The sequence below is a fragment of the Saccopteryx leptura genome, chromosome 9, assembly GCF_036850995.1.
Source record: "Saccopteryx leptura isolate mSacLep1 chromosome 9, mSacLep1_pri_phased_curated, whole genome shotgun sequence".
Lineage (NCBI taxonomy): Eukaryota > Metazoa > Chordata > Mammalia > Chiroptera > Emballonuridae > Saccopteryx > Saccopteryx leptura.
Window position 1 is genome coordinate 24,828,793 of NC_089511.1, and position 243,994 is coordinate 25,072,786.

Consider the following 243,994-nt stretch of genomic DNA (forward strand, 5'->3'; position numbering starts at 1 on the left):
AGAGTATTATGCTAAGTGAAATAAGTCAGTTACAGACAAGTGCTGTGTGATTTCTCTTATATGTGAAATCTAAAGGACAAAATAAGTAAACAACAAAATAAAGACATATTCATAGACACAGAGAACAGAAGACTGATGGTTGCCAGAGGGGAGGAGGGTTGAGGGCTGGGTGACAAAGGCGAAGGGACTGAGAAGTATAAATTGGGAGTTATAAAATAGTCACAGCACCGAGGACCTAGCCAGTAGTATTGTAATCACTCCATGTGGGGCCAGGTGGTGCTGGAGGTATCAGGGGGGCCCGGGACAGAGAGCTCGGTTGGTCAGAGCGCCGTCCTGAACCGGAGATTGCAGGTGTCCCCCGGTCAGGGCACACATATCGACATGTTCCCGTCTCTCTCTCACCTTTTTGCTCTCTAACATCAATCAATAATTTTTTAAAAAAGAAGAAATATAGCGGGAGTCTGTCTGACTGCCTCCCCGTTTCCAACTTCAGAAAAATACAAAAAAAAAAAAAGAAGAAATATCGAGGAAAACACTTGTCTAACCACTAAGCTCTACATTGAAACCAATACAAATCAAAATTGAAAGAACATATAGACTGTAATGCTTCCAGGGTGGGGGTGGTGGGGGGATGGGGACCTCCGCTCTGACCTGCAGCGGGTGGGTCCTCAGGATACTGAGGTTTGAAAAGACAGGCCCAGCAGGCCAGCTGAGTCTTCTTCCAACCCCTGCGGTCCTGTGGTCACAGGTCCCCTGGGGAAAAGATGGTAACAGTGAGCAGGACAGTATCATTCTTTGAAGTTTTGTCTTTGATTTGTAGATTTAGGGGTTTTTCCCCCAGAGTTGTGTATTTTGCACAGGAGGCCATATGCAAAATGATTACCGTATTTCCCCATGTATAAGACGCACTTTATTTTGAAAAATTTGGGGTCTAAAAATTGGGTGCGTCTTATACAGTGGTTGTAGACTTTTTTACTTGCATTTCCCACTTTCTCCCGCTTGTTTTTACACTATTGCTGAAGACACTGATTCATCATCAGACACAGATGAGGACAAGCTAATGGATGGGAGTTTTGACAGTGATGAGTTGTATGAATCTTATGATGAATAACACTTTAGTTCAATAACTTTATGTAATACATTTTTTTCTCAAATTTCGGGCCCCAAAATTAAGGTGCATCTTATACATGGGAGCGTCTTATACACGGGGAAATACAGTAATAAACCACCCGTTGAGCAGAGCTCACACTGGTGGGAACAGTGGCCACAGCTGGGACAGACCCCTAAGGCCCTGAACCCCTTCTGTGGGTAAGGGCTTCGGCAGACAAACTCTGAGGACATAGAGGGCGGGGCTAGTGCAGTTTCCTAGTGGAGTCTGGAGCTTCTTGATGTTTTAACAGGCCGCGTGTGGCCACCCATGAGTGTCCTGGCTGAGCACCAGCCCGACTTTGAGCGTAAGAATCCATATTTAAACTCCAGACAAGGGTAATTTAATGAAATACTAACATTTCATTTCCCAGGGTTCCCCCTCCTTCAGTCATTCTAAATAGGTAGCCAAGCCAATTGTATTTCTCTTGACTCAGAGATTTTTCCAGAGCAAAAAACGGAAGCCGCCTGGAGTCACTGGCTCTTCAGCTTTATGTGGCAGTAAAGTCTCAGTATAGGAGGAATATGGCCTCCAACCAGTCTGCAGAGATGTGTGTGTATTTGGTGAGGGTTTTTTTGTTTTGTTTTGTTTTGTTTTTCATTTTTCCGAAGCTGGAAACGGGGAGGCAGTCAGACAGACTCCCGCATGCGCCCGACCGGGATCCACCCGGCACGCCCACCAGGGGGCGATGCTCTGTCGCATCCAGAGCTATTCTAGCGCCTGAGGCAGAGGCCATAGAGCCATCCTCAGTGCCCGGGCCATCTTTGCTCCAATGGAGCCTCGGCTGCGGGAGGGGAAGAGAGAGACAGAGGAAGGAGAGGGGGAGGGGTGGAGAAGCAGATGGGTGCCTCTCCTGTGTGCCCTGGCCGGGAATCGAACCCGGGACTTCTGCACGCCAGGCCGATGCTCTACCACTGAGCCAACCGGCCAGGGCCTGGTGATTTGTTTTTTACTTGGAGCAATTCCTTTGGCCTCCCAGCCATGCCCACACTCCAACCAGACCGTGAGGAGCCACTGCCCGGGAGCCATTGCCCTCTGCCTAACGCCATCCCCTCCTTTCTGTCCACATAGAGGGTCCCCTTGGAGGGTCACCCCATCCAGCTCTGAGGGGGTAGAACCCTGATTAATATAAGCCAGTGGAAACAAATAGAGGTGAGGAGAACCCAGCCCCAGACCCTTTGACAGTCTTGAGAGGTTGTGGCGCTGGCCACTGTGGCTGCCATCTTGAGACCCAGGGAAGAAATGTGGAAACCCTGACCCAGAGCTACCATGGCAAGCCACCGAGCAGGGCAGCTGTGCATCTCCGCAGCTCTGCTCCTGTGCACTCCGCCGAGGAAAGCAAGTCCCTATTGTTCAGTCCCTGTCAGCCTTGTATTTTTACAAAAAGCATCTTAAGTGATACAAAATAATCATGAGAAGGGTTCCACTTTCCCTGTCAAATCTACTCTCTTCCCTTCTCTACCCGGTTGGCCTCCAGCAGACTGACCCTCAGGGGTGAGACCCGAGGGGAGGCCCCAGCAGGAGCAGGGCCCCGAGAGAAGAGAGAAGTCAGGGGGTTGCTCCCCCGCCCCCGTCCCCTCCCCTTCCCCAGAGGCGGCTGTGGCCCCGCCCCCGTCCCCTCCCCTTCCCCAGAGGCGGCTGAGGGTAGGCTGCCTCCTTCTACAAATGCCACAGCTCCATTCGGGTGACCTTTTCGGCACAGCCAGCCACCCTTTCCGGGTGCCATAACTGCTCACCTCTTGTCCCTTCAGCTCGTGCTGTGTCCCCAGTGTTGCTAGACCCTGTGCACCTCACTCTCCTTTGCTGGTTTCTCTAAACCCTGCCCATATCTTTGTGAAAATTCCCTTTAATAAAACTCCTTGACTAACCCAGTGTGAGTGTGCAGGACCGCGCTGCTGTGATGTGGGTGGCCCCAGAGCCATCAGACACAGGGTTCTGGGGTGGGATCGCTCACGCACTGAGGGAGTCAGGGTAACCTCTTTGCCAAGGAAGGTGAGACCTTGGTGGCCTGTGGCATTACTCAGAATGACACTGGAGGTGGCAGAGGCTGCAGGGCAGGTGGGAGCAGGGACCGGAGGCCGGTGGCTGTGGCACTATGTTCCTATAGCATTGATGGTGATTGTCAATACTGGGGAGTCATACAAATGGCCGATGAGCACAAGGAAACATGATCAACACCACCAGTCGTTAGGGAACTGCAACATCAAAACCACAGTAACATATCACGTCTCACCCATTTAGATGGCTAAGATCAACAAAACACAACCAAAAAAGTAGTAAGAAGAAAAACTGGTGATGGTGTTGAGAAACCCCAATCCCATGAGTGCTGGTGGGAATGTAAAATGGGGCCCTCACTGTGGAAAACAGTACAGCAGTGCCCCCCCCAAATAAAAAATTTAACATACGACCCCGCAATTCCACTTCTGTGTAAATACCCAAAAGAACTAAAAGCAGGGTCTCAAAGATATTTGTACCCCCCCGGCGGTAGTCCTAGGGAGGATTCGGGATGGGAAAGAGAAACCACACACAGGAAGGGCCACGTGCTCTGGCCCCTCCCGCAGCTGGAGTGAGACACCTGCAGGTCCCACCCTCCCCTCCCCCACCAGCAGCTGAGCGTGTTCCCAGGCCTCAGTTGCTTCTGCAAGAGGGGCGCAAAGCCTGCAGGGCCCCGGCCGGCCAGCTGTCTGCTCCCCAGGCCAGGGCCACCAGCCGCCAAGGCCACTGTGTCCCCTCCCACACCGGGGCAGCCAGGGGATCTCGGCCCCTGTCTCCCACGGAGCTGGATGTTGTGCCTGGTCCTAGCACACTCGCTCGAGAGGGGCCATGCCCTTTCCCAATGGGGGACACAAACTCTAAGCATCCCCCTTTACATACATAGAAATAGCATCAGAGAGGGTAACTTGCCAAGGGCCCACTGCAGTCAGGAGCCAATACCTGCACTGGGAACCACCACAATACAATCATCAATGCAATAGGGATTAGATTAGAACAATCATGAGGTCCTGCTGTCCCTGTGTTTTGGGGGCCCTGCCCTGCAGCTGGCAGCCTCACCCTCAAGTCTTTCTCTTCCGTTTCCCAGTCGCTGGGTAAGGGCCCCTACCCGCCTGTGGCGCAGCCTGAAGCAGGCCTCCGCACCCCCAGTACCCCAGGGGCCCCGCCTGCACTAGCTCTCACTGGGGCTGGCCGCTGGGTGAAGGGCCCGGGGCTGTGTGAACTAGCAGTGGAAGCTTGCCTCCCCAAGTCGCACTGTCAACAGCCCGAGGGACAGCCACAGATTTGAAGGAAGATTTCACTGGAGATTCGTGGCCATCCACCCGCAAAAACCAGCCCCTCTGCCCCTGGTGACCTGCGCCCTCACCCGCACCTGTCACTGAGTCTCCCCCCTACTTGACCACACTGCCCAGAGGTTTCTGAACAACTAACAGACCAACTAAATTACTTGTCCAAGTTCCTCCAGACCACACGCGACTAGGCTGGGGCTCAAATCTTGCCCAGGTCTGGCTGCTGCCATGAGCCCCTTCGAGGCGAGGCCTGGAGGAGGAAGCCCAGAGCAACGGGAGAGAAAAACAGCCGTGACATCTCCTTCTCCCCTTGGCTGTGGGTCAAGGGCCACCTTGGCCGACCCCACCTTTGCCCTTGGCCCTGGTCTCAGCTCAGCCATGGGCACAGCTGCTGCTGTCCCAGGAGGGCCTGCTCTGGCACATCCTACCCGCCCTGGCACATGCTCAGGAAAGGGACTGTCACCTCAAGGTCCCCAGATAACAGTCCGGTGCACAGGGATAAAAGGCAGGGCCTCCCAGGCTGGCGTCCTACACCTCCCTGACTGGCATCATGACCTTCCTCTGGCTCCTCTCCTGCTTCGGCCTCCTGGGCTCAGCCCTCGGTGAGCACCTGGGCAGGTAGAGGCCGGGAAGGCTGTCCCGGGCCCTGGGGACGGGCCCTAGGACCGCTACTCCCAGTTCAACCGTGCGTGGTGACTTGAGGCTGGCGAGTCTACGCCCCTCGGAGCTCACCAGCCCCATCTCTACAATGGGGACCCCGGAAAGATTGGGTCAGACCAGCCAGTGTGAGGCCCCAGGGAGGAGGGCGTGTCCCTAGGGCTGACCAAGGCCTCACACCTTGTGCAGGCCACAGGGAAGACAAGTCCAAAGGGACAAAAACTTCTCTGAACAGTCGGTGATGACCAAACAGACTTAGACAGTGAGCAGGTAGGCAGCCCCCACCAGCCCTTCTGGGCCCTTGAATCCAACCCTTTAAACTCTTGTTTGCTGGGTGCTTACTATGTGCCAGGAACAGAAAAGCTTCCTGCTTTTCCTGCTAACTCACCTTATATCCTTACAGCCACTCTGTGAGGTTAGCACCTGTATGGTCCCCATTTTGCTGAGGGGAAGACTGAGACTCCGCGGTTAAGCTAGAAAATGACGGGGCCGTTCCAGCCAGAGCCCAGCCTCCCTGCCAGGCTTTGGCCCCGCACCACCGCACCCAGCCTGCTGGGTTTCTGGGCTGCGGCACAGCAGATGGAGAATGGAGAACTGGGGAACTGCTGGGCAGTGGGGCCTTGGCCTCCACCTCTCACTCCATACTCCCTCCCTCGCCCAGGCTGCGGGGTCCCCGCCATCCACCCCGTGCTGAGCGGTCTGTCCAGGATCGTCAATGGGGAGGACGCTGTCCCCGGTTCCTGGCCCTGGCAGGTGTCCCTGCAGGTGAGGGGGATTCTGCCCGTGACTGAGGGACACACTGGGGTGGTGGGCGCGCTGGGGCTGCTGGGGTCCGGCCAGCACTGACCTACCTCCCCATCCCCTCCAGGACAGCACCGGCTTCCACTTCTGCGGGGGCTCCCTCATCAGCGAGGACTGGGTGGTCACTGCCGCCCACTGCGGGGTCAGGTGAGGGCCTGGGGTCCCTGGGAAACCCTTGGGGTAGGAGGAGGACCCTTAGGACTGAGGATTAGTCCTATAACTCCACTCCTCAGTTTCCTAGTTTGGGAATATAGATAAAACTCAAGTCTTGCTGGTCTCCCAGGAGTGACTGGGAAGGAAACACATGGCAGGCTGTGGGCACAGCTGTTTCCAGGGCAGCTGCTGATATTCTGAGCTCCGTACCACACAGAGGCACGCACATACACACACGTGCACACACATGTACTCACACTCATATACAAGCAACCTGCACCCCCAGCAGGGCCCCACTACCTCAGATCCGGAACCCCTCCTTTCTCTGGCCCTCTCCAGAACCTCCCACCGGGTCGTGGCCGGTGAGTTTGACCAGGGTTCAGATGACGAGGACATCCAGGTGTTGAAGATCGCCAAGGTATGGTAGTCCCGGGATCCACGTGGCTCCAGGCAGCGCAGGCCCTTGGGAGTTGCAGCCTAGGCTAACTGGGCTGGCCCAACAGGTCTGAACCGCCCCTGGGCTCAGGGGAATGGGAAGGGAGTCCCAGCTTCTCCCGGTCACCCCAACACCCCATCATGATGGGGTAAAGTAGAAAGCAGGTTGTGCAAGTTTCCATGCAGGGACGGGCCTGGGCCTCAGGCTCCTGTGCCCACAGAAGGACTTGCTGAGCTGAAGAGGCCATAGTCCAGAGAGGGGACCGAGGCGACTAGGGGGAGCCCAGCCCTGTGTCCATTTCTTCCCAGACCCCAACTGCAGCTGTCGGTCCCACCCCACAGGTTTTCAAGAACCCCAAGTTCAACATGTTCACCATCAACAATGACATCACCCTGCTGAAGCTGGCCACCCCCGCCCGCTTCTCCCAGACCGTGTCCGCCGTGTGCCTGCCCAACGCTGCCGACGACTTCCCTGCCGGGACTCTGTGCGCCACCACCGGCTGGGGCCTGACCAAACACAGCAGTGAGTGGTCCCCCGGGGTGGGAGGTGGGGCTGCGGGCAGGGAGGAGCTGTGGTTGCTGACCACCCACCCTGCCCTTCCAGATGCCAACACCCCCGACAAGCTGCAGCAGGCCGCCCTGCCCCTTCTGTCCAACACCAACTGCAAGAAGTTCTGGGGCAACAAGATCACTGACCTCATGGTCTGCGCCGGTGCCAGTGGCGTGTCCTCCTGCATGGTACGGCTTCCTGGGCTCGCTTTGCACCCCTTCCCTCCTAGCCTGGGGCGGGGGGGTTCGGGCAAAAGCCCAGACCAGGGGCTTGGGCAGACAGGAAATGGAAGTAGCGGGCAAGCAGGCAGCTTCCTTTCTAGGACCCGCCCCTTTCATGCTGGGCGTTCCCGAGTAGTTGGGAAGGCAGGGCTCCTGGTGGATCACTGAGGACCAGGGGCTCCGGTCTGGAGCGTCTACAAGGCAATCTCACTGATGCTGGCGTCTGAGCAAACGGCACCTCCTGGGGGTGCGCTGTGCGCACCCTGGGCAGTGGAACATGAAGCCCAAAGGGCTCCAGAGGCAGCACCCCCTCCAGTGACTGCCCGGCAGCCAGCACCACCCTTGCTTTCCTGTCAATCAAAGCAGCTTCATGAGCCTGTTACAGAACCCTGCCCCAGGGGGTGGCCCAGACTTCCAGGGGTGCAGACCACAAAGGAGCTGCTCAGGTTTCTGTCACAGCCTTACCAGCGCTGGCCGGCCACGTCTACTGGCTGTCAGGCCCCAGACTGGGCTCTCAGAGCAACACTGGCAGGCCTCTGGGCCAGGCCACCTGGGCTGCCAGATCCAATGCCTTCTCCTCCCACAGGGCGACTCTGGCGGCCCCCTGGTCTGCCAGAAGGATGGAGCCTGGACCCTGGTGGGCATTGTTTCCTGGGGCAGTGGCACCTGCTCCACCTCCAGCCCTGGCGTGTACGCCCGTGTCACAGAGCTCATGCCCTGGGTCCAGGAGATCCTGGCCAACAATTGAGGCTCTGGCCCCGTCCTGGTCTCCCGGCCAGCCCTGCTCCCACAAAGCTTCAATAAACCTGTGAAAAACATTGATGGTGTCTGTCTGCTATTTTGGGGACTCCGGGGCCCCACTCTGCTTCTGAACTTGAGCTTTCATTGGGCCAGGCTGCAGGGGGTTCCCTGGGATGGTCCCTCCTTAATCCCAAGAGTAGGCAGGAAGGGCACAGGTAGATGAATGGGACCCTGGCCCCACGCTCTCACCTTGGCCGCGGGGTCCTCACCATCCACCCTGTTCAGTGTGCTCAGGGCCCGGCGACAGTGAACGGCATCCGGAACGTGGGCCGGCTGCAGGCCCCACGCACCACGGCGGCCGGAGTGTGTTCCCATCGCTGGCCGCACGCACCGTGGTTCCAGGGACCCTCCCAGCAGTGGCCCCTGGCTGTCTGTCCCAGGCCCACACTGGAGACACAGGAGGGGACCTACCACTCTCAGGGTTGACAAGGGAGCTGCTGCCCTTTCCCACCTGCTTCTGTCCTGTTAAAGAACCAAGGAGAGCCCTGGCCTGGGCAGAACTTAGGACACAGGGGGAAGAAAAGGCAGAGCCAGCAGCCAGGGAAGGGAGACCAGGCCCAACTCCCAGAACCCGAACCGGGCCAGGACATCGAACTCCCAGCCCAGACTGCATGGCAGGCTGGACGCAGAGCGCTCCCCAGCCTTGTATCCACGAGCAAACCTCATGCCACCTCGCAGGAAGCACCTGGCCTTACCTCCCCGGACCAGTCCCGTTTCTGTAGGTCTTGGTTTTCTTCTGCTGGGACCCTCCCCCTCCCGAGAGGCCACCCCTCGCCTCAGTGAGGGCCTCCTCAACCCACCGCTCCTACCCTGGGTGACCACGGGCGGACACACCGCCTTCCCACCCGCGGGTCCTTTTGCCTCTCACATCTCAGGAAGCTGCTTTTCATTTTTAAAATTTTATTTAAATGTAGACTATTAGTCAAATGATTGGAAAATCAATAATGAAAAATAGTTTTTTAGGGTTTTCTCCTGGTGCTGAGAAGGAACACACCACAGCTACAGTGACCCCTGGGAGGACACAGCTCCCAAGGCCGCACGGGTCGAGGGGTCTCAAGGGGTCTGAAGGCTCCCGCCCGCGGCCGGCGTCGGGCCCTCCCGTGGCCTGCAGTGTGCTCAGGGGAAGCCCCCAGCTGGCTCCTGCCTTGGTTTCGGGGGCCTACTTCTGCTGGGGCTCCTCTGAGCCCACCTCCTGCCCTGTCACAAGTATGTACAAATCCCCGGACAGTCTGAGGCACCAGGCCTGGGTGAGCTGGGGGTGCCTGTCCCCACGACTACAGCACTGGCCTCTTGGGGTCGCTGCCCTCCTCCCCGCCTCCATCCCTCAGGTCATCAGTGCTCAGGCGGCTGCCAGCTGGCCCAGGACCCGGCGGAACTGCTGGGTGCTGTGGCCCAGCTCCTTGACCCTGTCCACCATGTCCTGGGCAGCGGTGGCCGACGGGTACTGCAAGGCGGCGGCCTTGGTGGTGGCCACGATGCCACGCAGCAGCTCGCACAGCAGGTTGCTGTAGTGAGTCACCTGGCTGCGCACGTCGGCCGCCTTGGCCTGCCGCGACAGCGTGTCCCCGATGAACACCAGCTTGTGCGCGCTGAGGATGACGAACTTGCTGTGCGCCACGAAGATCTTGGGCGGCTGGTTGGTGGCCACGGCGGTGAAGAAGGCGTCCACCGCGTTGGTGAGCGTGGTCAGGTTCGCCTCGCACTGCTCCAGGTAGAAGAGCAGCAGCTGCCGGTCCGAGGGCCCCAGGCCGCCGGTCCGCCCTGGGGCCAGGGGCTGGGCCGGCGTCCAGTTGGTCAGGTCGTGGTCTATGGGCCGTGACACCTCCTGCTCCAGCCGCTCAAACTGCTTCAGCTGGGGAGAGAGAAAGCAAAGTGAAACCGCAGGCACAGAGCCAGACGGGACACAAAGCCGACGGCGGCAGGGACCAGGCCTCCTCTGCTGGCGGAGCACGTAACCTTAGCAAATAAGTATTTTGTCCTAGGGGTTTGCCAAAAAGCTTCGCCAACCTCATTTATGACGCCATGTCTACAACATTTTTTAAATAATGATAGAAACAGAACACAGGAGCGCTGCAAGGGGAGGGGCGTCTCTCGGTCCGGGGGCTGCCCCCAGTCAGAGCGCAGTCAGTCGTGGGGGAACCTGGGAGGGGCGTGTCTCTCGGTCCGGGGGCTGCCCCCAGTCAGAGCGCAGTCAGTCGTGGGGGAACCTGGGAGGGGCGTGTCTCTCGGTCCAGGGGCTGCCCCCAGTCAGAGCGCAGTCGTGGGGGAACCTGGGAGGGGCGTGTCTCTCGGTCCAGGGGCTGCCCCCCAGTCAGAGCGCAGTCAGTCGTGGGGGAACCTGGGAGGGGCTGCCCCCAGTCAGGGCGCAGTTGCAGGGAACCTGGGAGGGGCGTGTCTCTCAGTCCAGGGGCTGCCCCCAGTCAGAGCGCAGTCAGTCGTGGGGGAACCTGGGAGGGGCTGCCCCCAGTCAGAGCGCAGTTGCGGGGAACCTGGGAGGGGTGTGTCTCTCGGTCCAGGGGCTGCCCCTAGTCAGAGCGCAGTCGTGGGGGAACCTGGGAGGGGCGTGTCTCTCAGTCCAGGGGCTGCCCCCAGTCAGAGCGCAGTTGCGGGGATCCTGGGAGGGGCGTGTCTCTCAGTCCAGGGGCTGCCCCCAGTCAGAGCGCAGTTGCGGGGAACCTGGGAGGGGCGTGTCTCTCAGTCCAGGGGCTGCCCCCAGTCAGAGCGCAGTTGCGGGGAACCTGGGAGGGGCGTGTCTCTCAGTCCAGGGGCTGCCCTCCAGTCAGAGCGCAGTCAGTCGTGGGGGAACCTGGGAGGGGCGTGTCTCTCGGTTCAGGGGCTGCCCCCAGTCAGAGCGCAGTTGCGGGGAACCTGGGTGACAGCTACACAGAACTGCCCTGCACTCTCTCTGCAACTTCCTGTGAATCTGTAAATGTTTCCAACTGAAAAGTTAAAAGAAAATGTCCTTAACATATACAACATATAAAGATTCAAATACATCAAGCAGAAAAAGTTAGGTAGCCATCACCTAGAATCCCATGTACCCAAAATAATTGGTTAAAATTCAGGTAAATGATCTTTTAGAACTACACGTTAAAGTATTTGCAGATGAAATCATATAACATCTTCAAAATGATCTGGGGTAAGGGGCCAATGAAACAGGATTAGCTGCTGTTCGAGAAAGGCTGAGGTTGGGTGAATGGGACCTGGGGGACTGTTTTCTTCAATTTTATACATATATTACATTTTTCATAATAAAAAATTTAAAAAGCCAAAGTAAATTCACACAAAAAAATGGTGACTATTTTTCAATATGTTTTCCTTTGAACATGAATTTCATTTTTCCTTAGAAAACTAGGAACACTATATATAATATTTTATCACCTACTTTTACCACTGACAACAGGTCCTTCATTTCATACCAGTGAGTTTGTACAAAAGATCACGGTAAGAGGGAAATTTCCCTTAGCAGTAGCCCTCGCCTGAGAGTCACTGGTGTGACCAACATGTCACACCAAAGCTGGTTCTGACCAGGGGACTCAGTGGCTGTGACCAGCTATGCATAAACTCAGAGACAGACAGGTTCTATTTTATCCAAAGTGTCAAGCCTTAACTTAATTGGTAAAACCAACATGAAACCTAACACCTGAAACCAATTTTCCCTCTCTTAGCTAGCTATGTTGAGCTTCACCACTCAGTTCTCTTGTCTAGTAAGAGAATATTCTCATTTTTGTTTTGTTTTGAAGTCTAGTGGGTCTTTAACAATTCTTTCTTTTTTTAAAGGTGAGAGGAGGGAAGACAGGCAGACTCCAACATGCACCCTGACCGGGATCCATCTAGCAACCCGTCTGGGGCCAATGCTCTGCCCACCTGGGGCCACACTCACAACTGAGCTATTGTTAGCAGCTGAGGCAGAGGTCCCACAGAGCCATCCTCAGCACCTGGGCTGATGCACTCAAACCAATCAAGCCATATCTGCTGGGGGGGGGGGGGGAGAGAGAGAGAGAGAGAGAGAAAGGAAAGAGGGAAGGGTAGAGAAGCGGCAGGATACTTCTCCTGTGTGCCGTGACCAGAAATCAAACCCGGGATGTCCACACGCTGGGCTGACACTCTACCACTGAGCCAACCAGCCAGGGCCTGACAATTCTTAATAGCTACATAGTAGTCTACCATGTAAATGTTCATACTTTATGCAACTAATACTCTACTATTAGATGGCTGGGGGGGGGGTGTTCATATTTTTCACTGATATGAACTTACAATGGCAAGTCAATGGAGACTCCATATATGGCATATATAATTACTAACATTTATTCCTTTACTGAGCATGTTCTATGTATCAAAGGCCTTCAAGCATTGTACTTTTTAATTTATTGACCAATTGATTTTAGAGAGAGAAAAGGGGTGGGTGGAGAGAGAGAGAAACATCGATTTGTTATTCCACTTACTTAAGCATTCACTGGCTGATTCTTGTATGTGCCCGGACCAGAGATCGAACCCACAGCCTTGGTGTATCGGGATGACAGACACTCTAACTAACTGCGCTACCTGACCAGGACTAGCACTGCACTTTATTTACTCATAGTGCTCACACTACCCTGAGATGGATACAACAAGATCCCCACTTCACAGCTGGGGAAGACTGGCTTTGAAAACTGTCCGTGTGCTCCTGGCCTCAGGGCCACCCTTCCCCGCGCTGGGGGAGGTGGGGGAGAGAAACCTCGGATATTTGTGTTTATGTTGTGCTGGTCTATACTTCAGAATAAAACTCCTTTAGGTTTTGTTTTTTTTTAACAGTCTTTTCCAAGTGATCCAAAATATGAAGGGAATTCTGTTTGCAAACAGTATTTATAAAGAAAATTGGGTACTAGGCAAATGTTCAACAGTAGATACTGTATGACCTTTAGAAATAATTTATGAGGAATGTTTAATGCCATGGAAAAATGCTTGAGGTAAAAGCAGATATAACTGCTCACAAAGTAACATGTTAAACACTCCTCTGGGTAGTTTTTTTCTTCTGCTTTTCTATACTTCTCTGTATGTGTGCTCTAAAATGTCTACACAATTACTAATAATAACGTCAACCGAACAAACACAGGGGGACAGTCATGCAGCTGAGTGGGGACTGCCTGGCAGGGGCCCAGAGGCACAGCCCGGGAGACAGGCTGAAGGCTGGCCGGTGTCCCTGACAGACACGGAGCCTGCACTGGGAGGAGCCGGGAACCTGAGCGGCCTCACCTGCTGCAGCTCCAGCTGGCCCTTCCCCTGCCGGGTGATGTTGCCCTTTTCCAACAGCTCCTTCTGAGTCTTCTCAAACTCTTCCTTCCCCTGGAGGGGAGACACAAGGACTGGGCTGAGCCAGAAGTGCCACAGGCAGGTGGGCGCAGTGACATGAGCAGCCACAAGGTGGCGCTGCACGCTGCACCTGGGCTTGCACGGAGGTCACCAGGCCCAGCATCAGGGCAGCTTACTGGGGAAGCAGCTCTTCTGGCCAGCACAGGAAGGGGTTGAGCACTCTCCATGTGCCCATAGCCATCCTCCCTGCGCTAATCCAGTGCCAGGAATCACACCCATGCCCAGCCCTAGGCATCTAGGGCCTGCTGACCTGACCTGTCTCTGACCCCTGGGCCTTGGCACCTGCTGGCTCTGTCTGGAATGCTGAGACCACACGGCTGGCACTCAGGTCTCTGCTCAGAGGCCCACCCCTACCCCATCTTCCCATCATCCTTACTTATACTCCTTTGTCTCTGCTTATACTTCAGACTCCATCTTCCCAAACAGATAGCCACCTCTGCCCTGGTCACCAGAGAAGCCCACCCCTGCAGGCGCTCAAGAGGCATTCCTGGCTGGCACTGCCAGGACTCGGGTGACAGGATGCACTGGCCCAAAGGCCTGAGATGGGGAGAGGAATGGGCTTCTGGGGGCCACCTGGATGGCCTGGAAAGTCAAAATGAGAGGAAGGCACAGAGGGACTCCCGGAGGCCCTGCTGGGACCAGCTCCTCCTCTGGCCACAGAGCCCTCTCTGTGTGGGAGAGGTGAAGGCCCCATGACAGGGGCGGGTAAACCAGGGCTCAAAGAGCCTGGCAGGGCAGACACCCACCTGCAGGTGCACATAGTCGTAATCCTCCATCCAGCCCCCCTCACTGTTCTCATACTGCCCATCTGGCGAGTCCTGGGAGGTGAACTTGGGGGGTGAGGGCAGAGGCCGGGACTGGATGCTGCTGGCCTTGTCACTGGGGTTGGGGTGTAGGGAGCCACCCCCCTCAGGCCCTGGGACAGGGGCCTTGGTCCGTCTGAAGAGCAGTGAGGCATTGCCATGCAAGAAAGAGGCCAGCTGCTTGGTATCCTCGGGCACAGCCCTTGAGCAGGCCACCAGGCGGTCCAGGTCTTCAGCAGTGGCCCCCTGGCCTCCCCGGCTACTGTCAAAGGTCTGACCATGGGCCACCAATGTCTGGTACACGTCCTCCATCTTCTGCAGTTGCCGGCTAAGCTTGGCATGCAGCGTGCGGTCAGAAGTATGAGCAGCGTTGCCCACGGCACTGCGGGCAAACTCCAGCAGCTCATGGACGGCCCCCTGGACAGCAGCCACGGCAGTCCGTAGGTCCTGCACCAGGGGCTCCTGAGGCTCGGCGGTGCTACGCCAGCCCCCACACCGGCTGGCACTGCCAGCCACGTCCAACAGGTGGGCTACAGTGGTGCTCACACCCTGCTGCAGCCGGGCCAGGGCCTCCACGGCCACCTCCAGCTCCAGGGGCTCGCGGCCTGGCACCGGCGCCTCTAGGGAGGAGGCCGACTGGCTGCTGCGAGTGCTGCCCGTGCTGGAGGCAGACAGGCGCTTGGCATCAGCTGGAGCCTCTCGCTCAGCTGGGGGGGGCACCACGTACACACCGTCGTCGGCCACGCTGCTGTCAGTCATCTCAGGAGGAAGAACCCGCTCACGGGGAACATCGTAGAGGGTGCTGGGGCCAGGCCGCCGCAAGCCAGGGGGCACATCGTAGAGGTCCGGGGCGGGGGGCGGCACGTCATACACGTCCTCGGCTGGCGGCGAGTCTGGGGGGGGCACAGCGAGGACCAGTGGATGGCGGGTTGGGTCAAAGGGCTTGGCCTTGGCGAAGGCAGGGGGCACGTCATAGGTTTCCTCACGCAGTAGCGGCCCATCAGGGATGTCCTTGCTCACCGATGGAGGGACATCATACACCTGAGGGGCCAAAGAGTGGTCAAGGCTGCATGCTCTGCCGACCGGAGCCTCCGGGCTGGACCCAGTCACATACACAGACACAGCCCAGCCCATCTGCTCACCACGAGTCTCATCCACACAGCTTAGGGTTAAGGGCCCAGCTCTGTAGCCAGACCCGAGCTCAAAAGCCTGTCTCCACTGTTCACTAGCTGAGTGACCTAAGGCAGGTGACTCAACCTCTCTGTGCCTGTCTGCTCACCAAAGATGGGGGGAGCTCCCTCACGGGTTTGTTGTGAGGATGACGTAAGTAAATTCACTGTGGAACTTCAGACAGTGGGAGAGCAGCTGTCACACCACGCCACCACCACCGCCTGTGACTCTACGCTGTGGCAGGCACCTGGCTGAGCTATCTGTGTGTTACAGCCAGCGGAGCGGACGACACCCTGGTGTGCCGAGGTCCTCATTTGTGCCTGATATGCCCTCGTAATTACCGGTCACTCCCCTTTTGCTCCCAGAAGTGTCCCAGTTTGGATGACAAATTCTGTATCACCTTGCAGATGCCCTGTGTGTTCCTCTCGAGCCCCCAAGAGGAAGGCCCTCCCTGGGACCTCTGAACGAGGAAGCTGAGGCTCAGAGAAGCGCCCATCACAAAGCAAGTAAGGGGCAGAGGCGGGGTCCGCAGTCAGGTCTTGATGCCCCCAGCCCTGTAGACATAGCCCCCACCCCGGGGCACACATTCGGTCACACCAGAGTCCCGAGCTCGGCCAGGACTCAGCCCACGAGGCCCCAGCGCCCGCCGACTGCTCACCGCGTGGTGGTTGGACGGCGGCAGGCTCTTCTCCACACTGGGGGGCACGTCGTACACGTCCAGTGACGGGTCCCAGCCATTGGGGCCCTTGACAGCCATGGGAGGTGTGTCGTATACCTGAGAGGAGAAGGTCAGTGACATAGGTGCCAGGGCCTCCTGAGGGGATGAAGAAGCAGAAACTCCTCAGCACCCACCCCAGGAACCCCCTACCCTGGCCAGGGCCAAGACAGCCCAGCTCCGAGGAGGGCCAGGCTGAGTCACCCCCCACCCCAGCCCCAACACCTACCTCCTGGCCGTACTGGGTAGGAAGCAGCCCTCGGACAGGGGGCACGTCGTAGATGTCCTGGGGCCCCGGGCCCAGCAGGTGGCGCGGGATGTCGTACTCGTCCTGCTCTGGCTGGGAGGCCTCAAACACATAGCCCTGCCCCACGCGGGTGGGCACCACCACCTAGGGACAGATGGCTGACTGTCACTATTAGCACTGGAAAGCCAGCTTCCAGGGTCCACCCTTGTATTCTCAGGGGGACTCCACTCCTCCAGGTAGGGTATCCCCCAAGGGTGGGCTCAGAGGCCACTCAGAAGCAAGGGCTTTCCCATCCCCTTGCATTCTCTGCCCTTTCTTCAATGCAATGCAATGCTTGCAACACTAGGACCCCCAGGGCTTGTCCGGAATGTTGGCTCTAGCCAGGAAAAGGAAGTGTGGTCTCTGCAGCTGGAAGACCCAAGTTCACGAGAGGGTCCCTACGGGCTGGTGGAGGGTAGGCCACCCTTGAGGGGGTGCCCTTGCCTCTGGGCACCTCCCACTGCACCCGACTCAGAAAGGGCTGCCGGAAAGCGGCTGTGCTGGCTGCAGGGCCCAGCAGCCACCTTTCAGACCCAGGACAAATGGAGGCGGTGGTGCCGGGCTGGTCCCAAAGGAGGTGGCCTTCAGGAGATCCCAGCAGACAAAGCCTGGGGCCTCCAAGGAGGGGCTGGCCTGGAGGAGCAGCAAACAGCCCCCTGCCCCCCTCTCCACCCTTCCCCCCACATCCTGCAGACTCCTGAGGACAGTGACAGTAAGGACTCCCAAACTTCAGGGTCAGTTCTCAGGCAGAGGGAGGGGCAGAGTGTGGGTGAGGGAGTAGCCGAGACTAGAACCAAAGCCCCCACTCCCATTCCCACAGGGACCTGAGACCACCCCTCACCCAGACAGGGAACACCGGTCCAGAGAGAAGGCCAGCCCCTTTCCCTCCCTGGGGCCTTCCCTGGCCAGGATGCCGAGCGGCGAGCTGCCCACAGCCCTGCCTGCAGCACCGGGCCTGTGGGAGGCTCAGCCTGCATGGGGGCTGGCCCTAGGCTAGAGCCCTGCCGGCTCTCCAAAGCCTGCTTGGGGCACGCCTCCCACAGGCTCCCCACTCAGCTCTTCTCCCGCAGAAAGGCCTTTTGTTCCCTAATCAAAGGGGACGTCTGGGACAGGGCTGACTCGGGCCCTCCCCACAGATGGCCCTGAATGCAGCAGGGCGGAGGCAGGGCCTGCCCCAGGCTCAGCGCCCCGAGTCCTGTGTCCATGCTCGTCCAGTCCCCAGGACTCAGACAGCAGGCCAGGAGCAGCGAGCCTTCCCCAGAAGCACAGGTGCCAACACTCTTCACCAACCCAGGGCCTGGCAAGGTCTGCTGCCCAGGCCTCCCCTGCCCGCCTCAGGGCAGCCAGTGTGGCAAAGCGACACCGGCTCACAGGCAGGTTCCCCTTCGGCACCGGGGCATTCCGTAGGGCATCCCTGCCCACTGCCCCCCACCCCAGCGTGTCTGGGAGAGGAGTTGGCGGCCCTCCCCAGACTCATCTCCCTCCTTGAGCCCCAGACTTGCGTCTCCTCCAGAGCTATTTTTAGACACTGGAACCTGCCAACAGCAAAGCAGGCAGGAGGGAGCTGGCGGGACGTGGCAGGTTGGCGGGGCCTTGAGGCGAGGTCTGAGGCACCCCCAGGCCCTGCTGGCCTCCAAAGGGCAGCTGGGGACCGGGCCTCACGAAGAGGGGTATGTACCCAAGCCACGCTCAGCCTCCCACAGGTGAAAGAGAGCAGGCAGCACGGGCGGAAGGGCTCTGGGCGCCGGACTCTGACCCCGGGCTCTGGGCAGCCGGCCACTCCTGCAGCTGAGCTGGTGACAGTAAGCAGCCATACTGGCCAGCTAAAGCTTTCCCAGTAGAAAAAAACAGTAAGGCAGCTGCCAGTGGGGAAAAGCTTGTTAGGAAAACCAACTCCCCAGAGCTGCTGAGCCCACTAATCACATGCTGCCCTGCTCTGCTCTGCACCTGGGGCCCCATTAGCAGGACCAGGAGGCCCCTGCGGACAGCGACACAGCCAGAGTCCGGGAGGATCCACGGATCCCAACCCAAGACCCCTATGTTCTCTCACACACACTTCTCAACAGTGCAGAAGACAGACACAGAAGCAGAGAAAACACACAAACCAACCGCCAGACGCACACCCAAAGATAGGGCGGGCAGTGCAGGGCGCTGTCAGGGCATCACAGAGCAGGGACGGTGTGACGCTAACGGCTACCAAGGCCCAGTGAAACAGGACAGGCCGCCTGCCCGGTTCTGTCCATGTGCCTGATCACCTCCAGGCAGCTCGGCTGCCAGACCCCCCTTCTGCAATGTCACTGGCTCACATGGGACCCAGGCTGATTGCCACCCCCCCCCCGCCTCCATCCAGAAGCAGTTTCCTCCTCTGAGAAATGGAGCAATACTGGAATGCCGTGGGACAGAGTAGATGACCATCTAACCTCCCGTCGAGACTGAGGGACACACATGGGTCCCCTGGCTCCTGGTCCCTCCAACGACCCAGCATCAGGAGCCTGAGGAAGAGACAAAGCTCCCAGAAGGGACAGGACTGAGCTCAGCTGTGTCTCCCTGGCGCCTGATCCAGTGCCACAGCTGTTCCCGCAGGCACAGCTGCAGCCCCTGACCCAGAGACTCAACCCACAAATGACCTCACAAAAACACCTCCCCCCTGTGGTCCCTACTTACTTCTGTGATCAGCTTCCTAAAGCCACACCCCAGCCCAAAGGGTGCTAATGTCCTGGGGTGGCCCTGAACTCTCTCTAGCCACTCTGCTCCAGGCATCTAACCCCTCCTAACCACTCGACACACTTGGCCGGGTGGCATTTTTGGTGCCTGGGTCCCAGCCCCCCAATCAAAGTCCTGGCAGGTTTCCTCCGCAGGTCAGCCAACCTCTACCGCTCAAACCAGGAGGCTGTTTCCCTGTCTTCTGAGCGGGAGGATGCAACTTACGAAAGCACAACCTGGAAATGTGGGCACAAATGTGTGCACACCAAGATGTCTGCTGCCTTGATGTTTGTAACCGCCTAGAGCCCACCCCCACGGGAGGAGGCAGCAGAGCAAGATTCCAGCAGCAGTCACAATCATGTTTAAGGACCCAATAAAATGCTTTTGAGGCCCTGGCCGGTTGGCTCAGTGGTAGAGCGTCGGCCTGGCGTGCAGAAGTCCCGGGTTCGATTCCTGGCCAGGGCACACAGGAGAAGCGCCCATCTGCTTCTCTACCCCTCCCCCTCTCCTTTCTCTCTGTCTCTCTCTTCCCCTCCCGCAGCGAGGCTCCATTGGAGCAAAGATGGCCCGGGCGCTGGGGATGGCTCCTTGGCCTCTGCCCCAGGCGCTAGAGTGGCTCTGGTCACAACAAAGCGACGCCCCGGAGGGGCAGAGCATCGCCCCCTGGTGGGCAGAGCGTCGCCCCCTGGTGGGCGTGCAGGGTGGATCCCGGTCGGGCGTATGCGGGAGTCTGTCTGACTGTCTCTCCCCATTTCCAGCTTCAGAAAAATACAAAAAAAAGAAAAAAAAATGCTTTTGATACCAACCTGATATTGGATTTACAACCTCAAAATGCAAAAGTATGTTTACAAATCTGTGAAAAATAATAGAAAGTATGGTAGACAAAATATGCAAAATTTCCCAGTGATTACCTCTTGATTGGGGCAGCTCATGCCTAGGCTTTTTCACACATATGCATTTTCTATGACAAACAAGTATCACTTCATGATCATGAAATGAAAGCAGACCCAATCGAAGCTGCCCAGGCCAGGTCCAGTGAAGCTTCTTGGGGCAGGGCAACTGGGCTCCAGCCAGGTGTGCCCAGAAGCCGTCTGAGAGCAAGCCCCTTGGGGCCGGGGGAATCGAACAGGACCAACAACCAAACTGTGGGCTTGTGTCCAAAGCCCAGAATGATGGTCTCACTGCTGTCTCCTGGCCCACAGGACTTCCACTGCCTGCCCGGCCTCACCGATGCCCAGGACAGGCCTGCTGCAAAGACCAGGAAGGGAGTGGAAGGTAGGGGAAAGGGTGTGCCTCTCTGGGGTGGGTGGGTTGGGGTGGTGTGCGTGCATGCGTACGCGTGCATGTGTGTACACTATGGCATGTCCAAAGAAAGGGTCACCAGCTAGGCACTGCTTGCTGCCACCTCCACACAGGACAGTGGTCCACTGGCGGGCTCTGCCCTTCCCACTAATGATACTTGGGAGCAGCCTTAGTCTGGGCTACCCCAGCCCAGCACGGCCCGCTTCGGCCACTGGCCCATCTCTGGCCAGGCAGCTGAAGGAGCCAGAAGGTAGGGCAAGAAGAGGGAGCCAGTGACCCAGGGTTCTTTGGTGGCCAGTGTCCCCTTGGTGGACTAGCCCCACCTTTAGCCAGCCAATGACCTCCAGGCAGGTCTCCTGGCTGCCGAACTCTGCCCTATGGGAAGGGGCAAGTCTCCTACCTCAGCCTTGGGCTGGCTCTGAGGACAGGACAAGCTCAGTGCTGTGGAGTGAGTGTCCATTTGGCTACAACCTCTCTAGACACAGGCTGCCCTGGATTAGACACGGCACAAAAACAAGGTTGGACCTGGGCCCAGGGAAGCTGATCCCACCACAGTCCAACTGCTATGCCCACTACGCATCCTCCCACCAGGGCCTCCCCAGTCACACCACCCACTGTGGTCTCCCTCAGAGGAGGGGGGAGCCGGGGCTGAGAAGCCTGGAAGGGCCTCCCCACTGATGTGGGCCAGGTGTCTCTGGGTCCCCCTGGATAAGCTGTAAAAGGTGAACAGCTATGGAGAAGATGGGAGAGCTGAGTGTGCCCACTCTGTCCTCCTCCATGTTGCTGGGACTTCTGTTTTCAGGCCTCAGCTAACCCCACTGCCCCAGCTCCTGAAAGGATGTACGCATGGGAAGACAGAGGCCAAAGGTGAGGAAATGTTGCCACAGCAGTCAGCGGGGCCTGGCCTCACTCTTTAGTCCTGCCTCCTTCCTGCGGGCAGGCAGACTGGGGGATTGGGGGGCAGAGCCTTCCCTGGCCCAACATCCCACTGGCAACAGCTCACAAGGGGCTTGAACCAAATGCTCTCTCAGGGCGACCCTACACTGACAACCCCACAGGCACTGTCCTCCCCACTGTGCAGGAGTCACAAACAGGTCACCCTATAGGCGCCCACAGGCTCACGAACATGCCCCAGAAGAGAAGGGCTGGGTACCTGTGGGGCCAGGGATGGCCAGAAGATGTGCTCCACCTCCCCCAAGGGGCTGACACCCCCAGAAGACCCCAGGTACACAGCGGCTGGCCTCTCCCCTTTGTCCCTCTCCCTTCCTGTCGGCCAGGGTGTGGACATGCTGGCTGGAACTCACGTGGCAACCACTCTGGTCCATGAGACCCAAACCCTACATCGGGGATATTAGAGCAATAAGATGGGAGGAGCCATGGCCCCTGATGGGCGTGGAGGTGCTAGGTCAGCCCCGCACTGCTCACCTCCAAACTGAGGTATGTGAGAAAAAACCACCTCCCCTTTTGTTCAGCCCATTCTTCTGGGTTTCTGGCCACTCTCCCCTGGCTGCTGCACTGTGCTCCATGCTCGACTGCTCCCCTTCAAGTGCCACCCAACACTCCCAGCCTCCCTCCCGTTCCTGGGCCCCTGCCCCAGCCTGCACCCTTCGATGCTCCCAAACTCCCCCGTGGGCAGGACCTGACTAGGACATGGGCTGGCAAGTCACTCCTACTCAAAACCCTCCGCCTTCAGTGAAGCATCCAGGTCTTAGGTGGCACCACGCCCCCCCCCAGAAGTCTGTCCCCAGCCTGCTGCTCCGACCTCACGTGTCCACCCAGAATACAGAAACATTTCAACACTTCCAGGCCTTTGACAGACTTCGTCCTCCGCTGGTGACACCCTCCCACTGGGATCTGTCTGCTTAAGTACACCTCAGGGTCCAAGGCCAGTGACAGGTCTCCTCCCTGGGCTGGCCCAGCTTGTTCACACCCGTCAACAGCAGCGGCAGAATGGATATATTCTCTAAACATTCACCTCCCACCTTGGCCCCAAATCAAACACACAGCTGCTGCTGTAGCCCTAAAGAACCCAGGGGTGTTTAGCTGGGCCCTGCTGGGCCCAGAAACTGGGGTCTGGGCAAAACCCACCAGGAGGGCTGCCAAGCCTTGCCAGGTGGCCTTACCTTTGCCAGTGGCTTCGTCCCCTCCCAGCTGCGTGCGTCCATGGATGGGGGAACCTGGTAGATGTCATGCCCTATGCCAGCAGAAGGTGGCACCTGGTAAATGTCCTGGGCAGAGCTGCCAGGCCCTGGAGGCACCTGGTAAAGGTCTGGGGCTGGGCTGGGGAATGGGTGATGGGGCATCTGCTTTGAGAACGTGGACGCCTGCTTGGCAGGGGGAGACTGGAACTGTGGGCTGGACCCGGGGGCTTGATAGAGGCTTTGCTGAGTCTTGCTGGGGGTGGGCACCAGGTAGACACTGTCAGACTGGGGTGGGTAAGTGACAGGCAGCATGGGTGTGTACTGGGCAGCCGGGTTGTGGAGGCCAGCCTGGGGTGAGGCTGAGGGGGCAGGAGGGCCAGGGCCGGGCCCCGCAGGCTTCTTGTCGTGCATGCCCACCAGGATCTTGAGGCGGTTCCCGGGCACGATGCCTTGGCGCCCATGCAGCGAGCAGAGCCACCAGCCGTCCAGGCCCTGTGTGTCCCGCTCCAGCACTGTCATGATATCGCCCTTGCGGAAGGAGAGTTCATCTGGGGACTCGGCCACGTTGTCATAGAGGGCTTTCGCCAGCACATTCTGGGGAGAGAGGACAGAGTGGGCATGAGGGCAGGAAAAGTGTGGCCTTGGCTCTGGGAAAGGAATGAGTAGGGGTTGGCACTATCCTGGCACCTTGGTCCTACAGCCCCCAGCAGAAAGGCCCAGCTGATCCTGGCATTTTTTTTCTAAATGGGTCTGGAAAGCACCCCAAAATCCTCTAAACTGCAGCCACCATCTATGCTCTAAGGATGGCACTCGAGATACTCTTAAAAACCACGCCCAAAGTCATACTGCAACCTGGACCAACACCAGGGTGAGCAACAGTAATGACAATAATGGCCACCACGTTCTGGGAAGAAAACAGGATGCACACCCTCCCTGCTCCAACTCACCAGTCCTGCTGCCCCACCAGTGCAATCAGACAAGAGGAAAAGGCCAAAGACGGGGGCGGGGGGGGGGGGGCACAGGGACAAAACGGTCACCATCTGTGTAAACCCCAACACACTAGAAGAATCCGTGAGAGATGAGAATGAAAAGTCATAGACTAGATAACACCATTAACAACAAAAGCTACAAGTTACCCAGGTCCCAGGACTTAAGCAAAGACTGCAGAAGACCTCAGAGAAAGAAATGTTTCCATTCTGTCAAAGAGCTCAGGAAGAAACCTGATAAGGAGGGAACGTGTAACAAGTTCATGGTGGGATGACTAAGCATTATAAAAAACCAATTAGTCTAAGTTTACTTAATAAATTACGTTTACAATCAAAGTGCCAGCAGAAACTTTTCTGTTGAACAATCTGACCAAAGGAAAAGAATCCTTCTAGAATTAAATACAGGAGCAGAGGCCCAGGAATAGGCAGGTTAATTCTGAAAATGAAACATCAATGGGCACTCCCCCTCCCAGGGGTGAGAACATGTCACAACTTGACGCCAGTGGGTGGCCCAGGAAGCAGAGGGCTGGGCAGAGCTCGGGAAGCGCCCTCACTGTGGGGAGCAGTGGGCCTCCCAGGTGGAGGTGGTGCTGCACATCATTGGGGAGGATGTGACAGCAGCATAGGAGAGATTAGAAAACCTCACTCTGTAGGAAGAAGAACCCACTTGAACATTTGCCTCACGTTATAAACAAAGAAGAACTCGAGACCGAGATGTGCAATGTACAACTCTGGGACTAATAAGAGAGAACAGTACGGGAGAACATCTTTGTGATCTTGAGATGGGAAAAAATTGTAAAACAAAATCTCAAAAATAAAGATCCCACCCTGCCTGACCTGTGGTGGCGCAGTGGATAAAGCCTTGACCTGGAAATGCTGAGGTCGCCGGTTCGAAACCCTGGGCTTGCCTGGTCAAGGCACATATGGGAGTTGATGCTTCCAGCTCCTCCCCCCTTCCCTCTCTCTCTGTCTCTCTCCTCTCTCTCTCTCTCCTCTCTAAAATGGATAAATAAAATAAAATAAAAAAATTTAAAAAAAAAAAAAAAAAGATCCCACCCCAAAGCACAAAACATAAGGTGATAACAATAAAAACAGACAGGGTGACAGGTCACCAAGTGACAAAAGAGTAATTAATTTACAATCTGGAAGTGCTCCTACAAATCTGTAAGAAAAAGACAAGAACACCGACAGAAAATCAACAAAATACGAAGAGTGAATTTTTTGAGGAGAAAAGCAAATGACCAAGACCGTCACAAAGAATGCTCAGGGTTCCAGCTGGCAGACTGGGACACATCTGCGACTCTGCCCTTTGTGCCAGCAGGTGCCCAGGTGTCTGGTGAGGCCTGTCAGCCACACCCTCCCGAGTTAGCTAACAGGAGCGCTGCAGCCTAGAACCCTTTACTGTAAATGTTATAAACATCTACAAAACAAGCCCATGCATTTTTCACAGACACTTATCCAGGGAGATTCCAGACACATTACGTTAGCATGGGTGCTTCTGGAAGAGGGACGGGAATGAGACACACCAAGAATAAATAGGAAAAATAAAGCAAAACCAGGAAGGGCAGCACCCTCCATCCCGCTCCGCTGCGGTAGTTGGAACAGCCACCAGAAGGGAACACTGCTACAGGTCCGTTAGTCAGCAAACCCAGAGCAGGGACATGGGCTCCACGTGGACCAGGCACAGGAGAGGCCCTGGGGGAGGCAGTGGGGTCAGAGGCAGAAGGACCACAGCACTGGCGACACTTGAGCCACAGGTCCAGCACCTCACTGGCGGTAGGAAATCCGGGGGCCAGGAGGCCCAGTTTTCAGCCCTTGGACCCTGATACCACTGTTCACCTTGCACAGGTGCCAGGCTCAGGCTGGGCCCAGAATGATTACAGAAGGTCCCCCCAACCCCTGCTGGAGAGCCAAGGTCAGTTCCAAGGAGCTAAGCAGGTGTCGGGGGAGGACAGGCCAGCAGAGAGCTTGGCAGGGTGCAGCAGCAACCCAGGCCTTTAGCACGGGGGAAGTCAGGTCTGCGAAGAGGCCAGCGCCAGGCCAGCACCAGGCCAGCTGGGCTCCGGCCCCACCAGCTGGGCCTCTGCTCTGGTTGCCCTCCTCTGAGTCTCCTGGAGTCTGAGGACACACAACCTGGGCTAGACCCCTGACTTGGAAATGGGGCCTGAGTTCTGGCCACCCAGTAGCTGTGTGACCTCCTCCACCTGGGCCCAGTCTCATGCCCAGGGCTTCATCTCCAAGGAGTCAAGCAGGAGCTGGAATTCCAGGCAGAAGGAAGAGCCACTCCCCCTCACACTGAAACAGGAAGTGGGCGTCCCTCTGAGCTCTGTCTCCCCCTGCTTGCCACACTGAAGATTAGGGAAGAGTAAAGATTTAGCATCAGCAAGGAGAACCAGTGGGGCGGCCCAGGCCAGCAGCATGTGCTCCGGGCCCTCAGACTGCATGCTCAGACCTTGGGGACCATCAGCTGGGAGCCCATTTCTTCAGAGTAGCTCAGAGCCCCCAGCCCCAGAAAGGGCCAAAAGCAGGAAAGTGGGGAGCCAGGAGGAGCAAGACCCAGGGCAGTCCAGGCAGGTAGCTCTGAGCGCAGGGAGGGCAGAGCTAGCGGAGTCACTCTAGCACCAAGGTGAGCACCAGGGCAGAGGCCCTGGAACTGCTGACTGCTGCAAGGCCAGCCACAGAGGGGTGAGCACAGTCACAAACACATGGAAGTATAAACTATGCCTCTATAAAACGTCACTCCATCCTAAATAATAGAGAGAGAGTAAGAATAGCAGTGTTAATGTTTGAGATGATTCGGAGACGTTTCTCCTCTTGGTTTTTCAGAATTTTCAATCTGTATTTAACAAACAATTCTTGGCTTTGGGGTTAAAAAAATACAAATCCTGAAAAAGAAAACAGTGGACTAGCTCCTAGGCTTCAAGGCAGAACAGGGGCTGCCCTGCAGCCCACTGGGGCTCAGGGGCCCCAGCCCCAGGCTGCCTGCAAGAAAAGTAAGTTTCCCAAATATGGTCTGAGGCCAGCCTCAGGGAATCACATCCCTTCAGAGGGCGGGACACCCGGGCCCCCTCCCCCAGTGACCCCAGAACACAGAGCCACCCCACTGGGTCCCCCCCAGCCCCTGCCCTGGTGACCACAGGAAGTGCCAGCAGAGTGAGTCAGAGGAAAATTCCCCTCTGGCCCAGTCAGAGGGGGCGGGTGCAGACAGAGGGGACTGCCCCTAGGAGGCCCCTCACCTCTCAGGAGGAGGGCAGCCCCGGGGAGGCTGGCAGATGGGCCTCTGCCTGGCCCTGCAAACAGGGCTGGGCACTTAGGGAGGCTGGAGGGCTCTGCTGAGGGTAAGGTCCAGCAGGGGAGGAGGAGGGAAAGCAGAGAGAGTCCGCAAGGGCCCAAGAAGCTACTGGAACCACGTGTGCAAGGCCAGCCCCCACCCCCTTGGAGTGAGCTCTCGTAGCAGTCAAGGCCAACTGGGGCTGCAACTGTATAGTCTGGGGCAGCTGGAGCCAGGCTGGGAAGGACCTCTTGGGCTGGGCACGTGGCACCGGGCGCCTGGCACCAGAAGCTCCTTGCCTGCGTCAGCTGGTGCCCCTGCCCCAGAGGCAGCCTCTCCGTAGCTGTAGAGTCCTGGGCACTGCTGGCACTGAGCAGTCCAGCTGGCCGAGCACCCGCCCCTTTGGGCTTCTAAGCTCCCAGCTGCTCAAGACAAGCTTCTCTTTCCTCCTCTCTCACTCAGCAGTAGCTGAGAAAGCTCAGGCCGGGTAACCTCAGGCAAGTCCCTTCGCCTCAGAACACCCAGACCCCTGTGAGAGACAGCAGAGGCCTAGCTCTAGCTCAACCAGGTCCCATCCACATGGGGCTTACATCCATGGGGCAGACAGACACCAGCCAGCTTGCCCGGGCAGGGGGCAAAAGTGTGGGGCCAAAAATACTGTGGGACAGGGCTCCTGCATATAGGGTGGTCAGAGACGGCCTCCCCAGGGAGGGAGCATTTCAGGTGACTCATGAAGAACGAAAACTAGGCAACCACGAAAGCAGCCAGGGAAGGGGAGGGCCATGAGCCAAGGTACTGGAGCAGGTCGAGGCCAGCGGGGAGACGGGCTAAGGCCCTGGACAGGCAGGCAGGCCGGCCGGAGGCAGGCACACTGCAGGATGAGGTGGAATGCTGCATGGAGAGCCCAGGAAATGCTTCCCAAATGGTGGCACTCCATGGCCAAGCCCAGACTGAGCTCTGGACATGGTCCCCAGGACCCAGGGAACTCTAGCTAGCAAAAGAAGCCAGGTCCCCCAGATCCTGGCTTCCCAGCCTCCCTTGCTGCTGGGATAATCAAGTGCTGCACCCTCAAACTCATAAGAGAGCACAGCTGTGATCTCTACGAGGGGCACACCACCACCATGTCATCATCACAGTCCTGGCAGACAATGCCTGCCACCTGTGTCCAAGGTGCCATAAAAACTGCTGCCTGACTGGTCCTGCATCTCTGGCTCCCTCACTCCTGCCTCTAGGAAACCTCCTGCTGTGTCCTACTCCTTCTTCAGGACATGACTAGGGTGTCACTCCTCCAGGAAGCAGCCTGTGGCCCCCACCTAGAAGTACTGACCAATATATCTTGTTATTGCCTACTTCATGCCCCCTAACCTGGACATCCAGATGGGAAGGGCTCTCTCTCTCAGCATGGAACACCCCGCCCCCACCAAGAGCACCAGGCCTGGCCCAGGATGGGCGGGCTCAGGCAGAAGCCCTCCTTGCAGAAGGTAGTGTCCTACCATCTCTGGAATCAGCGTGGCCTCACCTGAGGAAGCCAGGAATGCCCGCTGGGGCTTGCTCAACCCAGAGGGAGGAGTTAGAGAACCCCCAGCCAGGCTGAGTGGTCCACAGCTGGGCGTTAGCCGCTGGTGGTCATGCATCTGGGAGAACTGCAGCCATCAGATGAGTATTCAGGTCTCCCCCTGGCTCTGCAGGCTGCCTCAGAGACCTTGGATTTGCTCTGGGTACCCCAAAACCCTGACTCTGGGCAAGGATGCTACCTGGGGCTGGGGGTGGTGGGGAGACACGATTGAAGGATTCCCAATGACCAGAACAGTGACAACCGTGCTGACTCTATGTCAAAGGCGGCGCTCTTGTGCATACTTCACTCATGTCTCTTAATCCTATGAGAAACTGATACCTCGATCTCACAGATGGGGAAACTGGGCTCAGACCAGGTACCTGACTTGCCAGGGTCACAGTCAGGGAGCAGCAGAGGTGGAGCTGGGCTAATGCTTAGGTTCATGGAAGCCAGGAGTGGGAATTTCACAGACCTTTTCCTCCCTCCCTGTTCCCCACCTCCAACACACACTCACTCCAGCCCCAAGTACAGAGCCTCACACATAGCAGTCAGTACAGAAACACTAGTTCCCTTCATACCAGAACCATCTCAAGCGTGAGCCAAGTTTATTTCTAGGGTATACTGTTAGCTTGTCCCAAGGAGCCCCAGTGGCCAATGGATACAAGCCCAATGCAAGTGTGCCCGACTGCAGTCTGTGCCCACAACCCCTGCTCACTCACGCCCTGGATTCCCCTGGAGAGGCAGTGGCATGGGCCCACTGGGCCCTGACCATCCCCTGTCCTGCCCCGGGCCCCAACCAGGCTGCAACCAAGCTGAGGGCAGTACCTCTTCCCTTCCCAGACTTCCCCACACTCACATCCTTGGTGGAATTGTGGAACCAGCAGCCTTGGCACCGTTCTCCTAATACTACTCCCAGGGACAACTGAGTGGCCAGAAGCAGGGCTCAAGTCCTCAGTGCTCGGCCAGCAGGGAACAGGTGTGGGTGAGTTCCTATTCCAGAGCCATCCCAAAGGAAGCATGGCTCCTGCCCTGCCCACCTCAGGAGCCTGAGGCTCAGAGGACAGAGCCTCAAACCTATGCCTGACACTCAGCAGCCAGGGGACAGGTCTGTAGAATGAAAGACTGAAAACCTATCTGTGGATGGCCACTGCCAGCAGCTCCCTGTAACAAGCCAGGCCTGGCTTTGGCTGCAGAAGCCTTTGTGTCCAGGGACAGTTCTGGGCCAGAAGCTGGTCCCTTTTCCCCCAGCCTCTGCTAGGAAGTCCCAGGCACTGTCTGTAGGAGGCTGGGTAAAGGAGAAGTGAAGTGGGGAGGCCCTCCTGCTGTAGGACCCAGCATCCCATGGCTGGTGGGAACAGGCAGGACAAAGCCAGAGCACTGAGGAGCCTGTGTGGGTGGTATGGGTGTAGGGTGAGGGCTATCACTCTACACCCATTCCAACTTCTGGCAGCTTGGAAATGGTCTTCGGCCCCCTTAAAATCCGCCCCGCCACCCAGCCCAGGACTTGACCCAGACTGGCAGACCCCAGACCTATGCACTTGATACCCTGCTGTTCTCTTTCCCTGTCCCTGGGACCCTGACGGGAGGATTCATAGGTCTCTCAGCAGCAGGCTCAGCATGAGGCTAACCTTTACTTCAGGGGTAGCATCAGGCCCAGAGTAGGGGTGACTACCCTCAGCTCCAGATCTGTCATCATGGAGGACAGAGGCAGAAGGGATAGCCCATAGGGGACAGCAAGGATTTCACTCCTTACAAGGCCCTGGCTTCTACACCTTAGTACCTGAAGCCCCAGAGAGCTCTGTCCACTCCAGTCCCAAGTGAGAACTTTCAGAAGCCCTTAAAGCAGCAACTTTGCCTGAGCTGAAATGGCTGGAAACACAGTGGCACAAAAAGTATGGTCTAGCTTTAAATAAAAGCACCAATCCCTGATTTCTGGGATGCTCAGTAGAGGTGGGTTGGAGGTGAAGCCCTGCCCTCCATCCTCAGCCCTCCCTTCCACTCCAGGCCAGTGCTTCACCCCGCTCCTCACATAGAAAGGGGGCAACAAAACAGAGCACTCTCAGCCTGACCTGTGGTGGCGCAGTGGATAAAGCGTCAACCTGGACTGCTGAGGTCACTGGTTCAAAACCCTGGGCTTGCCTGGTCAAGGCACATATGGGAGTTGATGCTTCCTGCTCCTCCCCCTGTTCGTTCTCTCTCTCTCTCTCTCTAATAAAAATGAATAAGTAAAATCTAAACAAACAAAAAAAAAACCCAAAACAGAGCACTCTCCAGTACTGAGGGCCCAGCCTCACCTGCTTGGAGGAAGACTATTCTGAAGCTCCTTATTTGGGGGCCCTAAAGACCAAAAGGAGGCCTGACCAGGCGGTGGCGCAGTGGGTAGAGCTTCAGACGGGAACATAGAGGATCCAGGTTCGAAACCCTGTGGTTGCTAGCTTGTGCACAGGCTCATCCAACTTGAGTGCAGAATCCTAGACATGACCACATGGTCACTGGCTTGAGCAAGGGGTCACTTGCTCTGCTGTAGCCTTCCAGTCAAGGCACACATGAGAAAGTAATTGAACAACTAAGGAGCTGCAATGAGAAATTGATGCTTCTCATCTCTCTCCCTTCCTGTCTATCTGTCCCTCTCTCTGTCTCTCTGTGTCTCTGACACACACACACACACACACACACACACACACACAGTGTCTTTGCTGGACCCCCCACCCGATATTCCACCCACCAAGTCTGACTCCAACACTGTCCCCCACCCATCTGAGAAGCCTCCTGGGTACAACACCTGGCTAGTTTCAGCTGTGGGCTCCTATGGGGTGGGGGTGGAAGTTCTCCAGATCCAGGAGAAAAAGGTGGTGAGATAAAAAAAACACTAGGTCCTCCCAGAGGTACCCCACCAAACTGGCAGCCCAGTAGAGCATGGTAGCACTCCAAAGACCAGAGTGCCCCCAATGAGGGGCGTATGTAGAGCGGAAGAGTAAGTTATGGATCCAATCCTGTGCCTTGGCTCCCATCTGTACCGTCTGTATAAGTGGTGGGAGAGAGGCTATCTCAGGGGCCTTTCCTGCCCAGAGACAGGACGTCCCAGTGGCTCTGCCTTACTTCAACCCCTCACCCAGGTTTAGAGAGCTGGTGCCAGCCCACAACGTTCACACGGTGCTCAGCACAAACAGCCATGGCCAGAGGCATCAGATCTCCTTCCCAGAGTGGAGCTGATGCCCTGCCCTGCCTCTGCCCAGCTTCCACTGGGCTCCTTCCTTGCCTAGGGCAAGCGGGTAGTGATTTCCAGTGCCTGGGAGGGCATGTCAACAGCTCCTCCCAGACCTTCTTCCCTGCAGGCTCCACCTGTGCCCAACCCAACTCCTGCTCTTCCTGCACCCAGTACACACCTGATTTTCTAGGTCTGTTAGCTCTGTCACCCCTTGACCCTTAATATCAGTTCTCCACCCCCATCCCCCAAAGGAAATGGCTAAGGAAGGCATGTTCCCTTGCCCTGGGGGATGAGGAACATCCCCAAGCCTGGCTGAAGTCTGCAGGGAAGCCTAAAGAGTGCCTCCTCCCAGTTATACCTTACCTCATGGTAGCTGTGTGGGAAAGGAAACTCCGTGTTCTCAAGATGAATGAGGTAGCCCCAACCTCCAGTCTAGGACCTAAGACCCCACCATCTCCCCAGGCTCTAACCTGACCATTCTCCCCGCCCACCCCCAGCCCTCAGCAAATCTCTTCTCCGATTCCCTCAAAAGGCCATGAGTTCCGCTTAGCGCAGCAGCAACGAGGGGATAAGGACACCAGAAAAGCATGCTGCCCCTGCCCTGTCCCCACGCGCGCACTCGACCCACGGAGGCTGGGACTCCAGAGTCGGAGTGCAGCCTTGGACTCCCGCTGCCAGGATCATGCTTCCAGTGTCGCTTCTGCAACCAGGGTAGGTTACAGGCAGTGAAGTGCCTGTCCCCAGTCCCGGAATTCAGCGCCAACGGGCCGCAGTGAATCATTAACCGGCCCCAGACTGACGCTCGGGCCACGCCGACATCCTTGCAGACGCCCAGCACTTGCTTGCCCAGCCCTCAACCTCTAATTTGGGGGCGGGGTGCAGCTCCCACTCCAAAACACACAGATGGACCTACAGAAAGCCCACCACCCCGCTTCCTGGAAGGTCAAGCCTCCTGGAAGTTAACGGTCTGAGGGACCTCGGACCCCTCCTCGGAGCCGAAGAAACTGAGGCCAGGGCTCAAAGGCCCAAGGTCACCCAGAAGGCAGCGGCCGGCAGGGGGGGGGGCGGGCCTCCCGCCAGCAATTTTCCCGGATCCAGAAACTTTCCTGCCGGCCAGCAGCCCGAGTCCGGGCCAGGGCCCCTTACAACGGCCCCCGGGCCGCGAGGTCCTCGGATCCTCTACATTCCTCGCCCCCAGGCGCTCGGATCAAGGCGCAAGGCGAACCCAGGAACTCCGACCCCAGCCCGGTCGCACCTCCGCGGAGGCTCCAGCAGCCGGCGGTTCCCAGGTCCGGCAGGAAATGCCACTTGCTTAACTCTTTCCCGTCTGGCCTGCCCCGGGCGCGGCAGGGTAGTCGCCTGGAAGCGGTACGCGGACCCCGACCGGACGCTCCCAGGCGCGCGTACCCCCACCCCCACCCCCGCGCCGCACTCACCAGGTAGTTCATCGTGTCCCGCCGACCCGTCTGGGGCCCCAGCTCCCCGCAGGGGCGCGCACGGAGCAGCCCGCGCCACACGCTCTTGGGGTTCCGAGCGCAACACAGCTGTCCGGGTCCGGGTCCCGCTGCCTCAGCCACTACTCCTGCCACTGCCACCACCCAGAGCGGGTCCCACCTCGCTCCGCCCGCCGCCTCCACCGCCAGACCAGCCCATCCCGGCTCCCGGCATTCCCGGCCGCGCGCGCTCATTGGCTGCTGCGACTCCCCATGCAAATGAACCACCGGCCCTTAGGGCGCAGGCACTCGAGTGGCTGCCGGAGTGAGGGAGTGCACGGGCACGGGCCGCCCAGTGGGACCACCCTCCACCCCCCTACCAGCACCAAGCTCTAACCGCCTGCTGAAATGCCAGGCTTCAAGTCTAGTACGCGGGTTATCTCCCTTTCTCCAAATGCACTTCCCCCATCTCTACCACCCGAGAAAATGTGCCCTTCTTCAAAGGCCTAAGCAAACGCCTTCTCTTCTGGGCAGTCTGCCAGGATTGTCCCCCTCCTCCTTTGCAGCCCTCAAGGCTCCAGCCCCAAGTCGATTCAAGCCTTCCCCGCCCACCAACCCGGGGGCATTCTGCGCGTGTCCTTGGGGTCATCGGACTTCATCTAACCCTAGAGGTAAAGGGAAAGGGGCGTGCCCCAGCAGGCAGAAAATAATAACCACCATCCCACGTACTCAGGTCAGGCCTAAAGTAAGAGCCTGAGGAAATAAAGGCTCAAGACAGGGAGGCTTGGAGGCTCCGACTGGTGGCTGGTCCCCGTAACCCAGTAACCCAGGGGCCTCAGAGGCGGACTCATCCCTTCCACCAGATGTGCCGAGACTCCAGTCCATAAATGGTCAAGCGGCTTGCCATCTCCCACCTTCCCCACTTAATTGAATCCAGCCGCCCTGAATCCCCCGCCCCTGCCCTGCAGGTCTCTGTTCTGCCCTAAGAGTTCTGACCCCATCCCAACCCTTCAGTCAGTCCTGTTCAGACTTAACACTCTGTGCCCCAACAGCTTATCTGTTTCAGCAACATGGGGTGGGGGGGTCTGCAGGGAATGAGAAGAGGGGAAGAACCACCACCTCACCACCTTCCGGAAACTGAGTGGAAAGTGCCTTGGTTCTCCTGAGTCCCCACTCTGCAGGCTGCAAGTCAGTGACTGTCACCCCACACAGCAGAACCAGGGTGTGTCAGTCCCTGAGCTCAGTCAGGCTTGCACAGTGGTCTACAGAGAGATCTAGGATAAAAACTGCTCCAGAACCAGTCAGTTTGGTGCCTTATCTCCAGATCATCCTACAGTCAACATCCTGGGCCACTTGCTGAGTGTGTGGACACCATCAGGCAACTCGCAATGCCAGGGAAGCAGTGGGGCAAGCTTCTCCCTGCAAAGAACCCTCAGGCATGGCCTATAAAATAAGCCCAAGCTGGACTCACAGCTGTCCCTCTACCTGACACACACACCTGACATCTAGGCCAGGTGTACCACCTTGGGCAGGCCCTCTCTTATCTGTGAAATGAAGGGGCTGGGCTAAGGCAGCGCAAGTCGAACTGGTCATAGGTCTCCTTGAGAGCTTGTTAGAAACACATTCCTAGGTCCCCCCTCCAGAAAAACCACGTGGGGGAAACTGGATGTTGGGCAAATGAGTTTGTAAAATCTGTATTTTTTGAGTTTGCTCACTTTTATTGTTAGAAAATGATGCTGGGCAGCACCAGGTATATGTCTGAAATTGCAAATTACCTTCCTGCTTGGGAAGTGCCATTGTCTTATTAATGTTTGCTGGAGGAGAGGTTTTCACTCCAGAAAGTTTAGAAAAGAGAGAAGCCATGTTTGCAGAGGGAGAATAGATAGAATGAAGTGTGCAGAAGGGGACCAGAGGTGAGGGGTTTTTGCGAGCTCTGCTGAGACTGATGGGGCCTTTGATTCTAGGAGGAACCAGAGAAGATTCTCCTGGTTGTGGAACCGGATAATGTGTCAGGGCTTTGTGAGCTCTGAATGAATGAAGAGGGAAGTGTTTTCCCTGTGCGTTTGCTGGTCAGCCAGTGTGAGACTTTAGTAAAGGAATGCTCACCATTTTTTGGCTCCACTGTTTCTTTAGCCTCTGCCAGAATCTAATGAGAACCTGCATGTGCATGCCCATGACAACAGTGACTACTGGCCATACACTGGACATTTGCATTTCCTCAAAGCTTCTCGGGGAACCATTAGACAGAACTCACAGCATAAGGGGTGGGCAAAGAGCAGTGGGATTTGGACACAATGTGACTCAGAGTCCTCCAGGAGCAGAATAGCTGCCACAATATGTTGTCCCCAAGACTGGCCCCCTTGTCACCCTCAAAACAGCCCACTTCCAGAGAAGAAGAGCCAGTTATGAGATAAACTTGCCTAGGGCATCCCCTCCTGCTGTTCCCAATAGCTTTGCCCCAAAGTCGGGCAGGAAGCTGTGGGCCCCCCTAAACCCTGACCTCATCCTCAGGCTGGCTGTCACCCAGATTCCAAGGGAGCAGACTGGAACGAGCTGGGCCATGCAAGAGCATCTGTCTATGATGAGGACTGGAGAGAGTCCTTAGGTTTTGTTCCAGGTCGCCACTCCTGTGGGGTGCGAAGTGGGGAGCAGGTCTCACAACCAGGCAGTGTTCTATAGGCAGGGCTCCACGCAGGAGGTTTCTGTTGAGGGATGGGCAGGGACACAAATATCCTGGCCCTCAGCTCTGTTGTAGCTGGCCTAGGGGGAGAGGAGGTGGCTGGCTGGGAACAGGGGATAGGAGAAAGAGACACCACCACCACCACCACCACCACCCCCCCACCCCTGACTCTGGGGCTGGATTAAAGCAGCTTTGGAGGAGGGGTTGCTCGTGGAGGGGGGAGGTGGGGGAAGGGATCCCAGCTCAGGCACAGGCATTTCAAAAATTTGCTCCTTTTCCACTTAAACTCCCTCCCCCCAGCCAGTGCCTCCCAGAATGGTATTTCCGCTTTGGAGTCAAGGCCCTAGGATCTGTGCCCCACTGTGCTGGAAGGAGGGGAAGAAGAATGCCCCTTCCCAGGCCTATGGGGTGAGGGGCATGGAGGACGGGACCCACTGGGTAGGCTGTGGCTGGGGTGTATGGTGTATGGAGGAGCAGATCCTCCTGGGCTAACTGCCAAGGGGCTCAAAAGTGACACAGCCCCCAGGACAGCCTCTGTGGGGCCCTGGGCCAAGTCTCTATGATCAATCACATGCTCCTTTCATGCCCATAGCAATTCTGCACAATTAGCTCCATTTTCCAGATGAAGAGGTTATGACCCAGTTAATGGCCACTTGACTGTCCCACCAACTCCAGCCACAGAGGGGATAGAGCTGGTAGCCAGGGAAGGGCCTGCGGAGCTGCCATACCACAGTCTACCCGGACTGCTCTTCGGCACCTTCAGGACAGGGTGGGAACTGAATCAAGGGGCTGGGGCACTCAGGCTCAGAAAGCCAAAGACCCTGTGGCACTCAGGGACCCCAAAGGACAGGCAGCTGAGAACTGGGGCACAGCACTACCCCACACACACTGAGGTTCAACCCTACAGTTGCAGGGAAATGTGAAGACAGGAAAGAGAGTGGCCAGTCTGACCAGGAGGAGCGTGGGGAGGTGTAGGTGGGTGGCAATGCAGGAGCGCTGCCCGGGCACCAGCACTCTCCCAGATGGCTGCCAGTCACCCCAGGAGCAGCCTGGCACCTCCAGCCAGGCTGACGATGAACTCAGGGGGATGTCACCAACCCCTCCCACTGGGGCCTGGAGTAGAGCGATCTGTACAGGGAAGATGGTGGGCCCAGCACATGGGGGTCACTAGTTCCCATCTGTCCATTAAGGTGTCCACTGGGGTGAGGGCTGCTGCTGCTCTCAAACTGTAAGTGGGAGGAAGAGCTTGGGACCCAGCTCCCACTCTCTAGGCTTTCTGGGTCTTATTCTTCAGGTCAGACCCACTACACAATGAACAATTCTTGCTTTAGGTCCAACAATGTCCGCTGCAGCATTTATAACTGCAAACAGGGGGTGGGGCATCACCTAAATGCCCAACTATAAGGGACTGGGAGGCAACCACAGCCTCTCAATGGAATATTGTGCAGCTATTAGGATGACCACTTTCAAAGACCAAAATCATGCAAGACAATGCTTATGACAATGGGAAGAGAGAAGAGTGGGCTCACATGGCATGCATAGTGACTGCAGGCAGCCCTTTCTCCTCCTAAAGCCTTGGCTTTCCCAGCAGCTCAGGAGGGTGACTGGATGGGTCAGCGGATGGCCGGCTCTGGGAGCAACAGCAGGAAAGGATTTCCTGAGACCGGAGGTGAGTGCTGCCAGCCCCAGGGACAGGAAGAAATTATGTATCTGGAGGGCCACAGGGTGCTGAAGCCTTCCCCCTGGGCTGGCCACTCGCCTTGGCAAGCTCATACCAGCGGGAGCAGGCTATGCATGAGTGAGAGTGCAGGGACCCTGTCGATGGCCTGGAGAAGAGATGACCCCAGCTGCATCAAGAACCGCTGCCGGCCCTGGCCGGTTGGCTCAGTGGTAGAGCGTCAGCCTGGCGTGCGGGAGTCCCGGGTTCGATTCCCGGCCAGGCCACACAGGAGAAGCCCCCATCTGCTTCTCCACCCCTCCCCCTCTCCTTCCTCTCTGTCTCTTCCCTTCCCGCAGCCGAGGCTCCATTGGAGCAAAGTTGGCCCAGTCACTGAGGACATCTCCGTGGCCTCTGCCTCAGGTGCATAGAATGGCTACCATTGCAGCAGAGCAACACCCCAGATGGGCAGAGCATCGCCCCTGGTGGGCGTGCCAAGTGGATCCCGGTCGGGCTCATGCGGGAGTCTGTCTGACTGCCTCCCCATTTCCAACCTCAGAAAAATACAATAAAAAAAAAAAAAAGAACCGCTGCCAACACAGGCTGGACGCAGTCCTCACTGCCAGCAGGGAACCAGGACAGTACTACCACTTCCCAGAGGGTCAGAGAGGGGCACACTGCCAAGAAATGGCAGAGCTACAACCATAACCCAGCTACACAGGCGTGTCCCCATGGAAAAACACCCAGGTGACCCCAGACAGAGCAGAGTGTGCACTGTTTGGGCGAGTGTTACAGCTGTCAGCCATTAAGAGCTTTCCTATCCTCACCTGCTCTTCCAGGGTGGAGTGACCAAGGGGTAGTTCATTTGTCATTACAGTGGTGACTCTGTGGGTAGGTGGGTGGACCCGCAGCGGGAGCAGTCCCCAGAGACTTGGGTGCAGGGGCACAGTCAGCACCAAGGATGTGGGGGTGAGCGGCCAGGTGCAGGGACATATTCAGGGGAGGCAGAGGGGACCTGGGTTTGGGCAGAGGGCAGACTGGCCTCCCCGATCCAGGCCTGGATCCCAACAAATCGAGCACCCCACACCTTCCTGCACTTCCCGCCCTCCCCACTCTGGCTCTCTCAAGAAACTGGAAGGCGCAGCATTCTCTCCTAATTCTGTTTTTTTCTCTCCTAATTCTTTTAACTGCTTTTCTAATTTGAAAATTAAAAGCAGCAGAGGCACCTGGAGGGAGGGGCAGGCCGGGCCCTGGCATACCCCCAGGGGCTCTTTGCCCCCCGCCCCCGGTACTGAAGCAGGCACCCTCATTCCCCCTAGTCTGCAGCCCCTCTCCCACTCTCCAGCGGGGCCTCCCTGGGTGCTGCCAGCTCGGGAGGGGGTCCCAGTGTATGATGAGAAGTTTGGGGCCTAGATGCCCTTGCCCCCGCTGGCATCGTCCCCCGGCACCCTGCACACACACGGCCTGGAGGGAGAATCAGGCTGGCAGAAGAAATGAGGGCAGGAAAGAGAGGGGCTCGGTCCTGGTCCTGGCCGGCGGAGGAGGGTGGGAGAAGGAGGAGCATGGGGCAGTCCCTGTCTCCAGAGAGGAAGCTTAGCTGCTAGTGGCCGCCCAGCTAGGGCTGATGGCCTAGGCAGCAGGAACAAGGGTGTGGTCAAGAAGCCGGCCCAGCCCACCATCTGCTCCTGCCTCTCCCCATAGCAACCAGCCCTAGCACCTCAGGGCAGTCAGAGGGGGTGACATCACAAGCCATCTGCTGGTCTCCCCTCCCCCCATCTGCTTCCATAGGGCACAGGTGCCCACACCCATGAAGACCCAGAGACTCACAGAGAGACCCACAGGGATGTACAGAGGGGCAGAACAGTGCTGCCCAGCTACTCAGCTGGGACCGGCGGGCCAGGGAGCCAGCGCTGCCCAGGAGGGGACTCCGCAGGCGCTGAGCAGCAGGTGAGAGCACAGAGGGGTGGACGCAGACCTGAGGCAGCCCCTGAAAAGGCGCTGCTTTTTCTCCCTCCTCAGGATGCCCTGTGGAGCACCCCTCCTGAGCCTGCTCCAACCCACAGAGCAAGGCTCTATTTGCCCCCGGAGAGAACATGAAAGATTCTAGCAGGTGTGGGACCCTCAGCCCATCCCTGCAGCTTCCAGAGCCGCAGCGTGAGCACTTGGTAAGTGTAACCACCAGCAGCAGGCCTGCCCATCACCAGGCCACCAGACGGAAGGCACGTGCAGGCTGCACAGTGCAGGGCAGCGCCTCCCTGCGCCTCCCCATCACACACAGGCCACCCACCGGGCACCGGGGCCGGGTGCTTCCCACTCAGCCCTCCTGCTCGCCCAGCCCCTGCTCAGGCGCCCTGAGCTTCCCCCAGCTCCCAAACCACAAGAGGGACAAAACCTCAAGTGAGGCTCTAGGGCAGGGGTCTCAAACTCGCGGCCCGCCCACCAATTTTGTGCGGCCCGCAGACTAATCAAACTTCGTGGATTAGTCTGCGGGCCAGTCTGCGGGCCGCACAAAATTGGTGGGCGGGCCGCGAGTTTGAGACCCCTGCTCTAGGGTAAGATCTTTCTGTAGAGGAGGAGGATGAGAGGGAGGGTGGGGAGGGGCACAAAGAAAACCAGATAGAAGGTGACGGAAGACAATTTGACTTTGGGTGATGGGTAGGCAACATAATCAAATGTCAAAATAACCTGGAGATGTTTTCTCTGAACATATGTACCCTGATTAATCAATGTCACCCCATTAAAATTAAAAAAAAAAGATCTTTCCGTGGAGCCCTGTTGCCCCCAGATCCAGCGGCCACGACAGGGTTCCTGCGTTCCCTGTGGGTGCACGGTGGGGAGGGAGTGTTGTTTGTGGGCTGTACCTCATGATTACAGTGTGCTGGTCATTCCTTCGGCACCTACTCAGCACTGGGCTACTGATCCCTGGAAACATATCCAGGTGCCTGATAACTAACACTCCAGGGTGTGTGTGTGTGTGGGGGAAACAAAAAAATAAACACAAGGACGTCTGTGGTGGTCAGGGATCCGAAGGAGAGCAGAGCAGAGCAGAGGGATGGCAGCGAGGGCTATTTTATACGAGGTGCACGGGGGGCTCTCCTAAGAGGCAGCATTTGAGCAGACGTGTGAATCTTTTGCTAAGGCTTATGCCGAAAGAGTAACAGTGAAGAACTGTAAAAATAGTACAAGTGTGCCATCTCTCTTAGTGTGAAGAGCAGAGCTGGAGGTGTTAGAGACGCAGGGAGTGGCTCCCAAGCAATCCCCTCCCCCACCTGGGCTTCTTGAGTGGCGGGGTCTCCACTGGGTGGGGGCCTCCCAGGGTTGAAGCAGGAGCAGCCAGCAATGTCTACCTGGTAGGGTATCCTGGTAGGCAGCCAGGGACAAAGAGGAGGGAGCCCAGGAGTCTGGGGAGGGTGGAAGGGGACAGTCAGCTCCCAAGACAGCTTTCATCCTCTCCTCCTCCTCCTCCTCTCCTAGAAACCTCTCCTCACCAGGATACAGCCTTCACCCTCTCCTCCTCCTCCTCTCCTAGAGGCCTCTCCCCACCAGGATACAGCCTTCATCCTCTCCTCCTCCTCCTCTCCTAGAGGCCTCTCCCCACCAGGATACAGCCTTCACCCTCTCCTCCTCCTCCTCTCCTAGAGACCTCTCCCCACCAGGATACAGCCTTCATCCTCTCCTCCTCCTCCTCTCCTAGAAACCTCTCCCCACCAGGATACAGCCTTCATCCTCTCCTCCTCCTCCTCTCCTAGAAACCTCTCCCCACCAGGATACAGCCTTCATCCTCTCCTCCTCCTCCTCTCCTAGAGGCCTCTCCCCACCAGGATACAGCCTTCATCCTCTCCTCCTCCTCCTCTCCTAGAAACCTCTCCCCACCAGGATACAGCCTTCATCCTCTCCTCCTCCTCCTCTCCTAGAAACCTCTCCCCACCAGGATACAGCCTTCACCCTCTCCTCCTCCTCCTCCTCTCCTAGAGGCCTCTCCCCACCAGGATACAGCCTTCACCCTCTCCTCCTCCTCCTCTCCTAGAGGCCTCTCCCCACCAGGATACAGCCTTCATCCTCTCCTCCTCCTCCTCTCCTAGAAACCTCTCCCCACCAGGATACAGCCTTCACCCTCTCCTCCTCCTCCTCCTCTCCTAGAGGCCTCTCCCCACCAGGATACAGCCTTCATCCTCTCCTCCTCCTCCTCTCCTAGAGGCCTCTCCCCACCAGGATACAGCCTTCACCCTCTCCTCCTCCTCCTCTCCTAGAGGCCTCTCCCCACCAGGATACAGCCTTCACCCTCTCCTCCTCCTCCTCCTCTCCTAGAGGCCTCTCCTCACCAGGATACAGCCTTCATCCTCTCCTCCTCCTCCTCTCCTAGAGGCCTCTCCTCACCAGGATACAGCCTTCATCCTCTCCTCCTCCTCCTCTCCTAGAGGCCTCTCCTCACCAGGATACAGCCTTCATCCTCTCCTCCTCCTCCTCTCCTAGAGGCCTCTCCCCACCAGGATACAGCCTTCATCCTCTCCTCCTCCTCCTCTCCTAGAGGCCTCTCCTCACCAGGATACAGCCTTCATCCTCTCCTCCTCCTCCTCTCCTAGAGGCCTCTCCTCACCAGGATACAGCCTTCATCCTCTCCTCCTCCTCCTCTCCTAGAGGCCTCTCCTCACCAGGATACAGCCTTCACCCTCTCCTCCTCCTCCTCTCCTAGAGGCCTCTCCCCACCAGGATACAGCCTTCATCCTCTCCTCCTCCTCCTCTCCTAGAGGCCTCTCCTCACCAGGATACAGCCTTCACCCTCTCCTCCTCCTCCTCTCCTAGAGGCCTCTCCCCACCAGGATACAGCCTTCATCCTCTCCTCCTCCTCCTCTCCTAGAGGCCTCTCCCCACCAGGATACAGCCTTCATCCTCTCCTCCTCCTCCTCTCCTAGAAACCTCTCCCCACCAGGATACAGCCTTCATCCTCTCCTCCTCCTCCTCTCCTAGAAACCTCTCCCCACCAGGATACAGCCTTCACCCTCTCCTCCTCCTCCTCTCCTAGAGGCCTCTCCCCACCAGGATACAGCCTTCATCCTCTCCTCCTCCTCCTCTCCTAGAGACCTCTCCCCACCAGGATACAGCCTTCACCCTCTCCTCCTCCTCCTCTCCTAGAGGCCTCTCCCCACCAGGATACAGCCTTCATCCTCTCCTCCTCCTCCTCCTCTCCTAGAGGCCTCTCCCCACCAGGATACAGCCTTCACCCTCTCCTCCTCCTCCTCTCCTAGAGGCCTCTCCCCACCAGGATACAGCCTTCACCCTCTCCTCCTCCTCCTCTCCTAGAGACCTCTCCCCACCAGGATACAGCCTTCACCCTCTCCTCCTCCTCCTCTCCTAGAGGCCTCTCCCCACCAGGATACAGCCTTCACCCTCTCCTCCTCCTCCTCTCCTAGAGGCCTCTCCCCACCAGGATACAGCCTTCACCCTCTCCTCCTCCTCCTCTCCTAGAGGCCTCTCCCCACCAGGATACAGCCTTCATCCTCTCCTCCTCCTCCTCTCCTAGAGGCCTCTCCCCACCAGGATACAGCCTTCACCCTCTCCTCCTCCTCCTCCTCTCCTAGAGGCCTCTCCCCACCAGGATACAGCCTTCACCCTCTCCTCCTCCTCCTCTCCTAGAGGCCTCTCCCCACCAGGATACAGCCTTCATCCTCTCCTCCTCCTCTCCTAGAGGCCTCTCCCCACCAGGATACAGCCTTCATCCTCTCCTCCTCCTCTCCTAGAGGCCTCTCCCCACCAGGATACAGCCTTCACCCTCTCCTCCTCCTCCTCTCCTAGAGGCCTCTCCCCACCAGGATACAGCCTTCATCCTCTCCTCCTCCTCCTCTCCTAGAGGCCTCTCCCCACCAAGACCTCTGGAGTGGAGACAAGCCAGGAGAAACACAAGCAACACAGAAACCTAAGATGCTTCCCCCCACAGGCAACCTGGGAAGAGCAGTTTAAACCCTAAATACTGGGGAGGGCTGTGAAGAGAATGTTTTCACACCAGCTTCTGAACAAGCATATACTGGGGACCCAGGATATAGTGGCACAGACCAACTTCCCGGGCATGCCTAAGGCATACATAATTGGATTTCAGGTTTTATAAAATACTGACAACACAAGTGTTCCAGGACTTAAAATTACACAGCATATAAAATCTAGAGACAGATATCCATCAGCAGGAGAATGGATAAGCCCTGGTCAGATAACTCAGTTGGTTAGAGTATCATCCTGATATGCCAAGGCTGTGGGTTTGATTCCGATGATGATAGAGACATGTATTATCTTGATTTGATTGATGGCTACATGGGGTCTACATTAGTCAAAACTCATCCAACTGTATACCTAACATACTATCCATTTCACTACATGGAAAATCTACTTTGGTAAAAGTCTCAACTGGTAAAAATAAACAAGTCGCAGAGGAAAATACACATGGCATTAGCAATACCAAAAATAGGTATTGCAATCCTAAACCCCACTCTGCTACTCTTTTTGCCCAGGCTGCCAGGGAGCTTCAAGTTAAATTTGTATGACTACCTTCCCTATGCACTACATAGTTCTGGATCTTTTGATGATCCTAGACTATTTGTTTCTTTCACTATAATCTGCTTCAAATCCTTCTTGGAACTTGGAGGGGTTTAAATAATATAAAATGACTGCAAAGCCCTCTCAGCCTCTAATCCTCCTTAGAGAAGGGATTAACTTTAGAGCCAAAACTTGTGACCATCTCTCCTGCCAGAGCCGGCAGCCATGGCCACCTCTTCTGAGGTTTCCAACATGTCCCCTGCTCTTTTTCCTTTTCTTGAAGAGAAGGAGACACTGGCCCAGCAAGCAGTGACGAAGAGTAAGCCGAAGAGACCACGCGTTTGATGAGGATGCAGTCAAAGCAAGCAGCTCCGACGGAGCCAGGTCAGGCTGGGGAAACCAGAGAGCGAAGGGGACACGAGCGGGGCAGTGGACCACAGGGAGCCCAAACTCACGCCTAGCTGTGGGAGGTGCAGGTCGGGAGATGCCAGGCACAGTCTTGCAGCCCACCTGCCTCAACTGCAGGCTTGAGCCCCTCTCTTAAGGTACTGGGGCCCACCGCAGGGGTGCTCTCCTTGCCAAGGGCCCTGCCCACCCCTTGCTGACCAGGCTACTGCACACAATACCAGAGGACAGGCCTGCACCGCCCCAGTGGCTTCTACCCCCTAAAACTGCACCCACTCCTGGAGCACTCAGGGCAGGGCATTCACCTGGCCTAGGACAGGGTGGGCCAGTGTACGGCCCCCTGGAGGTCACTGTCAGTGGGCTGAGATCAAGGACCGCCCACCCAAGACTTATCCAAGGTTCAAGAGGCAGGAGTCCTGCAGGCAGGCCAGGGCAGGGAGGGGGCCACAGTCATCTGACCACTAAGGCTTTGGTGGGAATCACACTGACCATAAAGAAAGGGGCACTGGAGGCAGACTGGCCAGGCCACAGAGAATTGTTGTGCTGGGGCCAAGAGCGGGTCTTAGCCACCGCACAGCCATTGGGGGCAGGATCAAGACGATAACCTCAACAACAGGAGCTGCTATGACTGATTAGCCTCCTACTGAGAGCTTTCTGCAACACCCTTGCCAAGTTCTCACAAAACCCCAAGAGCTCAGTGCTGGTCACATCCCCATAATACAGATGAGCAAACAGGCTCAGAAACTCACTCAAGGTAGAGATCAGCACCATTTATTCCAGAGCCACTTCCCTCAAGCCCCCAAACGTCCTCCGCGCCCAGAAGCAGCCTCTCTGGGGACCCCACTCGGCCCCCCAACAAGACTTCCAGAACAGCAGCTGAATCATCAGGCTCTCTGCACAAGGACACGGCCACCTGTCTGCGGGGGCTCCTCTGTGCTCCCAGGGCCACATCCTTGGCAAGGAGTCAAGGCAAGCTGGGGCAATGAGGCAGAGAGAGGAGCCAAGCAGGCCTGGGTCCTACCCTGAGGAAGCCTGCGGTCTGATGAGGGAGCCTGGGAGCAACCAAATAACCCCAACAATCAACGCACAGTCACAGATGGGGGTCCTACAGGACTTCTTGGGGTGATGCCCTCTGCCTGAGCACTTGAGAGTGAGCAGAAGTGACCTGGCGGGGCAAGGCAGCAGCTGGGATGATCACTTCCTGCAGAGGGAGGGCCAGGCAGAGCCAAGGCCGGTGGGAGGAGGGGAGGTGGCAGGAGGGGCAGGCCTTGCGCTCTGGAGACTGAACTGAGGACTTTAGACCTGGACACGGCCTCTTCCCACTGTCCTCTTCTGTCCTACCAGGTTCCAACTGCCCACGGCCTGGCTGCCTGGGCCAGTGCCTCCTCACGCTGGCCAGCTCTTCCGTCACAGCCCTGGCTGGCACACAGCCAGGCACAAGGGGTCCTGGGATCACTGGCGGAGGTTCAAACCAGGTGCCTCACTTGGTCTATTCATCTCCATCGACCCTTGCTCAGTCCACACAGGACTAGACCCACCCTGCTGCACAGCCCTGAGCAAGCTGCCTCGTCTCCCAGGAGTGCCGAAGGGGTTACACCAACTCATGCTTGGAAAGCCACAAGCGGAGGGTCGGTCTCTCAGCAGACTTGGCCTCTGTGGACAGCTCAACAAGCCACAACCCCCACAATTAGAGAGGCCATGCAGGATGACGCTCACGTTCTGGCTTTGGATCCTGCCAAACTTTGTTCCCACCCTGGCTCTGTCTCTCAGTGGCCATGCAACCCTGGCAAGACACAGGTCCTCTCTGAGCCCAGCACCTGGCACACATGATACTCCACACATATCAGCACCGGCACTCCTGGAAAGGAAGGGCCCATCCCTCAATAAAGGAGCAGAGGAAGGGCTGGAATGGCTGAGCCCATTTCACAGGCAGGAAGTAAGCAGGAACAGACAGCAGGGAACTTCTCTACAAGCTGGAAGCTGGCCTCTCACAGTGCCGGGGGGCAGCCAGCACTTGTCACTCCTAAACACCGACCATGCCAGGGCCTGCCAGGGGTCTAGGGTGGGTGGCACAACTGTTTTCCTTTGAAATGCTTGCTGCCTACCCAGAGGCAAAAGACAGGCCTGGGACACCAGATGGCCATGCCCTAGAGGAAGGCAAATATCTCAGACTAGCCAGGAAGAGAGTCTCCAAGTGCTGTATGAGCACTGCCCTCAGCTCAGGGCACAGAAAGGAGCACTGCACAGGGAGTCAGGGGGACCTTGGACGCCTCTCCCTTTCTGGGATCCAGACCCTGTGTGGGTCAAATGACAGAGTGAGACCAGCTGATCCCTGGAGAGTCCTGCTCTAACACTCAGGAAGTCACTCCTGGCTCAGCCTGGACTATCCCAACCTCTTCTCTCCCCACCATCACCTCCTATTCCATTCTGAAGCATCCTGTAATTTCTATGGGCCAAAGTGCCTGCGTCAGCCCCATCCAGGAAAAGACTGCCCAAATGAACGGGTGTGCTTAAAACCCAAACGTGTCCATGAGTTCCACATGGGAAGTCACCATTCTGGGTTCCAAGAGCAGGGCTCAAGCAGGCAGCTTGGCCTGGAAACCTTCAAAGGGCCTCACCACTTACCAGCACATGAAAGCAATTTTCTGAACATTTCACGGCTGCTCCAAAAGCGAACTTCTCCTCCCAGCCCCACCAGCTAATACACTGCCCAAGACCCCAGGAGAAAGCCAGGGTGATCTGACAGCCCAGCCACATAGCAGACAGATGGTGAGACCCCTGCCAACCCCTACAGAATGCCTGAGGGCTGTGGTTGCAGGCAGGAGGGTGGGAAGTGATTTGGAGCTGGCAATGGTGTGGACAAACCAAGCAGACCTTGGCTGCAGGTCTCCACAGCAGGTGTCCACAACAGTGCCTGTCTGTCCAAGTCACACCCAGACCCTGGCCCTCTTGCCATCCCTCTCTTGTTACAGATGGGGCCACTGAGGTGCACAGCCCAGAAAGGCTGCCCAAAGTCCTGTAAGGCACTCTCTGTGTCCAGACTGTGGACAACCTAACCAAACAAAATCAGACCTCCCAAATTGAGGCCCATCTAAGCTCTGATGTGGCCTGAGTCATATTTCCCGTTCACTACTGCTCCAGAGACCCAGGCCCTCAAGAGGCACAGCTGATCCACCTCAGCCTTTTGGCCAGTGCCCACGGGGCAGCGCAGGGCCCCAGAAAAGATCCAGAGCTTTGCAGGAAAGCAGAGCAGAGAAGAAGGGCTTGGCAGGCATTTTCTGTCTTCTCTCTTTCTAAAGATGAGGCAGTTATGCTCTGAACCAGCCAGAATAATGGTGGGGGGGGGGGGGGGGGGGGGGGGTGTTCACATCAGCACTGTCTAGAAGCTCTAATTTTTTCATCTGTAACTCTACATTACCACTTCTGGAGGCGGGCAGGAGTTGCGATCTTTAATTCCATAATAACAATGCTTTGCACTTACACAGCATCTCTGCTCCAGTAATCTCTATGGTGGTTAATTAAGAGACCACTTGCCCTGCCAAGAAACCCCAAATGTCTGCTTCAGTGTAAAGATGGGGTCCCCCAGGTGAAGAGCAGTCCCAGAAACACGGCCAGGTGAACTGGCGTTCTGGCTCATTGCCCCATCCTGTCAGAGGGAAAAGCCCTAATTCATCAGAGAAACAATGGCTGGAGGCCACAGCTTTCCAGCCTGCAGGAAGTACCCCTTCTGTGAAGGACTCTGGGTGTTGGCCCCCACCTCAGTCTGTCCACCTGTAAAGCAGGTCGGGGCCTGCACCTGGGGCCTGCTGACTGGGGGCAGCTAGGATCACTTGCCACCTTCAGGAGGTGGGGCCCAATGCCTTCGGATACTGCCGGCCTAAGTGTGGAGTCCATGGCCTGGGGGCTGCCCAAGAGGGGATGTCAGGAGAGAAGATAAGCCCCCAAAGCTGGAAGGAAGAAAGGGAACTAGCCCTGCACCCTTAGGGGCTCAGCGGCAGAGAAAAACTTCCCGAAAAAGTGAGTGCATCAGCCGTTCTGGGGGACTGGCAAAAAAAAAAAATGCCACAGAACCAAGCTGTCCTGCCCCATAGGTGTCTCCGGCGAGGTACAGACCCAGCGCCAGGCCAGGCTATTCCGATGAGGTTCCTAAAGCACAACAGGGCAGCTATCCCAGGGAGACATCACAGGCTCCCTTACTCCCTACTCGGCCCAGCGTCCTGGAGTGAGGCTCCCGGGGAGAGCAGCACAGACCTCTCCCCACGGGCCTGGCCATCCTAGTGGGGGAGGGGGTCCTAGGGGACAGCACGGATCTTGCCTGGCCCAGCTGTCTCAGGGGGTTCCCGGGGGCCAACAAAGACCCTGCTAACCCAGCCGTCCTGGGGTTCCCCCAAGGGGACAGCGCGGACCCACCGACCCGGCTCTCCAGGGAGAAGACGGAAAGAAAGGCAGGGGCAGAGAGGCCGGCTTGAGGGAGACGCCCCCAAGCTGCCTTCATACTCCAGCCCGAGAAGGCCCAAGAGAGGGGCAGCCCCCAGCTGGGAGCCGCCGCGGCATTAGGCCTGCGGCGGGCAGCGCGAGGTCGCAGGCCTGGCCGGGGGCGGCCGACCCAGGGTCCAGGCTGGCGGTCTGTACTCACCGGCACGGACATCTTGGCCGCCGCTCCCGGGGCCCGGGAGGACAGCGGCGCCGGCCGGCTGCGGGCTCCTGTCCGCGGCGCGGCTCAGAGCACCCGGCGCAGGGTCCTGGCGCTCTCGGGGGTCCCCGCGGGATCCTGCGCGCTCCCGGCAGCCGGACGGTCCGGCAGCTCCAGCCCATGCCGCGCATGCGCCTCCCGCGCCACCCCTCCCCCTCCTGTCTCCCCTGCCGGGGCCGCGTTAAAGGCGAAGACCCCGGACCCGGCATTTTTCTGTCGGCCCAACTATGCTCCGAGGCTCAGTCTCCTTCCCTTAACCACCCCTCAAGGGTGCACCATCTTCTGCTTGCCCACCAGTTCCGGAGATCAGAACCCTCACCCCCCACGTAGCCCAGCCCAGGGTGCTGGGTGCCTGCCCTGTGGTCTGGCCGTGCTCCCAGTCCTTGTGTCTGAAGGCGATTGCACGTCAGCGGAGCAGAGCTCCTTGAAATCCTTCCCACTGCCCCAGCTGAAAGCCCAGAGACCCCAGATAACCCCCACATGCCGCCCAGGGCTATTCTGCCTGCTAAGCACTCCCCCACTGCCTCTCCCCCAGGGATCGGGAGCTCCGCACACTCCGGAAACAGCCTGGCTCATTGTCGAGTACCCTGATATTGGAGTTGGACTGGCTTCTAGGGAGAATCCTGCCTCCTGGTAACCACCACTCAAGAGTAACCCATAGCCAAGTGTACCTGGGCCAGCCCTCAGAAATTGGAAAACAGACATTTGCGGACCCTACCTTTCTTTCCCCAGGTTAAATACCCCTAATTTCTTCAGCTATTGCGCCTCTAACATGGTGTCCAAATACCTACCTACAGGCAGGGGACACATATATGCGCATCTTAATGCCCCCCCCCCCCCGGCAGGTAGACCTAGCTGTACCCATGACACATTTAACAGACTGAGGCTCTGATTCCTCAGGTACCAGAAGGCAGAACCAAGGGTCTGACCACTCTGTTCTGCCACCCACAACATACAGCCTGTCCCTGCTCCTTGCTGGCCCTTCCTGGGCAAAACCTCACAGGTGAACAGTTGTTACTGTGCCAGAAGGATGAGTGAGCCCAAAGCCAAAGTTCCAGTGGGCAGGGCAGTGTCTGGGAAGCTCAGCGCTGCAACCCACCCAGGGGAGGAAAGACAGAGCTGGTTCTATGAGCCAGCAGCCGCCTCCACTCAAGCAGGCACCTGGGGGCAGGTGGAGAGCTTCAGTCCCCTAGGAGATCTGTGGGAAGACAGGCTTTTTTTTTTTTTTGTATTTCTCTGAAGCTGGAAACAGGGAGAGACAGTCAGACAGACTCCCGCATGTGCCCGACCGGGATCCACCCGGCACCCCCACCAGGGGCGAGGCTCTGCCCACCAGGGGGCGATGCTCTGCCCCTCCGGGGCGTCGCTTTGCCGCAACCAGAGCCACTCTAGCGCCTGGGGCAGAGGCCAAAGAGCCATCCCCAGCGCCCGGGACATCCTTGCTCCAATGGAGCCTCGGCTGCGGGAGGGGAAGAGAGAGACAGAGAGGAAGGAGAGGGTGGGGGTGGAGAAGCAAATGGGTGCTTCTCCTATGTGCCCCGGCCGGGAATCAAACCCGGGTCCCCCGCACGCCAGGTCGACGCTCTACCGCTGAGCCAACCGGCCAGGGCCGAAGACAGGCTCTTTTGTCTGGCAGATATGCAGGGCCTGAGGAGGCAATGACAGGCAGGCTTTTCCAGAGACTCAGATCTGGCCCTCAGCTCCCAGACCTCAAAATCCGCCATTAGTAGGTCATCCTGTGGAGTTGAGAAAGTCTTTCAGCCTTCTGCCCAAAGAGGGGGAGCTGCCTTCATCTTTCTCCCAGGGATTCTGGGGAGAGTCCTATCAGTGGCCATCAGCAACAAGAAGTTACTAGATATGCAAGAAAGGGGGAAACTGAGGCCTGCCACAAGGGCCAGGGCCCAATTCTCCGATCCATAATTCAGGGCTCCTTCCTGCTCCAACCGAGCAGGGTTGCCCCCACTTCACTCCTTGAGTGGGGATTCCCAATTGTGCACCTCAGCACCTGGCTTGGCAAGGCATAGCTGAAGGGGGCAGGCAGGGTTACAGGGAGCAGAGAGAACTCTGGGTTGACAGCTGCCTCCTCTTCAAAGGGCACTCTGTGTGTGTCTGGCAGGCAGCCCTACCCGTGCCCACCCGCCCGTATCCAGCTGGCATGGGGGCTCCTGAACTGGGAACAGCAGCTCAGTCTGGCACCCGGGCTCCCAGCCACACACACCCGCTGTCTCAGAAGCCTCCGAGGCCACCCTGGCCCCTCCCTTACTGAGCCTCCCTTGCCTTTCTTTCTCTACTACTTTGGCTAGACTCTTATCTCCCACTCTTTCTGTCTCCTCTCCCATCGACCGGTTTTTAAGTGTCCGGGAAAGGGAAAGATCCCTTCCACACCCCTAGGTACAGAGAAATAGAAATAGAGGGGCGGGTGCAGGTGGGGCCAGGAGGGGTGCAGGTGGGGCCAGGACCTTGAAACCATCTAGTCCTTGGCTCCAACTGGCCCCCAATGTCTGCTTATAGCTGCTTATTTGGGGAGGGCATCACTAATTCTTACTTCAGTGCAGGAAGAGGGATCCCTGGCCAGACCTTCACTTATTCTAAGGCAAGGGAGCTGGGCCGTGGGTGTGGGTTGGGGACAGGCAGAGGAGCCCCATCAAAGCACTGAGTGTCCTCCCCTGACAATACCAGGTGTCTCTGAATGCAGGGGTGCTCCTCTCTCTGTACCCCTGTGCCACCCCACACCCCATCCCTAGCAGTCTAATGATCCGGGGGATTCACTCAGTCCTGCAGACCTCAGGCTCTGGGGCCTCACGACTAGCAGTTCACACCAGAAGCAACAGCTGGGCTGCCTGAGCAGGTGCCAACACCCAAGAGGGTCCTTGGGGGCTTACCAGGGCCCCAGGGAGATGAGGGTTATTTGTGTTCCTGGCACTGGGAGGGAAGGGAATTTGGACACAGCCATGGAATAAAACTGGGCAAAGACAAGCTTTCTACCTAGCTCTCTGGTCTCTGTTCCCTGGGCCTTGCTGTGTCTAGGTGGGCTATGTCCTGGGAGGTGGCTTCTTCTCCTCCCACCCTCCAGGTTAACCAGGGACCTTCCTGGTGGAGGAGTCCCAGGCCTAGGAGAATGCATTGGGTCTTCAGAAGCAGCTACAGGCCCTGTGATATAATCCTACATTAGCATTGTGTATCTGTCACCGTTTGTTGGGCAGATAAAATGTATTATGCTCACTTTGTTAAAGAGGCCGTTGCCCAGGTGGTATTAATGTGTGTTGGGGTGGGCTAAAGGCAGGCAGAATCCTTGTAGCCTGGGGCTTGGTTTTGGGATTAAGCCTTTCCTACCCTTTTTGGTGTAAGGTGGTACAATCCTATCATGCCTCAGAGAAGTGACTTTGTATTAGAGACTTCCCTATTATGTATATTGGATTAAGGGTTTGGATTTCTACACTATAAAAGGGAGGCAGAATGGGACTCGGCTCTTGGTTCCTGAGGTTAGCATGAGAGAGAGGAGAGAGTAGAGCCAGCAGCGGGAGGAGGCCAGGAGAAGCAGCCAAGATGGCGGAGTGCTGAGTGAGATGCCAGTTTGTGTAGAGTTTGTATCTGGGATAAGGAAGAAGATGGGGAACTGAGGAGAAGAAGGCTGGTGAGCTAGAAACCTTTGATTCTAGGAAACTCGGATAAGTCAGTGGCTTTGTGAGCACTGAGTGTGACTGGGTTTTGGAGCCCAGTGTGTATTTTTACTTGCCCGCCGGGTGCAAGGTAGGATTAAAGGTTATGGCCCACCAGTTTTTGGCTCCACTGTTTCTTTACCGACTGTCCAAATCCAATGCGAACCTGCATGGGCCGGAAGGCTGCTTTGATAGTGGCCAAGGCCGTGCCTGCTGGCTTTACATTTGGGCAGATAAAATGTATTATGCTCACTTTGTTAAAGAGGCCGTTGCCCAGGTGGTATTAATGTGTGTTGGGGTGGGCTAAAGGCAGGCAGAATCCTTGTAGCCTGGGGCTTGGTTTTGGGATTAAGCCTTTCCTACCCTTTTTGGTGTAAGGTGGTACAATCCTATCATGCCTCAGAGAAGTGACTTTGTATTAGAGACTTCCCTATTATGTATATTGGATTAAAGGTTGTGAAGCTACACTATAAAATGGGGGCAGAACGGGACTTGACTTTTGGTTCCTGAGGTTAGCATGAGAGAGCGGAGAGAGTAGAGCCAGCAGCTAAAGGAGGCCACGTGGAGGAGGCCAGGAGAAGCAGCCAAGATGGCGGAGTGCTGAGTGAGATGCCAGTTTGTACAGTTTGTATCTGGGATAAGGAAGGAGATGGGGAACTGAGGAGAATAAGGCCGGTGAGCTAGAAACCTTTGATTCTAGGAAACTCGGATAAATCAGTAGCTTTGTGAGCACTGAATGTGACTGGGTTTTGGAGCCCAGTGTGTATTTTTACTTGCCCGCCGGGTGCAAGCTAGATTAAAGACTATGGCCCACCAGTTTTTGGCTCCATGGTTTCTTTACCGACTGTCCGAATCCAATGCGAACCTGCATGGGCCAGGCGGCTGTGATAGTGGCCACGGCTGCTGGCTTTACACCGTTGAAGAACCAACATTGCTACATTCTTATTAACTAATGCCACACTCTGGGCAGATTGCCTTAGTGGTTCCTTACTGTCCTTTTCCTGTTCCAAGAGCCCATCCAGGATCCCACAGTACATTCAATCATCACATCTCCTTAGGCTCCTCTGGGATGTGACCATTTCTCAGACTTATCTTGTCTTTGATGACTTGATGACCTTGACAGTTTGGAGGACTACTGGTCACGGACTTTAGAGACTGTCCCTCAGTTGGGACTTGTCTGATGTTTTTCTCATGGTTGAACTGGGATTATGGCTTTGTGGGAGGAAGATCTTAGAGGTAAAATGCCATTCCCATCACATCATATCAGCGATACATACTATCAACGAGATTTATTGCTGTTGATGTTGACCTTGATCACCTGGCTGAGAGAGTGTTCGTCAGGTTTCTCCACTGTAAAGTGACTCTTCCTCCCACCCCCAACTCTGTGTATTGTACTCTTTGGAAAGAGTGAGAAGCTATGCTCTACCTCCTTGAGGATGCAGTATCTACATAAATTATTTGGAATTATTCTGTAATGGAAATTTGTCTTTTCTTCATTTCTTTATGTATCAAATCATTTATTTATATCAGAGTGAACTCATAGATATTTATTTTACACCTTGGGTTATAATCCCATACAACTTCATTTTCTTGCTCAAATTGCTCCTGCTTTGGCTATTGGGGGTCCTTCCAGTTGGTAAATAAGGTTTTTCAAGAGAACCTAAAAACCCAGATTGTTTTATAAAATCTCTAGATTTTGGAATGTTGACTGAGTAAACCAAATGAAATGCTTTGGGACAATTCCAAGCAGCTCTGGGCTCTGAAGTTGTTACCTGGTTGGAATCCTGCTCTGCTGCTTGCAGCTGAATGATCTTGTGCAGGAGTTAACCTGCCTGGGGCTCAGTTTCCTCCTCTGTGAAATGGGAGTGTTGGGCAGATAAAATATATTATGCTCACTTTGTTAAAAATGGCGCTGCCCACGTAGAGGCCGTCACCCAGGTGATATTAATGTGTGTTGGGGTGGGCTAAAGGCAGGTAGAATCCTTGTAGCCTGAGGCTTGGTTTTGAGATTAAGCCTTTCCTACCCTTTTTGATGTAGGGCGGTACAATCTAATCATGCCTCAGAGAAGTGACTTTGTATTAGAGACTTCCCTATTTTGTATATTGGATTAAAGGTTTTGAATCTACACTATAAAATGGGGGCAGAACGGGAGCTTGCCCTCTTGGTTCCTGGGATGATTAGAGGAGAGAGCAGAGCAGAGAGCAGAAAGAGGCCATGTGGCCAGGAGAAGCAGCCAAGATGGCGGAGTGCTGAGTGAGATGCCAGTTTGTGTAGTGTTTGTATCTGGGATAAGGAAGGAGATGGGGAATTGAGGAGAATAAGGCTGGTGAGCTAGAAACCTTTGATTCTAGGAAACTCGGATAAGTCAGTAGCTTTGTGAGCACTGAATGTGAGTGGGTTTTGGAGCCCAGTGTGTATTTTTACTTGCCCACCGGGTGCAAGCTAGAATTAAAGACTATGGCCCATCAGTTTTTGGCTCCGCTGTTTCTTTACCGACTGTCCGAATCCAATGCGAACCTGCATGGGCCGGGCTGCTGTGTTGGTGGCCTTGCCTACTGGCTTTACAGGGAGGATAATACTCTTTGGCTGTTTGAAGAGATTCTGTTGAATGACTCAGGAAAAGTTTGGGGCACTGGACCTGACACAGAATCCTTACTTATTAAACATTATTGCCACATGCATGAGTCAGGGCATGGTTAAGCAACTCCCTATGGAGAGCAAGAACTGAGTTTGTTTTGGCAAAGCCTAGCAGGTCAGGGTTGGGGGTGACAGAAGGGACCCTGTGGGCTCTGAAGTGGATTAAAATGGGAACTCTCTGCCCCAACCCTTGTTTTCAACATGAGAGTCGAGTGCTACTACTTTGAAGTAGCACCAAATGATAGGTGGGAGAGAACCCAGAACCAGATGTCCTGTTTTATTCATTCTAAAGTGTGAATGACTACCTCTCCTGTTGGGCAGATAAAATGTATTATGCTCACTTTGTTAAAGAGGCCATCGCCCAGGTGATATTAATGTGTGTTGGAGATCGTTGTAACCTGGGGCTTGGTTTTGGGATTAAGCCTTTCCCACCCTTTTTGCTGTAGGGCGGTACAATCCAATCATGCCTCAGAGAAGTGACTTTGTATTAGAGACTACCCTATTTTGTATATTGGATTAAAGGTTGTGAAGCTACACTATAAAATGGGGGCAGAACGGGACTTGGCTCTTGGTTCCTAAGGTCATCATTAGAGGAGAGAGCAGAAAGGAGAGCAGGAGGAGGCCACGTGGAGTAGGCCAGGAAAAGCAGCCAAGATGGCGGAGTGCTGAGTGAGATGCCAGTTTGTGTAGAGTTTGTATCTGGGAGAAGGAAGGAGATGGGGAACTGAGGAGAATGAATCTGGTGAGCTAGAAACCTTTGATTCTAGGAAACTTGGATAAATCAGTAGCTTTGTGAGCACTGAATGTGATTGGGTTTTGGAGCCCAGTGTGTATTTTTACTTGCCCGCCGGGTGCAAACTAGGATTAAAGACTATGGCCCACCAGCTTTTGGCTCCGCTGTTTCTTTACCGACTGTCCGAATCCAATGCGAACCTGCATGTGAATGGCCACGATGGTGGCTCCTGGCCTTACATCTCCCTAGAAAGGCAAGTCAGACTAGCACAGAAGGAGAGGTCGAGCTTAGTGGAATGGGTAGGAAACTCACTGGTCTACCAGACCAGGCTAGATTTCGGGGTTTGGTTGTGGCAGCATCCCACACTTAACCCTGTGACCTTAATCAAGTCAAGTTTCCAACATCCCTGAGAGTAATTTTATAGTCTGATCATGGGTGGGTCCTGGGGGCTGGGCAGGGTACCTTTTTGTCTGTTCTCCATGCACAGAACCTTGGGGGCATCTGATTAAGGGAGGGGATGATGTTCAGGTCATCAGGCAATAGGGTGCAGAAGGAGACCATTGTCCCTCAGACACTAGGGCTTCAAGACCTAGCAGCAGAGAGGAGATGTATTAGTTCCTTATTGCTGCTATAACAAATTACTATAAATTTAGAGCCTTGAAACAATACTAGTTTACCCTTTTTTTTTTTTTTTTTGCATTTTTCCGAAGCTGGAAACGGGGAGGCAGTCAGACAGACTCCTGCATGTGCTCAACCAGGATCCACCTGGCATGCCCACCAGGGAACGATGCTCTGCCCATCTGGGGCGTCGCTCTGCCGCAATCAGAGCCATTCTAGCGCCTGAGGCAGAGGCCACAGAGCTATCCTCAGCGCCCGGGCCATCTTTGCTCCAATGGAGCCTCCGTTACTGGAGGGAAGAGAGAGACAGAGAGGAAGGAGAGGGGGAGGGGTGGAGAAGCAGATGGGCGCTTCTCCTGTGTGCCCTGGCCGGGAATCGAACCCGGACTCCTGCACGCCAGGCCGATGCTCTACCACTGAGCCAACCGGCCAGGTCCAATACTAGTTTATTATCCTAAAATTCTGGCAGTCAGAAGTCCAAAAGGGTTGGGAGGGCTGCATTCCTCTGGGGGCTCTAGTGGAGAATTTCTTTCCTTGCATTTTTCAACTTCTAGAGGCTCCTGCATTCATTGGCTCGTGGCCCTGCATCACTCTGCTTCCATCATCAGACTCTGCCCTTCCTGATTCCCTCTTATAAGAACCTTGTTTTTTGGGCCCACTTGGATATTCCAGGAAAATCTCTCCATCTCAAGATTCTTAATTTAATCACACTTCAAAGCACTTTCTGCTTTGTAAGGTAACCCAGTCATAGATTCTGGGGATTCAGACATGTGTAGGCCCCCCCCTATTTGCTCCCCCACTGGGCACCATGTCCTGAACTGCCCCATGGCTAAATTTGGCCAGCATGAACCCGCTGTCAGTTCAAGCCGCCTCTCCACAGTTGACGGGAAGAGCGATAAATGGTGTGTGGCTCTAGCATGCAGTCTGGCAAGACGAGGCAAAAACCCCGAACAGGCCTGGACCCTGTGACCCAAAAATTCCAGGAATTTATCCCAAAACATGCACTCACAAGTATCCCAAGATATACATGCAAGAATAGAACTTGCAGCTTTCCTGCTGATCAGGAAAACACAGGAACAAGTTACACGTTCAGTAACGGGCGCCCATTAAAGAAATCTCAGAACATTCACATACAGAATCCAATCCTGGGTGGCACCACAAATGACACAGAATAACACGGAAATACGTACAATTACAATATATTGTTAAGTTAGGGAAAACAGTCTTCCAAATAATAAGCACAATTGGATCCTATTTTCATAAAATTTCACACATTTATGTTTATATTATATATGTGCATTGGGGAAAAGTGTGGAAAAACATATTCCAAAATATCAGCTGCTGTTCCCTTGGGGTGGGGCTAGGATTTTTTTAACCATTGTGTAATCTTTTAGGGCAGGCCTATTGGGTGCTTAGTACTCACTGTGCTAGTTAATAAGTAGGACATTTTCTAGATTCATGGATTAGAATTTCACAGAAGATGTTTGTGTTTTGGAGAAGGGAGGGGATTTAGTATAAATAAAATTATTTTTTCTCTTTCCTACTGTTTTTTTTTAAAATGTTTATCTTATTGATTTTAGAGAGAGGAAGGGAGAGAGCAGAAGTGTGCCCTGACTGGGGATCGAACCAGCAACCTCTGCACTTCCAGAAGATGCTCCAACCAACCAAGCTATCTGGCCAGGGCTCTAATGGTTCTTAAGTGAACATTCATTATTGCACAAATTTTTTTTTTTTTTTTTTACGGTAAACACTTTTAAAATTGTGGTAAGACATACATAACATGAAACTTACCATTCTTACTTTTTTTTTTTTTTAGATTTTATTTATTGATTTTTGGAGGAGGGAAGAGAGAGAGCAAGACAGAAAGGGAGAGTGAGAAAGAGGAGAGAGAAGCAGGAAGCATCTACTCGCAGTAGTTGCTTCCTGTATGTGCCTTGACCAGGCAAGCCCAGGGATTTGAACTGGCGACCTCAGCATTCTAGGTTGATGCTCTATCCAATGCACCACAGTCAGGCCATTTTGACTATTTTTAAATGGTATAAAGCACATTCACCATGTGGGACAACCATCACCACTATCCATTTCCAGAACTTTCTCATCATCTCAAACAGAAACTCTGCCCCCATTAAACAATGTCTCTCTCCGCCGCCCCCTAGCTCCTGGCAACCACCGTTCTACTTTCTGACTCTAGGACTTCGCCTATTCTAGATAGCCCACATAAGTGTACATAGACTATTCATTCATTTGTGTTTGGCTTATTGCACTTTGCAAAATGTTTTCAAAGTGTGATTTTTTTTTTTTTCTTTTGAAAGGACACCTTTTGATAAGTTCTAGGAAGGTTCCCACAGACCCTCTGGGGTCCGGTGTTAGGGGCTTTCCCAGGGGCTGACACCAAGTGAGGCTGGGGAGGGGGTTCAACTAAACAGTGAGCAGAGAAAGGCCCTGGGTCACACACACCAATCCATGCAGCCCTGTCAACCCTGGGCAGGCAGGGGACTGAGAGAGAGACTGGCCAGGGGCCCCAGCATGAGACAGCTGAGCTGGGCAGAACTGCAGGGTCCCTCCTCGGCTCCCAGGGCCCTGGCCACTGGCCCCAGGTCTCCTAGGATGTTTGTAAACACCCAGAGACCAGAGACCCTTCCAGGAACAGGCCTGTGTTTTCAGTGACTGTGACAAGTGGAATTTCACTCTTCACTGGAAACAATCCCCAAGGCATGGCGTTTCTGAACCCAGAGATGAAACCACTTGGCTGAATAGTATACATTCTCTAAATTATTAAAGAGCCCGAAAGAGAGGCTGCCACATTGGGGTCACCAGTTCGAGTCCCCAGAGCAGCAGCTAAAGTTCTCAGCGAGGCAGGACCGACAGGCCCCCTCCCCCATCAGCTGCTCTGCTGCCTGGAGGCTAAGGGTCGGCCCCAGGGGCGCTGGGAAAGTCTCCCTGCTCCCAGGGGTGAGACAGACCCTTGTGAAAACAGGAAAGTACTCGCTGCAGGGAGTGAGGTCTGCACTTGCGTGGGAAGCTGGCCCCCTCTCACCTTTGACCTCCACTGCAGGGTGGGTTCAGCTTTGGGCGAAGGCTGGGCCATTACGCTGTGTGAACTTTGGCTCTAAGCATGTTTCCCCACATGTCAAATGCGGCTCAAAAAAGCAGCCAAACCCCCTCAGCTCCCAGCCATCCCTATCTCCTGCCACATGGGAGCCCCGAGAGTGTGCGGTTTGGTGCCCTGGTTCGACATCCTGGCAGGACTGGGATGTGAGGCGCGTGGGGCTGGTGTGTCTCCGAGGCAGGAAGCCTCGGTTAGAAGCAGCTGCTGTCAGGATCACTGATGGGAGTCCTCCCACCCTCCGCCCACCAGCCTGCCTTTCCTGGTCCCGGCTTTCCACTTCCCGTGCTCCCCTAAGGCAGGAGACACCTGCTCCCCGTTTACCACAGGGTAGTAACGATGCTAGAGGCTGGCCCAAGTTCTAGCCTTGGGGCTACGCTCAGGCGTGTTCTTTACACTAGGCCCTTGGGCTCAATGTGTGACAGAAGGAACCTAGAAAGACAAGGCTGTGCATTGCCTGTCCTGATGACAAACCCCCTCAAACATCAGGATAAGACCCAGAGACACTGCGACAGGCCCAGAAGGGCAAACTGGACTTGGGCCCTGCCCTTCTGGCCTGCCGGGCGTGGCAGGGGCTTCCCCGAGGAGACGGCACTGGAACAGGAGCTTGAAGAACCAGTGAGAGAGTTCAGGGGGCTGTGTGGGCAGCAAAGTCAGTGCGGAGGTTGGTCCCTCCCCCGCTTCCCCTGGTCCCGCAGCCTGAGTCCCATGTGCTCCTGGGGAGAAAACACCAAGGTTCCAGAAAGCAGGGCTCCGTGGGGAGGCTGATGTTCACACCCTGGCTCTGCCATGCTCTGACCTGTGCCAGTCACCCTCTCCCTGTCCAGACCCCGGTTTCCCCTTCTGTGCAATGGGGACAGAGGTGCAGGGCGCTCAGAGAGGGTGCTGGGGAGAGCTGGACACAGGACGCCTGGGGTCTACTTTCATTTCCTTGGAACGATGTATCTTTCTTCCCCCGATAAACACATCTCTCAGGGTATTTGAAGGCGTCCGGACCAGACTCCAGTCGGGCGCATCTGTGTCCCAGTGGAAATCTGGACCTGGGAAGCCCAGGGAAGCAGACACCTATACAAATGATTGTGTACCTAATATGGGCAAGACATTGTTGTTTCCTAGACGCAGAGCCTGAGATGGGATTCTGTGAGAGAAGGGGGGAGTGAGGGAGCAGAAGGGGCAGGGGACCCTCTACGGCAGGGGTCCCCAAACTACGGCCCGCGGGCCACATGCGGCCCCCTGAGGCCATTTATCCGGCCCCCGCCACACTTCCGGAAAGGGCACCTCTTTCATTGGTGGTCAGTGAGAGGAGCATAGTTCCCATTGAAATATTGGTCAGTTTGTTGATTTAAATTTACTTGTTCTTTATTTTAAATATTGTATTTGTTCTCGTTTTGTTTTTTTACTTTAAAATAAGATATGTGCAGTGTGCATAGGAATTTGTTCATAGTTTTTATAGTCCGGCCCTCCAATGGTCTGAGGGACAGCGAACTGGCCCCCTGTGTAAAAAGTTTGGGGACCCCTGCTCTACGGGAAGTGGTGCCCTGATCTGTAATCCAGCTCCAGCCAGAGCTCTGGAGTGTGGACTGCACCACAGAATTGGTCCCACCTCCGGGTGGGGCTGGGCTGTTAGGCTCCCAGTCCACTGCCTGGCCTGGGGCAAGGGCTAACCTCTGGCCAAGCGGGTTACACACTGCCAAGGGCACTTTTCCAGAGAGAGAGAGGCTGTAAGCAGTTAGCAGCCAAGTCTCCCAGCAGCTGGGGGATGGGTGCACCGGGGAGAAGTGGTCTGGGTCGGCTGCCTCCAGCACCTTCCACAGAGCTGGATGAGTCAATAAGTCTACACACTGTTCTACAGGTTCTTTTGCCCTTAGCCCTTTGAGTAGTTCAAATGTGTAAGGCAACATTAAAAAAAAGGAAATGTATGTTCTTCTTGTTTCCATAAATTTGTTATCAAACAAACATGATTTTAAGTTAATAAAACTGTAACTGTAACTAATTTCATTTTTTGAAAAAAAAAATCCAAAAACCTCACTCTGGGGTGGGGGGTCAGTGAGCATGAAAAAAAACTCACTACTCATGGCCTGACCTGTGGTGGCACAGTGGATCAAGCGTCAACCTGGAACTCTGAGGTCGCCAGTTCAAAACCCTGGGCTTGCCTGGTCAAGGCACATATGGGAGTTGATGCTTCCTGCTCCTCCCCCCCCTTCTCTCTCTCTCTCTATCTTTTCTAAAATGAATAAATAAAAATAATTTTAAAAACCTCACTACTCAAAGAGTTAAGGAGCCAATACCTATTGGTCCACACAGACCCCAGGGCATATTTGGGGAGTTGCTTGCAGAAAGGCCCCAAATATAGGGGAGGGAAGGATTTCCAGACAATCTTTCCTGTCACCTCCTGACCCCATACTCCCCTAGAATCCCTGCAGCACCCCAACCAGTGTCCAGGGAGGGAAAGTCTCAGCCACACCCTTCCCTGGTCAGGACGGACGGAGCCCCGGGGAGAAACAGGTTTGACCAAGGCAGCACAAAGCTGGAGCTGGGACCCACGTCCTCTGACCTTGTTCTCTGTTCTTTCCTGCCAATGAGAAAGCCCCTAGCAGACTCCCCTGTAAGGAGGAGCAGTGTCTCCCTTTTGGGGGTTAGGGTGGGGAAAGCTCCCTTGATGAGCAGAGGCAGGCTCCCTTCTTACTCTCTGAACAGCCCAGACCACGGTGAGGCTAGGGGACAAGGACACAGCATCCCCTGGGCCAGCCTGGAGGGACTGGCGTGACTCGGCTCAGAGAGGCCAGGGCAGCTGTCTGCGGAGCTCTGAACGTCGAGAGCTCCGCACATCCCGGGGTGCCGTTCTTGCTGCCAGTGTCTCAGGCTTTCTGAGAAGGTGACTTTTGGTTTTAAATGGTTTCCTCCCAGATGATTCCTTCACCCATCTACAAGGAAGTATTCTTCAGTCCTGAGGGCTGTGGTGATCTAATCTCCGCTCTCCCTGGAGGGCCCGGGGTCTTGCTGTAGCTCAGGGGTCGGGAACCTCTGGCTCACGAGCCAGACATGGCTCTTTTGGTTTTCTTTTCTTTTTTTTTTTTTTAAGATTTTATTTATTCATTTTAGAGAAGGGGGGAGGGGAGGAAGGAGCAGGAAGCATCAACTCCCATATGTGCCTTGACTGGGCAAGCCTAGGGTTTCGAACTGGCGACCTCAGCATTCAAGGTCGACGCTTTATCCACTGCGCCACCACAGGTCAGGCAAGATGTGGCTCTTTTGATGGCTGCATCTGGCTCACAGACAAATCTTTAATAAAAATAACAATAACGTTAAAAATATAAAACATTCTCATGTATTACAATCCATTCATTTCCTACTGCTCATGTTCATGGTTGCGGGTGGCTGGAGCCAGTTACAGCTGTCCTCTGGGACAACACCAAATTTTTATTGGATAATGTGTAATGTACACGGGTCATTGTATGGCTCTCACGGAATTACATTTTAAAATATGTGGCGTTCATGGTGCACTCAGCCAAAAAGGTTCCCGACCCCTGCTGTAGCTGGTGGCACAGACCAGTTCTCCATCTGCAAGCACCCAGGCCCGCTGGCTTTGACTGCTCCATGCTCACTGGCTCCCTCTTGTCCAAGGATACACTCGATGGAGCAGTTGCTACAAGTCCAATCTGTGCTGCTGCATAGTGGTCTAGAGGCACCCTCATTTTTTTTTTTTTTTTTTTTGTATTTTTCTGAAGTTGGAAACAGGGAGGTAGTCAGACAGACTCCGGCATGCACCCGACCAGGATCCACCCGGCATGCCCACCAGGGGGTGATGCTCTGCCCATCTGGGGCGTTGCTCTGTTGCAACCAGGGCCATTCTAGCGCCTGAGGCCGAGGCCACAGAGCCATCCTCAGTGCCCGGGGCCAACTTTGCTCCGATGGAGCCTTGGCTGCAGGAAGGGAAGAGAGAGACAGAAAGGAAGGAGAGGGGGAGGGGTGGAGAAGCAGATGGGTGCTTCTCCTGTGTGCCCTGGCTGGAGGCACCCTCATTTTACAGAGAGCAAAAATAAGGCCACATGAAGCAGCCAAACTCAAAAAAAGAAACAGCGACGCCAGATCTGATGCTCGGGGCCTGAACCACTGATCTGAAATCCAGTGTGCAGGTCTAACTGTCCCAAGTCAAGATCATATGGTAGACCCGGAGAACGTGCAAAGGGGCAACTGAAATGAGAGAGGGCATAGGCAATTAGCAAAGGAAGAGGAGCCTCAGTTTGGGAGGACAAAGGCAGAGAGGAGATGAGGTCCGAGCCACATGGTTGTGAATGACAGGTTAAGGCAAATGTGGACCTACTCACCATCTCACAACCACTTGAGAAGCATGAGAGAAGTGAGGCCCTACTTTTTACCGAAACCAAACTCACCCTAAGAGGTGACAGGATCAATGGATTCAGATGTTTAGAGCAACTCATAAACAAGTGGGCTACAAAACACTGGGTGTGTGATGAATCAATAGTTACTGGAGCGTGTTTTGGATGCATTTGTCAGGGGCCTCCAGAAAGCTGAGCCAATAGGATAGATATAGGCAGAAATCCCATGATCTGTCCTCTGCTAGCTGGAGACCCGGAGCTGATGGTCTAAGTCCCGGTGCAATTCTGAAGGTCCTAGAACCAGGAGTGCCCATGGACAGGAGGAGATGAACATCTGAGGTCAAGGAGAGGGTGAATTCACCCCTCCTTTCACCATTTTGTTCTGCTCAGGCTGTCAATGGATTGGATAGTGCCCATCCACATTGGTGACAGTGATCTACCCATTCAAATGCTAATCTCTTACAGAAAAACCTATACAGAGATTGTTACCAGCTACCTGGGCATCTCTTAGTCCAAACTGACACATAAAATTAATCATCATACCTTCCCTGTCCAATTGCCCCTTCCAGAGGCAGAACCCAGGTTGGTACCATAAAAAGTTCTGGTGCTCAGGGATGTGGAGCACTGGGCTCTGTGCTCAGAGACAGGCAGACGGGGCTTCCTTGCTGACTCTTCTCTCTTCAGTGGGTTTTCATAGGGAGAGGGGCACAACCACCCTGCTGGAGAGAGGGAGACCTTTCTAGGTGGTAACTGGGCATTGTATTTTAAGGTCTTGAAAATATGCAACTTCCCTGATACAACTCCCCTGTAGAAGTAATCTAGAAATAATCAGGGATGCAGATCAAGATCTAAGGCCAAGGAAGTTCATCACAGTGTTATTTATAATAACAAGAAGTAAGTAACCTCAGTGGCCAAGGGTGGAAGGTTGGTAAAATAAATTATGCTACAAACACATGATGGCATATTATACAGTCATTAAAAATCATATTCTCTTGCCTGACCTGTGATAGCGCAGTGCATAAAGAGTCGACCTGGCCTGACCAGGTGGTGGCGCAGTGGATAGAGCGTCGAACTGGGATGCAGAGGGAGGACCCAGGTTTGAGACCCTGAGGTCGCCAGCTTGAGCGTGAGCTCATCTGGTTTGAGCAAAGCTCACCAGCTTAGACCCAAGGTCGCTGGCTCGAGCAAGGGGTTACTCCGTCTGCTGAAGGCCCGCGGTCAAGGCACATATGAGAAAGCAATCAATGAACAACTAAGGTGCTGCAACAAAAAACTGATGATTGTTGCTTCTCATCTCTCTCCATTCCTGTCTGTCCCTATCTATCCCTCTCTCTGATTCTCTCTCTCTCTGTCTCTGTAAAAAAAAAAGAGCCGATCTGGAACGCTGAGGTTGCTGGTTTGAAACCCTGGGCTTGTCCGATCAAGCACATATGGGACCTGATACTTCCTGCTCCCCCCCTCCCTTTTCTCTCTCTCTCTCCTCTCTAAAATGAATAAAGTTTAAAAAAAATTTTTTTTAATTTTTTATTTATTCATTTTAGAGAGGAGAGGGAGAGACAGGGAGAGAGAGAGGAGAGACAGAGAGAGATGAGGGGAGGAGCTGGAAGCATCAACTCCCATATGTGCCTTGACCAGGCAAGCCCAGGGTTTTGAACCGGCAACCTCAGCATTTCCAAGTGGACGCTTTATCCACTGTGCCACCACAGGTCAGGCTAAAATTTTTTTTTTTTTTTTTTTAGAAATCATATTCTCAAGGAATGTTTGAATAAATGGGGAAATGCACATAGTACATACCATAGGTTAAAACATAGTCCAACAGAATTCTGTGATGAAAATGTTTAATACCTGCTCCTGCTCCATCCAATATCGTAGCTCCTAGTTACATGTGACTACTGAGCACTTGAAATATTTGGCTAATATAACTAAGGAACTGAATTTACAATTTAAAAGTAAATAGCCACACATGTAAATTAAGTAGCTTCTGTGTTGAGCTGCAGATATACAGCGTAAGTTCAATTGAGTTAAGGTGCGTAAAAACATATGAACTTGGGTGGGGGTGTGAACACATAATATAGTGTACAGAGATGTGGTGTAGAACTGGGCGCCTGAAACCTGTATAATTATGTTAACCAGGGTCACCCCAGTAAATTCAATCTAAAGAAAAACATGAAAAAAGACTGAAACGTATATTGTAGTTCTCTCTGCAAGATCATGGGAGATTTCAATTTTAACTTTTTCTGCTCCCCAATTTTCCAACATATAGTCTCCTTCTATAATCAGAACAATCTCTGAGACATAGCACAACAGGGTAGAAGGGAGAGGGAAAGCCTAGCACCGGCGGAGTTCGTGATGCCAAGAAGGCCAGGGCGCTGGCCTGGGAACTGGGGTAATCTGCCCCGTCCAGGGCTTGTTTTGACAGGACTGTTGTGCGTCTGGTGGCCTGGGTCGTCTCCAAGCTGCAGGGCAACTTGGCTGACACAACGCGGTGTGAACGTGTGTGTGTGCACGTGGTTCACGCCATCTGCTGCCAACCTAGCAGCGAAATGTTGCCTCTTCAGCTGTGTGTTGGGTCTTGCGGGGGGGGGGGGGTTGTTGTGTGAACTTCTCTCTTGCTTCCCAGGCCTGGCTTCAGCTCTTCTCCAAGTTACTCATAACTTTAAGAAACTTCCAGCAAAGCCATTTGCTGGCCCTCCAGAAACATGAAAGTAGGAGAAAGTTCCTGCAGGTGGGTCTTAGCAGACGGCAGGGATGAAACCTGGGCGTTCTGAGGATAGTTTGCTGGTGCATCAGGAATTTAAGAGTTGGAATTATTTGAAGTGGCAAGAATGAAGGAAGATGGAATTTTCCTAAATACATGGCTGGAGGCTTTTACATTTTTTACAAGAGGGGAGTCATAAGCAGTGGTTCTCAAACTTCAGACTGTACATGAGTCACCTGGTTGTCTGTTAGGAATGCAGAGTCCTGATATACTCCCCTCCTCGGGATTATTTAATCCTCCCTCATTTTACAGATGCAGAAATGGGGGCATGGCAGGCAGAGGGCCAAGTGGGCACACGCTGGTCGAGAGAGCTGGGATTATACTCTGGATGTCCTGACTCGGTTGCGAGCGTGTCTTTCACTGTATCATGCTGCCTCTCAGTCGCCAGTGGCACGCATTTGGCATTAAGGGACGAGTTTGAAGTGGGGTCCTACCAATTCTCTAATACCAACTGGAGGTCCATCAATTCAATTCGGTTACTAACTACTCAGTGCAGAGCCCACAGAGTGAGGGCTCCATCAGACAAGACTGCCCTCACGTCAGACACAGCCGCAAGTGGAGTAACAGGCTACCCACACTTCTGCCTCGCCCATGACCGCCCCCACATCTCAGGTTTGATATTTGCTAGAACTCACAGACTCAGAAAAGTGCTCTACTTACTAGGACAGTTTATTATAAAAGCTACAAATGAACAGCCAGATGGGAATGGTCCAGGGGGGTCTTGTGCATAGGAGCCTCTGGGCCCATGAAGTTGAGGTATGTGCCACCCTCCTAGGACATGGATGTGCGATGTGTTCAAGTTGGAAGCTCCCCAAATTTTGTTGTTTAGGGGATTTTTATGGAGGCTTTTACTTCATAGGCATGATTGATTAAATCATTGGCTATTGGTGATTGGATTTCATCTCTGGCCTCCCTCTCCCTGGATGGGGTGGGGCTGACAGGTGTGGTTTTGCTGGTGACCAGCCCTCATTCTGAAGCTATCTAAGGCTCCACCAGGCATCATTTCATCACAGTACAAAGACAGTAAATTCCAAGGGTTTTAGGGGCTCTGTGCCAGGAATTGCACAAAGACCAAGTATTTATTTTTTATTATACCACATGGGATATTTGCAATCATCTAGAAAATACCACTTGCATTGCAAAGACAAAATAGACCTCTATAATGTGCTCATTTTTATCATTTCTAGCCCCAGTTGTCAACAGTGGTCTCAAGCGCACACATAAGTCACACTGGTTTTTTTTTTTTTTTTTTTTTTTTTTACAGAGGCAGAGATAGACAGGGACAGACAGACAGGAACGGAGAGAGATGAGAAGCATCAATCATCAGTTTCTCGTTGCGCGTTGCGACTTCTTAGTTGTTCATTGATTGCTTTCTCACATGTGCCCTGACTGTGGGCCTTCAGCAGACCGAGTAACCCCTTGCTGGAGCCAGCGACCCTGGGTCCAAGCCGGTGAGCTCTCTGCTCAAGACAGATGAGCCCGCGCTCAAGCTGGCGACCTCGGGGTCTCGAACCTGGGTCCTTCTGCATCCCAGTCCGACGCTCTATCCACTGTGCCACCACCTGGTCAGGCATAAGTCACACTCTTGGTGCAGGAGGGCAGCTGTGTTTCTGTGTGGGACTGGGGGATGGGCAGTCTCCCCTCCCTGTTCTCAGGACCCCCCACCTCAAATTCAAAGGTCCCATAATGGAACTTAATGGCAAAGCTGTAACAGAACTGCAAGGCCCAGCTACAGACGACAACGATGAGGCAGTGTGATGAGCTGTCAGTGAGAGAGAGGGTCCACGTTTACCTCAGGCACCCAAAGAACCTCTAGACTTTAAAAATGTCTTCCATTTGTCAGTCCGGGTGCCCCAAACTCAGGCAGGCTTAGGTTATAATGCAAAGGTGTTAAGTGGGAGAAGAAAGATATTAAATCATTAGCAGATTTATTTTTTTTCTAAATTTTTTTTTTTTTATTTATTCATTTTTTAGAGAGGAGAGGGAGAGACAGAGAGAGAGTGATAGGAGAGACAGAGCGAGAGAAGGGGGGAAGGAGCTGGAAGCATCAACTCCCATATGTGCCTTGACCAGGCAAGCCCAGGGTTCCGAACCGGCGACCTCAGCATTTCCAGGTTGACGCCCCATCCACTGCGCCACCACAGGTCAGGCCATTAGCAGATTTAGAGGTCAGCTTCCTGGCCTTCCTGCAGAGAGGGCAGGACGCTGGGCCCAGCACCCCAGCTTCACAAGCTGGGGAGTTTGGCCACACCTTTCATGGAGAGAGGGCACCCACAGCAGCCTCATGTCACAACTGTGGCCCGAGGGACAGCTCAGGACACTGGGCAGAGTTTGAAGATGGGCAGCTCCCTAACTTCCACTGTTAAGCCCAGACACTGACTATAATTCACTTTGGTGTCTTCAAATTTCAAGCTCATTTATCTGGGTCAGGAACCATTTATTTGCAGCTAATAAGTTGAGGCCTGCTGCAGCATCTTTCTACCATATGGCCTGTTCGTGTCCTGTCTCTGTGCATCTGTCGAGGCTGTGTGGGTGAGAGGAGGGCTGACTCGGCAGGCCTCGCACCATCAGCTATGCCAGGGAGTGGGGCCAGTGGTCTGGCACAAACCCCTCAGCTCCCCACACCTGCTTTTCTGCAAAAGGGGAGCTGGGGGGCAGCTGGTAGTTCACCTATGCGAGTTACCTCCTGGGGAATATTCCAGGAACTGCTTCAGGGGCCACGAGGGGTGTGTGTCATATTGGAATGCCTGCTAGCCCAGAATGAGATGCAAAGAAAGCTCCTTAACACCTAGCAAGCTCCATAGGAAATCCCTCCATCCCTGAACAGCCCACCCCTTGGACATCATTTGTAAGACAGAAGAGACACAAGTTTTTTGTTTTTGTTTTTTTAATTTTAAATTTAACTATATGAAAATGTACAATTCAGTGGCATTTAGTGCATGTAAGTATTGGGCACCCACTATGTCTGCATGTTTCTGAACTTGTCTAACTGGGGCTGTACATTAGGTCTTCCACAACTTGTTTTTGCATCAGTGCTGCTCACAAGGTCCACCTCTGACGATGCATGTCACCCTGGTTCACTATATCCACCTCTGTATCATATTCCACCGGTGACTATTTCACAGTCCATCCTTTCTCCTGATGGGCATTGGGCGGTTTCCAGATTTGTCCCGCCACCAATAAACTTGCCTACCTGTGCACATGCTGGTGCTTCGCTGGTGCAGGAGGGTGTGTGTGGGACTGGGGGATGGGTAGTCTCCCCTCGCTGGTCTCAGGACCCCCCATCTCAAATTCAAAAGTCCCATAATGGAGCTCAATGGTAGAGCTGTAACAGAACTGCAAGGTCCAGCTAGCGACGACAAGGATGAGGCAGTGTGATGAGGTATCAGGGTGGAAAGGGTCCACCTGGAACCCTCAGGCACCCAGTCAAGTTGCTGTGTCATGGTCGAGTGCAGCTCCAGATTTATTAGATGTGGCCAGTGTTCTTCAAAATTGTGCTAATTTATATTCACATAAGCTTGGCTGTCTTAGGGAGCTGGGAGCCAGGTGCACAATTTAATTATAGTAATTTAACACTTGGATAGTGTATTTCATTTGATAAAATGCTGTGAGGAAGGCAGGGCAGGATTATTAACCATTCTCAGCAACCTTTTGAAAACAAGGAACCTGAGACCCAGAGGGGTTCAACCCGGATGGCAGCGCTGATTGAAGGATAGAGGCAGGTCAACCCGTGTCTGACCCTCACGCTGTTTCTCCTCCTTCCCCTCCAGCATCAACACCTGGACCCAACTTGAATATAAGTCAGGCAGTCTACCCACCGCTTTCGGAGGTCACAAGAATAAGAGATCGCTGGCAGACCCTGGGGAGGAGGAGACCTGAAGGAGGGTCTCTGTGCTTCGGGCCATGCCAGGCTGCAGGGAACCAGGGCAGAACTTCCAAACTTTCCCATCTCATTTTCCTGTTGTCAATTTGACTTGCACAAAGATGGCATCTGATAGTATTTTTTAATCTAAGATGCCCTAAGGGGTGGGGCACCAAAATTTAAAAAATGTAGGAAAAAAAATCAAAAGACTGCAGAGAAGTCCCAAGCAGGAACCCTGGGCACACCTGTACACCCAGGGAGGAGGCGCAGAGGGAGTGGCATTGGAGACACCTTGCCGTTTAAGATCTCTTGGCAGTCATCTGGGCACCCAGCCCTCCCTCCCCTCACTGCCTGAAACCAGGCAGCATCCCAGAGGGAGGGCACCACTGTCCCCTGCTCCGGAGCTGAGCTTCTGCACGAGTGACCTCACCAGGAGACTTGTCTGCACAGGGCTGCAGGGAGGGCCCCAGGGCACAGGCAGGACCGGAGGCGAGGCCAGTGTACCCGCCTTTGGTGCACCTCTGACACAAAGTTCTGACAGTGGGCGCGCCAGCTGTCATTGGGCTGCAAGCACTGCTTGGCTTTGCTCCTCCCGCCCACTGGCACTCAAGTCCTTTCCCTCCACCGTGAGCCCTCCGCGGGGATCGGAAGGTGGCAAGTGTTTAATCTTGCCTGCCCCTTCTCCAGTCAGAAGATGCGGGTAGGACTCAGGCTCTTCTGCAGTTTGACTTTAGGCAAGTTTCCTCTCCTCAGGAACGAGGAGGATATGATGAAGTAGCGTGTGAGAAAGCACCTGGCACACAGGGCCAGGCCGTCATTTTGTTCATGAAGCTCGGAGCTTTCGCTCCTTCCCCAGGCTCCATCTCATGCCACTTACTACCTGTCCACAAGTTTTTGGGTAATTAAAAGCAAAGTCAGGAACTCTTACCCAGCATGCCTGAGCTTCCAGTTCTGAACCCTAGTGCCAGACTGTGCTCTCATGAGCCTGTTCTAGGTTATTTTCACCCCTCCATGCCACGCCCACCCACTTCATGCCACCCTAACCATGGGCACTGGGCTGTTAGGGGGTCTTCGTCCAGTTCCTCCTCATCGGCTCACTCAAGATTTAGTTCTTAATGCCAACCCTTCTACCCCCAGAGACCTTATGCAGAGTTCCTAATTAGAGTTGTGTTCTAAATAGGAACGTGTACCTTAGGAAATAGGTGAGCAGAACACAAAAAGCGGCCTATTTTATTCTTTGACCTTAGGCTGTTGTAAGGCAGTTTTTTGGTTTTTTTTTTTTTGGTAATTGGAAGGTGCCAGACACCTGGAAATCTGACACACACATCTGGGACAAGAAGACAAAATTGATGGCAAGGTCAAGGCCAGGAAACCGACTCTTAGGCATTCTCTGGACCCCACAGACCAGTCAAGAAGTATCCACGGGCTGCCCTTGGCCACTCACTCCACAGCAAGGGAGGTGCACAGGGCCCAGGCTGCCAGGCTGTCTCTGAGCACTGACTCAGGCTTTCCACTTCCCACATTCTCCTTGGTCATTCCTGACTCTGGGATAAAGGGACAGCATTTCCTTTGGGAGTTAGATTAATTTTCCTTAAATGTGGATGTAAGAAGCTAGATAAAATATTAGCCATTTGTTCTTAAAAACTGCGGGCTGCAAGCAGATGGTGCCTGCCATGTTTCAAACAAGACTGATAAAAATGGTGATTCCTGGCTGAAGATGAACATACCTCGACTGGCCCCACCACCCAGCCTGGCCTCAGTGGGCTCACTGAGAAAGGCCAAGCATTCGCTGAAGCAGCTCTGGCCTTTGAAAGAGAGGTAGAAAGAGGTCTGGACAGGTGGCAATGCTGGCTGAGAAGGTAGGTCCTGCCAAAGGCTCAGATAGGCTCAGGCAGGAGCACAGGTGACCAAGGGGAAGGCCCAAGGCTGGACCATGCCTTCCTCTAGCTTACCTCCTCCTCTCCAAATATCACCACTCACTGAGTCATGCAGGCCTGCTCCTCAGTGGCTGTGCCATTTCCTTCCTACACTCCTACACCCCAGTCCTCTGCCCGGGTCCCTGGCAGGCAGGGACACTCCATTCCACAGCCATGACGCCCAGCCCATGACAAATGGTCAAGTAGGGCTGAGAAGACTCACGTCTCCTGGGCCTGGTTATACCTGTGAGAACAGCTGCTCATTTGGAGACCAGCTGTCCATGTCTGAGGACCTGTTTTGCTGGTCAGTTCCACTGTCCCTTGCAAGTGAGCCACAACAGTAAGGAGTGAACATAGGGTTGGAGAAGATGCTTCAAAGTCTGGGAGATGAGGCCCTGGCCGGTTGGCTCGGTGGTAGAGCATTGGCCTGGCGTGCAGGAGTCCTGGGTTCGATTCCCGGCCAGGGCACACAGGAGAAGCACCCATCTGCTTCTCCACCCCTCCCCCTCACCTTCCTCCCTGTCTCTCTCTTCCCCTCCTGCAGCCAAAGCTCCATTGGAGCAAAGTTGGCCCGGGCGCTGAGGATGGCTCCAGGACCTCTGCCTCAGGCGCTAGAATGGCTCTGGTCGCAACAAAGCATCGCCCCCTGGTGGGCATGCCAGGTGGATCCTGGTCGGGCACATGCGAGTCTGTCAGACTGCCTGTTTCCAACTTCAGAAAAATACAAAAAAAAAAGTCTGCGAGATGAGATGCCATAGAAATAAGCAAGACATTTTAGGTGGGAAGTAACTTCCTATACCAGGGTCCCCTCCCATACATTCCTGGCCATTGCCAGACCTGCAGGGTGCAGAGGGGGGCTCTAGGAGGCCACCCACTCTGTCCTGGATTAGCCATAACCCTTCAAAGTCTTTTCTTATACACAGCTCAATTCTGCCTCTCTGGGACAATTTTAAAAAAAGATTTACTATGAAAAATTTAAGTATATACAAGGAGAGAGAATAGTGTAATGACCTTGATGTCTTCCTCACCCAGCTTCAACAGTTACCAATGCACGCCCGTCTTGTTTCACCTCTCACTCTACCCGCTCCTCTGGGACAATTTAGACCAAAAAGAGAAAAGCCCATTAGCTTATTACAAAGAACAAGTGTGCCAGGTACCACTGGCTGGCCGACCTATCACCTAGTGCTCATCCCCTCGCCTCAGCCACTGCCTACTTCCTGCCTTCCACGACAGAGGCTTTCCAGACTCCCCCACAGCCAGGGGTGGCCGATGACCCAGCTACGGCCAGACACATAAAGGAAAGCCTGCTCTGAAGCTGCATTAAGTCTCATTGTAAGAGGATAATGTGCACGCATACACACATGTGAGCCAGAGAAGCGGCTTCATCAGTAAGGTGAACTCAGTTGCTTTTAAGGTGATTACATCTAGCTCAAGAGGGAGGCAGCTGAAGTCAAGGCTAATGAAAGTTTCAAATGTGTAAGTGTGGCTTCTCAGCCTTTTGGCTAAGATCAAGTGTGAACGTGAGTCTGGGAACACCGAAGTAAGGATCTCCAAGTTGGGAGGGAGGGCACGTGTAACGAGAACGGTGCAAACAGCTACCCGTTCGCATTCCTGACAGGCTGCAGAAGCCGTTAGGCGATGGGACTAGGCTACAGGGCTTTTCAGCGGACTCGTGGATGTGTACCAAGTTACTGAGTGGAGATCAGATGTGTGCAACAAATCTGCTGGGAAAGCACGCAGCAAATTAAGAAACAGCAGAAAGAAACCGCCCTTTCTGCAGTGCTGTAACATCAATCTGAGGCAGAGGACACAGCAGCTGGTGTGAGGATTCTCACCGACACGGCTGACTTCTCTCTCCATGCCTGGGAGCCGAGCGAGAATAGCAAACCCACCTGTGCCAAGAACCCAGCATACTCTTGCAGTGTTTGTCTTAATCTCATTGGCTTCAAAGGTGTGAAGATCTGCTAAAAAGAAAAACCCTAATTTACAATGAGCGTAGCACCATTTATTCTATAGGATTACAATGCATTCCTCAAACGGGAGGAGCCACCTCATGTTGACATACTGCAGCTGAGATGAAGAACGGTGCGAAGGGGAATGAATGCTGGAGGCACTCAGAACTCCAGGAAGATGCCAGGCAGCAGTCATCCTCAGGGCAGTGAAGAGCAGATGATGTGCAGAGGATACCACGTGGCAGGATTAGCACCTCAGTCTCGGTGGGTGGCTCCCGTGGGTCTGGATGTTCCACCCGCATCAACCAGCTGGCTGTTGTTAGGTTAAAGGACTTCCCTGTTATTTCTGTGTCCGTGTGCAGGACCACCACACCTGAAGCCTCACAGGCCACCTGTTCTGATGCTGACCTGAAAACACTTTTTCACTGCTTCTAGAATCCTTCATCAAAGTGGATATGAACAATGTATTATTCACATGTAGCCTAAAAAATACTTCTCTGAGAAGTAAGGTCCATAACCACGAAAGGTTGACAATCAGGTGTTGGGTTGCCATGAGCTTCTGACCATGAATTAGAGGCCTAATACATGGGGAGATGGGTGGTTATACCCCTCAGGTGTGTCATGAGCTCACGTTAGCCCTGTGAGGTATTGGTGTCACTCATGCCATTGACAGACCAGAAAATGGAGGCTCAGGGAGCTGAGCTGTGGTTATGGTCCCACTGCTGGTAGCGGTCCAGGCAGGAACTGGATCCCAGTCTTCGGAACCTTCCCTTCCCCTAGGATACCTCCCAACCACAGGGCCAGGTTGTGGGGTTTACGGCTTTATTAATATAAAGTCTGGGATTTAAACTGTCCTAGGGAGTACAAAATAGAAATAGTCTTCAGAGTCTTCTTTGACAAATCAAAAACTAAAGAATTATTGAGGTGGGTGCACATCCAAAGTCAACGTTAACTTTGGGATGAGAAAAAAGAGCGAAGGCAAAAAAAAAAAAAAAAGAGCCTAATTCTTCAATAATATATCCTTATTTTAAGTCTTACTTTATACCAGTAATAGGAATTCCATTCAGGAGGGAAAGATATCAGGAGAAAAGCCAGTGGAACTGAGAACAAAATTGTCCAGGGACCTGGCGTTCCACCAACACTGGGGAGCCTCCTGCTGTCAGTCTCTGGGGCCAGGCTGACTTCAGAACAAGCCTCATGGCCCCAGAAATCCACATCCTCACCGCGGCCAGCCTGGACAGGCCCGGAATGTACTGGCTGGGCCGGGTGGACTTTGTAACAGGATAAACGGAAGGCGTGTGGTGTCATCATCTTCACCAGCCTCTTATAGGACCAACTTTTTTTGTTTTACTTTTATTTTTTTAAGGACAAACTTTTAAAAGTAAAATGAATGAAATCATGTGGGGTGAAGATACAAAGACAGAAATTTAGGTAGAAAAGAAGGCCTTGCTGGGAAACAGCTGAGGAGCAACACTGGAGACATTTCACGGAAGCAAAAGAAGCTCACATTGTAAACAGGATTAGCGGCTATTGATTTCCCCCCATAACATCAGGGTTTCATTTTGCTCAGCCTGAGATCTCGCTCAATTTCAAACTGCCTGTGATCCACTCGGTCTAGAAAAGCTTTCCGTTCAATGTACCTAGAAGAAAATGAGAAAGATGTTTGTCAGCAGAATCCTGTAAGAGAAAGTGTCCCTGCTGCACTGTCCCATCGCCCCGGTGTGAACAGTCCACTCGGGCTGCGGAGGCGGCGGGTTACCCGTTACAGCAAATGCAGATGACTGCAGCTGGTGCTCAGAATGACCACCCACGACTCTCAGCAACACGTCCCTCACATTTGGTCTAAACAAGGATGTTTCCGGTTCAGATGTGAATGAAAATAAAACAAAAAAAGAAAGCAACAACCTATCAAGGGGAAAATACACAAGATGCTTGGTGGCAGGAAAATGTTGCGAGTTTGTAACAAGGCTCTAAGGAAAGAACAGGCTGAGCCAAGCACGGGTTCAGAGCCCAGCTCGTTTACACCCTGGTCAAGGACTTCACATCTCTGAGACTCATTTTTCTCAAGAACGATAGGATACCACATTTCCTGGTCTTAGTGGTGTGCTGAGTTGGGGAGATGAAGGTATGCAGCCTGCATACACACATCAAAATGTCAAACAAGGTCATCTGAAAATGGAAGAAACAAGGTAGTAAAAACAACCTCACAGGGCTGCAGTGATGGTGAAGTGAGGAGGTAGGTACGCAGAGCGCCCACATGAGAAGGGACATAACTGCCTCTGCTCTTTCCTTCCCCGCACCCCTCCTCCTCTCCATGTATCCTCCACTCAGCTGGGGCCAGGTTGCTCCAAGGATGACAGAAGAGGCCTTTCCCTAAATTCCTCTAAAGAATGCAATCAAGCGCCTCCGTCACCCATGGTCCACATACAGGGACACCTTAAAAGGTCAGAGCCCTGCTCCCTAATCTGTAGCCAGGTTCAGTTGACAAGGCTTCCCGAGGTCTTCCCAGGCAGGATGAGAAGAAAGCACAGGGTTGAAGCACACAGGTGAGATGCAGCTGCATTTTAATACTCCCCGCCATAAAGCGTGCCGCGGTCTGCCGGAGGGAGGGGATCTCTACTGCTAATTAATCTATGGAGAGAGCAAAATTGCCATTGAAAATAGGATGCATAATTGAATCTCTGCATTAATTTTCCTTTTGTTGCGCTGTGGAAAATGTGCACCTGTCTGTCATTACAAGGTCGTTATGTTTATGGTGAGAATGTTTCCCGGTTTAGGAACCTGTGTTCCTGTGCTGAGTTCAGGGCATGGTTTCTCCCTCACAGCAGCCTGTGAAATGCAGTCCATCCTGTCTGCTTTCCAGCCAAATCGCCCCATGCCTTACTACCTACAGCAGGGTTGGAGGCTCGAAGTCTGAATTCTCCTGACACTACCATTTGCAGGCTGTCTGCCTCTGAGTAAGCGACAGAACCTCGCCCATTTAACTAGCACAGAACAGGTGCTCAATAAAATGTCAGTGAAAGCTGCACCATCATTTTGGGAAGCTAGCTTCCGTCAGGGTCCTGAGGAAAATTGATCCGAGAGGAGTAGTCGCTGTCTAGATGTATGTTATCAGTAACGAGTAGCCACCTCCTGGTCTGGGATCAGGAACTAAGTGGTTGTGTCAAAACAGCCAACTGACGCCAGAATGGCTGGAAACACAAGGGCAGGGCCTGCTCTTATTTTGGCATAAGCCCTCAGGGACAGGTTATCAGATTTTGTAAGTGAACTACAGGTTGTCCATTAAATTTGAGTTTCAGATTCCCTGGTAGACAGGGAAGCCACAGAACCCCTTTTTGAAACAGAGAGAAAATAGGGGAGACTGAGAGGGAGGTAGACACATGACAGAACAAATTCCCCTTCCATTTGTCACCAGTGGGGACTGTAAATGAAAGTCAAGTGAAGGACTTTTGTCACACTAGTCACCACCTGTGCCCACCCCAGCCAACCAGCCCTGGGTGAGGATCACGATGGGATCAGCATTTTGACAGCGGTATGCTTTAAATAACCCTGGAAGCTCTGGCAGAAAGAAAGGGGTGCACTGTGGCTCAAGAGGAATTTCGGGCATGTTTCTGGAGAGCCCTCACCCAGAGCTACCTGAGAGAGCGGGTTGTGGTAAGGAAAAGGAAGTATGGTATGCGGCTTTGAGCATTTGCGGTCTTCTTCTTGACTTTCCTTTAAAGAAGAGGAAGTGATACTTAAATTAGGATTCAACTGAGCTTGAATAATGGCCTTGAAGGTTCCTGACAGCTGTCTGTGCTGGGTCCAGCTGACCCTGGGCCTACCAAGAGGGAAGCCAGGCTGGGTGCAGGTTTAGGGGAGGCCTCAGGCAGCAAAGCGCGGCACATGTGCACGATGCGACTGAATTCTCAGGGGCACTCCACAAACAAAGACCATCGAGTCAGGTCTGGAGACTTCATTCCCCCATTCACAACCAGCTGCAGCTGCTAACGGGATCCTTGTGTTAGCTTTGGTTGACTGCCAAGAGCTGCCCAGGAACACAATTTCTGTTGGACATGGATACCCCCACGACTGAGAGAAGAGAAAAGATGTAAAGAATGAGGATGGCTTTCACATTCATTACATGTGTGACTTTGCACAAGATACTTAATTTCTGTGCCTTATTTTTCTTCTCTGTAAAATAGGAATAAAAATTATAGTATCCTTCTGACAATACGATGAAACTGTGACAACTGATTTTGTAAATAATAAAACCCCAAAGAGCTAGGAGCATTGTGGGTTCTTGCTTCCCATTTCTGACTCGACTGATCACTATAAAGCCTCAGACCCTGGGACAGCTGGAACAGACACCGAGGGATCAAAAGCTCCAGAAAGAGGGAGGGCTCATGGGGACAGCCCCTCCCCCGAAGTGGCCTGAGTAAACGGCCTATTTGCCTATTTAAACAGCCTCAGGAAGTCTCCAGGCACTTAAGCGGCACAGTCCTAGAACAGAATGCCAGCTGACAAGTGTAATGGTGCCCCTCTGGCCTGTGCCCAGCACTCCTGGGGACCTGCGCCAATTCAACCCAGTCCACTGGGAAGCTGGGGGTGGGCTGTCATTCCTGCTCACCACTACTGTGTCAGGTGGCCCATTTAAGAGGCAGCAGCTCTTCACTTTCATTACTAAAATATGCTAACAGCGTCAAAACCTAAGGGATTTTCTAGCTTTTCCTTTCAGAACCAGGTTAGATATAATAGGCTTTGACAACTTTTTGATCTTTCAGCCCAAATTACTTTTCTGCCATCAACTTCCTTGAGATCCAGGCCAATGAGGAGGGAAGGAAAAACAGAAGAGGAAAAGAGAGGGTAAAAAATGCTTCCAGGGAACATGTGAGCACCTACTTCTGGCCCATGCCACAAATGAAAGGATGGCCACTCACCCTCCAAAGATGTCAGAGGTCTGTGAGGGTGGGAGGATCCAATGGCTGTGCTCACCACCAAAAGCTCTCACCTGGGTGGCCACCCGCCCACGAGAGGCCTCCTGCTCACCGGTCAGGAAAGAGCACAGGGAGGTGCGGGGACACCTGAGGCAGGGACAGAACTAGGGATGCTCAGGGCTATGTTACTAGTCGGCTGAGAGTAGAGCCAACGTGCAGCACACTCAGTGCGGCACAAACATGAGGAGGAACGGGGAAAGTTCAGAGCCCAACACCAGAAAGCAAGGGCAGTGTGGAAGTGCTCTGAAGCTAGAATAAAGCTCTGGGGTGGACGTGGTAGATCGGCACTTTTTTGCTCTGAGAAAAGCAACTGAAAGAAGCATCTATTCAGTACTGCACAAGCCTGTGTCTCCCACCCCTGCAGGAGAGCTGTGACTTGTGAACATCTTGAGGGCCAGAGGGAAAGGATGGTGACATGGTTTCTTCTCCACTGCTTTCCTCCCATCTCACCTCCACGCTGGGCTGGTTCTGAAAGAATCATTCTTGGGAGACATGGAGACAGTCTTTGGAGAAAGAAAATTATTTTCTCTGGTCTCTCCTTCATGCCTCTCTAATCACAAACACACCTGGTTTCCAATCATCGAGCACCCTGACCTTCAATGTGATTGCCAAGCAGCAGCCCAAACCCAGCCTGTACCTTTCATTTTCTTTTTAAAATATTTTATTTATTTATTTTAGAGAGGAAAGAGAACTAGAGAGAAGGGGGAGCAGTAGGGAGCATCATCTCCCATATGTGCCTTGACCAGACAAGCCCAGGGTTTTAAACCAGCAACCTCAGCGTTCCAGGTTGACGCTTTATCCACTGCGCCACCACAGGTCAGGCTACCTTTCATTTTCTGTGCATGGACCCTTGCCCTGAGCCTGCAGGCCTCGGGCTCAGCACTGCTGGAGCGCTGTGCTGCTGACGACAAATGCTGCCGGGGAACCTGCTATCCAGGTTCTCACCTGTCGCCTACAGGTGAGAGGGAAGCCCGCTAAACACCCTGAGTGCAGACTGCTGACACTGACAAGAAACACCAGCCCTGGCCCTGGGAGTCTGGGCTCAGAGGCACCTTTGGTGGAGGCATTTTAATCTACTTTGCTGACCAAAAAAGGTGCCTGGGTGGAGACATCATTAGTATGTATCCTCCCCTTCTTTTCTGGGTGGTCAATTCTAATCCCACTGAGCTCCAAATCACAGCCAAGGTTGTCTGCTACCCAGAGGGATGAGCACTGAGACAGTGCAGTGGCTCAACACCTGCTCTGGGTAGGTGCTCTCTGAGGTGCTGGTGACAAAGTGGTGAACCAGACCCCCCACCCTTGGGGACTTACTATTTAGGAAACCAACACAACAACATGCATCAGCTGGTCATACATGTGACAGAGAAAATCAAACAGGATGATGTGACTGAGGGTCCCTGGGGTGAGACCACCCTAGAGAGGCATCTGAGTCGAACCCATCGTGGAGGAAGGTGTGGAGAACTCCAGAGGATGGGCTGCCATGAGCTTGAGAAAAAAGGACATGAAATAGGCAGGGGACCACTCAGGGAGGGCCTGGCACGCCAGGGTAAGGAGCTGGACACAGATTTTAGCAGGGAACAGAGAAAAAGGGTTTGTATTTAAAAAATAACATTAGGCCCTGGCCAGTTGGCTCAGCAGTAGAGTGTTGTCCCAGCATGTGGAAGTCCCAGGTTTGATTCCCCGTTAGGGCACATAGGGGAGGCGCCCATCTGCTTCTCCACCCCACCTCCCCTCCTTCCTCTCTGTCTTTCTCTTCCCCTCCCTGCAGCCAAGGCTCCATTGGAGCAAAGTTGGCCTGGGTGCTGAGGATGGCTCCATGGCCTCCGCCTCAGGTGCTAGAGTGGCTCCAGCCACAGCAGAACAACGCCCATCACCCTCTGGTGGGCATGCCGGGTGGATCCTAGTCGGGCACATGTGGGAGTCTGACTGCCTCCCCGCTTCTAACTTCGAAAAAATACCAAGAAACCAACCAAACAAAAAATAAACAATAATTTAGCTGCTCCATGGAGGAGAATGGAAGAAAGGTACTGGATATAGAAGCAGAGAGCACAGCAGCAGATGTCTGCAGCAGGCGCTGGAGTATGGGAAGTGGGGTGGACAAACAAGGGTAGACCAAAGTATTTTATGACAGAATTGTCTATTGGACTGTCAGGATATGAGTGGGAAGAGAGGAAATCAAGGATGACTCCTAGGTTTTTCTTCTAACAGTTGGGTGGATGGCAATGGTATCATTTTTCAAGACGTCTGAGGGAGGAGTCTGTTCACGGAAAGAAAGCAGGTATGCAGCATTGGATGTTAAACTCTGATGTGTGTCTTGGACATGGAGATGCCAACAGGTGACATGGGAGTTTGGAGCTCAATAGAATGGTCACTTTTTTGGGAGTCAGCAGCAGAAACAGTACCTAATCTGTGGAACCAGTGAGCTTTGCTAGGGGAGAGGATATGAGGAGTGCTCAGCTCTGGGACTTCCCAAGTTTAAAAGCTCAGAGAAACAAGAGGTGGAGAGTGGGAGGAGACGCCCCAAAGCTGTATTCGCCACCACTGTGGAAAGTATTCCTAAAGAGTGGGCAATGTACCACGAAGGGATTTTAAAAAATAGAGCACCTATCTTTCCTGTAAGGCCCTAGATTTGGCGTGGTCAGAAAGGCAGATGGGAGAAAGGGGTGGGGTGCCAGATATTTTCCCTACTTATTTAACTCTCATAATAAACCTGAAAGGGCCTGACCTGTGGTGGCGCAGTGGGATAAAGCATTGACCTAGAACAGAGGTCGCCGGTTAGAAACCCTGGGCTTGCCCGGTCAAGGCACATACAGGAGTTGATGCTTCCTGCTCCTCCCCCTTCTTTCCCTCTCTCTCTCTCCTCTTTCCCTCTCTCTCTCTCTCCTCTCTGAAAAAAAACAACATTGAATAAATAAAGTCTTTAAAAAATAATAAACCTGAAAGGTATACTTTATACAGGAAGAACTTGGTGTTAGAGCTCTTTTGGCAGGCTGCTAGTAAAGACAGGATTTGAATTCAATTTCAATTCAGTTTATGGTAAAATGTAACACAGATACACACAGAGAGAAAAGTGCATAAAATGGCCAAGGCAAATAAATCGCTATAAAGCAAGCATGCATGTGGCCATCACCAAGTCAAGAAGCAAAGTGCTGCCGCCTTGCAGGGACCTGGCCGGCCAGGAGTGAGCTGGCCCTCGTTTCACTGCTCTCCTTTCAAGCTGCTGTTCCCCTGACATTACAGTCTAGTTGTGCCTCATTCTGAACTTGACAGAGACTAATATATACTATGTGTCTTCTTTTGTGACTGGCTTCTTTCACAGACTGACCTAAGGAGCACATTGGTTTTGCCTGTTTTCGACCTTGATAGAAATGAAATCATACTGCATGAATGTCTTCGTATCATGTTGTTAAAATTTATTCCTACTCATTCCCATTGCTGAAGAGTATCCCTGGGTGTGAACATATGACATTTTGTCTGTCACACTACTGACACATTTAAGTTATTTCCAGTTTGGTGGTATTATGAAAAGTACTGTTATTTAAATTCTTATAGATGTCTTTTGGAGAACATATAACTGAATTTCTGTTAGGAGTGAAATTGCTAAATCACAGAAATAACTATACTGAGCTTCAGTGTGTAATGCCAAATGGTACATTTGAATTTGAATTGTTATATCTCCCAGGTAAATTGAACATTTTTATTATGAAGAGACCGCTCTCTTTATTTCTAGTAGTTTCTGCCTTAAGTCTATTTCGTCTAATACTAACATGGCTTTATCGGCTTTCTTTTGGTTAGTGTTTGATTTGCTTTATCTTCTCTCCCATCTCTTCTTTTAGTCAACACTTCTGCATCTATTGTTTTAGATACGCTTCTTTTAAACAGTAAACAGTTGTTTTAAAAAATTTTTTTTTTTACAAAGACAGAGAGTCAGAGAGAGAGGGATAGATAGGGACAGACAGACAGGAATGGAGAGATGAGAAGCATCAATCATCAGTTTTTCATTGTGGCACTTTAGTTGTTCATTGATTGCTTTCTCATATGTGCCTTGACCATGGGGCTACAGCAGACCGAGTAACCCCTTGCTTGAGCCAGCGACCTTGGGTCCAAGCTGGTGAGCTTTGCTCAAACCAGATAAGCCTGCGCTTAAGCTGGCGACCTTGGGGTCTTGAACCTGGGTCCTCCACATCCTAGTTCGACGCTCTATCCACTGTGCCACTGCCTGGTCAGGTTTCTAAAATTTTTTTTAATTTAATGTGCCAATCTCTCTTTTAACTGGAGCATTCAGTCTGACATTTAACAAAAGGTCTAATAAACTTAGTTGTAAAGCCACCATCTTATTTTGTGCTATTACCTGTCCTGCCTGTTTGATTCCTTTAAGTCTGTCTTCTTTCATAAATCATTTCATTATTCTCCCTCCACTACTTTGAAATTTATTCACTCTATTTCTATTCTAGAAATGTCCATATACACACTTAATCAACACCCTTATCCTCCTCCTGGATAATATAAGATCTTTGGAAAACTAAACTCCATTTACCCCCCTTCCCACTTTTATGTATTTGTTGTCAGGTGTGTTAATACTATCTTGCTTTAAGAAAATAACCTTAACAATGTACAAGACATTAGCATTATTAATATAGTCAGCGCTCATTTATATTCACCACATATATGCCTCTCTGTCTGCTGAGGGCAACTCTTTCATCTTTCATTATTCTGAAAATGTCCATATTTGCCGTCATTCTTGAAGGAGACACACACACTCTCTCTCTCTCTCATATCTTACACACATGTAACACAGAAATCTAGGCTGGCAGTTGTTTACTTCTGCACTTTGAATAGATCATTCCAGTGTCTCTGGCTTGCACTGCGGCTGATGAGAAGCCATCAGGCAGTCTAATGCCCCCTCTTGCAGAGAAGTCCCTTTTATCTGGCTGCTCTTAAGATTTTTCTCATTGTCTTTGTTTTTTTGTAATTTCACTCTGATATGTCTATTCAATTATCTTGGGATTCTTTGGGTTTTAAAAAATATGTATAAAGAGGCGTCTTTCATCTTCTCCCACTCTATTTTTCAAGTTGCTTAACTTCCCATCCATATTTTTTGTCTTTTTGTCTCTCTGAACTATAGTCTGGATTAACCTCTTCTGACTGTTTTCTAGCTCATGGGTTCTCTTTTCAGCTGGTCCAACTATTATTACATCTATCCATTTAGTTTGTAATTATGATCATTGTATTTTTCATTTCTAGGAATTGTTTGTATCTTGTCCAAATCTGCTAGGCCATTGTTTAAAGTTTAAAATCTGTATCTGACATTTCCATTGCCTAAAAAGTCTTTGTGGACCTGATCCTGTGCTTGCTGTTTCTCAAGGTGCCTTGTTCCCTCATGTGGATATTTTAAGATAGCAAAAGTGCCCTTTAAAAATTGGAACTAATAACCAATTTAGCTTCAAATTCTAGCAAATCTTTACAAGGGGTAAGACATGATTGCACTTACTAAACTGGAATTACCATCAAAACACAAAAAAGCATCAACAATCTTTTAACCTCAATCCAATCTTATGTTAATCAGAAATATGTAAAAGGAATATTTTTATCACCAGCCTTGACCTGAATTCTGGTACATGAGAACAACTTAAATATGGTGCTTGTAAAAAGGTCAGTCTCATAATAAATATGTCACAGGCCATCATTACGTATAGGTAGCTTTTCTGAGACGTTACCAAATGTGACCTTTCCCTCTTCTCTGTTGAATAAAGATCACTTTTGTCCCAGGGATACACTTCTTGGAGTTCTCCCACATTCATGCAGAGGACCCTCTCCCCAGGTGATCAAGCCTCGGCTTTTGTTGGCACAGGTGTAGGAGAATCCGGGGCCTGCGCTGCCTCTGCCCAAACAGACCTGACAGCTCTTGTGCTCCCCTCCCTTCAATGCAGTGGCACTGGGCACACTTCTCAATAGAAATCTTCTTGCCCTTCTCGATATCCCTTGGTTTGAGGTCGGTTCTCTCGTTACCATGTGCTGGAAAGGCTTAGCCAGCAGCTGGTTTTCTTACTCTCACCTTTAGAATTTTAGAAAATGTTATTAAATTTACTGAGGTGACATTAGTTAATTCATCTCTAGAATTTTGATGCTGTGAGCTAAGTGATTATCAAACCTGGCTATGCATCAAAAGCACCTAAGAAGCAATTTTAAAGATACTGACGACTATGACTCTCAACTTAGCAGCTGTGAATTGGAGTGGCCCCGTCCCCTGAACTGTGGGAAAACCCCCAGAGGATTCTCATGCTTAGCCAATATGAAAACCACAGCTCCAGTCCCTTCTCTAGATGAGGGTGACCAGCCTGCAGGAGCCAGGAAAGACAAGGGAGTGGAGGTATAGGGGCGGACACTGCAGAGGGCAGGTGAAAAGAGCCAAAGGCAAAGCACAGAAGTCATCAGATCTGCCGAGGAAAAACTCGATCAGACCTGTGGAAATCACTAGCCAGGGGAAAGTCTCAGAGGAGGGGAAAGCAGGGCATTTAAAAGGCGCCCGCTATCAGCTGTTACTCAACAGTTACTCAACTTTCCACTGCCTGAAAAGTCCACCTCATGGGCATATATAATTTTTAATTTCGTTTTCTCTTTCAGTCTACATTTTATTTACTCTCCCTTATCTTTAACAGCTCCACTCCTTATTGCTATATGACCCTATTAACTCAAGCAGAATGAACACCGTCCAGCCCACATGCAGGGCTCAATAATCAGAGAAACAACAGAGTGTAGCACACGCTGGCAGTTCCCCTGCTGCCCTAGATCACTAGGCAAACGTGGAGAAGAGGATGGTCCTGGGAGTTACCAGAGCTGACTCACAGAGTGGGCAGGCGTGGGGCAAATGCCAGAGCCTTCTCTTGATAACACCGACTCCTGTCGGCGCTTCAGCCTGGGCCTTCCCAGACGGCTGCGCCACTTCCACCTCCACCCTGTGCCAGATCATCTCTGATGGACCTAGAAGTCTGCGAGTTAAACAAGCTCATAAAGTCAGTAAATTTTTTTTTAAATTTACTGATCAGTTTCCAAGTTCATTCAAATAATCTTGAAGCCCTAATTTAAAAAACATGACCCCCAAAATGAATCTCTCATCTGTCTTTACTATAGTTTAGCTTATAAATAACCTGAATGCCTACCACTTAATGCATAACTTTATGTGACAAGAGCTCTACAAAGGGCTTTATGTGTATTACTTGTATATATTATACACATATTATATGTATTATTTCATGAGCCCTCACAACCATCAAGGGTGGTATCATTGCCCCAGTTTTACTGGTGAAGGAGCTGAGCCTCAGGGATGGCCAGTACGGCACAGGGAGAGCTCTCACTTGTGAGGGGCAGGGTGAGAGCACCCGGGGCTGTCTGATGGACCTCACAACACTTCCTTTTACTGTTAGGGGTGGGGAGTGTTGTCCTTGCACCATGGACCCACTTCTTCTTCTTCTTCTTTTTTTTTTTGTATTTTTCTGAAGTTGGAAATGGGGAGGCAGTCAGACAGACTCCCGCATGCACCTGACCGGGATCCACCCAGCATGCCCACCAGGGGGCAATGCTCTGCCCATCTGGGGCATTGCTCTGTTGCAACCAGAGCCATTCTAATGCCTGAGGCAGAGGCCACAGAGCCATCCTCAGTGCCTGGGCCAACTTTGCTCCAATGGAGCCTTGGCTGCGGGAGGAGAAGAGAGAGACAGAGAGGAAGGAGAGGGGGAGGGGTGGAGAAGCAGATGGGCGCTTCTCCTGTGTGCCCTGGCTGGGAATCAAACCCGGGGCTCCTGCACGCCAGGCCAACGCTCTACCACTGAGCCAACTGGCCAGGGTACTTCTGTAGTAACTATTCCTTAGCTTTCTGAGATTCCCAAGTACTCACCGAACAAACACTGTTTCTTTCTTAATATTCCTAAATATACAGTTTATGGACATCCTCTCTGTATTCCAAAGTGAAGAGGAAGGGGGTACAAGTGACAGTCAGAATGCTGTCTGAGGGCTGGAGTGTCATACAGATTAAAGCCAAGGGTAAAGCCCCACCCTGGGTCATAACGGTGAGGAAAAAAATAAATCCTACAATAAGGAGACATCTAGGCACTCTGCTGGCTCTGCCTTTGAAACGTTGAGCTAGTCTGGCTTCTCGGAAGGCCAGATCATTCAGGTCAGGCCAAGACTGATAGAGTGAGCCACTGCTGACCACGTGAATAAACGAGGTGACTTACAGTTCACAGGAACTGTAACTCAGCAAATTCAGCTCGGCAGACGTGACTGTCCCTGAGAGAAGTGTTGCTCACATGCCCCTCCCTTCCTGTCACCCCCAGCATTTTTTTCACTGCCGGGACCTGTAGGCAGACGACTTTGCAGACCTGCTTCTGCAAAGTATTTACTTTTTTTTGTTTAAGTTGGGTTGCCTGTCTGCAATAAACTATTTCAGAGTTCTTAGGATTTTTCAGAGGAAGAGAATCCGTTTGTTCTTACCCTTCCTTCCCTCGATTGTGGATGGCCAGTTCTTCACCGATGCCTTCTTCCTCCTTGAAGCTCTCCCAGTCCAGTTTGGACTTCTCTAGGGTGCTCATCTTCTGCTTCTTGGCTCCAATTTTTCCCAAAAGGCTGCTCATGCCACTTGATCTTTTTAATCTAGGAAAAGTGAAAACATGAAACATGTAGCATGTGAAAACTATAATCTCTTGATTAATGGTTTCTCCGATTCGAATGAGGCTCCCTAGATTCAGCTATATATTTATCTTTATGGGACCCATGTTCGTATCTAAGGTACCTCCTGTCTGGTGTGGCGAATCTGTTAAATAGACCAGAATTCTAATGCACTTTTCCTGCTTAACATCTCTGACCGCTATAAGGACCTGGGGATAGAAAATCCTGAAGGCCTCTGAATGCTAACAAGTCTCTGCTTGCAAGGAGGGAGAAGAAGCACAGCATGACTCAGACGCGGCTTTAGGATCACATGCCTAGGTTCATATTCCAGCTCTGACGGACTTCAGGCTAGTTATTTAACCACCTCTGCCTCGGTTCTCTAATCTACAAAATGAACAATTACTCATGGGCCTACAGAGCATCTTATTCGTGAAGTGCTTAAACAGCAGTCTGGCACAGGACACAGAGTAAAGGTGCAATAAACGTTAGCCATCCTGAATCACTGTCATCATGTGTACACTAAAGCCCCAGGGAATTCTTCTAAGAGAAAGAGAACCAGATCCCAACACTGATGATCAAGAAGTCACAGTAACTTATAAGGATTCTGAGATCAGTTTCCTTTTAACTCCTGTGAGTCAGGGCCCTGGTTTTTCCCAGGAGGTGGAGAACATTCCTTACCCTGAAAGCAGGGAATGTACAGCCTGTGCTCTATTTGCTGGTGTTGCTATCAAAGACTGTGTGAGAAACCTCATATGCCCAAGTTCAAGTCTTGGCAGGTCAAATGTTTCCAGTCAATGTTAAATGTATGAGATAAAATAAGAAAAACAAAATGCAGCTAGTTAGGAAGAAGGTGGTATTAGGGGAAGGAATATAGCTTTTGGTCTCTTTATGAAACTAAGACATTATATACCAGCATGCAGGAAAATGAAAGTTATTTTTGGCTTTACTGGGATATGCGAGAGAAGTAAAACATGTAAAAACCTCTGAGCTAACATCTCAAGACTAACTGTTAACATCAATAATACCTTTCACTTGCTTAGAATGCTGATTCTCCAGCCTGACCTGTGGTGGTGCAGTGGATAAAGCGTCAACCTGGAAATGCTGAGGTCACTGGTTTGAAACCCTGGGCTTGCCTGGTCAAGGCACATATGGGAGTTGATGCTTTCAGCTCCTCCCCCCTTCTCTCTCTCTCTCTGTCTCTCCTCTCTGTCTCTCTCTCTCTCCCTCTCTCTCTCCTCTCTAAAAAAAATAAATTAAAAAAAAAAAAATTAAAAAAAAAAAAAAAAAAAAAAAAAGAATGCTGATTCTCCAAGTGCTTTCTCAGACATTTTCTTTTCTTATTCTCTGTGAAAGAGGAGCACTGTGTCTCACAGTTGGAGGAGGGCACTTCGAGATGACCTTGTATCCCACACACATTCTGAAACTCCACCTTCCCGCAGCACAGAGCCAGTGAAGGATGGGCCACGGCTTCTGCCCTGGAGTGAGCTGACAGGTCACTGTCCACATTGTACACAGGGCTCTTGGGGATGTACAACTTCCCTCCACACTCTCACTGTACTCACTTTGATTGAGGGGATGTTAGCTTCCCTGTTGTGGTCATATCCCATTACGGGCTGTTAGCTTAAGATCAACTCAGAATAGCTGGGCAGGCATACTCATCCTCAAGGCTCAATGCTAATAGCTTTCTTGAGTTGGACAAATAAACAGAGTTAGAAGAGGTTAAATGATACAACAAAGGTCAAACCAATAGAAAATGCAGATCCAGGATGAAGCAAAGTTTTTCTGATGCCCTGTGTGGCGCACTGTGTTATCTCATCTCTAAGGTGAAAATTTACTTGAAATATTTTCTGACAGCTATTTTATTTCCCAATTAGCATAAATATTTTCCAAACAGCTCTTTATGAGCTTACAATTTACATCTTCTAAAAATTCTCCCCCTACAATCTCTCCATCAACAGACATATTCTCTCTCTCTCTCTCTCTCTCTGTGTATGTGTATATAATTTTTTTTTTATTTTTTTTATTTTTAACCAGGAGCAGAGCATGAGTGGGGATTTAGAAAGTTAATATGTCAAAATCTTTTTCTCACTTGCTTCACTGCCACTGCCTTGGTTCTCATTTATATTCTCTCTTTCTCTTTTTTTTTTTTTTTTTTTTTACAGAGACAGAGAGAGTCAGAGAGAGGGATAGACAGGGACAGACAGACGAGAAATGAGAAGCATCAATCATCAGTTTTTCATTGCGACCCCCTAATTGTTCATTGATTGCTTTCTCATATGTGCCTTGACCGTGGGCCTTCAACAGACCGAGTAACCCCTTGCTCGAGCCAGTGACCCTGGGTCCAAGCTGGTAAGCTTTGCTCAAACCAGATGAGCCCGCGCTCAAGCTGGCGAACTCCAGGTCATGAACCTGGGTCCTCCGCAGCCTAGTCCAACGCTCTATCCACTGTGCCGCCGCCTGGTTAGGCCTCACTTATTTTCTCTCAACTGCATAATTTAGCAGCCTCTTCACTCATTTCCCTGACCTGCACTCAACTGCTCCATCCTGGCATCTATTTCACATGCTGTCATTAGAATGAATTTTCTAAACACAGAGCTTACTGTGTCTTTCTGCTTAAATGTCTCTTCCTGGGCCTTTGCTGCTCATATAAGTCTAAACTCCTAAACTTGCAAAGTTCCTCCTGATCTTCTCTTCCCACACCTATCCTTGCAATCTGTGCTCTGACTATACAGTCCTGAACCTGTACCTCTCCTTTACCTTCTCCATTCATCTGGTTCTGTCTCAGCTTCAAAACCACTCCTTCCAGGAAGCCTTCCAGGAGGCTTCCCTCAATCTCTAGATTAACTATCTCCTGGTGGTATTTCTATTGCACCCCCTTTCTTTCCCTATTATAGCATAAATCCTTTCCACATCAGATGCTTGAGGAATCTAATTTCAGCTTTCCCCTGCACTGGTCAATTCTGAGCAAACCTGGAGTCACTACTATTGACAAAATTCCACACCAAAAACACACACCTGAAGGCTTTCCATTTCTGGCTACAGGGCCTCCTTTGACCTTGTCTACATGTCACAAGCACTGCCTAGACATGTGGTGGGTTCATATCACTGAGGCCACCCTCATGGGGACTGGAGCTGGTGGCCAATGGCCCAGCTTCCTGTCCTCACAAAGGCAATTCTGGGAGGTACTACAAATTCTTAGAAGTTCTGGTGGCACTGAAACCTCTGGTCTTGGAAATGTACTCCATATTCGCTTGTCCTGCTTCCCTGTCTTACTCTTTCCACCTCTTCAGTCCTGCTTCCTGGGATGACTTCCTCAATAACCTACCTGCACACAAAGCGCTATCTGAAGTTCTGCTTTGAGAGAAATCTAACTAAGACATTTAGGAGAAACATGATTTTCCTTGTGCATACCCTCTCTTTCAGCAGATACGCCAAATCTCTCTAGAGAACATGGATATAGTTTTGCAAATAGCAGGCACTCAATAAACCCAACAATGTCACCTAGATCCCAGAACCAGTAAGTGGGAGAGAATCAGATCTTTGTAGAATAAAAAGTGTTCAGAACACTTTTAATCAGATAATTCTAAAGGGAGCAATTTCCACTTGTATTCACCAGTCAGCTCTCAACAATCCAGGGCTCTGCACTGTACCTGGGCAGCGACACAGGCTTTGGGCGGCACCATCTCTGCCCTCAGCCTGCAGCTCTGATGGGTTTCCCAGATTATACCATCTTTTCCACAAATCTCTTTGAGAAGCCCATAGAAAATGAATTCTTTTTGCTGCACAGTAGTGAAGAGGCTTTCAACAAAGCAAAAAAACCATAATCCCCCTCTGCCTTATTCACCATTAAAGATCAGTAAAATGTCACCTGTGCTACTGCGCTTTAGGGGAAAGCTTCTAGGTCTGCTTTCATTGGATCACTAACATAGTTTATAATTTCCTCATTTGATAGTCTTGAAAGCAAAATTACCTGTCTTTTGTTTGAAGCTAAATCAAAGTGAATGACACATTTATAGTAGCAGCCAGAACACACAGAGACTCGTCATAACTGAGAGACTGGCATTTTCTTCCTGGAACCTGGCAAGTGGGGTCCCTGCAGGCCTTTGAGTCTCACATTCACTCTCCCAGCTCGACACGGAGCTTTAGTGGCATAATCCCGGTGTTATGCCATCAGTTTTCAGGAAGGCAGATTTACCAGGACCTTGGCCCTGTCTCTGCTGTTAAGGCTCATCAATCAGGCTTCTAGGACAGCCGAGGCAGGCAAGAAGGACTCAGCTCTGGGCAGGGGCTGCTGCTGGCTCTCTGTTCTGTGAAGACACTAGAGAGTGCACCGTGGTGGCCCGCTCCTTCCTGAGCTCTGTGGTGGGTGTGGAGGACTCAGTCAGCACTGGTGTTCCACAGGCACTTGGCAGCTGTGCAGAATGGAAAGCTATGGAAAGGGGGGTCGGAACTGCCTTGGAGACCTGTCTGTTGTCAGCAGGAACCAATGCAGTTCCAGGCACCACTGATTCCTCTCTGTTCTGGATCCTAAGCCATAATGGCCAGACCACTGCCACTCCAGCCGTGGAATTTTTGGTCTTGCTTCTAAAGTGTGTGAGCTGTGCCACAGAAGACCACAGTACTTCATTCAAGAGAATCCTTGTTACAAGTCAAAGTTCAAAGAAATGTACCATGCACTTGCGCACTCACAGGTTATATCCAGAATGCCCAGAGTTTTGTTGCCAAGATGTTTTCAGCATAACAATGACATTTCAACTACCTCCTCCTGAATGTCACACTACTCTACTGACCTTACTGCCATAAATTTGATGTAAAGCCTACTCCTGTCTGAGGAGCATGGCCAATCTAGCCAGTCGGCTTCCCTGCCATAACAGAGCGTGGCCGAGCGCAGTGGGCATGCCAGGGAACGAGACTCAGAAACTTTTCTCTCTTGTGTACTCTTAGTAATCAATCAGCAACTACCTTCCACTCCCTGTCCACCTGACCCAGGGCCTCTCCCAACACCAGATACCAGCCAAGACCTCAGAAACTCAGAAAAAAAAGAGACGAAAAAAGGAAAATGAGTTACCTTTTTCCTCTCTGAACTCAAAGTTTTACAACAATAATTTGCTAGAATGTATTGTTTCTTTTTAGCCCCAGAAATGTAAGCTTAAAAACAGTGAATGCAACTAAGTGATCACGTCCACCCTGCTGAGTCTGTCATAAAGATATTACAGTAACTTGTTTGCTCGGCTCCCGCCCCACGCCCAGGGACTCAGGTTCACCCAAAGACCGTAGCAAAACACTGCTTTATCAGGCCACCCTCAGCCAGCTTCTGGATCTTGTTATTTTGTTATTTATAAGAGTTACTAGAAAGGAACTGGAAAAATAACTTTAAGTGGAACTACACAGGATGACAGAACACAACTAATTGTGAAGGAAAAGTAGGAACATTTACCGCATTATCTTTAAAATTAAAGCACCCAACCATCCCACAGAATAGAATTTTAGGATTGGGAATACATTTATTTATTTGTTTTTTTTAAAAACAATTATTGCGTTTTATTTATTTTTTACTTATTTATTTTTTTACAGAGTCAGAAAGAGAGTCAGAGAGAGGGATAGACAGGAACAAACAAACAGGAACGGAGAGATGAGAGCATCAATTATTAGTTTCTCATTGCGCATTGCGATGCCTTAGTTGTTCACTGATTGCTTTCTCATATGTGCCTTGACTGCGGGCCCTCACCAGACCGAGTAACCCCTTGCTTAAGCCAGCGACCTTGGGTCCAAACTGGTGAGTTTAGCTCGAACCAGATGAGCCCGCGCTCAAGCTGGCAAGCTCGGGGTCCCGAACCTGGGTTCTTCTGCATCCTAGTCCGATGCTTTATCCACTGCGCCACGGCCTGGTCAGGCGGATTGGGAATACATTTAGAATCATTCATTTATTGTATTCATCCAACAGATTACCAAGATTATGGTATACCAGACATTGTGTTTGGAATCTTTGGTTTTGAGGAAAAAAATGTAACAGATGAGATAATCATAACCACATACTATGAGGGCACCAGAAGGGAGCAGCTGAGAGGCTGTTTAATCTAACCTCCTTATTTTAGAGACTCCCAGAAGGATTCCAAGAAGGTTAAACTGTTCACAGTGGGAGACTTGGTACTAGTATTCAGTGCTTTTAGTACCCAGCCTGTCTTCTCCATCTTGCTGATGTTGGAGATGGGGATAGATAACCCTTGAGGATGCCTTCCACACTTCAATTTCTATCATTGCTAATCTGGGGGAGGAGGTGTTCTTATTTTCCCTGTTGTCCTGGAGCTCAATGTACACAGGCCCATGTCTTATTCATTCCTGACTCAATCACAGTGTAACATAAAGCCCTGCCATGGTACGTGATCACTACATGTTTAACAAACTAAATCCCCATGACTTGACAATTTTTTCTCATAACAAAAAGATTCAACACTACACTTTAACTGACAGGCCAAAAAATGTAGCTCCGAAACTGGACCAGCAAGGTTGGCTCAACATATGTGCTTGGAAGCACTACTGATCTTTATTTAGAACTTCCACATACAGTGCCTGGCTCAAATCTATGCCTTCTATCTCATAACTTGCATAACCACTAAAATGCAAATTATTTGGAACAAAGATTCTTTGGCAGAGATATGCAGTTTCGTTAGTATTTGTCATCTGTTTACAAGGCAGGAGTGGTCTTTTTTGTAGCTCATACAGGGACTATTTTCCAGAGCCATACAAGGTTCTGGAACTGGCATGGCACTTCCTGAATAACGGGAGGACAGTTTATGATGATAATTCTCCAGTGAAAACTGTATGCTTGGAACCACTGTTCTCTTTGAGATCTTCTTTGGATTTAGCTGAAATCCGTAAGAATGAAAAGAAAATCCCCAATCCCTGAGCCAATTTCACTCCACACCTGTGTAAATCTGTAAGTAATCTCCCCAAAGCCCAAGAGCAGACCACTCAAGGAATGGAATGGAAGCCAATAGGGAGAGAGTTTAAATCCCATTCACTTCCCAACTTTGCACTGATAGGAGTCTATGGGACACTGGTTTCAGGAAACTGGAAAACCAGAAATAACACAAGAAGTTCCAAATCACCTTTAACATTCTGTGACTTGCAAAAATTGTTAGTCTCTTAAATCTATTATTGATGATACAGTGCCAGCAAAAAGAATAAAGTGGCATTTATCAGCAAAAAGTAAAATAAAACCTGACAAACAGCAACAGCTTCACAGTTTTTCTACAAATAGAAAATGATCTGCTACTGAGTTTCACTGCTCTTAAATAGATGCCAATTCAAGAATGAATCGCACTTAAGTTTGTGTGATTTGATTTCAGTTGCTTTACATCTTTATACATGTCTGTGGCACATACCTACTTTATCCCATGTCTGAAGTTTCCTTGGGCTCCTTTAACCTTTTTTTTTTTTTTTTTTTTTTTTAAATTTTTATGAAGCTGGAAACGGGGAGAGACAGTCAGACAGACTCCCGCATGCGCCCGACCGGGATCCACCCAGCACGCCCACCATGGGGCGACGCTCTGCCCACCAGGGGGCGATGCTCTGCCCATCCCGGGCGTCGCCATATTGCGACCAGAGCCACTCTAGCGCCTGGGGCAGAGGCCACAGAGCCATCCCCAGCGCCCGGGCCATCTTTGCTCCAATGGAGCCTTGGCTGCGGGAGGGGAAGAGAGAGACAGAGAGGAAAGTGCGGCGGAGGGGTGGAGAAGCAAATGGGCGCTTCTCCTGTGTGCCCTGGCCGGGAATCGAACCCGGGTCCTCCGCACGCTAGGCCGACGCTCTACCGCTGAGCCAACCGGCCAGGGCTCCTTTAACCTTTTAATCCAGCACGGTCTCTTACCTTTTCTTTTGTGTGTTTGAGTTTTGGTCATTGATGGCACTGCTGATTTTTGGGGTCCAGAATGGTTTTATTACATAATATTGCTAGTGTAGGATTTGTCTGTTTCCTATTCCAAGTATGTCACATAGATAAAACCAATACTTCTTACTATACCATCACACCACCACACAGTAATGGGCACACAGTATCAGGTCAGCCCAGGACCGAAGATGCTAAGTGAAGCCCTTTCCAATTAATGTGTAATACATAGGATAATACGCTCAGGAAGTTTAGGAAGCTTTTTTTTTTTTTTGTATTTTTCTGAAGTTGGAAACAGGGAGGCAGTCAGACAGACTCCCTCATGCGCCCGACCAGGATCCACCCCGCACGCCCACCAGGGGGTGATGCTCTGCCCATCTGGGGCGTTGCTCTGTTGCAACCAGAGCCATTCTAGCGCCTGAGGCAGAGGCCACAGAGCCATCCTCAGCCGGGCCAACTTTGCTCCAATGGAGCCTTGGCTGCGGGAGGGGAAGAGAGACACAGAGGAAGGAGAGGGGGAGGGGTGGAGAAGCAGATGGGTGCTTCTCCTGTGTGCCCTGGCCGGTAATAGAACCCGGGACTCCTGCACGCCAGGCCAATGCTCTACCACTGAGCCAATTGGCCAGGGCAGGAAGTTTTGACTACTTATTTCTGGTGCTTCATTTTCTAATTCTCTGACCATGTCTAACAATCCTATTTGAAGGCCAAATATTCAGAAAATCCAAAGGGATGATAAAATTCTGGCTCTAAGAAAGTCTCTAAAAAGTGAGAGTAGTAACTACAGAAAAGGCCTAATCTCATAGATCATTAGCAGAATACTAGACTGGACAGGCCAATGGTGAGAACTGAGGTCTCCAATCAACCTAGGAGCATTCACCTCAATACCTGGACACTCTCTTCTCAAGGCTCTAGGGGCCTGGGATATGTAAGGGTTAATGACACGGAGGTCAGTGGCAAAGAAAAACCCTCTGGACGGTCCACCAAACCTCTAGAAAATGACACTCCTAAATTTCCCCTCTTTCGTCCTACTCCCATGTGGTTTCATCTCATTTCCTGGGAAAAGATAATGCCACATCCCTTCCTGCCTCTGCTCCAGCAATTTCCTCTTAGTGCCATTCCCATGGTGGGGAGTCATGGCATAGGAGGAAGGGCCTCCATTTTATAGCAGCTGGGGAGTGAAGAGACCTGGGGCTCTCCAAGGAGGAAATATTTGGTTTACTGGGAATGAGGATAATGTCCAGTGAGGAGGGATGTCTTCCCCTAAGGTGCCAAGTGCTGTTATTTTAATTTGTATGAACAGGCACAGCTGGGAAGAATAACTTACTGACCAACACAAACAGGTCATTTATATTTCTGAGGCAGAATTTTAAAGGAATTATTAAAGACAGCTTTTAACAAAGCCCATAATGACATTTTTCTTTATGCAGAGCCCTGAGAGCTCAAATTAGGAAGGCATAGCTTGCTTTCTAGATATTGGCTCCATATGGGCTCTTAAACAGTTTCAGTCACAGAAGAAAAGACAAAATGAGGCTGAGTCAGGATCCGGCAGCTAAAGAGTCAATGACCTCTCTAAAGGTGAGCTTTGTTGGCTTTCTCCTGTGACAGTGCCAGGCCAGGGCGGCGACCTACCTCCCTGGGCTGAGACCTCACCCTGATCATTCCCATCAGCAGCGCGAAGTTGGGCAAACAGCACATCTCTCAAACTAGCTAACTTGAGACGCAAAGCACGGGGCATAGAAGATAACTGCCTTGATTATGGGCTGCTTGGCTAATTGCTGATTAAGGAGTTGGCATGCTTTCTCAAACCTCAGCATTCTGCTGTTTCTTTGATGTTCATTCAGCTTTCCTTTTCTTCCAGGCAGGTCTCTTATCTTCTCATGAAAACATCTCAGGGTGTCAACATAAAATAAATTTTTAATTCTTGGCACCACCCAGGTTGAGACCCGGTTAAAGTTCCAGGATGTGGGGGTGTCCTCAACCAGACCAAAACTATTCCTTTAGTCTGACATCACAGAGACCTCCCTGAGAAGAAGTCATGCCTATGTTCCTTTCTTGAAACGGGTAAGCACATTAACCACATGGCTTTATATAAAACTCACAAGTTGGCTAGCATACATTTTGCAAAATTACTTCCCCTCCTTTCCAAACTTCTCAGTGCTACTAAATAAGCATGCTAAATTCCAAATGAGAAGGATATAGATGTTGGACACAGCTGTGACTCCTGACACCTCAAAGTTCTGTCTGAGGAGTATATTTTATGGTCCTTTCATTAATGAGGCTGATGTGGTAAGAAAGGTCGTTTTTAGCATTTGGCACTCCTGCTGGGGCCTGACTCCAAATCGTTCTCATGATGGCATCTGCCATATTGCTTGCTCACTTAGTTGCCAGGGTATCTTCTGCCTCTTAGAAGCCATAATCCTGCTAACTCAATAGACAACTGAACAAGGCTTAGACCTCAATCTGACCCTCTCCCCAGGGCTGCTCCCCCTCTGCTCAAAAACACAGGACACACTATCACCAGCATCAGCAGTATACCCCTTGTCACAGTACTCCTCACATCTAGGATTTAAAGAGCCCGTGGGAAGCAATTATCTGCACAAGGATAATAAAAAGAAGGGGGCTTTTTCAGCCTGAGCCCACGGTATCACTTTGCTAAGGCAGTGCAATGGATTTCAACAAAGAGAAATAACTGTTCCCATGTAGTTTGGTAGTGAAAGCAGAAAACCTTTTTTTCCTTCATGCAGGAAATGGTTTTCATAGATGCTAACCACAGCTGGGCAATCGGTATAACCACAACATAGTTTCTCTTTAATAAATGGAAGGTTTTTACCCATTGCATCACTGACCACCAAAAAGGATTCCCACCCTCCCTTCTCTAAGGCAAGAGAAAACGGTAAGTAGAGTTTCTTCTCTTACTCTGCCAACCAGGGTTGCTAAAGCAGCGTTTTCATTCAGAGATGTAGATTCTTCTTCAAGGTTCCTGTCAACCAACCCCACTGCTGAATGATGGACAGACCTTGAACAAATCTCGTTTCTTTGCACTCTGGCATCTCCTTACAGCACGTGCCTTTAGGACTACGATCCTCTGAAGGATCGTGAAATGGCACACATATAAAAGACTAAAACACTGCCTCCACCTAGCCCTACTGAGGAAGAGTTTTCCTCCGAGATTGGAAATAATGGAGACAATAACCCAATTATATATGAGCTGCTGAATTTATTTGTATTCTAAAAGAATGCTGGAAAATCTGATGACCAGCCATTTCTTATTCCCAGCTAATACTTTAAAAAATAGATTTACTGAGATATAATTAACAAACTAAAAAAATCCACCCATGTAAAGTATCCAAGTCAATGGTTTTTACTATATTCAGTTGTGCAGCCATTACCACAATCTAATATTAGAACATTCTGTCACCCCCCTCAAAAATACCCCTCACACCAGTTAGCAGTCATCCTCACTCCTCAGCTCTAGGCAACCACTAATCTACTTTCTGTCCCTATAGATTTGCCTATTTTCTCAGCTAATACATTTAAATCACAAGTTTAAGACTACTTTAAATCATTCAGAAGCAATATATCTCTCAGTTGGTATCTATTACAGCTTCCTATAGGAAACACATTTAAGCTTTCAATTTGTTTCTTCTATTTTGATGGTCATATTTAATTTTACAAGGGCCAGGAAAACCCAAAATCGAGACTTCAGAGAAGAACACTGGAATATCTGAGCACTGCTTCTAGAGCTAAGTCCCCCACATGCCCAACACGACTGCATTTCCCCATGTATAAGACGCACTTTAATTTTGGGGCCTGAAATTTGAAAAAAGATGTACAGTATTACATAAGGTTATTGATCTCAGGGGGTTTTTTTTTGTTTTTTTTTTTTGTTTTTGTATTTTTCTGAAGCTGGAAACGGGGAGAGACAGTCAGACAGACTCCCGCATGCGCCCGGGATCCACCGGGCACGCCCACCAGGGGGCGATGCTCTGCCCCTCCGGGGTGTTGCTCTGCTGCGACTAGAGCTACTCTAGCGCCTGGAGCAGAGGCCAAGGAGCCATCCCCAGCGCCCGGGCCATCTTTGCTCCAATGGAGCCTTGGCTGCGGGAGGGGAAGAAAGAGACAGAGAGGAAGGAGAGGGGGGGTGTGGAGAAGCAAATGGGCGCCTCTCCTATGTGCTCTGGCCGGGAATCGAACCTGGGTCCCCCACACGCCAGGCTGACGCTCTACCGCTGAGCCAACCGTCCAGGGCTTGACCTCAGGTTTTATTCATCATAAAATTCATACAACTCCTCATCACTGTCAAAACTCCCATCTATTAGCTTGTCCTCATCTGTGTCTGATGATGAATCACTGTCTTCATATTGCCTGTCCTCAGTTCCATCTATGGCATTTGAAATGCCACACTCCTACAACTACTATATAAGACGCACCCAGTTTTAGACCCCACATTTTCCAGGAAAAGGTGTGTCTTATACATAGGAAAATATGTTATTTTGGAGCTGTGTTTTTAAAGCATTGGGGTACAGTAGCTTTGCATGCTGTACAGAAACCTGACTCTGCCCATTAATCTTTAAGAAAACAAAACAAAAACCCTGGGCGAGTTAAATCTCTCTGAGCCTCAAGTAACCAATTAGTAAGTGAGGATAATAATAACTACCTTGAAGAGTGATAATTATTACATGAGCTATTAGTCAACTCAGACCTTATTTACTGAGTGCCAGACTTTGCTGGCCACTGGAGATAGAAACACAAATTTCTTGCCTGCATTTAATTCATTTGTGCAAGAGACAAATAATGCAAACAATACATATGAGACAATGGCTGCCCAGTAAGGGCAGTAGGAGCTAAGAGAGTTGGGAAAGGCTGCAGAAAGGGAGGAGGAGGTGCCTGAAATGTAAAAGAGAAAGAATTTGCCAAGGGGACAAGCTGGGATCGAGAAGTCCAGAATAATGCCTGCAATGGATGTGAAGCACTTAGCACAGTGCCTGGCACAGCGCAGACAATCAATACTTCCGTCATCCCCACTCTTATCTTCCTTGAAAGGATGTTCTTTAGAATTCAGAAATAAAAATCTTGCTGTGGCTGGAGAAAAATTAGTGCATCTGAAACTTTAGGAGTTGCTTGTTCCTTTTTCTGAGGCTAATTGTTCTTTGGCAGAAAAGTGTTATTTTATATTTTGACTTCTTTTTCCCCCTCACACACTTTTTATTTTGAAAATTTTCCAACCAAGAAAAGTTGGTCTCCTTTAATCTAGAGCAGTCCCCTGGCATATACAATGGCCCATGATTTGATTTGTTGGGTTGTTAACGTCGGCTGCTTTGAAGGCATCTGGGGGCCTTCCAGCATGCTATTCTTGGACTGCTTTTCTCCATCTACACTCACTTCCTGAGTGACTTCATCCAGTTCCAAGGCTTAAATACCAGTTATATGCCTCTGACCCCCAAATGTCTTCTCTTCAGCCCAGACCTCTCTTCTAACTCCAGCCTTACATATCCAACTGCCCAGTGAACATTTCCACTCAGATGCCCAGTGGACTTCCCCTCAGCAGCTTCCCATATCTTAGCAGAGGACAACACCTGGCGCAGGACTTACCCTTCAGACTTCCTCTCCTACAACTAACCTCCACTCATTTCACCTTGGGAATGTGCCACCTTACAGGCCTTGCTTCAAGACACCCCTTCTGCCTCAAATACTCTCTTCCCAGAGAGCAGCTTGGTTAACTACCTCAGCTCCCTCAGGTCTTCGCTCAAACCTCAATTTCTCAGTGAGGCTCACTCTGACCATCCTAGTCAATACTGGAACCTTCAGCCTCACCCTGCACTCCTGAGCCCCCTAACCTCCCTCAGATCTTCTTTTAACCATGACACTTGACATTTTCCAACACACCATGTAATTTATGTTTATTGTCTATCTCCCCACAGGAACAAAAACTCCACACAGGCTGGAACCTGTGTCTGTTTTGTTCACTGATATAACCCAAGTGCCTGGCACAATAGTGGCACATAGTAGGTATTTGATAAAAATTTGTTAAAAGAACGTATGACTATTGGGAAAACATATCACCTTCATACATTGTAAATAGATTCCAAAAATGATACCTACACTAAAGGAACAAATCTCTATGTTGGCTAATCTTGTAGCTGCTGCCCATCCTTAGCTGGGCTTTCCACAGGAAAACTAAGTACTTCATACTTCATTCAGAGCAGCTCAGGAAAAGCATTTGTGCACTGCAACAGATGGCAGGCCTCCTTGAATGGCTGTCCATAGCCTGGAATTTGTCCAAGGTTGGCCTTGGCACCACCCCACGAGGGCCTGAAGTGTTCAACTACCCTGTCATTAACTGTCATCTGAGGTACAGGGGCTATGATATCTTGACTGAAACATAACTGAGGGACAGAATTAAGGGCAATGCTGGACCAAGCTTTTCTTTTACATTTTGTCCATAATAAAATTTGCAAAAAACAAACAAAAAATGTGATATTTGGATTCATTTTATGTGAAAATGAAGTTCTGGAACAACCAGGTCAGGAGACCTCCTGGGAGACTTAGCTGGGTGGGGCAAATGAGTTTTTTCCCCTAGCTACGGGCTACCTTACAGCTGGGCTGCCTCCCCCCCCCCCCATTTTGAGGGGACAGGGTGGGGGCTAGTTTAAAGTCAAACACACTATTTATTACCTTATGAGCCAGAAGCAATGCCTGAGGTCCAGCCTCAAAGCTAAAACCAACAGTGGAGAGATGTAATTGGAGCTAATTAGCTAATTAGCTAACTCAATACTCAGCCAACAGAACAACTTCTTGTCAGAATCTGCCAGAAAGAATTATTCAGGTTTGCTACAGCCGGCAAACTGAGCTTGAGCAAAGATGACCGCTCCCTCCAGCTGTCACAACCACCATATCAAGGTAAAGAATTATGCAGACGACGCTTAGTTCTCTCGTTCGCTGGGAATCTGGCTGCTGCATACAGGGGGAGGGAGGGGTAAGACAGTGAACAGCAGCTAGAAAAAGATGCAAAAAGGAACTGGTGCTTCTTACTGATTGGGGTCTTGGTTCCTGGTGAGAATCTCAGGGGTAAAAGAATCCTAAAAACTTCCAAGGTTGGGGGCCAAAATAAGATCATATGCAAAGACTCAAGACTTCCAAATAGCTTCAGACGTGATGCCCGACCATGGAGCGATGGCCTCACAATTCTGAAGGAAAATAAATTTCCACCTATAATGCCATACCCCACAAAACCACTAAAAATGTGAAGGTAGGACAAACTTATATTTAGACAGGCAAAGTTTCAAAAGTTTACCTCCCATAAACTGTTTCTTCAGAATGTTACAGGAGGATGAGCTCTATCAAAACGAGGGAATAAACAGAGAAGAGAAAGACTAGGGAATACAGGAAACAGGAGCTACACGAAGAGAGACAAACCGCAGGTCCAGACCATCAGCTACCCAGAAAGCCACAGTAACAAAAAGATCCGGCTTGAGCAGGATAATGGAAGACTCTAGAAGGAACTGAGGGTGGGGTGAGGGATGGAAATGATATATTATCTGATTTAGCAGAGAACAGTATTGAGAGGAATTTTACACCAAGCAAAGTAATATATATACATGCACATACATGAAGGAAATATAAGGCAGTCCAGTAACTGCCCTGGGTCAGCAGTGAACATACTAACAGTGATAGTGACGCCATTACGTTGGGAGAATGGAAGGAAAACTGGGATGCTGAAGGGCAGGGGTGGTTCAAGAGTGTGGATTCTAGCCTGACTTGTGGTGGCGCAGTGGATAAAGTGTCAACCTGGAAATGCTGAGGTCGCCGGTTCGAAACCCTGGACTTGCCTGGTCAAGGCACATATGGGAGTTGATGCTTCCAGCTTAAAACACTCCAGTTTAAAACACTGCTGGATGAAGTTGGGAATAATTATCCTGGTCTGCTTATTAAAAATGCAAAGACCTCCTGAATCAGAATGTCTGGGAGCTGGACCCTAGCACCTGCACTTTACAAGACGATGCTACAATTTGAGGGCCACTGTTTTAGAGAAAGTTCCTCATGTTTCCCATTGAAGCACATTACCATGTATGCAATCATCCAAACATTATGATTTAAAGAGAACCCGAATGGGATGTTCAAACATTTGGGGAAGGCTGGGAACTCAATGTGGGTCAGCGGAGCCAAGTCACTGAGGAGTCATGAAGATAGTTTTCAAAAACAATGAAGGATGTAAAGATTTAAGGTAGAGGCGACTCCAGGTTGTGGGTGGTTTTCTTTTCTACAACTAGTTAGAAACTCGTTAGACAAAATCATTCAACTTATAGCTATCTCTTCATTGAAAAAGCAAGTGAAATGATCTGCTCCCCAGTGAGTGAGTGCACTGATGAAATGATGAAAACTAGACCATTCTTTCAGCACTTAATATAAAAGTTTTTGTAAAATCCTATTTGTCTCTCAGTAGGCTCTGTATGCTGCTAATGAGAATATGAGACACATAAAACTGTTCATAAGTTTCATAAGACAAGAATGCCCTCATTTAGCCTTTGTCATTATTCTGAAGGCTGCTGCTCAGGCAGACAAGCTAGCCTTATGATGACAAAATAAAGCAAATTCCAATTACTGAGTTAGGAAAGCACAAAGTGGGCCTTATTCACCAGGACTATTTCAAGGATGGGCCTTTTTTTTCCATCAGGCCCCGCTCCACCTGCTGAGTGGGGGTGCCAAGCACTGATGGCCACACCTCGAACTTGCCCCCTTCCAATGGGGGCCCAAAGGCAGCCTGTGGTTTGTCTTTGTAATTACTGTCATAGTTCTTTGTATACACCCACACCCCGACACACAAACACGTCAGGTATATGTTTTGCAAATATTTTTCTTTAGTTTTGTGGCTTGCCTAATCACTTAATGATACCTTTTGATGAACAGAGGGAGAGGTAGCTGCATGGGTATTGGTTCAACATAAAGGGAAAAAAGTAATAATGTTACAGATTTAAAAAAACAAATAGATCAGCATTTCTTCCTTAAACTATTCACTTTTACAAGCCAATTCTATATCTTAGTGAATGCAGAACAGTCATAGTCATTCCACTGCTTAGAGCAAGCTAAATTTTGGAAAGACAAGAATCTTGGATGGCTGCCCCTTCAGATATACGCGGCACTGCAGAGCCAAATCACAAAAATGGCTAAGAGACATGCCTCTTTCAAGTGAGAATTAGGGAGGAAAGTTCTAAAAGGCACTGTCATCAAGCCAGAAAGTTTTTGTTTTTGTTTTAAAGAGGGGAAGTAAAAAAGAAAAAAAAAGCAATGAACGGAAGTCTTTAAAGCCTTCCATACCACATTCTGCTTATTAATACTGCCCTTTTCTTCTTAAGCTGATTAAAAAATAAGGAAGTTATGGAGGATAGAGCAAGGCGCTCAGATGGTACAGCTGCTGGGCTGCACTCCTAACTCGTCTGCTGCGTGGGCTGCCCCCACCCTGGATAAATCAGTCCTTCACATTTTCTACTTCAGTGACTGAGACACAGAGAGACCAATTTAAGTGTGAGAGGCTGTGAGCATTATTAATCATTAATGCTCTGCAACAGCCTCTGTGGACCACGGCATTGCAATATTAGTTACTCATGATCGTCTGGAAAGGCCAACAATCATCGCCATCCCCCCTTGCCTCCTTGTAGCATCTGACCCACAGAAACTGGAAAAGTTCGTGTGGTTTTTTTTCTCTTGTAATTAACCAATCTAAACAAAACCCTTTAAAGCAACAGAAAGAGGTAAAAAAGAATAAGAAAAAGAGGATAAATAATAATAATAATAAACAACTGTTGCCACGAACCCACATGTCCAGACAACCCTGCCAGTCTGAATGCTCCGAGAACATCTGCTCTTCCCTGGGATGCAAGCCCCAGAAGGAGGCTGCTGGCCAGAAGACCTAGGCTGTACTGCAAAGCAAAAGCTGTCAGCTGGAGGTGAGGTAGTGGGGCATGTCTCCATCAGAATAAACAAGGGAGGAGGGAGGAAAAAGGCATGCAAGGTATAATAATAAGTCTCTTCTATTCATGTTAAACTTGGTCAAAACAAGGCTGAAAAAGAAACAAAAGATAGAACACTCCCAGCACAACCATTATATGTGTAAAATGTGAGTCTTCTTAAATTGATTAATTCGCTGTGGGCATTCTCTGGTGGGCCCCTTCATTCTAAGGATTTTTGTTTTGCTTCTGTGTGGAAATTTTTCTTCTCTCATTTCTTTGGGTATTTATTTCCCCTCCATTTTCTCCTTTTCCCCCCTCCCATAACTCATACTAGATGAGCTAGAACTTCTGAAATAACCCCCTTTATTGCATTCACTTTATTGTCACTGTTTCTCTTTTTATGATTTTATATTCTAGGAAAATCCTTTAGCCCTTTCCTACTCCCCAATTCCTTTTAGTTGTATCCATTATGCTATGCAGCTCCTTTAACAAGGTTCTAGCTAAACAATCAGGTTTCGTTTCCAAGATCTAGGAAATAAAATTCACCTTTTTCCATACTAGTCTGTTTTTCTTACATGAACATAGTGTTCTCTTTTTCTCTTTTTCAGGGTATAAACACACTTCCCTTAAAGTCTCCTTTTTTTGTATACTATTTACTTGAATCCTCCAATGTTAGTTCTTCAATTTCTTAAGCATGGAGCTTCTCTTTATGATGTTGGTTTTCCTCTGATGTTTGGCACTGATTAGCTCTGTGCTTGCTCATGATGATTTAGATCCTCGGTGTGCAAATGCTCCATTTATTCCCCACTGCCATGTCTGGTAATTACAGGGGAGGGGCGGGACATGCAGGCTTGTGGACTCTGACTTCTACCTTTAATAGGATTTCATCTGCCTTTGCTCCTTCAGGAATTCCTCCAATTTCGAGACTACCCAGGATATCTCTTTTCTTCAGCACTGTGAAAGACATATAGCTTTCAGATAGCTTTAGAGATTTGGGCACGTGTAGCAGTATGTGTTCAGTTTACCATCTTGAGGCCATTTAACACTAACTAGATCAGGGGTCGGGAACATTTTTGGCTGAGAGAGCCATGACCGCCACATATTTTAAATGTAATTCCGTGAGAACCATACAATATGTTTAACACTAAATACAAGTAAACGTGTACATTTTATGTAAGACCAACGCTTTTAAAGTACAATAAGTCTCTGAATTCTTTTTAATAATGTTGTTATGCTGTTGCTAGCCAATGATGAATAAAGTACTTCTTACCATTAATGTGACTTCTGGTGCTGCACGGTTTTGCTGATGGCTTTGTAGTCTGGTTGATACGTGGGGAGGTTAAGCTTCATGCAGGTGTTAAGACTTCCATCTGGGCCCTGGCCGGTTGGCTCAGCGGTAGAGCATCGGCCTAGCGTGCGGAGGACCCGGGTTCGATTCCCGGCCAGGGCACACAGGAGAAGCGCCCATTTGCTTCTCCACCCCTCCGCCGCACTTTCCTCTCTGTCTCTCTCTTCCCCTCCCGCAGCCAAGGCTCCATTGGAGCAAAGATGGCCCGGGCACTGGGGATGGCTCTGTGGCCTCTGCCCCAGGCGCTAGAGTGGCTCTGGTCGCAATATGGCGACGCCCAGGATGGGCAGAGCATCGCCCCCTGGTGGGCAGAGCGTCGCCCCATGGTGGGCGTGCCGGGTGGATCCCGGTCGGGCGCATGCGGGAGTCTGTCTGACTGTCTCTCCCCGTTTCCAGCTTCAGAAAAATGGAAAAAAAAAAAAAAAAAAAAAAAAAAAAGACTTCCATCTGTAAAACGTGATCGTAGGTTGGTCTTAACGTTCTTTAGATGTGAGAACGACTGCTCACATGCATACATAGAGCCAAACATTGTCAGTACAGCAATACTCACACGCTGCAGTGTGTGATATGTGACGGGAAGCGCGTTCCAAGTTTTGATAATCAGCTGGTCCGCGGGTTGAAGTTTTTCATTTCTCCCCATTTGTGTTTGCTTGCCAACTCTGCTTGCTGTCGTGCAAGTCTTTCCAAATCTTCATTCAGTGACTTGAACTTATTCACCCACATGTCTGAGGCCTTCAGGTCAGCAGCTTGTAGCTCAAAATCTCTGACAGAGACACCGGGGATGTAACTCAGGTTGGCGCTGTCCACTGCACACTCATGTGGATGGGTGATGAACTTAAAAAGATGAGTGCGCTCACGAAATTCTCCAAAGCGCGCTTTGAATGACCGCAGGAAATTAGATGTGAAGCCCACTAGCTGCTAGAGATCAGATGTTGAGCAGGGTCACTTGCTGTCCATGCATCTTTAAACTCTCCCAGTTTTTCAAAGTGTAGTAAATGATCTGTTTCAATGTTGGTGATGAAGAGTTCCAGCTTGTTTTCAAATGTAAACACTACTTGTTGAAGGGATAAGACTATTTCTAACGCCTTGCATTTTCACATTGAGCTGGTTCAGATGTTCAGTCATGTCCATGAGATAGTAGAACTTCAGGAGCCACTCAGTGTTAGCTAACTCAGGATGCTTGACGTTTTTCATTTCAAGAAAAGCCCGGATTTCGCTCAGACAAGCCATGAAACGGCTGAGCACCTTCCCTCTTGATAATCAATGCACATTGCTGTGCAGAAGCAGACCAGGATAATTATTCCCAACTTCATCCAGCAGTTGTTTTTTTTTTTTTTAAATACTATTTTTTTTTTTTTTTTACAGAGGCAGAGATAGACAGGGACAGACAGACAGGAACAGAGAGAGATGAGAAGCATCAATCATCAGTTTCTCGTTGCGCGGAAGGACCCAGGTTCGAGACCCCAAGGTCTCGACTGCGACTTCTTAGTTGTTCATTGATTGCTTTCTCACATGTGCCTTGACTGTGGGCCTTCAGCAGACCGAGCAACCCCCTGCTGGAGCCAGCGACCTTGGGTCCAAGCTGGTGAGCTCTTTGCTCAAGGCAGATGAGCCCGCGCTCAAGCTGGCGACCTTGGGGTCTCGAACCTGGGTCCTTCCGCATCCCAGTCCGACGCTCTATCCACTGCGCCACCACCTGGTCAGGCTTCATCCAGCAGTTTTAAACTGGAGATCATTTAAAACTTGGGCAACAAAGTTGACCACCGAATGACCAGCAATATCACCTCACCAAGCTGCTCACTACACATCTGAGCACAAAGCGCCTCCTGATGTAGGATGCAGTGAAAACTTAGGATGGGTCTCTTTTCATGTTCACGAAGAAGCGCTACGAATCCTCTGTTTTTCCCCACCATGCACGGAGCACCATCAGTACACACCGAAATAAGTTTATCCATCGGTAGATTTTTTTCTTTAGCGAACTCAGTGAAAGACTGGAATAAATCCTCCCCTCTTGTTGTCTCTTTCATAGGCAAAACAGCAAGCCTTTCCTCACGTAGTGTGTCACCGACAGCATACCTTGCAATCACACTGAACTGGGATAAATGGCTTATGCTTGTTGACTCATCCAAAACGAGAGAAAAGAATGGTGCTGCATTTATGTCCTTCACTTGTGTTGCCTCAATTTGATTTGCCATCATGATGGTACGATCGTGAACAGTTCTTGCTGACAGAGGCATGTCTTTTATTCGTTTGATTATCTTGTCTTTATCTGAAAAGTCGTCAAAAAGATCATTGGCAACATCAAGCATGAATGTTTTGGCATACTCCCTATCTGTGAATGGCTTTCCATTTCTCACAATTGCTAAAGCACCAGCAAAACTAGCTGAATTCCAGTCACCTTGTTGGGTCCAAACACAGAGTTGCTGCTGACTAGCTTGCACTCTGCACAGTAGCTCTCGACCTGCTTTCTTCCTGATGTTCCCCGCTAGATATTTCAATGCAAATGTAGTATGGCGTGTGTCGAAGTGTCGCTTTATATTTGATGGTTTCATGGATGCAATTTTATCATTGCATATTAGACACACTGCAGAACCTGCTCTCTCCACAAAGGCAAATTCCTCTGTTCATTCCTGCTGAAAAGTACGATACTCCTCAACTTTTTTCATTTAGCCATTTTCTTCATCAAAAGGGTTTCTGCAATTAGCTGAACTTGATTAAAAGGAGGGAAGTTTACTTCCTGACCTCAAAATGACCCGTGTACGTTATGCATTATCCAATAAAAATTTGGTGTTGTCCTGGAGGACAGCTGTGATTGGCTCCAGCCACCCGCAACCATGAACATGAGCGGTAGGAAATGAATGGATTGTAATACATGAGAATGTTTTATATTTTTAATATTATTATTTTTATTAAAGATTTGTCTGCAAGCCAGATGCAGTCATCAAAAGAGCCACATCTGGTTTGCAAGCCATAGGTTCCTGACCCCTGAACTAGATAATGTTCTAAATATAAACCACTAATTAAAAGTCTCCAAATGGCATGTGGAGGTGTCTTTGATCCATTTCTGTTTCTTTGCTTACCAAACAAAGCCTCCTGTCACTTTTTATCATGTTCCAGGTACTGCTTTGGGATGCCTCAATAGGACAGACTGTTCTGGTTAATGGGATAGCAATGATAAGTTAACAAACAAGCATTTTAGTTTTCTAAACCAAATGTAATATTCCAGCTTTATGAGCATGGCAGCCATGAATCAGCTCACTGGAATCACATTGACTGATAAAATTACATTTCTAGAATTACAAAGCCTAGAAATAACCCTTAACAGAGGTACATACGACAACCCTGGGGTCCCCTTCAAATCATAGAACTTCACCAACAATCAATCACTACAAGAAAAAATAATATAAGAGGAGAAATCATTTCTGGTTCTCAAAAATAATTTAATTTAAAGGAGACTGTTCTTTCTCTAGTAAGCTAAAGAGAGGATCTGCCTCCTTTAATAAAGGCTAAGTTAATAACATTTACTTACAGAAGTAAAATTTATTTTCTTTTTCCTACATTTGAATGTTTTCATAGAATCCAAATACTTAGGTTGCTCCATTCAAAGTAGTGTCTGGTCAGCGTAATGCCTGGGGAAATCCCTCATTAAAACGTCACTATCTTGGGTAAAAGGCAACATAACAAATACAAGATTAGTTTATTCAGTTCCTACAATAAAAGGAAAATATTTTTTTTGGAATGAAATTCTGTCTGCAATAAAGTTAATGTTCAAATATTTTTTTAAAAAAGAAGTCCTTTAGTAAGTAGACTCTGCTTCTCTGCCTCATGGGTCCTTTTCTAACCTCTGTTTCTTATTTGCTGACTAAGAAAGAGTTAACTCATAAATTAGAAGAATGTTGTTTCAGTTCCACAGAAAGCTTTTAAGGAGAGGGTCAGTGCAAGGACCAGATTCTTCATTAACTCATTAACAAGACAGGTCACTGTGGCCTCAGAGTTCATTTATCAGCAGGAAAACCTCAGCTGGTAATGGCTGGTTGTTTCCTGCACATCTCAAAATCCAGAATGGAGAAGTAGACTCCATTGTGAGTGTTTCCTGTCTTGGAAGAAAAGAAAATATTTTCATGGTGAGTATTCTTTTCTCCGGCTGGTGTCACATTTGGCCCAAAGGCACAATGGGCAAGCAAGGGGTTTCTGCTCCCAGAGCACTTTCTAATGTCTGTTTGCTCCCAGTTAATTATGTTCTAATGATTTTATGTGTAACCTCATTGGATCTTTACTGACAATGCACTAGTTTTTAAATAAATTTTTATGGAAATGTTAATAGCTGTAAATTAGGCACATTTCAGCAGTCACTGCCTGCCCATCCACCTGCACCACATACCAACAGCTTCAGTTCTCCTTGATGGCTGCTGTTCTTGACTGTGACCTACAGTTCTTAGTCCAAAAGAGATTCAAAGCTATTAATAACCCTGTGGAAACCCAAATGGTTTTGCCATAACATTCAGAAAAACATTCTTCTGTAATGCTGAGCCTGGCATCTACCTTGAGCAGAAAAACCATGAAAGATTAAGCAATGTCAAAATAACACTGAAGTTCCTCTCCAAAATAAGCGATTGGTTGGATTAGTAGAGAGCTTAAAGCAAAACTCCAAAGTACAAACTTTCTGTGGGGGAATTATAAGAGCTCCTATGTATTTGGCATTGCTCCGACAGTTAAGCCCTGGGAAAGCTCCTTTGGCCTCACAGTGTACAGAAGATTTCAGTAGAGTATAGGAAAAAAAGACCTGATTTCCTAGTCTTCCCTCCCAACCTTGACCGGCAATGCTGACACACCTTCCACAGCTCCAAGAAAAGAAAAAGCAGCCACAGCATTTTGGGAGAAGGCACAGCTGCTGTGTTCCCTTTCCACATCTTCCTTTCACACTTGCCACCGCTTCCAGGGCTCCCCGTCTCTGCCCACCTGATTGCTCTTCTCAGGCAGTCTGCTCAGGAGGCAGTGTGGTGCAAATGAAAAACCTGGCTGAGGGAATGAAAAGGTCTGTCTTCTGACTCTGCTCTAGTCCTGAGCCTCCTCGGCTACCTTTCCCATGGTCTCTTTCACTTCTAAAACTCTAGTGGCACTTACAAAAAATTCCTAATGCTTGTATGGAACACATTTCCCAAGCTAAACACTATAACCTCAGGTACCTGAATATCACAGGCTAGCATCATGCCACAAACCCACTGCCAGGACCAGTCAGTGGCGTGCTATACGAAGGGTTTTATAATCCTTTTTGACCAACCAGAGTTTACTTTTTACTATAAGATGTAGAGATTAGTTTTACTTCCTAGAGGTTACTGATGGGGAAAAAAGTCTCAGATTGTTTTGAAAAATTGCTACTCACTATAGTCACAAATCCATGATGCATTTCTATTTTTACTGGACTCCTTCCCTACGCTCAGGAAGAAAAAGTCAGTTCAGCAGGAACTTATGTGTACAAACTCTGCTAATCACTGTCTCATAACAGTGTAAGCAAAAAAAAAAAAGTGTTTTCTTCACCAGCTGACTCATTAACAGAAAGACCATAAAAGTTTGTTTAATTAGATCAAGAGGCCAGGTAGTAAGAAGGTCACTGCTGGCTCATCACTTCCGGTCCCCAGTGGTTGCTAAAGCTAAATGCACTTCCAGTTCTGACCAAATCCTGTATGTTAGCATACCCACTTTCAATCTGCACATAAAAGCAGAACAGGCATTCTTTCTCCAGGCTCTTGGGAGAATAAAAAAAAAAAAAAAATATATATATATATATATATATATATTAAATTATTTTATTATTATTTTTAGGTGAGAGGAGGGGAGACAGTGAGGCAGACTCCCGTATGTACCCCAACCAGGATCCATCTGGCAACCCCATCAAGGGCTGATGCTTGAGTACTGAGTGAGTTATTTTTAGCACCTGAGGCTGATGCTTGGACCAACTGAGCTATCCTCAAGTGCCCGGGGCCATGCTCCAACCGACTGAACCACTGGCTGTGGGAGGGGAAGAGATAGAGAAGGGAAAGAGGAAGCAGATGGTCACTTCTCCTGTGTGCCCTGATCGGGAATTGAACCCAGGACGTCCTCATGCCGGGCCAATGCTCTATGCTACAGGCCAGGGCCAAGAAAAAATATATTGAAGTTAGGTGGCTGGGTTAAAGGTCAGGAACCCTCATCTTGACTTCAGAAGAAAATTTAGGTCCATGACTTTCAATCTTGGGTGATTTTTGCAACCATGGAACATCTGGCAATGTCTGGAGACATTTCTGGTTGTCACCACCTGGGAAGGGGAGAAGAGATATGACTGGCATCTGGAGGGTTGAGGCCAGGGATGAAACTAAACATCCTGTAACTCACAGGACAGTTCCCTACAACAAAGAACTATCCAGCCCGTGTCAGTGGTGCAAAAGTTGAGAAGCCCTGCCTTAGGTGCAGTGGCATTCCCTCTATCCAATGGTAGCAACTGTTTAAATCTTCTGCAAAGAGGACAGAGCCCCCTGATATAGCAGTCTGAGCTCCTTGAAGAAAACAACTGGATTTAAGGTCAGGTTCCATCAGTGAACATACCCTAGGAGTCCTAATTTCTGGTTGTTCTTGGGGAAGACAAAGACGGGCTTGGTCCTGGGAATGGAAAAAGTCTCTGGCCTAAATTTAGACTCTACTGCACAACACTAAATATTTCTAAATATCATTCAGCAAAAACCCTTTCATATTTTAGCTGGTTAGAGACGAAAATGATGGCAGCACTAGACAACCAGTTTTCCCTGCATGTTCTTCTCTCCTGTTCAACACAGTTCCTTTGTTGAGGATTCCACCACTGAGCAGCCCTCACGTGGCCTGCGAACAGCGTGGCTTTGATTCCCTCACACTAATGTGCTGACTCCATTTCTTCTCCAGCAAAAAGGTGCTGGCCCACATCACGTAGATGAGAAACAAACGCTAATGGAACTGTTCCAAAGCAGAAAGGAATCTTATAGAAAATATATGTATATGACAAAATAGGGGCAATTCCCACAGTCTTTAGGGGAGCACAGGGTCCCAGAGCACATGAGAAAAGCCTGGAAGAGAGTTCATGACTTCATCACTAGCTCAATTATATTAAAAGCTTCCAAATTGAAACTAAGCAATAAGCTTTGGAACTGCCTTACTAGTAAACCAAGTAGAACCCTCGAAAGTGGCCTGGTGAGCTGAAAATGATAGATATCCTAATACTGACTAACCATACTCTCTCTCCTGCTCTACCACTATAAATCAGCTATCACTGTAAGATTATGCAACATGGATTTTCTAAGGAGGCAAAGAAAAGAATAATTCGGTGACTAATTTGATGGCTGACTACACTGTGCAACAAATGAATATGCAACCTTTTGTGCAAAAATGTATAGGCATTTGTTTAATTATGAGGACATTTTAAGAATCGCTATAAGAAACATTTCCCCCTTATATCAAAATTAAAGTAACATGAACAATTTTAGTGCTCTTATTTAGAGCAATTACTGGTCAGAAAATGGACTATAATAAACCACAGTTACTTAAAACCAATGGAGCAATTGTTTGACTGCTGGATGAAACTAATCTCCAGCAATAATGCACAAATTCTAAAACTAATGAAAAGCCTGCCCTGTCACCATATACAGGATGTGGAGGCCTATGTGTGTTTTTTTCATTGTTATACACAAATATAAAAAGGAATCATGGTAATGATTGCACGACAATGTGAATATATTAAATACTATTGAATTGCCCACTTCAAAATGGTTAATTTTATGTAATTTTCATCTCAATAAGAAAACAAAGGAATCAGGAACTAAACTACTTTAATTGCTTTAGAAGGCAAAACCATGTAAAGTATACCAATTAGAAAAATACTTATAGGCCCTGGCCGGTTGGCTCAGTGGTAGAGCGTCGGCCTGGCGTGCGGGGGACCCGGGTTTGATTCCCAGCCAAGGCACATAGGAGAAGCGCCCATTTGCTCCCCCCTCCTTCCTCTCTGTCTCTCTCTTCCCCTCCCGCAGCCGAGGCTCCATTGGAGCAAAGATGGCCCGGGCGCTGGGGATGGCTCCTTGGCCTCTGCCCCAGGCGCTAGAGTGGCTCTGGTCGTGGCAGAGCGACGCCCCGGAGGGGCAGAGCATCGCCCCCTGGTGGGCAGAGCTTTGCCCCTGGTGGGCATGCCGGGAGGATCCCGGTCGGGTGCATGCGGGAGTCTGTCTGACTGTCTCTCCCCGTTTCCAGCTTCAGAAAAAAAAAAGAAAAAGAAAAAAAAGAAAAAGAAAAATACTTATAAAAATAATTATATAATTCAAGACCAACCACATTATAGCTCATGTTTAGATGATTTATATGTATAAGGTCTACCAGAAAGTTCTGTCCGTTTCTATCACAAGTTCGACACGTAAGCACATTTATTTGGCGCGTGTGTGCCTCTCTATTTTTATCACTTAATGTATACATAGTGACATAGCAAATTAACTAAAAGTTGATTCACGTTAGTCTTATGTGTGAAGCGATAGTGTACCTATGGCTATTGATAAAGTTCATTTACGCCACTGTAATTTTTACGAATTTCAACAAGGAAGAAATGCTACAGAAACATGTCTGTTGCATCCACCATATTCCCCGGACTTAGCACCCTCCGACTATCACTTGTTTTTGTCCTTACAAAATTTTTTGAAGGGAAAAAATTCAAAAATGAAGAAGATATCAAACAAGCACTGGTTCAATTTTTCACATCAAAAGATAAAATATTTTTCAAAAATGGGATATACAAATTGCCCTCACGCTGGCAAGAAATCATTAATAATAATGGCAATTATTTAATAAAGTTTATTGACGGTAAGAAAAATTTGTATTTTGTTTTATTCCAAAAACGAACAGAACTTTCTGGTACACCTTATATATTCACATGAGAAAAGCAAAAAAGATGTAAAGCTGAATGAAAGACTACTAAAAATAAAATTTTAGAATAAAAACAATGATCCTTAAGAAGAGCCCAGAAACAATGATGTTTAGAAGAACATCCCCAAAAGCTGAGAGTTTGGTAACAGAAGATCAAGACCATTTGTTCCTATTGTTGAGGTAGACCAATATAGAAGCTTGAATATAAGAAATGTAACTGGCCCTGGTTGATTTGTCGGCCCAGCACGTGGATATCTCAGGTTCAATTCCTCCTGGTCAAGGTACACAGGAGAAGCGACAATCTGCTTCTTCACCCCTCCCTATAATCCCCCTTCCCCACACCAAGCATAGTTGGCCCCAGAAGCTGAATATGGCATGGCCTCGCCTCAGGTGCTAAAATAGCTTGGTTGCTGAGCAACAGAGCAACAGCCCCAGATGGGCAGTGCACTGACTCATAGGGGGCTTGCAGGGCAGGGATCCTCGTTGGGGCACATGCGGGAGTCTGTCTCTCTGACTCCCTGCCGCTCACTTAATATAAAAAATAAATAAATAGCCTGACCAGGCGGTGGCGCAGCAGATATAGCATCGGACTGGGATGCGGATGACCCAGGTTCGAGACCCCAAGGTTGCCAGCTTGAGTGCAGGCTCATCTGGTTTGAGCAAAGCTCACCAGCTTGAGCCCAAGGTCACTGGCTCGAGCAAGGGGTTACTCGGTCTGCTGTAGCCCCACGGTCAAGGCACGTATGAGAAAGCAATCAATGAACAACTAAGGTGTTGCAACAAAAAACTAATGATTTATGCTTCTCATCTCTCTCCGTTCCTGTCTGTCTGTCCCTATCTATCCCTCTCTCTCACTCTCTCTGTCTCTGTTAAAAAATAAAAAATAAAAAGAATTAACAGAATTGTATGATAGTGTGAACAACACTGAGTGACAGCTCAAATGTAAATGTTCAGTGCCCAAAATATATCTACCACAAAAACTCACCTAACTTAAATTTCACAGGACACATTGAGTGTTAGTAACAGAAAGATCATGTCCTGGATTCTGACATAAAAGTGCCTGGTAAAATTTAAATGAAGGAGCCCAAGGAACAGGAATGTTAATTTGCCAAAGTTCTCTCAGAGTAAACTCTACTACATATATTATAGTAATAGTATCAGATGGACAGACAGGATGAAGAAAGCCAAGAATAAACTATTACACGTCCAGATATTCTACATTTTGCATACTTTGATTTTCCAAGATAGTTCTAAAAAATGCCATTTAAAAAAAGTAACACTCCCAGCCCTAGCTGGTTGGCTCAGTGGTACAGCATCGGCCGGCGTGTGGATATCCCAGGTTCTACTCCAGGCCAGGGCACACAGGATAAGTGCCCATCTGCTTCTCCACACTTCCCTCTCTCCTTTCTCTCTGTCTCTCTGTTCCCCTCCTGCAGCCAAAGCTCCACTGGAGCAAAGTTGGCCCAGGTGCTAAGGATGGCTCCATGGCCTCCACCTCAGGCACTAGAATAACTTTGGTTGCAAAGGAGCAACATCCAAGATGGGCAGAGCATTGCCCCTTAGCGGGCATGCTGGATGGATCCCGGTTGGGCACATGTGGGAGTCTGTATCTGCCTCCCTGCTTCTCACTTCAGAAAACTACAAAAAAAAACCCCCCAAAACTAACACTCCCTGCAAAACAGATGCATATACTATCCAAGCTCTGGAAATCACCCTGCTCCATTCCTTCCCTCTGAGGCAATACTGCGCTGCCTAATAAAGACTTGAAAAGCCAGTCATCAGGACCTCCCCACCCCACCCCCAAAGTGATTTAGTTTTTTTTTTGAAAACGCAGATGGCCTCCATCTATGCTTCTATGTAACAGGAAGCCCCTGGTGCCACAGTGTGTTCTGGGAGCTCAAGTTCAGTAAAACGTGTCAACTTGTTACTGAACTTGATTAATTATCAATAGAACATTAATCCAAAGTGACCTGAAAAGAATCTGAAAAACAAACAATAAAAAAAGATCAATTTAAAGGGGGGAAAAATACTAACTTTACAGTGGAGAAACTTAGCAGACTTCACTTAGACCAAATGATCAAGGTTACCGTCACCAGTAATGTTACTATGTACCATAACAAGGGCACGTCACCTCTCTGGCAGTCTTTCCAAACATCCACTATCTCTGTCTCATCATGAGAACACACGAGGTCAACTCAAATGAAGGGACATTTTACAAAATACCTGACCAGTGCTCTTTCAAAGTGTCATGGTCATAAAAAACAGACTCAGAAACTGTCACAGATTAGAGGAGACTATGGAGACATGACAACTAGCAGCAAGGTGAAATCCAGGTTTGGATACAGGAACACAAAAAGGCCATGATTAATTTGAATAAAGTCTGTTGTTGAGTTAAAACTACAGTAAACTGTAAGTTGTTTCTTCTTGTTTGGTTTATTTTAAAGCAAATTTTATTGAGGTAATAATTTACTGCAAGCTCTTTTTTTTGTATTAAGATATAATTTGGTATCTATCATATAATGTGGGTGGGGTCCCCCAGGATGAAGCTAGTCACTAGAAACCCAAGTGGTTAGAGGGTTGGAACTTTTAGCCCTATGTACCATCACCTGGCTCTATGAAAACTCTTGAATAGTAAAACATGATCAGTTTTGGCTTAGTAAACAGAGTGCTGCCCCTGGAGAGGGCATGAAAGCTCTGGGCATACTTCCCCTCCCAATACTCTGCCTTGTGTAGCTCTTCCACTTGGCTGTTCTGAGTTATATCTTTTATAATAAACTGGTAAACACAGTAAAGTGTCTTTCTGAGTTCTGTGAGCCATTCTAACACATTATTGAAATTAAGTAGGGGTCATGGGAACACGATTTATAGTTATTTGGACAGAAGTATGGGTGGTCCAGGACTCTCTTGGCATCTGAAGTGGGGGCAGTCTTGAGGGACTGAGCCTGTGTGTGGTGTAATGTACTCAAGCTCTGCGTAGTGTCAGAATTGAACTGACTTACTGAACACCTAGTTGGTGTCTGGAGAATCAGAGAATTGGTTGTTGGTGTTAGAAAACAAAAACAAAAACAAACAAACAAAAACCACCTCAGAATGAACCCACAACATTTTGTTTATTCATTCGTCAGTTGATAAACATTGAGTTGTTTCCACTTTTTGGTTCCCATGAATAACGCTCTTATGAACACTTGTGTACAAGATTTTGTATGAACATATGTTTCAGTTTTCTTGGGTATATACCTAGGAGTGGAACTGTTGGGTCATACAGTAACTCTATATTTAACTTTTTGAGAAACTGCCAAATTCTTTTTCAAAGCTATATACATGCTACATCCCACCAGCAACATATATAAGGGTTTCTTTCCATTTCTCCACACCTTCACTAACACTTGCTATTTCCATCTTTTTGATTATATAGCTGTCCTAGTGGATGTGAAGTGATATCTCATTTTAGTTTGATTTCCAAACCCCTAATAAATAATTATGTACAAGCTTTTTAATTTTATCTTGTTATTTTAGAATTACTACAGACATTTAATTGGACACAACTTTAGAAATGATACCCTTACATCACAAAATCCTTGCCAGAAACCACAAAAACACATAGACACAAAACTATTCATTGCAGGACTCTTTATAATAACAAAAGACTAGCAACAAGCTAAATGATTATCAAAGAAAACTAACTGAAAAACTCTGGTACGCCGGACCTGTGGCGTAGTGAAGTGTGTGCTGACCTGGAACACTGAGGTCGCCAGTTTGAAGCTCCAGGCTTCCCTGGTCAAAGTACATGTGAGAAGCAATCAATGAACAACTAAAAAAATAAGAGTTGAGCAACTATGCTCTCACTACCTCCCTCTCTCTCAAATCAATAAATAAAATCTTAAAAAAAAATAAAAAAAGAAAAGGAAAGAGCTCTGGTACACTCATACAATGAAATACCTTCCTTCTGGAAATAAAAGAATGAGGAAACTCCCTAACTACTACAATCAAGTGCCTCTAGAACACATTCTTAAGTGAAAAAAGCAAGGCAAAGAAAACTGTACATAGTATAGTACTGTTAATCTAAGTAAGAGGAGGTAAATGTTATCTTTTTTGGTTAATGGAAAGAGAAATCATTAAAAAGAAAAACTATTTCAAGTGACTTTAGAACAGTCATTTGGATATACATTTTTAGTGAAATACACCTTAAGGACAAAAAACCTACAAAAACAAAACAAAAAACCCCCCAACAAACTATACTAATCACACTTGGTGGTGTCATGTTGGCATAGTCATTCTGAGATTTGTGAATGTATACTGTAAAGTAAGGCAAATGGGTATTTATGTCATATTCTATAATTCTTGTTGATTGTTCTTAGTTTAGGAAGATAGAAGCTTCATATTTAAGATAACTTGAGGTCCTAACATCAAAATTTGATTTGGAAGTAGTAGTACTGCTTTTAGAGAAAGACAGTAAAAACAAAACAGAACTCTTTACTCTTTGTACTGAAAAGTCCTTGGGATAATGAGACCAACTCAGAGCAATTAACACTCTTAATCCCCAGTGTCCTGCAATGTTTCCCATTAAAAGGCACTAGGTTAGGTAACTGATACCAGGTCTGGGGGAGGAAATGCCAAAAATGAGCCTGGAAAAATTTTGTCATACTAGATAATATGGAAGCTATCAAAGAGTATTAGGGTCACTGCCTAACTCTAAACAACTTGTGAACATACTTGAAGTACTTACTGGCCAGATGGAACAATTTGGGAATCAATAAAGATCATGACTGCAATGTACTGAAATAACAACAAATGTTTTAATTCATGAGTTATAATAGAAAATACTAATTTGTTAGTACTAGAGGATGTTAGTAAACCAATTCATTTTGAAAACGGGTAAATAAATAAAAAAAAAACAAGCATTTAGCATTTATCCCATCTTTCCTATAGAAACGGAATCAAATAGATGAGAAGATGACATTATACAAGCATTTCAACCAATAAATGAGGAAGGAATGACAGAATTAGACAAGTCACTACTATAGACTGAAGACTTGTGTCCTCCCAAATTCATGTTGAAACTTAATCCCAATGTGATGGCAGCAGCTGGAGGTGAAGCTTTGGGGAGATGATTAGGTCATGAGGGTGGAGCCCTCATAATTGGGATTAGTATGATTTAAAAAGAGGCCCTAGAGAACTCCCTTGCCCCTTCCACCAAGTAAGGACAGTGAGAAGACGACCATTCATGAACCAAGTAGGTTCTCACCACACACTGAATCTACCTGTGCCTTCATCTTAGGATTCCCAGCCTCTGGAACTGTGAGAAATAAATTTCTGTTGTTTATATGCTACCCAGTCTATAATAATCTGTTACTGCAGCCTCTTTCTGGGAATAGAAGAGACTATTTGCAATTGAAGTAGAATGCTTATGCCTTCTGCTAGAATTACTTTTTATGTTTAAAAGAAGAATTTCCAAAAAAGAAAAAGAAAAAAAGAATTTCCATAGAAACGACCATAAAAACCCATTCTAAAGAATCTTAACTATACCAATCATATCTCCAATAAAATAAGTATTTACCTGATACTACTATAATTATTTACTGTAATATAAAAGTTTAACTATTTAAACATATAAGAAAAGTTAAATATTAATTACAACCTTCATATAATTCCTGTTTATCAAAGAATGAAGGCCTTTCTTTTCTTCTTTTTTATTAAGTGAGAGGTGGGGAGGCAGAGACAGACTCCTGCATGCACCCGACTGGGAATCACCCAGCAGGCCCCCTACCCGATGATGCTTCTACCCATCTGGGACCACTGCTTTGTTGCTCGACAACCGAGTTATTTTAGTGCCTGAGGAGAGGCCATGGTGCCAACCTCAGCACCTGGGGCCAACTTGCTGGAACCATTTGAGCTATGGCCACAAGAAGAGGAGGGGAGAGGGGAAGAGTGGTGAAGAAGATGGGCGCTTCTCCTGTGTTTGCCCTGACTGGGAATCGAACCTGGGACTTCCACATGCCAGGCCAATGCTCTACTGCTGAGCCAACCAGCCAGGGCTGACGGCCCTTCTTTTGGAAAACTGACTGGGCAAATGTCCAAAGGGAAAACCATTGCCTATAGTGGGAATGGTTGTATGTCTCACAACATGTCAATGTCCCTCCTCCCACAACCACAGCAGACAACAGTCATCATTCATGGCATTTCTTCTCTTCTGAGCCCCCACAGAGTTTCAGAATCTTACTTGACACAGCAACATGATAACTGTGGTCATTATAATTAGGTGTCAGAAAATCTATCTGCCACCCTTGTTTAAGTCTTTGTTTCTTAGCTTCCATCACCTTGGAAAAGCATTAAGATACTGTGAAAGGGGCTCAAGTTTTGGAGTCAGACAGCCCTGGACGTGAACCGGGATTATGCCTATTTTGGGGGACACATTAACAAACCTAGCTAAACCTGTTCCTTTATCTGTAAAATGAGGATGAAATCGTTTCCTAGGAGTAGAAACGCTACACATTAAGCATCCATGTGGTGAGTGTTCACTAGATAACTATTATCGTCATTCTCTCCTGAGGCTTGCTGAAGGAACAGAGTACCATGCCATCACTGCTTCCACTACCTGAAGGGTGGCAGGAGGTCTAGTTGAGGAAAGGAGATCTTGGTCCATAAAGAAAGAGTGAGCTCCTGCCTTTAACATCTACTCCTAGGAAGCAGTAATGTGCGGAAGCCCTGCAGTGAATTGTGACCCATGAAGTAAGAGCAGACACAACTGCATGATTCTTTAATTGGGTTAGAGATGACTGCTTCAGATCAGGAATCGGGAATAATTTGTTTAGAATTAGTTGTGGGAGTATGTCTCTTCCCCACTAGGAATCTAATCCTTTGAGCACGGAGACCCTTTTCTTTCTCTCTGTATCCCGGGCATAACACTTTGCCAGAAGTATTCTTCACTGTCAGCCAATTAGAAAGAAGAAAGAAAGGTCGCCAGCTTGAGCACGGGCTCATCTTGTTTGAGCAAAAGCTCACCAGCTTGGACCCAAGGTCGCTGGCCCTAGCAAGGGGTTACTCGGTCTGCTGAAGGCTCGTGGTCAAGGCACATATGAGAAAACAATCAATCATCAACTAAGGTGTCGCAACGAAAAACTGATGATTGATGCTTCTCATCTCTCTCCGTTTGTCTGTCTGTCCCTATCTATCCCTTTCTCTGACTCTCTCTCTGTCTCTGTTAAAAAAAAAATACTGCCTAGCCTGATTTGTGGTGGGGCTCAGTGGATCTGGATGCTGAGGTCACTGGTTCAAAAACCTGGGCTTGCCTGGTCAAGGTACAAATGGGAGTTGATGTTTCCTACTCCTTCATCGTCTTCTCTCTCTCAAATGAATAAAAAAAAAAATTGGCCTGACCAGGCGGTGGCGCAGTGGATAGAGTGTCGGACTAGGATGCAGAGGACTCAGGTTCGAGACCCCGAGGTAGCCAGCTTGAGCCCGGGCTCATCTGGTTTGAGCAAAAGCTCACCAGCTTGGACCCAAGGTTGCTGGCTTGAGCAAGGGGTTACTCGGTCTGCTGAAGGCCCGTGGTCAAGGCACATATGAGAAAGCAATCAATGAACAACTAAGGTGTTGCAACGCGCAATGAAAAACTAATGATTGATGCTTCTCATCTCTCTCCGTTCCTGTCTGTCTATCCCTCTCTCTGACTCACTCTGTCTCACTCTCTGTCTCTGTAAAAAAAAATAAAAAAAAATAAAAAATTGCTGGTTAAATGCAATGGGCTATTTTGGATTGCGTACTATTTGACTTGGGATGCTGATGACCTAGGTTTGAAACCCTGAGGTCCACCAGCTTGAGTGCAGGCTTATCTGGCTTGAACACGGGGTCACCGGCTTAAGCATGGGATCATAGACACGATCCCATGGTCGCTGGCTTAAGCTCAAAGTTGCTGGCTTGAGCAAGGGATCACTGGCTGAAGCCCTCTGGTCAAGGCATGTATGAGAAGCAACCAATAAACAACTAAAGTACTGCAACTATGAGTTGATGCTTCTCAGCTCTTAAAAAAAAATGAGTAAAATTAAAAGGTTGGAACTGTCTTTAAGAGAGTTTTTCTCAAAAAAAAAAAGTGCAAGTGAGACTAAAGATTTTGATGTAATAGTACAAAAACTTTATTGAAAGTTTTAGATTCCTGGCCCTGGCCGGTTGGCTCAGTGGTAGAGCATGGGCCTGGCGTGCAGAAGTCCCGGGTTCGATTCCCGGCCAGGGCACACAGGAGAAGTGCCCATCTGCTTCTCCACCCCTCCCCCTCTCCTTCCTCTCTGTCTCTCTCTTCCCCTCCCGCAGCCAAGTCTCCATTGGAGCAAAAGATGGCCCGGGAGCTAGGAATGGCTCCTTGGCCTCTGCCCCAGGCGCTAGAGTGGCTCTGGTCGCGACAGAGCGACGCCCCGGATGGGCAGAGCATCGCCCCCTGGTGGGCGTGCCGGGTGGATCCCAGTCGGGCGCATGCAGGAGTCTGTTTGACTGCCTCCCGTTTCCAGCTTCAGAAAAAAAAAAAAGAAAGAAAGTTTTAGATTCCTCCTGGCCTGTGATGGCGCAGTGGATAAAGTGTCAACCTGGAACACTGAGGTTGCTGGTTTGAAACCCTAGGCTTGCCTGGTCAAGGCACATATGGGAGTTGATGCTTCCTGCCCCCCCCCTTTCTCTCTCTCTCCTCTCTAAATACATAAATAAACAAATAAGTAAAAATTAGAAAAGAAAGTTTTAGATTCCACATTGCAGCTAAACTTAAAGAAACTACCACTATTCATATTTTGGTATAGTATCAGAGAATAATTTCCAAAATTATTTAAAAAGCTATAAAAATACTCCTTCCTTTTCCAACTATATATTTGTGTGAGACTGAATTTTTTTCATGTAATTCAACCAAAATGACATATCAGAACAGACTGAAAGGAGAAGCAGATCTAAGAATCCAGTGATGATACTGCTATTGGTGTAATAGTTTGCAGCTTTGGGGCGAGAAGAAGTAGAGCAAGAACTGCAAATTTCATCTCAAAACAGAATGTTAGGTCAGATACAACAAAAATATAGAAAGGGATAATGATTGAAGAGCTCAGAGAATGAAAGAACTTTCACAATACACAATAGAACTGCCCAGGCACCTGTCCCTTCCATAAATATACTGTAGAAAATAAGTCTGAAGGCACAGACATGTTCTCTACTTGTAAGGTTTCTTTATGAATTCCTCATGTCTGTTTCCTCTCTGGACCCCCTGGTTTCCTTGTATTTGTTTCTAGAACCTTTGTTATTTCTTTGCTCTCTTCCTTCTCCTATTCCACAGTGTGCAGCTATGGAATGGGCTGGAAGTGAGGCCTAAGAAAAACAAGCAAGAGAGCCTGTCTTAACCAATAATTCCCATACCCACAGGAAGTCATTTGTATAAGATAAAAAAAAAAAACTCGGAAAAGCCCAAGTATTCAATGAAGTTATTCTTTCCCAGCAGAGGTGCTTTTGCCACCATCAAACACTCACTAGTTCCTACAATGTATGGATCCATACAAAATAGGCGGTAACCAATAGGACAGTACTGAGTCCCTACTGTCTTCTCTTTCCATTTGTCTGCTCTACAGGCTTTGAGGCAAAAATGTCCTTCATACCAGAAAGCAAGTCTCCAATACTTTTGCCTATAATTTATCATGTAGCATCTTACTTTGGGTCGAGGGGTAGGGACAGGCTGCATCTTTAGTAGTTGATACCAGTACTGTGCTGAAAAAACCAGTCAAGTGGAAAGTAGCATTCTTTTGAAGAGTCAATCTCCCATCTTCCTTCCAGGCAAGACAACCAACCCTATATTTTGGATTTTCCTAGACAGCCTCAACTTTTTAATTTTACTCATCAATATATAAACTACATTTCACATTAGCTCAAAAAAACATGTGGCATAATAATGAAGACAATCTTTATATACAACACAAACTGTGAGCTGAATACTTCCAGGGGAGTACTCTGTTCTTCATTCCTACACGTATAAGCAAATCTAAATTAAAGTTCTGTTTATAAGAGGGAAAAAAATTACTATAAAATTGTACTTCACAGTGGGCCCTTCTACTAAGGACTAGAAACCTTCTGCTGCCTGACCAGTGGTGGCACAGAGCATTGACCTGGGATGCTGAGGTCCCATGTTTGAAACCCCAAGGTTGCCAGCTTGATGCCCAAGGTTGCTGGCTTGAGCCCAAAGTCACTGGCTTAAGCAAGGGGCCAAGCAGTCAAGCAGTTGGCCTCCCCCCCGCCCCGCCCCATCAAGGCACGTATGATAAGCAATCAATGAACAACTGAAGTTTTGCAACTACAAGTTGATACTTCTCATCTATTTCCCTCCCTCCCTCTCCCTCTCTTTCTCTCTCTTGCAAAAAGCAAACAAAACCAAACCTTCTGCTCCACGGGGTTATTTTATATAAAACAGACGTTAATTCTGTTTTTAAACAATGATATTACATAAAACCAGAGGCAAGGGCAGGAGGCCACTGAGTGGACCTCAATAGCTGCAGCAAGAGCTCCAGCTGAGGCTTTGTCTCTACGGCAGTGGCAGATCTGTGGCAATGGAGGGCTTTGTATAAGAAAACTGCTGGCTCTGAAATCAGCCGCTTGCCTCTGATGACCCAGTGATGAATGAGCTGAGAATGCTGAAAGAATCACCACAAGGAAACAGATGAAACATTTGGCCAACTTCATCCAGGCACAAAGAAGTGTTGGTGTAATGCTATTTACTCTGGCACTAGTGTCAGGTTTGGCACAAAGCCAAAGAAGATCTTTTAAAAATGTTTATTTAGAGAAAAATATAACAAATCAAAGAATGAGACAGAGGGAAATCTTTATTTAAAAAAATAAGACTTCATGTATGAAAGTCTGGGCACAAAAGAATCATTTTGTGGCCCTCTCCTGACACTCAACTCTAAATTGCCTATTAACACTTACTGCTCATCTAGTGCACAATCCATGGGGAACTAGAACAAATGCAGGAAACACTTTACTGAACTGCCCAGAACAGCTCAGCACTGACAAATGGGAAACTATGAGCTTCCCCAAGATCCTTACTCAGTCATTTAACAAATATTTACTGACAAACTATTATATGAACCAAATACTAGATTGAGAACAGACAGGATTCATGCATTCAGGGCGCTAGTTAACCGTCTAGTAGGGGAGAAGAGAGGTGAAAAACTATTATATAAAATACATAAAAATCCACATAATTACAGATTGAGGTAAGAGCTCTGAAAGAAAAGGATAAGGGGTTGTGACAGATGATGACAGTGGGAAGTAAATTTAGACTGGAGCCTGTGACCAGGCGGTGGCGCAGTGGATAGAACGTCGGACTGGGATGCGGAGGACCCAGGTTCGAGACCCTGAGGTCGCCAGCTTGAGCGCAGGTTTGAGCAAGGCTCACCAGCTTGGACCCAAGGTTGCTGGCTCGAGCAAGGGGTTACTTGGTCCGCTGTAGCCCCATGGTCAAGGAACATATGAGAAAGCAATCAATCAACAACCAAGGTGTCACAATGAAAAACTGATAATTGATGCTTCTCTTCTGTCTCCGTTCCTGTCTGTCTGTCTGACACTATCTATCCCTCTCTGTCTCTGTAAAAAGTAAGTAAATAAATAAATAGATTGGAGAGGTGTATCCTGAGGCCTTTCACCCTTTAAAAGTAAGTATCTAAAAATCATTTTATAAAGTCCATTTCTTTAAGCATCTTTTTTCCAGAGGAAGATAACGCTTTATTTAATACCTCACCTTTTAAACACTAAGACATTACCTGCCTTTCTGGCTCGCTCCCTCACAAGCGTACAGGGAGTTTTCCAGAGGCTACATGGTAGATGACGGCATCAACACTCCAATGGCCAATGGAATGCGTGCTGCAAGTATGAGATTCTGGCTATCTTCTATTAAGACAGATATTAAAGAGATTTTTCAAAATGTAAAACAATGCCATTCTTCTCAAAGATTCTTTATTGTTTTGGAAATACATTCATTTTTCCTAAAAACGCTATTTATACTAACATATAGTGAGCTTATTACTATTTGAAAATAACTGTTTTATATTTCTTAGTTTTAATTTCTAATATAGTAAATATCAAGAGATGTCAAAAGCTCTTTGGGATCTTCAATAATTTTTATGAATGTAAAGAAGTCCTAAGACCAAATAGTTTAAGAACCACTAAGCATTTAAAATTTTTATGTTTATTTATTTATTTTGGGGGGAGAGAGGTAGGAAGAGAGAGAGGCAGGAACATCAAGCTGCTCCTTTATGTACCCGGACCAGGGAATTGAACTGGCAACCTTCGCACCCTCCAACCAACCGAGCTATCTGGCCAGGGCTTATTTTTTTACTGATTTTTTTTTTTTAAATGAAGGATTTTTTTTTTTTAATTTACTCATTTTTAGAGAGGAGAGGGAGAGACAGAAAGAGAGAGAGAGAGAGAGAGAGAGGAGAGACAGAGAGAGAGAAGGGGGGAGGAGCTAGAAGCATCAACTCCCATATGTGCCTTGACCAGGCAAGTCCAGGGTTTCGAACCGGCGACCTCAGCATTTCCAGGTCGACGCTTTATCCACTGCGCCACCACAGGTCAGGCCTGATTTTTTTTTTTTTTTAAAGAGAGACAGAGAGAGAAAGAGAGACAGAGGGGAGAGGAAGGAAAGCATTTGTTGTTTTTGTTGTTCTACTCAGTTGTGAATTTTTTGGTTGCTTCTTGTGTGTGCCCTGACCAGGGATTGAACCCACAACCTTGTTTCAGAACTATGCTCTTAACCAACTGAGCTAAATGGCCAGGGTACAAACTAAGCATTTATAAATGTTTGTCAATTGGTCATTTTTTTTTTTTTTTTTTTTTTGCATTTTTCTGAAGCTGGAAACAGGGAAAGACAGTCAGACAGACTCCCGCATGCGCCCGACCAGGATCCACCCGGCACGCCCACCAGGGGCGACGCTCTGCCCACCAGGGGGTGATGCTCTGCCCACCAGGGGGCGATGCTCTGCCCATCCTGGGCGTCGCCATGTTGCGACCAGAGCCACTCTAGCGCCTGGGGCAGAGGCAAAGGAGCCATCCCCAGCGCCCGGGCCATCTTTGCTCCAGTGGAGCCTTGGCTGCGGGAGGGGAAGAGAGAGACAGAGAGGAAGGCGCGGCGGAGGGGTGGAGAAGCAAATGGGCGCTTCTCCTGTGTGCCCTGGCCGGGAATCGAACCCGGGTCCTCCGCACGCTTCAATTGGTCATTTTTAACCCTACTAAATACTGGTCAACTATTACATCATTTTGTTTTAGAGTATGTTTCAAGTAGATGGGTAATGAGAAGGAGACCAGTATTTGTGGCTATAATGTGTTGTGGCTTATCTGACCATCATTACAACACAAATTTCACCATGGTGATTGGTCAGTTGTTTTTCCACATCATTGTAAATATTTAACGAATTAATAATATGCGGAGTTACTTCTAAGCCTATAAAGAGCTTGTAAATCATAAAGTAATTATAATACATATGTGATATCTGAAATTGAATAACAAGGTTAAACACATAAAAAACTTTTTAAATGGAATAACACAAGAATGGTGGAGTAGCTTTTTTTTGACGAACCCTTTTACAGTCAGAAATAATGATAAACTGAATATGAAAAACAAGCATTAAAGGCACAAAAGAGCAACCAAAACCAGGCAAAAATTAAGGCAAATGAGTGTAAGAGTTGAATTACAGTGCTTTGCCTGTGGGCATTCGCCAATTCCTGTTGCATGAGTGGCTAGAACTCAAGCAGAAAACTGAATTTTCATGGCTTAAGGAGACAGAGTGCTGAGTCTGGCTGTCAAAGCAGCTGAAAAATTGAGGTGGGAGTGGAATGCCAACTTAATAAGAAGATATACAATTCAGACCCCTGTTCAAAACTAGGCAAAAAAAAAAAAAAATTAAAGACATTTCATCAGAGAAGATATACAAATGGCTAGTAAATGTTTGAGAAGACACTCAACATTATTAGTCATTAGAAAAATGCAAGTTAAATACAATGGGCTACCACTCCACATCCACTAGGTCAAAAAGACTGACAATACCAGGTGTTGGTGAGGAAGCAGAGAAATGGAAACCCTCTTACACTGCTGGTAGGAATGTAAAACGGTGTAGCCACACTGGCAAACACTTTGGCAATTTCTTAAAATTTCCTTATAAATAAATTTTAAAAATTTTTTATTTTTATAGAGACAGAGAGAGTGAGTCAGAGAGAGGTATAGACAGGGACAGACAGACAGGAATGGAGAGAGATGAGAAGCATCAATCATTAGTTTTTCATTGCGCATTGCAACACCTTAGTTGTTCATTGATTGCTTTCTCATATGTGCCTTGACCGCGGGCCTTCAGTAGACCGAGTAACTCCTTGCTGGAGCCAGTGACCTTGGGTTCAAGCTGGTGGGCTTTTGCTCAAACCAGATGAGCCCGTGCTCAAGTTGGCAACCTCGGGGGTCTCGAACCTGGGTCCTCTGCATCCCAGTCCAATGCTCTATCCACTGCGCCACCGCCTGGTCAGGCTAAAAATATTTTAAACATAAATTTACCATATCACCCAGCAATTCCACTCTTGGGTATCAACCAAGGAAAACAAAAACATGTCCTTGAAAAGACTTATACATAAACGTTCATAGCAGCATTATTCATAATAGCCAAAAAGTGGAAATGATCCAAATGTCTACCAACTAGTGAAGAGATAAAATTTGCATATCCATATAAGAACATTATTCAGCAAAAAAAGGAATTAACTACTGATAGATAGTACTCCATCAATGAACCTCAACTACATTATATATATATATATATATATATATATATTTTTTTTTTTTTTCCATTTTTCTGAAGCTGGAAACGGGGAGAGACAGTCAGACAGACTCCCGCATGCGCCCGACCGGGATCCACCCGGCATGCCCACCATGGGGCGACGCTCTGCCCACCAGGGGGCGATGCTCTGCCCATCCTGGGCGTCGCCATATTGCGACCAGAGCCACTCTAGCGCCTGGGGCAGAGGCCACAGAGCCATCCCCAGTGCCCGGGCCATCTTTGCTCCAATGGAGCCTTGGCTGCGGGAGGGGAAGAGAGAGACAGAGAGGAAAGTGCGGCAGAGGGGTGGAGAAGCAAATGGGCGCTTCTCCTGTGTGCCCTGGCCGGGAATCGAACCCGGGTCCTCTGCACGCTAGGCCGACGCTCTACCGCTGAGCCAACCGGCCAGGGCTCAACTACATTATATTAAATAAAGGAAGGCAGACACTAAAAGACTATATTAAAGTATGATTATATGTAAAGCAGATCAGAATTTGCCAGCGGCTGAACAAGGGAGCAGGAATTCTCTGCAAATGGGCAGAAGAAAACTTTGGGTGATGAAAATGTTTTAAAACTAATAATGCGGCCCTGGCTGGTTGGCTCAGCGGTAGAGCGTCGGCCTGGTGTGCGGGGGACCCGGGTTCGATTCCTGGCCAGGGCACACAGGAGAAGCGCCCATCTGCTTCTCCACCCCTCCCCCTCTCCTTCCTCTCTGTCTCTCTCTTCCCCTCCCGCAGCCAAGGCTCCATTGGAGCAAAGATGGCCCGGGTGCTGGGGATGGCTCCTTGGCCTCTGCCCCAGGCGCTAGAGTGGCTCTGGTCACAACAGAGCGATGTCCCGGAGGGGCAGAGCATCACCCCCTGGTGGGCAGAGCATCGCCCCTGGTGGGCGTGCCAGGTGGATCCCGGTCGGGTGCATGCGGGAGTCTGTCTGACTGTCTCTTCCCGTTTCCAGCTTCAGAAAAATACAGACAAACAAAAAAAAAACCCCTAATAATGCAGGCCCTGGTTGGTTGGCTCAGTGGAAGAACATCAGCCCAGCATGCAGAAGTCCCGGGTTCGATTCCCAGTCAGGGCACACAGGAGAAAGCGACCATCTGTTTCTCTCCCAACAAATCTCTTCCTATCTCTCTTCCCCTCCCGCAACCATGGCTCAAATGGTTTGAGCAAAGTTGGCCCCAGGCGCTGAGGATGGCTCCATGGCCTCGCTTCAGAGGCTAACATAGCTGGGAGCTGTGGTCCAGTTGGGCAGAGCATTGCCTGGTAGGGGGCTTGCTGGGTGGATCCCAGGCCTGGTGCATTCAGAAGTCTGTCTCTGTCTCCCCACCTCTTACTAATTCAAACAAACAAACAAACAAACAAAAAAACCTTATAATGTGTAACAAAGGTCACAAGTCTAAAAAATTTACTAAAAATCATTACAACTATATAATTACATTAGGTAAATTTCATAGTATGATAAATTATACCTAAAAACTGTTAAAAACACAAAAAACAAAAAAATGCTAGGGGAAAAAGGGCAGGGTGGGGGGAGGTAAAATGAGACTTCTTAGACTCATCTATTAAATCTAATATGTGGACCCTGTATGATAGCTGTAAAAAACCCTTATGATACAATTAAGGAAATAGCACAACAAATGGTTGATGATATCAAGGAATTGTTATTTTTCAGACAAAATAATCATAATTTTCTCTAAAAGAATACTTACTCGTTAGAGATACTGAAATATTTATAGCTAAAATGATACAATGTAAATGAACATTTTGCTTCAAAATATTCAGTGAGGGTACTGGTGGTGGAATGGATAGGGCTATCAGATGATATACAGATGGGACATATGTTGATAAGTATTGAAGCTAGGTAATGTGTACATGGGGATTAATTAACACCATTCTCTCTACTACTGTTTGAAATTTTCCATAATTAAAAGAAATTATCCCCGGCCAGATAGCTTGGTTAGTTAGAGCATCATTTTGAAGTGCAGAAGTGGCTGGTTCGATCCCCCGTCAGGGCACATACAGAAACAGCTTGATGTTTCTGTTTCTCTCTCTCTCTCCCCACTTCCTCTTGATAAAATCAATAAATAAAAATATTTTAAAAAGAAGAAATTAGCGGAGGACCCGGGTTCGATTCCCGGCCAGGGCACACAGGAGAAGCGCCCATTTGCTTCTCCACACCTCCGCCGTGCTTTCCTCTCTGTCTCTTTCTTCCCCTCCCGCAGCCAAGGCTCCACTGGAGCAAAGATGGCCCGGGCGCTGGGGATGGCTCTGTGGCCTCTGCCTCAGGCGCTAGAGTGGCTCTGGTCGCAACATGGCGACGCCCAGGATGGGCAGAGCATCGCCCCCTGGTGGGCAGAGCGTTGCCCCATGGTGGGCGTGCCGGGTGGATCACGGTTGGGCGCATGCGGGAGTCTGTCTGACTGTCTCTCCCTGTTTCCAGCTTCAGAAAAATGAAAAAAAAAAAGAAGAAATTAGCCTGACCAGATGGTGGTGCAGTGGATAGAGCGTTGGACTGGGATGCTGAGGACCCAGGTTTGAGACCCCGAGGTCGCCAGCTTGAGCGCAGGCTCATCTGGTTTGAGCAAAAGCTCACCAGCTTGGACCCAAGGTCTCTGGCTAGACCAAGGGGTTACTCGGTCTGCTGAAGGCCCGCGGTCAAGGCACATATGAGAAAGCAATCAATGAACAACTTAGGTGTCGCAATGCCCAACGAAAAACTAATGATTGATGCTTCTCATCTCTCCATTCCTGTCTATCCCTCTCTCTGACTGTCTCTGTAAAAAAAAAAAAAAAAAAAAGAATAATAAATTAAAAGGTGGCCATAATATCTATACCTCATAGATTTGGCAAATGCTGGTAATTGTTGAAGTCTGATGATGGTACAAGTATTCATTATCCTTCCCTCTTTACTTTTGTGTATATGTTTGAAGTTTCCATACTAAAAAGATGTTTTAAAAAAAGAATCTGAGCCTGACCAGGTGGTGGCACAGTGGATAGAGGGTTGGCCTGAGACACAGGGGACCCAAGTTCAAAACCCGCTTAAGAGCTGGCTCATCCAGCTTGAGCACAGGCTCACCAGCTTGAGTGTGGGGTCGCTGGCTTGAGCAAGGGGTCCCTGGCTTAGCTGGAGCCCCCTGGTCAAGGCACATATGAAAAAGCAATCAATGGCCTGACCTGTGGTGGCACAGTGGATAAAGCGTCGACCTGGAAATGCTGAGGTCGCCGGTTCGAAACCCTGGGCTTGCCTGGTCAAGGCACATATGGGAGTTGATGCTTCCAGCTCCTCCCCCCCCTTCTCTCTCTCTGTCTCTCCTCTCTCTCTCTCTGTCTCTCCCTCTCCTCTCTAAAATGAATAAATAAAATAATAAAAAAAGTTTAAAAAAAAATTTACTTGAATCAATTCTTAAAAAAAAAAAAAAAAAGCAATCAATGAACAACTAAGGAGACAAAAGAGCCACAACGAAGAATTGATGTTTCCATATCTCTCCCTCCTGTCTGTCTGTCCCTATCTGTTCCTCTCTCTGTCTCTCTCTCTAAAAAAACCAAACAAACAAAAAACCAAAAGAGTCTGAGACCTATATATTTCAACACTATTCACTTTACAATAATTCAAACAAAGTAAGGGTAAAATGTAATAAAATAAAATATTTCAATACTTTGTGCAATCATGTCCTGCTTTACAAAGACCAAGACACTTAGGTGGCTAATTAGCTCATGCATCATATTCAAGATCTGGTTAAAATAGTTAGATCAGGCCCTGGCAAGGTGACTCAGTGGATAGAGCATCGTCCCAGCACACCAAGGCTGCAGGTTCAATCCCTCATCAGGGCATTTATAAAAAGCAACCAATGAGTGCACTACTAAATGGAACAACTAAGTAGAACAAATTAATGCTTGTATCTCACTCTCTCTTCCTCTCTGTCTTCCTCTCTCTTTCAAATCAATGAGAAAATTAAAAATAAAATAGGCAGATCAGAAACATTATATATAAATATTAGTTGCTCAAAAGTCAAAAGTAAATATATCTTCCCTTCCTTTGTACAGTTTTAAAGGTAAAATTAAACTAATTTCATTAGGCATAGAATATTCTTTATTTGAGGAACCATAATAATAAAAGTTGCTTAAAGTATAAATTTCTATGTAGAAATCTAGCTAGATGCACGCTTCTACTTTAACTACCCTATATATTCAGACTCAAGCCTTTACAATGGGTAGCCTAATTATTTTGCAATGATCTAAACACGAACTATTACTGGAGACATATATCTCCACATGTGTTTCCTCTGATAAAAATGGAAAAGCAATGATTACATATCTGTCCACCAGACACAGGAGAATTAAAAGGGGGAGAAAGAATCAGTCTATCCTCTACAGTTCACAATCTCAAGAACTGGTTAAAGAATCAGATTGGAGTTTCCAAAACGGCTTGCTTTTGTCTGAACTATATATTGTTCTTTAGTGTTACAGGTTGATGCCACCACAGGTCAGGCTCATACATTGTTCTTTAAAAAACAGAAAAAACTCACACAAATTTATATAAAATACAGATATCCAACATCTGTTGAAAAAATATAAGACCTGGTAATGTTTCCATGTGGCAACAACTGGCAGATAATGGAGTTTGGGACCATTGCCTCACACTAATATAAAAACAGACATGATCCCTGTCCTTGTGGTCAATCAGGTGGAATTAATTGAATTGTAATTAATGTAATGGTGATTATGTGTCTGAAGTTCCTTTAAAATGTTTAGTTTCTTAAGTAAATCAGAAAAAACTTAAGAACTGTATGATTCCATACACAGGTGGGACAAAAAAATGAGACTCATGGACATGGACAAGAGTGTGGTGGTGGTTACCAGGAGGAGAGGGAGGGGTGGGGGAGGGGAGGGCACAAAGAAAACCAAATAGAAGGTGAGGGAAGACAATGTGACTTTGGGTGATGGGTATGCAACATAATCAAATGTCAAAATGACCTGGAGATGTTTTCTCTGAATCTATGTACCCTAATTAATCAATGTCACCCAGTTAAAATTGTCTAAAAAAAAAATTTAGTTTCTTTGTAATGCTATATATATTCTGCCACTTAAATATACATTGTATCAAATATCCCATTTATATTCCTTAGGAGCCTTTAACTGGCACTAGGCTCATAACAAACAACCATATGTTTTAATTAAAAAAAAAATTAAAATATCTGCGGAACTCACTTTCAAAAGGACCTGCCCACAACAAAATTCAAGATTGGATCAGGTTTAGTTTATTTGTTTGTATATTCATTCAACAAATATCCTATATGAACATATAATGTGTCAAGTACAGAAAAAGGCAAATTTAAAATTATAAAAACCAACTACCAAATAAATGTTCACTTGGGCTTCACTTAGTGCTATGCAGGGTTTCAACTTGAGCTCTATTGTTATTTAGAATTGAATGTCTTTGCTGAGGGGCTGCCCTGTGCACTATATGGTGTCTGGCAGCATCCCTAGCTCTTGCCTACCAGATACCAGTAGCATCCTTCCCACACCTCAGCCCAGGTTATGACAACCACAAATATCTCCAGACATTGCCACAAGTCCTCTGGGATAGGTTACAAATTAAAACATTTTAATTAATGTCAGTAGACATATATATAAACTTCATAATTAATGATCTTCCTCTATGTGTGTGTGTGTATATATCTATATATATATGTAAAATGATCAGACATTACCTAATTAATGATACCCTAAGTAAATAAAATTGTGGGCTTTAAATAAAATTGTGACAACAAAGTATACTAAGAAACTTAAGATTTATATAAAACTCAAATAAATGTTTTAAAACTAGTTATCTCCAACTTTTAGTCTTATGGTTAAGCTTCCACTGTAGATGAGTTCTTTTTTTAAAATTTATTTACTGATTTTATTTTTAGCTTTTTTGTTTGTTTGTTCATTTTAGAGAGGAGAGGAGGGAGAGAGAGTGAGAGAGAAGGGGAGAGAGGAAGGAAGTATCAACTTTCACATCTGCCTTGACTGGGCAAGCCCAGGGTTCCAAACCAGTGACCTCAGCGTCCCAGGTCGACACTTCATCCACTGCGCCACCACAGGTCAGGCTGTAGTTGAGTTCTTATTCTGCTAACAGGCTCTTTTCTGAGTACAGGTTTCTGTATTCTAATACATGAAAACATAAATACAGCCTCACATTCACAAAAAGAATCTTCATTTCTAGCCTTCCCTCTCAGATGTTTTATTGTACATTAGGATGAGCAGAGGAAAGAAAATTAAATGAATATGCAGTCAGAGTATTCTCTTCTAATTGAAAGTGTTTAGTAGGAAGCAAATGAAAATATTAATTAAATCTATGCAGGTTTTTAACTAGTTTTAAGTTTCATTTATTTGTTAACTCTGCTTCTTATTTTTCCTGGTCATTTTAAAATTTCTTTGTCCAAATATTAATTAGTAAGTGAAGACCAACCCTGTTTGTAAGGAGTAAAAGGGAACAATAACTAATTTTTATCGAACTCTTCTTTGCCAGAAACTTCATTAAGACATTTCATCTCATTTCATTCTCAAAACAGCTCTTTGAGGTAGGAATTATGATCCCCATTTTACAGCTCAGAGAGTCATGCAAAATTAAGGTTTGAACTAGACAGGACTGGCCAAATCAAAAGCAGATATAACTATACCTACTTTCAATTTTTTTTCTTTTTTCTGAAGCTGGAAACGGGGAGAGACAGTCAGACAGACTCTTGCATGCACCCGACCGGGATCCACCCGGCATGCCCACCAGGAGGTGAAGCTCTGCCCACCAGGAGGTGAAGCTCTGCCCACCAGGGGGCGAAGCTCTGCCCCTCCGGGGTGTTGCTCTGTCGCGACCAGAGCCACTCTAGCGCCTGGGGCAGAGGCCAAGGAGCCATCCCCAGCGCCCGGGCCATCTTTGCTCCAATGGAGCCTAGGCTGTGGGAGGGGAAGAGAGAGACAGAGAGGAAGGAGAGGGGGAGGGGTGGAGAAGCAGCTGGGCGCTTCTGTGTGCCCTGGCCGGGAATCGAACCCGGGACTTCCGCACGCCAGGCCAACGCTCTACCACTGAGCTAACCGGCCAGGGCCTATACCTACTTTCAAAGAAGTTGTTGGCAGTACTACTCATGACGGCATTCTCTTCCCCCTACCATAAAATACAAGAGGCCCAAAACAATAGTTATAAAAGGGGATTCAATCTGAAGAGTTCAACATAGAGCTAAGAATCCCTAAATAAAAAAAAAGAGAACACAATCCAGTGGTAACAAAATTCAGATGTATATGGTTTTCATATCTGTTCACAAATAACTCAACACTGGGCAGCAGGAACACACCCACAATTTCAAGATTCCAGCCAGGAGGGCTTATTAGCTTCAATAAAAATGTCAAATTTATTGCCAAAGGATCCAGATCAGTGGAACTTTCCAGTTCTCTAAAAAAGCAATATATTGCCTGGAAAATGGTTACAGAATCCAAACAGAACTAGAAATTAAAAGAAAAACAACCTCAGACCAGGCTTAGAGCATGAAATATCTTCATAAAAGAATGAACAGAAAAGTCTGAGAGAGGTGCTCTAGATGTGCCTCAATCCAGGGTTTAAGATCTGGAAGTCAGCTGATTTTTGCAACTGCTTACAAAGTTCATTCAACTTTTCCTTTCAGGTTTTGTTTCATAGAAGAAAAATAAAAACAACTTTTAACATGAGGGAGTGCTAACTTTTCTTCCTGGCACCACAAATTTAAAAGCACGTGCGTGCACTACACACACACACACACACACACACACACAATCCTTCAAAAGCCTGCAGAATCCTAAATAAACCAGACCACGTGTGTCAGGGAGGGGGAAAGAAAATCCCTAGCAAGGAAACAGTTTAGTTCAAAAGTTCTAGCAAATTGTTAACTGAAATAGAAATCAACTTTACCAACCAGAAGATAAAGAAAAAAGTTCAAGACCTTGTTGTTTTAAAGGAATTCCCAAGCACAGAATTAGATCACAGACTTAATTCTCAGTTTAGGAAGTGAAACAACCCTTGCCTGGAGATAAGACAGTGACAATTTGCTTGACACACCTTTGTGCGAGCAGCTGCTCCCATCTGTCCACTTCCCTCTCTTATTCTAAAAGCTAGTTCAAGGCCTGGATTTATCAGTTACATGTGCTAATTGGAAAAAAAAAGGCACATTTCCCAGGACACAGTTATGGAAATAACATGATGTCCCATTTCAACACTTATAAACAGATGTTAAATTGACCAAAGTACATTTAAATAATTTCATCTCATTCATTCTTACTAGTGCTTACAGATTTGTTCTCTTTTGGGACTTTCTTCCAAAATGACTGGCTAATATACTAAGTTTTAGAAATATTAGGAAAGTTATTTTGAAAAAAAGGAAAAATATTGGAAAAGAGGAAGACAGTTAATAATTTTTACATAGTGGGCCATAAAACTTTCCTAAGCTGAGACACCGACACTGGGTTTCCTTGTGTCCCTCTACTACCGAAATTCAGTGTAACTGATTATGAACAAAAGTGAGGCACAGTTTGAACTTCAGCAAGAGAAATATACTACACTTAAAGGGTCTCTTCCCCAAGACTGTTCTGATTATAGCTATGAAGCCATTCTATTCCTTACAAGGGAAGTTTTTTAATTTCTCCACAAAATTTACCCACCCATCCTAGTTGCAATAACCATTTCTATTTAACAATACAACAGTGAGTTTTATCACCTTTCTAAATACAAAGCAGCCTCTACAAACATACTATTTGCCAGAAAGCAAAATAGTAAACCTAAATGTCCTTATAGGAAAATGGTTTCATAAATTACAGAACATTCAAAACAGAATACCATGCAGCCATTAACAGTATCAGACAAATCTACATGTACTATACTTTTTAGCATTTTTTAAATGTTTATTGATTTTAGTGAGAGAGGGAGAAAGATAGAGGAACATTGATCTGTTCCCATATGTCCCCTGACTGGAGATCGAACTGGCAACCTCTGCGCTTTGGGACGATAGCCAACTGAGCTATCCGGCCAGGGCAGTTTTTTTTTCTTTTTAAGTGAGAGGAGGGGAGACAGTGAGAGACTCCCACATGCACCCTGACCAGGATCTACCTGGCAACCCCTGTCTGTGGCTGATGCTCAAATCAACTGAACTATGCTCAGTGCCTGAGGCTGACACTCAGACCAACCAAGCTATCCTCAGTGCCTGAGGCCGACATTTGAACCAATAGAGCCACTGGCTGAGAGAGGGGAAGAAGAGAAGGTGGAGAAAAAGGGGGAGAAAAGCTGATGGTCACTTCTCCTGTGTGCCCTGACCGGAGATCAAACCTGGGATGTCCATGTGCTGGGATGATGCTCTAACCACTGAGCACACTCACCAGGCCCTATAGTAGTATTTTAAAGCAAAAATAAAAAATTTCAGGAAAATAGGCTTATACGACTCCATTTATATAAATAAAAACACCTTTTTATGTGAAAGAAAATCCCACACAGATACATATATAGATTACTAAATGCTTAAGGAAAGGTCTAGGTTAGAGCTAACTGAAATATAATGAAAACCATAAATTGAAGCAACATAGGTAATTTTACATTTTATAGTAGCCATATTAAAGAATGTAATGTAATGGTGAAAGAAAATTATAATCATTTATTTTATTTAACCCAATATATTAAAATGTTAGTTATTATTTCAATAATAAAATTAATACAAAATTAAGCTAGCTTTTTTATTCTTACTAAGTATTTAATTTAGTGTGCATTTCACATTTACAACACATCTCAATTTGAACTAGCCATATCTCAATGCTCAAGTCATATATGGCTACTGGCTACTACATTGGACAGAGGAGGCCTACAAAGAAAAATATCAAACCATTAACTTTCATTTTGTCTTCTATATCTTTCTGCACTATTTACATGTTAAACAGCCAGGTATTGCCTGACCAAGCAGTGACGCAGTGGATAGAGCGCTGGTCTGAGATGAAGAACCTAGGTTCGAAACCTCAAGGTCACCAGCTTGAGCACGGGCTCATCCGGCTTGAGTCAGGCTCACCAGCTTGAGTGCAGGGTCACTGGCTGAGCATGGGACCATAAACATGACCCCATGGTCACTGGCTTGAGTCCAAAGGTTGCTGGCTTGAAGCCCAAGGTTGCTCGCTTGAGCAAGGGGTCACTGGCTTGGCTGTAGCCTCCGACGAAGGCACATATGAGAAAGCAATCAATGAACAAACTAATGTGCCGCAACAAAGAATTGATGCTTCTCATCCCTCTCCCTTCCTGTCTGCCCCTATTTGTCCCTTTCTCTGTCCCTCTCTTTCTGTCTCTCTCTCACTAAAACAAACAAAAAAAATGAAACTAAAGAGTGAATGTCTATGTATAAAAATGAACTCAAAATAGATAAAAAACCTAAATATTTAAGCCAGAATAATTTCTCAACCTTAGGATAGAATTCTTAGGATGCAAGCAGCAGTAACAATAAAAGTAAAATAATAATTAAATTTTATAAAAATTTAAAATTTATGCTCATCAATACATGCCATAAAAAAAGAACAGGCGCCTGACCTATGGTGACGCTATGGATAAAGCATTGACCTGGAGTGCTGATGGCCCCAGTTCAAAACCCTGGGCTTGTCAGATCAAGGCACATACAACAAGCAATCAACAAATATCTAAAGCAGGGGTCCCCAAACTTTTTTCACAGGGGGCCAGTTCACTGTCCCTCAGACCAGACTATAAAAAAAACTATGAACAAATCCCTATGCACACTGCACATATCTTATTTTAAAGTAAAAAAACAAAACGGGAACAAATACAATATTTAAAATAAAGAACAAGTAAATTTAAATCAACAAACAGACCAGTATTTCTTTTTTTTTTTTTTTTTTTTCATTTTTCTGAAGCTGGAAAGAGGGAGAGACAGTCAGACTCCCGCATGCGCCCGACCGGGATCCACCCGGCATGCCCACCATGGGGCAACGCTCTGCCCACCAGGGGGCGATGCTCTGCCCATCCTGGGCGTCGCCATGTTGCGACCAGAGCCACTCTAGCGCCTGGGGCAGAGGCCACAGAGCCATCCCCAGCGCCCGGGCCATCTTTGCTCCAATGGAGCCTTGGCTGCGGGAGGGGAAGAGAGAGACAGAGAGGAAGGCGCGGCGGAGGGGTGGAGAAGCAAATAGGTGCTTCTCCTGTGTGCCCTGGCCGGGAATCGAACCCGGGTCCCCCGCACGCTAGGCCGACGCTCTACCGCTGAGCCAACCGGCCAGGGCCAGACCAGTATTTCAATGGGAACTATGCTCCTCTCGCTGACCACCAATGAAAGAGGTGCCCCTTCCGGAAGTGCGGCGGGGGCCGGATAAATGGCCTCAGGGGGCCGCATGCGGCCCACGGGCTGTAGTTTGGGGACCCCTGATCTAAAGTGAAGTGAAGCAACTATGAGTTGATACTTCTCGCTCCCCCCCCCTCTCCTCTCTCTGTAAAATCAATAAACAAAATCTTTAAAAATAAAATAAAATAAAGGCAAGACACAGACTGGGAAAAAAAACTCAATAGCATTTACATCTGACAAGGTGCCTTTATCCAGAATATATAAAGTACTCCTACAAATCATCAACAGACTGATGAGCAACTTGATAAAAAATACTAGAAGAGATGCTTCACAGAAGATATACAAATGACCAATAAGCATATGAAAAGATGTCATCATCTTAGTCTTCAGAGCAATGCTAATTAAAACCGCAGGAGATACCATTCCCCGCCCACTAAAATAAGACTGATGACAATGAATGTGGACAAGGACATGGACCAAGTGGGTCTTTCAAGTGCTGCTGCCAGAACTCTGTGATAGTAATTTTTTTTTTTTTTTTTAATTTTTTACAGAGACAGAGAGTGAGTCAAAGAGAGGGATAGACAAGGACAGACAGACAGGAACAGAGAGAGATGAGAAGCATCAATCATTAGTTTTTCATTGCGCGTTGCAACACCTTAGTTGTTCATTGACTGCTTTCTCATATGTGCCTTGACCGCGAGCCTTCAGCAGACCGAGTAGCCCCTTGCTGGAGCCAGTGACCCTGGGTTCAAGCTGGTGGGCTTTTGCTCAAACCAGATGAGCCCGCGCTCAAGCTGGTGACCTCGGGGTCTCGAACCTGGGTCTTCTGCATCCCAGTCCGACACTCTATCCACTACGCCACCACCTGGTCAGGCATGTGATAGTAATATTAAACATACATCTACCCTATGATATAACTAGCAATCCTATTCCTAGGTATATAGTTACCCAAGAGAACTAAGAACATATGTCTTGAAAATCTTTGGAAATAACCTGGGTGTCCATCAACAGGATGAACAAACTGGTATAATCTCATACAATGAAAATAAAAAGGAATGAACTACTGATAGAGCAACATAAGTAAGTCTAAAAAACACTATGCTTAATGAAAGAAGCCAGGAACAAAAGAGTTATACAAGGTGTGATTTGATCTACATGAAGTTCTGGAATAGGCAAAAACTAATCTATTGGCCCTGGCTGGTTGGCTCAGCGGTAGAGTGTCGGCCTGGCGTGCGGGGGACCCGGGTTCGATTCCCGTCCAGGGCACATAGGAGAGGCGCCCATTTGCTTCTCCACCGCCACCCCTCCTTCCTCTCTGTCTCTCTCTTCCCCTCCCGCAGCCAAGGCTCCATTGGAGCAAAGATGGCCTGGGCACTGTGGATGGCTCCTTGGCCTCTGCCCCAGGCGCTAGAGTGGCTCTGGTCGCGGCAGAGCGACGCCCCGGAGGGGCAGAGCACCCACTCCCTGGTGGGCAGAGCTTCGCCCCTGGTGGGTGTGCCAGGTGGATCCCGGTCGGGTGCATGTGGTAGTCTGTCTGACTGTCTCTCCCCGTTTCCAGCTTCAGAAAAGTACAAAAAACAAAAACAAAAAAAACCTAATCTATCATAATAAAAATGAAGGTAGAGGTTTGTCTGGGGTAGGGGGTGTAGGGGGTGGGTGAAGAGAACTAACTGGAAAGGGAACATGGGGAATTTTCTGGGATGATGTACTTATATTACACATTATTTTAGATAGTGGCTACATGAATTTATACAATTGTCAAATCTCACTGAACTGGATGGTTGAATATAACTTCTGAATAGATGAAGACTGAGAAAATAATGAAGCCTGGAGTTTGGAGAACTGTCACTAAAATGCTCTCTATCATTATTCTTGATGTGCGATCACAAGAATCCTTCAATGTATTTTACTCTAGTTTTGTCATTTATAAATGAGATGAAGGAATACTAACTACATGTAAAATGATATCCTTTTCTCTCTGAAATCTTGTTTTATTTATCTCACCTCTTTCTTAAATATTTTCAACAAATGTCTATAAAACAAGGCATTTAGCTGGAAAAAAAGAAAAAAGGTGGCAAAGAAGAGAAGAAACTAAGTATGAGAAAAGATATGGAAAAAATTTCCTATATTCAAGTACAATTTAGTTCCTAAGGAGAAAAAATATGAATCCATTAAATACGCTCATACTTAAAGGAAATTCCACAAAACCTCTTTTCCCCACTGCCCCTCTCTACAGGTTCACTCAGCTCTTTTTTTTCCCTTGTAGTAAAAGTCATAAGAAAACCCCCCAAAGCAACAAAGAGAAGTCACCCTGAACTGGCTGGGCAATAAACAGGATATTGTTCCAAATGGTATAACGTTTAACTCACATCTCTGTAATGTCTCCTACATCCATTCCATCTACTCGACACAGAAACTCTGCTAGTGGTCTCCAGCCACAGCCAGAACAGATTAATAATGGTGTGTACATCATATAACAAAATCCCTTATGTACATTTTTAACTGGCACCTATGCTAAATGGGAGAAAACAACTGAAGAGTTTTCATAGGGAAACCCAAAGTTAAGTGCAGGAAAGATTGAGGGAATACCATGTGTTTCCTGATAGAAAACAAAACTTCCAAGCACATATCAGAGCTTTTGCTTACTCTCAGAAGGACGTGCACTGTGAAATGTACTGCGGTGGAAACACTTCTACAAAAAGAGGACAAGTCAACCTGAAGGAAATAGCAGAGGTTGTGAAATAAGTCTTGTGGAATGAGTAAGGAACTTCCCACATGTTTATGCTTGAACTATGGCATGATTAAGATGAAAAAAATTGTCATTCCAATCATATAATAGACATTACAGTCTGTTTCTGGGGTCAGTTACTTCCTGAACAGAAGCTATGGAACCAAAAGCATTGTTTTTAAGATTAAGACTGATAGAATATATACAACCAAAAGAATAAGAATAAAATCTCCTTAGATCAACATTACCCAAGACTTTTAAAAAATGGTGATCACTAATAAAAGCCATTCATTCATTCATTCATTCATTCATTTGACAAACATCTATAAATTATTTACTGTGTATCAGACTGGACATACAAAACAAAGATACTAGGTCTATGCCTTCAAGCTCACAGTGCAGTGGTGAAGACCAATATATAAACTGACAAAGTACAGTATAACAAGTGCTACAATACAAGCTATTAACAAATGCAGTTGGAAAGGGGTTTTTAGACTATGGCTGATTCAGACAGAAAAGGAGCTGATTTAAAAGATACTGGGGCCTGAGTACATGGTGGTGCAGTGAACAGACAACTGACCTGGGACGCTGAGGACCCAGGTTTGAAACCTGGAGGTCCCTGGCTGGAGCACAGGCTCATCCACCTTGAGCATAGGGTCGATGGCTTGAGTGTGAGATCTTCGACATGACCCCATTGTTGCTGGCTTGAGCCCAAAGATTGCTGGCTTGAAGCCCACAAGTTCCCTGGCTTGAGCCCAAGGTTCCTGGCTTGAGCCCAAGGTTACTGGCTTGAGCAAGGGTTCACTGGTTTGGTTGGAACCACCCCCTCACCTCGATCAAGGCACAAATGAAAAACAATCAATGGACAACTAAAGTGCCGTAGCTATGAGTTGAGTCTACGGCCATACCACCCTGAACGCGCCCGATCTCGTCTGATCTTGGAAGCTAAGCAGGGTCGGGCCTGGTTAGTACTTGGATGGGAGCTATGAGTTGATATTTCTCATCTCTACCTTCCTGTCTTTCTCTCTTGCAAAAAAAAAAAAAAAAGATATTGGGAAAAAATAAAATAGTGGGCCTTGCAAGTATCCATGAAAGATAGACCACATTCAGGGCCATAAAATTAATATCACAAATTTAAGAGTTGAATCATATCCCATACAAGAAAAATCTATTTATTTATTTTATTTATTCATTTTTTAGAGATGAGAGAGAGAGACAGAGAGAGAGAGAGAGAGAGAGAGAGAGAGAGAGGAGAGACAAAGAGAGAGAAGGGGGGAGGAGCTGGAAGCATCAACTCCCATATGTGCCTTAACCAGGCAAGCCCAGGGTTTCGAACCGGCGACCTCAGCATTACAAGAAAAATCTAAAGGGGTTCATCACCACCAAACCAATATTACAAGAAATGTTAAAGGGACTTCTTTAGGAAAAAAAAAAAGATTAAAAATATGAATAATAAAATTATAACAAAAATCTAAAGGAGTTCATCACCACCAAACCAATATTACAAGAAATGTTAAAGGGACTTCTTTAGGAAAAAAAAAAAAGATTAAAAATATGAATAATAAAATTATAACAACTGCATACTTATCAATAATTACTTTAAATATAAATAGATTAAATGTTCCACTCAAAAGAATAAGAAAACAAGACCCATATAAGAGACTCACTTCAGATTGAAAGACATACACAGACTGAAAGTAAAGGGATGAAAAAAGGCATTTCATAGAAATGGAAATAAAAAAAGCTGGGGTAGCAATATTTATATCAGACAAAATAGACTTTAAAACAAAAGCTATAATAAGAGACAAACAAGGACTTTTTATAATGATAAAGAGATCAAACAAGAGGAAATAACCCTTGTAAATATTTATGCACCCAACATAAGAGCACCTAAATATGTGAAGCAAATATTGAACGTATTATTTACAAAAGCATGAAAACTAAACAATATACACTGCTCACAAAAATTAGGGGATATTTTATAGTTTCATATTCATTTTGAAACATCCCCTAATTTTTGTGAGAAATATATTTCTAAATGATGCATGGGGTCAAAAAGAAAGTCTCAAGAGAAGTTTAAAAAATGTTGAACTGAATGAAAATGAGAATAACACATATAAACTTTCATGGGGCTCTGGCCAGTTGGCTCAGTGGATAGAGTGTCAGCCCGGTATGCGGATGTCCCAGGTTCAATTCCTGGTCAGGGTACACAGGAGAAGCGACCATCTGCTTCTCCCTCCCTCTCTTTCCTAATTTCCCTCCCCTTCCCCTCCCACAGCCAGCGGCTCAATTGGTCCAAGCACTGGCCCCAGGGACTAAGGATAGCTCAACTGGTCTGAGCCTTGGCTTCAGGTACTGAGGATATAGCTCAGCTGATTCAAGCATTGGTTCCAGATGGGAGATTGCCGGGTGGATAGCAGTTGGGGAGCATGCAGGAGTATGTCCATCTCCCCTCCTCTCGCTTAAAAAACTTCATGGGATACAGCCAAAGCAGTTCAGGAGGGAAATTTGTAGTACTAAAAACATATATTATGAAGAGGAAAACTTTCCAATCAACAATCTAAGCCCACACCTCAAGAACCTAGTAAAAGAAGCATAATATACTATATGCAGAATGAGAAGGAAATAATAATGTGCAGAAATCAACGAATTAAAAACAAATACAAGAGAGAAAAATCAATGAAACAAAGAGCTAGTTCTTTGAAAAGAGCAAGAAATCAATAAATCTTTACCAAGATTGACAAAAAAAAAAAGTAGATATAAATTACCAATATCAGGAATAAAATTAGTAATCACTACAAACTCCATAGACATCAAAGGGCTACAAAAAACTCTACACATACAAATTTAACAACTTAGACAAAATGAGTCAATTCCCCAAAAAACATAAAACTCTTTCTAAGACAGAAAATCCAATTAACCCTAAAACTATTAAGATAAAATTTGTAATTTAAAAAGTCCCAAAAAACGAAATCTCCAGGGCTAGGTGGCTTCACTGGAGAATCTACCAAAGTTTAAATAAAAATTAGCATCAATTTTACACAATCTCTTCAAAAGAGAGAGAGAGAGAGAGAAGGGAACACTTCACAATTCATTTTATGAAGTTAGCAGGTCACACTGTAAGCCTTCAAAATTATGATGTTGGGGGTGAGGGGAAAACAATTTAGTCCATAACAAGGTTTAATGCAATTCCTATCAAAATACATTTGTGTTTTTTTTTAAGATAGACAAAATTATTCTAAAATTTAAAGGAAAAGGCAAAGAAACTAGAATAATCAAAACACTTTCAAAAAAAGGAATAATATAGTGGGAGAGATCAGTCTACCAAACTTTAAGACTTATCACGTAAGTCAATAATCAATCTTGTGTGGTCCTGACAGAGGGATATATAAATACATGTCAACGGAACAGAAAAGAGCTCAGAAATAGACCCACACAAATATGCCCAACTGATTCCGACCTGGGTTGTTATTCAAATAATAACAGGACTGGTCTTAGGCATATAAGAAGATGGAAACCTAGAACTAAAACTCTTAATAAAGTGAAAACTCTGTGCATCCCTAGGGAAAGGACAGACTAGAAAACATTCACCTAAAATCCCAGGGAAAATCCCAGGAAACAGCCCAGGAAGAAGACAAGCCCCTGCTTGGGCTACGGGGAATGGAGGAAGGGAAAAGTATCTCCTGACCACTGGTACCCTGGGTAGCAAGCACAAGAATTGTGGCTCATAATTATTTTAATTATAATACCTGAATGCTCCAGGAACTCCAAAGCAAGAAATTAACATAAAAATTAGCTCAAGCTAGGGTATCTAGAAGGAAATTCATATCTACTTTAGAGAAATACAACTTCCCCCCAGGCCATATGAGATCACCCCACAAATAAAACCTTGCTGAAGTAAAACAAAAACTAAACCCTGGCTGGTTGGCTCAGTGGTAGAGCATCAGCCTGGCATGTGGATGTCACAGATTTGATTCCTGGTCAGGGCACACAGGAGAAGCACCCATCTGCTTCTCCACCCTTCCTCTTCTCCCTTATCTCTCTCTCTCTCTCTCTCTCTCTCTCTCACATTCTCCCACAGTCAAGGCTCCACTGGAGCAAGTTGGCCCCGGGCACTGAGGATGGCTCCATGGCTTCACCTCAGGTGCTAAAATGGCTCTGGTTGCAATGGAGCAAGGGCCCCATATGGGCAGAACATCGCCCCTAATGGGCTTGCCAGGTAGATCCTGGTCGGACGTTAGCAGGAATCTCTCTGACTCCCCACTTCTCAGTTAAAAAAATACAAAAAAACAAAAAACTAAACTAAACACAAAAGGAAAGAATCTACTATAACAAAACCAATAAGTAAAATAAGGAGCTTTAGAACCCTAAGAACTTCTGATAAAAATATCATCAGGTAGCAACTATAAAGGAAGGATACTTAAAATGATTATAGGCCTGACTAGGCAGTGGCGCAGTGGATAGAGCGTCGGACTGGGATGCTGAGGACCCAGGTTCAAGACCCCGAGGTCGCCAGCTTGAGCGCGGGCTCATCTGGTTTGAGCAAAAAAAGCTCACCAGCTTGGACCCAAGGTCGCTGGCTCGACAAGGGGTTACTCGGTCTGCTGAAGGCCCACGGTCAAGCACATATGAGAAAGCAATCAATGAACAACTAAGGTGTTGCAATGTGCAATGAAAAACTAATGATTGATGCTTCTCATCTCTCCGTTCCTGTCTGTCTGTCCCTTTCTATCCCTCTCTCTGACTCTCTCTGTCTCTGTAAAAAAAAAAAAAAAAAGATTATAAATATAAAAGAAAACCTCAAAACTGTTAAGGATAAGATCCTATGGAAAAAGAACAAGCAAATTTGAAAGTAACCAAATAGGTTTTTTAAAATAAAAAACTTAGTCACTGAAATTAGACTCAATGGACAAATTAAAACAGATTAGACACAGCTGAAGAAAAAGTAAAGCACTGGAACACAGGTAACAGCCAGAAGGCAACTCAGAGAAATGAGATGGAAAATACCACAGAGAAAGACAGGAAGTGATATGGAGAATAGAATGGGAAGATCTAACATATACCTAACTGAAGTTCTAGAAGGAGATAACAATGCAAAGAGGTAATATTCAAAGAGAGAACACCTGACAATCTTTCAAAAGCCAGAAATCCTCAGACTTAAGAAACAAAACTAAATGCGCAGCATCTATATTATTGAAACTACAGAAATCCAAAGTCAAGGAGAAGCTCTTCAGAGTCTTTACTCTTGCCTGGCCAGGTGGTGGCATAGCGGCGCAGTGGATAGAGCGTCGAACTGGGACGTGGAGGACCCAGGTTTGAAACCCTGAGGTTGCTGGCTTGAGCCCAAGGTCGCTGGCTTGAGCAAGGGGTCACTTGCTCTGCTATAGTCCCCTGGTCAAGGCACATATGAGAAAGCAATCAATAAACAACTAAGGAGACTAAGAAGCCACACAAAGTATTGATGCTTATCTTTCTCTCTCCCTATCTGTCCGTCCCTCTCTGTCCCTGTCACAAAAGAAAAAAGAAAAAAAACAGTCTTTACTCTTTCTAAGGCATAAATAAGAAAGAATAAAATAACTATACTTCATGGTCAAATATTTCAAGGGCGATTAGTGGAACAGGAATATGAAGAAAGAGGAAATGTATCAGGGAAGGGTTTGGGAGGGCAGAGGTAGGGTTTGAAAAATGGGCAGGATTCCTATAGATGGAGAGAAATGAGGACTACTGGGGAGGGGGTTGAACATTCTGAACAAAGCTGAAGGAGAATATGGATCAAAGGAAAGGACTCCTTTCTGGCTGTCAAACAGAGTAACTCAGAAAAGGTATGGTTGGCTAGAGCTAAAACATGGTGTTCACTAATATGAGGCTAAAGAATATGCATATAATAGTAGGCAACAAGGATCAAATATTTAAGTGAATGATGTGATCTAAATTAAATCTCTACTAAATTTCCCCAGCAGTGGCATGTAGGGTGGATATAAAAAGAAGGACTAAGCCCTGGCCGGTTGGCTCAGCGGTAGAGCATTGGCCTAGCGTGCAGAGGACCCGGGTTCGATTCCCGGCCAGGGCACACAGGAGAAGCGCCCATTTGCTTCTCCACCCCTCCGCCGTGCCTTCCTCTCTGTCTCTCTCTTCCCCTCCCGCAGCCAAGGCTCCATTGGAGCAAAGATGGCCCGGGCGCTGGGGATGGCTCTGTGGCCTCTGCCTCAGGCGCTAGAGTGGCTCTGGTCACAACATGGCGACGCCCAGGATGGGCAGAGCATCGCCCCCTGGTGGGCAGAGCGTTGCCCCTGGTGGGTGTGCCGGGTGGATCCCGGTCGGGCGCATGCGGGAGTCTGTCTGACTGTCTCTCCCTGTTTCCAGCTGCAGAAAAATGCAAGAAAAAAAAAAAAAAGAAGGACTACAGTGTTTAAGTAACTTAGAAAACAATTAAAATAGTTCAAACCTTTCAAAAGAAAATAATATTCTAATTACAAGAAAAAAGACAATGGGAATAAAGATGGAATATAGAGAAAAGAGAGGGAGGAGGGAGAAGAAGGGAAGAAGGGGAAGGAGAGGAGGGGGAGGAAGGGGAAGAAGAAAAGGGAGAAGGAGAGGAGGAGGAGAAAGGGAAAAGGAGGAAAAGGGGGAGAAGGGGAGGAGGAAGGAAGGGATGAGGGGAGGACAAAAATGAATATTTATGGACATTTTAAAGGTGAAATTAAAAGGAGTTCATGGATAGGGCAGTTAGGCAGGGGGTAGGCAGGGAAGGGAAGGTGAGAATTGAAGATGGCACTGAGGTTGGGGCCTGAGTGATGGAGAGAACAGTGGTGGTTCATTATAACAGCAGGTTGGACCAGCAAATGAGGACACTGGATTGGAAAGAAGCCTTTGATTCTACTCTAGGTTCACTCTCTTAAGCAAGCTATTTAACTTTATAGGTTGTGTTTCTGCAGCTTTGTAAAATGGCAAGATTTATCCCAAGATGTATCTTGGGAAAACCCTAAACAAACGGAGAAAAGATTACAGTAGAAAGCTCAGAGGCATACCAGCCTTATCAGAAAGGGGTGTCCTATCACACTGAGAGAAAGGAGTTGTGTACTATTTTCCATTGCCAACCAATTTCCTCAGTGATTGATAAAATATATATAAGGAAAAGAAAAGCCTTTATCACAGACTTTCCCTTCTATACCTGCGAAACAATGATCCTTTGCTTTCATAATGGTGTTAGACAAAGGCCTATTTAAAAGGAGTTAAAAAAATATATATATATATAACTTCAGGGCAGCAAGATGGTGATGGAGTAGGCAGACATACCAACTTCCAACTCCCAGAACCGAAGTGGATTACAACTTAATTTTAAGAACCATCATCTGGAAAAACCAATTTTGAACTAAACTAAGAGGACTCTTCAACCAAGGAACACTGAAGAAGCCACGCTGAGACTGGGACCGCGCAGAAAACATCTTTCACAACCACCCACCCGGGGGCTCCGGAGGATGGGAAGAGAGGAGAGGACTGAAGCAGTGGGAAGAGAGTGTAATCTAGGAGGCACAGGGAGAAACACTTTGAGGGACAGCCACCCTAACCCCTGGGCTGAGTCACTCCCCAAATCTGAAGTGAATATTTCCCCTGGAAACAGCAATACCAGCAAAGGGAAGCAGGACACCAGCCAAACAAGCTCTCCCGCGGCACTAAGAGCAGAGCCACTTAGAAGCAGGGAGCTGTCAGGACTACAGTATGGTGTTAGGGTCTGACCTGCAGCGCCCCCACCCACACTGCTAAGGGCTAGCTGAAGGGCGGGTGGCAGTGGCGGGACGCGAAAGCAAGGTTCTGTTGAGGGGGTGGGTGGGGTGGAGCTGGTCAGGCCATGCCTGAGGCCCGGCGTGAGCTCAGTCTACCCCAGCGGGGCTGGAGGGGACACGCAAAAGCAGTCCAGCCGGCTGTGGGCCCGCCTGCGGGAGGAAGGGTGAGAGCCTGGGAATGGGCGGAGATCCTCCCCTGAGCAAGGAAATGTGGGCGCATGGGTGCGTGCAGCCTCGCCGGAACTGCCGAGCCCAGGCTTCCGACCCTACTGGCGAGCTGGCTCCGCCTGCCCAGGCAGGGCGAAGGCCCGGGAAAAGGAGGAGCACGCGCCCGCAGCCCCACCTGGCCACAGAGTGTAGGCTTGCGCCCTGTGCACCAGCTGTCTCTGACCACGGGGGCAGGGTGGAAGCCCAGGAACAAGTGGAGACCCGCAGCTGAGCAAAGGTGCTCACCCCCGCCCTTGGTGCCAAGGCTTGTGGCCCCAGCGGGGCATGCAACCCCACCTGCGGGGGCAGGGCTAAGGCAGAGACCAGCTGAAGCTTGAAAAGCCAGGCACCTCAATACAGCCCCTCCGGTGGAGGAGAGGTGGAAACCGCATTGACAGCCGCAGCAGGCTGGTGCTGGCAAGGCCTATACCGGAACACCCTAGGCATCAGCAGAGGGGGTGGCAGGCCTGCAGACAGACCACACCTAGGGAACACAGAGGCAATACCCATTGGACTCCAGTGGCCAAACCTTCTTATACACAAACAAAATAGGCAGGCAGAGAAATGCAACCCAAATGAATCAAGAAAAATCCCCAGAGAAGGACCTGAATGAGTCAGATATAACCAAATTACCAGATGCAGAGTTTAAAATAATGATTGTTAGGATGTTCAAAGAGCTTAGAAAAACAATAGATGGTCATCATGAACACCTAAATAAAGAGACAGCAAGTATAAAAAAGGAAATTGAAATAAAAATCAGTCAGAAATGACAAATACAATATTAGAATTGAAGATCACAATGGAAGAAATTAAAAGCAGGATGGATGAAGCTGAGGATGGAATCAGTGAGTTAAGAGGACAAGATAAACAAAGGCACGGAAGCAGAGTAGAAAAAAGAAGAGACTCAAAAAGTCTGGGAAAACTCTAAGAGAGCTCTGTGACAACATGAAGAGAAATAACATCCGCATCATAGGGGTTCCTGAAGAAGAGAAAGAACAAGGGATAGAAACTTTGTTGAATCAAATCATAGCTGAAAACTTCCCTAAACTGAGGCAAGAAAAAGTCTCACACATTCAAGAAGTATACAGAACTCCATTAAAGAGAAACACAAAGAAATCTACACCAAGACACATCATAATTAAAATACCAAAGCTAAGTGATAAAGAGAAAATATTAAAAGCTGCTAGAGAAAAAAAGGTTATCACCTACAAAGGAGTCCCCATAAGGATGACCTCTGACTTCTCAACAGAAACACTTGAGGCCAGAAGGGAATGGCAAGACATATTCAAAGTAATGCAGAAAAAGAACCTACAACCAAGACTATTTTAATCCAGCAAGGCTATCGTTTAAAATAGAAGGAGAAATAAAAAGCCTCACAGACAAAAAAAAAAAAAAAACCCTCAAGGAAGTCACTACAACCAAACCAATGCTGCAAGAAATGCTAAGGGGCCTGTTGTAAACAGATCAAAGGGGGGAAAAGATTATAGCAAAAGAGGAATGCAGCTTTAAAGAATAAAATGGCAATAAACAACTACATATCAATAATAACTTTAAATGTAAATGGATTAAATGATCTGATCAAAAGACATAGAGTAGCTGCTTGGATAAGAAAACAGGACTCTTACATATGCTGTCTACAAGAGACACACCTTAAAACAAAAGATGCACATAGACTGAAAGTGAAGGATGGAAAAAAATATTTCATGTAAATGGACATGAAAAAAAAGCTGGGGTAGCAATACTTATATCTGACAAAATGGACTTTAAAACAAAGGCTATAGTAAGAGATAAAGAAGGTCACTTCATAATAATAAGATAAAGGGAGCAATCCAACAGGAAGATATAACCATTATAAATATTTACACACCTAATATAGGAGCACCTAAATATATAAAGCAGACTTTGTTGGATATAAAGGGTGAGATCAACAGCAATACCATAATAGTAGGAGATTTCAATACCCCACTAACATCACTAGATAGATCCTCAAGAAAGAAAATTAACAAAGAAACAGCAGACTTAAAGGACAAACTAGATGAACTCAATTTAATAGATATCTTCAGAACCTTTCACCCTAAAGAAGCAGAATATACATTCTTTTCAAGTGCTCATGGTACATTCTCTAGGATAGACTACATGTTAGGGCACAAAAGCGGTCTCAACATATTTAAGAAGACTGAAATCATATCAAGCATTTTCTCTGATCACAATGGCATGAAACTAGAAATCAACCACAACAAAAAAATTGAAAAATACTCTAAGCCTTGGAAACTAAATAGCATGTTATTAAATATTTGAATAGGTTAACAATGAGATCAAAGAAGAAATAACAAAATTTCTAGAAACAAATGATAATGACCATACATCAACGCAAAATTTATGGGACACAGCAAAAGCAGTACTGAGAGGGAAGTTCATAGCATTACAGGCATACCTTAAGAAGCTAGAAAAAGCTCAAATAAACAACTTGACCCTGCATCTAAAAGAACTAAAAAAAGAACAGCAAGTTAAGCCCAGGGGTAATAGAAGGAAGGAAATAATAAAGATCAGAGCGGAAATAAATGACATAGAGGCTAAAGAAATACAGAGGATCAATGAAACCAGGAACTGGTTCTTTGAAAAGGTAAACAAAATCGATGAACCTTTAACTAGACTCACCAAGAAAAAAAGAGAGAGGACTCAAATAAAAATTAGAAATGAGAGTGGAGAAATAACAACTGACACAACAGGAATACAAAATATTTTAAGAATATACTATGAAGAACTATATGCCAAAAACTAGACAACCTAGATGAAATGGACAAATTCCTTGAAACATACAATCTTCCAAAAATCAATCTGGAAGAATCAGAAAACCTGAACAGACTGATTACACCAAAAGAGATCAAAACAGTTATCAAAAAACTTCCAACAAAGAGAAGTCCTGGGCCTGATGGCTTCACAGTGAATTCTACCAAATATTCAAAGAACTAACTCTTATCCTTCTCAAGCTATTTCAAAAAATTCAAGAGGAAGGAAAACTTCCAAGCTCCTTTTATGAGGCGAACATAATTCTGATTCCAAAACCAGGCAAAGACAACACAAAAAAGAAAATTATAGGCTAATATCCCTGATGAATATAGATGCTAAAATCCTCAACAAAATATTAGCAAACCGGATCCCCAGCAATATATAAAAAAATCATACACCATGATCAAGTGGGATTTATTCTGGGGAGGCAAGGCTGGTACAGTATTTGCAAATCAATCAATGTGATTCATCACATAAACAAAAGGAAGGAGAAAAACCATATGATAATTTCAATAGATGCAGAAAAAGCATTTGATAAAATCCAGCATCCATTTATGATCAAAACTCTCAGCAGGCCCTGGCCAGTTGGCTCAGTGGTAGAGCGTCGGTCTGGTGTGCAGAAGTCCCGGGTTCGATTCCCGGCCAGGGCACACAGGAGAAGCTCCCATTTGCTTCTCCACCCCTCCCCCTCTCCTTCCTCTCTGTCTTTCTCTTCCCCTCCCGCAGCTGAGGCTCCATTGGAGCAAAGATGGCCTGGGCGCTGGGGATGGCTCCTTGGCCTCTGCCCCAGGCACTAGAGTGGCTCTGGTCGCAATAGAGTAACGCCCCGGAGGGGCAGAGCATCGCCCCCTGGTGGGCAGAGCGTCGCCCCCTGGTGGGCGTGCCGGGTGGATCCCGGTCGGGCACATGCGGGAGTCTGTCTGACTGTCTCTCCTCGTTTCCAGCTTCAGAAAAATACAAAAAAAAAAACAAAAACAAAAAAAAACCTCTCAGCAAAGTGGGAATACAGGGAACATACCTCAACATGATAAAGGCCATCTATGACAAACCCACAGCCAACGTCATACTCAATGGGGAAAAATTAAAAGCAATCCCCTTAAGATCAAGAACAAGGCAGGAGTGTCCCCTTTCACTACTCTTATTCAACATAGTTCTGGAAGTCCTAGCTACAGCAATCAGACAAGAAAAAGAAATAAAAGGCATCCAAATTGGAAAAGAAGAAGTAAAACTATCATTACTTGCAGATGATATGATATTGTATATAGAAAACCCTAAAGTCTCATCCAAAAACTACTGGACCTGATAAATGAATTCAGCAAGGTGGCAGGATATAAAATTAATACTCAGATATCAGAGGCATTTTTAAAAATTATTTTTATTCATTTTTTAGAGAAGAGAGAAGAGAGAGAGAGAGAGAGAGAGAGAGAGAAAGAAGGGGGGGAGGAGCAGGAAGCATCAACTCCCATATGTACCTTGACCAGGCAAGCCCAGGGTTTTGAACCGGCAACCTCAGCATTCCAGGTTGACGCTTTATCCACTGCACCACCACAGGTCAGGCAATCATTCAGAGGCATTTTTATTCACCAACAATGAACTGTCAGAAAGAGAAATTAAGGAGACAATCCCCTTCACAGTTGCAACCAAAAAAATAAAGTACCTAGAAGTAAATTTAACCAAGGAGATTAAAGACTTGTACTCAGAAAATTATAAGACATTGATAAAAGAAATCAAGGAAGATACAAACAAGTGGAAGCATATACCGTGCTCATGGTTAAGAAGAATAAACATCATTAAAATGTCTATATTACCCAAAGCAATTTATAAATTCAATGCAATACCAATTAAAATACCAATGACATACTTCAAAGATATAGAACACATATTCCAAAAATTTATATGAAACCAAAAGAGAACACGAATAGCCTCAGCAATCTTGAAAAGGAAGAATAAAGTGGGAGGTATCACACTTCTGGATATCAAGTTATACTACAAGGTCAATGTACTCAAAACAGCCTGGTACTGGCATAAGAACAGGTATATAGATCAATGGAACAGAACAGAGAACCCAGAAATAAACCCACACCTTTATGGACAACTGATATTTGACAAAGGAGGTAAGAGCATACAATGGAGTAAAGACAGCCTCTTTAACAAATGGTGTTGGGAAAACTGGACATCTACCTGCAAAAAAATGAAACTAGACCACCAACTTACACCATTCACAAATATCAACTCAAAATGGATAAAAGACTTAAATGTAAGCCGTGAAACCATAAGCATCTTAGAAGAAAACATAGGCAGTAAGCTCTCCGACATCTCTCGCAGCAATGTATTTATTGATTTATCTCTATGGGCAAGTGAAATAAAAGACAGGATAAACAAATGGGACTATATCAAACTAAAAAGCTTTTGCACAGCTAAGGACAATAAGAACAGAATAAAAAGACAAACTACACAATGGGAGAACATATTTGACAATACGACTGATAAGAGGTTAATAACCAAAATTTATAAAGAACTTGTAAAACTCAACACCAGGAAGACAAACAATCCAATAAAAAAATGGGCAAAAGAAATGAATAGCCTGACCTGTGGTGGTGCAGTGGATAAAGCATCGACCTGGAAATGCTGAGGTCGCCGGTTTGAAACCCTGGGCTTGCCTGGTCAAGGCACATATGGGAGTTGATGCTTCCAGCTCCTCCCCCCCTTCTCTCTCTCTGTCTCTCCCTCTCCTCTCTAAAATGAATAAATAAATAAATAAAAAAAAAAGAAATGAATAGACACTTCTCCAAAGAGGACATACAGATGGCCAATAGGCATAAGAAAAAATGCTCAACATCACTAATCATTAGAGAAATATCAATACAAATTAAAACCACAATGAGGTATCACCTCACACCAGTCAGAATGGTGCTCATCAACAAAACAACACAGAATAAGTGCTGGTGAGGATGTGGAGAAAAGGGAACCCTCCTGCACTGCTGGTGGGAATGCAGACTGATGCAGCCACTGTGAAAAACAGTATGAAGATTCCTCAAAAAATTTAAAATCTAACTGCCTTTTGACCCAGCTATCCCACTTTTAGGAATATACCCAAAGAACACCATAGCACTGTTCCAAAAGGAGAAATGTACCCCCATGTTTATGGTAGCATTGTTCACAATAGCGAAGATCTGGAAACAGCCCAAGTGTCCGTCAGTGGACGAGTGGACTAAAAAGCTTTGGTACATATACACTATGGAATACTACTCAGCCATAAGAAATGATGACATTGGATCACTTACAACAACCTGGATGGAGCTTGATAACATTATACTTAGTGAAGTAAGTAAATCAGAAAAAACTAAGAACTTTATGATTCCATACATAGATGGGACATAAAAATGAGACCCAGAGACATGGACAAGAGTGTGGTGGTTACGAGGGGAGGGGGGGAGGACAAGGAGGGGATAGGAGAGGGGAGGGGCACAAAAAAACGAAATAGAAGGTGACAGAAGACAATTTGACTTTGGGTGATGGGTATGCAATATAATCAAATGTCAAAATAACCTAGAAATGTTTTCTCTGAACATATGTACCCTGATTTGTCAATGTCACCCCGTTAAAATTAATTAAAAAAATATATATGTAACTTCAATTTCATAAAGATACTTCATAATCAAGCCTTCACAGAACTGAAATCCTGGCTCACACACAGCCAACCCATTTAGTCCAACAGCTTCACCATATCAAGACTGAAAAAATGAGGTTCAGACTGATCCAACATAAGTGAAATCGGAATGACTTTCTAAAATGATATAAAAACATTTACATTTAATTAACCCACAGCAGAACACAGAAACATGGCTGGGAAGCAGACACAACATTTGTGGTTACTGTTCTAAAGGAAACTTTTCCTCAAATCTTTTCTTTGAAGCTAGTTATACTAGACAAAAGGCCAAGCTCAAGAGTGTTTTGTATGTGGTGTTCCTTGGATCTTTCTAATTGTTACTTCTGATCCAAAGAAGTTATGTCACATTGTATCTGACTGGAGAGAAAACTCTTCTTCTTTGGTTTCTGCTTCCTACAGCTCACCATCTCACAGGCAGCTGGGGCTGAAGGATCTCAATTTAGAGCAAAAGTCAATGCAAAGGTTGGTTTTTTTCTCTGCTCATTCTCAAATTAGCAGCCATTGAAATTGTACTACATTTCAAAGTCAAGGAAAGGCTAGTAATAAAAGGCTGTGACTTTTTTTTATGGTCATATGCATCCAGAACTACGAGATTTAAAAATAAAGACTTGTTCAGCTCTTCCATTTTCTCACTAATATGAAAATATTAGCCTTGTTTAGAAGTTTTAAATTATTTTGGCTTACATTTGCCATAGGTTCCCTTGGGTAGCAGCATTTTGGCAAGAATCCAGGGCTAAGTAACTGAATATAGTAAATGCTGAACTTCAGATCAGCCTGCTCTTCAAGCCCTGACCAAAATAATTAGAACACAGCTGCTCAGCCTCTCCCATAAGAAAAATTCCCCAATCCAAATTAAAATATTTACCCAATATGAATCTTTCTGTATAATCACAACCTTCCATGAAATGGCAGCAAGATACCTGTATAAGAATCTGATCAGAACATAAGAATCATTGATTTCTATACTTTGGACAAATGACATTCTTCACTGATGTTAAACATTTAGAAATACCTAGTAACTTCCAACACTAAGGACCTAAGAGAGAAGTAATCCAGTGTTTTTTTTTTGTTTGTTTGTTTTTTTGTGTTTTTTTTCATTTCTGAAGCTGGAAACGGGGAGAGACAGTCAGACAGACTCCCGCATGCGCCCGACCGGGATCCACCCGGCACGCCCACCAGGGGGCGATGCTCTGCCCATCCTGGGCGTCGCCATATTGCGACCAGAGCCACTCTAGCACCTGAGGCAGAGGCCAAGGAGCCATCCCCAGCACCCGGGCCATCTTTGCTCCAATGGAGCCTTGGCTGCGGGAGGGGAAGAGAGAGACAGAGAGGAAAGCGCGGCGGAGGGGTGGAGAAGCAAATGGGCGCTTCTCCTGTGTGCCCTGGCCGGGAATCGAACCCGGGTCCTCCGCACGCTAGGCCGACGCTCTACCGCTGAGCCAACCGGCCAGGGCCTGTAATCCAGTGTTTTAAAGCATCTATAATATACAGTCCTTGAATTGGCTTACAATTTCCTTCAGTATTTATAAAACAGATTTTTACCTGAATTTTTAAAAAATTATTATTATTAAGAGGTGGGGAAGCCTGACCAGGCAGTGGCGCAGTGGATAGAACGTCGAACTGGGATGTGGAGGACCCAGGTTCAAGACCCCAAGGTCACCAGCTTGAGCGCGGGCTCATCTGGCTTGAGCAAAAAGCTCACCAGCTTGGACCCAAGGTCGCTGGCTCGAGCAAGAAGTTACTTGGTCTGCTGAAGGCCCACGGTCAAGGCACATATGGGAAAGCAATCAGTGAACAACTAAGGTATCACAATGACAACGAAAAACTGATAATTGATGCTTCTCATCTCTCTCTGTTCCTGTCTGTCTGTCCCTATCTATCCCTCTCTCTGACTCTCTCTCTGTCCCTGTTAAAAAAAAAAAAAAAAGAGGTGGGGAAGTAGAGATAGACAACCACACGTGCCCCAACCGGGATCCACCTATGAGGCAATGCTTTGCCCATCTGGGGCTGCTGCTCTGTTGCTTGGCAACTGAGCCATTTTAGTGCATGAGGCGAGGCCACGGAACCATCCTCAGGCCCAGGACCAACTTGCTCAAACCATTTGAGCTAAGGCTGTGGGAGGAGGGAAGGATAGAGGGAGAGAGAGAGGGAGAAGAGGAGAGAGAGAAAAAGAGAGGGAGGGACGGAGAGGAAGGAGGGAGGAGAGATGAGGGGGTGGGGGTGGAGAAGCAGATGGTCACTTCTCCTGTGTGCTCTGACCAGGAATTGAATCCATGATATCCACCTGCTGGGCTGATGTTCTACTGCTGAGCCAACTGGCCAGAGCTTTTTTTTTTTTTTAAATATGGAATGTAAAAAAAAAAAAAGGAATGTTTCACAAATTTGTGTGTCATTCTTGTGCAGGGGCCATGCTAATCTTTTCTCTGTATCATTCCAATGCTAGTGTATGTGCTGTCAAAGAGAGTGCCTGAATTCTTAAATGACTGAGAATTAACTCTGATGACTTGGATTTGATAACAATATGGAGATTATCTATAGGTAATATAGATACCCCAAATTTTAACTTATTCTTTCTGTAACATCTGACAAATGCACAAAAATGTAGCATTAGTTTAATTCTTGGGGGGAAAAAAAGTATGCTATTGATACAAGTTTTCAAAGGAGAGAAATTTTAAGCCACAACTCAAGCCAGTAGTTCGTGAAGACCCAGTTAACATAATGATTGTGGAAAATAACCCTGATGACTACTGGTAATGGTGTGCAAAAATGGGCCCTCAAGTAACACTGGAGAGATTTCAGATTGGTACTGCCTAATGGACAATATCTCTTAGGATTTATGGTGCATGAACATCCGATGACTCAGCAATCACACTTCTAAGAATCTATCCTCCAGAAATAATAGCATGAGGACATAAAAAATATATGTGAAAGATTATAAAATTATTCATAACTGTATAATCTGGAAAACTAATGTTCATCAATAATGGAATGGTTACTCAAATTATGGAATATCCCCACAATAAAATCCCACGCAGTCATAAAAATAAAATGGAGGTATTTAAACTGAGTCTGGAAAGATGCCCAAAATAGACTAAGTAAAACTTCAAGTACGGACTAACACAGAGTCTATTTTTGTTTTACTGTATAGATCAGGGGTAGTCAACCTTTTTATACCTACTGCCCACTTCTGTATCTCTGTTAGTAGTAAAATTTTCTAACTGCCCACCAGCTCCACAATAATGGTGATTTATAAAGTAGGGAAGTAACTACTTTATAAAATTTATAAAGCAGAGTTACAGCAAGTTAAAGCATATAATAATAGTTACTTACCAAGTACTTTATGTCGGATTTTCGCTGTTTGGCAGAATAAATCTTTATAAAACAACTTACTATAGTTAAATCTATCTTTTTATTTATACTTGGGTTGCTCTGCTACCACCCACCATGAAAGCTGGAATGCCCACTAGTGGGCGGTAGGGACCAGGTTGACTACCACTGGTATAAATGGTTACAATATATTAGCATAACATAAGAAAGAATCTGCACAAAACGGATAAGCAGTTAACAGCAGTTAGCCTCTGGGGCTGGCAATGAAGAAAAGGCAGGTAGCAAGAAAATGTCACTGTCAGCTTTCTATAAAAATTTAAGCAGGTCATTTTCACTTTCTTATATTGAATAAAAAAACAAAAACAGCAATAAAAGCTTTTTATCTCAAGGGAAAAAGATGAGAAAAGAAAAATTGTCTTCACTTTCTAAACACAATGGTAGAGTTGAAAACAACAAAAAAAATTATAATAAAAAATGTATAAACCATATAGCACACAGAAGGCTCATACCAAGAGACTAATCTAATTAGCTAAAGGAAAATGTGCAGCACTTATATAACCAAACCCTGGGAATGCTTCAAGTTCCTGGGCTCTTGCCAAAAACAAGCTCTCTTTTTCAGGGGGGATTCTGCCCTCTAGTGTACACTAAGAGAAGCTAAAACACATGAAACAAATCAATAAATCAGTGAAATTTAGTGATTTCATTAGTGAAATGAAATACTTCCACTACATTCCTAGAGAACCACAATTTTCTCCTTAAATGGAAGCCTCCATATCCTTGTCACCTAATCAATTTCCTGTTATCATACTGAGTAAACTCTGTGTGAACATTTTAACTTTGGCCATCTATTCTTTCTATTATTCCTTACATTCCCAAGATGTGCCCAAATAAAGCACTTTATTGTCTCATAATTCACACCAAAAGTAATTTGGCCTAACCAAGGGTAAAGAAATATAGCAAAATAAAGTTTAAAAGTTTATAACAGATATAGGCACCTAGTTCTTAAACTCAGATTTTTAAAACTTGTCGGCACTGTAACTCAAGGCTAAGGGCAAAGGAAAAAGGCTGCACTGTGCAATAAAGTCTATCTCCTCATAGTATTTTCTAAGAACACCAGAATCTATTCAACCCTGGGAAACCTTGAAAACCAATAGGGACACTTTCTATGTTCATGGTATTTGCTGTAGCTATTGAATCAAAATTAACAGAGGTTAGTTACCCATCCTGGTGACCACAAATGAAAAAAGTTCTTGCTTTGAAAGCTTTTCTGTGTTTGGGATCTCACTGAGATGCTCACAACGGCAGGTACTTCATTGCTTGATACAGTATCAAATATTGCCTCCCACAATAACAAAAAAAAAGAATATTACTAGTGCCTGACCAGGCGGTGGTGCAGTAAATAGAGTGTCGGACTGGGATGCAGAGGAACCAGGCTCGCCAGCTTGAGCGCAGGCTCATCTGGTTTGAGCAAAGCTCACCAGCTTGGACCCAAGGTTGCTGGCTCGAGCAAGGGGTTACTCGGTCTGCTGAAGGCCCACGGTCAAGGCACAGATGAGAAAGCAATCAATGAACAACTAAGGTGTCTCAATGAAAAACTGATGATTGATGCTTCTCATCTCTCTCTGTTCCTGTCTGTCTGTCTCTGTCTATCCCCTCTCTGACTCTCTGTCTCTGTTAAAAAAAAAAAAAAAAAAAAAGAATATTACTAGTCTCTCCATAATTCTTTGAGTTACCAGCCTGGCCTGGAACAATCTCTTCAAATCAAGAATGAGAATGAGATTACCTTTAATAAATTCAACATATTCCAAAACTATCCACAGGGAAATCTTTAAAGAATTATGTAATTTTAATTTCAAATCCATTTACTCTATACCTGTAACACCTATAGAGGTATATTTAAAAAGCAAGTTAGGCCTGACCTGTGGTGGCGCAGTGGATAAAACATCGACCTGGAAATGCTGAGGTTGCCGGTTCGAAACCCTGGGCTTGCCTGGTCAAGGCACATATGGGAGTTGATGCTTCCAGCTCCTCCCCCTTCTCTCTCTCTGTCTCTCCTCTCTCTCTCTCTGTCTCTCCCTCTCCTCTCTAAAATGAATAAATAAAAAATTAAAAAATAATAATAAAAATAAAGAAATAAATAAAAAAATAAAAATAAAAAGCAAGTTAGGGGCCCTGGCCGGTTGGCTCAGCGGTAGAGCGTCGGCCTGGTGTGCAGGGGACCCGGGTTCGATTCCCGGCCAGGGCACATAGGAGAAGCGCCCATTTGCTTCTCCACCGCCACCCCTCCTTCCTCTCTGTCTCTCTCTTCCCCTCCCACAGCCAAGGCTCCATTGGAGCAAAGATGGCCCGGGCGCTGGGGATGGCTCCTTGGCCTCTGCCTCAGGCGCTAGAGTGGCTCTGGTCGCGGCAGAGCAACACCCCGGAGGGGCAGAGCATCGCCCCCTGGTGGGCAGAGCGTAGCCCCTGGTGGATATGCCGGGTGGATCCCGGTCAGGCGCATGTGGGAGTCTGTCTGACTGTCTCTCCCCGTTTCCAGCTTCAGAAAAATACAAAAAAAATAAATAAATAAAAATAAAAAATAAAAAAATAAAAAGCAAGTTAGGGATAATTTAAAACCAAATGAAGCAGAGTTTGCTTCCATTGAAAAACACTAAAGGTAAAAATCTGATATAGGCTTTTCTTGCCTCAACACAAAGCACATCATTCTGGAGCTGGTAAGATAACAGCAGTACCACCAAGGCTGCCAAAATCAATCTTTTCCACTTGCCACACTAACTCCTTGAAGCATCCCCTAAAAACAGGGGTCAGGAAGCTTTTTGGCTGAGAGAGTCATGAACGCCACATATTTTAAAATGGAATTCCGTGAGAGCCATACAACGACCCGTATACGTTATGCATTATCCAATAAAAATTTGGTGTTGCCCCGGAATATAGCTGTGATTGGCTCCAGCCACCCGCAACCGTAAACATGAGCGGTAGGAAATGAATGGATTGTAATATATGAGAATGTTTTATATTTTTAACGTTATTATTTTTTTATTAAAGATTTGTCTGCGAGCCAGATGCAGCCATCAAAAGAGCCACATGTAGCTCGTGAGCCATAGGTTCCCGACCCCTGCCTTAAAAGCTATTTCTGCCTGACCTGTGGTGGCGCAGTGGATCAAGCGTCAACCTGGAACTCTGAGGTCACTGGTTCAAAACCCTGGGCTTGCCTGGTCAAGGCACATATGAGAGTTGATGCTTCCTGCTCCTCCCCCCCTTCTCTCTCTCTCTCTCTTCTCTAAAATAAATAAATAAAAATAATTAAAAAAAAAAAGCCATTTCTAGTTAGTCCTATCCTTGAACAAATGGCTGCCAAAATAAATGCACTCAGCACAAGCTGCATATCTCCTGACTTCCCTGGGAACACCCTCATACAAGCTGCCTACTATGATTTAGACATTGGTAGGAGTCCATTACCATACAGAAACACCAACAGTCATTATTCCACAGTTGACTGATCACATCTTGTCCACAGCTTTATTGTTGATTATTACAAGATTATCAATGCACACATAACCGGAATGCAATTTTTAAATTATGCTAGCTCCTTCAATTTCACAAGATAGGAATGAGACTGAAATACAGGAAACCTGGACCAGCCATGGTAAATGGGGAAAGGGCTTACAAAGGAAAAGGGAGGAAATAGTCATCTCACTTCCTTCAAAAATAACAAAATACAAAATAGCTTTCAAAGAGCCCTTCATCAATTATAAAGCTGAAGAGATGCTTTTCATATAAAAGACCAATCTAAAAGGTAAAAAGGAGGGGTTATATAGCACAGTGGCTGAGAGCCCAGGCTTTGGTCTCAAATAGATCTGGACTGAAATCCTGAAATACTCTTAGCACTGTGCCTTAAATTTAGTAAACTATCAACAGAAGCTATTTAGTCTTTTTAAAAAGGTAAAGAAATGTTTAACCTGCAGCCTGAGAAGATAATGTGTCTGATACTTAATCTAAAGTTCAAACTGGTTTTAAAGGGAAACTGATCTGGTCACTAAAGGGAAACCTGTCTTCCCAGAGTGTGAGAAACACTCGACTACAGGAAGCAGGCAGGTGACATAAAAAAGGAAAGCAGCTGTGAAGGGACCAGGAAAGGGCAAACCCGTCCACAATGCTCCAGTTCATGGCTGCTGTGAGGAAAAGAGGGAGGGCAGTGGCACAATTTCTCATTTCTGAAAAAAAAGCCAACAACCCAGATTTTTATGTCAACTTCCCTGATTTTAAATACAGGCCAACTAAGGACAGATTCAGTCCATGGACTGCTAGTACGTGAATGTCTACTATAGACGAGTCTCCAGAAACTGAAAGAAACTCAGTTGTTATAACTGAGGGGCTCTAGCTCCCTAAAACAATGTGTCTCAAAGGGAACACTGCAGGCATTTTGGAAAAGTCTCTGTACAAACTGTCCTAAGCAATGCATGATATTTAGTATCCCTGAACTCTCAGTGGTCTCAAGTCCTATGACAACCAAAATATCTCAGCACACATTTCTGAACACTTCCCACTGGCAATATCATATCTGCTAAGAATAACAAAGTTAAATTTGAAGTTAGTGGGAAGGTCAAGAACATCTATTTACAAACAGTAATAAAATAAGGACAGGGCCAGTTTGGAGTCAACCAAAACTAAAATCCCAAATTATCATCAAACAGGAAATCTCACTGAGTAGAAAGCTTAGAGGCGGGGGGCGGAAATAAGGCTTAATTCCCTCTTCTTGGCCCTGGCCGGTTGGCTCAGCGGTAGAGTGTCGGCCTGGCGTGCAGGGGACCCGGGTTCGATTCCCGGCCAGGGCACATAGGAGAAGCGCCCATTTACTTCTCCACCCCCACCCCCTCCTTCCTCTCTGTCTCTCTCTTCCCCTCCCGCAGCCAAGGCTCCATTGGAGCAAAGATGGCCCGGGCGCTGGGGATGGCTCCTTAGCCTCTGCCCCAGGTGCTAGAGTGGCTCTGGTCATGGCAGAGCGACACCCCGGAGGGGCAGAGCATCGCCCCCTGGTGGGCAGAGCGTCGCCCCTGGTGGGCGTGCCGGGTGGATCCCGGTTGGGCGCATGCGGGAGTCTGTCTGACTGTCTCTCTCCGTTTCCAGCTTCAGAAAAATACAAAAAAAAAAAAAAAAAAAAAAAATTCCCTCTTCTTAGTTTTAATTATGACAGAAGAAAACTTCCTTATCTTTTCTGTAGCCATTGCTTTTATAGTGTTACTAGATATTACCATTTCCCATCAATCTCATTTTTCCTACCACAGGGGCTTAAATATAGAACTGTACATGCTTCAAAATCATGGTGGAAGAAATCTAGGCACCCAAGTCACTCACCCCTTGATAAGATAACACTCCTAGATTTTTCTCTTATGGCTCATTCTTCTAGTCAAGACCACATTCAAGTTATCATATGACCCAGCAATTCTACACCTAGGTATATCCAAGTGAAAAGGAAATTCATGTCCATTCAAAAACTTGTACATGAGGTCCTAGCCAGTTGGCTCAGTGGTAGAGTGTCAGCCTAGCATCTGGATGTCCTAGGTTCGATTCCCGGCCAGGGCACACAGGAGAAGCACCCATCTGCTTCTCCACCCTTCTCCCTCTCCTTCCTCTCTCTCCTCCCCTCCCACAGCCAAGGCTCCATTGGAACAAAGCTAGCCCGGGCACTGAGGATGGCTTCATGGCCTCCACCTCAGGCACTAGAATGGCTCCGGGTGCAGTGGAACAATGCCCCAGATGGGCAGAACATCGCCCCCTAGTGGGCTTGCCAGGTGGATCCCAGTTGGACGCATGTAGGAGTCTGTCTCTCTGCATCTCTGCTTCTCACTTCAGAAAAAACCCACAAACTAGTAAATGAATGTTTATAGAAGCATCATTCAGAATAGCCAAAAGTGGAAACAAACCTATGTTTATCAACTAATACAGTGTGTCCGTAAAGTCATGGTGCACTTTTGACCGGTCACAGGAAAGCAACAAAAGACGACAGAAATGTGAAATCTGCACCAAATAAAAGGAAAACCTTCCCAGTTTCTATAGGATGATGTGGCAGCATGTGTGCATGCGCAGATGATGACGTAACACCGTGCATACAGCAGAGCAGCCCACAGCCATGCCAGTCGAGATGTGGACGGTACAGAAGAAAGTTCAGTGTGTTCTGTGGCTCGCTAAATTCGAATCCGTGACCAAAGTGCAACGTGAATATTGGCGCGTTTATAATGAAGCGCCACCACATAGGAATAACATTACTCGGATAATAGGAATAACTGGGATACGCAGTTGAAGGAAATGGGCAGTTTGGTGGAGAAACCCCGTTCTGGTAGGCCATCAGTCAGTGACGAGTCTGTAGAGGCTATACGGGATAGCTACCTAAGGAGCCCTAAAAAATCTGTGCGTGAGCCCACATCGAACTGCACTGAATAGGTATGAAACTGGGAGAGTTTTCCTTTTATTTGGTGCAGATTTCACATTCCTATCGTCTTTTGTTGCTTTCCTGTGACTGGTCAAAAGTGCACCATGACTTTATGGACACACTGTATACTACAAAATGTAGTACATTCATACAATGACATATTATTGGGCCATAATGAATGAAGTAGACACATGGGTAAACCTAGAAGCCATTATGCTAAGTCAAAGCAGCCAGACACAAAGTGACAAATATTGTACAATTCTTTTTATATGAAATGTTAAAAAAGGCAAATCTAGACACAAATATATGCTAAAAACCAATGAACGGTGTAGTTTAAATTGTTGAATAAAAAAAAAACTCAATAAAGCCATTTTTAGAAAGAAAAGCAAATTTTAAATCATTATATTTGTAAATACCATTTGTTCTCATAAAGACTAGAGTCCAAAAACTACATGTCACATCTGCTAGAATACCCACTTTTTTCTAATTATCTTAATTATTACAATGAACAATTATCCTGGTTTTTTTAGTTTTTTTGGTTTTTTTGAGAGACAGAAAGACAGATAAGGACCGACAAGAAGAAAGAGAGATGAGAAGCATCAACTCATAGTTCTGGCACCTTAGCCATTCACTGATTGCTTTCTCATACATGCCTTGATCAGGGGGCCCCAGCCAAACCACTGACCCCTTGCTCAAACCAGTGACCTTGGGCTCAAGCCAGCAAACTTTTGGGTTCAAGACAACAACCACTGAGTCATGTCTATGATCCCATGCTCAAGCAGGTGACTCAAGTCTGCAACCCCGGGCTCAAGCTGGTAAGCCTGCACTCAAGCCTGATGAGCCCATGTTCAAGTGGTAACCGTGGGGTTTCAAACCTGGGTCCTCAGCGTCCCAGGTTGACGCTCTATCCACTGCCCCATCGCCTGGTCAGGAGATGTTCACTCTTTTGAAACAAACTGATTTTCCTCTTCCTTGAATGGCCATTCTCTAAGGCCACTGAAACTTATATGTTCAGTTGACCCCTGAACAGTGTGGGTCTGAACTGCATGGGTCCACTTATACATGGATTTGAGCCAACAATTCAAAACTATATTGTTCAAGGGTTACCTGAAGTTGGGAACCTGCATATGCAGAGGACCAATTTAAGATATACTTGGGTTTTCTTCCTGGGCAATCAACACCTCTAACCTTGCGTTGTTCAAGGGTCCACTATAACTATTCGGCAGGCTCTGACACATGCCAACTGATCAGGCATTTCATGAGAGCATCAAACCAGAAGATAAAGTCAGATTGTAGCTTGTCCTTTTTGTCATTGTTGATGTAAACACATTCGCTGTGAATAATTTGGGGGTCCTTTTCTTCCCTGTTTGTAAAAACACGTGAAATATTTGAGCTTGAAAATGTTCCTCTCAACATGAAAGTAACTCCTTTAAAAATAAAAGGGCATCGGCCCAGTGTGTGGAAGTCCCAGGATCGATTCCCAGCCAGGGCACACAGGAGAAGCACTCATCTGCTTCCCCACCCTTCCCCCTCTCCTTTCACTCTGTCTCTCTCTTCCCCTCCTGCAGCCAATGCTCCACTGGAGCAAAGTTGGCCCCAGTGCTGAGATGGCTCCATGGTATCTGCCTCAGATGCTAAATGGCTCTGGTTGCAACAGAGCAACGCCCCAGATGGGCAGAGCATCGCCTCCTAGTGGGCATGTTGGGTGGATCCTGGTTGGGCGCATGCAGGAGTCTGTCTCTCTGCCTCCTTGATTATCACTTCAGAAAAATACAATAAATAAATAAATAAAAATTAAAAAAATAAAAGAGCCTCACCCTGGCTGGATAGCTCGGTTGGTTAAGAGCCTTTTTTAGGTCATTACCAATCTAGGGGTGGGCAAAAGTAGGTTTTACAGTTGTGAGTACAGAAAACAGAGTTTACTCTTATTATTTATTATATTATATATTTGTATTATTTACCATCTTACTATTGTTATTATTTCATATCCTTACTTATGATTTAACTTTTAGGTAATGTTGGCTAGTAATTCAACTTATTTTTGACCACCCTATATAGGGAGGCAACTAAATAATAAGCCTTTAATTAAAAAAGTTAATGCCCTCCAGTTAGGATTATAAACTTCTTTTAAAAAAACTGATTTGAGAGAGAGAGGAAAGGAGAGAGAGAAACAGGAACACTGATATGTTCCTGTATATGCCTCAACCAAGGACTGAACTGGCAACCTCTGCACTATGGGATGATGTACCAACCAAGCTATCTGGCCAGGGCAGGATTATAAAATTTAATAAAACTGATCACCTACTAGTAACCCACTGCTGGAATAAAGTTAAGTAATAAATGTGGGGTTAAAAGCAAGTGGTAAGAGTGGGGTTGAAGGCTGAGCAGCCAGCTACCCACAAATTGGCCAACAGTATTGGTAATGAGGAAGGGGTAGAGGGGAGAGAAGTGGATCAAGAGCTTAAAGTAACAAAACTACGGGAATTTAGGCACACTGAGCATTGTGTTTTCTACTACCAAAAAGAGACTGATTCTTGTCGTGTCTAATTCCTGTCTCTAATTAAAATAGGGTGCTTGGTTTGCTCAATTCCCAAAGCATAAACCTTGGCTTTTTATAGCCTACACAGAATACTATTTTAAACATGTGGAGGAAATGCACTTTCAGTTACAAACATTTGCTCCTGTGACTCTGTTCCTATGTGCTAGCAAAGGATGTGGGACAGGATGTTTTACTCTGCTGCTCTGGTTTTCCTGTATTGCTTAAATCTATTTAGAGAAAAGAAAAAGAAATAAATAAACTGTTTCTGCTGGCCAATTTCTATAAACTGAAGCAACTCCAAAAATGAAAATGATGTTTGTGGAAAAAATATCAGAATAATTGTCTTTTAATAATTTGGATTATTCCTAGAGATGTTTCCCCTGAAAAGACTTCCCATACTATTCACATGCAGCTCGCAGAAGATACTAGTGGCAAGGATAAAATGTGCCCACTCCGACACCCAAGATCAGGTGGATTCCTCCTGAGCCTGTCTTTTCCCAAGCACAGTTACAACTATGGAAGTTTTCTGAGATGCAAGAAAATCATGCCAACCTTAAGGGTCATCTTCTGGGTTTATTCAGTAGTACACCGCATCATAATTCAGTGATTCCCCATTTTCATGTACAACTCGAAGAGCTTTTTTACTCAGGTAAACATATCCTTGTGATCTGCTATGTTCCATGGGAGATTTATAACTTTCAAAAACACTCATTTTGATCAAATTTCACTTTATCCTTTATAAGGGAGTCAGCAGTTCAATAATCTACTAAAAGATTATTTCATCAGTTTTTGCCTCCAGATTCCCTCTACCTCCTCCTCCAGCTCTGCCCCAGATGCTGACCTGTGTAGACAGAAGACTCTCTTTTGGATCAGACCTCAGCCAGGCTCCTTTGAGTCCTCGACTAGGCCTCAGGCGTGGCCCCTGTCTTTCTCGGCTTGCACAGAATCTTGCAAAGTTAGTATAAAAAGAAATCCTCCCACACCCTATTTCTCTTGAAGCACCGCGAGAGTGCTCTGCTGTTGGTGCTCCAGTCACAGCAGCTGGGACCGTGGCGAGTAGCCTGCAGCATTTGCTGGTTGTCGGGATGAGTTTGCCCCTCAACCCCAAACCTTCCCTCAATGGATTAACAGGAAAGCCAGTAATGGTGAAACTGAAGTGGGGAATGGAGTACAAAGGCTACCTGGTATCTGTACATGGCTATATGAACATGTGGCTTGCAAATACAGAAGAATACATAGATGGAGCCTTGTCTGGACACCTGGGCGAAGTTTTAATAAGGTGTAATAATGTCCTTTATATCAGGGATGTTGAAGAAGAATATGAAGAAATGAGAGAATAGCATCTTTTGCTTTTTTTTTTTTAATCTATATATTGCTAGACAATAAAAATTTGTTTTTCAACTTGAAAAAAAAAAGAATCCCTCATTCTCAATATCTGATCACTCTCGCCTGACCAGGTGGTGGCGCAGTGGATAGAGCGTCGGACTGGGATGCAGAGGAACCAGGTTCGAGACCCCGAGGTCGCCAGCTTGAGCGCGAGCTCATCTGGTTTGAACAAAGCTCACCAGCTTGGACCCAAGGTCGCTGGCTCCAGCAAGGGGTTACTCGATCTGCTGAAGGCCCGCGGTCAAGGCACATATGAGAAAGCAATCAATGACCAACTAAGGTGTCGCAACGAAAAACTGATGATTGATGCTTCTCATCTCTCTCCGTTCCTGTCTGTCTGTCCCTATCTATCCCTTTCTCTGACTCTGTCTCTGTAAAAAAACAAAAACAAACAAACAAAAAACCCTGATCACTCCCATTATCTGATCAAGTTCCTCACTTCCTACTTTTGATGTATAATTCCTAGCCTACCTTCAGCAGGAATCCCCCCATGCCTGCTGGCTCCTTAGTCATATTCCATCTACTGACCCCACCCTCTGTCTCAGGGCACCTTGGCTATGAACACTCAGCTATCTCTGCTGTATTCAGATATTCAGAATTGAACCTGATCTCTCTCCCATACTGTGAATCTAATATCTATTATAATAATCCTGAGTGAGTCTTCCTTACCATTTTAACAAGTGTCAGAATAATTTTTTCTTTCAACAGATTGAGTGGTCAATGGAGAATCCTGGCAAGAGATGGGAGGGGGAGGAATGGGAGATCTGGGTATTTATTCCCCCAGCACCCCCCAGGAGAGTCCATCACTCAAGTGAAGGTCTTAGCTCCTGTCAGGAGGCCCCTCTGTCTGCTATAAACTGCCCCTGCTCTTGCCCCTTCAAGTCTAGGGGTGGTAATGGAACCACTATTCCTATCCCTGTGGTTTTTCTCATCACTTTGTGAGTTATTAAACTCTCTCACAGTATCCTAATTTGAGAATGCCATCTGTTTCCTGCTAGGTCTCCCTAATACAGACATCATCTCCAGAGAGTTCTTATCCTAGAAAGGCTATTCAATCTTTCTAAGAAAGACAGGCACAGTTACTGAAAGCAGGGATCTATCTCTTCATGTGCAGGACTCAGTGACTTAAACAAGCTGATCTTGTTAAGCTGCCACTTCTCCCTCCTTTAGTTGTCTTCATAATCACAGTAATAGAGTATTTTCTGAAACACAGAGTTTCCATGTAGAATCTCTAAGTATCAATAGGGATTATTTTAAGAAATAGCCAAGGAGGCCAGAAGTGAAAATTGTGCTACTTGAAACCATGCTAGAAACCTAAGGTAAAAGAATGTTGGCCTTTCTATTGGGTACTTAATCCTGAGGTAACTTTCACAGTAACACTTTTAAAAAACGCAAGAGACGTCATTTAACAATACCAGATACAAGCCTGCTAACCCAAGGAAAAGCCTGCAGAGGCTAATTCTACATGTGGTCTAAAGCAATATTTTTTCAAATTCAGGTTGTAGTAGACTGTGAAATCAATTCACTGAGTCATAACATTTCAAAAAACAACACATAATCAACAGCATAATATAAGATAGAACACCAGTTCATCATATATAATGACAGAAAATATTTCATTAACTCTTTATTTCACTTTTTTACATACTTATATTTATAGGTATACTAGGACATACTGTAAAATGTATTCCTCACTATGAGTGGCAGTCAGTAGAGTTTGAAAGCTACTGGTCTGAAGAGAATCCCAGTCATGATTATAAGGCTGAAAATATGTTGCTTCAGCCTACAGCCTCACTTTTTAAAAATCTCACTAAAAATACAGTTTATTTTGTGACAAGCACATCAATAACAGAAATAAAAATGTTTTGAAATATTTACTCTTTCTATGTGATGTACTATAATATTTTTTACCCTATTTCATTTCTTTTAAATGATGATTGCAAACCACAGCTTACAGAGTTCAGAGCCAGGCCTGGAGAACGCTGTGCACATTACTCTGGTCCTTCCACAAACTGCCTCTGCAGGTGTCTGTGTCATTTCCACTGCTCCAGCATGGAGCAGATGTGGGCACAGGCCCCACCACATGTCCTTGCACCCTCCGCCCCGTGCCCCGAGAGCAGCACCTCACATGGCCAGAGGACTGAGGACAGGAGGGAGCAGCTGAGCCAGTGACGAGCGGGAGCTGGGGACAAACCTCCCAGCCCCCTCCTCCTCGCCCTGGCCGTGTTCCTCACCATCTCCCTGAGCTCCACAGCAGAACTGAGGACCACCAGCAGCAGCAGCAGCAGCCTGCTGGGTAACACACCCCTTTTCACCTCCCTACTGGGCTTCCCTGGAACTACCTCCCACATTAACGACCTGCACTCAACCCTCCATGTCAGGGTCTGCTTCAGGGTAGGCCTAATCCGGTGAGCATGCCAGTGTAAAACAGCACTGTCTGAGCCAGGGCTGCAGAGGTGAGAGCGGCCCACCCTAGAAAAGCTCATCATCTGACAGGAAAACAAATAGGCTTATTTTTTTCAATGTTAATAAAATACAAACAAAAGAAAAAAAAACACCTTTCCTGTCCATAGTATGCTTGGCATGGGAAGGAAGAAGCAGCAACCTCTGCCAGGAGGGTCAGAGCAGGCCCTGTAGGTGTCTCTTCTACCCCAAACACCCACTCAGCAGGTGGGCAGTGCTGCCCGGCGCGGGTCCTGTTCATGCCTCTGCGGGCTCGCGCCCTGGCTTCTCATACTTGCTGTGAGGCTTTACTTCTTTCACACAGGTTAAGAAGAAAGAGATTTTTATTTTCTCCAAAGAGAAATTCTATTCTAGCCTTCAGCTAAAAATAACTCAAGTAATATGGAAAATATGAAGGAAGAAAAACTAAGTTAACACACCCTGAATATGTATTAATAGAATTGTCAATCAGCTTTGACCTTTTTATGTTCCTTTGAAGTCCTTGTAGGATGAGAGAGCTCAACCCAAATCTCATTAGATGTTCTGAAGAATTGCTGATACTTTTATTTAAAATTATTTTTTAAATGAAACGTTTACTACGTATTCAGCCCTGTGACCAACACTGTAAATCAGGACATTTTTCAGGCTGGTATCAAACGAGAGACCTGTGGCTCATTTTCCTTTGCATCTTCCATCTGCAAAGGTTTCAGCAAAGGCAAAGCTGCAGCCTAATTCCTTCTCTCAGCAAAAGAGTCATGACAGCTAGAGTTAAAGTGGACCCTGAAACCGAAAACCGCTTCTCCAACAGGCCAGGTATGCCTCGGCCTGGGACTAGAATACTCACCCTGACCCAGCAGGGAGGGACGGCAGAGTTGAAGGAACATTAGCCTGTGGTTTTTCTTTCTCATTTTGCTTGAAGAAGGATTTGGCCTCTTTAGATGTAGCATCCACTTCCTTAGTCACCCTGTGCCAAGGAAGGAGACATTAAGTTTACAAGAGAAATAAAAGGACAGAAACAAAATCTTTAAAAAGGGAATGAAACTTCCATAACTTTGGCTGCTGAGCTTTATGATTCAAGTTTACTACAACAGTATTGAGCCTTTTCCCTGGCTAATGAAACAACAATGCATAAACATCTGATCTCTCTAAAACCCCCATTACTGCTGTCAGCATGAAACACTCCAGTAGTCACCACTGAATCACAGCCCTTGTCACTGATGTGAATGAAAAAGGCTCTCCACTTCACCTCACATGGACATTAGGACTCACACTTAAAGGCCCAGTAAAAGTTGGAATAGGGAGAGGGAATATTTGGGAGAAAAACACTGGTATTATTCCAAACAGAAAAGCAACAGTACAAACAATTGGAAATACCCTGCAAAAGACTCCTATGCTACACCTAAAACAACTCAAAGATGAAACAAGATCCCTTCAAACTGGCTAATTCAGCACTAATTTGGGAATGAAAGGAAACTATAATTAAGAATCCTGCCCAATTTCAAATCTTCAAAAATTGCCCTTGATAAAACTGACAATCAAATAAGGAGCAAAGAAAGATATTTATTGTTCCTGAAATTTCAGATAAAGAAAGAGAAATGCCTAAATGCCTGCCAAGGTTTGCCAACTGAAAAAAAGTAGAAGAATTCTGTTTAAATTCTGTAGAAGGGTTGATATAGTCGTTGTATTATGGGTGTTCAACCAGGTCACCTAGAATAAGAAAGGCCAAGAATAATGACAGGTGAATCCTATAAATGATAAATGTCATCTCTGTAGGAATATAAGTCTCTAGCTCTTCTCTCCTTCCTTCTAGGCATCTTAGGATCAGAACCAAATTTTCTTATCCAGAGCCATCTCACTCCTGCACTCAGTACTGTGTCACCCACAAAAGTGACACAGAATAGAAGTCTGAGGGTTTTGTATTAAGATTCTTCACTCCTGCACTCAGTACTGTGTCACCCACAAAAGTGACACAGAATAGAAGTTCGAGAGTTTTGTATTAAGATTCTTCACTGGGATGACTGACCAGGCAGTGGCGCAGTGGATAGAGCATCGGACTGGGATGCAGAAGACCCAGGTTTGAGACCCCGAGGTCGCCAGCTTGAGCGCGGGCTCATCTGGTTTGAGCAAGGCTCACCAGCTTGAACCCAAGGTCACTGGCTCAAGCAAAGGGTTACTCGGTCTACTGAGGGCCCGCGTCAAGGCACATATGAGAAAGCAATCAATGAACAACTAAGGTGTCACAATATGCAACAAAAAACTAATAATTGATGCTTCTCATCTCTTTCCATTCCTGCCTGTCTGTCCCTGTCTATCTCTCTCTCTATCTCTCTCTCTGACTCACTCTCTGACCCTGTAAAAAATAAATAAATAAAAAAAATTAAAAACAAAACAAAACTCAAAACAACAAAAATTAAAAAAAAAAAAAGAGATTCTTCACTGGGAAAGATTTTCAAGTTAATTTTGAAGGGTTGATTTAAAAAACAAAACAAAAAATTTATTAGTCCCCTGCTCCAGTTCTTGTGATGTCTCAGTACTACTCAGAGAATCAAACATAGGCTGCTGAACCCTGCCTTTGAGGCTCTCTAAAAACTGGGCCTACTTTCCATTAGGCTTAATTTGTGTGTCCCTCGACTCAACTCTCTGAGATGAATCTCTCAGTAATAAGAGTTAAGGGTCAAAAATGAGAATGATAGATTAAACCATCATTCAGCAAATATTCACGCCTTCCCTCTTGACTAAAACGACACTTCCACCCCACTGATGCTAAGCTTGCACATGTGCCTTGTTTCAGTGGTTAGTGAGATGCTAACTGATTTGACAGCAATAGAAGCTTTAAATGTGTTTCTGCTGTTTCATGAGCCCCCTGACACCCTCTAGCCATAAAAAGAATATGCCTTAAGCAGCTGCTGGTCCAAGGTGGGTGAAAGACACATGCTGTAGATCTGAACTAAACTAATAGCTTGGAGCTAAGCCTAGATCAGCTGAGCCCCAGACAGCCAGAAACACAAGAGCAACAAATAAATGCTTATTGGTATAATATATATCACAGAGTCCTTGGATGGTTTGTTACACAGTAGTTCTGTAGCAATAGCTAACACATTTACATTTCATAAGTGAGAAAAATAAAATCTTAGGGGTTAAGTTACTTTTTCAAGACTAGCCAAAGATGAAGTAGCAATGCCATAAAGAACTGTGTAGATGTGAGACCTATAAAAGAAATGACATGGCATCTATCCATAAGGGGCTCACAGTCTGTCAGGCAACCATGAGAACAAGTCATGACAATACATGGTCTGTAGTTCATAAAGGAAGCACGCAAATAGTATAACCATGTGAATATCTCTGTTAATTTCTTAATGTCAAAGTCCTATTCATATTCAGTTGGGAAAAATGTTCTATAAACTGGTGTATTTCTCTCCTGGGGTTTGCTAATTGACACAAAGTAGTAGTAGCAGATTACTCTTCATTGATAGTATACCTACAACAAGCTGTAAGAGATTCAGCTATTAAAATATCTTCAAGTAGAAGATCAATCACTTCTAATATACAAGAGGGAACCTTGAAAGGAAAAGGCCTACTATTAGCAGTAGTTAATTCAAATGTTATCTGCAGAAATTCCATTTTAAGTTCATTTTCACTTACTCACAACTTCCTGAAAAGTCTCTATTTAGGCAGAAACTTTCCATGACTAGCTCTTTCCAAAAGGTGAATCATTTAGGAAAGTTTGAGCTAACTGGCTCAGCTGGTAATGTGAGAGGGAAGGATAAAAAATACCACTTTTCCTCATTCCTCAAGATTAATAAGCTACAAAGCTACATATTTTTCAAGTGGGAATAAAACAAAACAAAAAGGTAAAGGTCTGAATTTAACAATTAAAATATGATTAGAGAAAACTAGAAGACTAACTCGGTGCTAACACTACTTATGCTTATACTGACAAATGCTGCCCAGTCTTCACCAGCTCTTTCTCACATTTCTTAAAGATGCAGTAATGCTCTTAACTTGATACAGAAACAAAAAGAAAAAGCAGAATAACAGAAGGATATTAAAAGATATACTTAAATCTATTCACCAAGTTTGTATCTGATTGTCAATTAAAATTCAGGTCTCCCAAGTTCCTACATGAGAGTTCCTAATGATACCCCAATTTTTTTTTCAGAGACAGAGAGAAAGTCAGAGAGAGGGCTAGATAGGGACAGACAGACAGAAACAAAGAGAGATCAGAAGCATCAATCATTAGTTTTTCGTTGCGACACCTTAGTTAGTCATTGATTGCTTTCTCATATGTGCCTTGACCGCGGGCCTTCAGTAGACTGAGTAACCCCTTGCTTGAGCCAGCGACCTTGGGTCCAAGCTGGTGAGCTTTGCTCAAACCAGATGAGCCCATGCTCAAGCTGGTGACCTCGGGGTCTCGAACCTGGGTCCTCGCATCCCAGTCCGACGCTCTATGACTACACCACCGCCTCCTCAGGCGATACCTAAACTTAAGTATAAATAACAAGTTAAAAAAAAGTCCTGCTGGGCCCTGGCCAGTTGGCTCAGAGGTGGAGCGTCGGCCTGGTGTGCGGGGGACCCGGGTTCGATTCCCGGCCAGGGCACACAGGAAAAGCGCCCATTTGCTTCTCCACTCCCCCCCCCACCTCCTTCCTCTCTGTCTCTCTCTTCCCCTCCCGCAGCCGAGGCTCCATTGGAGTAAAGATGGCCTGGGCGCTGGGGATGGCTCCTTGGCCTCTGCCCCAGGCGCTAGAGTGGCTCTGGTCGCAGCAGAGCGACACCCCGGAGGGGCAGAGCATCACCCCCTGGTGGGCAGAGCATTGCCCCTGGTGGGCGTGCTGGGGGATCCCGGTCGGGCACATGCGGGAGTCTGTCTGACTGTCTCTCCCCGTTTCCAGCTTCAGAAAAATACAAAAAAAAAAAAAAAAAGTCCTGCTGAATTGCCACCATTAACAGGGTCTTTTTCTTTAAAAGGGAGTTAGAGAACTTTTGCTTGTCTTGCCATATATCTCTGTAATGTATGTTTTAAAATAATAAGCATATATTACTTTTAAATATATTTGTTTTTTTGAAAGATATGGTGTTGCGCTCTTCTGACAAATTTAGAAATAGCAGGCTCCCTGTATACCCTTCCAGTATTCAAAATTACCATTTATTTGCTTTAAAAATAAAGAAATTTATGTCAGACAATTATGTTAAAAATATTAATAAGTCCTCACCTGCCCAGTGGCGGCACAGTGGCTAGAGCGCTGACTTGGGATGCCAAGGTCCTAGGTTCGAAACCCCGAGGTCACTGGCTTGAGTGTGGACACGCCAACTTGAGCACAGGATCAACATGATCCCAAGATCGCTGGCTTGAGCAGGGGACAGTCACTGGCTCATCTTGAGACACCCCTGCACTCGCCAGTCAAGACATATATGAGAAGCCTTCAATGAACAACTAAAGCAATGCAACTATGAGTTGATGCTTCTCATTTCTCTCCTTTCCCCTCACTCAGAAAAAAAAAAATTAGTAAGTCCACAAAATTTAATTTGGTCAGGAAATGTAATGAATTCTCATAGCAACAGTTATTCACCAGCTTTTCTTACTCTCATGTAGGGTCCATGGTTAATTATAATAAATCTTCCTTAGATATCCTATATGACACTTGAAAAATAATACAAGCCAAGAAAGATTTCTAAAAATTTTTAAACCTTTATTTCTAATGGTATACTAAACACTTCCTGTATTATTTTTGTAGGACTTCCAACACATTAAAAATTCACCATCAGTGTTCTGCTATCCTCTATTGGACAATTCCAGTTTCTAGTGTGATTTCTGGTAGCAAAATATATTACTAATTCACATCATCAAGTATTATTTACCGGACCCCCCAAAATGACTGATGATCAAGGAAAAGAGTGTTTTTACAATGGATAAGATGGATAGACACTGCCTTAAGTGGTCTAACGACCACCACCACCACCAGGTGCTGCTGAAGCAGTGTACTGAGGAGGACAAAACACCATCAATATAGTATTTTTGTCTGAAATGATTAATCTGATACTAATCATGAGGAAACAATCCAAAATGGGCATATTACAATACAGATGAACTAAAAAAATGTCAAGCAATACAAAAAGGCCTGACCTGTGGTGGTGCAGTGGATAAAGGGTTGACCTGGAATGTTTGAAACCCTGGGCTTGCCTGGTCAAGGTACATTCGAGAAACAACTACTATAAGTTGATGCTTCCCACTTAACCCCCTTCCTTCTCTCTTTCTTTTCTCACTTTAAAAAAAAAAAAAAAAAGCCTGACCAGGCAGTGGCTAGAGCGTTGGACTGGGATGCGGAGGACCCAGGTTCGAGACCCTGAGGTCACCAGCTTGAGCGCGGGCTCATCTGGATTGAGCAAAGCTCACCAGCCTCAGTCCAAGGTCGCTGGCTCCAGCAAGAGGTTACTTGGTCTGCTGAGGGCCCACGGTCAAGGCACATATGAGAAAGCAATCAATGAGCAGCTAAGGTGTCGCAACGAAAAACTCATGATTGATGCTTCTCGTCTCTCTCTGTTCCTGTCTGTCTGTCCCCATCTATCCCTCTCTCTGACTCTCTGTCTCTGTAAAAAAATAATAAAAAAGTTTAAAAAAAAAAGCGCCTGACCAGGTGGTGGCACAGTGGATAGAGCGTTGGACTGGGACGCAGAGGATCGCCTGCTTGAGTGCAGGCTCACCAGCTTAAGCACGGGGTCACTGGCTTGAGCAAGGGATCTCTCGCTGTGCTGTAGACCCACGGACAAGGCACATATGAGAAGGCAATCAATGAACAACTAAGGAGACAAAAGAGCCACAATGAAGAACTGATGCTTCTCATCTCTCTCCCTTCCTGTCTGTCTGTCCCCCTAGCTGTCCCTCTCTCTGTCTCAAAAAAAACATTTTTTTAAAATAATAAAAAGAAGCAATACAAAAAGGCTTATAAACAGTTCTAATTTCAAGGAGGCAAAAAAAGACTAAAAACAGCCTTGGCTGAATAGCTTGATTGGTTAGAGCATCGTCCCAAAGCATAGAGGTTGCCAGTTTGATTCCTGGTCAAGGCACATACAGAAGGAGCACATCGATGTTCCTAATCTCTCTCAAATCATTAAAAAAAAAAAAATTTAAAAAGACTATGTACAGTGTACACCTCTGAACTGGATGTTATACTGAACAAGAAATAGAGTTATAAGAACATTATTGAAATAACTGGGGGGAAATGAGTAAAAGCAGATACACAGCTACTTAAAATGTGGACTGCAAAACTATCATTGGTCCAAGAGGAGATGGGTACAGAAATACATAGTAAGTATTTAGAAACTTGTTTGCAGTTTGACAACATCATATTATCCAAGACATGATTAGCAGACTTATGCATTTAACAGAATATAGATCAATTCAGGTATTATCAAATTTGTGGTTTTAGTTTATTAGTCATGTGCAGTACGACCAGACCACATTACAATGTGCTTAGGTGATTTTGTCAACTAAAACCCAAAAATGTAAAATGTAAGCGTGCAAATATAATTTTTTTTTTCTTTTTTTTTTTTCTTTTTGGGATTTTTCTGAAGTTGGAAACGGGGAGGCAGTCAGACAGACTCCTGTATGCACCTGACCAGGATCCACCCAGCACGTCCACCAGAGGGCGATGCTCTGCCCATCTGGGGCGTCGCTCTGCTGCAACCAGAGCCATTCTAGCGCCTGAATGTGGCAGAGGCCACAGAGCCATCCTCAGTGCCCAGGCCAACTTTGCTCCAATGGAGCCTTGGCTGTGGGAGGGGAAGAGAGAGACAGAGAGGAAGGAGAGGGGGAGGGGTGGAGAAGCAGATGGGCACTTCTCCTGTGTGCCCTGGCTGGGAATTGAACCCAGGACTCCTGCACGCCAGGCCGACGCTCTACCACTGAGCCAACTAGCCAGGGCCAATTTTTTTTTTCTTTTTAAAGATTTATTGATTTGAGAGGAGAGAGAGAGAAAGGGAGGGGGAGGAGGAATGGGAAGAAGCATCAACCCGTAGTAGCTGCTTCTCGTATGTGCCTTGACTGGGCAAAGCCCAGGATTTTGAACTAGTGACCTTAGCATTCCAGGTTGACCCTTTATCCACTGTGCCACCGCAGGTCAGGTATTTTTGTTTTTGTTTTCCTAATTTACTTACTGATTTTCAGAGACAGAGAAAGGGAGAGAGAGAGAGAGACAGAAATATTGATTTGTTTCTGTATGTGCCCTGACCAGGAATCAAACTGGCAACCTCTGAGCACTGAGACAATGCTCTAACCAACCAGGCTGTCCAGCCAGGGCTTATTTTTCAATTACAGTTGACACACAATATCATATTAATTTCAGTGTACAGCATAGTGGTTAAACATTTAATTTACAAAGTGATCCCCCTGATAAACCTGTACCCACCTGACACCATACACAATTATTACAATATTACTGACTATACTCCCTAACCTGTACTTTATATCCCCATGATTATGTTGTAACTGCAATTTGCACTTAGTAATCTTTTAACCTTTTTCACCCAGCTCCCAATCCCTCTCCCATCTGGCAACCATTAGTTTGCTCTCTATATCTATGAGTCTGTTTCTGTTTTGTTAATTTCATTCTTTAGATTACACATCTAGCCTAACCAGGCAGTGGCGCAGTGGATAGAGCGTCGGACTGGGATGTGGAAGACCCAGGTTCAAGACCCCGAGGTCACCAGCTTGAGCGCGGGCTCATCTGGTTTGAGCAAAAGCCCACCAGCTTGAACCTAAGGTCGCTGGCTTGAGCAAGGGGTTCCTCGGTCTGCTGAAGGCCCACGGTCAAGGCACATATGAGAAAGCAATCAATGAACAACTAAGGTGTTGCAATGCGCAATGAAAAACTAATGATTGATGCTTCTCATCTCTCTCCGTTTCTGTCTGTCTGCCCCTGTCTATCCCTCTCTCTGACTCACTCTCTGTCTCTGTAAAAAAACAAAACAAAACAAAAAAAAGATTACACATCTAAGTGAAATCATACGGTATTTGTCTTTCTATGACTTTTTCATTTAGCATAATAAATACCTGGACAGGTTCCATCCACGCTGTCACAAATGATAAAATTCCATTCGTCTTTATGGTCAAGTAATATTCCATTGCACGTATGTACCACTCTTCATTATACAATTACCTATTGGTGGACACGTCGATTGTTTCTGTATCTGGGCCACTGTAAGTAATGTTGCAATGAACATAGGGATGCATGTATCTTTTTAATGTTTTGGATTTCTCTGAATAAATACCCAGAAGTGAGCATGACTGGTGGTGGCGCAGTGGATCAAGCATTGACCTGGAACATTGAGGTCGCTGGTTCAAAACCCTGGGCTTGCCTGGTCAAGGCACATATGAGAGTTGATGCTTCCTGCTCCTCCCCCTCTTCTCTCTCTCTCTCTCTCTCTAAAATAAATAAATACCCAGAAGTGGGATTGTAAGAATTTATTTTTTTTTATTTTTTATTTTTTTTGTGCAGGGACAGAGAGAGTCAGAGAGAGGGACAGATAGGGACAAGCAGACAGGAAGGGAGAGAGATGAGAAACATCAATTTTTTGTTGCAGTTCCTTAAGTGTCCATTGATTGATTTCTCATGTGCCTTGACCGTGGGCCTTCAGCAGACCCAGTGACCCCTTGCTCGAGCCAGCGACCTTGGGTCCAAGCTGGTCAGTTTTGCTCAAACTTGATGAGCCGTGCTCAAGCTGGCGACCTCAGGGTCTCCGAACCTGGGTCCTCCACGTCCCAGTCCAATGCTCTATCCACTGGCCACCGCCTGGTCAGGCAAGCGTTTATTTTTATAAACTATTTTTACAATCATTTAAATTGTTAACCAAGTATGACTTTCAAACATTATAGTTTATATTAACTAAATTAAGAAAGTAAATTGGGCCTGACCAGGTGGTGGCGCAGTGGATAGAGCATCGGACTGGGATGCGGAAAGACCCAGGTTCGAGACCCCGAGGTTGCCAGTTTGAGCGTGGGCTCATCTGGTTTGAGCAAAAGCTCACCAGCGTGGACCCAAGGTTGCTGGCTTGAGCAAGGGGTTACTCGGTCTGCTGAAGGCCTGCGGTCAAGGCACATATGAGAAAGCAATCAATGAACAACTAAGGTGTCGCAACAAAAAACTGATGTTTGATGCTTCTCATCTCTCTTAGTTCCTGTCTGTCTGTCCCTATCTATCCCTCTCTCTGACTCTGTCTCTGTAAAAAAAAAAAAAGAAGTAAATTGGTGTTTTTTTTAATCCCAATTTACTGATGGCAAAACAAGCCTCACTGTGTTTGCAAAGAAAACACATCTTTTCTGAATGCAGCTGTAATGATAAACCACATGATGATATTGGAAATAATTCCAAAGAAATGAAGGCCAATTGAGGTCACACTGCTTTTGACTGTGGTTTTTGATCACGCAGTACTAAAACCAAAGTAAGTTCTTTGCAATGATGTTTTGGCTAATGAAGCATTTACATATAAAACATAAAGAAGTAAGTTCAAAAGAACTCTTTGAAAGAAAGAGTACTGAATTACAGAGCCAATAGAAACATGCAAAATTCCACATATTAACATTAGTGTACTGCAGCCTTCTGAGAAAGGAATGCTCTCTGTTGCTAACTGAAAAAACAAAAAAAATTGCGAAGATACTAGTAAAAGACTGTATCGCCTGACCAGGCAGTGGCGCAGTGGATAGAGCGTCAGACTGGGATGCGGAGGACCCAGGTTCGAGACCCCGACGTCACCAGTTTGAGCGCGGGCTCATCTGGCTTGCTCAAAAAGCTCACCAGCTTGGACCCAAGGTAGCTGGCTCAAGCAAGGGGTTACTCGGTCTGCTGTAGTCCCACGGTCAAGGCACATGAGAAAGCAATGAACAACTAAGGTGTTGCAACGAAAAACTGATGATTGATGCTTCTCATCTCTTTACGTTTCTGTCGGTCTGTCCCTATCTATCCCTCTCTCTGACTCTCTCTCTGTCCCTGTAAAAAATAAAAAAAATAAATAAGAGGAAAAAAAATACATTTAAGACTGTATCAAAGATGTCTGCTTGGAAATCTTGGTGAATCTGTGATTGGTAATTCAAGTACAACTTTCCAATGACCACACCTTGAAATACTCACGATCTGGCTCATGCTAGTGAAAACTAGAATAAAGTTAGCAAAGTGATTTTTCAATGCAATTTGAAGAATGGCAGATTGTTTCTAAAATGAAAATTATTATGGTATATGTGTGATTTAAGCATGAGGGTGAGATAAAGGGTTCTTTTTAGTTTCCTGCTGTCAAACATACCTGACACTGATATGTATGACCAACAAGGGGCACACTGTCAACAAACGTGATCTGAAGTCTAAGTGTTTGGAAGAGTACGTTTCAGCAGGACAGCTGGCAAGACAGAAAAACAATTTCAATTAAGGAGCCTACGCCAGAATATAAATTAACATGCTATTCCTTCATTGAGAAAAGTCTTGCTACCAAAAAATTCTTGCTATACTAGTAAAAATTATGAATTATGTAAGGCTAATGCCTTAAAATTTTAACCAACTCTTTATATGTGATAAAATGAAAGCTGATCATAAATGTGTATATTATATTGTGTGCTGAGGTACAATGGTTATGAAAGAGAAAATGCTGTTGAGACTGAACTAGGAAATAAACAGTTTCCAAAAGAAAAATAAACCAGTTGCTTTCCAATTTTAACAATCTCTACTAGGCAATAAAACCTGCTTATTTCTCTGATATCTTTGGTATTTTTAGTAATCTTAGTATTCTCTGCAAAGAAGTGATCAATTCAACATGTTTTTCAGTGGCAAATAAAATATAAGGGTAAAAATAAAAGTTACAAAGCCTGGAAGAACAAAGTTCCTGTAGATTAACATGCTCCATGGAAGGCTTGGAATTGTATTTTCTATCACAATAATATCCACACACAGGAAATTCACTCATCCAGAATTCCCTTTTTTCCACCTGATAGAAATTAAATTTAATCATAACTTAACAGGATAAACTATTAGAAATGGATACTGATAAAGCACCCAGGATGAACTCTGAAAATATAGTATCAGTGACTTAATTTTAGATAAGAGTAAAAATGAAAATCCTGAACTTACTGAAATGGCTGTAAAATCTACACTTCTATTCTCATGAAAATCTCTCTCAGATAAATACTTTATGATGAATGTTATTTTAAAAAAAAGGAAATAATTTACATATACATTATCCTCTAGGAGTAGCACTGTCATCAACTCAACTTGGATTAGATAATTAACAAAAAATAAGCTATTTTGTCTCATTAAAAACTTTTTTATTTTAGTTAAGTTAGAGGTAGAGAGGCAGAGACAGACTCCCGCACGGACCTGGGACGAGGATCCACCCAACAAGCCCCCTACCAGGCAATGCTCTGCCTGTCTGGGCAGCTGCTCCATTGCTCAGCAACTGAGCTAGTTTAGCGCCTGAGATGAAGCCATAAAGCCATCCTCAGCGCATGGGGTCAACTCGGCTCAAACCATTTGAACCATTCAAGCCATGGCTGCAGGAGGGAAAGAGAGAGAGAGAGATGGGGGGAGAACACCAATGGTTGCTTCTCCTGTGTGCCCTGACAGGAAATCGAACCTGGTACTTCCACACAGTGGGCCAAAGCTTTATTGCTGAGCCAAACAATTGGGCTTCATTAAAACAATTTTAAATATATATATATTTTTATTTTATTGATTGATTTCAGAGAGCAATGAAGGAAGAGAGACAGAAACATGGACCTGTTTCTGTATGTGCCTTTACTGGGGATTGAACTAACAACCCTTGTGCACTGGGATGATGCTCTACCATGCTATACAGCCAGGGCTGTCTCATTAAAAACTTTAAAAATTGCCCTAGCCGGTTGGCTTAGCATGTGGAAGTCCTGGGTTCAATTCCCTGGGTTCAAGCCTTCTGCTTCTCCACCCTTACCCCTCCCCTTCCTCTCTGTCTCTCTCTTTTCCTTCTACAGCCAAGGTTCCATTGGAGCAAAGCTGGCCCAGATGCTGAGGATGTCTCCATGGTCTCTGCCTAGGGCACTAGAGTAGCTCCGGCTACAGCGGAACAACGCCTCAGATGGGCAGAGCATCGCCCCCTGGTGGGCATGCCGGTTGGATCCTGGTCGGGCACATACGGGAGTCTGACTGCCTCCCTGTTTCTAACTTCGGAAAAATGAAAAAACAAAAAAACTCTAAAAATTAATATACAAAGTGAGTTTCTAAATGTTAACTACTGAGAATTGACATTTTATTTAGATTTTTGTTTCAATTACAGAAAAAAAGATATAACAGCAATTCCCTGTATCAATCATTAATACTCACATTTTTAATGAAAAGTAGATATAGTACACCGTTCTTTTCCTATCTTATGCTCATTTTGACTATGTGTATTGAAATGTAATTGTATGCCTGTTAAATCTTATCATTAAAAATTTAAGCATGTATGTTGTATCTCTTTTTATTTTTTTATAATTTCATTTATTGTGTTTAAGTATTGGTCTGCAACAGGTTGAAAATTTAAAATCAGGGTCTTTCACCACAGAGTTTAGATATCAATCTGCTTTAATGTGAAATTTATTGAATGTGAAAGTTACATTATATCTCAAAAGAACATCCTTGTTCTTAGGAAACAGTGTTGAAGTTAAAGGTAAAGAATTCTCTAATGTCTACAAGTAGTTCTCAAATGGTTTAGCCAAAACAAAAAAAAGGGAAAAATAGAGGTGAAAGAGGCAAAATGTTAAGGTAGTAAATCTTTATGACAGGTATATGGGTGTTCACTGCAATAATATTCTTACAACACTTCTGTAAATGAAAATTTTCAGAATAAAAAGTTGAGAATAAAATTTTTTAAAATGAGTGATTTTATTTTATTCTTAGATTTTATTTACTCATTTTGAGAGGGGCGATAGGGGGGGGAAGAGAGAAAAGAGCGGAAGAGCAGGAAGCATCAACTCCCCTATGTGCCTTGACCAGGCAAGCCCAGGGTTTTGACCTGGTGACCTCAGCATTCCAGGTCGACGCTTTATCCACTGCGCCACCACAGTATAGGCGAGAAGAAAAAAAATTTTTAAAGTTTTGAGTCCTGGCCAGTTGGCTCAGGGGTAGAGCATCAGCCCAGCATGTGGATGTCCTGGTTCAATTCCCAGTCAGGGAACACAGGAGAACAGAAGTACCCATCTGCTTTTCCTCCCTTCCTCCTCTCGCTTTTCTTTCTCTCTCTTTCCCTCCCTCCCCCTACCCCCTCTCTCTTTCTCTCTCTTTCCCCCCCCCCTCTTCTGTTCCTGCAGCCAGGGCTTAATTGGAGTGAGCTGGCCCCAGGCGCTGAGGATGGCTCTAAGGCCATGGTGTCAGGCACTAAGAGGTTGGTTGCTGAGCAACAGAGCAATGCCCTGATGGGCAGAGCATTGCCCCCTAGTGGGCTTGCCAGGTGGATCCTGGTCAGGGTGCATGCGGGAGTCTGTCTCTGCCTCCCTTCCTTGCACTGAATAAAAAAAATCAAGTTTTGGCCCTGGCTGGTTGGCTCAGTGGTAGAGCGTCGGCCTGGCGTGCAGAAGTCCCGGGTTCAATTCCCAGCCAGGGCACACAGGAGAGGCGCCCATCTGCTTCTCCACTCCTCCCCCTCTCCTTCCTCTCTGTCTCTCTCTTCCCCTCCCACAGCTGAGGCTCCATTGGAGCAAAAGATGGCCCGAGCGCTGGGGATGGCTCCTTGGCCTCTGCCCCAGGCGCTAGAGTGGCTCTGGTCGTGACAGAGCGACGACCTGGATGGGCAGAGAATCGCCCCCTGGTGGGCGTGCCGGGTGGATCCCCGTTGGGCGCATGCGGGAGTCTGTCTGACTGTCTCCCCGTTTCCAGCTTCAGAAAAATTAAAAAAAAAAAAAATCAAGTTTTGTTTCACACCATTTATAAAACTAATAATTCCAAATTATTTTTTCAAAGATGTATTTTCACTGAATGAAATAATTGTTGGATACTATATAGATATTATTTTTAAGACTACTGGCCTGACCTTTGGTGGCACAATGGATAAGACATCAACCTGGAATGCTGAGGTTGCCAGTTCAAAATCCTGAGCTTGCCCAGTCAAGGCATATGTGTAGTTGCTTCTCACTTCTCTGCCTCCCCCACCCAGCTCTTAAAAATCACTAAATAAATTAAAAAAAAAAAAAAGAATATCAATTTTAAGGGAAATTATCTTTTCAGAGCTCATACAGGTCTAATCAATTACTGTCAAAGAAAATAAATGTGATTACCTAAAAAATTACTGAATGGCACTTCACCTGTTCTCATTATCTCTAAATTATAAATCTGCTGTTTTCACATAATAAAATTTAAGTAAGTAGGAAAGGAAATTCTAGGCATGTGGCTCTTACCCTGAATAGCCAAGAAGTTATTAAGTCCCTACTGTCTTTCTAAACTAGTAACAAACTGCATGAATCAATCTAAAAAATAATACTAAAACTAGGAAATAATATTGGAACCAGATTTCTCTCCTGGTACTTTCAAGACTTACCTGATTTCAGAGGCTTCACTGGGATTCATAACTTCATAGTCAAAAAAAGTAATGAAGGGAGAAATGACTCAGCTAAAGTCACAAAGCATGGCAGAGTACGTGGAACCATATACTTTACTTACTCCTACAATTTCTTTCTTTTTTTTTTTTTTTTTTTTTTTGAAGTGTAAGAGAGAGAGGGACAGGCAGATAAAAAGAGAGAGAGATTAGAAAGAGAGAGAGATGAGAAACATCAACACATAGTTGCAGCATCTTAGTTGTTCATTGCTTTCTCATACATGCTTTGAAGAGTGGGTTCCAGCCGAGCCAGTGACCTTGGTTGGGCTCAAGCCAATGACCATGGGGTCAGGTCTATAATCCCATGCTCAAACCGGCAACCCCATGCTCAAGCTAGTGAGCCTGTGCTCAATCCTGCGACCTTGGTGTTTTGAACCTGGGTCCTCAATATTCCAGGCCAATGTTCTATATACTGCACCACCAATCTGGCCAGGCTTTACTCTTATATTTTCTTGTTTCTGCTCAACCACTTCAGAATACCCAAAAACTAGATTATGATATGTGAAAGGATTTCTCAAGTTCTCTGATAATTCATGGAGCCACTGTTCTCTTAGAGTTCAAATATAACTCTTCCAAAATATTATGATGGGATGGAATGAGGACAGATGACTTGTCACCAACAACATTTAGAAAGAAAGTGAAGGGATGAAAAAACATATATTGCCTGACCAGGCGGTGACGCAGTGGATAGAGCGTCAGACTGGGATGTGGAGGATCCAGGTTCGAGACCTCGAGGTCACCAGCTTGAGTGCGGGCTCATCTGGTTTGAGCAAAGCTCACCAGCTTGGACCCAAGGTCGCTGGCTCGAGCAAGGGGTTACTCGGTCTGCTGAAGGTCCGCGGTCAAGACACATATGAGAAAGCAATCAATGAACAACTAAGGTGTTGCAACGAAAAACTGATGATTGATGCTTCTCTCTGACTCTCTGACTCTGTAAAAAAAACGAAACACAAACACCCCCCCCCAAACAAAAAAACCCATATATCACGCAGAGACACAGAAAACAGTGTGGTAATAGAGGGAAAGGGGGGTGGGATAGGTGGAGGTAGGCAAAGGCGGCATCCATGGGGATGGGAAGAGATTTATTGGGGCAATGGGCACACAGTGCAGTGTGCAGATGGCGTTTTATTGAGTTGTACACTTGAAATCTGTATGGTTTTGTGAACCAATATCACTTCAATATATTCAATTAAAAAAAAAAGAAAGATACTAATTTTAAAAAGAACTATTTTCGGCCCTGGCCGGTTGGCTCAGTGGTAGAGCGTCAGCCTGGCGTGCGGAAGTCCCAGGTTCAATTCCCGGCCAGGCCACACAGGAGAAGCGCCCATCTGCTTCTCCACATCCCCCATCCTTCCTCTCTATCTCTCTCTTCCCCTCCTGCAGCCAAGGCTCCATTGGAGCAAAGTTGGCCCGGGCGCTGAGGATGGCTCTGTGGCCTCTGCCTCAGGTGCTAGAATGGCTCTGATTGTAGCAGAGCGACGCCCCAAGATGGGCAGAGCATCACCCCCTGGTGGGCGTGCCAGGTGGATCCCGGTCAGGCGCATGTGGGAGTCTGTCTGACTGCCTCACCGTTTCTAACTTCAGAAAAAGAAAAAAATTAAATAAATAAAATAAAATAATAAATAAAAAAAGAACTATTTTCAAAGTTTGTGAAGGTTATCTTACCTGACTTCTTCACCAGCAAAATCAAACACCTTGGTGATTTTTACTTTTTCTGCTTCTTTAGGTTTTTCTGGCTCTTCTGCTTTGACGAACAATTTACTTGAACTCGTCTCTTCAGTCTCCTCTCTTTTCTATGGGAGAAAAAGTAAGAAATGTAATTAGTTTCACCTATGGATGAAACCTAAAAGAACTACTCAAAGATACTGTTAATGGTTATTCTTAAATGTTTCATCTCTATATAGTGTTAAAGACCTATTGAAAATTTATTTGATTGGCAATGAACAACTTAAGTGAGGCAACGATGAGTTGATATTTCTCACTGCCCCCTCTGTAAAATCAATAAAATCTTAAAAATAAACAAAGAAAAGAAAATGTATTTGATTGGAAAAGCTTATGTTTTCTACCACAGGGAATGCCTGCTTTGTTTTTCACTTAGTGGAGTTACTATCAAAAGGCATCTATGTAGTCTTATATCTGCTGTATGCCTCACTTCTGTTTGTGAATGGAAAAAACCTATTTGGAGAACTTAGGGCATTTCTGGGAAAATAGTCATCTCAATCATTGGTAAACTTACTTTAACTTGTGGGCTTGGGGGCACTTTTGATTTTGTTCCCACATCATTGAGGAAGCTGGCCCACAGTTCATCCTCCTTCTTCTTCCTGGCATCCTCTGACCCAGCACCTTCATCCTGCTCTGCAGCCGTGTCTTCCTCTTCGCTGCTACTGCTTCCAGACTCCCCACTGCCATCTTCCTCTTCCTCTTCTAATGGGAGGCCACCTCGTTTACTCTTCCTAATTACCAACAATCACAGGGAAAAGGAAAGAGACAAGACATGCAAAAGGATTTCAGTAATCCGTGCATAATGTTGCAAACTCCAGAACACTGTTAAATCTAGGACTGCTGATTAAGCTGCACATTGAGGGGCACAGGAGAGGTACACTGAGATTTTGTGGAAGAAAAAAGAATTGTGCTCTTAGCTTCCCTGCCCCAAACACTTAGACTTAAAATACAGTATTCTACTTCTAAGTCAGGACCAGCTACTTTCACTAAGAAATACCCAAATCACCTCACCGACTCAATCTGTCCAGAAAGAGTGTTCCAAAAACATATACATGTCAGATATTTTTGACTTTCTGAAGTCCTAACATTTGGAGAACATGTTCTATTGAGGAGAGAGAAACTCAAGTTTATTTGTACTGTTTCTTCCTAGAATTTTCCAAGGGTGGGAGGGATACCCATTATTTCTTCCCACTTTCTGAAGAATGAAAGCTGGAATACAGAAAATTTCAAGGACAAAGGAACTGGGCCCAAAACTTACGAGAGTAAACTAATTCTAATTTCAAATGTAACTACTACCTAAAATTCCTTTTCCCCTTTTTACAAACTACAATCTGGTTTTTGCCTCACATCTCGGAAAGACAGAAACAGCAATAAAAAAAAATAAGATTCCTATGGAAGAGTTTCTTGTCTGAGATGAATAACCCATCAGAATTTACATAATTTTTTATAGGAGTGTAATTTACTACCCGGAAAGATAATCTGCTAATATCCATAATTTTTTTTTTTACTGCATATAACCCTGGATCAAACAATTCTACTTCTACAGATCTGACTCTACAGATATACTTCCACATTTATATAAAGATATATACAAGAAGTATGAACTGCAGTCTGGTTTGTTGTAGTAAAGATGAGGTACAAATGAAATGTGTCTCAAAAAGGGAATCCTTAAATAAAGTAATGTCTATCTACATATTTTAGGGATTTTTTTTTTTTTTTTTACAGAGACAGAGAGTCAGAGTCAGGGATAGACAGGGGCAGACAGACAGGAATGGAGAAATGAGAAGCATCAATCATCAGTTCTCGTTGTGCATTGCGACACCTTAGTTGTTCATTGATTGCTTTCTCATATGTGCCTTGACCATGGGCCTTCAGCGGACTGAGCAACCCCTTGCTTGAGCCAGAGACCTTGGGTCCAAGCTGGTGAATTTTTGCTCAAACCAGATGAGTCCACGCTCAAGCTGGCGACCTCGGGGTCTTGAACCTGGGTCTTCGGCATCCCAGTCTGATGCTTTATCCACTGCGCCACCGCCTGGTCAGGCTTAGGGAATATTTTTTTTTATTTTTTTTAAAATTTATTTTATTTTATTTTTCTGAAGCTGGAAACGGGGAGAGACAGTCAGACAGACTCCCGCATGCGCCTGACCAGGATCCACCCGGCACACCCACCAGGGGCGACGCTCTGCCCACCAGGGGGCGATGCTCTGCCCCTCTGGGACGTTGCTCTGCAACCAGAGCCACTCTAGCACCTGGGGCAGAGGCCAAGGAGCCATCCCCAGCGCCCGGGCCATCTTTGCTCCAATGGAGCTTTGGCTGCGGGAGGGGAAGAGAGAGACAGATAGGAAGGAGGGGGGGGGTGGAGAAGCAAATGGGTGCTTCTCCTATGTGCCCTGGCCGGGAATCGAACCCTGGTCCCCTGCACGCCAGGCCGACGCTCTACCGCTGAGCCAACCGGCCAGGGCCCTTAGGGAATATTTTATCACTTCATATTCATTTTGAAATATCCCTTTTTTTTTTTTTTTTTTTTTTTTTTGGTATTTTTCTGAAGTGAGAAGCAGGGAGGCAGAGAGACAGACTCCCGTATGCGCCCGGCCGGGATCCACCTGGCATGCCCACCTGGGGCGTTGCTCCGTTGCATCCGGAGCCATTCTAGCAACTGAGGTGGAGGCCATAGAGCCATCCTCAGTGCCTGGGCCAACTTTGCTCCACTGGAGCCTTGGCTGTGGAAGAGGAAGAGAGAGATAGAGTGAAAGGAGAAAGGGAAGGATGGAGAAGCAGATGGACACTTCTCCTGTGTGCCTTGGCCAGGAATCGAATTCTCACATGCTGGGCTGACGCTCTACCACTGAGCTAGCTGGCCAGAGCTTCCCCTAATTTTTGTGAGCAGTATATTATGCAGTCACTGAAAAGAATGAGGTATAGCTAGATGTACTGCCATGGTATCATCTCCAAGATGTGAAATAATGAAAGTGAGAAACAATATGAAGAGTATGCTACTATTTGTTTTGATTTTAAGAGAGTAGGAAATATGTCTGACTAGTGGTGGTAAAATAGATACAACATTGACCCAGGACACAGAGGTCTCAGGTTCAAAACACCGAGGTCGTTGGCTTGAGCAAGGGCTCACTGGCTCAGCCTGAGACCTCTGGTCAAGGCACATATGAGAAGCAATCAATGAACAACTGAAGTGCCACAAATACGAGTTATGCTTCTCATCTCCCTCACTTCTTGTCTCTCTCTCTCTCGCTTAAAAAAAGAAGAGAGGGAGACAGTAGGAAATATACACAGACATGCCTGGACATGCAGAGACTGTCTCTGGCAGCACAGTTCTTCTGTGGCACAGCAACAAGGGCTAGAGATGAAGTATGCATTTTTGCAGTAACTGAAATTTTCATTTTAACTGTGTGTACGTATTATCTATTAAATTTTTTAAATTAAAGCTCAAAAAATTTTAAAGCTTGACACAGGCCCAAAATTTAATCCTAAAATGTCACCAAATGTTTCCCTCAAAGAGAAAATGGTAAGAAACCCTAGCAGCAAGAAACCTATCAGACCAATCCCAGCACTCAGGACGGCAGCCCTGACTTTTGAGGGCCCAGAAGGCAGCATCACCTGGCAGGAATGCTCTGAGTCTTTCTCTTTTTCCCTTTGGTTTTCTGTGTCTGCTCTTCACCATCCACTTCATCTTCCTTCACTAATTCATTTACATCATCTTCACTATACTCTCCACCTGAAATCACATAATAGGGTGGTCAGACAGACAAGAATAAAGGTTTTCACATCAAGTTGAGACATTTGCATTAAGGAAAAAGTCTAGTACTTTCCTCTATTCTTCACATAACTGAAATATTACTTCCTTAGAGAAGTCTTCCCTGTCTCAGGAGACTAGGCTAAGTTTCCAGATTCCAGGCTTCCATGGAAGTCCATATTTTCCTCCATAACTCATCCCATTTATATTTATATTTAATGGTTGCAATTTCTGCTATGCTCTACACACCATAAGTACATGGATCTCGTTTTGTCTTTATAGGTATTTGCTTACTAGATGAATAAATTCATTAATAAAAATTCCAATTCTATCTACTGTGCTTTTTTTTTCAAAGAGAAAAACTGATATTCCCACTTCATCTTTGATATCTTTCATAAGTAAGCAAAGAATAGCTGGTCTTGTCAATAAAAGAGGTTTATAAAGAGGTCTAAAGACTTGCAGAAGACACAGCAGAAACAATAAACATATCTATTCCCTATTCTCAGACACTGACATTCAGGCATCCTCAATGAAGTTGCCTGGGTGCCCAATCTGACCACACTGTGGGCAGCAGTCAATAAATCCTACCTACATGGATATTCAACTAGCTTTTTTACTTCATATAAACTTTTATTTGAAGCGTAACACATGGATGAAAAAACACACAAATCTAACGGGTAGTTCAATAAAATACACAAAGTAAACACACATAACCAGGACCCAGCTCAAGAAGCAGGACATGATGATCAGCATTCCAGAAGGCCTGTGTGTTCCCTTCAGTAGCAAGCCACTGGCCCCATCCCAATGGCAACCACTATCCTGACTTCTAATACCACAGATTAGTTTTGTGTATTTGGGGGCATTAAGCAATCAGACACCTACAGTATATATTCTTTTCTGTCTGGCTGCTTTCACTCAACATTAAGTTTGTGAGAGTCACCCTTACTGTTGCATGTAGCTGTAGTTTACTCATTCTCATCCCAAAACAATATTTCATTGTATGACTATACAACAAGTTATCCATTCTTCTGTTGATAGACATTTCGGGTGTTTCCAATTTGCAACCATTACAAATAGTGATATTTTGAATATTCCTTACATCTAATCAGCTTTCATTTATTTATTTATTTTCATTTTCATTTTTTTTTAGGTGAGAGAAGGAGAGATAGAGAGACAGACTCCCACATGTGCCCTGACCAGGATCCACCTGGCAATTACATCTAGGGCTAATGCTCCAGTACCGAGCTACTTTTAGCACCTGAGGCTGATGCATTCCAATGGAGCCCTCCTCAGCACCTGGACCATGCTCGAACCAATCTAACCACTGGATGCAGGAGTGGGGGAGAAGCATATGGTAGCTTCTCCTGTGTGCCCTGACCAGGAATCAACCCTGGGATGTCCATACACCATACACTGGGTTGACACTCTATCCATTGAGCCACTGGCCAGGGCCCTAATCAGCTTTTAAATGTTTCACTCAAAATGAACCAACAATCACCAAACACTTCAGGGAAGCCTCCAATATGAAAGACAAGGCTGAAAACAAGCAGAAAGAAGTTCAGAGAAAAAAGAATTAGGAAAAATAAACAAAAAGTTTAAACTTTTTTTTTAAAAAAAACCTTATAACTAATATCCTTAAAGAGGCATCCATGAAATGGAAATTAAAAATTTTCAGAAAACAAAAACAAAAAAACTTTTAATAACCACAAATATGATAGCAGAGATTAGAAAAAGAGAAGAAAGGTGCTGAGAAGAAGCCAGCCATGTGAAAATCTGGAGAACAAGGATGTGAGGTTGAGGAAAGAGTAAATATAAGGGTTCTAAAATGGAAACAAATTTGGTATCTAGACACCAAGTGACAAGTGAAAGTGTTTCATGAAGAGAGAAATAGGTTCCAAGGTAAGATGGCAGTCGGAACACACAAACGTAATTTTGCTTCCTCCTGACCAGTAAAATCACTACAGCAAAAGGACTTTTAAAAGACATAAACCAGCGCGCTCTGCCTCTTGGAGGCACGCCTGCATCTTTTCCATGCTCTCTTCTTCCCCGCAAGTAACTCACCACCGCCTTTCTCTCTCCTAAGCTTGAAGGGCCCCTATTCTGCCTCTGTAACTTTCTAAATAAACTTTCTCTTATAATTTGAAAAAAGTAAAAAATAAAAATAAGACAAACACACAATGGTGGGTACCTAGCTGCACTGTATTTGTCTGTATTTACAAAAGGCAAGACTGAAGGATAAACAAAAACACTAATGAAAATAGCCATCTACAGGGGTCAGAGGTAGAACAGGGTGGAAGAGGCAGAGGCAGCTAGAGTTTTCTGTTTATCTTTCTATAGAATTAGGAACATCCTTAAGAACATTTTGAATAAACAGACATAACTATATGCCCAAACAATACCATAACCTGCAAAGAAAGGAGTTTAGAAACATAGTTGTTGTTTTTTGTTTGTGTGTGTGTGTGTGTGTGTGTGTGTGTGTGTGAGAGAGAGAGAGAGAGAGACAGAGACAGAGACAGAGACAGACACAGGGACAGACAGACAGGAAGGAAGAGAGATGAGAAGCATCAATTCTTTGTTGTGGCACCTTAAGTTATTCATTGATTGATTTCTCATTTGTGCCTTGACCGGGGCGGGGCTACAGCAGAGGGAATGGCCCCTTGCTCAAGCCAGCAACCTTAGGCTCAAGCTGGCAAACTCAATTTGGGGTTTCAAATCTGGGTCCTCTGCGTCCCAGTCAAATGCTCTGGGTCTATCCACTGCCTGGTCAGGCTAGAAACATGGTTTTTTAACCGCACATGCTTAGCAAAATGCAATCTAAAGACAAAGAAAGTTGAACAAAACAACTAAGAATCACAGAAAATCTGGCCCTGGCCAGTTTGCTCAGTGGATAGAGCATTGGCACAGCATGCAGATATCCCAAATTCAATCCCTGGTTAGGGCACAAGAGAGAAGTAACCATCTGCTTCTCTTCCCCTCTTACAGCCTGTGGCTTGACTGGTTCCAGCATCTGCTGCTGACTCTAAGGACAGCTCAGTTGGTCCAAACCTTGGCCTCAGGCACTGAGGATAGCTCAGCTGATTTAAGCAATAGCACCAGACCAGGTGGGAGTGGGGAGGGGGGGTTTGCCAGGTGGATCTTGGTCCCAGCGCATGTGGGAAGTCTATTTCACCATCTCCCCTCCTCTCACTTAAAAAAAATCTCCCTGACCGGATAGCTCAGTTGGCTGGAGCACAGAGGTTGTCAGTTCCATCCCCGGTCAGGGAACATACAGGAATAGATCAATGTTCTTGTTGTCTCTGTCTGTCTCTCTCCTTTCCTCTCCCTCTAAAATCAATAAAATAGACATTTAAAAAAAATCTTAGAAAATCTGATAAAGAATCTAACTTATAATAAAGCCAAAAATAAACATACAGAATTTTGTAAACTCATTTTATGAAGCTAGTATATTTTTTATATTAAAATCAGACAAGAAAATTACAAAGAAAACTACAGATCAACAAGAACATGATGCTATAAAAAAGGATTATTCGAAGAATAAAGAGGTTAATATCCAAAATTAAAGATACGAAAGGAGGAAACTCAGTAGGTCAGAGTCAGAAAATAGGAGATAATAAAAATTAGAGTACCAGTCCAGAATATCTAATGTAAGATTCAACATAATGAATAATGAGGATTTCAGAAAAATAAAAGAGAAAACTGTCATACACACATAAAAGACTCCCAGAGGCCCAGCAAAATGGATGAAAACAGACTCTACCCAACGTATGTATTAATATATCGTTGTAATATAACAGGAAATATTACGAATAAATTGAAGACTATCAGTCTCCAGAGACAAACAGATCATATAAAAATGAGCAGAAATGGCCTTGGCCGGTTGGCTCAGTGGTAGAGCATCAGCCTGGCGTGCAGGAGTCCTGGGTTTGATTCCTGGCCAGGGCACACAGGAGAAGCACCCAGCTGCTTCTCCACCCCTCCCCCTCTCCTTCCTCTCTGTCTCTCTCTTCCCCTCCTGCAGCAAGGCTCCATTGGAGCAAAGATGACCCAGGTGCTGGGGGTGGCTCTATGGCAGGGGTCTCAAACTCGCGGGCCGCGGGCCGCATGCGGCCCGCAGACTGGCCCACAGATTAATCCACGAAATTTGATTAGTCTGCAGCCTGCACAAAATTGGTGGGCGGGCTGCACGGCCGCGAGTTTGAGACCCCTGCTCTATGGCCTCTGCCTCAGGTGCTAGAATGGCTCTGGTTGCAACAGAGCATCGCCCCCTGGTGGGCATGCTGGGTGGATCCCGGTCAGGCGCATGCGGGAGTCTGTCTGACTACCTCCCTGTTTCCAACTTCAGAAAAATACAAAAAAAAAAGAGAGCAGAAATTAGCAACAAAACAGACGTCTTAAAAGAAACACTGGGAGCTTGAAAGTAAAAGAGGAACACCTTTAAAATTTAGATGGAAAAAAGCAATCTATAGATTCAATGCAATTCCTATCAAAATACCAATGGCTTATTTCACAGAACTAGAATAAATAATATCAAAATGTATATGGAACCTTGAAAGACCCTAAGTAGCCACAGTAATCTTGAGAAAAAAGAGCAACGTTGGAAGTATCACACTATATGATATCAAACTAGACTACAAGACTTGAGTAATCAAAACAGTATGGTACGGGCATAAAAACAGACATAGGTTAATGGAACAGAGAAGAGTCCATGTCTGGCCTGTGGTGACAAGGTGGATAAAGCAGCGACCTGGATGCTGAGGTGGTTCAAAACCCTAGGCCTGCCTGGTCAAGGTGCATATGACAAGCAATCAATGAACAATTAAAGTGAAGCAAGTATGAGTTGATATTTCTCACTCTTCTCTCCTCTCTGTAAAATCAATAAATAAAATCTTAAAAAAAAAAAAGATTTCACTGCTCACTTTTAAAATGTGAGAAACTGATTTGATTTACTTAATTCTGCAGCTATCAATTAAATACATAAACTATCAGACAGAACAGTCATCAGCACACTTCTCTGCAAAGCCCAGAGAAGAGAGGAAGGGGCTGAGAGAGAGCAAGAGAAAAAGAGAGAGAGAGAGAGAGAGAGAGAGAGAGAGAGAGACAAGAACATAGATCTATTCCTGCATGTGCCTTAACAGGGGACCAAACTGGCAACTTCTGCACTCCAGGAGGATATTCCAACCAACCGAGCCATCCAGACAGGGCATGGAAGCTACTAAGTTTAAAAGCGGTAAAATCAAGCTGAACTGCAGCAGGTCATAAGGCAGGGGTCAGGAATCTATGGCTCGCGTGCCAGATGTGGCTCTTTTGATGGCTGCATCTGGCTCACAAACAAATCTTTAATAAAAAATAATAATAACGTTAAAAATATAAAACATTCTCATGTATTACAATACACTCATTTCCTACCGCTCATGTTCATGGTTGTGGGTGGCTAAAGCCAATCACAGCTGTCCTCTGGGACTGTGAGGTCGATGAATAATGAGGGATGGTCACGTGGGGAACCCAGGCCCGTAAACTTTGGCTAGGACCGCCCACAATCAAGCCAGCCAAAGGAAGCTTCCCAGGAACCATTGGGAAAGAAGTGATCGTCTGCCAGCCAGTGAAATTTCACATCATGTTAGCTCCACTTCCCTAGAGGGACCCCTTTAACTATCTCCCACGCGGTTTAATCCGTGCAACTTCTCTGACCTCCATCTTTCTTTCCTCGGGGCCAGGGAACCTTGCTGGGCAGGATGCGTGCTCTGTACTCAATAAAGCCGTTTACTTATTCCACACTTTGCGGCTCCAGCCCTCCTCCTTCCTTCTCCGCGGGGAAAAATACCTTACATTTTGGTGCTGAAATCCGGGAGGAGTTAGAAGTCCGCAAGGACCGCTCCTTTCCCCTCCCCTCTGAGAAAGAACCAGGATCTCCGACTTCCACCCACTTCGGCGCACAGTGCGGTAAGTCCCCTGCCTCCAGCATTCCTCTCGGTTCTTTCCTCCGAGACTCCCTGTCCGAAACCGTAGCTACATCAGAGAAGTCTTTTCCGTCCGACCGAGTGCATTTGCTTTGGAGATGTCCAGAGCATTTCCACTTTACCTTTTTTGTCCATGGCCGGACCTTGAGTTTTTAGGATGCTAATGCTCAGGTCTGACCACTCCGAGAACTGAGGGCAGCTGTTGGGGCACAGGAATCTCCCTCCCTAAGGAAGAAGAAACTGTTCTTCTTCTCCGCTGTGGCCAGGCCACAGAACCTACTGAATTAGCCTCCTGAAGGGACTTTCGGTGTTAACACCCTCACCAATTTATCGCCAAAAAAGCTGGGAACTGATTGGAGATCTCTTACATACACGGCTTCTAATTATTCGTGCACCTGTCCTTAATCTCTGTGCCGCCTGTTCCACCGCACAGGCATTTTTCTGGCCAGAGAAACCTCACCTAAAACCTCTATTCCTAGTCTTTCCTTCTCCGCGGACTCCCAACTCTTTCTCCCTCCTGTCTGACCCTCGTGGGCGCCCCTCTCTCGGGACTTTTCTCTGGTCCCTCTGCGGACCTCTTTTGTGCTCGGGTCTCTCTTCCCTCTGAGAGCCCCCTCCCCTCCCTTCGCAAAAACCTGTTTCTTATTCGCCATCTACTACCTTCTCTTTCTCCTCCCCTGCTGGCCAGGGGCCCCTCCCTTCACTGTGTTCTCTAGTCCCGCCTCCATCAGGCCTTTCTCAGCCTGGCATTGGCTCTTACACCGGTTTTCAGGACATCCACCCCCAATTTTCTTGCTGGAAGTTCTGGCCCTTTGCTTCCTTTGGTTCCAGCGTTTCGTGTGAGATCTGGATACCCAGCTCCGCATGAGCCCTCCTCCTCTTATTCCCAAACCCCCAAACCCCTATCCGGAACCCGTGAACACGGCATTTAAAATTTTTAACGGTCCCAATTAGTAGAAGCAGGCCAAGGCTGTTTGCTAGGCCCACATGCAGCAGAAAGTAACGCTCTAAACCCCAACTCTTGTGGCAACCCTGAAACCAGCAGAGCCACCAGCAGCTTGCTTTAAGTGTGGCAAGCAGGACCACTGGTCCCGGCAGGGCCCCTGCCGGTGGCTGCCCACTGAGCCCTGCCCTGACTGCAAGCAGCCCAGTCACTGGCGGAGTGATTGCCCCTTTGGGCAACAGGTTTTTCCTCAGCGCCTCTACGTGAAGGACAAGCCACCCAAATGGAAGGCCAATCCAGCCAGGTGGGTGCATCGCTCAAACTCCTAGGACACGGCCTGGACTCAGAGAACCCAGGGTTCTGCAACAAGTGGGTAAGTCCATCTTATTTCTTGTGGACCTGGGGGCTGCCTTCTCTGTTTTTGCCTTCATACTCTGGACCTCTAGTTCCCTCACAGGTTTCGGTTATGGGAATGGATGTGACCCTCTTCCTTTCCCCTTTTACGCCACCCCTGACATGCAGTTTTGCCTCAAGCTTGCCTCCTTACAGGACCACTGGCAGTCGGAACCACTGGACTCCATCCATCTCCAGCTCACCAAAAGGCTGGACCCTGCAAATCCCCCTATTACTCCTCTTATTTTTAAATCCTTACAGGACCGCATCCGCAAAGTTTCTCAACTCATGGCCACACAGATGTTCCTCCTGACACCCCTCAAAGCCACCACCTTCCGATCTCCCCCTCCCCACAACACCCCTATTCAGCAGGAAGTAGCCAGACAAATAAACGGCGCCCCTTTTTCTATTTAACACAAAAGGTCAGAATGTGAGGTCGGTGGATAATGAGGGATGGTCACGTGGGGAACCCAGGCCCATAAACTTTGGCTAGGACCGCCTACAATCAAGCCCGCCAAAGGAAGCTTCCCAGGAACCATTTGGAAAGAAGCGATCGTCTGCCAGCCAGTGAAATTTCACCATGTCATATTAGCTCCACTTCCCTAGAGGGACCCCTTTAAATATCTCCCACGTGGTTTGATCTGTGCAACTTCTCTGGCCTCCATCTTTCTTTCCTCGGGGCCAGGGAACCTTGCCAGGTGGGATGCGCGCTCTGTACTCAATAAAGCCGTTTACTTATTCCACACTTTGCGGCTCCAGCCCTCTTCCTTCTTTCTCGGCGGGGAAAAATACCTTACAGGGACAACACCAAATTTTTATTGGATAATGCCTAACGTACACAGGTCGTTGTATGGCTCTCACGGAATTACATTTTAAAGTATGTGGCGTTCATGGCTCTCTCAGCCAAAAAGGTTCCCGACCCCTGTCATAAGGCAAAGATGGACTTCAAGATGAAAGTGAAAGATTATCTAATAAATCTGAATATCTTGGAAGATGATTTGGACCAATGTTTTCCAACCTCCAGTGTGTGGACTGGTCCACCAGAAATTTCACGCAGGTCAGCGAAAGAATTGCTGTATGAATATTGTATGAAGATTAGAGACCCAATGATCCTGTCAAATTCACTTAAGCTCAGGGTGATTTCTGCCATGGGGTCCCCAAAATGATTCTATTTTCACTGGTCCCCAAGTATAAAAAGGTTGAAAACCACTGACTTAGACAATTCTGAAAGCTAAGGTCAAATCAGTAGTAAGTACATAGACTAAAAAACAAAATGGCATTAATTCCAGAGAAAACAAGCAGTGCAGGAAGAGCAACTATAGTATGTATGTACCACATGGTTTAGTTGTGAAGGTGGTGTTCAGTCATTGCAAAAACAGTAAATCCTTGTCGGCAAAAAAAGGGATTCTATGGAAAGTAACTTCCAAGGGTGAGCTGAACATAAATTCCTAACTGGGAAGTTCATGGTGGGTAGTCTCGCCCTATGCTTATTACAACTTCTTTAGTAAAAGGCTTATTTTTGCCTTAAGCAAGCTCTGTCCTTTTTTTTTTTTTTTTTTTTTTTTTTTTGCATTTTCTGAAGCTGGAAACAGGGAGAGACAGTCAGACAGACTCCCGCATGCGCCCGACCGGGATCCACCCGGCACGCCCACCAGGGGCGACGCTCTGCCCACCAAGGGGCGATGCTCTGCCCATCCTGGGCATCGCCATGTTGCGACCAGAGCCACTCTAGCGCCTGGGGCAGAGGCCACAGAGCCATCCCCAGCGCCCGGGCCATCTTTGCTCCAATGGAGCCTTGGCTGCGGGAGGGGAAGAGAGAGACAGAGAGGAAGGCGCGGCGGAGGGGTGGAGAAGCAAATGGGCGCTTCTCCTGTGTGCCCTGGCCGGGAATCGAACCCGGGTCCTCCGCACGCTAGGCCGACGCTCTACTGCTGAGCCATGTCCATTGTTTCTATGCATCTAGGTTAACACACCTTTGAGATGCCCCCTTCCAGACCCTTCCTCCTAAATCTGCCCACCCTGGAGAGAGCACAGAACCTCAATTATACTGTAATCCGATCCCCAATCCCCGCGATGCTTTCTCCCACCTTCAGTTTTCTTCCTTACTGATCCTTCCTTAATCTCAAATGCATAAAAGAAATTGCAAACTGTTATTCTCTGGAGCATCTGTACATCCATCAGTTGGGCTCAAATAAACTCTTACAAAAAATTCTCTACAGGTTTAGCCATGTTTTACATGGACACACGGAATATGGATCTAACCAAAACTGGACGTGGGAGAACCAGGGCAGGCTGGAGAGTTGGGGAGGGCCTCAGGTGGAGGGGAGTGTGCACTGGGAGTGGCAGCGAGGATGGGGAAGGCTGGTTTGGAGGGGGGGCGATAGGAACTGCTTGGTTTCAAAACAAGCCTTCCAGATTAAAATGAGAACTCGTTTTCAAGCGATCACCCTGGCCGTTCGGGTAAGACCAATGGTGGACCAGACTGGAATCTGAGAAACCAGTGGGGAAGCTATGACGAATCCTAACGAAGGATCATAGTAGTTCAGCAGCAGAAAGATTGGTCAGGGAGCGGTCAGAAATGAATTTTCCACGTAGACACACAGAATTTACTGATCGCTTGGACCAAAAGTGAGGAATAAGGTTGACTCCACTCCTAGGGGGCTTTGTTTGTTTGTTTTTCTACCCAAGCGACTCTATGGGGGCTTTTAACAAGATGGGAAAGTCTGGAGAAGGCGCAGGAGGACAGAGCAGATGGCTATGTTGGGGTGACACGATTTACTTTGGCCCCGCTCGGTTTGAGATATCTATACAACACACATAGAGAGTCCCGAGAAGGTAGCAATGGGCGTATACGTTGCAAACGGTAAAAAAATCATGAGCACTTTGTACCAACCAGGTCCCTTCTGAGGGCAGGAAGTGGGCAGATCTGTCTCGGACAAGACGCTAGCTAACACTTCCCTCGGGACGCGAAGTCTTAAGATAACTTCCAACACTCGGACGGCCTTTCAGACGGTGTCAGCGCTGACGTGACTGGGGGACGGCCGACCGCCAGCGCCCCCGGAGGCAGGGCCGTGTTCACGCGCCGGTTCCCGCGCTCCGAAAGGGGGCTGCGGCCGAAGTCAGGCCGCGGGGAGCGGCTGCACCAGACGTCCTCGTGCACACGACCCGGGCCACAGGGGCGGGGCGGGCAGGGATGCTCCAGACCCGCCGCAGGGCACCCGGGCCACGGGGCCCACGTACGCCGAGCCCAGCGCGCCTCACGTGGGGCACGGGGCGGGGCGAGCCTCTTCAGGAGGAATCGCTTACCCGAAGGCACGTAGTCCTCATCCTCCTCTGAGGTGGAGAAGTCTTCGGAGTCGAATTCCTCCATGTCGCTGCCACGCGGGGCCGGCCGTGCCAAAGGACCACAGCAGCGGACCCCAAGGAAAAGCTCTAGGGAGAGACCATAAAGCTGAGGCGGGGGCGGCGGCGGCAGGGGCGGGCCCCCTCAGCGTGTGCACATGCGCAGAGAGTGTACGTGAGGGAAACGCAGCACTTTCGGGCCAGTGCCGCTGCCTGACGCTTACTCTGGCAGTAGACCGAGCGCTGGCTCCGTGGTGAAGCGGTGCGTGCTGGGACTTGTAGTATTCGCCGCTACCTAGCCTCATTAATTTAGTAAATATGCTTCAACAGGATTACACGTCTGTGGAGGTTGTCGGATTCGATTCTGGTCAGGGCTCTTACAAGAACAGATGGATGTTCCTCTCTCTCTCTACCTATTCCTTCCTGTCTTTCTAAAATCAATAAAATAAACATTTTAAAAACTATTATTAAAAAGATTATGCATGGGGGGTGCCAAGGGGAATAAGGGGTGGGGGAGATATATTCGGTGGGACACTTGAATCTATGTAAACACAAATGAAAATCATAAAATAAAATAAAAAAAGATTATGGCCCTGGCTAGTTTGCTTAGTGGACAAGAGTGTCAACTGTTATGGCCCTGGCTGGTTTGCTTAGTGGACAGAGCGTCAACTGGCATGGGCAAGTGAGGGTTCCGTCCAGGGTCAGGGCACATATGAAAAGCAACCATCTGTTTCTCTTCCCCTCCTTCTACCTCTTCTCTCCCTCTTCCCTTCTGGCAGCCAGTGGCTCTATTGGTCCGAGCCTGGGCCAGGGTGCTGAGGATAGCTGGGTTGATTCCAGCATCAGCCCCAAACCGGGTTACCAGGTGGATCCCGGTGGGGGTACATGCGGGAGTCTGTCTATCTTCTCTCTTCTCACTTAAAAGAAAAAAAATTACACGTCCGTGGGAATGCAGTTGACCTCACTATTCTCAAGATTTGTGTTTTTGTATTCGCTTACTTATTTCCAAAATCAGTAGTCGCGGTGGTTTCTGGGGTTATTTGCAAACATGGGCTGAGGGTGAAAAAATTGAGCCAATGGTGCGCTTTACCAGCTGAGATGAACCAAGGAAGGCGATCAGAATTTTGGTTCAGTTCGCATACTATGTCAAAGTGTACTTTTCTCAGTCTATGTACAGCCACGTTTTTTGCATTATATTTGTGTTTTGCATTTTTGTGCTTTCTATAGTGATTTTGCTGTTTAAAATGCCCCGCTCCCCCAAGCGTATAGTACTGAAGCGCTGCCTAATGTTCATAAGCGCAAGAAGGCTATATGATGTGACAGGGACAACTCTAAGTCAAATCACCAATGGTGTACGTAACCCCAAATCCACAAGTACTTAAAGGGAAAAGGGTGACCCATATGCCCGTCCACTGGAGTTGGAACAAAAAAGCATGGACGACATCCGATTGGTTCCACAGGGGCTTGGTACCGGAAGTTGAATGGTATCTCCAGGGAGAAAAACTTGCCTTTAAGGTTTTATTAATTTTGGATAATACCCCAGTCCATTGCCGTGAAGAACTCCAAAATGCCCACCCCCATGTAGTTTTCATATAAATGGAACTATACAACATGTGGTTGTTTGTGACTATCTTCTTCCACCTTGCACATTTTAAAGTCCATTTCTCTTCAGTATATAACTATGGAATTGCTTGATGACATAGTAACTCCATGAATTACCTTTTGAGGAGCTGCCAAACTTTCCCAATGCAGTGGCACCATTTTATATTCTCACCGGTCATGTATGAAGTTTCTGATTTCTCCACATGCTTGCCAACATTTTTAATTATAACCATCCTATTGGGTGTGAAGTAGCATTTTCGTTGTTTTGATTTGTACTTCCCCTCCATATACTGTATATTCTAAGTAGCAGTGTCTTATAAAATATAACTTGAAAATATTTCCTATTCTGTGGGGTGTCTTTTCACTTACTTGATGGTATCCTTTGAAGCATAAAAGTTTTTAAATTTGATGAAGTCCAATGTATCTATTTTTGTCTCCTTGTGCTTTTGGAATTGTATCTAGGAAGGCTTTGACTAACCCAAGAGCACAAAACTTACTCCTGTTTTCTTCTAACAGTTTGATAGTTTTAGTTCTTACATTTTGGTCTACGATTCATTTCAGCAAATATTTCTTGTGGGAAAATATCAAAAATAGATAGGAAATTAGGACCCATTGTTTGGGAGTTTGCCATTCTTAAGCTAATTTTCCTTGAACAGTTTGAAGGAACCTGGCAGTGACAATCTGGGATGTAGCCTTTTGCCCCATGGGGTCCGAGTCTGCAGAAAAGGATGCATGGAGTTCTCCAGCATCATCCCATTTCTCTGTCTCTTTAGCTCATTAGCACTCCATACATTTGTGCAAAATCACAAATTTCCAACCACATAAAGGGTAACCAGGGGAGGAACTATTTTCTATCATGTCAAGGAGTTTAGTAAAGAGGTAAAAAATTGATTAGCAGGCCAAATCCAGCTCAAAGATATGTAATGTATGGCCTGAAAAGATTTTATATGAATTGAAATTGCCAGCACTTAAAAATTGAGTGGTTTTAAATAATCTTGATTTCCAAATTCCCTTAAACAACTTGAGACTGTCTCCCACAAAGTAGGAAGTCAGCTGGAACTGAGCAATGGCTTTAGACAGGGCTCTCCAGTTCACTGCAATACAAATCACAACTCCCTACAAGGTTCCTAGTTCATTATTACCATGTTATCTTGGCAATAGTTAACAGGGACCTCTCTGCCAAACTCAGCACCTTTACTCCTCATCCGCCAGTCTCTTTGCACTACCCAATCTCGATGGTTTCTGGCTGAACTCTACAGGTATCCTCTGGGGTGCTAGAAACATGCTGTACCTTGATCTAAGTGTAGTCACTTAAGTGTATAAATATGTATAATTTCATCAAGCTATGTATTTTGTGCATTTACTGTCTATTGTACCTCAAAAAGAAAAAAAAGGAGAAAGAGAATGGATGGGTGTTCTTTTGTCATACACTGTATGTCTTCCTACAATGCCTGGAACTGCAGCAGTCATCTTGTAACCATGGTAACTACCCAAATTGGATAATCCAATTTGCTGAACATGGCAGAGCAGAAAAGGTTTATGATGTCACAGAAAGTACTAACCTAACCTTGAAGTCTCTTTTCATGTAGACTTACTACTGAATAAATTTTTTCACATATCAGCTTTCCATCATTCCAGTGTATAATCACATAAAAGCTTGTTGAATAGTAATATACAGCCACAAAGTGGAGGTGATGAGATTCAAGGTCACGTGTAACTACAGTTTAATCACATCTGTGAACAAGAATTTTACCGGAAATTAGTAAGAAGTTGAACATAAAAGAAATAGTTAAATATATATGTTAAGTACTAAGTTACTAAAATAAAACCCAAGAACTTAAATCAGATTTTATTAGAAAAAATTAAACTCATTGGTCACCGAAAAAGAAATTATGGTTCCATTTCACAGATTTGAAAGTAATTCTTTATTGATAAACATTTATACCAGAATTAGAAATGTCAGTAGAAAAATAAAATTTAAATAACTTTCTGTTGTACAAAGATTTGATCCTTTTGACTGTAGCAGTTAGTGAAATAATCTAATACAAAAAGGTAAGCTGATTTTAGTCATAACCAGCCCAACAGAGTACGCAAAAAGAAATGCAGGCACACAAACTTTTCTGTGGTGGACAGCTAATGGCACCGGGGCTTCACATTCCAGGAGACAGTTTCTTAGGGAAGGTTATATGCACTGCAGTCGTCATAAGAACTTAATTCAAACTACAGTAGTCAGAAAGGACTTTGGGGTCAAAAGCCAACATACAATTGAAAAACTTAAAACAAAGTATAAGAAAGGGTTTAAAGGTAATTATTTGCATGAATTTTTTCTTAGTTTAGACATTTCCAAAGAAGTAAAGTTTTGCTGCAAAAAAAGCTTAATAGCACAAGACATGATTCTCTTGGAATATTCATTACATGTTTATATATGGACTTAAGTTTTCAAAAATTTCCTTTACCCCCAAACACCCATTTTAAAGAATCCAGAGATCAGCTTTTATGGTTGGGGGCTGTCTCCCCCCACTACATAAAAAAAGAAAAAAGAGGAAAAGTGGATGCATAGCTGGGGGATGGAGTGGTTGTATATGTCTCTTAAGAAAGCCAGTTGTTGGTAAAAATTCTCAAGAAACTACATATGGTAAAACAAAATGTTCAACACAAATGCCATATCTTTTCATCTGATCAACTACCCCAAAATAATTATGTATTTAAGATGAGAAATTTTTAAAAAACGAGGAATAGACATTCTTTATCATTCAAATAATTTCATCCTGAAAACATTTCAAGCTACAAGCTCAATTTATATAAAGTATATACACATATATTCACAGGAGAATGTTCACATAGTGGGATGGAGGAAACATTCAATAATTTGAAGTCACATTTTACATTTAAAATTCTTAAAAAGTAGACAATCAAAATATAGCAATCACAAATGAAATGGAAACAGAAGACACCTTTCAAAATGCATTAATTTTTGTGTCCTGGCTCTAAAAGAAAAATAATCAAACATTTAAATCATAGACCAGTATGTTCAAAATGTAGTATTCTGGGGTGGGTGCCCCCGTCACTGGCCCCCTTGTTCAATTTATGAAGTTCTGTCCAAAAGAATGTTTTAGGTGAGAACACTAAGAGGCATCCTTCAACAGAGATGATTAACATAATTTCTTATAATATAGGATACAGCACCCCAAATTTCTTAGACTGAGGGCTTACTTTTCAAAACTACAACTCCTTGAACTGAAAAACAGTCTTTAATTAAGACTTAAAATTTGCCTGAAAGAAGGATTTGAGCATTGGAGAGTAAGTCTTGTTGGGGCATTTGTAAGAATGTTTATCTGCATTCTAGCTCTACCTGCAATTTTCCACCTAGTCTGAGAACATGTCACTATAATTTTGATAGGTGGTCTAATGGCCTGTTAGTTAAAAGAAAATGTCTAGTTTATTCTTCTGATCCCTTTGTAATTTTTCTCTGACTATCCCTGGTAAATTGGTCCTCCTAGCTACTTTTAATCAGAAGCCAGAATACTTATTTCTCTAAGTGGAACAGACACGTTCAGTGTGTACATGACCTCCTGGGCTGCCAGCCATATTCTCACAATGAAAACTTTCCTTTAAGACGTCAGACTTAATTACCAGAAGCTATTTTGAAAACAGGTAACAACATTGATTGTTATTCCATACAAAATAGTTTTGGTGATAAAAATAGGGTTAGATACTTAATTTCTGCAATCCTTTCTGTTTTGAACAACACATTTTTCAGGCCTTTTGGTGAAAAGGAAAGTTAGGCAGAAGAAAAATTTAAATAGCTAAAATTGGGTTTTAAAAATTTTTTAATATTTAATTCTCTTTAAGGACATAAATTCTCTTAAAGGAAAATAAGGACACAATAGAAGGCATATCTGAAAATTAAACTTGAGGCACTTTCTGGGAGTGACACCCAATATTGTAAAAGTGGGCTGAAGACCCATCTCTAAATAACTAAGAAGACTTAAGTAGTTATTAAAACTGAGAAATCAATAACTCTAACACTAGTTTCAGCTGCACTTCTACAATTTTTCAAGAGCCAGTAAGAACCAAAGTCACTAAGGAAAGCTATAACAGAATGTTTAAAGTATTTTTTTATGTGCCTTAATGTCAACAGAGTATCCTAACCCATCTGGCTTAAAATGTTCAACTTGAGCTATTTACTAGGGTGTGTTTCCAATTAAACCAAATAAAACTGATAGAATAAAAGAGATAGGAAAAGGTGGTACTGAAATTCTGAAAAAAAAAGTCTCAATTAGCTAGCTTATTTTGATAAAATGCATAAAACAATAAATTCACATCTCTTAATATATATTAAATAATCAGAGGTCAAGATAGTTATCTGTGAAATGTCACATCGCTCAGTAGTTATCTCCTTTTAAAAAAAAAACAGTGGCATAAAAGCCACTACTTGTGTTATAGATTTATTTTCTGTTTTCTTTCACCAAATTTGTTCACAAAGCGACACTCAACCAAAACCTATTTGGCACTTACTATCAGGAAGATGTAGCAAAACAAGAGTCTGCCAAATTTTAATCAAGATTATATCAAATATCTTTTAGTACAGTACACTCTGCTCAGAAATAAACCAGTATTTTCCATAGTTTTTCTGAACTATCCAACACTGCATTTTCTCACAGAATATTCTCAATTTCAGTGCAAAGACAGCTAACGCAGAAGCACCGTTGACCTGGCATTGGGAAAAGGTGCACCTGTCAAACTGTTTAAATTAAATAGCAAAACAAAAAAACAAAATGAAACTTGATTTGTTTTGGTTGAGAACAATAGGAGTCCTAAAAGATCTTCAATTCCTGGAGCTTCACATTAAAGAAAAAGCCAAGATGCTGTTCTTCATATTCTCTTTCATCCATGTTGCTTCCATTTGAAAAAGTATGAAAACACTACATTCCATGTTGTCTTCTGTTTGAGGATTCTATAAAACTTGGGTTCGACATCATAGCATCAAGGTGTATGCTATAGAGTAGCTAAAACCCGTAAAAAGGAGACCACAACGACACAGAACGTCTGCCCAGTGCCCAAGGTGAGGGCTTCAAATGGGATCATTTGTTTTCCTGCTGCTCGGTATACACCGGCAATTGCTGCACCTGTTTAAAAATTCAAGTGTTAAAAGAAAAATCAAGATTAATATAATCAGGAAATGATAGCACTTACAACTCTACCTTAAGCAAAAATGTTCCAGGTTCTTTTACAGTAAAACTTAAATTTATAGAAATACTTTGTTTTCCCTATTCTTTTTGCTGACTAGTCAAGGCTTTAAGTATTCCTTATACGGTTTGCAAAGTACTGATATGTGCTTTAGATGTTGAAAGGTGACTCCTTAAAATGAGTCTCCTAGACATAGTGAATAAAACCATCTGGAAGTCACAACCCAAATCACAAAAACTGCAATTTCCACATGACCTGATTACAAACTCAAAAAACATCTCTTTATTCCCCGTGCATTTAACAGGCACCTAACAAATTCTTGACAATAAATGACAAAGAATCTTCTATGTGAGACTGAGCAAGAAATATTTCAGGAGAAACCATAGGGAATCCCCACTCCACATTCTACTATACTCAGAGTTCCCCTCAGGAAATGGATGGAGGAGGGAGGAGAGGGGTAGGAAAAAGGAGAGAGAAGGACTCTAAGCCTATAAAGTTGCTGTTAATTCAAAGGGTGTGAGGGGAAAAATACTCAGGGATTTCTTTCTGTTCCCTATGTCATTAATCATGTTTCTTATGTTAGTAATTACAACTCCCTAGAGACTGAGTAAACAAAACAAACACAAACATTTGTATCTACTTAGGTACCGTCTGAGTTGCTGCAAGGACTCAGCAATGTACCAAGAAAGTGAAGATTTCATTAGTTTGAACAGAACTAATCCAAAGTTCTTAGATGACCCTCTCAAATGCTCCAAACAAAATTCTCCTTGTGTGTTCATTCATTCAAATATTTATGTACTTCTATGTTTTGTAAAGTGTGATCCCTATTCTTATAGTAGACAGAATCTCGCTGGGGCCACAAGAGAGAGCACAGGCATGAAAGAGATTCTGAATGATTCAAGACATACAGTGTCTCAGTCAAATGTCTACACAGTTTATAAATGTGATAGGAAGGCATATTAACATATTTTAAGAATAATATTGCCAATATCTGATTTGGTTTTCTGTAAAACTGTGACTTTGAAATGCCCACCTCTAATGACAATGCATACACGCTGTGCTACCAGCATCTGAGAGGCACATGTTTCACTGAGCCCTTTTATAATTTAGCTCCCAAAAAAGTGGGTTGGGTAGAAAGAAGCCCAAGCAACTTGAACTGGGCCCTGAAATGGGATCTGGATGATGAAGAAGGGGAAGAAAGAAAAAAAACTTACAGAAGGAGTAGCAATATAAGAAGCGAATGGACTCTATGCATAAAATCTTAAAGGCAGAAATAAACGTGGCATTTACTGCGCAGTTACGATGTGTATTATGTTATATACTTTATATACTCCTTATTTTATTTAATCATCACACAGCATACGAGGTGGGCAGTATTATCCCTACTTCACTGATGAGCAATCTGAAACAGGTCGTCAGAGTCAGCAATCCAGGGAAACCGGTGCAGAGGGCCTCAAAAGATATTGGATAAGGCCAGTTATGGAAACTCCTTAATGCAAACAGGAGAAAACTGGCCTCCTTCCTGTGTTATCATGAAGGTTTCATCATTTACAGAACACATAGGAAAAAAGGCCACTTTGTCAATAAAACACTCCTCAAATCAAAGAGACAAAGTGAGATTCTGCTTGAAGCTCAAGGTTTAAATTTGAGGGGAAAAAGTAAAGTTACAAATTAGTAGAAACATTGTTTCCATTTTTAAGACAATATTTATGTTTAAATGTATACCTAGGAAAAAGTCTAAAAGCATATACCAAAATGCAAACTGTGGTTACTATTTAGGGATGTGGCAATGGAGGATTTTTATTTTTGCTTTCTTATACTTTTTAATTTATATAAAATACACATGTTATTTCTATTTAATTATAAGCTTTAAAAAATTTAGACTTATTCTCATTCTTGTGACATGAACAAAAGCCAAGGGAAAAAAATAGGTAAAAATAATTTATAATATGAATGCTACTCCAATTCTTATTCAGAAAGTCTTGAGAGGAAAAAATAACAAGGTGCTTTTTAAAACCAGAATTCTTGTCATTGGAATTCTTCTTCCTTCTTTAAAAGTAACCACACCCGAACGAATGGAAGTAATTCATCAACCATCTTGTAATGCTACCAGTCAAGTGACAGCTGATGAGAAAGGAGCAGCAGCTTCCAAAAAGACAAATATCCTTCTTATGCTAGGAACCTGTGTCAGAAGATGTACCTCACAAAGCTTAGCATGGCTTCCCTGAAGCCAACAAGAGAAAATCTGACTCAGGAAATCAAAGATGTTAGCCAAGTAATGGGGGACCAAAGGTGAGGGAAAAAAACAATAAATAAAAAAAAGGGACATGTGGTTAAAGACCACTCTTTTTCTTCATCCCACTCACACGTTTCTAAAATGGGTCCTGAAATTGACTGACAAGTCATAGGAAATATTTTGACTGGTATTTTAATGTCTAACATACTTGTCAAGATTCCAGCAGTAATTGGTCCCACGATGCCCATCAACAGGATGCTTACAGACATGAACCTACCATATTTGTGATGTCTGAGGGTGAAGAGGGCCAGTAGTCCAGCAGGGACATGAAAGAAGAGAGAGGACACCAGTGCCCACAGGAACACACCATACCACATCTCTGCAAGGGAAAGCAAAGAAAGGTTGCAAATCACTGCCTTTCCCGGTGCGGCCATTACAAAGGGGTGGTCGTTATACCTGGTTACTTCATTATCAGAACCATTCAGCTGCAATGTAGGTTCATCAGCCAAATATCCTAATGATGCTTTTAGAGGAACCAGCAAACTACAGCCACCACCTGTTTCTGTACGTACAGTCTTTTTTTTTCCCCCTTCCTTCTTCCCTTTCTTTTTATTTTTTTACAGAGACAGAGAGAGGGATAGACAGGGACAGACAGGAACGGAGAGATGAGAAGCATCAATCATTAGTTTTTCGTTGCGCATTGTGACTCCTTAGTTGTTCATTGATTGCTTTCTCATATGATCCTTGACTGCGGGCCTTCAGCAGACAGAGTAACTCCTTGCTCAAGTAAGCAACCTTGGGTCCAAGCTTGTGAGCTTTGCTTAAACCAGATGAGCCCGCGCTCAAGCTGGTGACCTCAGGGTCTCGAACCTGGGTCCTCCGCATCCCAGTCCAACGCTCTATCCACTGTGCCACCGCCTGGTCAGGCTGTACATACAGTCTTATTGGAACATAGCCATACCCATTTGTTTAAGTACTGTTTGTAGCTGCTTTCAAGAGACAAGAGCAGAGCTGAAATGGTGACAGGCACCACATGGCCTGCAAAGCCTACAATATTTACTGTCTGGCCCTTCACAGAAAAGTTGATCACACCCTGAATAAGCTACCTCTATCTCCAAACACTGAAAAAAAGGTTTGCCCAGATTTGAAAATGGCCCTAAATCATTCACCCCCCATAACTACAAGCCTAAGTTCATTGACAGGGTACCATGTAATCAATCCCTGTTGATCTTTCCTGCCTTTGTCATTATTGTTTCCTAAAATGGAAAACTATACAATTATATATATTCAATAATCATTTTCAAGAAGACAGTGAAGTAAATGCCAAACCACTGCCTCCTTTTAGGATATCAAAGCTCTTTGAGATATACAGTAAATAACAAGAAATAGAAATGTTTGGCTTGAAGACAAACAGTAAGTGAGAGGCAGGTTAGAGGAGGAGCTGGTTCCTATAGACAACCTCTAATTACTTAAGATGACACTAATTCAGGCAATATTAAAATATTTGATCACCAACTATATATACAAACCTATGCATGAGACACCTTGGAAAATACAAAAAAGGGAGGAGATACCATGTTGCCCTCCTGACTTTTTTTTTTTTTACAGAGACAGAGAGTCAGAGAGAGGGATAGACAGGGACAGACAGACAGGACGGAGAGAGATGAGAAGCATCAATCATCAGTTTTTGGTTGCTAAACCTTAGTTGTTCATTGATTGCTTTCTCATATGTGCCTTGACCGTGGGGCTACAGCAGACCGAGTGACCCCTTGCTCAAGCCAGTGACCTTGGGTCCAAGCTGGTGAGCTTTGCTCAAACAAAATGAGCCCATGCTCAAGCTGGCGACCTCAGAGTCTCGAACCTGGGTCTTCCGCATCCCAGTCCAATGCTCTATCCACTGCACCACCGCCTGGTCAGGCCCCTCCTGACTTTATAATTTGGTAAATGGCAGGTATAGCATATCCTCCCAGTGAGCCCACGCAGGGCTTTAGAATTCTCAGGGTAGCTCTCTCTAGCCACCATATAGGTATAGTAAAGGTGACACATTAGATAAAATCTTGTCCATCCTTGCACTAGAGGCAGGTAAATAACAGGCAATTTTAGAGATTAGTCAACAGCTTCACTCAGGGTTTCTCAATCACAGCACTATTGCCATTTGGACCAGATACCCGGTGGGTGGCTACCCTGTGCATGCTAAGATGTGGAGCAGCACTCCTAGCCTCTACACCCTCGATGCCAGGCACATTCCTCCCCAGTTGTGAAAATCAAACATTGCCAAATGCCCCCTGGAGGCAAACTACCCTAATTAAAAACTACTGGCCTGACTGAGGCAGAGGGTTTATAAGAGTTATAGTAGTTAAAGCTGCAAAGATAGATGGGGTCATGTTATGGTGAGCTATAAAGGCCAAACTAAGGAATTCAACCAATATGAACCTGACCAGGTGGTAGTGCAGTGGATAGAGTGTCCACCTGGGACACTGAGGACCCAGGTTCAAAACCCTGAGGTCCCCGGCTTGAGTGCAGGCTCACCAATTTGAGCATGGGATCACAGACATGACCCATGGTCACTGGCTTGAACCCAAGGTCACTGACTTGAGCAAGGGGTCACGGGCTCAGCTGGAGCCTCCAGGTCAAGGCACATATGAGAAAGCAATATATGAACAACTAAGGAGCTACAACTATGAGTTAATGCTTCTTAACCTCTTTCCCTTAAAAAAAAAAAAAAAAAGGAATTTAACCAATGTACCATTAAATGTTTTGGGCAGTAAAGCGTTGTCAGACATTATTCTCCAAGCCCTGTCTTACTCTCTTAGTAGGAGTACAAACTAGAAAGCTTTCTGGAGGGTAATGTGGACATTTGTATCCAACAGTCACATGTGCATACCCGCTGCTGTAGTGACTGTACTTCCAGGAATACAGCCTACAGGAGCACACATGTAGGCAAGACCAGGTAGCAAGAGGTTCGCAGCAGCACTGTCTGTAATGGCAAACACTAGATCCAGCTGCATGGGAAACTGCGACATAAGACTACTTGTAAAACACATTCTGGTGCATCCACATAATGGAACATCACACACACAAAAACGTGAGCTAGATCTTTCTGTACTGATAGGGTAAGATGCCCAAGCCACACTGGCAAGTAAAAAAACACAAGTTGCGGCCCTGACCGGTTGGCTCAGTGGTAGAGCGTCGGCCTGGCGTGCGGAAATGCCAGGTTTGATTCCCGGCCAGGGCACACAGGAGAAGCGCCCATCTGCTTCTCCACCCCTCCCCCTCTCCTTCATCTCTGTCTCTCTCTTCCCCTCCCGCAGCCGAGGCTCCATTGGAGCAAAGATGGCCCGGGCGCTGGGGATGGCTCCTTGGCCTCTGCCCCAGGCGCTAGAGTGGCTCTGGTTGCAACAGAGTGACACCCCGGAGGGGCAGAGCATCGCCCCCTGGTGGGCGTGCTGGGTGGATCCCGGTCGGGCGCATGCGGGAGTCTGTCTGACTGTCTCTCCCCGTTTCTAGCTTCAGAAAAATACAAAAAATAAAAATAAATAAAAAATACAAAAAAACCCCCACAAGTTGCAGAATAGCAGAGAGAATAAGGTCCCACTTTGTGTAAAAAACAAAACACAGCATTTACATGTAAATGCTTCTATGTACTCAGAAAAGGCTGGACATGTTTATTTAATAAATATTTATAACATGCATAGGTGCTGTTCAAAGTGCTTTACCAGTATCAACTCACGTAATCCTCTCAACAACTCTGTGACGCATGTATTATTAATATCCCCAACTCTGAGAGTGAGGAAATGGAGGCAGAGGGGGTGAAGAAATGGGCCCAAGCCCACACAGCCAGCACAAGGCAGGGCCCGGGTTCAACCTGACCCCGGAAGCAAGCCCCCATCCTCCGCGCTGCCTCTTGGTGTATACTAAGCAACGGAAAATTGTTATTTCTGGAGAGTAGAATGAGTGGGGGGAGGGTTGGTGACAATTCACTTTTCACTTTGATAAAAAACAATGAAACTTATGCTTTAAAAGGAACTGTTCAGGAAGGTTGGTCCAATTGGGGTGAACAGTTAAAGAGGAATCAACGAGGAGCATCAACGAGGAGCATCAATTGGCTTGGGGAGAAGGGAGAGTGAAAAGTGAGAAGCAGGTGGACCAGCATCTTTTCTTGAAGCTGGATTTGAGTTTTAAGTACCTACTGTGTGTAGCTTTTTTCCCCCAGATCAAATTCCTTTTTTCGTCCAGATCAATTCCTTATTCTTTTTTTTTTTTTTTTTGCACTTTTCCGAAGCTGGAAACGGGGAGAGACAGTCAGACAGACTCCCGCATGCGCCCGACCAGGATCCGCCCGACCGGGATCCACTCGGCAAGCCCACCAGGGGCGATGCTCTGCCCACCAGGGGGCGTCGCTCTGCCGCAACCAGAGCCACTCCAGCGCCTGGGGCAGAGGCCAAGGAGCCATCCCCAGTGCCCGGGCCATCCTTGCTCCAATGGAGCCTTGGCTGCGGGAGGGGAAGAGAGAGATAGAGAGGAAGGAGGGAGGGTGGAGAAGCAAATGGGCGCTTCTCCTATGTGCCCTGGCAGGGAATCGAACCCAGGTCCCCCACACGCCAGGCTGACGCTCTACCGCTGAGCCAACCAGCCAGGGCCTCTTTTCTTTTCTTTTCTTTTTTTTTACAGGGACAAAGAGAGAGTCAGAGAGAGGGATAGATAGGGACAGGCAGACAGGAACGGAGAGAGATGAGAAGCATCAATCATCAGTTTCTCATAGCAACACCTTAGTTGTTCATTGATTGCTTTCTCATATGTGCCTTGACCATGGGCCTTCAGCAGACCAAGTGACCCCTTGCTCAGGGACCTTAGGTCCGAGCTGGTGAGCTTTTTTTGCTCAACCCAGATGAGCTCGCGCTCAAGCTGGCAACCTCGGGGTCTTGAACCTGGGCCCTCTGCATCCCAGTCTGATGCTCTATTCACTGCGCCACCGCCTGGTCAGGCCAATTCCTTATTCTTGATTGAACTAACAGAGATTAGGGGTGGGAGTCACACCCCCCGAACCCCCCTTGGCATTGTCTCTGATGATTGCACTAACCTTTGCTTATTTTGAGTCAAATACAGCGTCAATTAATACCATATTCTACATATACCTAAAATAGGATGCCTAGCTCTTGTTTTGAATAAAAGGCTCTGAAGGAAAGTATACAGGGTACCCCACCTACAGCTCAACGCTTGTTAAAAATAACAAATGACTGAGAGTCTATGGCACTTTGGTTCTGGTGAAAAACTATCAGATAGCTATAAAAAGTTTCAAACAGTTTGTGAGCTTTTAGTTTTCTTTTTGCTGAACAAGATATATCTTCAGAATTGTTTTATAATAGCCTGACCAGCTGGTGGCTCAGTGGATAGAGTGTCGGTGTGGGATGCAGAGGACCTAGGTTCGAGACCCCGAGGTCGCCAGCTTGAGCGTGGGCTTATCTGGCTTGAGCAAAGCTCACCAGCTTGGACCCAAGGTCGCTGGCTCCAGCAAGGGGTTACTCGGTCTGCTGAAGGCCCGCAGTCAAGTGCCTTCAATGAACAACTAAGGTGTCGCAACGGCAACGAAAAACTGATGATTGATGCTTCTCATCTCTCTCCGTTCCTGTCTGTCTGTCCCTATCTATCCCTCTCTGACTCTCTCTCTGTCTCTGTAAAAAAATAAAATAAAAAATTGTTTTATAATACTGTTGAAACTAGTCCATTTTGTTTGATGACTTTTTGTAAATTCGGTGAAAACAAGTTAAATCATGCAATATGGACTATAAAGTGATTGAATAGTTGTGTTCCAAGCTTAAAAATTAAATATATAACATTAAAATGACTAATATACATGTACTATATAAAAAGGTATTTACTAATTACTACCCTTCCTCTCCAAAGAAAAAACCACCTTTCCAGTCAATAGTGTTGATCAGAAATTGCCAATAAGAACTGCAGGCAGGATGGCCCCGGCCAGTTGGCTCAGCGGTAGAGCGTCGGCCCGGTATGTGGAAGTCCCAGGTTCAATTCCTGGTCAGGGCACACAGAAGCGCCCATCTGCTTCTCCACCCCTCCCCCTCTCCTTTCTCTTCATCTCTCTCTTCCCCTCCCACAGCCAAGGCTCCATTGGAGCAAAGTTGGCCCTGGCTCTGAGGATGGCTCCATGGCCTCCGCCTCAGACATTGGAATGGCTCCAGTTGTAGTGGAGCAACGCCCCAGATGGGCAGAGCATCGCCCCCTGGTGGGCATGCCAGGTGGATCCTGGTTGGGCACATGCAGGAGTCTGTCTGACTGCCTCCCGCTTCTAACTTCAGGAAAAAAAAACCAAAAGAACTGCGGGCAGGATTCTGATTCCCGAAGGTTTGAGTCCTGTCCTCTTCAGAAACAAACCTACACTACTTCAGCCTCCTTTCCAGCCGCAGGCTGGGAGCTATTCTTGCTTCTGCTGCCCAGGAGACTTGCCCTCTGCTCCTCCCCAATAAAAGTGCACCCACCAGAGCTCTGGCACCCACAGATCCCTCTTGCCTGGGCAGCTTCTGCTGCACCCTAGCACACTGAGAGTAGCCTGGCCCTGCCAGCCTAAGGTCCTCTCATATGCCACCCTACCACCAGCTCATCCCCAAGCCACAGCACAGCACCATGCATTCCCTTCCAAAGTATGTAGTTAAACCCCATCTTAAACCTCATAGTCCTTACCAGCTACTCCCCTAATCACTCAGAGCCTCTGACCTCCATAACACCACCCAGTGTGCACACTAAGCTCTCTGATGGCACCAGGAATGCCACTGCCCCAAGGAAGACAAATGGGATTACAAATCTGCCTCCAAGACACACAGCAGGTGCCATGCTAACTGCTAGCTGCCACCACTGACCTGACAGTGCTCCTTTGCCCTACTGGAGCTCCCCAAATTTTAGAGATAAGCACTGCTCTCTGCAGTGACTCAAGGCACTGCTGGCACCTGGCTTCTTATTGGCTGCCACACAATCATTGGGGCAGTAAACTTGGAGTGAGGCTTTGATCTGCCAGAGAAACACTAAGTTAACTTCCATAAAAGTGGGTTTGGGCCTGACTAGTAGATAGAGCATCGACCTGGGATGCTAAGGTTGCGTTGGAAATTGTGAGGTCGCCAGCTTGAACACAGGCTCACCAGCTTGAGCGCAGTGTGGCTGGCTTGAACATTCTCTCTCTCTCTCTCACTGCCATGTGAGGACATGGTGAGAAGGCAGGCCAAAAGGGCCCTCATCACCACACAACCATATGGGCATTCTGATCCTGGACTTGCAGCCACCAAACCTGTGAGAAAATAAATGTCTGTTACTTAAGCCACTCAGTCATGGTATTGTGTAACTGCAGCCTGAGCAGACCAGGACACCAACACTCAGCTGGTGCCACATCTGGGGACACCAACATTCACCTGGTGCCACATCTGGAGCACAGGCCCTGCTCAAGGGGATCTGCTAGGCTACCACCCCACACCTCCATTTTCCTAAAAGCTGAAGGGCTTTTGGCAAACAAGGTCTGGCATAGCAGGTCAGCACCTCCGAGTTTCTGAGAAGGGTAAGCACACTGCACCCTCCTACAACCCTGAGCTACAGCCACTAGCTACCTTAGTGCCTGCATATTTTATATAGTGTCACTTAAATCGCTTTATGTAGAAAAAAAGGCTTCTTTATATTAGATGAGTAGTATACTTAAGGAAACACTTTTCAGATGGATGAGTTTATTATAGAACTCTAATAACAAAGGCAAACCTCAATCAATAAAATACTTAAAAAAAAACTAAGTCATTTCCCTTTAATCTACTGCACCTTAATTTGCTATTTAATAGCTATTTATTGATTATCATAATAGTACTTTTTATTTCCCTTGTTCAATGCTGTTGGGAAAACAGCTGTTAGGCTTGCTCACTGGTTTACTGGCTGCAAGCACTTTGCTTGCTCAGTGCATGAGCAGGTGGCAGCGCCCCACGTGTATCTATGCAAGGCTATGGGTGCTTGCGCTCAGTGTGGACTGCGGATGGCGGATTGCCTGTCCGCTAACGTGAAGGGCCATTTTGCTGTTCAATTGCCTGAGAGCGGTTTTCCCTGCTTGCTCGTCCACTTGAGAGACTCTCTAGAACAGGAACAGCCCAACGCTTTCTGGCTCTGCAGTTTCTCTACTGTCTGCCCGAATCCAATGTGGACCTGCCTGGCCTTGGCCACCAGCATTACAAATACAGTATCACAAATCTCTGTCTTCATATCTCACAGTATTTCCTTGTTCACTGTTTCAAACCAAGTACATCATCATCAGCTTTGTTTATTTTGGTAGCTAATGTCACATCACTTCCCAATGTTGAAGTATAAATCAAAAAAGTAATCTGTAATAAAAGATAATAAGAGGAACTCAGGTTAAGCACTAGTGGACAGAATGGGCCTCAAAGATGTCCACATATCCCCCCAGAGCCTGTGGGTGTGTGGCAAAGGGAGTCGGCAGGTGTTATTAGAATAAGCATCTTGAGAGACTCTCCTGGATTTTCCAAGTAGGCCTAATGTAAACAGAAGGGCCCTTCTAAGAGTGAGGTAGGAGGGTCAGAGTCAGAGAGATTTGAAGATGCTATGGTTTTAAAAGGGAGGAAGAGGCCAAGAACCAAGAAATGCAGGTGACCTCTAGAAGCTGGAAAAGGCAAGACACCAATTCTTCCCAGGGCCTCCGGAAGGAACACAGCACTGCTGACCTCGTTTGGGCTTCTGACTTCCAGACTGTAAGATGATAAATAGTGGTGTGTTTAAGATACTAAAACTGTAGTAAGCTGTTACTAACTGTGGCAACAACATTAAGAGTTCATTCCTTCAATAAATATTTATTTAGCCCACTCCATATACCAAGCACTTCAGCAAAAACAGGAGAAGACAGAGAATCCTGCCCACAAGAAACGAATTATCTTTTAAAATCTATTTCTCAGAAGGACATTTCAGTTAAAGAAAAAAGTCACATAGATTACAGAATCCTCCAATTGAGTTCTATATTAATAACAAGGGTTTGTAATGGCTGGTTCCCTAGCCCTCTAATGGCTACAGCTGAGTCACCTAAATTCCAAGCAAGACCTCAAGGTCAACCCAACCCCAACCAGCAGAAATGGAAGAAGCCCACGCCAAGTGGGCGGCGAGGCTCAGCACTCAGCCATTCTTTCAGCGGGCCCCACTCTACCTTATGTTCCAGGTCAAACAACTGTATGAACACAGCCAGTTCCTCTGCAGCCGAGGTTCAAAGAAAGTAGACCACATCGATCTTCCTGGCAGCTGCAGTCCTACCCTGTCCTGCAGCTCAGTGCTGCAGTCTTGATTCTAACTGCCCCAAAGCCTGCATCTCGCCACACTGCCCACTGTGAGGTCCCTCTCTCACCTGAATCCCACCTACCTGCCAGGGATTCCCTTGTAAAGTAAGAAATACATATATGTTGGTCTCCACCCCTGCTTCTTGACACAGAACTTCTAAAACCCTTGTAAACAGGGGTGCTATGAAAATCTTTTGTTCTAATATTTAGTCTTTGACCCTGGTTCCTGACAGAGCTCCTAAATGCCTTAAAATCTTCAGAATCGGGCCCTGGCCAGTTGGCTCAGTGGTAGAGCGTCGGCCTGGCGTGCAGGAGTCCCGGGTTCGATTCCCGGCCGGGGCACACAGAAGAAGTGCCCATCTGCTTCTCCACCCCTCCCCCTCTCCTTCCCCTCTGTCTCTCTCTTCTCCTCCCACAGCCAAGGCTCCATTGGAGCAAAGTTGGCCCGGGCGCTGAGGATGGCTCCGTGGCCTCTACCTCAGGCGCTAGAATGGCTCTGGTTGCAACAGAGAAACGCCCCAGATAGGCGGAGCATCGCCCCCTGGTGGGCATGCCAGGTGGATCCCGGTTGGGCACATGTGGGAGTCTGTCTGACTGCCTCCCCGTTTCCAACTTCAGAAAAATACAAAAAAAAAATCTTCAGAATCATCTTTTGTTCTCCCAGGGTGACTCTTGGTGGTCTCCTGGATGAGGGCCTGGTCACCAGAAAGCCAACATGATAAGCTTGGAACTGGCAGCACCTCCCTGTTCTCTGGAGAAGGGAGAGGGGCTAAAAGTGGAGTTAATAATCAATCATGCGTATGTGATGAAGCTTCCATAAAAATACCAAAGTACAAGTAACCAATGTCACCCCAATAAATTCAATAAAATAAAATAACAATAAAAATTCTCTTGAGACTTCCTCTTTGACCTCTATTGTTCTCAAATGGTTGGAGATTTTCTCATCTTTTTTTTTTTTTTTAATTGACATCTAGTTTGATTCCTTTCTGGTCAGAGAACACACTCTGTATGGAAAAAAAAATTACAGACTAAGGAAAGAATGGGAAGAATGAAAAAGATTAAATAATTGGGTCCAAAGGACATACAAAAACTGTAATGTTCTCTTTAGGCTTTGTATTCATGGAATTAGACACATCCACATTGTAAAAGGTATATGGTGCTGAAAAAGATGTGGTGTGCTGTGAAAATCATTGAAGGAAGCATAAAAAATGTGTCCATCCAAATGGATGAACTCCACAGACATTAATGCAAATACAAGAATGTATCCTATGATTCCGTTTAAGCAAATTACCAAAATGGACAATGTCAACTTACTCTATTCAAAGTCAGGATAACAGTTGCCCCATTACAGAGAGATAAGGAACAAAAGGGACAAAAGTTCTGTGCTGGTGATATTCTGTTTCTTGATCTCGGTTCTGGTTACACGGATTTGTTCTGTTTATGAAATTTCAGCACGTTAAACATAAACAGGTACTTTGTAAGTATAACATTCTTCATTTTTAAAAGGGAAGCCTTCTGTTGACTACGAAGTTCTTTTCCTCCTTCCCAAAATAAGAGGAGAGTTATTTCTCATTTCTCAATTTCAGAGTGTTATAGAGAACCATTATCCCAATGGTGGCCTTGCAGGGAGTTCACGGTTGAAGTTCACGTTGAAGCTCTTGGGATCGCCTTCTGGAGAAAAGGCCCAGCAATACCTCTTCCTCCCTTCGTCTCTTCTTGCAGGTTATAACACCTTATTAGTTGAGACAACACCGGGGCAGAAGTTATTGCTCTGAAAGGTGAGACCACTAGAGAATCACAGTTTCTGATGATCCCTCCCTCTTATTAATAAATTTTTTCTCGATCACCCTTGTGCACATTAGGGTTGTAACACAGGAATAGTTCTAGCATATGTCATCAAATCAAGGCTTGACTGGATCAGCCTTCAACCAAGTCTAGGTTTGACTAGCTTGGTCTTCAATCAAATCAAGGGTTAATAGATTGGCCTTCAATCAAATCAATAGTTGATCAGATCTAAGCCCTTAACCTATGGGATCTGAGGTTAACTCAAGGTAGACAGTGTCAGAACTGAACTGAATTGTAGGACAACCAACTGATGTCACAGAATTATCTGATGTATAGAAAACCTACACATCTGGTGTCAGAAATGCTGTGAGTGTGGTAACAGTGTGAGAGTAAAGGAAAACAGTGAGTTTTTTCTAGATACTCCTCCACTCCTACCTAACGATGACTTGCCCACCGGAACTACCATCTGCCACCTCTCTCCCAACACTGCTGACGGACTGCCCTCTCACCCCTGATTTCTGAGTGAGCCCCTGGCTTGCCTCACCCCAATGGTCTTGGTCCTAGCATAGCTAGATCTTGTCTGTCCTGATGTGGCCTTCCATCTATTCTCTACACAAAGGCAGAAAGTCAGTGATAATGGGAACGAGGCTTCTTGTTGAGGTGATGAAAATATTCTCAAGTTCCTTGCAATATTGGTTGCAAAGGAACCAAATGGATGGTTGCAAACTCTGCAAATATGCTAAAAATCATTGAATTGTACACTTAAAAAAACAAACAAACAGTAAGTCAGATCACCCCTCCTCTGCTCAAAACCCTTCAATAATGATCCCCTCCCCATCCTGCCTTGCCCACACTGTTCCATCCTTTGAGTTGGTCCCCTTTATGTTTCCTTCTTTTTTTTTTTTTTTTTACAGAGACAGAGAGAGTCAGAGAGAGGGATAGACAGGGACAGACAGGAACGGAGAAAGATGAGAAGCATCAATCATTAGTTTTTTGTTGCAACACCTTAGTTGTTCATTGATTGCTTTCTCATATGTGCCTTGACCACGGTCCTTCAGCAGACCGAGTAACCCCTTGCTCGAGCCAGCGACCTTGGGTCCAAGCTGCTGAGCTTTTGCTCAAACCAGATGAACCTGCACTCAAGCTGGTGACCTCGGGGTCTTGAACCTGGGTCCTCCACATCCCAGTCCAACGCTCTATCCACTGCGCCACCGCCTGGTCAGGCAGTCCCCTTTATGTTTCTTAAGCAAGCTCCTGTCCCAGGGCCTTTGAACCTGTGGCTCCCCCACCCAGAATACTCTGTTCCCAACAGCTATGGGGCTCACTCCTAACTTACTTCACATTTCAGTTCCAATGACATCATGATAAAGAGCTTCCTACCCTATGTAAAATAACATTCCACCTGGTCATAAAGAGCCACCACTTACTATTCCCCCACCCAGCCTCACATTCACCACCAGCTGTTCCTTTCCACCCTTTTGAATTTTGTTTATTTTCTCTTTCTCCCCATTGTAATGAAAGCTCCTTTGTTAAGTACTGTATCTTACTTGGTGCCTAGAAAACAACAGGTATGTATGCCTGACCCATGGAGGTGCAGTGGATAGAACATCAACCTGGGATGCTGAGGCCCCAGGTTCAAAATCCCAAGGTCTCCAGCTTGAGCACAGGACCATCAACATGATCCCAAACTGTTAGCTTGAGCAAGAGGTCACTGGCTTGGCTGGAAACCCCACCTCCACCCCCAGTCAAGGCATGTATGAGAAGCAATCAATGAACAACTTAAGTGATGCATCTATGAGTTGATGTTTTTCATCTCTCTCACTAAAAAAAAAAGGTATGCTATAGGCACTGAGTAAATATTTGTTGAGTGAATGAATAAGTAACTGGAATAAGTGTGACCCCATTCTTTTTATTTTTATTTTCATTTATTGATTTTAGAGAGAGACAGAGAAACATCAATTTGTTGTTCCACTTATTTATGCGTTCATTGGTGGATTCTTGTGTGTGTCCGCACTGGAGATTGAACCTGCAACCTTGGCATAACAAGACCAGGGCTATGTGACCCATTCTTTATTATTTTTTAAAATTTTATTTATTGATTTTCAGAGACAGAGAGAGAGAGAAAGGCCCGGAGGCTGGATGAGTGGGTAGAGTGGGAAGCATCAACCCACGGCTGATTCTCACATGTGCCTTAACCAGGCAAGCCTAGGGTCCCAAACCAGCGACCTCAGCACCCCAGGTCAATGCTCCATCCACTGCGCCACCACAAGTCAGGTAGTGTGACCCATTCTTGATTCCAGAAACCACACAACCAAACATTAGTAGGTTTTAGTTTAACTATCAAAAGATACACTTTGACATTGATTTTAATCAAATTCATACCTTCAGAATATTAATGGCATTCCTGATACAAAAAAAAAGATTTGCCTTTCTTGGCATTCAGATTTGTTACAAATGACAACAAGCAACCCTGGCCAGATAGCTTGGTTGGTTACAGCAGTGTCCTGAGGCGCAAAGGCTCCTGGTTTGATCCCCTGGCAGAGCACATATAGGAACAGATGTTCCTGTCTCTTTCCTGCTCACTCCATTCCCCTCTCTAAAATCAGTAAGATGAATATATTTTTAAAAATGACAACAACAGCCTGACCAGGCGGTGACGCAGTGGATAGAGCATCAGACTGGGATGCGGAGGACCCAGGTTCGAGACCCCGAGGTCACCAGCTTGAGCGCGGGCTCATCTGGTTTGAGCAAAGCTCACCAGCTTGAGCCCAAGGTCGCTGGCTTGAGCAAGGGGTTACTCGGTCTGCTGAAGGACCGTGGTCAAGGCACATATGAGAAAGCAATCAATGAACAACTAAGGTGTTGCAATGAAAAACTGATGATTGATGCTTCTCATCTCTCGCCGTTCCTGTCTGTCTGTCTCTATCCCTCTCTCTGACTCTGTATAAAAATTTAAAAATCAAAATAAATAAAAAATTTAAAAATGACAACAGAAGAAATCTGTACAACTTGGAATAAGGAAGGCTAAGCAAAAATCTAAATGGCTAAATTGCAAATGCTGGTTCAAAAAGAAATCAATTCAAAGCTTCCTAATAGTGATAAACCACAGAATATTTCAGAGCAGTGATTTTGCCATACTGAGTTAGCATAAAATACAATTAACCTTTTCAGTGGGGCCAAAATAGAAACTACTCCAGATTCAGGTCAATGAATGAAATTCACTGTCAGCAGGATCAAACTTCATGTGCCTATTGTATCCATCCTTCCAAAGATGAGACATAGCAAGGAAGTTAAATGTTTACTCATTACATTCTAATCAACTTGAGATACAGGACATCTCATGCACATTTATACCCCCAGCCCAGAGCCTGCACTTTGCCAAATGTGTACAAGTAACTTTGCTTTTCAAAAGTTCACATCCTGCCCCTTGACTTTTACCAAAGACCTACGTTATACTGTTTTCACTAACCAAAAGACATCCAAAGAAGATTTTCACTTTTACAAAAAAAAGGCGAAAAGCAAAAATCATGTTCAGCGTTTATTTCAGCGAGCTATTATTACAGGTAGCACACGCCCCAGACAGCGAGTGGCAGCACCAGTCCCCTTCCCCAGGAACTCCCCTCAGCAGCAAACCCCCACAGCTTCGAACAGCCTGTGAGCATCTGTACTTTATCTTGATTTATTTTGTGCAAACGTTAGCAAAGCCTGTCCTAAGATGATTGCTTCTTCACTTTATGCCATTTTGGCTTAGGCAAGATTTCACAGGAACTCTCTTTTGGATAGCAGGGGAAACCAGTATTGCTGAATAAATGATCACTGGTGATCAACACCTTCAATTATATCTCCATAGAAATACCATAAACTCAAGTACATCGTGGTTTAGTATTTTCAAAACAATTTCTGAAAGCAAACAACTACCATAGTTACAGATTCTCTACTACTATGAGGTAATGTTAAAAGTATCGTCCCACCTTGGCCATGTAGCTCAATTGGTTAGAGATTCTTCCAGATATGCCAAGATTGTGTGTTCAATCCCTAGTCAGGGCACATTCAAGAATCAACCAATGAATGCACAAATAATTGGAACAGCAAGGTCAATGCTTCTCTCTCTCTCCCTTCTTCTCTCTCTCTCTAAAATGAATTTAAAACATTTTTAAAGGAAAAAAAACTACAAATGAGCCTGACCAGGTGGTGGCGCAGTGGATAGAGCGTCGAACTGGGACACAGAGGACCCAGGTTCGAGACCCCGAGGTCGCCAGCTTGAACACGGGCTCATCTGGTTTGAGCAAAAAGCCCACCAGCTTGAATCCAAGGTCGCTAGCTCCAGCAAGGAGGTTACTCAGTCTGCTGAAGGCCCGCAGTCAAGGCACATATGAGAAAGCAATCAATGAACAACTAAGGTGTTGCAACACGCAATGAAAAACTAATGATTGATGCTTCTCATCTCTCTCTGTTCCTGTCTGTCTGTCCCTGTCTATCCCTCTCTCTGACTCACTCTCTGTAAAAAAAAAATAAATAAATTTTAAAAAATTAAAAAAATAAAAAACAACAAAAAACTACAAATGATATTCTTTGAACAACTGGGGAACTTTAAATAAGGTCCATACATTAGATAATATTCTATCAATGTTAAACTTCTTAGGTGTGATATAGTGCTTTGCTACAACATAAAATGTCCTTGTTTTAAAAGATCTATGCTAGGCACTCAGACTAGCCCAGTTTGCTGGCTTGTGTCTTGTGCCAAGTTATTAAGCTTTGCTTAATAAACTGCTCACTGCTTAAATGCTGGGAAAAAAGAAAAAAGATCCATGCTAGCTTTGGCCTCTTGCTTGGTTAGAAAGAACACAATCCCCATACGCCAAGTCTGCAGGTTTGATCCCAGGTCAGGGCACATAAAAGAATCACCTAATGAATGCATAAGTAAGTGGAACAAGAAATCTATGTCTGTCTCACTCCATTCCTGCTAAAATCAATTAAAATAAAAAAATCCATGCCATCAGTTCTGTAACTTCCTTTCAAATAGCTCTACAGAAAGTAAAAATATTATGTGTATACATATACATACAAAGCAAAAGAATCTGAATATCAAACCTAAAGAAAGGGTATAACGGTACTTATTATACTATCATTTCAATTTTCAGTAGGCTTGAAAATTCTCAAAATAAAGAGTTGGGGGAAAAATAAGAAAACAAAACCAAACTAATCTGGTCCAGAAGTTGCCTCCAGACTGCATAAACATTTCGGTTTTTGCACAGCGTCTCCAGAATGTCATAGTATCACTGTCAATGTGAATTTAGGCCCGTCTGAAAAAAGGTGAATGGCCAGATTATCATTTTGGTCCTGATTTCAAGCTAACATTTGCATCTGCTCCATTACCAGCTATTTCACAAACCTGTCTGGGAAAATACCAGACAGGTAATACACAGCAAGTCCCGGGTGTCCACTGAATGGCGCCTGGCAGTCGCTGCCCAGTGGACGAAAAAAAATCAGATGCCTTGTTTATAACTGCAGGCAGTAATCCAATCCTGCCTCGTTTGCAGGTCGGTCTCAGGCCCCTTCTCGCTTTGTTTACTAAATCAAGGTATCAGCTTAGCTGGAGAGGACAGTGTTCTATCTTGTTGCCTTTAAAGGTCCAAAACACATTAATTAACTGTGCCCTCCCTTTCATTAGCCGTCCCAAGTAATTTCTCCTCTCGGCTTTTGGAGCACGATGGTTTTCTACCTTCTACTGGACTATGGATTTGAAAAACCCGTCTATCAGGCCCAGCAGAAAAGCTCCAATGGGGGCAAGAAGAACGAAAAAGAAGTCGTGCCAAATCGCCAACGCGTGAGCGTGAGACTCGGCAACAAGTCTCGGAAAGTGATTCCTAGAAAGAGAAGCTAGTCAAGTGGGTGGATTCGGAATGAGCAGACAACCTCCCGGAGAAGAGGGGATGGACTAGGCTAGAAACAAAGAGAGTGTGAGTTCCGACCACCCCGCGGCCCGGCCGGGACGACTCGGCGTCCGGCTGCGAAGGCCGCGAGGCCGGCGCGGACGAGAAGGGCCCCGCGCAGACGGCGCCCAACACAAGGCGGGGACGATCTCCTCCAGGGCTCCGTCGAGTTTCAGCCTGACACTTACTAGCGCGTTTGGAAACTCCAAAGGGCAAGACCAGTTCGGGCGGAGACGGAGCTCCCTTCATTGACCGGTACGCCCGCAGCCGCTGCCTCCCACCCCGTCCCCAGCGCGCCGATGAGGTGGCCGCGTCTAAGGGGCCGGCCAGGAAGCGATGGGGGAAGGGGCGAGAGCTCCCAGCTCTCGGCCGAGGGAGCGGGACACTCCTTAGAGGAGGAAACGATGGAGGACGGAGGGCCCCAGCTTGCACTCGGGGAAAAAGGAGCCCCACCGTCGGGCAGCCGCGGCGGGGAGCGCAGAGCGCAGGCGCGGGGCCGGTACCTGGGAAGGAGCAGAGAGAAGTGGAGTTGGGGCACAGAGTCCCGTTGCCCACTCGCGGCACGAGCTTCAGGCTGAGGATCTGCTGCAGGAGCCCGGCCGACGCCCCGCTGCCGCCGCTCCCCTCGTGCTCCATCCCGCCGCCATTCACCGCAGAGAGATGAAGGAGAGCGCCGGAAGCGTTGCCGTGGCTCGCTCTCACTTTACAGCCCGCTCTGTTCTCGGTACTTCCACCGCCTCAGCTTCACCTTCGGCCCGGGCCCTCTTCCTCCTACCTCAACGGCGCTGTCAAGTGATGGTCCCTTCCTCCAATTAGAGCGCGGCCAGGTGGCAGGGGCGGGGCAAGAATTGTTCCCGCCCTTCACGTTGCGTACAGCTCACCGAGCCACAGCACCCACGGAATACGCCCCCTACTGGTAAGGTCTTTCCTGCTCCAGTAGGGCCTGCTCCGCTCTGCCCTTCTCTTCAGCGCCACCTATAAGAAAGCAGGGGAATTGCATACGCCCTACCGACCAAGATGTAGATTTAAGACAGATCTGGCGGTGAGGATAAGATAGTTCAGCAACCAAGTGAAGGAAGCTGGAAGACAATGCAGCAATACTACAGTATTTGGAAGGGAAATTAGTTTTTGAAAGATTAATTTACTTTAAATTTAAAGGCACTGTGTAGAAAACACAATATTTTCTACTTAATTCAAGATTATTAGCAAGATTGTTCATTAGAATTTCCTCTTCAAAAAAAGCCTTTGTTTTGGGAACTTTTAAATGCCATTTCCCTAACCCTACAACTAGGATTTAAAATCAAATCAAGAAACTTTTCTAAAACAAAAATAGTAAGTATAAGAAGAGTCATGAAATATTTAACAATGATGGTTTTGGTATATTTCCCAGACTAGCAGAATGTATAAGAAGTGGAAGAAACCAATTAGTTTAAGGTAATATAATAGTCAATCATGTATCACATTAGGAAATGTTATTAGGAAATAAACAAATATAAATATTATCTTAACTAGTCTAAATCTTGAATTTATAATTCTATCCCCAGTCAAATTGTGAATTGAAAGATTGAAAAAAAAAGACAGACTATTATAGGCCCTGGCAGGTTGGCTCAGTGGTAGAGCGTCGGCCTGGCGTGCAGAAGTCCCAGGTTTGATTCCCGGCCAGGGCACACAGGAGAAGCGCCCATCTGCTTCTCCACCCCTCCCCCTCACCTTCCTCTTGTCTCTCTCTTCCCCTCCCGCAGCCAAGGCTCCACTGGAGCAAAGATAGTCCGGGCGCTGGGGATGGCTCCATGGCCTCTGCCTCAGGCGCTAGAGTGGCTCTGGTCGGAACAGAGTGACGCCCCGGATGGGCAGAGCATTTCCCCCTGGTGGGCGTGCCGGGTGGATCCCAGTCAGGCGCATGTGGGAGTCTGTCTGACTGCCTCCCCATTTCCAACTTCAGAAAAAAAAAAAAAGCAGGAAAAAAACTGGAAAGCAATAAACTCCAAGAAAAACACCAAACCTGCAAGAAAATTATAAAGTAACCAAACATAAAGCAACCAAAAAGTAGGTTTTGGCTTGCTTTAGAAATATAACCCCGCCCTGGCCGGTTGGCTCAGCGGTCGAGTGTCGGCCTGGCGTGTGGGGGACCCGGGTTCGATTCCCGGCCAGGGCACATAGGAGAAGCGCCCATTTGCTTCTCCACCCCCACCCCCTCCTTCCTCTCTGTCTCTCTCTTCCCTTCCCGCAGCCAAGGCTCCATTGGAGCAAAGATGGCCCGGGCGCTGGGGATGGCTCCTTGGCCTCTGCCCCAGGCACTAGAGTGGCTCTGGTCATGGCAGAGCGACGCCCCGGAGGGGCAGAGCATCGCCCCCTGGTGGGCAGAGCGTTGCCCCTGGTGGGCGTGCCGGGTGGATCCCGGTCGGGCGCATGCAGGAGTCTGTCTGACTGTCTCTCCCCGTTTCCAGCTTCAGAAAAGTACAAAAAAAAAAAAAAAAAAAAAAAAAAAAAAAAAAAAAAAAGAAATACAACCCCTACTTGTTTCACTTATAGTGAAATGCAGAACTACAAAACTTTTAGAAAATAATGTTCAATATCTTTGTTTCAGGATAGTGAAGGAGTTCTGAAACTAGATTCAAAAGGCAAAGACCAGGTGCTGGCTGGTTGGCTCAGTGGATAGAGCATCGGCACAGCATGCAGATGTCCCTGGTTTGATCCCCAGTCAGGCCACACAGGAAAAGCGACCATCTGTTTCTCTTCCTGTCCCTCTCCCTCTTCTCTCTCTCCTCACCTCTCACAGCCAGTGGCTCAATTGGTTCAAGCTTCTGCCCAGGCACTAAGGATAGCTCTGTTGGTCCAAGTGTTGGCCTTAGGCACTGAGGGATAGCCCCGTTGATTTGAGCATAGGACCCAGACAGGGGTTGCCAGATGGATCCCAGTGGGGGTGCATGCAGAAGTCTGTCTCTCTATCTCCCTTCCTGTCACTAAAAAAAAGAAAAGGACTGATAATCTTAACTAGTCTAAATCAAGAACTTCTGTTATTTGAAAATTACCATAAAGGTGAAAATCAAGTTATAAAATGGAAGAATATATCTGCAATACATATAACTGATAAAGGAGTATTATTCAGAATATATAAAGCACTCCTAAAAAATCAATAGGAAAATAACAGAGACAAAAGACCTGAATAGGTACTTCATCAAAGAAATAACACAGCCTGACCAGGAGGTGGCGCAGTGGATAGAGCATCGGACTGGGATGCAGAGGACCCAGGTTCGAGACCCCAAGGTCGCCAGCTTGAGCACGGGCTCATCTGGTTTGAGTAAAGCTCACCAGCTCGAACCCAAAGTCGCTGGCTCGAGCAAGGGGTTACTCCATCTGCTGAAGGCCCACGGTCAAGGCACATATGAGAAGGCAATCAATGAACAACTAAGGTGTCGCAACAAAAAACTGATAATTGATGCTTCTCATCTCTCTCCTTTCCTGTCTGTCCCTGTCTATCCCTCTCGCTGACCTTCTCTCTGTCTCTGTAAAAAAAAAAAAAAAAATTAAAAAAAGAAATAACACAAAGAGCCAACAAAACCCGGAAAAGATGCTTAACCTCATTATTAATCAGTGAAATTACAGTAAGATACCATCTGTCAACTATCCAATAGCTAAAAGATTTAAAAGTCTGAGAATGCTAATAGTTGGTGAGGCTGTAGAAAAACTGAAACTCTGGAGGTATAAGTTGATATAACCATTTGGGAATAATGTTGAATAAAGATGCTAATCATTCAGCAATTTCAGTCCCAGGTGAATATCATATAGCATTTGTACCAGGACATACATACAAAATTATCCCTAGTAGCACTGTCACATCAATTAACTGAAGACAAGCCAAGTGTCCATCAATAAAAGAATAAATAAATAAATAAAATTGTGGTATAATTTTTGATAAAATACAATTCAGTAGTGGAAATCAATGAGCTAAAGCTGCAAGCAACAACATTATGAATCCCAGGAATGGAAAGTTTGAGGGGAAAAAGCTAATTGACAAAGAAGACCCTGTGTGATTCGACTTAAATCCTGTTCAAAAACTTGCACAACTAACAATACACACTGCTCACAAAATTAGGGGATATTTTATCGCTTCGTATTAATTTTGAAATATCCCCTAATTTTTGTGTGCAGTATATTAATGCATGATATTAACTTAGGCAGCAAAATTATAATAAAATATGTATTTAACTGGGTACTTGTTATTTTATTTAAAATTTTATTACTTAATTTTAGAGAGAGGAAGGAAGAAAGAGAGAAAGAGAGAGAGAGAGACCTTGATTTGTTGTTCACTTATTTATGCATTCATTGGTTGATTCTGTGTGTGTGTGTGTGTGAGAGAGAGAGAGAGAGAGAGCGAGAGAGAGAGACAGAGTCAGATAGGGACAGACAGGAGGGAGAGAGATGAGAAGCGTCAATTCTTCCTTGCGGCTCCTTAGTTGTTCATTGATTGCTTTCTCATATGTGCCTTGACTGGGGGTGGGGGTTGGGGGTGGAGGTTCCAGCAGACCGAGTGACCCCTTGCTTGAGCCAGCGACCTTGGGCTCAAGCTGGTGAGCCTTGCTCAAACCAGATGAGCCTACACTCAAGCTGGCAACCTCAGGGTCTCGAACCTGGGTCCTCCGCGTCCCAGTCTGATGCTCTATCCACTGTGCCACCGCCTGGTCAGGCCATTGGTTGATTCTTGTATGTGCCCTGACTGGGGATCAAACCCACAACTTTGGTATATTAGGACAATGCTCTAACCAACGGACTTACCTGTCTATATTAGTCCTATAATTAGTCCTATAGTATTATATTAGTCCTATAATATAGGACTGTATTATTTCAAATACCAGACATATTACACATACATATTACATTATACTTATATTTACTTATTCAACTAAGGAGGGCAATAGAGTGATTGTGGCCTTGGACATCCTGTCTCACTCTGAGTAAAAACCAAAATTCTTTCCAAGGCCTACAGGTCCTACATGATCTGACTTCTCTCTCTTACCTTCTTTTCTAGCACGTTACCTTCCACCCTCACAATAGACCCACTAGCCCCTTGCTGTTCTTCCAGTATGCCAGATATTACCCTTCTTAGAATTTTTGTATTACTCGTTTCCACTTCCAGGACACTTTACCCATAATTACCCCTTAATTAACTGCTTCACTTCCTTTAAGACTTTGCTCAAATGTCACTTTCTCAATGAGACTTACCCTGATTATCCCATTAAAAATTGCAACTCGCCCTGGCCGGTTGGCTCAGCGGTAGAGCGTCGGCCTAGCGTGCGGAGGACCCGGGTTCGATTCCCGGCCAGGGCACACAGGAGAAGCGCCCATTTGCTTCTCCACCCCTCTGCCGCGCCTGCCTTCCTCTCTGTCTCTCTCTTCCCCTCCCGCAGCCAAGGCTCCATTGGAGCAAAGATGGCCCGGGCGCTGGGGATGGCTCCTTTGCCTCTGCCCCAGGCGCTAGAGTGGCTCTGGTCGCAACATAGCGATGCCCAGGATGGGCAGAGCATCGCCCCCTGGTGGGCAGAGCGTCGCCCCTGGTGGGCGTGCCGGGTGGATCCCGGTCAGGCGCATGCGGGAGTCTGTCTGACTGTCTCTCCCTGTTTCCAGCTTCAGAAAAAAAAAAAAAATTGCAACTCACACCCCTACACACATACACCCGCAGTCCCTGTGATCCTTCCCTACTTTTGCCCTTAGCACTTGCTGGTGCTCAATCCACAATGTGTTGAAAGGATGGATGGATGGATGGAGGACTAGGTGCCTGGGATCAGAATTGGGATCAGAATAGCACCAAACTTGCAGGGCCAACCAAGCTCTCCAGTCTTACCCCCCAAGGGAGAAAATACTCAGTAGGCTGAAGGACTTGCCACCCTGGGAAAATTCCAAGTCCAGATGGTGGTAGTAGCTTCAGTCCCTGTGAGGTTGGCCAACTCCTCACATAGCAGCAGCACTCCTACACCTGCCTGAGCGTACCAAAGCTTTTTTGCTTCAGTTTTTAAAATTTATTTTTATTTTTTACTTAATTTTTTAAAGAGCAATTTTAGGTTTACAACAAATAGAGAGGGAGGCACAGAGATTTCCCATGTCCCTCCATCCCTCACACATGCATAGGCTTCCCCGTTATGAATATCACTCACCAGAGTGGTACCCGAGATGACCCTCCATTGATACATCACAACCACACAAAGTCCATAATGAGATACATCCCTTAACATACTGTCATACAGAGTATTTTCACTTGCTAACAATCCTCTGTGCCCCACCTATTCACCCCTTCCCTCCACACTCCCAAACCCTGGCAACCACTAATTGTTTTACTGTCTCCATAGTTTTGCCTTTTCCAGAATGTCATATAGTTGGAATCACACAACATGTAGCTTCTTCAGATTGGCTTCTTTCCCTTAGAATACACATTTCAGATTTCTTCTCATGTCTTCTTTTTTAAATTATTTATTTATTTATTCATTTTAGAGAGGAGAGGGAGAGACAGAGAGAGAGAGAGAGAGAGAGAAGACAGAGAGAGAGAAGGGAGGGAAGAGCTAGAAGCATCAACTCCCATATGTGCCTTGACCAGGCAAGCCCAGGGTTTCGAACCGGCAACCTCAGCATTTCCAGGTCAACGCTTTATCCACTGCGCCACCACAAGTCAGGCTTTCTTTTTTTTAATTTAAGATTTTATTTATTGATTTTACAGAGAGAGGGAGGTCAGGGGAAATATCCACTCATTGTTGCTTCACTTTGGTTTCATTGCTTGCTTGTCATATGTGCCTTGACCAGGCAAGCCCAGGGGTTTGAACTGGCGACCTCAGAGTTCCAGGTTAACATTCTATCCACTATGCCACCACAGGCCAAACTTTTTTTCATATCTTGATATCTCATTTTTATTTATTTATTTATTTATTTATTACAGAGACAGAGAGAGGGATAGACAGGGACAGACAGGAACAGAGAAATGAGAAGCATCAATCATTAGTTTTTCATTGCACATTGCGACACCTTGGTTGTTCATTGATTACTTTCTCATATGTGCCTTGACCGCGGGCCTTCAGCAGACCGAGTAACCCCTTGCTGGAACCAGCAACCTTGGGTCCAAGCTGGTGAGCTTTTGCTCAAACCAGATGAGCCCGCACTCAAGCTGGCGACCTCGAGGTCTCGGCATCCCAGTCCGATGCTGTATCCACTGCGGCACCACCTGGACAGGCAGCTCATTTTTATTTACTTTATAAAATTTATTTACTTGTTTATTTATTTATTTAAAAGGGGGGAGGGGGAGAAAGAGACAGAGAGAGAAAAGCATCAACTTGTTCCACTTAGTTGTGCCATTGATTGCTTCTCATCTGTGCCCTGAACAGGGCTTGAACTGGCAATCTCAGCAGTCAAGCTGGTACCCTCAAGATTGAGCCGATGACCCCAAGATCGAGCCAGCAACTCCAGGATCGAACCATTGACCTTGACGCTCTGGATGATGCTCTATTCACTGTACCGCGGTCAGGGCTTTGATAGCTCATTTATTTTTATTTATTTATTTTTTTTACAGAGGCAGAGATAGACAGGGACAGACAGACAGGAACGGAGAGAGATGAGAAGCATCAATCATCAGTTTCTCTTTGCACGTTGCGACTTAGTTGTTCATTGATTGCTTTCTCACATGTGCCTTGACCGTGGGCCTTCAGCAGACCAAGCAACCCCCTGCTGGAGCCAGTGACCTTGGGTCCAAGCTGGTGAGCTCTTTGCTCATGCCAGATGAGCCTGCGCTCAAGCTGGCGACCTCGGGGTCTTGAACCTGGGTCCTTCCGCATCCCAGTCTGACGCTCTATCCACTGTGCCACCACCTGGTCAGGCTGATAGCTCATTTTTAAAGCACTAAATAATATTCCACCAGGTGAGAATGAAAATGATTGATGTAACCTTGTATAGTAAGGGTGAGAGTTGTCAGCAAGAGAGGATTAGAAAAGCATTCTTGGCCCTGGCTGGTTGGCTCAGTGGTAGAGCGTTGGCCTGGCGTGCATAAGTCCCGGGTTCGATTCACGGCCAGGGCACACAGGAGAGGCGCCCATCTGCTTCTCCACCCCTCCCCCTCTCCTTCCTCTCTGGCTCTCTCTTCCCCTCCCGCAGCCAAGGCTCCATTGAAGCAAAAGATGGCCCGGGCGCTGGGGATGGCTCCTTGGCCTCTGCCCCAGGCGCTAGAGTGGCTCTGGTCACGACAGAGCGATGCCCCAAAGGGGCAGAGCATCGCCCCCTGGTGGGCATGCCGGGTGGATCCCGGTTGGGCGCATGTGGGAGTCTGTCTGACTGCCTCCCCGTTTCCAGCTTCAGAAAAATACAAAAAGAAAAAAAAAGAAAAGCATTCTCTTTTTTTTCTTTTTTCTTTTAGGTAAGAAGAGGAGAGATAAGCAGACTCCTGCATGTGCCCTGACTGGGATCCACCTGGCAACTCCATCTTGGGCCAATGCTCGAATCAACCAAGCTATTTTTAGCACCTGACACTGATGTGCTTGGACCAACTGAGCCATTGTCTGCGGGAGGGGAAGAGGGAGAGAAGGGGGAGAGAAGGGCGAGAGGACGAGAAGAGAACCAGATGGTCACTTCTCGTGTGTGCCCGACTGGGAATTGAACCCAGGAAGTCCACATGTGGAGCTGACGCTCTGTCCACTGAGCCACAGGCCAGGGCCAGAAGGCATTCTTGACAGGTTTTAGAGAGGATAAATTGGTACATCATTTTTATAGTAATTTGACAGTTTTAAACATGAATGCTCTTTGATCCAGCAGTTCTATTACAGACAGGCAAACTCGGTCATCTCCTGGGGATTCTCCCATCCCAAGAGCCTGTATTTCCCAGGAGTGTGTCTTTTGCTTTGTCAAGGAAACTTGTTTGCAAGGGCATCAACAAGGAGTCAAAGTTCCTTGAGCTACAACCCAATCCCTGTCTTTTTCTGCTTGTTTATTCATCCTGTACTCAACTCTTATTCCTCCTTCATTTATTCAAACCATATGTTTCAAAGAGGTCTTCCTGACTCCCCTTACTAAAACAGAGCTACCCATCCTTACCGTTTCTTCTTAGAGAATAATCAACAATTAAGGTTGCATGTTTATGTATAAGAATATTTATATAGGGTCTTCACTCCCCTACAGACAAGAGCTCTAGTCCTCTGCAACGTCCCCAGAGCCTGGTACTGGACCTGACTCATTGACACACTCAACTAGGTACTGCCTGTCTGTCCTGAACGTGATCTGGTTTCACCCCAAGGCCAGGGACTCACCCAGAGGCTTGCCCAGAGTGCCACACATGCAGTGAGCAAAGCCCAAGAGCCAGTTATCTTCATCCTGGGGCCTCAGGAGTCAGGTGAGAATAGATGAATTATATAGAAAAGTCCACTAATTGTGGCCATCAATACAATTTGTGACCCAAGCAGAGGTAAATAAATTTGTGGGATGCCTCAATCAGGCTGGGCTTTGAGCTCCACCCTAAAGCCTTCACGGACCTCACTAGGAATCAGTGTCTCCCCACTCTTAGCTCTGGCACCATGAACCTTTTGCTTTCACTCATTTTCCTAAACACATCACATTGCCTGAGAATGATTCTCGGCTGACTCTTCCACTCCCAGTGTACTCGGTTCAGGCGGGCCAGCAAGCTGCTATTATCCCCAATGTCCAGCAGAGGGTGGAGGACAGCGAGGGGCAGGCAGGGAGAAAAGGCGCTAGTGGCAGAGCCCCAATGCCCCAGCCAATTGACCACCACATGTCTCAACATTCTGATCCCTGAGATATTTGCAGTCAAATGCCAGAACAGCTCCCCAACACCCAGAGATGTGTGTCATTGCCAGGGAGAAATAATCTGGCTTTCCAAGCCTCTGGTGGGGTCCTCTGCTGCATGTCTTTTGGTTTACCTGTTAGAAGTATAAACAATTGAAGTCAAAGATGTGAGTTTGAGTCTTACCCCATATGTTAAGTAAGCTACATGACCCTAGCCCTTCTACATCGCAGAGTTCCTATTAATAAACATGGGTTCTAAATACCTTCCCATGATATTGTGAGCAGAGGCAGATCTAGGTTGTATGGAGCCCGAAGCCCCTACAGCTTGAGGGATCTGCCAATGAGGAGTACTGAAGCTTCAGCTTCCAGCTCAACATACCACTGCTTCCTGCAAGAAGCAGAAAATGCCACATTCCCCTTGCCCCTCCTGCTTTGCAGCAAAGATATGGATCCACAATCAAGATCTCACCAATCTAAGGCCATACCCAGGCTGAGAATCAGAAGCCAGCCCCCTCCAGAACCCCTTCCGGCAGCTGACGGCAGCAGTGAGGGTTGCTCCCTCATTGCCAGAGGTAACTGGCACAGCAGTTCTGGTGGCAAGTGTCAGTCCCCACACCAACCCTGTGCCCTAGTGGAATTTGGGGTATTCTATTTGTGAGGTCTCACATCTACTGTCTGGACCTTCCTAAAGGTTTATGAGCTTTTTTTTTTCCCTTTTAGTCATTTTCTGAGCCCTGTGCTTCTACACATCCAGCATCCCTTTGAGACTTCGCTTCCAGAGCTAGGTATTG

At 46.7% G+C, this 243,994-nt stretch overlaps 4 protein-coding genes, 2 long non-coding RNA genes, 1 other non-coding gene and 1 pseudogene across 10 annotated transcripts; 4 read left to right on the forward strand and 4 right to left on the reverse strand.

Moving 5' to 3' along the window:
• Positions 1 to 4,873: 4,873 nt before the first annotated feature.
• LOC136381096 (chymotrypsinogen 2) lies at positions 4,874 to 8,063 on the forward strand. 2 transcript variants are annotated; one of them, XM_066349445.1, is made up of 7 exons: positions 4,875 to 5,030; positions 5,747 to 5,850; positions 5,954 to 6,033; positions 6,379 to 6,457; positions 6,817 to 6,997; positions 7,079 to 7,212; positions 7,832 to 8,063. In XM_066349445.1, the coding sequence occupies exons 1-7, from the start codon at positions 4,979 to 4,981 to the stop codon at positions 7,991 to 7,993; spliced, it is 792 nt and encodes a 263-aa protein (XP_066205542.1). In that variant the 5' UTR covers positions 4,875 to 4,978; the 3' UTR covers positions 7,994 to 8,063. The 2 variants fall into 2 exon arrangements, with proteins under 2 accessions (XP_066205543.1, XP_066205542.1); XM_066349446.1 differs by lacking the exon at positions 7,079 to 7,212 and having other exon boundaries at positions 4,874 to 5,030.
• An 866-nt stretch (positions 8,064 to 8,929) lies between these two features.
• BCAR1 (BCAR1 scaffold protein, Cas family member) lies at positions 8,930 to 49,209 on the reverse strand. 2 transcript variants are annotated; one of them, XM_066349418.1, is made up of 7 exons: positions 48,875 to 49,209; positions 22,501 to 23,112; positions 16,316 to 16,477; positions 16,030 to 16,146; positions 14,145 to 15,242; positions 13,282 to 13,371; positions 8,930 to 9,898 (listed from the first exon to the last, which is right to left on the reverse strand). In XM_066349418.1, exons 1-7 carry the CDS (start codon positions 48,884 to 48,886, stop codon positions 9,386 to 9,388), a joined length of 2,604 nt encoding a protein of 867 aa, XP_066205515.1. In that variant the 5' UTR covers positions 48,887 to 49,209; the 3' UTR covers positions 8,930 to 9,385. The 2 variants fall into 2 exon arrangements, with proteins under 2 accessions (XP_066205515.1, XP_066205514.1); XM_066349417.1 differs by lacking the exon at positions 48,875 to 49,209 and adding an exon at positions 32,975 to 33,241.
• On the forward strand, positions 39,057 to 47,493 carry LOC136381102 (uncharacterized). The gene is made up of 3 exons (XR_010747016.1): positions 39,057 to 39,473; positions 44,117 to 44,217; positions 45,583 to 47,493. It is a non-coding gene; the product is annotated as an uncharacterized lncRNA (long non-coding RNA).
• A 25,335-nt stretch (positions 49,210 to 74,544) lies between the features above and the next one.
• CFDP1 (craniofacial development protein 1) lies at positions 74,545 to 207,536 on the reverse strand. The gene is made up of 7 exons (XM_066349444.1): positions 207,334 to 207,536; positions 196,599 to 196,716; positions 193,501 to 193,717; positions 192,930 to 193,057; positions 176,530 to 176,649; positions 87,980 to 88,138; positions 74,545 to 76,153 (listed from the first exon to the last, which is right to left on the reverse strand). The coding sequence occupies exons 1-7, from the start codon at positions 207,395 to 207,397 to the stop codon at positions 76,063 to 76,065; spliced, it is 897 nt and encodes a 298-aa protein (XP_066205541.1). The 5' UTR covers positions 207,398 to 207,536; the 3' UTR covers positions 74,545 to 76,062.
• Positions 160,825 to 213,687, forward strand: LOC136381101 (uncharacterized). The gene is made up of 2 exons (XR_010747015.1): positions 160,825 to 161,027; positions 213,033 to 213,687. It is a non-coding gene; the product is annotated as an uncharacterized lncRNA (long non-coding RNA).
• LOC136381611 (U6 spliceosomal RNA) lies at positions 161,920 to 162,028 on the reverse strand. Its single transcript, XR_010747103.1, has one exon. It is a non-coding gene; the product is annotated as a U6 spliceosomal RNA (small nuclear RNA).
• Positions 172,901 to 173,197, forward strand: LOC136380999 (small nuclear ribonucleoprotein F pseudogene; annotated as a pseudogene).
• Positions 213,379 to 234,233, reverse strand: TMEM170A (transmembrane protein 170A). Of its 2 annotated transcripts, none has more exons than XM_066349453.1 (3): positions 233,939 to 234,233; positions 216,675 to 216,776; positions 213,379 to 214,100 (listed from the first exon to the last, which is right to left on the reverse strand). In XM_066349453.1, the coding sequence occupies exons 1-3, from the start codon at positions 234,069 to 234,071 to the stop codon at positions 213,970 to 213,972; spliced, it is 366 nt and encodes a 121-aa protein (XP_066205550.1). In that variant the 5' UTR covers positions 234,072 to 234,233; the 3' UTR covers positions 213,379 to 213,969. The 2 variants fall into 2 exon arrangements, with proteins under 2 accessions (XP_066205550.1, XP_066205549.1); XM_066349452.1 differs by having other exon boundaries at positions 216,606 to 216,776.
• Between the last annotated feature and the right edge of the window lie 9,761 nt (positions 234,234 to 243,994).

Excerpts from the sequence above, each read along its gene's own strand:
- TMEM170A (XM_066349452.1), bottom strand. The coding sequence starts at position 234,071 with ATGGAGCACGAGGGGAGCGGCGGCAGCGGGGCGTCGGCCGGGCTCCTG. Across the intron at positions 216,777-233,938 it reads TTCTCTCTGCTCCTTCCCAG|AGATGTGGTATGGTGTGTTC; the intron begins GTACCGGCCCCG and ends TTTCCCTTGCAG. Across the intron at positions 214,101-216,605 it reads TACTGCTGGAATCTTGACAA|GTGCAGCAATTGCCGGTGTA; the intron begins GTATGTTAGACA and ends ATTTTTAAACAG.
- LOC136381096 (XM_066349445.1), top strand. The coding sequence starts at position 4,979 with ATGACCTTCCTCTGGCTCCTCTCCTGCTTCGGCCTCCTGGGCTCAGCC. Across the intron at positions 6,034-6,378 it reads GCCGCCCACTGCGGGGTCAG|AACCTCCCACCGGGTCGTGG; the intron begins GTGAGGGCCTGG and ends GGCCCTCTCCAG. Across the intron at positions 6,458-6,816 it reads AGGTGTTGAAGATCGCCAAG|GTTTTCAAGAACCCCAAGTT; the intron begins GTATGGTAGTCC and ends CCCACCCCACAG.
- CFDP1 (XM_066349444.1), bottom strand. The coding sequence starts at position 207,397 with ATGGAGGAATTCGACTCCGAAGACTTCTCCACCTCAGAGGAGGATGAG. Across the intron at positions 196,717-207,333 it reads TGAGGACTACGTGCCTTCGG|GTGGAGAGTATAGTGAAGAT; the intron begins GTAAGCGATTCC and ends ATGTGATTTCAG. Across the intron at positions 88,139-176,529 it reads TCCCTCCCTGCTGGGTCAGG|ATTAAAAAGATCAAGTGGCA; the intron begins GTGAGTATTCTA and ends CACTTTTCCTAG.
- BCAR1 (XM_066349417.1), bottom strand. The coding sequence starts at position 33,226 with ATGAGCGCGCGCGGCCGGGAATGCCGGGAGCCGGGATGGGCTGGTCTG. Across the intron at positions 16,478-22,500 it reads GGACGAAGCCACTGGCAAAG|GTGGTGGTGCCCACCCGCGT; the intron begins GTAAGGCCACCT and ends ATCTGTCCCTAG. Across the intron at positions 9,899-13,281 it reads GCCAGCTGGAGCTGCAGCAG|CTGAAGCAGTTTGAGCGGCT; the intron begins GTGAGGCCGCTC and ends CTCTCTCCCCAG.